Source organism: Pleuronectes platessa, chromosome 21, assembly GCF_947347685.1.
Source record: "Pleuronectes platessa chromosome 21, fPlePla1.1, whole genome shotgun sequence".
NCBI classification, from domain to species: domain Eukaryota; kingdom Metazoa; phylum Chordata; class Actinopteri; order Pleuronectiformes; family Pleuronectidae; genus Pleuronectes; species Pleuronectes platessa.
This window is the reverse complement of record NC_070646.1, coordinates 10,718,912-11,007,269: the sequence shown is the minus strand read 5'-3', so window position 1 is coordinate 11,007,269 and position 288,358 is coordinate 10,718,912. Positions and strand designations below refer to the sequence as shown.

The 288,358-nt window shown below is 43.3% G+C and overlaps 8 protein-coding genes and 1 long non-coding RNA gene across 21 annotated transcripts in view; 3 read left to right on the top strand and 6 right to left on the bottom strand.

Moving 5' to 3' along the window:
• itga3b (integrin, alpha 3b) overlaps nucleotides 1-26,264 on the top strand; it is a 27,663-nt gene extending 1,399 nt beyond the window's left edge. Inside the window, exons 2-26 of one of the 2 annotated variants that reach the window (XM_053413834.1) lie at nucleotides 11,867-11,994; nucleotides 13,269-13,351; nucleotides 14,303-14,552; nucleotides 14,759-14,857; nucleotides 15,075-15,279; nucleotides 16,404-16,597; nucleotides 16,979-17,067; nucleotides 17,163-17,299; nucleotides 17,557-17,643; nucleotides 17,726-17,793; nucleotides 17,954-18,099; nucleotides 18,197-18,343; nucleotides 18,448-18,545; nucleotides 19,021-19,189; nucleotides 19,370-19,444; nucleotides 19,542-19,621; nucleotides 20,310-20,387; nucleotides 20,531-20,633; nucleotides 20,946-21,122; nucleotides 22,094-22,228; nucleotides 22,668-22,781; nucleotides 23,040-23,138; nucleotides 23,231-23,356; nucleotides 23,588-23,743; nucleotides 24,696-26,264. In XM_053413834.1, the coding sequence (XP_053269809.1) occupies nucleotides 11,867-11,994; nucleotides 13,269-13,351; nucleotides 14,303-14,552; nucleotides 14,759-14,857; nucleotides 15,075-15,279; nucleotides 16,404-16,597; nucleotides 16,979-17,067; nucleotides 17,163-17,299; nucleotides 17,557-17,643; nucleotides 17,726-17,793; nucleotides 17,954-18,099; nucleotides 18,197-18,343; nucleotides 18,448-18,545; nucleotides 19,021-19,189; nucleotides 19,370-19,444; nucleotides 19,542-19,621; nucleotides 20,310-20,387; nucleotides 20,531-20,633; nucleotides 20,946-21,122; nucleotides 22,094-22,228; nucleotides 22,668-22,781; nucleotides 23,040-23,138; nucleotides 23,231-23,356; nucleotides 23,588-23,698 (2,998 nt within the window). In that variant the 3' untranslated portion in view covers nucleotides 23,699-23,743; nucleotides 24,696-26,264. The remainder of the gene's footprint in view (nucleotides 1-11,866; nucleotides 11,995-13,268; nucleotides 13,352-14,302; nucleotides 14,553-14,758; nucleotides 14,858-15,074; nucleotides 15,280-16,403; nucleotides 16,598-16,978; nucleotides 17,068-17,162; nucleotides 17,300-17,556; nucleotides 17,644-17,725; nucleotides 17,794-17,953; nucleotides 18,100-18,196; nucleotides 18,344-18,447; nucleotides 18,546-19,020; nucleotides 19,190-19,369; nucleotides 19,445-19,541; nucleotides 19,622-20,309; nucleotides 20,388-20,530; nucleotides 20,634-20,945; nucleotides 21,123-22,093; nucleotides 22,229-22,667; nucleotides 22,782-23,039; nucleotides 23,139-23,230; nucleotides 23,357-23,587; nucleotides 23,744-24,695) is intronic. The other variant, XM_053413835.1, reaches the window with a different exon arrangement.
• Nucleotides 26,265-26,324: 60 nt separating this feature from the next.
• ace (angiotensin I converting enzyme (peptidyl-dipeptidase A) 1) lies at nucleotides 26,325-42,557 on the bottom strand. Its single transcript, XM_053414204.1, has 25 exons — nucleotides 41,883-42,557; nucleotides 38,611-38,778; nucleotides 38,433-38,520; nucleotides 37,441-37,584; nucleotides 37,165-37,356; nucleotides 36,626-36,723; nucleotides 36,267-36,436; nucleotides 35,874-36,097; nucleotides 35,627-35,771; nucleotides 34,913-35,011; nucleotides 34,071-34,193; nucleotides 33,779-33,984; nucleotides 33,291-33,427; nucleotides 32,849-33,007; nucleotides 31,866-31,953; nucleotides 31,445-31,588; nucleotides 30,626-30,817; nucleotides 30,101-30,198; nucleotides 29,679-29,851; nucleotides 29,125-29,348; nucleotides 28,884-29,028; nucleotides 28,627-28,725; nucleotides 28,249-28,371; nucleotides 27,714-27,898; nucleotides 26,325-26,847 (listed from the first exon to the last, which is right to left on the bottom strand). The coding sequence occupies exons 1-25, from the start codon at nucleotides 42,114-42,116 to the stop codon at nucleotides 26,648-26,650; spliced, it is 3,858 nt and encodes a 1,285-aa protein (XP_053270179.1). The 5' UTR covers nucleotides 42,117-42,557; the 3' UTR covers nucleotides 26,325-26,647.
• A 6,012-nt stretch (nucleotides 42,558-48,569) lies between these two features.
• On the top strand, nucleotides 48,570-51,948 carry abi3b (ABI family, member 3b). Its single transcript, XM_053414172.1, has 5 exons — nucleotides 48,570-48,903; nucleotides 49,021-49,188; nucleotides 50,178-50,357; nucleotides 50,449-50,510; nucleotides 50,993-51,948. Exons 1-5 carry the CDS (start codon nucleotides 48,733-48,735, stop codon nucleotides 51,384-51,386), a joined length of 975 nt encoding a protein of 324 aa, XP_053270147.1. The 5' UTR covers nucleotides 48,570-48,732; the 3' UTR covers nucleotides 51,387-51,948.
• A 9-nt stretch (nucleotides 51,949-51,957) lies between these two features.
• LOC128427079 (uncharacterized) lies at nucleotides 51,958-56,539 on the top strand. 2 transcript variants are annotated; one of them, XR_008333314.1, is made up of 5 exons: nucleotides 51,958-53,170; nucleotides 53,266-54,342; nucleotides 54,920-54,958; nucleotides 55,054-55,273; nucleotides 56,045-56,539. It is a non-coding gene; the product is annotated as an uncharacterized LOC128427079 (long non-coding RNA). The 2 variants fall into 2 exon arrangements; XR_008333315.1 differs by having other exon boundaries at nucleotides 54,920-54,981.
• Nucleotides 56,540-57,616: 1,077 nt separating this feature from the next.
• Nucleotides 57,617-93,451, bottom strand: mpp2b (MAGUK p55 scaffold protein 2b). 3 transcript variants are annotated; one of them, XM_053414170.1, is made up of 13 exons: nucleotides 93,197-93,451; nucleotides 85,104-85,183; nucleotides 74,717-74,817; nucleotides 67,189-67,341; nucleotides 66,773-66,928; nucleotides 65,290-65,517; nucleotides 61,006-61,137; nucleotides 60,387-60,489; nucleotides 59,326-59,394; nucleotides 59,065-59,226; nucleotides 58,609-58,811; nucleotides 58,108-58,236; nucleotides 57,617-57,872 (listed from the first exon to the last, which is right to left on the bottom strand). In XM_053414170.1, the coding sequence occupies exons 2-13, from the start codon at nucleotides 85,132-85,134 to the stop codon at nucleotides 57,696-57,698; spliced, it is 1,644 nt and encodes a 547-aa protein (XP_053270145.1). In that variant the 5' UTR covers nucleotides 85,135-85,183; nucleotides 93,197-93,451; the 3' UTR covers nucleotides 57,617-57,695. The 3 variants fall into 3 exon arrangements, with proteins under 3 accessions (XP_053270145.1, XP_053270144.1, XP_053270146.1); XM_053414169.1 differs by lacking the exons at nucleotides 85,104-85,183; nucleotides 93,197-93,451 and adding an exon at nucleotides 81,878-82,242; XM_053414171.1 differs by lacking the exons at nucleotides 85,104-85,183; nucleotides 93,197-93,451 and adding an exon at nucleotides 74,921-75,011.
• Nucleotides 93,452-93,835: 384 nt separating this feature from the next.
• pyyb (peptide YYb) lies at nucleotides 93,836-96,571 on the bottom strand. Its single transcript, XM_053413911.1, has 4 exons — nucleotides 96,551-96,571; nucleotides 96,120-96,307; nucleotides 94,506-94,586; nucleotides 93,836-93,860 (listed from the first exon to the last, which is right to left on the bottom strand). Exons 2-4 carry the CDS (start codon nucleotides 96,305-96,307, stop codon nucleotides 93,836-93,838), a joined length of 294 nt encoding a protein of 97 aa, XP_053269886.1. The 5' UTR covers nucleotides 96,551-96,571.
• Nucleotides 96,572-104,201: 7,630 nt separating this feature from the next.
• tut1 (terminal uridylyl transferase 1, U6 snRNA-specific) lies at nucleotides 104,202-110,300 on the bottom strand. The gene is made up of 10 exons (XM_053413852.1): nucleotides 110,101-110,300; nucleotides 109,309-109,499; nucleotides 108,714-108,920; nucleotides 108,054-108,168; nucleotides 107,810-107,937; nucleotides 107,495-107,721; nucleotides 107,280-107,389; nucleotides 106,227-106,349; nucleotides 105,807-105,899; nucleotides 104,202-105,669 (listed from the first exon to the last, which is right to left on the bottom strand). The coding sequence occupies exons 1-10, from the start codon at nucleotides 110,174-110,176 to the stop codon at nucleotides 104,567-104,569; spliced, it is 2,373 nt and encodes a 790-aa protein (XP_053269827.1). The 5' UTR covers nucleotides 110,177-110,300; the 3' UTR covers nucleotides 104,202-104,566.
• Nucleotides 110,301-110,723: 423 nt separating this feature from the next.
• mki67 (marker of proliferation Ki-67) lies at nucleotides 110,724-120,558 on the bottom strand. 2 transcript variants are annotated; one of them, XM_053413929.1, is made up of 15 exons: nucleotides 120,372-120,558; nucleotides 119,849-119,953; nucleotides 119,188-119,269; nucleotides 118,837-118,952; nucleotides 118,326-118,395; nucleotides 118,133-118,208; nucleotides 117,207-117,857; nucleotides 116,849-117,081; nucleotides 116,415-116,754; nucleotides 116,095-116,210; nucleotides 115,357-115,534; nucleotides 115,130-115,270; nucleotides 114,392-114,781; nucleotides 114,218-114,301; nucleotides 110,724-113,531 (listed from the first exon to the last, which is right to left on the bottom strand). In XM_053413929.1, exons 2-15 carry the CDS (start codon nucleotides 119,935-119,937, stop codon nucleotides 111,094-111,096), a joined length of 5,004 nt encoding a protein of 1,667 aa, XP_053269904.1. In that variant the 5' UTR covers nucleotides 119,938-119,953; nucleotides 120,372-120,558; the 3' UTR covers nucleotides 110,724-111,093. The 2 variants fall into 2 exon arrangements, with proteins under 2 accessions (XP_053269904.1, XP_053269905.1); XM_053413930.1 differs by having other exon boundaries at nucleotides 110,724-113,528.
• Nucleotides 120,559-124,551: 3,993 nt separating this feature from the next.
• Nucleotides 124,552-268,547, bottom strand: raraa (retinoic acid receptor, alpha a). Of its 8 annotated transcripts, XM_053413619.1 has the most exons (11): nucleotides 268,129-268,547; nucleotides 250,775-250,844; nucleotides 230,136-230,256; nucleotides 203,907-204,722; nucleotides 140,502-140,650; nucleotides 133,711-133,858; nucleotides 128,401-128,561; nucleotides 128,136-128,312; nucleotides 127,786-127,990; nucleotides 127,412-127,570; nucleotides 124,552-127,159 (listed from the first exon to the last, which is right to left on the bottom strand). In XM_053413619.1, exons 4-11 carry the CDS (start codon nucleotides 204,058-204,060, stop codon nucleotides 126,963-126,965), a joined length of 1,350 nt encoding a protein of 449 aa, XP_053269594.1. In that variant the 5' UTR covers nucleotides 204,061-204,722; nucleotides 230,136-230,256; nucleotides 250,775-250,844; nucleotides 268,129-268,547; the 3' UTR covers nucleotides 124,552-126,962. The 8 variants fall into 8 exon arrangements, with proteins under 8 accessions (XP_053269594.1, XP_053269595.1, XP_053269597.1 ...); XM_053413620.1 differs by lacking the exon at nucleotides 230,136-230,256 and having other exon boundaries at nucleotides 250,741-250,844; XM_053413622.1 differs by lacking the exon at nucleotides 250,775-250,844.
• Nucleotides 268,548-288,358: the final 19,811 nt, after the last annotated feature.

The following is a 288,358-nucleotide window of genomic DNA, read 5'->3' as shown; positions in this document are numbered from 1 at the left end:
TGAAGGAATAGCTCATGTTCCCGAGGAGACATCTTTCCCCTCTCCCTATGCGGCGTCTTTAATGAAAGCTCCTCAAACTGTATCATTGTTTAGTGTAGGATTTCCCCACGGCCAATTACAGCGGCCCCCCCTCATCCTTCCGCATCCGTGATCACACGCCGTGTTCACTGCTGTTATCTCTGTCCCTGTTCTGCTTTGAAGAAAATCACAAGTCAGGCCCCACTTCCTCTGTGTTGTCACCAGTGGAGTGAGTCTGGGTGCGGGGTTTATTAGCCTGCTCTCTGTCAACTGGTGCACTGGTGTGCATTACAGAGATTTCCCCCAGTTAATAGAACGGATGGCAGTGTCCATCTGACACAAGATCAATGTGCCATCTCGTCCTCGTCCCGTGAGGGACGGAGTCACTGTCCGCAGACTGAAACCCAAGAAGGGGGGGCACATGGCGATGGTAATGAGCCTGGAAGCCTGCAGGGACAAAGAGGTTGTAAAAAGTCTCATTCGTCCTCTGCAAGGTAAAGGGGCTGTAGCAAATATGTGCTCAGATCTGTTTCATTAAAAGTGTATTTTACACTAATATGAATGTAACCTGCTGCTGGCTGTAGGTTCATATTTACCTTTCAGAAAAGAGAGTACCGTCAATATTTTCATCGCACTCTTGGCAAGAAAAACACAGCGTATTTAATGTAGTACTGCAGTGACATGTTAAACACGCCTGTTTGGAGTGGGCTGTTTGCTCGGCCTGTGGGGATGATGAAACTGTAAAAGGGACCCACATGAGCCGCAGCGAGTAAAGACCTGCTGCAGGAGCCAGTCCACAGAACCATGAAGCTGCACCACAGCTGCTGCACACAGAGCTGTTCACCTCAAAACTTGCTGGAAGCTAGACGCAGCGCCTCAAACTGGAGAATCCCTTTTCGTCAATGTCCCAATCGCTGAAGAGTCAAAGCCACCGCTGCTACAGATCACCTGTATCGCAAGTTCTAAATGCACCGAATTCGACCGTGCACTTCCTTGGGCCCTTAAGAACACGCATGCCCAGTGTGAAACTGATTAGATGAATGGTTCTCGAGATATGCATTTCACAAGAGGACAGACAGAGACAGAGATTATCAGATAGATATTACACATTACTTCTCCAAATTGCTCTTGTTTTCGCGTCTAATGTCGGAGAGGCCTGTTTCTGCATTTAGAGAAGTACAATTGCAAAAAATATGAGACTCTAGACAACTGAGAGACTTTCAGCCTCAATGTGGTTGTGACCGTTGCCTCACACCCACATGTCTGCTACCAGGAACTCTACTTCTTTACACCAGAAGTATTTATGCAGATTCTACTATTTGTATTTCCTTCAATAGCACCTCCTGTTCCATGAGTGTTCTCGCTATCAGCCTTTCTTGTAAATCTGTGGAGCCACCTGGGATCACATCGTTCAGTACTCAGACCCCTCCCCACATGTACTTTCTGACTCCCGAACATACAGTAAAAAACGTCTCGATGTTTGTTGTTGTGCTTTTACAGCCCTGTCTGTTTCCTCTGCGTTGTCTGGCTTCTTTTGTGGCACCGTATCTGTCTCACGGCACCACAGGGCTGTTTGCGCTCGTTTACTGGAGCGAGGCAAGACAGTGAATATTTGAAAAATGCAACAACTATCCATGTAAACCAGTCGTGACATGTACACGTACGCTTTTCAGAAAGTGGCCCCTCTTTCTTGGTGCATTTGTCAGACAGAGTCCAGGAAGAAAAGAGAAAAAATCTAAAGCAAAGACAGAGGGTTTCCTCTCCCAGTTCTACAATTAAGTGAACGTAATAAAGTTTTTCTTAAGAAGTGGGCTATTATCCCATTAGGCTGAATCTACCAGTGTATCTTGGCGTATTATGGATCCTGGTGAACAATTAGTGGACTAACTTTGTTGGGGAAGGGCTGCACCTGAATAATCTATGGGGGCTACCTGAGGCCAATTTGTTCAGGGCATTCACTCCCCTTCTTCTCTTTGAATTCCCCCATTTAAAGAGAGATTTATTTTCCTGTGAGGGCTTTTTTTGTTCTCTGTTGTAGCAGGGAGGAGGGACTGGGCAGTCAGCTGGCCACCTATTGGCTCTTCCAGTCCCCTGACCCCACGGTATGCCCGGAATGTATTACCCTTCTCTGCACAGTCACAACCTGCCAGGTTTCAGGTTGAGACAAGACAGGAGTGAGAATGATGACTCTGGGGACTGCTGGGAAACACACCCACCCACAGCCAAACTAAAAAAAAAACTCAAAGAAAATCCCCTCATTTTACAGATGGGAACCTCTGTGAGCTGGGACAAAGAATTTAATTCCTCTGACTCTGACTGATGAATATTTAATCAGTGCTGAAGTGCCTTCGCCTTTTCCAGTTCATCTCTGTCTGACTGCTGTGGCCTGAGGCCATGAAAGTCAGCCATTTAATTTGACAGGGGCCTTCCCGTTTTCTGCTGTGAGGTGCATATTAGATTGGTCGACTTGCTGTAAGGTTTATAGTCACTAACAATCTGATTCTGGGTTTGAACAAGCATAGGAACACGTTCTGCTTTCCCTCAAGTCTCTTACAGACTGATGGAATTAAATGTCTCCTGTTGCCTCGAAATGCGGCTGCAGGAGGTTTGCTCACTGTGGCAGAAAACGGCCTGAATTCACGACAGTCACAATGGGATACAATGTATTCCAATGGCAGCGAGTTCTCACAGCAGGAAGGAGTATGAATGTGTGCTCGGCCTGGTAGTATGGTATTGTGTTGGGCCTGTGAGCTCTGAAAAGCTGCTCAACAGTACTGTGACGGCTCTCATTGCACAGCTGATGCTCAAAAGTAGATTTCTGTAGTATAACTTCAACTGAATGACCCGCTGTGATATATTATATGTATTGCACTACGTTATGCTGCTAATGTACATGATGCAGGTGGGTATGTCCTATTTGGCCATGATCCAACATTCCTCGTCAGTGCCAGTGGTCTTTGTCTGTGAAGTGGGTCTGTCAGAGCACAAGTGTCATGCCACACTGAAACATTTTCAGATAAGAACCCTGCTTTGTGATTTACACCCTCATACATGTTCTTCATGAGAACCCCGCCGCGGACGTTGTTACTTCTCTTTGAGAATGGAGGCATCAAACATCCCTTTTGTTCTGCATGTATTCAGGAATTGTTCCAAACTGAATTTTGCTTTATTTTATTAAAACACATTATTGTTGTTACTGTATTCATGCATTGGAAGCTACATAAAACACTGGTTATTTAACGCCTAATCCTAAACCCATGTACACCTACAACATTTTGTCTATCACCCATCATTCAAACACTGTCACCATCAGGGGAGCTTTGGGATTTAGTGCCTTCTTATCTTATCTTGCCCAAAGACACTTTCGAACACAAGCTGGAGGAGCCAGGTCTATTTCCTGAGCCTCAGCGGCTACTGCATTTTATTAGTTAGACATAATAATAAAATGAAAGAACAAATATTGAAGTAGTGAAATAAAACTGATACCTGGTATCTGGTTTGTCAGTTTGTCCTTAATGTCATGGTTTATATTGTTGGGTCCTGTTTCCATTGAGAAGCCCTTCATAGAGAGTTTATACTATAAGTTAGATTTAATAATCATTTATATATGCTTTACTGATCAGTTATAAGTTGATCCTAAACAATATGTATTTTTTTTTTGGGGGGGGGGGGGCAATGCAAATACCCATATTAGGAAGTAAAAATAAATAAATAAATATATAAAAAATTGGCAATAATTCCTAATTTCTTATGACAACGAACGAAATGTAGGTATTCATTGTAACCATAAACTGTTTCGTGCATTGTATAAAAATAAATAAACATAGATACCAATATATCTGTTAAAAGAGATATTGCTCAATGTTATCAACCAAGCAATATTATTCGCAAACAATTTTAATTAGTCGGCTCTAATTATAAGTCATTGAAAAGTTTTGCGTTGCAAATTGATAAATCTCATTTGACCATTTGTAACACTAAAAACGTCTTAACATTTTCAGCTACAGAAATTATTAATTATATCAAAAAAGAAAGTCAGCATGCACACCTGCCTGTGGAGTGAGTTACAGCTCTGCTACCAAACAATAAAACCATGTAATCAAAAACAAAGTGAAGTGACAAACAACAAAAGGTTTGTACAGTAGCGAGAAATCTTTATCTGGGTTGTTTAAGGGTTTTGGCACAGATACTTTAACAGCACCAGACTTTGAAATGATTCCAAGTTTGTCCTGGTGACTGAGCCTAATCTTTGTGCTACTTATTGCCTGTATCCAATCCGTTGGTGATGGCATGGGCTGCATTTTGTGTAGTGGCCGAGTGAATGACAGTGTCTAATAACACGTTGAAATGGATCCCAGCGGGACCCTGGGCCTCCTGCTAATCTCCACAGAGGAGATTCTGTATGGAGGGGCTTTCATCGGGAGTACCCGCAGTGAGGACTGTTTCTGTCCTAACAAAAATGTAAGAGATCCCCTCAGCTCCCCCTGATTGTACAAATGCCCTGAAACAGCAAGGAAAAGCTGGTGGGGTTGGCCTCTGGGCTAATGATGGCTACCTGTGGCTAGAAAAACTATACGCTTCCAAACCTTTGTCTCTTCGTGCCATTTATCATCTTTGAAAGGGAAGTGATCCTGAAGTATTGGTTTACACTTGGTGTGTGTGTATGCAAAGGACAGTGTGTGTGTGGTGTCTTGTGGTTCATAACAATACAACATGTTTTAAAAGCCATTTGAGTATTTTCTATGCATGTCATTTATTGGAGGTTTTCCAAGTTTTAGAAGACATAAACAGATGTTTCCTGCTCGAACCTGCACTGCTTTTAGATAAGTTGAGTAATATGTGAGTGAAACCTTGGCACTTGACTCCATTAGAGCTGTGAGGTACACGGCCCACCTGTAAACCCCCAAGGTGTCTCTCTCTCCTCTCTCTCTCTCTCTCTCTCTAGGGGTCAAAATGTTAATGGAGACACTGTTACTGATACTGTGTCTCTCGTGGATTCGGCTATGGCTGCGTGATGTAAGTTTGCAGGATGAATGTGTGCCGGTGTGATGTTGGGTCACTGACAAACGGGCATCCAGACTCAGTCCAGCTGTGCCTGCGTGTGCCTACGTGTGTATGCGAAGCCAGTATGACATCATTCAACCTGCAACATAGAATGCTGGGTGGCCACAGTGAGCAGACCAACCATCACATGCAAGCCAAATGAACGTTGTCCCTGTCAGACACGGTGTTACTGGTTGCTAATGAAAAGTGAGTTAGTGTATTATCAGGGGACGACCTGCCATGTTTGGTTTGTCACACCGGGATGAAATGAGTTTGCTCTCGTGTTACTGTTTCACCCACGGCAGATGGTGGTCTTCAAACAGGATGTTTGCCCAGCTGAGACGCCCGGGTGGACTGTAACGTTTGTGTGTGTCTGTGTAGAGCGCAGGTGCACAGTGATATTTAGTCTTATCGTAACACAACCTCTTGCTCTTTGGCATTTCCTCTCTTAATCAGCACTAATGCCTTGCATTCAAATTCCGTCAAAGGTTATCCCGTTGTGACTAAATTACTATTTATCCAACCTACCTTTGTTTTCCTACTTGTAATGCACAGTCTGCTTCTCTGTTTAAAACCTCTGACATGAGCATGAACACTTCCAGTGTAGATAGATAGATAGATAGATAAATAGATAGATAGATAGATAGTTGCGATGTATATAGAAAATTAAAATGTCTTTAGAAATTAAAACAGCACCAAGTGAGAGTCCTGACAAGCAGGTGGTGCCATAAGGTCTGTACAGTAAACGATGACCAACTCCAGGCAGCGGGTCGATACCGACAGGTCACTGTTTGTCCAGAGACGACTCATCTGTCAGCAATCTCCCTACGCGCAGGCTCACAGTGAGTGTGTTAACAACAAGGCGTGCGCACTGTGAATGGTCTGATAGCAATGTTCATTCACCGCCCCACCTACTGCTTTGTAAGTGTTTCCTGAAATGACAAAGACATGGGTTTATCAGAGTGCAGCTGAAAAATAATCACATCGGGAGCTGACACACACTCCACACACACACACACACACACACACACACACACACACACACACACACACACCTTCATCGTGTGACTCTTCTGTGCCCTGACCGTCAGCACGGCAAGTGCGGACCACGCTGTAACACGCTTTTATGAACTCTCCTCTCATTTTTCAGTCAAGTCATTACTCCATTAAAAGAGCATAACAGGATCAGTCTCAGCCCGACTCCTCTTGTCCTCCTGCTTAATTCTATCTTCAAATTGAGTCCCTCCATTCTAATTGTCTCCATGTAATCGCTTTGTGACTCTAAGTGGCTGTGTTTCTCCTGGATTCAGTCTACTGCTATAGCTTTATACCATTGTGACAAAAAACAATGATGCAGTATAGGTGAGTGTTTGTGTATCTGTGTGTAGTTCATGGATTTGGGATTTAGAGTATCCGTTCCTTGCCTGCACTTGTTTGCAATGTTTGGTAATTTTGTGTGTTGCAATGAGAGAGTAATACCTTAGTAGGTTCACTTATATTCTTCAAAATGTCGATGTATCCAGTGACACAGACATAACTCCAACTTGCCTTCCTGCTATGACTGTGATGCCAGTAGATAAAGAAAATGGCTCATGTCTGTCTCTCACTATTGTCATTCAGAGCAGCCAGACGGCCTTCCCCTTTCTTCAGCTGATCCCTCTGTGCAGATATAGGCAAATGTGTGCAGCTCAAACTGTGAACACACACTCATGTTCCTGAATTAAATCAAACGAAATGCAGCAACGCCAATTTGCTCCAGTATCTATCATCATACAGAGTTCAGTTAAAACAGACACAGTTTAAAAACCTATATAGTTCAAACTTCTGTCTCCGAGTTATATCACTGAAGCACTGAACTTCCCGTCCCCTCTAATCCTCGCTCTGGATCTTTGTACAACCTTGTTACCTGGAACAGTTACGTGTGTCTACCCGTTTCCATTAGAGGTTTTTAATTGCAGTAGAGGACGACCTGTGGCTTCTCTCTGTGATGCAGTAGAACAGAGGATTTTCATCTTTAGAATCCTCATTGTGTATATGCCTTGATTCACAGAAAAAAAACAATGTTGCTTTCAGTATTGTAAAGAGAGTGACTTCTATAGAAAGAAATAGATTTTTCCTAATTACTGTAAAACCCAGTAATCTGACAAATCTGGACTTCTTGTGACCTCACGTGTTGTGTATTTTCTATATCTTTCCAGAGTTAAAAGAGTTCACTGACAGTGAAACACAGGCCCTGAGGTTCTCTTTCATGTCACTGCAGATTTGGTCTTTTTCTTTGCCCTGAGGGCCACAGCCGCACCCTGTGACAAACAGGTTGTCCTAAGCCTTATCCGGACAGATCATCCATCACTTGTGTAGGTTCAAATACTGGCAGTGTGTCCATAGTCTCATTTCCCTCAGTCTCAGCCTCTTTGTCTCTCACTTTCTCTTTCTTTCCCACTTTCAAATATTTACACGTTCTCATTTGGTAGAAAGTGACTCACAACACGGGGACAACCCTGAAGCTTTACACTCAACATCTACTGCACGTCTCTCCGTTCAGGGCGACAGATCCCGCACATCCAGCTCTCTTTGAGGTTTCTACCGTTTAAAGTTGTTTTTTGTTGTAGTTTTTCCTCACTCTTGTTGAGGGTTAAGGACAGAGGATGTCGCACATTGTTAAGCTCTGCATGACGCAAATTTTGATTTGTGAATATGGGCTATACAAATAAAATTTGATTGATTTATTTAGTAAGTGACTAGTTCATTAGAAACAATTATTCTACTGACAGGACAGGGGCTCTTTAGGGGGCCTATTGGATTTCACGTGTGGCCAGTGGCCCCCTGACACTGCTCCTGGATCCGCCCCTGATTCCCCTTGACAGTCAAAGTAAGGACCAGCAGGGTGTGTTGGTTATACACCTCTATCCCGTGTCTCATCACAGTCCTGTTCAGACTGGACCCATTCAGATGAAGATAAATGAGAGTGCGGTATGCTCCTCTGTACACATGACTAACTGGTGCGGCACATTGTCTCTTCTTGTTCCTCATCCAAATCTGGGATCGAGGAAAATGTATTTCACAAGGTTTTAGTCATCTGTAATTAAGTTGGTTTCCGGCTTTCGCTGCCAGTGTTGCCTGGATTAGTCAGGTACGAGGTGAGTGCATGAGAGGATTGGGCCTTATTGATAGTTAACTTTAAATAACTCATTGTTAATCGAACTGACAAAAACTTTCGCTCTTTGTCTTTCTATTTGACAAGAAGCGAGCTTCCTTTTGCTCTCTTTATCGCTACTGAGCTTTTTCAACACCTCCCCCTGCTCCTGTGCTCTTGGTTCAGGACTGGATACCTTTATTTAAGTAAACACCAGTGATATGAACATGCCACAGTTCATCTAACTCCCTTCTGCTGGAGTGTTTCTTACTCCTGAAGAATGCAGCCACTCTCACCTTGGCTGCATGGGCGTGTTTGCCACGGTAAATGTTTGGTTTAGACAGCCGTTCGCATCACCTCACTGGGAGAGGGGGGCAAATTTCAACATGTCCGCGGGAGTAGGAATTCAGCTGCTGGGTGCCCCTCTTCCCTTCCCCTCCCTGGGCCCTTGACAGCCTGTTTATGAGGAGGCGATGAGCAGGGAGGTAGATAGGAGGAGGGCACACATTGTTGCAGTTGCGACAGGATATGAGATGTGCTGTCATGGCTGAGTCAACTGTTTGTATCTCAGGTCTGTGGTCAATTTTAAGAGCAGGTTATGAAGAGTGAAATCCTTTCACATCCCTTCTCGGTGTAGCCCTTCGAATTACATTTCAGAATTATTGAGCTGGTATGTGCTGTCATGACTGCTCAGTGCTGCTGGTACCTCCCAGGTCCCAGTTTGTCACACAGGGAGATCAGGCTTTTTGCTTTCAGAGCCCCCACACTGTGGACCTCTCTCTGCCTGCTGAACTCCCACACGCCACCTCGCTTCTTTCACATCTCGTCTTAAAACCTTTCTCTCTCTGAAAGCTTTTGGGAATGTTTGCTTTGCATTCATTTATACTGTTTTTATTTGTTTTATTAATGTCTAAAAAAGAAATGAGTCTGTGCTTTAGGGGCACAAACACAAAGTTTATTTCAACTTGAATTTGAAATAAACCTAATTTGTGTGTCATCAGTTGGAGTATTTATTTTAAAGTTGGTTCCAACAATTCTCCTTTTTTCAGTGTAGCTTCATATTCACTGTACAGAAATGACAATTGTAATCACCTTATCTAATTGGTTGCAAGAAAACAAAAAAGCTAATTTCCCCAAACAACGCCCTGTGTCTTTGATTAGTTTCCTGTGTAAATGATCCGTCTCCAGCTGCACTCAGGCTGAAAACACCACAGGTCAGTAGTAAAGCGGTGGATGTGAAACCTGGTGGCATCAATCTGCTGTGCTGACTTCTCACAACAAACACGGGTGACCCTCTGCTGAGACAGTAAGACGACAGCGAGCGTGTTATGAGTTCACGTGAACCTCTCCCTCCCTTCGCCAAAAGAAAGCACTCTCTGCCCTCTAAGATTCCCCAAGCCTCCCTGAAGCATGGTGCGTGATTAGCGCTGGACTTTGGGCCCCAGCTCTCCTTATTTTTCATTCAGTGTGAGCAAAGTTCAGTGACTGGCCTCTATAAGTGTTATATAGGAGTTGTGCCGCAGCTTGGCCCCGGTTCTCTCTTGTTATTTCTTGCTCTGCGTAACGTGCCCTGGTTTTCCCACAACAAGGGCTAACCTTGTACCTCTGTGTTTTGAGACACGCGGGGCTGTACAGCTGAAAAACACATTGGGTGGCCGTGACTTCTGATTTACTGGCCATAGAAGAAAGGCAAGTCATGTAAGCACCCACTCGCTCATGTGCTTACACATGCTGTATGGGTTCACACGCACATGCACACACGTGCACACTCGTACTTCCTCACAGTGGGACTCCGTGGCCCTGGTCCTCCACACATGTGTCAGAGCCACTACTACAAACCTCTGTGGAATCTGGGAGGCTGTCTACAGCACTGAATGATTACCTGAGTCACAGCCACTTCCTCCCAGTCCCCTGGAAACTGCTGGCCCTCAGAGGCCATCTTGGCTCTTTCTGGTCGTTTCCACTCTGGCAAGATAATTGATTAATGGCTGATAATAACCATCTGGTTAGGAGGCAGAAAGAAGAGACAATTGTACCTTTTTGAAATGATGCGTGCATGGTGATGTCTGTTTTTTATGAATTAGAGGAAACAATTCCTCTTTGCCTTTTAGGGATGTGAGTTTGTACACATAAAAAAGCAGAAGACACAATGTTGGCACACTCATATAGTTCTGTTCCCGTTTACCTTTCTTCCTGGATGTAATGACACTTAAAAATGTAGTGCTCCTGCCTCTACTCCTGCACTTTGGCCCTGTCCACAATTATATGGATATTTTGCAAAACATACCTTTTCCTCTGCGGTATTTCAAATTATTTAAATGTTAACAAATGGAGATTTTCAAAAAACTCCAGTCTCTCTGTTGCCTTGCGTGCATGTAAAACAGATCATTTTAGGCCCACGGTTGCTTTAAGCTTCTTATTGTGTTCATGCTCAGGTTAGACCCATTCAAATGATTATATTTGTGTCTGGGCTCTTGAGATGTTTTCATTATTAGATTGTAGGTATTTACAGAGGCTTTTGTCTCTGTCAGGGTGATGCAGTGGTTAAGACTGGTGGACCACCTCACACACAAGTCTCTCAAAACAACCTGGGAATAGAATCATGACTAACAAATTTAGCTAAATCTTAGAAGTATTTGTAATTTTCCTCTTAAGACAGGAAAAAATCTGCCTATGATGATTCAACTCAAAACAAATATTCTATCTTCAAGTTGTAACAATGCAGAGTTGAGTCATGATTTTTGCAAAGTGTCTGTCTTCAGTCTACACCCATTATCTGAATTTGCTCTTGCTTATCAGTAAGGAAGGTAGCTACCCCACAGTTGCTGTTAATATACCGCCAAGCTTGACTTATAGCTTGACTCACCACTTTTCACCATTAACTGTTGCCCGTAACGTGCCAGCATTCAAGCAGGATGACATGAGGGTTTTCAGACAGTTTGAATGAAAAGAGGAACGGGCTCCACGTCCAAAAACCCAGAACCATTCTGTCTCCCACAGCCGAGTCAAACACGCTGGGAACAGGACTGTCTGCACCTTCCGCCTACAGAGTGGAGCTAATAAATCTTGTGCTGACAGTAAATAGTGTGTCCCGGCACGGAGCCGTGCAGTGGGGGTAATCCCTCTACTTCAAAGTTGTGTAGTGCGTTAAAAGGTGCTGATGTAGGGAGTGTCTGGGTGAGTGGACAGAAAGAGCAGGTCCATCACAGAGAGGCTAGTTTGTGTGTCTTTGTTGGGAGGGGGGGCGGGGGGGGGGGGGGGGGTGCCCAGACTTGTTACGGGTCATGCTCGAACTGCTCCTCCGGTCCCACTCGCGATTCAAACTCGTCACGTGTCTTGGTTCACTTTGTGGAACTGAACAACTTTTCAAAATCGTAGGTGTCCTCTTTTTAAAAATCCTGTACCTAATCATGGCAAAGTATCCGGTTTGAAAAAAAAAAGGAACCTGCATGACTCTGTTCCTGTGTTTAGACCAGCAGGATTATCTGTGACATCGTCGAGCTTCTTGTGTTGCTGCCTGTGTCTCTGCTTTGTGTTGTCTAACACCATGACACGACTCTGATAATATCTGACGATAATCATCTTTATCTGTCTTTGTGTGTGTGTGTGTGTTGGTGTGTGTGTGTGTGTGTGTGTGTTTGTGTGTGTGATTGTGTGCGTGTGTGTGTTCAGGCTTCTTGCAGGTGCACCCAAAGAGAAGGCCAACTCTCTACAAAATGTCAATGAAACAGGTGCCGTCTACTCTTGTCCCATCAGCCTGGACCCCAAGGACTGCTCCAGGATGGACCTGGTCAGCACAAGTAAGTATGATGGTCTGAAGCCAATCTCTCAGAGGTGATCAGCTGTTTTGGTATCAAACAGAAGAATGCAGACTTGCAGGATTACAGCTGAGTTGGTCCGCGCAGGTCCTGTTAGTGATTCCAAAGTCTGAGGGCACTTTTCCCCCAAGCTTGTTTGGTCTGGATCTTCTGACCTTTCAGTTTAGTCCAAACAAAAATAACATGTGTGTCCGAACCAAGTACTATTATGCTTTAAGAAAGTTGTAATATCACGAGTAAAAAGTTATAATACATGTCATAGGTCATACTACGTGTCATTAATCTTCTGACCTTTCAGTTTAGTCCGAACAAAAATACCATGTGTGTCCGAAAAAAGGGATGAAAAATACTTATCATTTGACTTATTATACTTTAATAAAGTTGTAATATCACGAGTAAACATTTATAATATAACACATGTCATACGTGTCATTTATAAGGAATGTGTACCATCTGGGTTAGTTTTACTTTAGTATAGGTTATAAAAGGACGAAATGTATCCTAATCTATTCTATAACTTTATACTCGTGAGGTTATAATTTATTTTATGTAATTATCGGACAGACAAATAAACTGAATTAGAACTTTCTTGGTGAAATAGGTGGAATTTCCCCTTTGACACATACAGGTGATGTCGAGAAGAAATGTAAATAATACTCAGCGAATAATAATCTGATAATCAGCCTACTTCTTCTTTCTTCGCCGAGGACTGAGCTAGTGTGTCAGACGGTCTCAGGGCCTGATCTCCGGCGTGTCCCGCACCACTCGGGATCATTCACTGAACCTTCACAAGCTGAGCGCCAGCGTGCAAAGCTCCGAAATGTGCATCTTTTCTAAATTGAAGGTTATTAACTGATAGGCTTACTGCTCTTCTACCATGAGGTGAATAAGGCCCCCCCGCAGGCTAAAAGTAAGAACCGTAATAAAAGGACTCAGCATCTCTTTGAATGTTGAGCTTGAAGTGGCTGTTGCTGCAGTCACAGCACATTTTTTGAGGTTGATATGTGTCAGGACATGACTCAGGCTGACTGATGCTTCACTGTTTGGGTTGTTTCTTCTGTGACTGTGATCACCATTATCACGATGAATGATTTTTATTTCTTTATTATAATGTTTGATCACACATGGTCGACTATAGACTGCATGCTGGTTTGATTGTTTAAAATACAGTATACATCATTTGTTCTCTGTATTTCCATGTTGATTCTAACATTTTGTACCCCCTGATGTAAATGATAAATATTTCCCATCCATAGCGAACCCTAATGAGATGGTGGAGGGCATGTGGCTGGGTGTGACAGTGGCCAGTCAGAGGGACAGTCTGTCCAGACGTGTGATGGTGAGAAGACGCCATGTTTTACTGTGTTAGTCAGTGTCACAGGTGACATATTATGAACAGCATCCGGTGACTTTTCCTGCAGCATTGAGGGGCTGCAGCGGGAGATAAAACCCTTTGTATCACATTATGTGGTGTCACGGGGGACACAGTGTGCTTATTGCGATATTTACTGCAGCACACACACAAACACACACACACACACACACACACACACACACACCAACACTTGTACTTCTTTTCTTAGTGAGAACACTCATTGACAAATTACACTCCCCTGCCCCTTACCTTTACCTTTACCTTAACATAAAACTTACTCCAAAGAGAAAACGTGTGGACCGGCCGTATTGTCCTAACTTTCGCAAACTGTCCACACTCGGTAAGGTCTATGCACAAAATAGTCCTCACAAAGGTATAAGTGCAGGAACACAGACACACAAACGCACACACACATGCAGATGGAAAATGTCATAGAGAGTCATATTCATCCTAGGTTTTCCGGAGGGATTGTTTTTCCTTACTCTTTTGGGGTCATTCCTTCTTTAATTGAGGAAATAGGCTTTAACCATTAATGGCCAATACACACACATATATTGATAAATTAACAATTCAAATATGACGCTTTAATATACAGTACTTCTACAATAAATAAAGAACATTTATTTATCTGAGCATTTATTGTTCAATTTTCTTCAAATATAAGTTTTTTTTTGTTTTTTTTTGTTAATATAGTCCAGAGATCTAGAGGCTGAATTAATGTATATTCTGTTGTGTTATTATTAAGTCTGTAATGCAAACTACATTAGAATAACACCTACACAGTACATACCTCTGCCAAGGCCCAATAATCACCTCATCATCACCACATGAGCCTGGCAGAAGTAATAATAGTATTTAATCTGAATGTGAGTACTTCAGAAGGAGTTACTCCATCACATCTTCTCTGTCTTGCAGGCGTGTGGCCATCGGTACGTGAAGATCATCAAAGGTGGCGCTGGGGAGCAGCGTCAGATGATAGGGAAGTGCTACGTGAGGAGCAATGACCTGACCTTTGACCAAGACGATGACTGGCAGACGTACAGTTACGAGGTCTGCAACCCCAACTTAGACATGAATTTCGAGGCCATGTGCAACATGGGCATCTCCGGTGGCATGACAGACAACGAAATCTACTTTGGCTCCCCTGGCAGCTTCTTGTGGCAAGGTGGGCACTGAAGAGTTAACGCCGAGAGGAGCACGTTTTGCTGCTTAACATTGAAATAATGGGCAGGTTTCACAGACGGGTATTAAACACATCCAAGAATGCCCGGTGTTCGTCTAACACTGGGATTATTCTCTGTCTGGGAAACCTGTAGATGGTGCAGTAAGCAGATTTTAACCTTGTTTTCTGATTCTGCTTTTATTCTAAAGGAAATGTTCATGCGATATGGAGAGATCAGGATCCAGCAAATGCTTGGGACTCCAGAAATACAGAGTTTGGCCAGCTGAATAAACGAAACCATTACATGGGTAAGTAGAGTGAGTTTTTACATCATGTAAATTACAAATGGATTGATAAATACCTGAGTGTCAATATGAATAACGAGAGAACGCAATAAAAGGTAAAAGGTGTTTTTTTTTATCGCAAACCATCCAGTTTCATCTGTGATATTAAAAAAGGTCTGTGTGAACTTTGCAAAGGTCAGATAACAGTTTAAAAGTAAATCTCTTAATCGCTCCACCAAAGGTTATTCCGTTGTCGAAGAGAAGAAGCTGCTCAGCCATGACAGCTACACTGTAGTGACAGGGTCTCCCAGGGATGAGCACAAGGGCTCCGTGGTGCTGGGGAGAAAGATGGACAAACTGTTCGACACGGTGCTTGTCATCCCCGGGGTACAAGTGGGCTCTTACTTTGGAAGCAGCCTGGCTGTCACCGACCTTAACAATGATGAGTGAGTTTGCCTTTCATATTGTTTTATACTATATTTAGAATGTAAGGACCCATAGACTGTATTTAAAAGTGGATACCACTGTCCAGAAATGAAGCCAAAATATTCTAGATACAAACGCTTCCATCTTGTGTATCTAGAGCCTCTGCAGGGGCTGCAGACTAATGATGGGGGGAGGGAGGCACGGTAGTAAGGTCCAATCCATAAACATGCTCAACCAATCGTGAACGTCTCACCCCATTATTATATCACCAAATGACTAAACAAAACTAAATTTACCAGAAAAATTATCACCTGAACAAACACCAGTTCATAAACTTATTTGACATGTACTTTGAGTTGTCCATGCCCCATCCACTAACCTGGAGGAGGCAGGATTTATGACCCGTACTGCAGCCGGCCACCAGGTGGTGATTGAAATGCTTTAGCTTCACTTTTGGGGAGCATTCATATTGTCCATCTTTAGCTAGTCTGTGTTCGGACCTCATACAACACATGATTGGAATCAAAGTGACAGTAATTCCTCTCTATCTTTAGTTTGACAGCAATCTTAAATTGGGATTAAAATCCGAACGATATCCTCAACAAATAAACAAAAATCCAGAGTCTGTCCAGTGGTAGAAACAGATTGGAGACAGCCGCCCAGCTCTCCACTTTAAGTTGCATTTCAGCCACATGCTGCTTAAAACCCTACATACACACGGGTAACAGACGGAAAGCAGAAGTGGTATGTTTGCTCTGGTAGTTTGCTCTGTTAGTATGCTCTAGCAGACCGCCTGTAACCGCCTCTTGTTCTTTTGAGCTGCTTCATGGTCCAGTGCTCTGTAGCTATGATATGGCAGATTATGCAGAGAATGCAGGTCGATGATGCATGTTTGATCTGAGATCAGAGAAAGTCTGCCCCTGCAGTAGCTCTGATAAGACCTTCATCATGACATCATGGGGAAATCATGCTGCAATTTAATTCACGAGTCAAACCTTGTTAGATACGTGGTGCATTTAGGAATATGTAAGTACTGTTTGCTACAATTACAAGACATGTCGGTGAATTGTAATTTATTTTTAGTTATAATATGGATGTAGGTGTTGGAATATGAATGTAGTTTTTTTTTCTTTGCCTATGACAGCTGGAATGATCTGATCGTGGGGGCCCCATTTTACTTTGACCGTAAGAATGATCATGGTGGAGCGGTGTATATCTTCATGAACGAGAACGGGTCGTTCCAAAAGGAGGCCAGCGTCGTGCTGACGGGTCCGTCGGGGTCCGGGTTCGGCTTTGCGGTTGCTGCCATCGGCGATGTCAACCAAGATGGATTCCAAGGTAGGACTGTGAACACAACTCAAGTTGAAAACAGCTTCAACTACAAAATGATCAACATGAGGACATTTTAGTTAAAGTCAATTCTATGATGTGTTTCCATCACATCTACGCTCCAAACTAAAAGGACTGCTCTGCTGGTGTAGAGGGGAATTATTGTATTAAGACTTTGTGTGATTGTTTTAATGCACTGCTGCTACGCAATTATCTCAGCAGGGAAAGATTATGATGGAACGGGTTTCATTTCAGACTTTGCCAAAGCCTCGGCTGGCAGTTTACTAATCGTTAGGTGGTGCACTGCTGCCACCTAGAGGGCAAATACATCCCTTCTTTCACTTGTTTTCATCTGTTTCCTTGACATGTTTCCATTCTTCCTGTCTGCAGACTTTGCAGTTGGGGCTCCATTCCACGACACAGGGAAGGTCTACATATGGATGGGAAGTAAAAAGGGGATCTCGAAGGAGCCCAGTCAGGTAACATGTGACTTAATACATCGGATGCATTTCACATATAATCTTATCCAGGCATCCAGATTTATTGTTATATATGCAACTGTTGCCCTCTACAGGTGATTGTAGGTAAGACATTAGGTAATGCTGGATTCCAGACCTTCGGCTACTCCATCAACGGAGGGATGGACATGGACGACAACAGTTACCCTGACATCTTAGTTGGCTCTCTGGACGACCGCATTGCCCTGCTCAGGTAAACGAAAAAAAGTGTGAAAAATAAGGAATTTTTCACCAGATTTCATTCAGTTAAAACATTGGGGATTGTTTATTGTATTAGCAGGGTAATACAATCCTTTTAATAAGCCAATGTTCAAACAGAAAATAAAAGTTAAACTAATACCGGAGTATGTCTCAGCTATAAATAGTACAAACATTTACTTTTTTCATATGAGAATATAACTTATGTAAGGTTTGATTCTATGTTTTAAATTGTTTTATTATTTTGCTCAGAGCTCGACCAGTCATCCACTTAACTAACAACTTCACTGTTGAGCCGAGGATTGTGGACCCTAATATGTGTCCTGGAGATACAGCATGGTGAGAAGACATGTCAGAATACCTCATTCAGATGAGTAACTTTTTGGTCTAATACGTGTTTGTGTCTCTTTGTGCTTTACAGCATTAAAGTGACGCTGTGCATGGCTTTCACGCCGAGCAATGGAAACAAAGACTTCAGGAAAAATATAAGTAAGCAGTACTTTCTTTTTCAACTGACTTATTATTTAAAATTTGAATGGATAAAGGCCACAATTTTGAATCGATAGCCATACTTAGAATATATAGAATTACTGGCTGTTCAGAGACCTTGCGTTCTGTAATGTCAAGTACCTGTTTCTACCTTGCAAAGCGGTGAACTACACAGTGGAGGCGGACATGGAGAGGAGAAGAAGCCCCCGAGTTCGTTTCGAGAACAATAAAGACGACACATTCACCGGCTTACTGAGCCTGCCCTCCTCCAAGGCCACGTGTCAAACTCTCAACCTGGTCGTAGTGGTAAGATTTCAACAAATATGTGTTGTGCAAGTGCGTCGACTTGAAAGCTGCGGTGGCCGAAATCATGTGCTTATTTTGACTGGTATTGACTTTACAGCAACCTGTGAGTGACAAACTGGAGGCAGTGGTCTTCTCCCTCAACATGGCTTTACATGAGCCGAAACCTAAAGCCAAACGCAGCCTGCAGAACCTGGACTTCTACCCAGTCGTGAGCCAGGAGCAGAAACTCACACAGAGAACTGAGGTACAGTGTGAGGCATACACCACATTCATCAAACACATTTCATATAACTTCAACAGTGAAGCACATGTTACAGTATATACTTTGATTTGTTACATTTCCTGCAGATTGACTTTCAGAAGGAGTGTGGCTCAGACAACAGATGCAGCAGTAACCTTCAGCTCACGGCTGAGTTTGTAGACAACAAAGATGATCCTTACCCCCGGTGAGATGAAATTCTGAAAACCAAGCCTTCTTTTTAAAGTGATAAAGAGATAGAGAAGAAGATTGATACCACCCTAATTCATGTACAATACATATGAAGCCATACAGGCCAGCAGCCATTTAGCATAAACTTAACATAAAGACTGGAAAGAGGGATGGGATATTTTATATTTAAATTGGTTTAATCAGTTAAACTGTTGTTTCTCCCTGTTTCACAGCCAGGCGCTGAGCTGGATTCATGTAGAAAACAACCCCCCCCAAAATTAAAACTGTTTAGTTACACTAGTAAAGTAAAAAAGAGCTCTACATGCTGTATCTGCAACAATGGCAGCTGGCTAGGCTTTGGCAATTGCGCCTGTGTCATCCTGTCACGCAATATGAGACTGTTATTTTGGTTTCGGGTTTAGAATCATTACACTCCTAAAAACGTTAGCACAAATAATAAAGTAATAAAAATACATGTTGTCCGTGCTTAGGAAGGGCAAATTCCAGGTATTGCAGTTCCGCAGCACTATGAAGATAATACGTCTGAAGGTGGAAGTGACTAACTTCCCTTCCGGGGGGAAGCTGGGTGAGGACGCCCATCAGGCCATGCTCAACATCACCCTCCCAGAGGCACTGAGATACTCTGGCGTCAGGTCAAAGGTACGTCCATCAGAGGGCAGCACACGACTGAAAGATATCAATTTAAGAGTTACTCCCTCTGTTCAGGTCTTAAATCCTTTTACCAGTATCACAAAAATACACTGTTGGATCGTTAATTTAGCTCATTATCAATGCGTGAAAATAGAACACACAGTTTTAATATTCTGCCTGTGCATGTAGGACAGTGACGTGGTATGCAGATTGGAAGACACAGTGATTTGTGAACTAGGGAATCCACTCCGAGGCAACGAGAAGGTGAGTGAGCCTTTGTTCCTCAAACGGTCTGACTCCTTTCTTTCTGCTAAGTTACATTTGTGATTATTCTCATCCCACCGCTGACTCTCATTATCAGGTGACACTCGTCCTCAAGCTTGAAACATCAGGGATTAATCTGAGCACACAAGAGATCCTGTCTCATCTGCTTCTGTCCACGTAAGTGCTGAAGATTGTTAGATGCATGCTTTATAGCAAAGAGTTGTTGACTTTAGAGGCAAGTTTTAATTCAGATTTTATGCCCACATTTACTCATATTGGTCCCCGGTTCGATTTTACAGTAAAGCATGACGTGGCTGCTACCTATTAGTAAAACATGAAGTCACTTGTTAAAGGAGACATATTAAGCTCATACACAATCAATTTGGGATATTACTTGAAAATGCATCACTTTCCTTAAACCGTTTATTGCTGCATGTCCTCTTTTTATGAGACGCTTGGTTTTGTTTCTTCTGATGAGGCCCAGTCTACTCTGATTGGCCAGCCGGCCCGCCCTGTCGGGGTTGGTCAGTCAGTTCCAGCGCATGTAGGAAATATCGGCCTCTGCTCTCCATTAACCTGGCTCTGCTAGAGGAGAGTGCATAGTGTGCATCCTGACAATGTAGGTTATTGAAACACCCAAATGGTGCAGAGGTTTCAGCCGAGGGGTTTCAGGAGCCTCTGAAGCAGTGTGTTCTGTGGGCTTGTTCTTTGGGCTTTTTAACATTGCAGAACTTTTACATACACACACACAAAAAAAGGCGAAAAACTGAAGAAAAAAAAAAAGCATATGCCTCCTTTAATTAGTGCTGATGTTATTGTGGACACCATCTGGCAGGCAGTGTTGTAGTAAGGTGTGTTTCTTCAGTCTCAGTGAACAGAGCGACCTGATGCCTGTGCCTGTGGCCCTGCTGATTGAAAACACCATCCGACCAACTTTATCCATGTGAGTACCGTTACGCAACAACTCCTGACGTACTGTACATACACCAAAGAGCGGAAACATTGAGTGTCACAGCAAATTATCCTCCACATCATGTCAGTGTTCGCACTCGTTCACAATCATTTTCCAAATCTCTTCCTGTCTAGAGTGAACCCCTTCGTGCAAACAAAATTCGGTGGGACAGTGATGGGCATGATGGCCATGGTCAACACCAGTGACGTGGGCAGTCTGGTGGAGTTCACCTTCGATGTGAGTCACCTCCACCGCTCTTGGTCACGTTAGACCTCCGAGGCTGTACGTTTGCATCTACAACACGTGTGCTGCTCGCCCACATTTCCCTGATCCCCACCCAGTCTTTGAAGCCAACACTTTCATCCTCCAGAAGTGTAATATTGCGGAGGGGGGGGAAGGGCTGTTGTGTGAGACATGGTTTGTGGTGTGAGCATGACCAGGGGTGGAGGCTATTTAGGAGAAAACTACAGTCTAGCTCTGACTGTTATTGTTCTTTCACACAATAGGTCTGATTTCGTCCTTTGTGCTGCGGACTATTTTCTCCTTTAGGTGGACATGAGGGGCCAGCCTCTGGGAGACCTGGGGACCCTGGCTGTTGAGTTTGATTGGCCCTTTGAGGCGGCCAACGGCAAGTGGCTGCTGTACCTGACGAAGATTGTCGTCATGGGGGAATCGGAGACGGAATGTAACCCTGCTGAATCTGCTGTCAACGTGCTGAACCTCACTGTAAGGCTCTGTTCATCCTGTCAAAAGGAAATGGTAGCTGTGTCGATTTCCAGCCTTGGACCCTTTATCCGTGTCATGTTTTTCTCTTATAATCTTTAAATCTTTAAAGCGTACTACTGCCCACACCCATGATATATATACCAAAATGTCCCCTTTCTGAAAAGCTACAATCATGGTTACAAATAAACAGAGGTAGAGGCTTTAATGAAAGGCCTCGGACCAACAGTAAGAGTGTACAGCGTGTGAGGCTGACGTCAGCATGCTAACGTGCTCACAATGATGTGTTTAGCGTCTCTGTTTAGCACATAGTCCATAAAGATGGACGACTTGACAGCTCTCTTAAAGTGAATGAAAAGGCTCTTGATCGCCACATGGTGGCTAGGTGCAATATAGTTCATAAACCCTGCCGCCTCCATGTTAGCATTTGGAACATGGGCTAAGCTAAAAGGCAAAAACACAAGTTATATACATTTTCTCAAAGATGGTTTCTGTCATTGTAGGAAGTTCTTCTCACACTGATGTTATACAAGCGGAATGAAATGTCATAATTGGAAAAGGAGACTTGTTATTGGTTCGAGCGCATTCATGTGTGCGACCTTTCCACTGCCGGTCCATCTCGAAACTGGTCTTGACGTCAGTGTGAATTGAAGCAGTCTGAGCAGAATGAGTAAACACCAGTGGCAGAAAAGTGGTGTGAAAATGGGTTTAAAGCCAAACCACAGCTGTTCAGAAATACATTTTGGAAAAGACATGTGTCGCCTCATGCAAACCTCACAGAGCCCCGAAATAGAAAATCATTTTGCGTGTGGCCTGCATATAGACAGTGGAAATGAATATGCTATTCTGAGAAGAATTTGGTAATGTCTTTATCAAAACCAGTAATTACCACGTAACCCTCTGATGTAATGTCTCTGTCTCCTCCGTCTCCTCTGCCTCCCTCTTTCATTTTCCCTCTCTCCTTCGTCCCCCAGTTGTCAGGGAGTGGACCAAAGCGCACCAGGCGGCAGATCGAGGTGGGCGACGCTCGTGACGCGACCCAGCCACAGATCATCGAGCCACAAGCTGCAATCTCGGTGGGCACTCATCGAAAAGAGTCCCACCTATTGGTAAGAAAGGGAACCGCCTGAGCGTGAACTGCTTTGACGCGTCACACGACGTGTTCGATTTAATCGCCAGACTGACTTTTTCACATTTCAACTGTTCAGCAGATAGATGCAGACAATTATGCAAAGACAGAAATCACAATAATGCTGCAATGTCACATAGAGACACTATCTTATGAATGTTTCCAGTAGATCATGAACGGATATGTTACATTATTGAATACAAAGCAAGCACAAGCATAATCAAGATTCATAAAATAAAAAACGGAAGGATGGATGGATAATGTTGTATCATGTTATCAATGTTGTCTCACCTGAGCTCTTTTAGGCTGTAGAATTATTTACGTTTTTTTCCAACAATGCCCCCATACTCAGTTTGCGTACATGTTTGTGTCCCTGTGTGCTCTCTTGTTTAATCGTTCTCTCTCATGGTGCGTTGAAGGAATGCTCCAAGGGGACGGCAAGATGCGTGAAGTTTACCTGCCCACTGCATAACATGACAGACTCAGCCAAGATTCATGTGCGGTCACGTTTGTGGAACAGCACAATGCTAGAGGTGAGCCCGGCCCAGCTACAGCCACCCACACACACACTCACACACAAACACACACACACGATAAACACCTTGTGATTCAATGTAGACCGATGCAGAACACTGTTTTTTATGAAACCCATCCTCTGGTGGGAAAGAGTGTATCTGGAATTATGGATATTTACAACGTTAAACTTCATTGTGAAAAGGTTTTGATGGCGTGTGTGTGTGTGTTTGTGTGCGTGTGTGTGTGTGTGCGTGTGTGTGTGTGTGTTCCTGCAGGACTTTTCCAACGCTCTGAGAGTGACAGTCAAAGGGGAAGCCAAACTGAAGCTCATTACCGATAAACCAACCATCAAGCTTGACAGTGATCCCATCATGGTGCGTAACTGGTGATGATGATGATGATAAGAAGTTTGATGATGATGATGATTTCCGATGCTTTTAACCTGACCGCCACAACTTACCTTTAGTTCACAGTGGAAATAGAGCCAGAGGAGGGAGTGGAAGCACCCTACGAGCTCCCGCTGTGGATCATCATCTTGGCAGCAGTCGCAGGAGTTCTACTGTTGGGAATCATAATTATTATACTGTGGAAGGTGAGTGATGCTTCATTGATCATATCCTCGAACACACACACGCTGTGTATCCGCTGACAAATCTACTGGAGTGTTCGTTCACTCCCAGCAGAGCTCTTCTCTGGGTCATACAACAGCCGCTGACCCCCCCACTCATCTGACACATACAAACTCCATATCAAAGCGTTGGTCTAACCTTTGACTTACCCCCCCTCTCCCCCACGCACTCTCCTCCTCCTCCTCCACCCTCAGTGTGGCTTCTTCCAGAGGGCCAGCACGAGGGAGATGTATGAGGCCAAGTCCCAGACGGCTGAGATGAAGATCCAGCCATCTGAGACAGAGAAGTTGACTGAGGACTACTGAGGCCCCTGGGGGTCCCCAAACAGCACACACCAGTGGGGCTTCTGGGTAAAAATGGATTTTCAATGGATGCCAGGCACTGAGCTTGGGGGTGTGATTCAACTCACTGTGTCGCTTTCTGAGTCTTTACACCAACCTCTTCTAGTTACTGTCACTAACATTTCCTAAGTTTCCCTCCCCCAGGCTTGTTCTGTGCATTACACTGCTGTTCACTCTGCTTTCACTACTTCATCTGACTCATTTTGGGTCTTTCTGTTACCTAACCTGAATTTCTTCTTCTCAATCCGTCATTAATCTGATTTGTTTGGTTTATTAATCTTTATTGTTCTTTTAGTTGGAGAGCAGGACAAGAACACGAGTGAATTCACGTTCAGATTTTCTGACTCTTTCACTCAAAACCCTGATTGTGCTTAGATTTCCTGCGCTCAGCTTTGTGCTCTTCTCCTCCCCCTCTTGTGCCTCTGTGTGATTGTGAAACATATGCTGTCAGATTTTTTTCTTCTGCTCTCTGAATTCATTGTGCAAAAAGTGGCTGACAAGTGAAAATGGCCCCACCCTGACTGTGGGTGTGTTGGCTTTAAGTCTTTAAGAGTCACATATGGGCGGTTACTTTAACCATACACTCCTGCCCTACTTGGCTTTAAACCCTTTTCCTGTCTTAATGCCTGAAGGAAAAATTATGACACCTTCATGGAGTCCAGCAGATCGCTGGTAAATTTATTGTAAGGATCTCAACTTCTTTATGAGATGGGAACACTGTTGCTTGTGACTATAAAAGCAAAATAGATGCAACCTTTTGTATTTTATGGGAACACAGCAAAAGTAACCAAAACAAGGGTGGGGAAATTTCCTTTGTCAGCTTATTGTGCGTCTTTCTCTTACCTAATCTGATTTTCCTCAGCCTTCGAATCCTAAATCTTCTTCATTGATCCCTGCTCTCCTAACGTTTGAGTGCCTCCTTGATCACTGTCACTTCCTTCTCTCCCTCTTTTCTCTCCAGCTTGGATTCTTTAAGCGGGAGCTCTACTACCGGATGATGCCAAAGCACCAGGGGGTGAAAATTCGCAAGGCTGAGCGCTATCAGTTCAATCTGGGATTTCAGCCCGAGGAGCCACAGAAAAAGTATTGGATCACCAACTGGACAGAGATGCAGCGTTACTACTACTGAGGCCTTAACTCTGAACCCTGAACCACTCCTTGTCACACGGGCTCGGGGCCAAACAAAGCGCACTGGGTTCCGTTGAGCAACATGGACTTTGCAGTGCATGGACCATGGACAAAGCCCTGAAACTGTTTTTAGTTTTTTATTTCCATTAGATTTCATTGACTCTATCAGTGCAATATACTGAACATTTTTGTTTCAGAGATTGTAATTTCTTAAGTATTTTGAATATTCGAAGAATGCTGTGTTGTACGTTGGAATTGGGGTTGCATTCAGGAGTAATATGTAAACTGTTTTGGTTCACGTTGCAGGATTTTATGTACCGAACTCTGTGTTTGCATTGAATACTTTACTTTATTTTCATTTTTTTAGCAAACTTACTGGACATTCCTCATGTTTATTTTGCACCATATCGGTTTTTTCTTTATTTGCTGTGATTGCTCATGCGCTTCTCAGCTGCCAGGCATAGCGGGTTTATAACCTAAATCAGTCCTTTTTTTTCAACTGCACTTAAAATATATTGACAAATATCTTTTTTTTCCATGTCTTTGTTTGGATGGCATCACATAGACCAGCGTCTGAACTGTAGCTGTGGTTGAACTCTCATTTGCAGAATGGGACTTTGTAGTATTCAAACAGACGTAGAAATATTGCTTACCTAAATTCAGAGAGGTACAGAGAAAAAGTGGTACACAGCCGCGAGCTATAAAGTTTTATAGCCCAGCTGGACATGTTTTAATTGCCCCTTTGAAAATTCCATTCCTTTAAAAACTTCCAAGCACCTCAGCAACACATTGAAAAAATGATTTTTGTTTGTCTAGAATTATCCAACATTTGACATTGAGATCATTGGATCACTTGATTTTTATTTATTACACTCTTTTGTGTTATTACCGTAAAGAACCTACCTGGATATCTTTAAATATATCCCACACAGGGAGTCGCAACACTGGATTAAAGAACACACGGTATTATGTCTGTGTGGAGATATGATATTTTAAGCTTCAGCATTAATAGCTGCATCATAAATTGTACATAGTGACAAGTTACGCTCAGTTAACTCTTTGAATGAATGCATATATGATTGGCCTTTGTTGTGTTACTGTGCCCAAGCTTTTTGTACAAGACAGTAAGAGGACACTCTGGCCGACCCGCAGCACTGAGGATGTCCTGGATCAGGAGAAGACGAGTCACTGAATCGTCTCTGAAAGGACCGAGCATTACATTGCTGCTCTGGTCCGTGCTACCTAAGAGCCCACAGCTCCCCTGTGGTGACAGTGGCCATTACAGAGGCTCCACTGACTCTGAGTGAAGAGGGAACGGCTGACTGCACAAACTCTGTCCTCTGTGGTGGTGTTGTTGTTTTCTATCTGTACAGTTTCAGTGGAATTAAATTGTTTTTCACGATCTGTGACGACCGGGAAACTTTCTTTGCTCTCTAAGGTGAATTTGAACACACAGGCAGAGTAAATATTTCCTCTCTTTATTTGTAGAAATGCTGAAAATTTTACAAAAAACGAAATCAAATGTTCAATAAGGCTAATACATATAGCAACTTTACATTCATTTTTTAAACATCTTCTCCCTAAACATTCAAATATAACAAATAAATTACAAAATAGTGGTGTGCTTTTGCATAGGCAAAGAAAATATACAAGACTAGGGAGGCAGACCATAAACCAAAGCAGATTTGATCAAACGCATTGTACAGTACACAAAACACATTCACGTTGAGGTTGGCACTGTCCCACCTACAGTAAGTCCAGTCTTACTTCAGCCGTCATTGACGACTAGTCCTTTTGCTTGAGCTCCATCATGGATAAGGACTTTCCCTGCTTCCTTGACACCCTGTATTTGTTGGCCAATATGATGGTGGCCACCAGGAGGACCAGGCCAATGGCCAACAGGACCCACTGTCCAGCTGCAGCAGCTGGGCCTTTCACGCTCATGCCCAGGAAGTCCACTGTAGCTGCTTTAGTTTCAGCTGGACCTGGACACACAGACGAGACACAGTGTAAGTCACGTTTAGGATTGATCATCACAAACTTGCACTAAATATGTGGAAAGCAGCCGATTCTACACAAGGGGGAGTTCAGTGATATTCAGAGCTAGTCCACAAATGCCTACTTAAAGCGGGATAGCCTGACGCAGCGATTTAAACATTGCAAAAGTACGATAGACATAATATAAAGATGGACGACACAACAGCTCCCGAAGAGTGAAGCCAAAGCTTCTCGATTGCCCTCTGGTGACTGTTGAAGTTTTAAACCTGTTTGCTAAATAATTCACAAGATGCAACTTTTCTTAGTTTTCATTCAACAGGTCTTAATCTTGAAACAGCTGCCTCTAGGGGGCTCATCGCCACAGTTGCTTACACTCAATAATCCTGACAAAACATATTTCTCAAATGTTTGAGTATCGTGTAAATGCCACCTAATACAAATTGAAGTCAGCAAAAGTCATCTGAAGGAAAGAAAAAACTCCTATTTAGATAAAGGAGATATTTTCAAATTTAATGGTCTACTTTCTCGATCTCTCCTGCAACAGCTGTGGTCTCCTTTGTGCATCTATTTCTTCCCAGCGCCCGTTCCTTAGAATCTCATTAATCTAATCTGTTAAACATCCTTTCAGCAGGATCTCATCAGTAAAACAAGAGGAGCCGCAGATTGATTTCACTGTATGATGCAGCAGAGGAGAAACACAAAATGAAGTCCTCTGTGAGCCTTTTCCTGGGAAGGAGTTCAAGAATCATTTGGCTAGCAGAATAGAGAACTTGCTTCACACAAACAACAAGTAGATAGACTTATGCATATGAGGTATTAAAGTGTGTGGAGGCCTTGAATGTGCTGGACATACTTGAAGGATTCCAGGCGTACTCGGGCCACCCGCGAATTTCGTTGTTCTTGTTGTTCTCTACCTCAAGCCAGTCAATAAGAGGTTTGAAATACTGCATGAGTGGCTGGGCACTCATTTTGGGCTGGCCGGTGATCATGGTCATTGCCTCGGGCCAGGGCTTACTGAAGCCCAGCTTCATCACGTCACTGCAAACAACAACAACACAAGTCAGGGAGCAGGTGGGGACGACAGGGATCAGTAGCAAGAGTGTGTTCTAGACATAATTACACACATGGTATGAAGAGCGTTTTCACTGCCTGCACAATTACAATCTTTCAGCTGTTTAACGTCAGTGTCACAATTATGTAATTTCTTTATAAAATAAGAAATAAAACATGCTTTACATTCTTCTCTTGGTCAGTTCTGGTATCAATGTATATTTCTTTAATGGTGATGAGTTTAGATTTGACTGTTCTGATGTCTTCCATGTTTCACTGTTTCCTTTATGGAAAAATGTCCAGTGGTTTCACTGCAGGGTGTTTGTGTGTGTACTAACCCGAGCAGCTTCCCAGCTTCTTGAGATTTATAGATATCGCAGTTATGGAGAAGCCCAGTTTGGTTGGCAGCGTTACACAGAGCCTGGTGGAACTGGAACTGGACGATGAAGCTCACAAAGTACCTGGTGGAAGTTCAGCAAAGTACTGTCACGACCGCGCGTCAATGCCGGCAGAACAAAGGAAAAACAAGCTAGAGCTGTGTCATCAATTGCTCGTAATGGCGATCGATTTTTTTTTGCGAGCCATGTGAGTAAGTGCACATTATGTTTTACGACATTTATATCTTATCACCGGCTGATTAGATTGAGTTGAAGCAGTTATCAGTCTATATGGACTCAATCTTCAGCCAGCGGGTTTGTTCTGTGAGGAGGATTTACCTGACGTAGGGCACATTGGCAGGGATGTGGAACTTTGCACCGGGGTCGAAGTCGTCCTCAGTGCGAGTTACAGGCGGACACAGCCCCTGGTATTTCATTCTGCAGCGCAAAGAAAAGGAAGAGTACAATATGGATTTTATTACCGTAAATTATTTAGGGTTGAATAACTCATTTAACGATAAACCACTCACTCGTTCATTTCCCTTCATCTAACAAACAATGAATATGGCAGTTGTTAAAGTGCTGGTGGACTTTACCTGAGGTTCCACCACTCCTTATTGTAGTCAGTGGATGGGATGCGTCCATCGAATACTTTCCATCTCCACTGGTCCATCAGGTAGCCAAAAGGCAGGAAAGCGATCTTGTCAAGTGCCATGCTCATCAGGAAGTTGATTTCACTCTCTGGGAGAAAGGAGAGAAACAGCTTAACCATGAGCTGAACACTGTGTTATAACGACACATTATTCTGCAGAACACCTAGTGGTCAGGGTCCCCCACCGTGGTTGCTCTCAACTTTGTCCAAGAGGCCGATGCTCTGCAGGTGTTTGGGCGTGGACACAGAGAGGGCCAGCACGTCGCCGATGGCCTCGTGGAATCCAGGGTTGGCCCCGTCGCGGAAGGACACGGGCCGGTCCTTGTACTGCAGGAAGTACTGGATGTGGCCCATCTCGTGGTGCACCGTGATCAGGTCATCCATGGTCACAACAGTGCACTGTTTGATCCTGGAGACACAGACAAGGCAATAATTACAGCAAAGAACCCAGAACTCCTACAATTTATGTACTGAAAATGATGTAACTCAATCTTGTAAATAACTTTGGGCTGCTTTACTTCACAGGATTTGGAAGTTTCCGTTCCGCCGGATGAATTTTGACTTTGAATTCTGCATCACTTTTAGAGATGTCTGTGATTTTCTCGCTCTCTGTCTCATCACTATAATTAGTTCTGCTGTACTCAGGTGTTACTTGTAAAAGAGATCTTAATCTAATTACTAGAAGTATTGTACATATATTTGATTTACAATGAATTAAAACCAATAAAAAAGGATTAACCTGAAGTCTTTTCGGTTGTAGAAGTCCCATGCCGACGCATGGCACACTACCTTACGTCCGTCAGACGGCTTCTCCAGCATGGACTTGTTCCAGAACTCTTGTGGCATTGGTATCAAACCAAGAGAGGTGAAAAAATTGTCTGATTCCTTAAACATTCTCTCGGCATCCCAGCCCTGAACAAGGAAAAGAAAGAACATCAACAATTAGAAAAAGAAACAGCGACACTGCATTTATTTAATGCAGTTCAAATCCTGTGTATATATCTACATTCTACATGAGCCTCCACTTTGAGTCTCATTTCTACTGAAACAAACTAATCCTACAGCTGCGATGTGAGTGGTGGGAGAAAGTGATTGAGTCCTTGGGTATTCATGTGTGCAGATGTGATCATTATGCAACAGCTGCTTCATGAGTCCATTCACCTGTGCCACCATGGCTGGTGTGGCGTCAACCTGCGTGGCATCTGGATAGGGGATAACCAAATCCATGATGCCAGACCACGTCTGTGCCCACATGTTACCTGAAAGGACAGAAAACAGAATTCATATTTCACATTTTTAAGTCTAAGAAGTTATGGGGCAAGTCATCTTCTGCTCTGACAGTGTTTACACAAGTGGGATTTGTGACTGTGAGTCATTCCAATCCCTAACTGTGAGGAACTGTCAAACACTATCTCATGCTTGATGCCTCTGAAAGCAAATTAAATCCCATCTAAACCCAAATACATCTACAGCCAATGACAGAATATCTATGGGAGTATGCTCCCACACGAATGGAGAGTTTTTGGCTGTAGTGTTAAAATCCTTTGGATTCCATAATGAAATACTGGCTTAAGTGACCTCAGCCTCAAATACTGACAGCCTGGTATAATCAAAACAAATTTTATTGGAATACATTCCAAAAAGCTGCTACTGCTCATTCAAAGAAATTTCAATTTTGTTACCTACCGAGCAAATGAGCAGGGATGGGTCCCTTCAGGTTGATGTGCTCTGCGCCGTACTTTTTGTACAAAGCCCTGCGGACATAGGCATGTACATTCAGATAGAGAGGCTCCAGCTCCTTCCACAGACTCTCCAGGTCCTCCTCAAAAGTCGGGGTTTCATACAGGGAGCGCCAGGAGGCCCCATTGTCAGCATGACCTGTGGAGAGCACCACGGATAGACACAAGGTTGGTCATGCAGGTGGTGCTGAGTTTTTAACATGTCTTCTGAGCAATACCGCTAATGAAGCAAAAATGGTGAGTCCTTCTTCTCGTTTATGTTCTCCTATTGGATTGATGCAGACCTTTGTAAGTCCAAAACTGGCCTTGCTAAGTCCATATTATGCCTTGCTAAGTCAGAAGATAGCCTTGCCTGAGTCCAAAACTAGCTTTGCCAATTCCAAGTTGCTGGTAGGCCGATTTTGTTATCACTGGATTTTGTTATCACTGGATTTTGTTAGCTGTTTCTCTAATTTTCCACTCTTTGTGCTAAGCTAAGCTATGCTAACCATCCGCTTGTAGTAGTTTCATATTGAGTATATGGACATGAAACCTGTTTCAATATTCTTACTTAAATCTCTATAAGAAGCCCACTGATGGAAGTGGTCAACAATGGCCCTTTAATTGCACCACTTTAAACTGACCACATTATCTTTGACTTCAGAGCAGATCCGCTTCTCCCTTCTCTCTGCTGATCTGATCTAAAGATGGCTTGGATATATTTTATATCAGGCTAAATAGATGAGGGAGAAGATGGATTTAAAAGGATCCACTTGAGGTCATGTACCATTGAGTGTGGCAGCTTCGTTGGCCAGTTCAACATATCTCTTGTAATCCTGACGAAGCACTTTTCCTGCAGAGTCTCTCCATCCCTTCCAGGCAAACAACAGTTCGTCATAATCCCTGGACTCTGCCATGATCTTCTGGAGATCTGAAACACAGCACATTCCTTTATTACAGCAACGGTACTGTACCGTGTGGCAGAGGATAATGTCTTTAACATTGTGTTTTGAGGTTTTCTTTTTAAATACTTTGCATATCCCTGCAAAGTGATAATTACGGCACCTTCTATCGGTATTATATTATTTTAAGGTAGCTAAATGTAATAATGTACAATTATCAAACAATACTTTACAATAAAGTACTGCTAGGCTCTGCTTCCTTATTAACTTAATGTATTTCACTTAAAAATATAGGCATAGTCTTACCTGGATCCAATGGGTGGCAAGTCCCATCATCCCTGCAGACCTTAGCCAAACTGTACTTGGTCTCCATGTTGGATAGGAGAGTGTTGTACTGTCAAAATAAAAGTGTCCGGCCAAAATTAGATCACACAAAAATCATCAGCAATCACATTTCTGCAGGTGCTCTCTATAGTGGCTCAAATATAAGGCCGAGGATATGAGTGTGCAAGAGAAAGCGTGAAAATGTGAAAAACAGCTACGCACGCACACACACGCACGCACGCGCGCGCGCACACACACACACACACACACACACACACACACACACACACACACACACACACACACACACACACACACACACACACACAGTAGAAAAACAGGTCTCAACTGTGTCCACAGTATAATTAAATTGTTCACATTGACTCATTTGTGTTTAGTTTATTTAACGGAGTAACTTCACATGAACATTTTACTAATCTCCCCAGCTCAAGTTAGGCAAGCATTAGCCACTTGATAACCTTGGAGCTTTCATCAAAATGTAATTCTGAAAAATGTACGTAATAGCCTTAATGACGCTGCACAGCCCACTGGCTAATGTTAGACTAATTTAACTGGCGTAAAAAGGCGTAAAAAGGCTTTTCTTTTTTAAACTTTGTGATTTCATTAGAGGCATTATTTAGGCAGCATCAGTATAAGTACTTCAGTTGGCAGCAGATGAGGGACATTAGATATAAAAAGCTAATTTGTGTATTCTGTGCTACAATAGCTGCAATTTTTCTTGTTTGCTGGCTAACAAATGATGTCTACCACCGAAAATATCTGAATAAGATAACATATAAAAGTTATCACTTTTATATGTTGTCTGCGTTCCTGTTGCATCCACCTGGTTGATTATTTGTTGTGGGAAGCAATTGCAAAAAAAAATTGCCCTCTGTGATGCGCAACTACTCGCGTCCCCAAGTTTTTGATAAAAATATGTTAAATGAAAACCATTTCCTCCACACCTCTTCCAGCTTTGCCGGGGAAAGTGCGGCACGTTCGATGTCGCTGAGTTTTTTGATGATGCGTTTGACCGAGCCGTCCTGGAAGTCCGTGGTGTCGTACTGACGGGCCCTCTCTCCATACTTCAGGGTGTGGGCTGCCATCTCCAGGCTTTTTTCAAGCTAGAGAGGAATAATGAAAACTCTTTAATCTTCCTGTTCAAACATTATGTGCCAAATGGAAGCAGTGTGATTAAATGGAAGGATGCACTGGTTCAAAGATGAACAAAGAGGTGCATAGGTTAAAGGTCAAAAGTGAAATAGAGTTATGCATACATGCATTGATTAGTGACTCACTGACTCAATCAATGATTGATTCATTGACACATTGTTTTGATTAAGCAATCATTTTATTGATTGATTCAATGTTCAGGTAATCATAGTGGCGTCGGTCAGAGGGTCTCACCATCGTTTCCTTATTGGCTTCATTGATGTCGGTGTTGTACTTCCAGGAGGCCTCGGTGTAGGCGTTCCACACTCCCTCGGCTGTGCTGTTGTACTCGTCCAGAAGCGTTGTTGCGTCGAGCTCGTCTGTATTCTTGCCTGGGTAAACAAAGAGAGGGAAAGATCAGCTCAAATGCAGGAGGCGCGCTGTAAATCAAGATATTTGTAATTAAAGGCCGGAAAACGCCGTCACATTTTAACGAAATTATGATGTTTGGATTATAGTTATAATGTGGGGTTTTCATATTTTTATGAGTTTGCGTCAAATGTAGTAGACAACTGTTGTGTGTGTGAAATAATCTTTGATTCAGACTGAGAAATCTGACTCAGGAAGAAGAAACAGATGCATCGAATTTCCTTGTTATTTGTTACTTTCTTCTACTTATCAGCCTGTTAGTTTACCAGTAATTTTGATTGTTACTATTGGATGTGCTGACAGTCCGGTCTTACCGATATCCTCAGGGTAGCCCTCAGGGACGGGTGGAACCCAGTCGAAGTCAGACCATCCCAATTCCTCTTTTACATTTTGCTTTTCGAGCCACTTAACAATGGGGTCAAAGTATTCCATCAGTGAGCTAGCATCCATCATGTTGGTGCCTATTGCCTCCTGGAGCACATCAGGCCAAGGCTTGGAAGAGCCAGATTGGAGAACTTTCCTGGTGGAGGTAAACAGAAATTATTCATCTTTACTGATCCCATTTAGCATTATGGTTGTTTGTGAACAAGTGAATAAATCACGCACTTCAAGATGGCGCCTGCTTCTTTGGACTGGTAGATGTCACATGTGTGCAGGGGACCAGTGTGATTGGCTGCATCGCATAGTTTTTGATGAAACTGGAACTGCAGGATGAAGCTGACAAAATACCTACAGGGGGAAAAGATTGTCATCTCTTCAGTGCACCACATTCACTATATTCCTCCTCTTTAAACATTTCAGACTATTCTCTTAAAAGTACACAAGGAAAAATATTACTAAATACTTAATAATACTACACCAAAATAACGATAATAAATAATATGATCTGTTTTTTACCTTTCTTACTGACTTTTGGCATAGCCTTATAAATAATATTTATTTCCTTTTATAATATAATATAATATTAAAATATGTCTGCTAGCTGTAGCCTGAAGTATCTGTCTTATTATGTACAGTAAAGTTGCTAAGCCAAGTATAAGGCTAAGAAGGAATTCAAATGAGTCATCTACTTATAAAAATAGACAGATATTTTTTCATATTTTCATTATATTTCTAGAAATACTAAAATCTTTCAAAAGGCCGGATACTTTAACACCATAAGAGTGTCTTTCTGTGTTTAACTAAATGTGCGTTTGACTAACTGTCTTTTGACACTGTTTAAGAAAAAGGGCTCAGATACTTTTCTAACAAGGCCCCCCTGCCTCTGCAATAAGCTTCCTGCTATTGTGGGGTTGTTGAGTTGTTTCAAACCACAACCAAATGACAGGATTTCACACACAGGTCATTAATCCTCGGCTCGCCAGCCATTCTTTTCTGCCAATTTTTTGTTCACACAATTATCTTTATCCCTGCTGTTACACTGCGGTGTGGGTAAACAATGATGCTACCTGATGTACGGTGTGTTCCCAGGGATGTGGAATTTTGCCCCAGGATCAAAGTGTTCCGCGTTACGTCTGATGGGTGGACAGATGCCTTGATATTTGGTCCTTTCAAGAAAATAAGAAATAGGAAACAGATGAGACGAGACAGAGCACTCTGGCATGCGGTTACATAAGTCCTGGGAAATTACTCAACCTTTAATTATTGTTGTTAAGTATCAGCTGGGTATGTGTGCTCTCTTTCCTGCAACCCATCACTTCACAGACACACGAATACACCACAGTTTGCATGCTGGTAGTGAATTTGCTGCTCCTACTGAGCAGCAAATTCACTCGAAAAGCTGTAAAGCGTTCTGTTTGTTATCTTTCAAAATTGCAGCCAGCCCTGATTCACTCTCTCTGCTTTCATAGCTGGTTGGTTTTGGTCACAGCAGTCTGTTTTCACCAATAAAATGCACTGCAAACTACCTGCTCAGCACCAAAAAGCAGTTTACCAAGCAAACAAAGATTTGCATTTATAAGATAGAGCTCCATTCCCTCAGGAGAGGGTGGAGACCAAAAACAGAGCAAACAGAGAGGGAAAATCAGACTTAAATTCATCCGGTGGACATAAGCATAACCCCAAATGAAGCATGTATTGATCCTCTCATCTAAAATGTTGCAAGAAAGCATATCAGTTTCCCCTAAAATTGGTGAAATATTTTGTCAGTATATTCCTCCTACCTGAGGTACCACCAATCAGAGTTGTACCCATCCGGGGGAGTGCTTCCACTGAACACGCCCCACCTCCACTGGTCGATGAGGTAGCCAAAGGGAAGGAAGGCAATCTTCTCCAGAGCCATCTTCAACAGGTAGTTGATATCACTTTCTGCCGAGAAACAAAACAATGCAGCATGAAAAAGAGACAGTGTTTGAGCGGCTTTGGCTTTATATAATTTCATATTTTTTTTTTCTGTTTAAGTCTCTTTACCAGGGTCGGAGGCATCAGTTTTCAGCAGGCCAATGGTTTTAAGATGTTTGGGTGTGGACACTGACAAAGACAGTACGTCCCCAATAGCCTCGTGGAAACCAGGATTGGCTCCGCGACGGTAGCCCACAGGCAGGTCCTTGTACTGCAGGTAATACTGGACGTGCCCCATCTCATGGTGAACAGTGAAGAGCTGCTCCATCGTCACTGTGGTGCACTGCTTGATCCTATGTCGAATGAAGAATCAAAATAAGAGACTAAAAGGGGCAACGGGTCTGAGCGCTATACACTGTGGAGGTGAGGATCTTTGTGTTGAGTAATAAAAGTAAATCTTTAAGCTGTACACTGCATGAAGTGTATGACACAGTAAATAATTAACTTGATGCTAAATTGTACCTGAAGTCTTTGCGGTTGTAAAAGTCCCAAGCAGATGCATGGCACACTACCTCTCGACCCTCAGGCTTCTCCAGCATGGATTCATCCCAGAATTCCTGAGGCATCGGCTCCAAACCCAGAGAAGTGAAGAACTCCTCGGCCACACGAAACATGTGCGTGGCGTTGTAGCCCTGTGAAGAGGAAACAGTTACACACTCTACCTCAGAGCAATGTGACAAAACTACAATTGCCTACAAAGAGAAACCAGTGGGATTCCAGATATCCCTGATTTGTGGTATACCATTTTTGAGGTCAAGAACAAATAAATGAATTTTCCTATATTCCGTCACAGTGGGAGAAAGTCTTTCCAACACACTTACTTGTCTGACCATCTCATCAGTCACATCAATATTGGGTTTGTCAGGAAACGGGATCATCATACCATAGATATTGTTCCAGGTCTGGGCCCACATATTTCCTGAGGGTGAGGAAGAAAAAACACTCTGTGAAAACATACTGTGACAGGATTCAGAGTCGATAAGCAGATATAGAATCGGAATCATATATGATATAATTTTATCAAACCCCATTCCTAATTACTTCATAGGCTAATTTATTATTTATCCTGTTGCAGCTAAGAATGGAGAATAAGGAAATGGACAGAAATAATGTTCAGATTAAGGAAAACATTTTAACTATCTTGCATGTGACAATTTTATTAATAAAACACATTTATCGTATTTTTATGGCATTTACGCTTTATTAAGAAAATTTAAACTAAACTCTAAATTCAAATGAATACTGTTAAACGCTATAGAATAACCTTTTTAACAACCAATCTGATACAGAGAAGGTGATCTATATCTAAATCTACCCCCAATCCCACCTATCAGAGTTAGCAACATAGGATGTGCTGTACCTAGCAGGTGGGCAGGGATGGGTCCTTTAAGGTTGATGTACTTGGGTCCGTACTGGTTGTAGAGCTGGCGACGCACAAAGGCGTGCAGGTTCTGGTAGAGGGGCTCAATGGTCCTGTAGAGTTTCTCTAAATCCTGTTCAAAGTTTTCAGTCTCGTACCATGAACGCCAGTCCGCTCCAGTGTCGGCAAACCCTAAACAGGACAAAATGTTTGTGTTCTTTTAGTTTTTTTTTTTTTTATACTTTCAACAAGCAAAGATGAAGGGGGAGTGCCTACCATCAGCTTGAGCGGCTTTGTTGCTGAGCCCTACAAACGTGGGGTAGAGCTTCTTGAGAGGTACGCCTGATGCGTTGTGCCAGCCCTCCCACGCGTACAGCAGTTTCTTGTAGCTTCTGGAGTTGGCCATGATATCCGTGAGATCTGCAAATGGATTTAAAAAAATGTGACACACCCTCAGTCATTGGGAGAATGGCCATTTTCCAGATTTTCCCTAAAACAATTAAGATGCATCCGTGTTTAGATGACTTCGTGCTCCACGCTCTATCAGCAGGAAAAGGCCAGAATGGACACACGTCTATCCAAGAGATTAGCTCTGACTTATGACAACTCCATGATACTCCGAGTGTAAAACAACATTTGACTTTAAAGTGCCAGGAATAGGAACAAGGTGAAGCTGAGGAGCACTTGAGATAGTTGGAATGGTGGAAACGGCGATAGCTGACAGTCTGTTTGTTATTTCAGTGAGAGGGTGCGCCTGACACTTTGAGTAACCCTGCTCCAGTGTGTTTCTAGGATTAAACCAACCATTATCATGGGCACTGCACCTTGATGAGGTTATTTGTGTTTCCAACCTTTTCTTTTACCACTTTTTGCTCCACTCGTCGTGTTGTGTGTGTGTGTTGGCGAGTTTTTCTCACAATTATTTCTGGGAGCTGTTCCCGACAAAGCAGATGGCCATTGTTCACGATGCATGTCTGAAAGTCTTAAAAGCCGCTGATGTTGTTTCTGCCGCGTCTTACTCATGGGCACATCCATACCACTTCCTCTGGAGACCTCTCTGAAGTGATTTTGCCCATCCTGTTACTTTTCCAAGAGCCGATTAACATCTCAACCACTTACATCTGTTTTTATTCCTATAGACTTCCCCCTCTACGCTACTTGAAAACATATTCCTCTAACGCTGCTGTGTTCACATATTGACGTCTGTATTGTAAGATGTGTGCATGTTCAGCCTCAGGCCCGGTAATTATTGTTCTGCGCCTACTCACGAGGTTCCAGGCTCCAGCTTATGTTTGGGTCCACATGCACCTTGGCTGTTGAGTAAATATTGTCCATGTTACTGAGAATGGTGTTGTACTGCGGACAAGAAAAAGAGACGTGAGGAGATTCTTTCATTTTCAAAATATCTCAAAGCAAATTTTCCTGCCAGATGATATAAAAACAAACCTCCTTTCGTTGTTCCACTGGCAGATTGGCAACGCCCAGTAGCATGATATTTGCCATCAGTTTCCTGTCTGTTGGAAGGAGCGAGCTGAGGACCTCGGCAGTGAAGACCACCTTGGCCTTCTTGCCCCAGGCTTCGGCGAACGCCTGCTCATCAAGTGATGCATTTACCTAATGGGGAGAGGAGAAGGAAGTGAATGACAGTGATGCGTTGGATCTCTCCAATTCTGCCAAGAAGTGTCAGCAAATATATATTTAATATTTAACATAAGTCTTCAAGTCTGTTTGTACAAGCAAATGTGGGCCACAGTGACAAGACTGTGTGGTTTTCCTGTATCATCAACGCCATTTTTGCAACGTTTGACGTGAGTATGCCCATATCAGACATGTTGACAAGCATTGGATGGATGACCATGAAACTTTGTACAGATTTTCACGCTCCTCAGAGTATGACCTCTGATTATGGTGGTGACCCCCAGATGTTTTGTCCAGTTCTATTATTCAGGTTTTTACTGAATTTTCCCGACAACCATTCAATTAAGTGCTATTCAATTTGGGAGGGTGATTCATGGTGCTCAGAGGATGAATCCGAATGACTTTAGTTATCCTCTGACTTTCCCTCCAGTGCTCGGGGTTTCACCTACTCAAATTGACTATTTAAACTGACTGGCACAAATTTCATGGATCGCTTTTGGTTATTCCCGGACTTAACGATGCCACCGGCAGCTTGACACTTGACATGTCTCAACAAATGCAGGATGGATGACAATGCAAAAAGATACAGACGTGCAGACTCTTGTTGAACTTTGGTGAAGCTTAGACTCTTTCTCATAACATCATTTGTCGTTTTTCTAGTTTGCTGTTCTTAGCAGTGAACTACGTTGCCTCATAGAGCCTCACAGTCTCAGTCTTGGTATTCAACTCTGTCAACATGTCTTCATTTGTGTTCCTAAATAGCTGTTCCAACACATCGTTCCTCTGGGATCTATAAGGAACAAGGACATTGCAGCAAAACAAGCCTGTGTAAAGGAAATTATTTGGACAAAAAGCCTTTGTCGCTCAAGTGGGAGTTTTTCTTTATGGCAATCTGGAAGGTCACAAATGACATATGAACGTTTTCAGTGTATAATGTCAGTGCTGGATGGAGTCAAGGCTGCTATGGGATGCTGCATAGATGGTATGTTCTGAACATTGCAATGATGAACTGCTGCTTCATTGTCACAGCACAACATGACGCACATGCTGTTTTATTTCCCAGAAGGAGAACAAATATTGCAATTCTGTACGATGAGTCTTATCAAGCCGACACTGAAATAACAGGCTTTAGGAGGGGAAACTGCTGACAGTGAGTTGAGGTATTAACTCTGACCTTTGTGCGCTTCCTCTCAATCTCTGTCTTTTTCATAATCGTTTTTTCCAGCCTTCCGACAACTGCCTGTCCACTCAGATAATCCTGTTCTCTGCAAATAATAAAGATAAGGCCGAAACGCCTTTTTCCTCAGCTTTTCACTCAAGGTCTTTCTGTTACACAAGCAGCAAGTTGTGTTGTATAAATGTTACACTGTCTTGCCAATTAACAATTCTTCTTTCTCGTTCACTCTTTTAAAACATAGCCTGTGTGTGCAGCTGGTCTTTCCAGTTAAATACACTAAAGTTAGTATTTAATAGTTTGGGTGAAATGTATAGAGTTTTTGAATTTTAAACCTTTCTCCCGAACTCACCTCAGAATAAAAGCTCTGAAACTTCATATTCCAGTCACATAAAGAAACTGGCGATACGCAGTGAAGTTAATGACTGAGCCTCAGGTCTGATTGTGACACTAGGAGGCGGCTGGTATTTTATTCTGGGGTTCAAAGGATGTCAGTCGCTGATTTCTAGTTTCATATTCAGCATGATCAGAAGCCTGTGAACTGATCCGTATTCAGTTTGATCCTCTACCTTTTTCAGCATAAGCACCAACCTTGTAAGGACCAGTTAACCTCATGGGGATCCAAGCCGGTCCTAATGAAGCAAAACTTTTTTTCTGAGCTCCTGGTTCAGGTGAGGATGTGAAATGTGGTTAGGTTAAGGTCAGAGGTTAGAGGTTAGACATTGTTAGGGATAAGGTTTTGGTGAAGCTGTCCAAAATGAACCGAACTCAATGCAAACCTGTGTGTTGTTTCATGTTTACTTTGTGCGTGTGGGCGGAGTATAATATTAAAATAATTGCTATGCTACTCCGGTTTATTTGAATCATTTCTATGTGATGGATTTTAAGTGAAACGTCAATGTTTGAAATTGTGTCTCTGGAGCTGAATGGCCACGCCCTCCCTAACACCACCAACACCGCCAACCCTCCTCCCCGGCTACTGGTTCAGTTGGGCTCACTGCTCTTAACTCAATTTGACCCCATCTTTGAAAAGACAAGGAAAAGAGAAACAACTCGCTCATGCATGGCGACTACGAGCCTCCTCATCTTTCTCTCCTCGTCCCGGATGCACGCTGGAGAGCAGAACACATTCTGCAGCCTGACCCTGTCGACACTGGTGTGGTTACATCTGTTCAGTCCATTAGCTGACCAGATCCCAGCGTAGTGATGTCCTGCTGTGACAGCTGTCCAAGCACATAAGAGGGAGGAATGTGTGTGGACTGAGTGCACTTGTTCTGTCCACACATATCCCTGTGTGGACCGCGGTTTTATTGATTGCTGCTTGGAACTACTTTTATCCTGCTTCATGCCGGTATCTGCTCTCCCTATCCCTTTTTTTTACTGCTCAGCCACATGGTGAGTTGAGGCCGAAATTTGCATTTAATCTAAGTTGCACTTTGAAATTCCTGCAACACAGAGGTGTTTTATCAATTGCAGTTTGTGTCACATTGGACCACAGAGACTCTTACTGCAGGAGAAGCTGTATTACGTAGAAAATATCAACAGACCTTTAAACTACTAAATAAACATAATAGCACACAAGCCCCCCAGGGAAATGTATTCAAAGCTTGAAGACGATCGCGCAACAGGTGTTCAAATCAGTTTTCTATTTTCTCTGACACACAAGCTGAGTTGGCCGCATTGGGAGGAAGCTGAGCATGTAAATCTGGAGAGACATGAATAGGAGTGATCTCCAAATCAGGCAGGGCTAAGCTCCACAGAGACCCTCGACCACGCATGCATTTGTGGTGACGAGGTACCAGCGCGGCCAAGAACTGATCTAAATGGGCCCAATTATTGTCAGCATGAGAGGAAGGTTCAGCTGAGGCGTCACCCTCTAACTTCAATACTCTAGGAGAGGTCCTACCTGAAGCATGGAGTTGAGGTCTGTAATGTCGGTGTTGTAGTTCCAGCTGGCGGAGACGCTGAGGAATAACACCTCCTCGGAAGTGGCGTTGTAGTTATCGAGGAACCTCAAAGCATCCTCCTTGGTGTTTGCATATCCCCCTGGCAGCCAGTGCTCTGGCAGAGCCACACAGAGTCCAATGGCTGGCAGCAGCAGCAGCACAGACCATAGAAACCTGTCCATACCAGTGCCCATGGCTGGCAGCCACCAAAGAAAGAAAACTTAATGTGGAGGACTTAGGGCTAAAATACACTTGCTTTAATGAAGTGAGAGCACGCAGCCTTTGCCCTGGAGCGGTTATATCATCTACTATTTTCACTGCTCCCTGATCTGCCTCCCAGCCTGGGTGCTGGTGAAATGCACAGAAGCCAAAGCAAGCTTCTTTTTAAGTGCCAGTTTAACCCAGCCCACACTTTACTGCAGCCGTCCCTCTCACCACTATACAGCACTGGACATATTCATCCCCTCCTCCTCCCGTCCACCAGCCTGCCAGGATTGAGATTGCGCCATTATCCTTGATCAGATCTAGGTTGCTGTTGAAGATGAGAGATAAGATATGACACTGCAGCTCAGTCCGCCTGTCTGCCTGCCTGTAGAGTGGAGGCTCCACTGTAACCAGTTCTGTGGGTGAGTGTCTGGGGAGGGACTCCACGTACTTTGCTCTCAGTTCCCTCCTTCAGCTTGGAGACAACAGAGGGAGGGGGGAGTTATAAAGAGAGGGGGGAATTAAAGAGAGAAGGGACATGGGGAATCAAATGGGAAGGGTTGACAGGACTGAAGACTGGGGGCTGAAAAGGCTGCAAGAGATTAGCAGGAAAAGTGAGATGGAAGCACAAAACGGTGAAAGGGTGTTCGATGGCTTTTTATGCAGAATCCCGGTTTTATGCAGCACAGCCACGTCGCCCTAATCAGAGGAAAGAAAATGATTCCAACGCAGCAAACAATGGCAAAATCAAACTGTGCATTTTCTTGGGCACTTTTCTAACTCTTGCAAGAATCCTGTGAGTCTAACCTCTGTGGGGAAAAAAACGAGAGAGATGACGAATGAGGAGATATAGCGCTGTTAAACAGTGGAAGCTGTCTCGACTCGTCTGTGTTGTTCCTACTTGTTGCTGTTTGACTTTGAGGAGTATTAATTAAAGTAAAGGGATGGGGGGGGGTGAATTGCAGATTTAATAGGAAAAGCTATATCCTGTACTATACATGGTATATATACAAAGCAATTGGCCACATGGAGAGTTTACACTTAGTGCGTTCAGGGGAAATTCAGGGGCCACAGAAAGAATCTGATCCATCGGTGTGGCAAATCACCCATCACCTTAGTTGTTTAATTAATTTGTTTAATAAGATTACACAACAAATGACGGAAAAAAGTTCTACAAAACTTTGTCAAGGATGCAATATGCGTCAGGGAAGAACGCATTCAATTTTGGTGCCATTCAAAACCAGGGGGGCGGATTTGGGATTGTTTATTTTTTATTTCTTTAACATTGTGAGAAAGGGTTGATAAACAGGAATGTTTATTGGACTGGGCCTTGGTGGGTCTATTCTGACTCCCTACAAACATCTGAAGGAAATCAGAGATAAGGAATGAAAGGAAATGAAAATTCTCACTGGGATCATCATCACAAGCAGCAACTATCACATAACACAGTCATTTGAGCCCATGTTGACATAAAATACTGATTACAGCAGCTTTAGTTTTTTTTTTTTTTTTTACATCAGACCAGGAATATGAAGAACTTGTCACACACTCCATTTTCTTGTGGCAGATACCTTCACCTCCTCTTTGCATTTGTCCTCCAAAACACTGCACAGCTGCATGCCAATATTTTCTACAGGTGCACTCATACAAATGCTACATTCATTCAGGGTCTATCCGATGTCACTGGTTCTGCGTCCTGTCACATTTACCTTGTGATCCCTTTTTATGTTTTACAACCATGTAGACACACACACACTCACACACACACACACTGTTAAAATCCCTCAGCTGCTTGTGTTTTGCTACCATCCAGCTGATCATTCACCTGATCCTCGACCCTGACTTAGTTACACTTTGAACAATAATTATAAAACAAGGCACAAAGCAGTCCACAGATTTTTGCTGCCTGCTGTCTTTCCTTTTGCTATTTTCAAATACCTAATTTGTGTCTCTGTAATATTACGCTATGTAGAAAATAAAATTGTTACATATGTATTATATATATATATATATATAGATTTAGCCATTGTTACAAAGTCTATTTGAGTTTTGTGGTGGAAGATACAAATATATATACACTCAAAAAACTAAAACGGCAAAGTGCATACCTCCAACAGTGCCCCAGATATAAATCCACTAGTCTGTATTTTTATCTAGATCTGCACCAAATTGCACACACTCATAAATATCGGCCCCACTAAACATAATTTTTTTCTTCAATTTCCATGATTTATTCTCTGACAATTCAACAAAAAAAGTTAAAAAACTGCTTATCTCACAATGTTAAAGACAGTGAAGAAAGAATTCCTGGATCTGACCCCTGATACGGATCCACTCCCACAAACCAACGGACAGGGGTGAAAATATATAACCTGACAACTTGATTAAAAGTCAAAGTCAAGTGCATCCAAATTCAAAATTCTTTCTTTACCCGGGAACACTTACATTATCTGGGGGGATATTTATGAGGATCTTGATTCAATCTGTCAGACTGAGTGGTCTTTGTCAGGTCAAGGCAGGAGGAGTCATTATTACCTCACAGGAAGGGTCACGGCTCGTTCATCTTTGGATTACAGGATATAATCGCACCACCCTGTCCGGAAGACTGTGCTGAGATCTTCCACAATCACGCCGCCCTGAGGTCACTATCGATCACACTGTACGCCATGTTTTCCTGTACACACACATGTTGATGTCTCCGGTAAACGTGAGGCACATGACAAACATGTGAGCGAGCTGGAGTCGACTGGCTGCTTATTGACAGAGTATACAGTACACCCGCTCTGGTCTGATAGGAACGGGTGATGCTCTGCTATGAAGCTCGGTCACGACGAGGTCACGTCAGAACTGTCTGTCTAAAGGGTGAGGCAAGATATGTTGAAGGACAAAAATAATTTCATATCAGGGATGAGCAAAAACAATAAGCCAGTGACTCAGGAACTGATAAAAGTTGGAGAAAAGGGCAGCAGGTGCCTGGAGACTAATTGGAATCGAAGTTCACAGTTGTGTGTACCCAGAGACAATAAAAGTGTCCGCACAGAGTGTTAACTGCTACCTTTGTGTGTTTGTGTGTGTGTGTGTGTGCACAATGTAGTCTATTCTACAGACTCCGGCACAATAATTGAATTTGGCTTTTCCTTTAATGGAAGTCTGTGGAGTGTGGAAAGGCTGTGGTAGCCCAGAACATCCAATCTTCACAAACAGGTATATGTTGCACACCATTGGATATGGATACTGCGGGGCGATATGAGCATATGTGTGTGTGTGTGTGTGTGTGTGTGTGTGTGTGTGTGTGTGTGTGTGTGTGTGTGTGTGTGTGTGTGTGTGTGTGAGAGAGTGGGGTAAAAGATGACTCGCTAAAATGCACAACTGAATTACTTAAATTCCATGCACACAACTACTATTATTGCGATTAAATGTATACTGCATATATGAAGTGATAAGACTGAAAGGGTCTGCAGATATGCTTCTGTATAGAGATTGTAAAAATAGTTAATATTTTGAGGAAGAACAATGGAATTAGATTAGAAGAACATTGCTCTTGTGCCAATATGCAACGTGTTGATCGACTCATTAAGCCATACATTTATATTTCACTTTTTGTTGATGTCATTAGGAAGAGAATAAAAAGACTATTGCTGTGTCATTTTCAAACCTAATGAATCGGTCATAATAATAATAATAATAATAATAATAATAATAATAGTGTCCTTGGGGGTTTATAAATATAATATGAAAAATACTGTCAAGCTTGTTTGCCAAACACAGGGTGCATTTACACTGGAGAAAATAAATACTGTAACACAATTCTGTCTTGGTTTGTCCTTAATACTGGTCCAACAGCGCTTCCTGTTTGATATTTAACATGATTGAAAGAGAAGAATTTCCCCCTCATCTTCCACTAAATATAATGGAAGAGGAAGTCACGTTTCCCTACAAGCAGATCCCAGCTGGGTTCACACATACTGTACGTGGATGGGTCGGCTGCGTAAACAACACCATAAAACAGCCAAATGCTAATCGTTCCGTCCTTGACTGATGTGCATCTAGCGGGAGGGGGGGGGGGGGGGTATCCGGTTCAGGATAAACATAATGAATTTGTTTATTACTGGAGACGAATTTACAAATGTGACCCCTCCAGTGCTGAGATTCCAGACGAAAAACAGTACGAGTTGCAGGATAAAGACTGAGGTGTGTTACAAAATCACATTTGAGGCCAATGAAGAAAATTACATAATGGCAGGAAGTATAGAGTGTTCTTCCTCTGCTCAGCCACAGCAGGTGTCTCAACTCTATTTCATATCATCGGGCCATGTGTGGAGAGTGTGTTCAATCCTCCTAGTCTCTGTGTGAGTATACATTGTGCATTAAATCATGCAAAACAAGGAGCTACTAGTCTAACGCTGCATAACATACTATATGAATATTAAATAAAACACCAAATATAGAATATATTTATATTTATGTAATAAAAAACATACAAACTAATCTGAATCTATTATCTATTAATCCATTTCTACATACCAGAAAATATACTGTTTGTTAAACTGAAGCAAAAAGCCATAGCCAAATAAAAATATATTATAGAAGCAATCAGAGTTATCATGTAAATGAACAATCTCAATTTGCACCTACCTGGGAATTTGCGTATAGATATAAAAACAAGATAACGCTGACGCTGAGCACAGAGGAAAGAAATGTTCTATAAAAAAAATGAATCATTTATCCCTTATCAGTAAACAAGGATCCTGCTGATTGTGTAAAACGAGCTGCGACAGACTGGACTTTATGTGCTGAGCAGAGTCAGTCATATCCAGGCTGTAAGAAAGCTCGGATCCCTCTCAAAGTCTAAATGAACTGTTATCAGAGTTCTTTAATGGAACATCAGCTAAACATTTTCTAAGTGTTCATTAAAAAAAGGGTATAAAATCAGCGGGACTTTGTTTACCAAATATTTGGATACTACAACAACAACGCTGACATTTAATGGAAGAAGAAACAGACAATTTTCACCTAAAAAAAGCACAACATGACAACATTTTCAAACTTTTCCAAAAGGGTCATCACAAAGTGGCTACAGTGAGGTCACCTGATCATGATAACTTATTACTGAGAACAAAGTGCAGCAAGGGCTGATGGGAATGTCTTTTTCAAGTTTTCGGTCACAATTGCATATAAAGGTGGATGACAAGATAACTACCCCAAAGTTAAGCCACAAAATCTCGATCGCCACCTGGTGGCTGGCTGAAGTATGGTACATACATCCCGCCTCATCCATGTTAGTGGATGTGATATGATCCAAACTAAAAGGTCAAAGTACTTGACGTACTAATGTATGTTTAAGTAGTATGTTTTTCCAGTAAGTTATTTGATGCTATAAAAATGTGGTGAGACTGACTCACGACTGGTGACGTATCGGTGGGACCTCGTAACTGCGGCTCCATCTCCCGATCCTTACTGCTCGGACTCTGGTTCCACATGCACAAGATGGCGGCACTGGTATCTTGGATATTTTCACTTCATATCTGGATAGTGAGAGGAAGTGGAGATGCATCGTACATCTTCATATACAGTCTGTGTTCGTAACAATTGGACAATTAGAAAATTGGAATCAAGCCCATGTAAATATTGTGGACTGCTTTCACGCACACACAGTTGAGGATGCAAATAATTGTTTTTACATAATATCCTGGACAACACAATGCATTTTGTAATCACAAGTAAAACATCTATCTAACAACTATGATCCGCTGCCGCTGAGTTTAACTGATGCTGGACTTTAGCAGTCAGTATTCACTGATCATCACTGCCATCAGTCTCCGTTTCAATCCATAACCCCCCTGGCTGGAAGAGCGCAGAGGCCAGGTAAACAGCCCCATCTTCAGTCGGGGGGGAAGAACAGCAACAACAAAAGACATACAAATAGATTTCAAATTGTGACTCTGGGTTATAACAATCATCATCATCATCATCATTATCTCATAACATAATTAGCAGCAGCAGCAACCTCAGAGAGCATTGAGAGACGAGCTCTTCTCTACACCATACTGCCCTCTAGTGGATTTTATAAATAGTACATGCGGCTGCAATACACTTTCCTGGTATACCATTTTAGAATATATCATTCATAATATTTATATAATCACTATCTGTGTCAAACAATAGCCTGTAATATTATTAAAGAAATCACCATCATCATCAACAACAACAAACACAAACACAGTGCAGAGAGCAGTGGACCGAGCGTTTCCCTGCACAGCACTGCCCTCTAGTGGATTTCACAAATTGTGCCTGTCACACACTCCCGTAGTATCATACATTATATTGTTTAATTCATATTATTGTCTGTGTAGCAGAATAGCCTATAACACTATGTTAGACACATCATCAACATGACTATAGCATGCTCTTCCTCATCAGACAGATGTTGCTGCATTCTCAGTGCACGTTCACCTGGTGCAGCCCTGCCCTCCTCCCTCCAGCTGCTGAGAAATCTTTACCCTGCGGAAATACCGCGTTCACCACCTCCCACCTCATCCAGCGACTCCCCGCTACACCCTCAGCTCAGGTAAACGGGGAAGTCGACCTGCGAGAGCGGCTCTGAAAATGCTTGACACACCCGCAGCGGACATGACGGGAGAAATGACCGAGCAGAAGAACTTTTCTGAACTCATTGGTCAGATATTGCAAAGTGCGCCAGATGCGAGGAAACACCTTGTTGACAACCACAGCAACCTCCTGCAAGTGGCGGATTACTGCGAGAACAGTTACCTCCAGGTGAGTGGAGATCATTAGAACATCTCATCACAACTTTAGTTTTAGTTTTTAGTTTAAAAAATAAAAAAGCTTATGAAGGAGTTTTCAACCTGTCCTGTGTGCTTGTGTATTCTGCAGGCAGAGGATCAGACCAAGGCTTTGGATGAGGCCAAGGCTTTGACCGCCCAGTCTCTGGCCAGTGTCTCCTACCAGATCAACAGTCTGGCCACCACCATGCTGAAGCTGCTGGACTCGCAGGCCATGCAGATCAGAGCTATGGAGAACTCAGTCAACCTGCTGTCACTGGTGAGCAACTCCTTTCACCTACTGACACCAGGGCCGTTCACAGGCATTCCGAGGGGCCAGGTGCGCCAGTGGTTAAAGACCAGGGAGATTATGCTTTCTTTTTCAGTTTGTTAGCAGGATTATGCAAAAACTACTGGAAGGGTTAAGGTTCAGGGAAGAACTCATTCTGGATCTGGGGAAGGATCCAGGAAATGTTCACGTTCTTGCCAGATAGAACATTTTTGTAAATCTTTCTGTGAATAATTCAGTGATCTTGATTGAATGTTTGTTGAACTGATATCTGTGATTGTATGAAATTGGGTGCAGCTCGATTGATTGTACAGTGGACTGTTAAGCCTTTAGTCATTCTGTTTGTCTGTTTGTGAGCAAGAATCAAACCCAAGGATTTGTTTTTCACTTCCTGTAAGGCTTTTTTAAACAACATTTATAAGCCTGTGTGAATGGTGAAGATCTAAATACAAATGCGGATCAAGAGAATTCACATGTGGTTTGAATAGAGGAACTGTTTGACCTTGCCGGATGTACGCACTTAACTGATTATCACTCTAGTTTGTAAAAATGAAAACTACATACAGTAGCAAATCTGTTAACTACACATGTATTTATTTGAGTAGCCATGCAAACGTGATTTTAAATACTCAAACTACGGGATTATGAATTCACACAGAGAAGATGGTATTGCTGTCACTATTTCTACATAATTATAATTATTCAAACCTTTACACACAAGAAAGAGTTTCAAAGTAATTTCAAGGCATTGACATTTTTTCATTTAAGGTCTGATTGCTTCTGTATAAATTGAGAAAAATGGGTTTTACTGTATATTTGTTAAGCATCCCTTTTTTAATATGTGCTCAGTTCTGTTGCTTTGCGTCACGTCAGCAACTTTTTGTACTTCTGTCCATGCTGTAACTTTATATGCTTTCTGAAAGAGAATGAGTTTGCCCGTGTAGTAGTCTGAGGCTGGTTCTCCCCGTGCTCCGCTCCAGGCTGCTGCTATCCACTTTGAGAAGGTGGCGAGGAGAGAGATTGGTTCTTATACTACGGCCAAAGACAGGACTCGCTCCAGGCTGATGGCTCTGCCGCCTTTAGGCAAGGAGCCAGAGAGGGGCCACTTAAGGGTGCCGATATCATACTCTGCCTTGGACACTATTGGACACTGTTTTCAGGTAAATTGGAGATGACATTGAGAGAGAGAGAGAGAATTGAACGCTGTGTTTACAACCTCCTTTTTTCACCTTCATCATCTTCTCCTCCCAGATCATTGAGGAGCAGCCCAGAAAGAGGGCAGACAGCATACTGAGCACTGCAGACATCTCTGTGTACGTAGACACTGTTCACGGTTTAATAGTAACACCAATATTATGATTACTCATTACAGACACTAAGAGAAAGTGATGTTAGATTTTAGCCCCATATTATAACAGAATGGTTCGGCAGAGATAGTTCGACAATTCATTTTATTCTTAAGCTGTTTTGAGATTTGGCTACCAGAAAATTGGGTTTGTACATTTTGGGGCTTTCACATATGCAGAAGGCAAAGAGATTGTCTGACTCAGAGTCGCTCACAGCAACAAGTAAAGAACAGATACCTGAAAAGCATTTTTACTTTTTTGCTTCCTAACTGTGGCTACTTGTAGATTTTAGAAGGCCCCTACTAGTCCACATGGACCAGATGTGTGTTCATTCACTGGCCTGTAAACAGTCAAATCAGGTGAAATGTCGAACTATTCCTTTAAGAATCTACAGGATGTTGGTATCGCTCACAGTAACTGAGGGTCTATTTTTTTTGTCTTGTTTACAGAACCAGTCTCGGCATCGCTGTGCCTCCTCCGTCAGTCCCCACCTTGCAAACTGTCGCCAACCCGTCCAACGACAGTCTGCCCCCACCTCCTCCCCCGGCCGGTGGCCTGGACCCCGGGCTGCCTGCCCCTCCGCCCTTCTCTTCCTCCATGGACTACGGCCTCCCCCCTCCTCCCCCCATGACCTCGCCGACATGTCAGCCCCCGCCGCCCCCTCCGCCGACTATCGGCCTGTCGAACGCAGCCTACCCACCGCCTCCGCCGCCGCCGCCATCATCGGGAGCTGGACCTCTTCTCCCTCCGCCTCCGCCTCCTCCTCCTCCAGTGTCAGGAGCGTCATCTCCCCCACCTCCTCCTCCTCCTCCTCCTCCACCACCTCCCCCTCTCCTACATTAACAAACAATATGGGTCATGTCGGATGGTTACAGTTTTGCGAAAACAGGTAACAAGTCTGAGCAGACATGCTGGGTCTTTGCCATGAGATGAAAGTGTAAAAGATATTTCCAGGTCTGTTTTGTCATCGACATCATGTGCAAATAAAAGCTGGAAACAGTCAAATTGACCTTGAGCTGTTTCATCTGTGTTGAACAGCACAAAATGAGCCTCAGATTATACATTTTTTCTGGGACAGGAAATCCTCCTTCGCAGTGACACAGTGTGCTGCGTTGAACGCTGCTCTGCGGAGCGTGTTTCAACAGCCCCTGCACTGCATTCCTGTGAAACAAGCTCAAACAAGGATTTCCACATTTTCGTGTTATCTTTAGTTTTTTGTGTCCTGTAATGTGATTTCCCCTCCTTATTACGTCTTTGTGTTATAACAATATTTCTTAATCCGTTCGAGTGACTTCAAAAGCTGGTGGCCTTTTACACTGTCAATCTACTGTGTGGGGAGCGCACTATCAGTGACAATAAGTTGTTTACGTCACATGCTACTTTAAACAGGTCAATGAGGCTGTAAATCGTCAACACTCTGCTTAAGCTGCACTACATGGCTGCCACTAGAAGGTAAGCTTCATTTTCATCATGGAAAATATCACATAAGTCAGGGAGAACTTATTAAATGATTTGCTGTACTGTATTTTATTGTGTCCAGTTTCAACAAGCCTGATCACACAAGGCCTGTTATTATATATTCTTAGACAATGGAGAGGAAACATCGAACTACGGTCTTCTTTTACTGTCGTCTTTACCTTTAAATAGCTTAAGTCTATAATCGTATATGTTAACAACAGCTAATAAAAGCTACAAATGCCCGCACACCTTTATCCTAGATCTGTTGTGTTATGCGGACAAAGTGGTCATCGTGAGAATAAAATCTGCTGCTTGTCACATGAAAATTATAGTTTTGTGCAGCTTTCACACAAACAGTAATTATGTCATTCTGGTAATGTCGTGTGACGTGAGGATCCAAAGAGCAACACTGACAAACAGAATCAAAAAGAAATGTAATCTTCAGGTTTAAAATCAGTTCTGTTCTTTTATTCTAAGAACCACATTCATAAAAATAAAACTTCCACAGTCCTGTTGTGTCTTGCAAAGAAACGCATAGAAAATGAGTGGCTGGTCCCCCGAGGCCCGAGGCCTCCGTCTGTGTACATCATCCCTATAGATGAGGAGGAGTAAGATAAAGAACTAATGGACATGCACCATCATTTCAACCTCCCCATAGAGACCTTCCCATGTACAGCTGAATAAATGTCAGTCTACATCCAAACAGGGTGCAGCACTGTTTGGGTCCTGTTCTCATCATTCCTTTAAAGTTTAAAGGTTCAGTGTGTAGGATTTAGTGACATCTAGTTGTGGAGTTATACTTTGCAGCTGAATACCCTTTACCTTACCCTCCTCCTCCAAGCATTATAAAGTGTGTAAATATAAACGGAGCACTCTACAATTTAGGTGATTATGCACCAGTGTTTATATTCAATATCTGCCAATAGATCCCTTTAACAATATTTTAAGCAGTGGACCTTTAAGAACACAGAAGGTAGGGGATGCTGAGGGGGCTGCAGTAGCCCCACTTGCAATAACTATAACCGCAAGGCCAAATCTTTTTGCAAAATAAATAAATAATAAACAACTCTCAAAATGTAAAATTTGGAAAGTAGGATCGCAGGAGGTCTAACCTCATTATTTTTGTAATTTATTTTCAGTGTAGCAGATCGGATGCACTAATGCAAAACGTGAGTATGAGCTGTCCCTAGCTGAATATGGTACAATACTGTTTTGACACTCAGAAAGTTAGTTTTCAAGTTCTCTAATCAAATGTCTTTTTCAGCTCGACCCCCTGTCTGACTCAGACCCATCTCGCCACACACAGACCCTCCAGCGTCCTCTGAGCGGCCCAGCTCCTCCTCCACCATCTTCACTTCAAACCCCCTCTAGAGCTTGAACACGACTTGCTTTTTTTTGTTACTTTATGGAATTCAATAAGGATCAATAGAAGTCTGAGCGTGTGAAAATGAAGCTCATGAATAACTTAAAAAGGTGAATGTGAGCATTTGTAAACGTGCATCAGGACTGAACGTGTGCAGAAAACCAAAAGTTCCTGAGACTCAAAGCAGAAACTGAAAGTTAAAGGGAACAAGGTACAATTTCATTTCATTGCTTTGCTATTAAAAACAAAAGGGGGGGAGTGGGATTACAGCTTTTTGATTTCGAGCTTAGATTCACAACTATTTTCTACATCTGTAAATCTCTTCCACACATTATCTGGTGGTGATATGCTACCACAGATTTTGAAAGCCTTTCTGGACATTTCTGAAATATAAATATTTTTCAACCTTATTTGAGCCCATACAGGTTACAGTGACCTTCAGCGCGTATATGTGGTTATATCTTGAGACATATGTTTATATTTAGAATAATTCTGACGTCTACAATGTTTTTAATAAATTCATATTTGTACAGTATATACATGCATGTATACACGTGAGGTGGGAGGAAATAATGACTTTTTAATTGCAATAATCAACGTGTTTTAATGATACTGAGGTTACAAAAGTGTGTGTAATGTACAAAATTAAGTCATTTATATTTGAATGAATAAAGTTAAAAACAGGATGGGAAGAATTTAGTCATAACTACTAAGGTGGAATATATCATTTGTTTGCTATCTAACATCTTTCTAGTTGTCCAACAGCTGAACTCTGACCTCAGTAAATCATTCATTACTGTCATTCAATGTAAGAAATGTGAAATGCAGAGTGCCCCAGTGAGTCCTGTGTCTTTAAACAATAAAATAATGCTGTAAAACTTCCTCATGCGGTTCACTTCCCCATAAATGACACATTATCCTGTGCTAGCAACCCACAGGTGGGAACAGTTTTTCTATGTTTTTGCTTCTTTGAACAAGGTAAGGATCCAGTTCCCATTTAACTCGCGTCATCAGTTAGATTTGTGTGTAAATTATGTTGTTTCGCCGATTTTCTATTAAAAGTTATACTGAGCAGCAGATTTATAGGATGAAGGTCCACTGTCCCTCGTTAAACAGTATAAAGTCAAACCTTGTGTTACTTTACCTGCTGCTAACAAACTGTTCTAATCTGTCCTGTTGAACAGTACTGAGCCGTTTTCAGTGGTTTTTAAATAATTGTTCCTGAAACTCAATGGGGTCACAACAGGTCACAACCCTGTCACTGCGTTAGCTTCATGAAAATGCTGATGTATTTTATTAAGTGACTGATCCACTTGTTTAAAAAAGTGGTAAGTAATTATAATGGCTTGTTTATAACAGCAAACTGATTTAATATTATCGTTTAAAAGTCCATTTTCCACATAATTGCAGTGTCGGACAAATGTAAATTTTTGGAACAGATACCGACAAATTTTGTTGTTATATATATATATATAAAATTGTTATTTTTAATAGCATAAATAAAAAGAAAAAATATTAATTAAGCCAACTAATCCGATCCTTTTTTGGTCCACAGTAGTGTCAGCATCTTGACATAATCCCAGACATGACTGAGGTACTGAATATCTTTCAATATATGTAAGTAATGAAAGAAAATGAGGGGATTTACTGACATGAAGAGTCTTGAAAATGATTGAAACGTGTCTCTAGATTCCCAGTCTTGGTGGTGTCCATAGCTGTGGTACTCCTCTGCTTCTATGTTCACGCAAAAAATAAAAGGGCTGTGTATGATGTCACCACACCGACGACGCAGGACAACAACCCTGCTGCTGTCAACAATATCGTTTCTTCAGAAGATGAAGAGGACAGACATTACGACAGACTTCCTCCTCCCTACAGCAGCTTGGATCACCCACCTCCGTACTCACTGGTGCGTGAGTCACTGTCGTCGGCTCCCAGCACAAAGATTTAACTGACCTGTTATTCCAAAGTATTGTTGACACGTGGGAGAATCTTTTATCTTTGTCATTCTTTATATTGTGTCACACAAAAATCAACATTTGAATTAAGGCTCTGAGTCACAAATTCATTTCAAAGGACAATATGATTTTGGAAATGGGCAACAATTCTACAATCAGATCTACTGCAAACCAACTAGAATGACGGCACTTTGGTTGTAAGTGCAGTTTAAGTCAAATATATCTGTTTTTCCAGGCTCTCATGAGGTCACTGTGAGGTTTGACCACTGAAACCTGATCGATTGATCCGTCTAAATGAGCATTTGTGACAAATCTGAAAGGATTCTCTGGAGGTGCTCATAAGCAGACATGTTAACAAGGCAATAAAGGATTTGTGAGGTCACAGTGACCTTGACCTCTGAATTATAATCAGGTCATCCTTGAGTCCAAGTAAATGTTTGTTCCAGACGGACATTTCTTATGTATCATATTCACAAGGACATGAAGTCACCTTGACCTTTAACTACTAAAATCTAATCAGTTCATCATTGAGTCCAAGTGAAGAAATTCCTTCATGCTCGTCTTGAGATATAATGTTCAAAACGAAGTCATGAAGAGTCTTTTTCCCAAAACTTAAACCAGAGGATTGATACCAATCTTAAGTATAAAAGACTGGGTTTTAAAATGCATTGTGTGATATATGGCTAAAACACTTACCTACTTTGGATTTTACTTTCATGCAGTTTGACCCCGTGTTGGCAAGCCTTTGGCCGGCGGACTCGCTGCCTGCCTTAGGGATGTATCCCATAATGCTGCCTCTGGCGTCTCATCACTGAATGACACCCACAGGACCTCTTCCTCCAACACCATCACCTTCACCCACCGCAGACGACAACAGCCTCAGAGGTTCCTGCAGACACTGAACTCCATTTTATAAACGCTGAGGACGCACCTCCTCCTGTTTCTGTGCATTTTGTCTTTTTATTTAACATAACGTGGTTTTAATAAAAAAAAAAAAAAGGAATTAATATGAACTGTAGACCACAGAGCAACTTTCTGAACATTTTTAATTTTTATACGAACATCAAAACTACATTGTGTGTACATAGTCATCCAACTGCATCTACTCGCCAGCAGAATCATCAAAGCACCAAGTGTTTCTCTATGTCATACTATATACTCTTTATTACAATACAGTACTTACAAGTTTTAGGGAAAATAAAATAAATATTAAATAAGTTGCCAGTATGATCTTTTTTTTCTCCTATTTTCTAAAAAGGAACTTGTACAGTGACAGAAGTGAAATATTCCTTGATGAAAAAATAGTGTTTCCTTGGCTTTCGAACCATGTTAAGGCAAAAGTAAGATGACGAAGCCACCAATAAATATTTGAACTAGTTGAAAAATAACAAAGAAAGTGTAGTGTTGAGTAACATGTTTACCTTCATCATACAATCAGTATATACTGTAGGCTACTTCTTAGTTTGTTTTTTTCAAATAAATACGGTTTAAGTGTTGTCAGTGCTACAAATGCGACTCTGACAGAATCAAGCAGGCAGTGGTTGGACGCCTCTCACTGCCAAACAAACCAAAGGCGTTCCCAGTATCGGACAGGAAGTATACAATGTAACCCACATTAAAGAGGAAACTGAGACTTCAATATTAGATTTTAAATCCCCCACTGCTCTCGCTGTGTTTTATGCGTATATATTTATGTATGACATGTGAGTAGATGTATTGCACATATATGTTTTTTGTATATAACTATCTATTGCTGTTCATTTTCAAATGAGTGGAGATACAGGATAAAGCACATTTCTGAAGACGTACAATCATACTTAATGATCAAATGGTAAAATATAGAGAATTTAATACAAACATAACATTTGGTATCTTTCCGCAATTTGTCCTAGTACCGATCCGATGTAAACATTACACTACATGAAGTCATTAAGATTTGAAAAGGCTAAAAAGTTGAATATCCTTCAATGCAAAACCTCAGACTGAGCACTTTTATCTGCAAAACACACTCTAAGCCTAGTTCCACGTTTATGATGACCCACGCCCACTCACACTATTGCACTAAACCTCATCGCCAGCTCTAAAATCCTTCTCAACAGATATCAATGATGATTCCACTTCTGGCAAATAAAATACAATTGGACGTGAGGCTCGACAGAGGAACACTTAGTTTTTACAAAAGAAACGCTCTACATGAGGCTGCTCGTTTGCACGGAAACGCGACGCTCGGCCCTTCGCGACAGGCCTCCACCACCGACAGCTGCACGGACACCGCCCCCCCCCCCCCCGGAGCTGTGAATTTTAAAAACCGTCCTCCGACCTTTGACCTTGCGGGTTCTGACACCTGAGCCGCTGAGCTCCTGCCGACGTTTTTCAGAAGACCCAGCTGACGGGCACCCACTGCTGCTCCGATGCCAGTTTGTCCAGCGCCAGCCGTAGACTTCGGAAAGCCGCCTCCAGGCCGTCGTTTATGATGCAGATGTCAAAGTAATGTTCGTAGGCTCTTTTGATGCGCTCGCTCTCGTCCACCGTCCTCTTTAGTTCAGAGTCCTGCAGGGACAAAGTCAGAGGGACGGACGGGACAGTGAGACAAGTGAAAAAAAATGCGAGGAGCTGGTGATTCCTTTGCGAGTAAACAGTGAAACTAGTGAGCAACTGTAGTACTGTCGTGAGTTTGCATTAAAACTAACTTTCTTTTTGGCATTCAACTTAATTTCTTGTGAAGAATTCAGACAAGAATGTAATCAGTGTCTAAAACAAAAAGATAGTAAATAGTTAATCTCACCGTTAACTGTTTTGTGATGACTCCTGACTCTTTTGCTGACCGATTCATGGCTTTAAGAACCTCATAGTCTGGGGCTTCAATGAAAACAACATAAGGCAGGAACTCTGACGTCCGCAGGACTTTGATGGCCTTTGTTTAAAATAATAAAAAAGGACAACAGATGAATCAGAGCGGTATAGCAACGATGGGAACAGTAGAAACTGAGACACATTTATAAAGAAAGTGATTGGAAATTCAGCTGCTGTTCTTCATCTAACAAATTCATCAAGGTAATGTGTGTAAATAAGATTAGTGGAGTGTTTCAAGCGAGTAACGCTGATCGTTAAGAGATTCCTTTTTGATAAATACTGATGATGTGCTTAGACTAAAAACTCCTCAGAGTCAATGAGCTGTACATAATTGGTTTGAATATAGAATTTCACATGCAAGTCAGTAACAGTGGAAAACAAGTTTAGAGTAAAGCGTGAAGGAAGTGAAACAGTGCATGGGAGCTTCCTCTACCTGCGGGTTGACGTCCAGGATGCAGATCTTTCCTGTTTCTATCACCTCGTGGATGGAGTTGATCTTCGTCCCATACAGGTTCCCGTCGTACTCACCGTGCTCCAAGAAACGGCCGTTTTTAATGTCACACTCCATTTCACTGCGGATCATGAAGGAGTACATCTGGCCGTCCCTCTCGTCCACCTTTGGTTTTCTGGAGGTGACTGAGGGAAAAGATAAATCCAAACACAGAGACGGGTCAGTATTTGATTTAAACTAATCATACAACAAAGCACTAAAAGATGCAATCCTCAGGGGGAAGCTAAACAACCATTATTATTTGAATACTGTCATTTTTGCTTGGATTGTTTGAACAGAGCAAACACAGAAAGCTTAAAATGCAAGGGTGTCAAAAATGGGAGGAGGATTGATGGATGTTGTGTGTGGTTGAGCGTCATGATGAATGGCTGCACTCACAGGGTATGGTGGTGCCGTACCGCTGGGGATCCGACACCAGCAGCTTGTTCTTCAGACTGCGACGGCCGACCCCCTGGGCACCAATCAGAACAAGCGTCTTCCTCCTGAAAGGCGGGACCTTGGCGACCTCTTCGTAGATCCGCAACTCATGCCGATCAAATTCTGGTGAGAAACCAGTAATCAGGTAGATCAGTAAACTGCAATCCATCAGTCCAGTGGAGTTAAAGCTCAAATAATCTGGGATGTTATAGGTTTTAATACCTGCATTCTTGGTGGTCAAATACATCATCTTTTTTTTCTTCTTGCCGCCCATCCCAGCACACAGAGGACCTGAGACATGCAGCAACACACACAACACAATGAAACCTTCAACCTTGGTAATGTCTCTGCAAACCACTTCAACAAAGTCCCTGATAAAATGATTTCATCATCAGCAAGGTGTTATAGGGAGAAAACACCACTAGGTGGCAGTGTGCACTAATGTAGATGTAGAACACCTGCGACTAAGATCTGCTGTCCCTCTGTTTGGCTGATTATTTGGCTGCTTTATGTAAAAAGATTGGCATATAAAGAGCTATGGGCTCAGTTGTTCATTTTCATGATGAAATTCAACTCATCCAACTGTGGCAGCCAAATATTGTGACTGATTTCCGAGATGATTTCCTCAATTTATGAATAAGATCGGCAATTTTTTTCGACCTCCCCGTCCACAAGTATTCAAATGTTTTAAGTAATACGTTTCGGCAGTCGGTATAATATGTGGAACACGCGCCAGCAGACAGATGTGCCCTTCGCGGCTCCAAGGACAGGACAGACGGGCTGTCATTTCCCTCAAGTTAAGGGCACGCGGCTGGCTCTGACTCACCACCTGTTTTGTTTCTGCTGAGGACACTGGACCGAGCAGATAAATCTGAAGGAACAGAGCCTCTTTTTCACCCCACGTCTCATAAGAGATGTTTATCGATCTGGCTTGTATTTACAGAGGTCTTATCACCTCTCCTCAATCAGGGCTCCTTCTCAGGGAGGGCTGTTTGTGAATGTCAGGCCCCACAGCTTAATAAGCAGCAGATTGGATCAGGCTGCCTGAGTCACGTTGATGCTCATTACCAGTTCTCCACTGCTCGCTGGTGGAGCAGCAGACTGGTGGAGAGAGAGAGAGAGGTGAGAGGAGGATGAGCGGCCAGCGCCAGATGAAACGCTTGTATGATATGGAGAGGAACAGCTGTTGCCTTTGTTGCCGGTGTGTTTGTGCAGCGAGGATTCTGTGTCGAATCTGCATAATGAGGAGTGCTTCTCCGCTCGGCTGCCGCTGAGAGGTGTACCTGTGGTAGTGAGCTCCAGATCTCTCTTCACAAAAGCTTTCCTCTTCTCCTCGAGGAGCTGACTGGGAATGAGGCCCGCGCTGCCTCCCTCTATGTGACAGGCCTGTAATGGAAACACACATGTTCACACAAACACAGAAGAATAGTGATCAAGTTAAAAAAACTGAGAAAGCTAGAGCAACCTTTCTATACCTCGAGAAAACGGTCGAAGGATCCTTGTTAGAGAGTGGACATCTGTTGATTTACCTCTGACACATGTATGTTTCTCTCAGCTTGGAGTTGAAGCTGTCAGTAATCCATAACCAGGTGGATGGATACAGTGTGAAATGGGACACCTACCCAAGTCACATAAAAGCCCTTGAATCCTCTTAAAATCAGGTAACAGCCCTTTCACATGCAATTTACCTGTAATACATAAAATATCCTCCAACCTGCTATGGCCCTGATTCCCTTCACTGACATTGCACTTTTTTTTTTCTTTAATTCTCTATACATTCATTCGATTTTTTTGTTTTTATTTTGTTTGCATACATGTGTTATTTCAACATTTGCCCATTGTGGTTGTTATTGTTTACAAACCCAAATGGTCTGTAGTTGTGTGGAGAGGTTGGATACTGACCTGCCACCAGTTGAGGTCCTCCTGGTTAAAGATCTGCAGAATGTCCCCGCTGTTGAAGCTGAGCCCCGCCTCCTTACAGGGAATCAGGTTATCGTGAGAGGGGTCGTAGTCAAAGTGACACTTGACGAAGGCCTGAAAGGATCAGGACATTGAAAAGAGGAAACATGTCAGTAAAAACGTCCATGTCACGGAGACACTGTGTATGTGTGTATGTGTTGTGCACTTCTGCTGCCCCTGCTCTGCTGTATCTGACCTGTGGTGGATGGATTGGGCGAGTAAGTGCCCATCAATATGAAAGAGCCTTGCCCACTTTAAGCCCACTCCATCTGTCGCCTCACTTTCCCGACACCTCAAGGCAACGGGATTCAGCTCGTAAACCAAACTGACTCCGAACCCACACTGACAGGAAGAGAAGTCCGAGGGATAGACGGAGAGAGAGAAGGACAGAGAGAAGGACAGAGAGAGAGAGAGAGAGAGAGAGAGAGAGAGAGAGAGAGAGAGAGAGAGAGAGAGAGAAAACATGTAGCCATGGAAACCATCCCCTCCCCCTTGCACTTGATGCTTTCTCTTGAACTGAACTGAGGGTAGCACACAAAAAAGCCCTTACTGTACTGTGTGTGTATGTGTGTGTGTGTGTGTGTGTGGTCCATGTGGAGATCTAAATCTATTTACAGATTATGGAGACTAGACGTTAAGGTTAAGTTCTGGTTAGGTTTAAGTTCAGGATAGATTAGGTTAGGGTTAATGTTAAATTTAGTTTAAGTCTAGGTAAAGATTAGGTTAAGGACAGTTTATGGTTAAGGTTAGAATATGTCTCCAGGAAATCAATGCAAGTCAATGTAATGTCCTCTGAAGTCATGGAGACACAACTGTGTGTGTACATGTCTCATTCCCTGAAAGGCACTGGGTGGACAGACACGCTCACACACACACACACACACACACACGCACACGCACACGCACACACGCACACGCACACACGCACACGCACACAATCACAGTCTCCATCGGCCAAAGGGAGCTGTCGGCTCAGTTTAGTCACCAAGCCGTGGCCGAGCTCCAGCCGTGAAACGCAGACCGCTGGATACTGGATTCAGAGAGAACTTTTAGGAACAACTTTAATCAACACACAGCACCACGCCCACGTCCACTTACACAACTCTTAACTATCTGAGCGATGACAAATTACTCCTTCATATCTCTGACAGACAGCTTCTATTAAGTGTCCGAGGAGACACTTTGATGAATGGGGCAGACACGACAGGAAGAAGGAAAACTAAATACTTTTACACCCTGGTTTGAAAAAGCTAAGGTCTATAGACTATATTGTGTGAGGACATCTTCATATAAAAAGCATTTTTACGTTTTTGGGGATATTAAGTTTTGTCTTTCTGCAAGATTGGAAAGGAAGAAGGAAACACACCTGGAAACAGGAGTTTTACAACAGACTACATTACTGTTCTCACACATTATCCCAGCTCCAGTTTGGGTAGATTACATGCTTTCATTTCATTTTCATGCATTACACTGTTTGTCTAGAGGCTGAAGCAATTTCTCATCGCCCGAACTAAAGCCCAAACAATAACATAAACACAGCGGTGGCTTGTGGCGCTGTGAGGCTGTACTCAAACACAGCAGTGTGTCGAGCTACACTGAATGCTAATGCTAGAATCATCTTTCTTATGGAAATATATCCGGTAATCGTTGAGACATTTCACTCAGAGGCACTGGAGGAAAAGTCAGGGGATCATCCGAGTCAGTAGGACAAGTCCTCTGGGCATCACGGATATCTGCACCACAATTCGTGGGAATCCATCTGACAGTGGCTCAGATATTTCACTATGGACAAAGTTCTGGATGTTTATTGCTACCGAGGCTGCAAAGGAATTTTTATGTAGTGAAAAACTAAAATGTTCAAAGCCTGGAAGTTTGAAGGTAATATGTTTTTCAGTGCCAGTCACTGTGACCTTTGACCATGGAAATCTAATGAATTCATCTTGGAGTCCAAGTGACAATTGGTCAAAATGTGAAGAAGTTGCCTTTGGGCTGTCTTGAGATATCACATACAAGACGCCAGAAACATGTTTTGTGAGGCCACTGTGCCCATTACCTTAGACCAGCGAATTCCAATCAGAACATCTGACATTCCAAGTGAACATTTGCACAAAATTTGAAGAAAAAATCCCTGGACAACTGGACATGTCATGTTTACAATGCAAAAATGTGTTTGTTAGGTCACAGTAACTTAGACCTTTTACCACAATTCAGTTTATACTACTGAACATTTTTCACAAATTCTATAGAAGTTTAATCAAGCCATCCTTGAGATATCATGTTCACAAAACTGGGACGGTCAGACCGACAACCCTAAAACAAAATGCCTACAGACACTGGACATCATCGATGCAGAGACGTAATTACGCTAATAATTGTAGCACACAAACCATTTCTACATTATTTCTAGTAGATTCTTCAATGGCATATATTGGTCTGGCGTTATAAATTATTTTATCAGAGCTTTTTTAATTTCCACTGTTCCTCTTCTCTTTTAGGCCGATCAGTCATGGAGCCTTGAGCCCGACACTTCTGCAGATTGGGTCACATTCTCAATGAGACGAGCCTCCTCTGGCTGAAGCTAGTGTTCATCAGGTATGATACACCTACAGCCAGAACTGCAAACACACGCTCAGCTGTTGAAAACCCTGCACTGAGTCATTACCTACAAATATTTGATAATGTAACGTATTATGAACTTAGTACGATCGTGTGAGAATTAATCAATCACGGATCACACTTTTTCTCTCGTTGATGTAGGGTTTAAAGTTCTGAGCCATTACGCACAAGCAGAAAATTCTCGCTGTTGCCAAACACTCAATGTCATCTCCAAAATCCTGCTGTAGAATTAGATGTATGGGTGTTGGCACGGTGTACAAGGTTACAGGCTGCAAGAAGAATGCCAGCAAGGACAGAGAGCGGTGCTTATTGACTGAGGAAAGTGACACTAACCTTTCAAGCTCACAATGTTTACTTCAACATTGGTGTTTAAAAATGTGATTCTGATTTGAAAAAGCGGAAGATTCAGAACGTGGTACACACGCAGCATATGAGCCAGACATGTAAATACAAAATACAAAACCATGTAAGTATACAAAATTAAAAAAGTTTGGATAACAGGTTTCATTCTTCTTAATTAAGTATTTGATAAATATGTACCATACAAATGTGTGATGCACAGAATAGATAGCATCTGTATGCATGTGTTTTGTGTGCGTGTGTGTGTGTGTGTGTGTGTGTGTGTGTGTGTGTGTGTGTGTGTGTGTGTGTGTGTGTGTGTGTGTGTGTGTGTGTGTGTGTGTGAGTGAACAATGGAAAACAGGAATTAAAAATATTAAAAACAAGCAGATTGTGTGGACTGTAATTTACAGTGAAACAAGTATTAAAGGAAAACACTAGGACAAAAATAAAAGAGTGGCCAGCTACACAGATGGATCTATTTTTAGATGCACCACAGAGCTAACAAACACAGGTGACGTCTTCAGCGCAAACCCAAGCTTAAATACAAACTAAATCTCCCCCCTCCTCTCTTTCTTCCCCTTCCATCCTCCCTCCTTCTTTTACCTTCTCTCTCACAGTCCATCATTCACACGGTTGTGATGTGCAAGTCATGCATCCTATATCAGATAGACAAATCTGAGCTCAGGACATTTTCCGGAACATTTCTACTGTAACTAAACATTTTATTTTCTGGATGTGCTGTGTGTTAGAATGCAAATGTTTAATTTAATTGCTCCTGGCATTTTCCAAAACCCTCCCTGCCAGAAAAATGTCCATGTGAGAATACAGCAGGAAAATATCTACAACTTGGAAGTCTACAAGATTCAAGAGATATTTGGTGATAAGGTGTGACGCCGATGTCGATGTCATAACATCAGCAGAGTTTATACGTCATGTTCTGCCTCCTGCATGTTTAACACAGTTGCCTCCCCCTCGTATGAATCTTCCAAAAATATGTATCTGTCGTTTTGAATGTGTCTGACCTGGTCTATATCCTGCTGTGCTCTTCATATGTGAAAATCAAACTCCAGAAAATGTCCAGACACACAACTTTTTGGATATTTTCTATTGATAGGTTGTTGGCACACAGCACATCATAAGCTATGTGACAATGACAGGAGATTGGTGCTATAGTGGTTGGTACAAGTTGTAACAGTGTGTGAAACCTGTGTGACTGCACAGATGAGAAGCACCATGTGTTGCCTTGATTCATGTATGCTAATGGCCCACCTGTCTCGGTGTGTGTGGCTCCTGGTAGCTGGGCAGGATCTTCAGCACCACGCTGCCGCTGGCCTCCTTCAGCATCTCCTGGAGCGCTTTGTGGTCGTTGCCCACCTCTTTGCCGTTCACCTCCTTGATGATGTCGCCCACGTGCAGCAGACCTTGCTGGTCGATCATGCCCCCGTGGAGGATCCTGGCAATCACCAGCTCGCCACTCTCTACCCGAAATGTCACTCCCTATGCAAACGGACACAGTTCAAATATCCAAAATTTTGCAATATCTTCAGTCTTCGGCACAGAATGACATGAGTGATCAAGGCAGCGCTTTTCTCCTCTGTTAGCACTATTAGCCAACACATTTTGACTTCTTCTTGTTCGACACTGGACCAGAGAGGCTGACAGCAATGTAGAGTGTAAGCAGCCAGTTTGTGTCTGATGAGCTGACTGTAGAGTGTGAACACATAAATCGTGAGATTTGGCTTCACCTATCAGACAATTTCCTCATATAGTGTGAGGTGGTTGCACAGTGTATGCCAAGAACCTGTAATGGCTGAAGAATGAAGCTGATCCCAACATGTCGTCAACTAATTAGTGTAATGGCCACTAGATGCTGGCTGCAAACATTCCCTACTGTTCCTTTAAGTAGGTATTTAGGATTAAATACAGATACACTTAAAGGTGAGTTTGCTTTGTTGACCAAGGCTAGTCCACTTATGCTGCCTCACCTGAGATAAACAACAATTGTTGAGAGGAGTTATGTGTCTGATAACCCTCCAGAAATATAAGAATGATTTTACAAAGCGGCGTCAGGGAGTCTGAATTTAGAAAAGAATAGAGCACCTGGTCTATGGTGTAAATTAACAACATGTCAACCTAATGCAATAAATCACTTCCGGTTTGAGCTACAAAACAGGATCAATCTGACGTATTCCTCCTTTAAACAAGCAATGAAATAATCCAATCGCACTGAGTGCATGTGCTTCTTCCGATCCATAAATTACATTTTTTACGGAGGAGGAGTTTACAATTAACAGGAGGAACTCTATAGTACTTAAATAATTGAAATGTGCAGCTATACAGAAATACAATATACAACAATTGCTGACTTGTCTCAAACCCAGAGAAATCCTCAATTCTATACAAGGTTACTGGACATATCACTGTTTTTATGTCCACTTTACACAATGCTTTGCCCATCTCTGCTTTAACTTCTGGGACAAATGAAAAAGGAAAGACACACTGCTAGCCAGTTAGCCAGTCGGAAGTTTTTTCCTTCCACTATTTGTGTTGGTCAATAGTAATGGATCATGCTGATTCAAGAGCGTTTGCTGCAAAACGTCACTAAATCTTTAATACCTAACCTCCACCGTAAACAGGATTTGCATCTAATTGGTTTCAGGTCGATTTTTATCTCCCACGCTGCTTCACAATGTCATCAAACGAGGCATTTTGTAATTGTTTTGATATATAGCATTAAACTGAGCAGACTTACCAGGTGCTCACCGGACACCTTTCGGATCCCCACCATCCTTACTGCGTCTGGAGGCACCGGCTGGTTGTTGAGGGCTGAGTCCATGAAGGAGCAGGGGCTGGGAGGAGGGGTCTCATAGTTCTTAGAGGCCACAGAATCGTGGGTCTCCAGCAGCGACTGTGAGCGGGACGAAAGGCCACACAAACATCACCGGTGATGATGAAAGAGCTGGCAACATGCTGCCGTTCACAAATTACATGGTCTCAATCACCATAATACAGACACTACTGTAGCTCTGAATCAATTAAACCCATATGGGCACAGCACCCATCATTAAGCGTGAACCTCACTTTGAAAAGTAATCCAAGATTTGTTTTCCTGGCTCCTGTTTATTAAAGCTACCGTTTGCTCTGAGATGTAAGTTCTGTCATCCCTACCCGGAAGTGGGGTTCCTTCAGGATGTCGGCCAGCTCGTCGGCTGCCTGGCTCCTCTCTGCGAGCGGCCCGAGATCCTTGAGGATGTCCTGAACCAGCTCCATGTTGTTGTCCCTCACAGCCTCCAGCTTGGGCTCCTCGAATCGCTCATGGGCCTGTTATTCAAAGAATGGAAAACAGATATTACTTAGCGCTCCCATCATAGAAGCCAGGGATGATTGATTGTCTCTGCTTCAAAAAGTAAGATATTCTATCGGCTTTAGAAAGGAATTTATAACTTTTGGTTCCATTTGCACGTCTTCTCGGTGAACAGCACCTGGCTAAGTTACAATGCAATGTTTTCTGACCTCTGCAGGTTTGTTTGATATAAAAAGGTCACAGGAGCAAACAACAAAAGCAGCCAGATGTGCACAGTGTGCACTCATAAATCCTGACTGAAAACCAAGAAAATAAAGCACAAACTTGAGTCAAGTCTTTGGCCCTGTAGTTTTTTTTCTCTGAGTGTGCTGTGCGAGATAAATATTTCAGGGAACATTCATTTTTCACTTTCCCTTCCTCTGCTGCCGAGGACTGAGGCGCCTCTGCTTATTGGACACCGCTGGTCCAAGGTCACAGATACAAACGAATAACTTCAAACTTTCCTGTCTGGTTTTGAGGCATTTCCAATCACAGACCTGGATTTCAGTTTGTGACATTTCTGCTCAAACTATTTTGACAAACTATTAAGTGTAAAAAGTTTGATTCTAGGTAAAAATATCCATCCATTCATTATCTATACATTGAGAAAGAGGCGGGGGGTGCAACCTGGACAAGTCAACAGCCTATCACAGGGCCAACATATGAACAACCATTCACACTCACGGACGATGTAGAGTCGCCAATAACCTGTGGACTGTGGGACAAAGCCAGAGTAACTGGAGCAATGCCATGGAAACACAGGGAGAACACGCAATCTCCACAAAGAAAGACCGGGATTTGAACCCTCTTGCTGTGAGGCAACAGTGCTGACCACCACACCACCGTTCCTCCCCTGGAGAATTTACAGTTTCCACTTAATCTGACCAATCTTCACATGATTTGACTGTGGGAGGAAGCCAAACTCCACAAAGAAAGCCCCCGGCCATACCGTGAATCTAACCACCTTGCTCACCTCTATGCCACCTTATATGAAAGCTAGAATTTCTGACACTAGCATGTTTTCTTATCTATTTACCAGATGATTTTATCAGGACGTAAAAAAAATTTCAAAATTTGTTTCAGAAACAACTTACCAACCCTACCTTTAAGCCAAGCCTGCCAAAGCCCACAGAATTTAATTACATATCAACCATGTTCCGAACAACAAGCAGATTAACTGATGTACAGAGTTTACAGTGGCACCAGTTGCAACGTCACACCAAGTGATGTTGAATTTGAAGGCTGACATTATCAGGCGATCCCACAGAGGATCCGTCTGGTGGGACTACAAACTAATCTGGCAGCCATGATGTTTGTTTGTTCAGGAGGAGAGGAAGAATCCCTGCTGAGAGTCAGGATATTGTACACACACGCACACACACACGCAACTTCCTGCATGTACACACTTCCTCACTTAAATTACACACACATGGACACATGAACACATGCATAGCACAGATACCAGCACAGACAAAGCTTTTTGCAAATGGATTAAAAAAACACACACACACACACACACACTTACACACAAACAAATACACACAGTTCATGGTACTGCAGCAGCAGTTTGCTCATTTGGTGGTTCTGGCAGAATTCTTTGTAACCCGGGGGAGCGATCTGTCAGCCACAGGTACTTTGGACAACCTGCCAGCACAGACCCTTCGCTATATGATTAAACTGCTTAGAAAAACAAGGACACGACCTACAACATTTCTAAGGAATGTGTCCGTTTTAAATGTGTTGGTTACATAAAATGGAAATGTAAAATGACTGAGATAAACATGCTGTGCTGAGTCCTATTATGCATTAAATAGTGTAGCTGAAAGGAGATTGAGGCTGTTGATATGCAGCCTATCATTGACAGCAATTATTCAACAATTATTCAGCCAATTGCAAGACAATCTTTCTAAAATTCTATCTATTGTAATTACAAGACACTTCCGCTAATTTCCGCAATAAAGGCTAATGAGCACTGCTGTTCTTAAGGCAAAAGCGAAAGCTGTGTTGTAATTGTGTTTGATTTCTCTATGAGATATTGCTGCAGGAGTTTTCCGTTTTAGTCTTCTAGACCTTCAAAATCTTCACAATGTGTAAATAAAATACAATATAATCTCACTCATGTATTTTTGATAAATAAAGAACAATTAAGCTTATTGTGGCTTCCTCACATTTTTTGGGTCAGATGTTTGACCATAGCCTCTCTGCTCCTTTCATTTTCTTGTAGCGAGGCCAAATCATCTTGATTCCCACCTAGTGGCTGGCTGAAGTGTAGATTATGAATCCTGGCACGTCAAATACATTTTTCTCAAATATAGTTTCTGTTGTGGCACAGATGCATGTTCAGGTGCTCTCTTTTCTGGTAAGGTGGTTTTTCTTATTTGATGCAATAGAAATGGGGTGAAACATCATGATTGACAGCGGATTGGTCAAGTATTTGTGTCAGTGGGATCTCCACGTCTACATCTCACAATCGATAAACTAGACAGAGTCTCTCTCGAAATGCGCAAGGTGGCAGCATTCGTATGCGGAATATACCATTTTTGGTGTATGCGATTTCATTTACAGTGTTCTCTGCTGTTTCTTTTTCGCTTTTTTTTTGGCCTCCGATTGTGTGTGTCACATTTTGACTTCACTCGTCAGCAAGCTCGCAGCACATTTTGTGTTTTTAACATCTGACTGGCCAAGAGTCACTTGATTCATGCCTCTTAACTTCCAGTCATCCTTGGTAACCCCTGGGTAGCTAAACACAATCCCCAAATGGGCTACTGGACTGATTTTAGGCTGGAGTGAGCACTGTCATGCTGTCTGCCTGAGAAACACTCTGTCCTCATTCCCTAGTTCCTCCTCTATTGAGTCCAGAGCCTGTAAGGTGTTGCTTAAATACCAGGATTTTCTGCTCGAATAGTGACCTCCTCTCTGGCACCTTGCCCCCCAAGTGTCAGTTCCTGAGATGCAGGATATGGAAAAAGACATCAGCAGGTCTTGCATCATTCGTGCACCATTCGTCCTTCTTCACCCACAAGCAGGAACAGGCTTTTTAATTGACAATAAGGATAAGACCCTTTGTCTCTCTCTAGTTTCCAATAAACTGGACCTCATCATGCTAATCAATTGGTCTGTATTTAGGGAGGCCTCCACTTCCATGATATTCTGGTCTTTTCTAGTTTCTTGTTTTTACTTTTTAAATAAATTTTATTAAAAAAGTCTCCACTTTGTCTTTGTGAGGTGTTAAGCCTAGAAAGCCACCACATTTAACACTGTTGTTTTAATGTTGTTGCTGTTTGGATGTGCTGGGTTGTGCACTTGGACCCTTTTTCTGAGAACCACGTCCACAATGAATGATATGAACTACAGAATATAAACACAAGCTATTTAAGCATTATGATTTCTGTGTCAAAGCATTCAGCTAAATGTCAATAACTGGCAGGAAACTGGATAATAATTGTTTCTTGCTTGGCAGATACGTATTTGCAAAAATGTTTTTCACAAGCTGTTTTGTATAAAACCCGAATTGATGGTTTTGGACAAAATTATTTTACTTTACAAAAGACATTTTCTCATTTATAGTGTGAATATGTAAAATGTGATGATTGGAAGCTGGACTCAAAAGCACAGGGAACACAACTAAAAGCAGTGTCAGGTCATTTAACTTTCCTAAAAGCCTCAATAGCCCTCTCTACTCAATGAGACACAGAGCCAATCACTGAGCCTCTGCCACAGTCATATCAGACATTAATGGAGCACTTTTTTGCATGAGAACGCCTGTTCTTAATATCTGCACATTGTGAGACTAATCATCATTCAGAGTCATTACAGAAATGTGGGTTTGTAGGAGTGAGTGTGGTGCAATTAGCACAACTCACTGAAGTCACCATATCCACAATTGCATGCGTGTCCCTTTACTCCGCCCCTGTGTTAGCCTGTCTTTTTCTCACTCAGCTCATCCAGTGTCTAAAGATCCACGAGAAGCCATCGTCTTGCAAACCCTTTTTCACACCCTTCAGCGGAGCATCTTTACTCACAGCTTGCATCAGCACATTCAATATTCATGAGAATGCTCATCAATACACCGGTAGCTTCTGCCTCAGACATTCAGAATAAAAACAAACACCAGCAACATGCTCTGGCACGCATGTACACTCACATACTGTATTTTTCAGAATTAAAAGAAAGGATGGCAGTCAGTTAAAGGCCAGGTCTGCAATAATTGCAGGGACGTGGTTGACATAAACAAATAAAGGACAGCTCTCCAAACACAGGCCGGGCAAAACAATGGGGGCGATTAAATTAATTGATGTGCCAACAGCATAATGTACATTTTATATTCTATTAATTTAATAAATCCAACAATATAGTCATGCTATTTTCACACTTTCTTGTTGTGGATTAGTCATCTAAGTATTATTATAATGTTTCAGTCGCTATGTGTGTAGCTTTGTCGTACTTTATTCTCCACTGACTGTTGTTCTCCATGCCTGAAAATGTTTCACCTTTAAAATGTTGGTTTTAATATGAAATACAGGAACTTTAACAATTGAAGACAAAACAAGCTTGCTACTACACTATGACCAATTGTGCTTATTAAACAGAGGAAATAAATAAAGACCCAAGTAAAAGCCTTCTGCAGTTGAGGAAAAAAAAAAGCCCACAGCCACTATTAAAGGAAAATACAATATGCAGTTTTCTGCAGAGGAAAGATCCATCAGTACTGTGTGGAACACAAACTATAAAACAAAGAAAGCAATAGAAGGCGAGAGAGCGAGAAAATGCGAATTGAAAGGAGCTCCAGAGCTTGTGTTTTCAGCAATATGGGAGTTTTTTGTTTTAGCACTCCCTTACTGTTCCCTGTGGATAGTTCATCTCCAAAATTTCCTGAACACAACAGCCTTTGAATTACTGAACGACCCTGCACAGCTCTTCACCTCCGGCCCTGTCTGAGTGTGAGAAGAGGCTCGCAGACCGATGAATCTTCCTGGACACGAGGAGCCTCGTGGCCACAAGCAGCTTCCAACTCAGTGAAACTCAACTAACAGCAAGTGTGCAATCTTGAAAAGATGAATGTGGTTATCCATACTAATGACTGTTGTCAGCATAAATTAAAAGAAGAATGACTTTGAGGGTATAAACTGCATCTTTTGTTTGTCCTTGCCGTCTTCTGCGATGCACTGCAGTGTATTTTTCTTTCTCTTTCGTGTTTTGAAAATCATTTTTTAAAAAGGCTTTAGAAACTATTCTTGGCCAGAAGTGAAGGGAAGAAGACTTTGACAGGAGAGAAGTAGGATGAAACTCTGACAAGACTCTTCCACTGCAAAGCTCTTTCACTCGTCACAGCAGAAAGCAGCACTCTGCAAACAATGACATCGCTCTCCTCCGTGTAAATATGAAGCACTAGCTTGGATCAGTTTCATAAAAGGGAGTTTACACTAGGAGAAGTTTTAAATTAGATTCAAACATCTGCTTCCACGCAGATAATGTACTTCCGAAGTGGTTCTGGGAATCTGTAGGAGTCTAATAAAGTCTTCAGTGTAACTAAGAGAGATGCACCGTCAGAGTGCGGAGGATTGGGTTTAAGGTTATTCAGCAATAACACAAGTAATTTGATAAACAGATTACAATTGTCTACATTAATTTGAATACTTAAAACTTTTAAATAGTTTCAGGCCAAAGTCCAGACACAAGCTTAACGTAGACGTTCTGTTGAGAGAAGAAACTAACAGAGTGTAATTGACTTAAATCAGCTCTACGAAAAATATTTCCTGATTTAAAGCTGCTGGTTTCACATATTTCTGTTTAAAAGATGCCAGAGTTTTCTTGGATAAAGTTATAATGTCCTTGGAATTACTTCACTCATTAGCTTTCACACAGAAATAGCTTTGATCCAAAGTCTGGCCGACTTTCCAAGAGAATTCTGTAAAACTGCAACATGGATTTATAAATTTACCATGTTCATTCTTACACATATACAACGAAAGGACAATACACATATATATAAAATCCACGTTGGTATCTACACTGGAAATCCTCCTTCAGTCTAATGGAAGTGGTTTAGGTGGCACAGAGAGTGAATGACAAATTCCTGCATCAGAAGGGTATGTGACTACTATGGGTGTCTGAGTGGGGGGTCACACCTTTATGAGCGATAGAGCGCGCTGCAAATGGTGCCGCAGATAGTGCTTCACACAGCTATAACATGCAGCCACGGAGCGGAACATCAAGCTCGAGATCTCTTCTGTTAATATGAGAAGTGTAAACATTGGTTTTTATTCAGCGTGAAACTGTGGCAGAATAAATTGGAATATGGCGGGCTGCCAATCGAGATAATTAATGGGGAAAACTGTCAGTGGTCTCTCTCCTAATAATAGGCATGAGTACATATTAGTATAAAGTACTTGTCAGCTTGACAACCTCATGGAGGAAAACTGTGAAGCTAACTGACTGCTGCTTCAACCTTTTGCTCATTGCCCTGTTAAAATGACTGACGGGTGGGAATGTTCAGAGTCCAATAAAAACAAAGATGCTTTTTGCTGTATTGTCTCACTCAATATTGTTATATGCCAAGCAAATGCTGAAAAGACATTTCTCAGAATGTTTGTATCAGGATGACAACCACATTCAACAGACTATTCAATAAACCAATCTGTGCCCTCATAGAAACACTCAGATTCAGTTACAAGAGCCAGGTGCCATGTCTATTATCTGGCTTTAAGTTTGTACAGCATTGTCAATAACATTAGCGCCTCTGAAGATTCGCCTCTATACATTTGTGTTGTCGTTTTTTGTATGTCTCTACAGCATGATACAGAGAGATAATAAGAAACCAGATGGCTCTTTGATTTTCATATCCAATTTATGAAAAAACAATGAAGTACGGCATTAAGATGCTAATGTAATTGCACTTGATGAATTTAATCAGTTTTTTGGGGGGGTATAATTCTTGCAAGCAGAAAATGTCATTTTAAATGCAACAGTGGTGGTGGATTTTAAGTTTCTATTTTTGGAGCAATTGTTTTAATAAAGCTTCTCATCATGCAGGAAAATATTATGATTTGTTCTGCATCACGAATCCCTGTTGAACAAATGCTAATGTTGAGGCATGAATGCAAAATGCAAGACTGCATTGCCTATTTACAAATTCAAAAGTGTATCATGCATGCAACACATAAACATAGCTTTGGAGTGGTTATATCAACTGGCATCCAAACTAATATAACTAGCCCGTGTGGTTGCAATCTAATTGTAATTTATATAAAAATAGATATTTGTCCTTAGCTGGTCCATTACAAACTTATTTTTGCACAGCACACACACACACACCCCTTCATTTTACAGTGCACTAGATGAAGTTGTTCTTACCACAGGGCTCTCCATGATGCCTTTCAGGAAGATGAGGTCCAGGTCGTTGGCGGTTGTAGAGCTTGTGCTGTCACTCAGTGTGTCCAGGGCCTGATGCATGGCTACACACACAGAGAGAGAAAGAACAGTTTATTTCACTTCACTCCCTGTTCGACAGAGACCCATGGGAAACTAAATAGATCACCTCGCAGAAGGCGCACTTACTATAGTTCACACTACATGGCTGAAAGAAAGGAGGGAGAGGGAATGGGAGCTGCCTTCCACTTTTTCCCAGGCAATCAACCTCTGTCACTCGCCCTCCTCTCAAGTCTGACAGAAGCGACAGAATCTTTCTCCCACAACTTCCTCTCTCTCCCCCCCTTCTACACACAGGTTCATAAACAAACACATTCCATCTGAAACCACGATTAAGTCTCTGAAGTTGCAGAGAAAATAAACATTTTCCCCATTTTTCAGATTGGATGCCGGCACTAAAGTGCACTTGGCAGACTGGCTAGGAATAAATGTGAATATGGCAAAGGCAATGATGCAGTTTATTTTTCCCTGTTTTGCTGATTCATGGAGCGGAATCGGTGATAAGCCCATAAAATAAATTCATGCACGCACACACACACACACACCCGTATCTCAAAAGATGTCAAATCAAACTGCTACACCACATGAAATGACCAATCAATCAGCGGAAGCAAGGTGATGTCAACAACTCAATGGAGGTCGAGAAATGTTGAGTCTAGCTTTAAAGCGGACTTTATTATATGATAAATTAAGATGCAGAACACACCGATATCTCCTGCCAGCAGCATTAATTACAGCAGATGGGACCGTCACAGGAGTGAGCATTTCTATTCACAGGACACAACACCAACGCTTTTATTTCCAAAGCTAATAACCCAATTTCTTTATCCTGACAGACCATCCACCACATTCCTATGAGACACAAGACACTGAATAATGATGACTTTCAATAATAGAGCAATGGCACAAAAGCCCCAAATGACCACGACCGTGCTAGTAGTTCTGTGAGGCCATTAGTGACAGTGGTGTGTTGAAGTAAATGTAATCACTACCATGACAATATGCTCACGCTAATGATAACATGCTGATGTTTACATGTTTACCATGTTCCTCATCTAAGCGATGGGAAACTTTTAGTTTTTCCAGCTACACTACTGGTATAGCCTCATTATAAAATTGATGTGATGATGGTGCTAATATATTTCGAGAAGTGCAGAACTATATTTGGTATCGAATGTTTCTACATCTATAATTACTGCACAACCATGAAAACAAGACACATGTCTTCCACTCCGGAAAAAGATCAAAAGACAGAGAGATATGAAGGCAAGAAGGCCAGAGGAAGACGACCTCAGTGATTACACAGTCCATCTGCCCCCTCTCTGAATAATTTGATAAGTAAATTCAATTAATAATTACACAATTCCGCTGTGAAGTCTTGTTTTCCCTCTAACACCAGCTCTGCTCTGTCAGAAGAGTTACCAGATGTGTACCTGGCAGATGACAGAGGACCGGCCGGCTCGGTTTACAGGTCCTGCATAATTCTGTGTAATCACCACAGCTCCACGTTAGTGTTGCTGCCACGTTGAGCCTTAAGCTGATGTCAGCTCATCTCTACTTTTCAGGATACTTGAACTCTTTCCCTGAATGTCCACACTCTATCAATATATTTACATTTCACTGATCACTTTCTCTTTACAAAGGGATAAAGAGACGGTGAAAAAGAACTGCAGAATAATACCCATTTTTCCAGTGCAAAGTATGCCAAGGGTCCTTCTATTATTCATAGAGATTATAAAAAATCCAACTTGTCCTCTTTCTTTCTTGGGTCTTACTGCCTTTCTTCTCTCTACATCTATAGATAAATAGGGTTCCTCCCCTCGTTTTCCCTGGCGTGTGTCAAAGCAAAGGCAACAGGGCTGTGCAGGTCAAAAGTTCACACAGGAAGAGGTCCGGATGTCAGGCTAAGATACCATCTTTATTCCTTCCTCGTCAAACTGCGACTATATCTTGAAAATAACGTCCTCTTTAGAATTCAGGTGCAGTATCTCATCTTGTACACTGCCACTGTCAAAGACAGCTTCCCCTGCATAAGCCTGAATAAACTTCCAATAAAACTGCACAGCCAGAACCCAACAGCTTCTTTTATTACCAACCGTATTTATCTTCCTGCTGCTCGTGTCTCATTTCGGCGAGAAAGTCACATGTATATATTTGGGGAGCGGTGTGAGAACTCAGGTGGAAGTCATTTTTCGCTTCAGTGAACGTAAACTGCCCACATTATACCCTGTAATTTGATACCATGAGAGAACTCCATTAAGCAGGTGATGGCTTAAGAGCACAAAAGGGACTCAGGTGTGTAGACAGAGGCGCAGCTACAGTACATGTCCGTCGTGTACGCCTCAGAGCCCACTCTTCTGGGGAAAGGCTGCGAAACTTAAAGCCCTTCCCCTACTTGAACGAGTCTTGTTTTTACAGCATTTTTCTCCGTCTGTGGGTCAGCTGGATTTACAGAGACAGGGGAGTCCCACTGGAGCAGAGAGATAATCATGACAAAAATCTTAAGTTCCCAAGAGGGTGGGAGATCTACTTTGCCAGTACTGTGTCATTCCGCTGAAATCTGCAGTAATATCACAAACAGTGGTGGCCCTCTGTATAAACTCCCAACAAACAATCCCAGAAAAACAGCGTATTTTACCACGGTGCAAACACCGACATGTAATCACAAGGAAACCAAATTAAAAGGTGCTTTTGTCGGTTAGTCAAAAGCAGTAAGTCTCATCTGAGTGGCAATTCACCTCCAAGGAGAGTTACAATTAAACTCAATGCCGTGGGCAGTTATTGTTTGTGCTTACAGCACAGCGGGGGGGAACAACAACCTCTTAGCCGGTGCTTATTGAAGGTTGTCTGTTGCTATGGAGCGGCAGTTGGGGAGAGGGGGGAGCAGGGGGAGCGGGGGGGGGGGGGGGGGGAGCTGAGGGAGGGTTGAAAATGGAGGGAGAGATATGAGAGATACTCTCTCCACGCTGAAGCCCCATGGGGTCTTTCGCACAGAGGAGTGCAGTGTGCAGCTGACAACACTTCCAGTCTCTGGCTATCAAAACAGTCTGACCTGCAGATATTTACTGACATAAACTTCACGTCTTAAAATAAAGATGCAAGCAAAGAGGCACCTTGAAAGGCACTCAGTAGATTAAATATCTCTGCCAAGGCCCAACAGTCTCTTCATGAAACCACATTTAAAAACACCAGATCCAGACTTTTGTTGGGATCTGCACCAAATTGTACAAACTCATTAAGATCAGTCACCTAAATACGCCAATTTGTTTTATTTCAATAAGATTTGTGAATTATTCCCTGAGAAATCAAAGCCCTACATCACAACAAACAATTAGATCTAAACTTTGGTATCTGATCTACTTTATTACCTCCACCAAAAAGGTTATGCTGCATTGCTGTCTGTGTTTTAGCAAAGACCATGCAAAAACGATTGAACAGATTTTATTGGAACTTGGTGGAAGGGTGGGGTATGGTACGAGGAAGAATTTAAATAAAAAAACAATTCTTTAACATTGCAAGATAGATGCATCTATCAGCATGGTCAGTTTTCCTGGGGAATAATGCAGTAATTTTTAAGAATAATCAGGAATATTTAACTGATATCTATGAATATGTTTAATTTGGTGCAGCTTGAATGTGCCATGGCAGAGGTATGAGATCATCCGGGTACCATTTGTTTGTCTGTTTATACAGGATTATGCAAGAACTACTCAACCCATATTTCCATGAAAGGAAGAACCCATTACATGTTGGCACCGATCAAGATAAACAGGCGGATACAGGATTTTTCTTTAACTTCCTTTAACTTTGGGAGAAAGAGCATCAGCCTTGGCGGAGGTATGCACTTTCCTAACGCCCTTCCTGTGTTGTCCTGGTTCTACTACAAAATAGTTTAATGTGAAAAATGGACTTCAAATTCACTGTATAGCCGAAACTAAAATTTGAAAGAACACGCTCAGCCAAGTCCTGGTTCTTTTACTGGATAAGGTCAATGCAATGCTATGCTATGCTATGCTTTTCAGTGTGCAGAGTGATTCTGCATTCATAGCAGCAGCTTTGTTCTGTGAAAACACAAATGGATATCTGAGCAGCCCTGTTCTCAATTATATTTTCATTCTGTCCTGGGAGTTACTGCAACTTTATTCCCCATCGTTCAGTTAAAATGACAGAAAAGCAACATGTTGACGAGGAGAGTGAGACGCTTCCAAATTACCAACGTCACCTCTGTATAATAAAACGTTCATGGGCCTCCACAGACATTATTAAATGCTTAAAGGTTTCTCTAAGATTTGATTCTGCTCCCCAGCAGATATAATTACTATCAATCCCTCAGGTAGAGAAAGATGAATGTCTAAGATAGTGAGGGTGAAGTATATTGGATTGGAGTATATCAGATAGAACTGTGCACCAGACCTGATTAATCATTTACGACTGTAGTACTTAATAACTTTGGTTTTATACTATTGGATTCTTGACTCTTTCCATGTCAATGTCGGTCCAGAGTATTTTCTTCTCCTATATTCGGACGACAACTGTCACAGCTAAAAATGTGAATTCTTCTCAGGATACTGAAGTCAACGTCCCCCTGGTGGAGCTTCGCTGAAAAGACAAACAGGCTTATGACAAGATAGGGGAATGTTGTGTGAAGTCGGTGTGGGCATATCTATTGTGTCATGTAGTTTGGTGGTAAATCTGCCGGTGTGTGTGTTTGTGCATGTCTAACTTATACATGCTTGTCTTCCAAACAACAGCTCTTCTCATCTGGTTAGCATACACTGAATAACTGCATTTTATCTTGTCTGTGGAGTGGTGCGATCGGTGGGTGGAGCTGTGGTCGTGAGGTTGTGATGTCTAGCTGATACTCACACTTGACCAATCATGAGTCAGTCTTAACTGTCAATCATGATGTTTCACCCGATTTTTACAATCAAACTAGTTAAGAGCAAACTTACCAGAAACATGAGAACTTGAACAAACATCAGTGTGATAAGAACCACCAAAAATTACCAAAACCATCCTTGAACTTTTTTTTATATGACCTGTACTTTTTAGTTATGTCCAAATAGCTCCATTAAAAATCCATATCATTGAGATATAGCGGAGCAATCACTTTCCTGGATATTATTTTATAATGTAAATAAGGATGATACATTATCCTTTTTTATTTCTAACAGAACAAATTCGATTCTGTTCTGCTGTGATCTACTACAGCAGCGTGCTTGACTGTCCCACGAAAGGCCTCATTTCTGGGGGGACTTGTTACGCTCGTCCAATCAGCAAGATGAGCCCTCATCTAGAAGCCCTCTTTTAAGACACCCCATCGCCATGGTGATACTCGATGGTATGGGTACGAGCTGAATCGCCTCATTAGCTGGCTGAAGGTCACTGCTGGAGACAACACTTGTGATATTCGTGACATTCTGCAAATGGACAGCTGCTCCCATTACACCTCACACCAACGGCCGCAGAGCGCCACGGGCGAGATAATCCTTTTCAAGCGATCAAGTCTAAATCAGAGAAATTAAAACCGAATGAGTTACATCAACTGAACTTGCTGTGAGGAGGCAAACATTTTGACTTTGAGTGTGTATTTGTTTTCCACACACCAGTTAATGAAAGAGCAAACAGAGATCGCCAGGGTGCGATACGGATGAAATAATCGCCAGTGTGAGAGTATTACGGAATACCCTCAGCCAGAACAGAATTAAATTGTCCCATTCTGCTGAAACCCAGCGATTATCTTTGACAGCCTAATCCTACCCATACACTGTTCTCAATGATCCATCATCTGTGTTTGAACACCACTACATTAGTACGGTCGACACACACAATAACTCTCTGATCGCATGGGACTTCAGTGTGTGTACGTGTTTGTGCGTATATAAAGAGATGATGGGGGGGGGCAGCCTGACCATTATTTGAAGGTTGCGAGTCTAACACTTCCAAGCTTGCGATCTCTGATCAGAACACTGTTGCATATGAATCACCCCCCTACTTACTCACCATGAATGTACAATGCACTGGAGGTCTTGCTTTATCCTTCCTTCTCTCTCTCTTACACATACACACGCACAAGCACACGCGCACACGCACACATGCTCTGAGCTGATAGACGGGATGCAAATGCTTTGACAGAAAATGTGATTCATTATGGCTTGTCACTGCTGTGTTGTCTGGCTACATTACAGAGCAGAGGATCTCTTGCGAGGCAGCAGCACACTGTCTGACATGCACTAGACTCGGAAATTATGTAACGACTCCGTGAAACTTGACGAATTAAACATGACACAGTAAAATAGTTGCTTTAGTTCCTTTATCAAGAATCCAAAAGTAATATTACGTGAGTGTGTGTGTTTTTTTTACTTACACATGCAACGCATGGGTCAAAGCACTCATGTAAAATGATGCAAGTGAATAAAAGTACATAAATAGATATAGACACACACTCAGAACATAATACTGGGGGGTATGCAACTCTATGCAATATTAATGAACTCCCATCAATTATGAACTGAATGTATGGTGCTTCCCGCTCCATTCTCTGTGCATTGTCATTCAATTAAAAGTACTACTTCCTCTTACAGAGGCTCTTGCTCTTATAATAACTTCTTATGTTTGCTTTCTTTGCTCAGCTCAAGGTTCAATTCCTCTTTCTATCACTCTATACTTCTCATTGTGAATTAAATAAAAAGAAAATGTGGCATGTTTTCATCCTTTAGTGAATATTTAAAAAACACCCTGCTGTCTCCCTTCCGTCTTTGTATTCTGCTGTCTCAGATTCCTGTGCATCACATGCTGCCCTGGGTCCTAATCTGTCTCTGCCCATCTTCATCACACTCTGGAGGTTTCAACCAGCACTTCAGGAGCAGGTGCAATGCGAATATAAAACAACAGCTCAGTGGCCAACATATGCACAAGCATAGTTGCCTGCTTAGTTGTATTTTAACTGATTCAACGTCTAATTTCAGCTTCTGCCCGGTGCATCCTCCCTAGCCTGTAAGAAAACACATAACCAGATAACTTGTTTGTTTGTTTATCCATCCTGCATCCCTCTCACGCCCAGCAGGCAGGGACCTGTGCTCTTACCTTCTCCATCCAGCTTGATTCCCAGGCCCTCCAGGGAGTTGGCCGAGTCCCCTTCCTCCAGGGAGAGCCTTCCAAACAGGCTGCCAGCCATGGTGAACAACACCTCACTACAGCGCTCACAGCAACACACCCAGTACAGTATCTGAGGCAGACTGAGAGATCTCCCTCTCTCTCTCCCTCCTTCTCTTTCTCGCTCTCTCTATCCCTGATTCTCTCCACTTTCTGCCAAAAACAGCTCCTCACTATTTCACCCCCCACCCCCCTCTCCACCTGCTCTTGACGTGAATGTGTATAAGCTATGCCTGGCTGAGTGTCTTCTCCTCCGCATGAATGAATGCAGATGAGAGAGGGTTGAGTGCATGAGCAAAGGAAGGTGTGTGTGTGTGTGTAGAGAGAGAGAGAGAGAGAGAGAGAGAGAGAGAGAGAGAGAGAGAGAGAGAGAGAGAGAGAGAGAGAGAGGGGAGGTGTATTGTGCTTTTCTCCAAGAGGAGGGGGAAGTAAAGGAGGAAGGAAGATTTTCCCTCCAGGTTTCCCTGCGGGGGTTACTGGAGGAAAAAGCAGCAGAAGGCTGGCGTGTAGGAATCGGTCAGACACATACAGTATGAGTGATGAGTCTCTATCCTCTATAACACACAGGAAGAAACAGAGGCAGCCTCACAGATTATATTTGTCCTTTTCTGCTCATAACTCGAAGAAACGCATGTGAGCTTTTTCTCTGACAGGAGTTGAAAGATATCTTACTGCTTTGAATCTAAACTGACCCCTCTCTCTAACCTTTCTTTCATCCAGCCTACGCAAAAAAGTAGCAGAGCTGAAAAGGCTGATTTTTCAAAATCAGGACATGAATTGGTTCCAGGAAACTATTTACTGTGCTTTACTTAAAAATCACCAGTCATCCAGACTCAGCCCAAGGCTAGGGTACAAATCAAGACTGACCGACAAAAAAAAGAAACTCTCAGTGGAGCTGATTTTCTCCCTCAATCCAGCAGCCAGATGAGAATTCAATGCAGGCACCTTTTTTGGCACTCATACGAGAAAATATAATTCTACTGATGTAAAAATATCACAGTTTTAACTTTGATGTCACTGCCAAGGCCTACATATTCAAATTCCCTTTGATGTGACGCCAACAAGAGACAGAGAGATTATATCACACATAATGACGATGAGATGCCAGATTTAACCTGGATTCCAGAAGATCCATGGAAACTTCTGCACATGTGTGATACTCGTTTTTGGTGTCAGCAAAATAGTTATACATTATATTCTGGAATCAGTTGCATCAAGGAGTTTGGAATAGACAGCCTTGGATTTTATTGCAAGACACAGTGCAGTTTTTGAAGTTGTTGCCATGTTTAATAGTTAGAGATCATGCTGTGAAGTCCACACTGAATGACTTTAGCTTAATCTTGACTTAAAATGTCTTTATTTTAAGTATTGTAGTGAAGCACTGAAGCAATCCCACACTTTCTCTCTTAAAGATATAACATGATATAATTATATTTTGTTCGCCTTTTGATTGTGTCGTTACAGGATTTGCAGTTATTGGGGTAACTTCAGGTTTACTTCAGGGTTTTCAGTCGCACGGTTCATGGTAACTGAATGGCTAACCTGAAGGTTAAATTGGAGATGAGAGTTAAATTGGAGATGAGAGATAAAATCTCCGCTCACTGATTAATCAATTTCTTTGAAACATGACTTCAGCGATCAAAAAGGATCCGGTGGAGCTCGGTGTGGATTGTTGTGGGTCTCTGAGGAGGACGAGGGTCTTCAGAGACCGACAACATCCTCTTGCCTACTCTGATGAGTGTCTTAATGAAAGATATAGATTCTCATCAAAGGGAATGATAAACCTTTGTCAACCGCTGGAGCCGAACATAACCAACCTGACACTTGGGAGCAACATGCTCACAGAACCACAGACTGTCTGCATTGATCTACCTTGCTTTAGTTACTGATATTTATATACTGGGTGTGTTAGCGGTGGGATAACCGGACATAGTTTATACTTTTTTCCTCCTCTTTAACTAGGTTTATCCTATCAAATTAAATATTTATTCAGAATGTGGGATATATAGTTTACAGATTTACCTTGTGGCCACCCCAATCCCGCCCTCCCCCCTCTCTCTCACCAAAATGACACTACACTGTTGCACGGTGCACACTGTCCTTAAAGGGAAGTTTAAACAACATCTGGTTGGTTAAGTCAATCCCTACCCACAACACACCCAGTACAACTCAATGCCGCCGTTTCCAGATGCTTCAGGTTCATCCTGTCATCAAAATACAAAATGTGCACAGTCATGGTCCGTGGGTCATAGGGGTCCATATGTTTTTATAGACTAGTAATTCCAAACGTTTCCACCAAAGTGAGCTCAGAGTCAATGCAAACAGTGAGTGTCAAAGTAAAGCCCATTATAGAGGCTACATCATGTGATTAAGTGAAACGTTTAATCTCTTATCCAAGAGGCTTCTTTAGTTCAGCATCACAGGTAAAGGACAGATTCATATCTCATGGAGTTATTTTTCTCGCTCCAAAGCAAAATTATGTTATAATATATTTTCCCCCCCAAATGTCACCAGGGGACTCCGTAACTCAAACATTCACACAATCAGATTTTTTACCAGTTTTCCTTCCTGCATTTAGCAGCTGTTTGTTCTCCTGGTATTTTTCTAATATATCTATAATTGACAAACTACCCATGCAAGACACTCAAATCCTGGTTGCCAATCAATTAACTGTGATGAGTCATTATCAATTGTAAACGACTCGCTGAATGCTTCCAAAGAAAAATTTGAAATTATATATGTGTGTGCATTTTTTTTTTATCACTGGCTATGGCTGCAGATCTTAAGGGCCTGTGTGCCCGACATGAGGACAGGGAAGAATACAACAGCAAATCCTTTGAGGCATGACTGATCCAAGACTGAGGTTTTAGCACTCTATTAGCCAGCTCATTAGGTCACATTAGAACTTGAGAGATGAGATACATGTCCTGGGTGCTGGAACAACCAAACCATTCGGTGTCTCTCCACACACACACACACACACACACACACACACACACACACACACACACACACACACACACACACACACACACACACACACACACACACACACACACACACACACACACACACACACACACACACACACACACACACACACACACACACACACACACACACACACACACACACACAGCGAGACCAAGCCACTTACCCGAGTCGGAGCTGGATGTTGCCACAGGCATTTTGAATATTGGTTCTTCCCTGTATCCTCCACAAAAAGCGTTAGATCAACTGAAAAAGAGGAGAAAAAGAGTGAGGGGAGCTGAACAGAAAACATTAAAGACATTTTTTGAATAGGAATGGGTAACCCCATACAGAGGCAGAATTAAGGCTGAAACAAGAGAGGGTGGAAGGTAGAGTTGTGCTGTCAGGGATCAGTGGACGTCTTAATGCAGCGATGGAAAAGAAAACAAATCCTTCTGTGTAAAGTACTTGTGCACACAGCTCATTCCTAATTCGTCTAATCAAGCTCCCACACACGACAACTGGTATCTAACTTTATTAATACCCCAAAATAGAATTACCAGTTGCTCTGGAAACACACAAACAGTTTTAGCCATCGCTTCCGTCAAGAATATTTTTAGCAACAGTTGGAAAAGAAGGCGGGCGAGTGAGTGGGCAGGCCAGCTAACATTAGCTCACAGAGGATCTCTGTTGATTCTAATTGATCCGTTTAACATGAGGCCGCGAGAGAAAGCAACAAACATCACAGGCGAAACAGAGGAGGACTAAGCATCTTTTGTCCTGCAGATCAAAAACTTGCTTATCAGGTGAAGTGGAGTTGTGCAACACACACACAGCGAATGGCAATTATGAGCTAAAGGAGAGTGTGTTGGTGACAGACAGAACCGGCAATCAATGGGGAAGAGAAAGAGACAGACATAAGAAAATACAAGATGGATGAGGAGAAAACTGTCAGGCAGGAAGCTCTTAGCTGTGAGGAAACATAGGGCGTGTGTGTGTGTGTGAGTGTCAGTGTGTTTGTGTGTATGGAGGAGGGGGGGGGGGGGGGTTACGTCGACAAGAACAATGGCGAGGAAGAAAAGAGTGCAGCTGACGAGGGAGACGGTTGTATCCAAGGATGCTAATTCCTGGTTGCCATGACAATAGCGATCAACGGTGGAGCCGGTGCCGTGGTGACCAAACCCTGCAATGTCACCACAGGGTCAGTGTGTGTGGATGTGTGCGTATGACAGCCTCATCATCACTGATTGGGTTTGTAGGGATGAAGGAGCACTTAATGGCCAAATGGGGGCGCTAATGCTCAAAATGACTGTTTTCTGAATGCCACGCCTGCCCTCTGATGTCACTTATTGAATAAACTGGATTAATTAATTTTCTTCCTTCAGGTGGCGTCACTTTTCTCTTACTACAGAGCAGCTCATATTCCTTAGCTAGTGTCCTGGGTGACATTTTTCATGGAGACAGATTATTTTTAATCACTCTCATATTTCTCATATTTAATAACTTGTTCTCTGCACTGATTTAGAAATTCTCTAGCATCCTATTTGTTCAGATACTTGAAAGGTTGTGATTTTGTGTCCAAGCATTTCATCAACACCTCCTGGGGCACCAGTCAAGTATTCATTTTGTTCACAGACATATTTCAGTCATGATCCAAAGATACTGATTCACCGCAGTCAGGGATGCCTGGAGATGCATTGGAGCTTGAGTTCTGGAACTACTACTTCAAACCTTCATTGCAATACAGGTTGGAATAGTTCATTTCAATATAATTCATAAACTTTATTACTCTCATGACAGCTTAGCTTTAGATTTATTCCACTGCAAAACTACTTGCAATAACCTGGTTCATTCTGCTTTATGTTTTGATCATGGCCATATTTTTTAGTAATCTATGTTTAACTATCTTTATCTAATGTAGTTCATCTATTTCTCCTAACACACAGACATGTCATGTTTTCAAACATTACGACATAAACTCAGGGTAACTGATTTTGTACGAGTAGATGATTTCATTATGTTTTTGAGGATATGAAAGTTCTTATTTTTCATCTATCTTTAAGCTGCATGGTTTTGTATTCACTAAAGAGAGATAGACGATAACTTGTTTAACAGCTGTGAAACTGTTGCCGCCGCTGTGACACTGAAGCAAATTCTCTCCGAGGCTGAAGGACCCAGCGCTTTCTACAAAACTGAGCTATGCGGATCAGGACCTTAATACCGCATACCAGTCCCCCGGGCTTATCCGTGGCATCCCGTGTTTGCACTGTGAAATGAGCTTGTTAAAAGTATGCAGAGACCACACGGCAGCTAAGAGGTCAAAGCCGATTGCAGCGGGACTTGGTTGTGCCAGAGCTGTACTGACTCACTTGGAGGAGGGGCAGGATCCTCTCTGCCCTCTGCCACTCACACATGACTCCTATATTATTGACAGGGTAGAATAAGGAAACATCTAATAATGGGGCAGTTCACGCTGTTGGTGGCATTTACTTAGTGATTGGTGACAATTTCTGGCAGAAAAGTGTGGACTGCAATGTGTTATCAAGCTCTATGATCAGGGATTTAACAAGCATTCTCAAAAGCGTGATTGAGACTGTCGTTGAGAGATCCTTCATTTTGGTATTTTCACAAAACTTGTTCTTCTGCTGCAGATGGAAAAAGACCCTGCAGTTGGTGGTCAGTCTGTCTCTACTGTGATATCTTGTATATGTAAACACTGACTTTCACTCGGTGTCTATTAGTTAAACCCCACACACATGCAATTACACAAACAGACGAGATGTTCCGATACTGAAACCAGCATCAGTCCTGCCAATAATGCTGGGTCGGGAATCTGCATGGATGGAAATCTGTGTACCAATCCGATATCATGTCTTAAAGTGTATTAGCTTCACCCAGATGTTATTCTCTTTTCCCGGAAATAACTTCTTCTTCAACACTGCAGTTGCGCTGTAATGCCACCGGCAAGTACTGTTTTATTAGAGCAACAAAGAAGTAAGGTAATGTAGCGTTAGTCAGAGCAAGCTAAATTGTGAGCAATTTGGAAAGATCATCATCACTTTCATGCAGCGTTAGCAGCATAAAGCTGTTCAAATATGTACACTTTTTCTAAAGGCACTGGTATTGGTACTCTGTATCGGCTGATATGCAAAGTCCAGGCATAAGAATCAATATCAAGAAGGGAAAGATGGTATCACATTTTCAGAGGTGCGATCATCTCTACAGTCAATCTGTTAAAACAAGAATCCAGCTGGGTGTGCATGTGTTTGGTGTGTGTGCACAAACACGGATCTATAATTATATTTGTACACAATCACAACTATCCCATACCACTGAAACAATACACCTAGTTTAAATTCCTGCAAGGGCCAAGTATTACATAACCGGTAACAAGGGCAAAGGTCGAGGTTCTGTTACCTTAAAATATCCCTGAAATTCTACAGAATAAATGCTACAATCTGTATTTTTTCACTTTGAGCTTGCATGGTCTCTTTCTACTATTCATTGAAGTTTGTGACTTATTTGATTAAAATTACTTTGGCTGAGTAGGAATTTTGCCTGCAAGGACTACAAGCCCACACTGAAAGAAACCCATGTACTGTGGCCAATCATTTCATCACACACACTGTATTTCTCTATCAGCGAGGATCCCCACCAGTTGTATCTATTGCTGGAAGGTTGGACTGGCAGACGTGGCAAAGAGCTGCAAAAATAAAACCTGCAGCCAAAGACTGGAGAAAAGCATCTTCCAGCACATTTTGCCCTGAAGCAACGACATAAGTGGCAGCCCAGGTGTTTGTATGGCAAGTGTAGAACGCCTCGAGCTGTTCCCACAGTGAGGCTGCATTAAGGCCTGTAAACATGCTTACACACACGCAGTCACAGTCACACACACACACACTAACACACACCAGTGACCAAACAGGTCTTAATCCACACATGCAGCCTGGCGTCAGGCCTATAAATAACCCTGTGCTCCCACAGGTTCAGCTCCTCTCATTACTTTACAAGGGAAAACTGTTGTATCCAAGACAACCATGAGCAGCTCCTCGCTTTTTTTCCCCCCGGTGCTTTGCCATGGCAACAAGGGAAAATGCGTAAAATAATAATAAGTTGGAGCTAAAATTGGATCTTCAACACAGACTCGCTCTTTATCTGAGGAAATGGTTTCCTGTCCACGCAATAGTTAAAAGAATTTCACACAGCACGTCAGGGAATACGATTTAACAGCTGACAAACCAAAAGTAGCCTACTGCTGTTACAGCATGTCCACAAATGACGTCTGCAATGAAATCAGAGAATGTTTTCAACTGTGATTTCAAACCTGTTGTGTTTATACAAGAAATGTACAATTCTAGAGCTGAAGAAAATGTGCCAATTCACGATGGCGTATTTAAAACAATGAATAGCTTCCTTAGAAAGGGAGTTAATCCTGTCAGAGTTTACAATGTTCTAACCAAAAAAACATTGAAATGTCACTTAAGAGGCTGTGTGGAAACATTAGAGCTGTTTTAGTACCTTCTCTTGATGAAAGAACCACAATGTTTATGCTTCCTTGTTGTCAGACTAAACTCTAAAAGAAAGCGTAAATCAGTTCCCTCTGTCTCGCCTGCTGATGCTTACATCAACACACAGGTCGCTGCAAATGCCTCTACAACTCCAAACTGGACACTGCTGTGTATTGAACGATAGCATACATTCAAAAGAAAGTTTAAGGCAGTCGGTGCGCCATGGTCGAAAGGTTTAAAAAAAATCAAGGTCTACATGCACACTCACCCACAACATGGAGGAAACCTTTATTTTAACAAGCATTGAAAATCGAACTACCATTCAATAACAGCGTCAATACTCATGAGCCACATGAGCAACCCAGAGATCCACAAACAGTAAGAAATCAAGAGTCAGGTTTGTTATCTCCTGTGTTATTAGTAGTGCTTTTTATTAATGTATCTTTTCTCTATTAAACTTGAATCGAGAATTGGCTATTTTATTAGAAGCACGATGATACAAGTATGACCACCTTCGCCAGATGAGAACAAGACATCTAATGAAATTTGATCGTCTCAGTGATGTGAGTCGTCCCCCTCCCTCGGCTCCACACAGATTGTGTAATTTGTGTAATTGGAATTAAATGTCATGTACATACCAGTGAGAGGCTAAGTACTCAGGCAAAGTGCAGAGGGCCACTCTGGGGAAGCATCTACAATCACAGCCCTGCCTGGATTTCATGACACGTCCTCTCCCCTATTTCTTTTAGAGGAAGTTTCCACAATGGACTAAACGAAATGAATATCACAGTTTTTCAATGTCACTAAATCTCCCTGGAAAGTGAGTTCCAAAGAAAATACCCACTTTTAAATTACGCCACGGCAATATCATTATGGTATTACAACCAGTCAAATGAACGTCCTTGGAGCCTAAGATGAAAAGCATTCCTGCGAGCCGCTTCGACTGCTTTAAATTCTTCTATCGTTTAACGCTGTCTCAACTTCTTGCATTTGGCCTGAAAGTCCAAAATATCCCCAAAAAAAATTCACATTGCAAACAAACTGAACCATTGATCAGTTTGATCTGGACCGAGACCACTTCTTTAGTTTTTTTGTCCATGAATCTGCACCGATTGAGACACCCTTCACTGCTGTTATTTTGGTTTGGGCTGAACTGCAAAGTCTGAAGGTCCGGAACAAATATGATATGTTAGGTGTGAAAACCTGTTGGTCACACAAACCTTCCATTCCAGTTCACTTCCAATCTGTGCAGACGAGGAGGCAAATAAAACATTCGCAGCATTGCTTTGCGTAGATTTTGGTTAACTTTGACGGGCGAAATTCACCTACATTCGCGCATGTGTTACAATACACATCTTACAATGCATTGTGGGATACAACGAGCAGGACAGCGCAACAAAATGTAAAAGTCAGTAGTGGGTGGTGAATGATTTCCGACACAGCAAGATTTTACAGCCATGCTAGCAGTACTGTTGAGTAGTAGAGTGGTAAAGTAGCAAAGTGGTGCTTGAGCTAAATGCTTATGTTGGCATAGTAACACGCTCAAAACGTTTAATGCTGATGCCTAGAGCCACGTTGCTGTGTAGTCAGAAAATATCTGGGTTCCCTATGTGAACAGAGGAATGAAAATGACATTATGCGTTGACACCTGAACGGCTCAGCCTCTGCGTGTGGAGGTCTGTTCCCATGAGGGTGTGGTGGCAGGTGAGAGAGTAAATGAGCAGGTCATTTTTATGAATGACACCACAGAGATTGGTGGAGAATAGATGCTGAGGCTACATGAGCCGCTGCCGATTTATCTCCCGGTGGAATCGAGCGTGGACGGGCTCGACTTCTGCAGCCTTCCTCTCTGCCAGCTCCAGTTGATTACAACTCCTGCTTGATGCAGTAATGAATCACTCAAGTCCGTCAAAGCAGTAAAACCAGGGCAGCGTCATGGTCAAGCACCACTGGAGGCGTTCTTATGAAGGATGACACCGGGATGTGCTGACCAGGATCGGGGGTCACACGGGGACAGCTCTCTGCATTTATCTTGATGAGTGACCAGCGTAAAGGAGTCTTCCTCATTTCATCTTTCATACAACATGTAGTCAAATCTTCCTGTGGGAATCTGGAGTGAAGAGCACATAGTGGAAGGAGCCTGACTTCCAGCAGAGTTCTGAAACCGTCGCCGATATGCGTTGACAATGTTTCTGTTGAGGTATAACCGGACCTTCTGATCTCGCAGCCAATCCCCAAAACTCTGTGAAGCAGGGAAATTTATGGTAAACCAGCCACTGCCCAAACTGAAACTGATACAAAGGTTTAGTTTCTTTAATCCCAATGAAAAAGCCTTTGGAAATGAGACCTATCGGAGTGGGGTTTAAATCCAGCCGAGGGATTTTCATTTTGTTCCAACTATACATTCTACATCTTGAGGGGAAATAGTAAGAAATGAAGTAAGAAGAGGTTTAATTTCATATGATGGCTTCAAAATAACAATATCATTAAGTTCCTTAGTATAACAGATGCTCTGCAGACCTCAACACACACAGTCCGTGACAAAGTTCAGGAAACATTATTATTATTTGCAGCTGCACTTTTGTCAAGGGCACAAGCCTAGAAAAAAGTTTTTATTTCACTGACATAAATCGCCGACCCAGTACATATTAAATCTTTAATCTCTAAGGTCTAATGTTGAAAGTTATAAATATAATTTATGTGTAGAGCCTCCCTCCATAAACACAGTGAATGTCTACCATCACTGAAAATACAGTAGCTTCTCTCTCCCTGGCAGAGGTCGTTTAAATCCTTTCTCCACTCTGGAAAAACGGCCTCACAGAGTGACAGTTAAACAGAAGACAGAGAATCACCACAGACATCTGAGCAACACTGGTAAACGGACCGTTTTTATTTATTTAGAGCTGTTCCAGTCTAATCGGCCACTCAAAGCACTTTACAGTCACATTCACACAGTGCTTGTATACGCAGCACCTTTTCCATCACACTCATTCATCGGCCGTCAGCTCAGCTCTTTCCCAAAGACACAGAATGCAGCGGAACAGGAAGAGCTGGGCATCGAGCCACTATCCCTCTGGTTAGTGGCCGACCAGTTCAGCATTGTTTCAGTGAGTGAGTGCAACTTCAACTATTTCAACAACTTCTATATAAAAAGATCAGATGGGAACAAGTGTGGTTTAGAGCTTTCTGTAAACATACAAAGATAGATATACAAGCTAGCACACATATGTACAAATAGATACATGTACACACATATAAACATATATACTCACACACGAATACATGTACAAATGAATACGTATACCCACACACACACACTATTTGTATTATTAGTTTGACACCTGTACACATCCACTATCTTATTCATTTCCATCCTCCCTGCATCTGACTCTGTCCTGGTGTCGGTCCACATGTGCGTGTTCTCAGACAGAGTGCGCATGCGCAGTGAACAGACGTCCATCCTTCACTAACACTATATTCTCTGATGACATGTTTATTCTCCACACGCACAGGCGCGCGCACAGAGAGTGGGAACGCTACACACATGTTGGCTGTGTCTCACCTGAGGCCTCAGTACAGGTGGAAAAAGCCTGAGGTCATTTCATTACACACACACACACACACACACACACACACACAGAACCGTCGTGTGTGAGTCTCCCTCGGGGGACACGGAAAACCTGAGTGTGGCCACCTGACGAGTGCGGACCTCAGAGAAGACAGCTCGGGAACATGAACGCGTGAGAAATAAGATGAAGGTGGAGGCGCTCACCTGTTCTGCTGTGTCCGAGTGACGAGGCTCCTCCAGCGGTGGTGTTCGATGCTCGGCGGGTCGGCGTGCGAGTGCGTGTCACTCCCACACACACACTGCTATCTTTAACCTACAGGGGCTCGCGCGCGCTCACAAACGGCCCCATTGGTTCTCAGTTCGTTGTGTGATCCGCTGCTGCCTCTAGACGACGGCCGGTGACGGGAGGAACACGTCCGCCGCTGTGAGAAGTTCGAGTCCGTCTCCTGTAGTCGGCGTGTGGAGCCCACACACAGCAGCAGTGGTCACATCCAACCAACGTGCAGGTGCACACGGACACTTCCTGGGGCTGTAGCGACACCCAGCGGCAGCAAGAGAAAGCGCAAGCTCGTGAAGGCAAAATAAAGGACAAGAAAGCACGTGTGTGTGTGTTTAATACTTTTATTCCATTCAGGCTTCATTGTAAAGTTATGATTTTAATACAAATTATTTACATTTTTGGCCAGCAGACAAATAGACGTATATGAAGGGAGAGAGGGACTGGCATGCACGGTATGGTAATTTTGAAAATGCAGAGTCGCAGAGTCCAGTGCACGTTTGTCTCTTGTGTCCCTGTGTTGGTGTTTTTGTCTGGTCGTTGAGGAATCGAACCTTTGGTGTCTTTCACCACTGATCGCCGTAGTCCGAGCTGCAAGAGAGGAGACGTTGTCACGCTGCGTGGTTACATGATCTACTGTACAGCCCCAGTGAGAGGAGACGCCAACCAACACTCACTTAGAGAACAGAAACAAGAAGCCACACAGCGGAGGACTTCCTCATATTCATACTTCCTCTTGCACTTACACCTTCAGACCAATATACACATACAGCCCTATATGCACAAGTGTTTTTATGGTACATTTATAATCCTAAATTCCACCACGTTTGCTAATGATAGATAAATATTGATGGATTTAATGTAGGTCTCAACACATTAAATTGCATCTTCCGCTTTAATCAATAATTTGATGACTGTGACATTTCAAATCATGATGTAGAACACGGCGTGGCTGATTAGATTCTTACCCTGATGTTATTTTTCCTGAATACTGGATATTTGCAATTGATTCTGATGGAAATATGATGTATACGTATTTATTTTCTTAATTTCTTTACATATACATATTCAAATATATCATTACCCACATTAAATCTCTCTATGAATTGTTATGTTTCATCCTGTGAATTTTTTATTTCACTGGCGTTTCCAGATTTAACAGATGTTCTTTAATTTCAGCATGAAGTATGATCCAGGGTGATTAACCAGAGATTTACTCTGATCGGCTTCTCTCACCGAGGATCTGTGTCTTGGCTTGAATCGCCTCCGAACAGCATCCACGCCACCGCCTGCTCGGGGGTTGACCTCTTCCCATACCTGCAGATAAAAACAAAAAAACACTTGCATGTAATGACCACAGTGCAACACCAATTGGAGACTCTCTCACGTGAAACCCCCCCCCGGGCCCTCAGCAGTCACTAAGTCAGCATTTCACTGGCTGCTCTGGCGTAACCCCAGCTGCCTATGTTATGAATTTCAGCCACTGGACTATTTTATCTTTATTCTTTTTTGAGACTCATCCAGCTGTGAAGAAGGCAACTTGGCTGCATGCACCCTGTCGCGTTTTCTCTCTTTATCAGCACTGCCTCTCTGCAGCACAATCCAAAAAGTCAACCGTGCAATTATCTGACAGAGAAGGAGACTTTTCGAGTTCACTGCCCAGTGTCCAGCGAGGCAAACAACAAAACAAGCTCCTGCTACTCCAATGCAAAATCAATGCCTGGTCCCTGAGTTAACCTTCCTGTGTGTGAGCGGCGGGGGGGCTGCAGCGTGTGGCACACAGTCTAATGGCAACTCAAGCCTCTTTAATTACAGAGCACGAGGGTTAATGGTGAGACGGTGCTCAGCTTCCATCACTGCAGGAAAACGGTAGTTTCTCCAACTGAAGTCAACAGACCCCAGGGGCCACACAGAGGGATCATGATATAGAGCGAGATAAAACTTAAATATCAGTCAATATTGATTATTATCACAATAACTATCATATTATTAACTCGTCATTATCAGAGAAAGCATCAAAACATCGACAAATATCTGAGGTAAATCAATTATGTGTTGTAACTCCTCACAGTGCAGCGCAATAAGCAAAATATCAATATATTGGACTTTTAGTGTATTGCTATCGATGACAATTATTATTTATTGCTCTGTCCTTATTGGATTCTGACTTTTTCATACACCTTGTTAAAACTGTAAAACTGACGCTGTATTTTAGGCACGACAGACAAGAAAGCAACCTTTGAGATCGAATTACAAGTTTACAATATTGCATAAAAAAATCCTTGCTACGTGTCAAAGGTCACGGGATTCTGAAAACCTAAGGAAATGATTTCCTTCATTACAGGATCTTACTTCTCTGCCGTCTGAACTTTATTTACACATCAGAGGAAAACCAACCTCCTGTCCTCTGCCTCATCAACAGCAATGGGTTATAACTTCAGTGCAATGACCCTACAGTGCTGATTATTGGCTCGGTGAAAGACAAACTCTTTACGAGCAAAGGTGAAGTCTTAGGGTGAAAAACAGGACCTTTAAGAATGAATTCACATCATCATTGCCAACTTCATTGTCACACGAAGGGATGCGGACACTCTCTGACCCAATATGATGAAAAGTCACCAATTCAAAAAGCACGATACCTTCTCCCATCACTTATTAGTCTCTCAGTTAGTTTGTTGTTGTTGTTGTTTTTTTCCAGGTGACTTTAGAGTTAATAATGCTCAGAAAGCTGCTGTGGCTCTAACATCAAATCAACTCTGAACCCAGACACTGTAACCTCTACCTCACATGGAGACGTGGAGAAATCGGAGTGCAACAGACGTGAGCCGCAGTTTGTTGAATCTGACTCACCTCTGCCTGGTGATGAGGTTAACGTAATGCCTGACAGCCGCGTGGTACTTGGCCCACTCCGCCGGTGAGGCGTTGCCCCCCGGATTCTCCGGTTTGGGAGGGTAGGCGTCCGCCAAGCTGCTCCAACACACCAGCAGGCACAGGACGAGCGCTGCGGGCATCATCCACGATCTCAACATGTTGGCCATCTGAGGAGAGAGAGAAGCACCGGGACACGATTTCACTTGAACTTAAACTTTGTATAAACTTTAGCTAAAGAAAAATTCATGTGAGGATTCTGTTCCATTTTACGCAAATACCTTCGTGCGTAAAAGTGTTCCAAAGATTATAAAAACACATTAGCCGACATGAATTTCATCAAATCAAATCTACAGATGATCCGGTTAAAAAGTCAACATGCATCAAAGTATTATTAAAGTGCGCAGACTCACTTTTTGACAGTTGTCTCTCGGTGCGGTTCACTTCGCTGGTGCCCCTGTGGTGTCGCTCTCCTCTCGGCTCTCGCGGTTATATATGGTGTGGGATGGATACCTGATGCGCACTGAGCCACACGTGACCGCACCCCTTGTTGTTTCCTCCAGCACCATCGATCAATGGGTCACTTATATGTGAGAGAAGCTGGACGACGAGCTGACAGCTGAACATCACTCTCTGGCTTAGTGAAGCTTCATTTTTCACAATAAAATAAGGTAAAAGGGCTCTTTTCTCCAAGTACTTCAATATCAGGTTTAAAATGTGTACTTACTGGCTTTTATTGTAGACTGCTGTTGATTTTAAGATGACATTGAATGAGTTGTAAATGTGTAATTTGCTCCACATGATGTTACCAGGAACACACAGATGAGAAAGGGTTTCCTCCCCTTTCAGCACCACCGACAGCTCTAGGGCGCAGCCACAGTCCCAGTGTTATAGTCTCAGACCAGTAAGCTTCATGTCTACACTTGGAAATCCAACCTGCACTTATCCACATTAAAGTTTTGTCTTCCAGTAAACAGGCTTATTGAGCTGCACCGTGGCTCAGACTAGAGCTCGGAAAGCACAACACACACACACACACACACACACACACACACTGACCCTTCACACTTGAAATAATAAGCCAGCACAGAAACCATCATGCATCAGCAATTGGAGAGAGATGGGCTGAGTGAACTGAAAACACATTACAGCAGGTATCACAGTCCGGAGCTGGTGTCGCTCTCCACTTCTTCATTCCTCATGATTTCTTTTTTTTTTTTTGTTACAAGCGATCCACTGAGTCAAACGTGGGTTTCTGCACGAAATGCTTATCGTGAGTTTTCTTCTGCAGTTTTACAAGATGTCAAAGTCTGGCCTGTGCTTGAGATGCAGCTGCTGTTTGATTTTTATTTATTAGCCTTAATTAAACAGGGTTTGAACCCGGTCAAGAAGCAGCAGCACAGTTTCTACAGTGACAGATTAATAACTTGCACACAAACAACCTGAGTTTAAGAGATTCTACCAGAGCTTTAAATGAAAATCAGCCTGTGAATTATTCCATGCATCAGGTGCCTTTGCTTTCTGCTGGAACTTTGGAAACAACAAATCGCAAAGTGTCTATAAAAATAATATTATGACTTCCATACTACACTAAAGTGTCCAACAGTATGTGAGGACAATGAGTTCAGGGATTCACAGACAAAAGATCGTTAGTTTAATGTATTCACATAACATGAAAAACAATTAAAAACATAAATTGAATGTTAAAAATAGTTTTAGAAACCAGTGATGCCTTTGATGGAAACCACAAATATAACAAAAGAACAAAATTCAATTCAAGTTATGTATGAGTATAACAGAGAAAGAGACACAGAGGGAAGAATATGTGGAACGAATACAGAATGAATAAGAAGATAACTCGTTTGTATTTAATAGAAAAACTGACCACGAGGCGTTTTATACAAAGGAGGATGAACACTGGCCAAGATTTTCTTTACTTTTCCTTAATGAATTAGTTTTCAATTTCTCCAGGATGTAATCAGACTCCTCCAGTAGTTTTATTGACTCAGGTGTAAATTGCACATGGGTGGGTAATGAACAAACACATTAACCCCTGGTAGATACACAGGAGGCACAATGGGAAATACTTGTTCAGACAAGATCATTATCAAGGACACCTTTAGCCTCCTTTGTATGCTCATCGCTCCTGCATGCATTATTCAGATGATGATGATGATGACGATGAAGATGAAGGCGGCCATATGGCCTGGAGGTAGAGGTCCCAGATCACACTCACTCATGTGGGATCTGAAATAGCAGCAGCAGCAGCAGCAGCAGCAGCAGCAGCATCAGGGAAAGTCATTTCAGTAATTCTCTTATGATTGAATCGAGTGATTCACTGCGGTGGATCAAATATCACTTTTATTAACCCCTCACATGATGCCTCTTCAACTTCCATGTCACCGCCGGGGCTCTGAGGAAGGGCCCGGGCACGATGACGCTCGCACGACACAGACACTGTGTCCACAAATACCTTTCAGGTCTCAAGTGCTGGGGCGCATGTGATCGCCCACGTTTATGACTGGTGCCGCGGCTCCTGATTATCTTGGATCTTCACGGTGTGTCGTTCAGTTCATGGCACATGAAGTCATTCCTTATCCCACAGTGCAGGTGCAGTGGTCTCTGTGGGATTGTGTGTGCACGTCCAGGGGTCTGATGTCTGTCTGCACACAGGACGGAGACGTGCAGATGTCATTGTGCTGTCTGCAAAACTGTAAAGAGTCTAGTCTTTGATATTACATTTTCTAAATAGGATCAAGTACAATTAGTTTCTTCCACATCATCCTGAGGAGTTCTAGGCTAGTTTGGTTGTTTTTGAATCGATCAAATGAAAAATGTTCATCCTGCAGATGTTTGGATTCTTATTTTTCAGCAAAGCATTGTGTGATCTGGCGTTACGGTCAATATTAGAGAGTTACAGACCAAATCTATCCCAGTTCCTCCAGTTCCTTTAGCCACTATAGTGGATAACCCTGCCATTAGCAACAGTTTGTCTTAGTTTGGAAATTGAGTCGTCTCCAAGTAATAATTTATTTCCTGTTCTGATTTGAACAAATCTGGGTGGAAAATGTGCTTATTTAAGGAAGCCAGACATGGTTGAATAACTTCTCATGTGAAATGGAAGCATGTTCTCATAGTAACCACCGTGTGTGTGTGTGTGGGGGGGGGGGATGTAGTCCCAATAAAAAGGCATTTTTAATTGGGTACGTAGGGAAATCATTGACTGTTTGCCTATTAATCTACCAGCAGATTTATTTTGCAGCTAATTAAACTGCAGCAAAGTCATATAATGTGCATGTCCATCCCCTGTCCATGCAGTATTTATTATTTATTTCATTGCACCACTTGTGGCGTTGGTCATTAGTCTATCCAAAATATTGTATTTTCTCTTAACTTCGTTGAACATGCGATTGTACAGTACAGTCCAGAACATCCACCTCAATAGTTTAAATATTTTTGTACCATTCCTTGACTTTGTTGTTGTTGTTGTCCTCGTCCCAACAGCTGTAAGTCAATGTTTGTGTAGTTGCACTGAGAGCAATGTAACACCAGAGTCTAGTTCCTTGTCTGTTTAAGCTTATTTAAAGCTGAGGGGACTGACAGCAGAAACATCAGGAAAGTCAAAGTAACCCGGGTGCGTATATTTATTCATTTAAATGTTTCATTTCATTATTGGGCATTTTAGCTTTTAGTGACATGAGAGGAAGACACATGACACAGGCGTGTAACATAGAGAATCAGAGGATGTAGTAGTTCCAGCAGTCTGTGTGGTGAATGCATCTCGAGCCACTGGCCTGCAGGGACACATCAATGGCTTATACTCCAGAGAATTGATTATTATCTGGAAGGCAGAGGAAACTTGTACGACAAGAGAAAACCCAATAGGAAGACGTAATAATGATATTTAAGGGGCTCATTTATGAATCAAAGGAACCATCATGTTGCCATGTACAACATAACATGTGCATGACGTCCTACTGGGCTCCCTGAGGATGCCACGACCCCCCCCCCCTCTCATGTGCTGTTTATAGAGTGATAAAAACAGTGGGGCTTTCTTTTGTCTGTCCCTAAACCCTTGTCATAAACTTGATTTGGACATAAATCCCAGCTGACGGCCGCAGAAGAGCTGACAATAAACACGCAGTTAAAGTGGATATGACCTCGCCATAAAGGCTGCGAGTGGATTGTGGTATAACACCTAGATTGCACTTTCCATTTCTCAGCAATCGTTGAACCATAATTTAAAGCGGTATTGAGAGACAATTAGTGCGCAGCGGTTTTTACACCGTGCCGAACGACGGTTAAAAACAAAATAACAAACCGACGAGTTTAAAGCGACTTCTGGTCTATGCTGTAATCATCCGTTTTCTCCCAGAGCCGTCCTGAACGTTCAGTTTATTCTACCCCAGTATTCAAACCTGTGTGCCTTCACTCGTCTGACCATAAAAGTCAATGGCAAGAAAACAACAACATGCACAACACAAGACAAACTCATTAACGTGCTCCAGTGTTTGCAGGTAAACACTGAGAAAGTAACAGCCCCTCAGATAAGGGGATGAGCAGACAGTTCACGGCCCAATAAACCCCGGCTAATGCTCTCCACAAGAGGCGAACGGGCTCCTGCAGAGCGGGAAAGTGTTTGAGTTGTCATCAAGGCAAACGTAACACAAGCTGCAGGAGGCCAAAGCTTCTTTTTTTCTAGCATTATTCGGTTTAAACAACTTTTCCATCTCATGCTGGCGCTAGCGATGTCTGTGACTTCGTTAGGAAAGACACGTACAGTTTGCACTATTTTATCTGAGAGCGATAAGTTGTACAAATCACGAGGGCGGAGGTTTACTTACAGGACGCATCTACCTGGGGCCCTAAAAGCATTTCTACTGAACCTCTGCCTCCACCTGTGATAGTAAAACCACCTCCGTTTTCCATTTGCATCACACACGCTGCCGAGTCCAAATACGAAAAAGAAGATTACACCCGGACACACGTTTGCACAGAAGTCCATTCTGGTGTAAGAGCAATCTCCCAGGAGAGGGTCGGACTCCTTCCTGTCATCCCAGACAGAACAGGGGAAATGAGTACGAGTTTTTATTAAGCCTTATCTCCAGAGTGGGGGAGCCACTAATATGAACAGAGTGCTTTTCAGTGCAGCCGGGTCTGTTTGCACAGCTCAGGGGACACAATGAGGGGTTGATGGCTGCCCACAACCACAGGCCAATGACTCACAGGCATAATTGGTTCTAAAAGGGTCCACGAAGTGTCAGAATACCGACACATAATTAGTGAGTAAAATAATTACATATTTCTTTTTGATTTTAATGTTAAGACTTTTTAATGTGGACTTTTTACAGCAAAAAACGAATCCTCGGGTCAATCTTTACATACTGTATGTGGAGCCCCTCTCCCATTGTAACAACAGAAAGGTGGATGAACCAGGGAGACCTTATGAGGAGGGGTCCTCCTAGAAATGGACGTGGGGGTACAGGACCCGACTAAATGTTCCACATTGACAATGCAGCCGGGTAATATCTACTGTAAAATCGACTGTACAAAGATTTTGCATAATTACAACAAATACTGCAGAGCTCGTTTAAAAACTGCCTATTTGGACTGGGCTGTTTTTATGTTCATCCTTGCTGGTTTATCTGCACTGAAGATTTTTTTCATGAAGTGAGACAGAAATCACTTTATTATCTGCTTACGTGTGATTCATATAAAGGGTTTCGAATGATTTACTGAGATGGTGTTTCACATTTCACACAGTTCCCATTTTTCTAAATAATAGCTCAACATTTAAGCTCGATATAAAGCATTTAAGCCACAATGTGGTTTTACTTTGTAGACATATTGCTGAAGAGGACCTGATTTGGTGAATGTTGTTGCATGAGCGCCTGTGAATGTCTGGGTCAGTCCGATGTGGTGAAATTAAAAAAGACAAAATGATCCGGTAGCCATATTGACCCGATGTTTGACCCAGTTACCGACCACTGCTTTTGTTCACCCAATGACATAGAAGAAGACGTGTTCAACTCAGTCCACAGACTGAAGACATCTGTCCCCACTGACTGCTACAAAGCACCTGTTTGTACGTTTTTTATTCATATTGAATGCAGCAACAATCCCACCAAATTGGACACTGCTCTTCCTCTGGGGCTATTAAGAATAAACATACCAAATGTGAAGCTGATAAGATGAACGGTTCTCGAGATACGTGTTCCCCAGACAGACAGACAGACATTTGTGGAGTTAGTAGGTAGATAAAATAAATAAATACAATAATTGTCATGGCTACACTTGCACAAACAAAACAGCAGTAGTGTCAGTTCTAAACATCACTCAACTCATGGCCTCTCCTTTCCTCATTTGCTCTCCATCCATCGACGCCTCCTGAGAGTCTCTGGCCCCGAGCGGACTGAAGCTCCTCTGCCCGGAGCAGCAGCATCTCTCGAGCCATCCGTCTTTTTGGGAAAAAGCAGAGCCGACCAATTACAGCAATATCCCAGCGACTGATGTGTTTATGAGCGAGCCGGCCGCGGCAGCTTCAGGTAACTCGGATGGATGACGAGGCGTGTGAGAGGAAAGGTTGATGACTCTCCATGCACAGCATGTTCTCAGAGTCACAACAGGGCTGGGAAGTCACTGTGCTTCTTATGCATTAAAATCACCCACCGCCCTCTGTAATGCTAAGATGGAGTCAGTTTCTTACTCACCTCTCCTCCATATTCTTGGAACCAGACGGAAACCTTCAGCATGACACAACGATACAAGATGATTCATCCCGAGATGTGAATCAATGCATGCATACGTCATGGTGAACTGGACAAGCCTGCAAGCTGTGGAGATTTCATGTCTCTGGGGGCGTGACGCAGGATCTCATCCCAATGGACCAAATTACAAAAATCATGGAACTGTCTTTATTACTTTCTCTGCCTCTTGTTTCTGGGGATCTCTAGATGAAGAATCGGCTCCACGCTCAAAGACACGCCTCGCATCAATGCCCAACAGAATCAATTCTTAATCTCATTTACAACAAATGAGCTACATGTTTTTTAACTGGTTGGTCGTCAATACCTAATGAAAGGATCTCCCATGTGTTGCTGTGCATCTTTACAGGGATCTGACCCCAGATCGTGTTTCCTGATGAAGGGAACTTGAGGAAAATCTGAAAGCGGTTTATTTTCTTGTTTTTCGGCCGATGGCAAAACGACAAAAACCAATCACACACACACACTTTTGTTATCAATCACTTTGACTGTGTGGCTTAAAGGTGTGTTTGAGAGGCCATATATCAGCAGCACCTTTGAAATAACAAGGGCTGGTGTGAGAAAACGGCTAAAGCTCAAGTGATGTGGCATCGAATCCACAGAAAATTAGACACAACATGACAACAGTTTCAACACGGAAATGTTTAGACCTTTTAAGGCTATAATGAATGAAATTTAAGACCTGAGTCCAGTGCAACAGATATGAAGGACTATCACAGTCCGAGAATTATATTATAGATCTGATCTTTTTCATCATGATCCATTAACTTTTCCTTGAAATAAAGGAAAATGTTGAAAAAGTCGCTATTACGCAATGTTCAAGTGAAAGAAAAAAATGTAATGGGTTCTTTCCTGGTCCATCCTGCTTCCTTCCACCAGGTTTTATAGTAGTTACTTACATTTAGCCTTTTTCTGATCCCAAATGTATTAGATACTTTTGGTTCCATAAGTCTTAAATTTTATTTTTGCAGCCACAGCAAACATTCAGAGATGTGAAGCAGCACCAGATCATCTCCAACGTCTTCATCATCACACTCCTCTCCATCCTCCCTGCCCCCACCTAACCTGCTGGCCATTTAAAAATGGAGATGAATGTTGATCTCAGGGGCCTTGTGCATCCCTCAGCTCCTGCTCCTCATGCCGTATTAAAACAGTCTACCTGAGTAATTACTCTCATCTGTCTCAGTCCTATGAGCAAAGACCTAAGAGGACGACACAAGCATCGATGTGCACGGAGAATGTCTTCAGATAAAATTAATGTGTTTACATTCCTGACCAATCACAGCTACTGTAGCCAGAATGAGTTTTACGAAGCTTTTTATTATTTATTTGTAGATGACATCAGGCGTTTTGTACAACAAATATCTGCCACCGGAATTTCCTTTCAGAGCTTCATCTTTTAAATAAACAGAGGTTCACTAAAAACAAGCCACGTTTCAAACATAAAAGAAGAAATCTTATTTAGAAACAAACTCATAGTATAATAGTTTCATACAACGTACAAAAACGTTCTGACAAAGCCTTTACACACAGTGTTACAGTATAACAGGTGGCTGGTAACGGCAAATAAATGTCTTTTCATGTCCCGCTCTCAAAAGGCAGTGGCAATGATGTCATCTTTGAAAACAAGAAAACCAAAAGATCGTATCTGAATTAGGCTCCATTTTAAACTCCTCCCATTTCCTTCTCCAGCAATGTCTCCACCATCTTGGGTAAAAACACTTCCAGGAAATGAAAGAAGTCGTTAAAAACTCCCGTCATGTCACTGGTCGGCTCCAGCTTGAGCACCGCTTTCGTGCTCTCCGTCCCGCCCACCATCTGCGGCTGGACCTTGAACTCCAGGGGCTCCTTGAGCCCCGGCTCTTTGTCAATGATGTGAGCTGTGACCTGGGACTCCATCTCCATGCAGCTGCCCTCTGGCCTCGTGTCTGTATCTTTGATCAGTTCCCTTCTCACCTTCCTCCTGCCAGCCCACACCATGTGCTTCTGCATGCAGATCCATGGAGGGATATCCGGCTTGCCTCTTTTAGCCAGCCTTGGCTTTTTGCCATGAGGTGACACCGAGGTGTCGCTGCCTGATGACAGCAGCCTCTTGGCACCGACCTTCACTGTGCCCGTAGGGCTGGTGTCGCTTTGGGATTCGACGCTGCCGAAGCTGCTGTTCATCGAGACGTTGAGGGACGCTGAGGAAGCATCCATTTCCTCGCCACCTGTGGAGGGAGCAACGTGACACCTGAGAACACTCGTGAGAACTCCCTCCACAGCAGCGCACACCTTCTGAAACCACAGCGGCCGGAAGTCATCTCCCGCCATGTGCAGCTGACTACGCAGCCCTTCAGGGAGCCTAGCTGATTTGAAGGGAATGCTGATGGTCAAGGAGTCCGCTTTGTTATGTGGGACTTGGCCGTGGGGGGTGAATAAACGCACCAGCCCCCACATCTTCCCCTTGGCGGATTTGCGCTTGTACTGCAGGCTGCGGCAGTACTTCTCAGCCTCCTGGCACTCACTCTGGAAGCAGCGCTGCGAGCGCTCATTCAGGTTTCCAGCTACATTGTGGGAAAGCTCAAAGGGGTCCAGGAGATTTAGGGGTGCCAGCTTGGGACTGTGGTGAGGGGTCCTGGTGGGTTGTTCCTCTTGCATGGCCTCCTTTTCTTTTTTCTGGCCGAGGAAATCAGTGATTGGGAGTGCACGGCCCTCCCTGACAGATATGACACTACTGGCAAAATCAAACTTGGCATAGAAGGAGAAGAAGCCGGAGAGCAGGGTGCCTTGAACGAGAAAACACACACAAGTTAGAGGAAGCTGTGTTTTAAATTCATGAAGATACTTGGTTTAATGTGTCACCGGAAATCACTGAATAACAAATCACATATGTTTCTTTGCTTTTTGAATTTCTATCACTTACAGAGGTCCTGTGTATTCTTGCTGGGCGGCACGGAAATGGGCTGACTGGGGAAAGTGCAGTTCCAGCCCTCGATCACACATTCCTCCTCTTCACCTGCGAGGATGTGAACAAATCATGGTTAAAGAGCAGAAATAAATGAATATCATCTCATGTGCATGCAGAAAAACGGACATATTAACTCGATAAAACTGTTTTGTTGTGCAGGACCAAAGATTTGACTATGAAAACAATATGAAACCTAAAAAGTAGTTAACAGTGATAACCGTTGCATTGAAAAGCTGCAGAAAGTCTTTAAACCCTCTGCAGAGTAAACTGCATTTTTTCTGTCATCTATTTCTCACAGTAAATTAAAGCACCAGCCAAGTTCAGACTGATGAACAGTAAACCTTTCTCGTCAGGGTACAGTGATGCAGTACTCACAGGCCATGTCTTTAAGTTGCTCCACTGTGGGGAGGACGGGAGGCTCAGAGTTTTGCAGGAAGAAGATGATCAACAGGGTCAGAGCGTAGTTGTTGAGAAGGGGTCCAGCACCACTGGGGTTACCTGCGCACAATGTGTGTGTGTGTGGATGAGACCAGAGTTACGAGGACATGAGAAGTGTATATAGAGGATGAAGAGGTTAACATCTGTTGGGGGCTTTATAGCATGAGTTTGGATTTATTGATACCAAAGAGATCATGTTAGTGCTTAAACAAACTGGTTGTTACACTGTTGTATAAGGAAATCTAAAGGATACCAGTGTAGCCAGCTCTCAGATACTTACTGCATTTGTACTGTATTCAAGTTCTTTCTACCATTGAAAATCATAAATATATAAAATATTTTCAACATCGGTGCTATTTTGAACCAGCTTAGTTATTCATTGTGTGTGTAAAATATCTGTAATGTTGCAAACTAATCATAGATCTGCCACAATTCTGTTGAGATCTCAAAAGTCAATGTCACCAACAGACACTACTGTCTGTTTCCTCCTTTGGATATTAATCTTGGGTTTATTATTGTTTGTTTCACAGAGTTATTGGTACAACAATAACATCTTAGCTAACGGTTTTCTTACATATTTAATGTGTGCATCTGTGTAGTTCAAGGCTATTTACTTTTATTTCATTGTATTTCTATGAATATTTGATTATTGCAGATGACTCTGCACAGGAGGCTTGATGAGAGTTGAACGGGCTGCTGCTCCTCACAGGAACAGAGGAAATGTTCCCCAGGAGTAAAAGGTAGTTTAGCTCTACGGTGAAGAACACTAATTTAAACACTAGGCACTAAAAGTTACTGCAAATCAGTGTCCAAGCTGTTACCCTGATCACAGAGTGATAAGTGATACGTTCTAGTGACATCTGCTGGCCAAAATGTGAAATAACTACCCGAGTAAACTCTTTTATTGGAAAGAAAGTGCATCTGTTTTTTGACACTAAAAACAGACTTGTCCTATAGTGATATAATATGTGCAGAGTTATTTCTCTTTACCAGCCAGCTGTCTCTGCTGGGCCCAGTAGCGGATGGTGTAGACCAGAGGTCTCAGCCTGTCGTCCATCCCTGAACACAGCTGCAGGAATCGAGTGTTCCTTACAGCCAGTCTAGTGAAAGACAGAGTAATTCTGCTCAGTGTTCAAGATAAAACATTTTCTTGCCACTTTTAAAGACTGTTACAGCTCCACAGTGGAGAGAACCCGCCGACCGACCTGTTGTTGATGGTGATGTCCCCCTGCAGGTTGAGCTCGCGGTGGTGGAACTTGGCCACAGGGAGACGGGCGCTGCTGACCACATTGACTTTGTGCACGCTGGGGACGCAGCGCTTCAGGATCGCCGCCACGAGGTCCAGGACCTCTGCCGGCGCCGCTGTGGTCAAGTCAATATCGGACAGGATGGAGTCCTCAGAGCGGCCGTCATCGGACGTGCCCTCCCCTGCCTGAAGAAAGAGGGGAGATAAAAGAAGGATGATCAAGTTCAATTATCCAATAAACGCTTCAATCTGTTGTACATAAAAAGCGTCGGACCTGTTCTGTGGTGGATTTGGTGCGAGCCTGGAACACTTTAGTGTTTTCCAGGTCCAGGAAGAGGTCCAAATCACAGGAGTGGATTCCAAAAGTGTTGACGGATGAACCAAACGGAAGAATCTGGCTGTCTGCAAAGCAACAAAAAATGTATTAAGAGGGAGAACTAAAATATAACATTCAGTTGCACAATAATCATTGTGAAAAACAGAAACAGACTCATTGTTTGTATGTTTGCAAACATCACCTGGAAAAAACTCTACGAAAACCTCTTGCAGGAGTTCAACCAGTAAACTTCTAGTCTTTCTTTCATTCTCTCCCAGTTGAAACCGCTCGACGAGGCACTGCATCTGTGCATCCACCTGGAGGGGAAAAAACCAAACCATCAAAACCTAACAAACCACTGGGATAACATACAACATGCTACAATAAGTCCAGATATAGAGCAAACTATCAGGGCATGATTTATATTAGTCTCTTTAGTATGCAATAGATAAATATTGTATATTAGAGCAAAAACTATTTTCGCTATTCTTTATTGCATTATTACTTAAAAGTGCTTAAATAATAGAAATATTGAATTCATTTATAATTGTATCTATAATTGCAATATCTCTTTTGAATATAAAGATAGTGACATATAATCTAATAAAAATAATAATTTTTTTAATTTGATGTTATTCTCATTCAATGTGATTCACATCATTTAGTCATCGTCTACATTTTATATATTCGTCACAATCTATGGTTAATATCATATATCCTGAATGTAGTAAGTATGTAGTGTGGAACTGAGAAGAATCTAAAAGGCTCCACTTCGTACAGCGATGTGTAAAATCAACAATTCCTCAAACCCACACATTCATCGCCCGGAGCCACACTTCACAATTGACAACAGGATGCTTACAGACAGCAGCTGACACAGCTGAGGTTTGAGACGGTCCAGAACTTCTTGCATTCTCTCGGCGTCGCTCCTCTTCTTGGGAACAAACTTGAACTCCTTCTTCTCGCGGGGCTTGACGCGCAGCTTCATGCCCTTCATCTGATGCTCGAGGCAGGAGAGGGTCGCCTGCAGGCTCTCCGTCTCACTGAACTGCACGATGGCGAACACACCCTGTGAGCGCAGAGCGACACGTCACCGTCAAACACTGTCACTTTCCACATGCTGCCAACAGGCAGAGTGTCGCTGCTGTTGGTGCGGACACAGAGATTACGGACATCGTTAACTCCGTCAATGAAGTTGTGTTTTCTTCTACGTGAAAGATGGAGGGAAGAATTCTATTTAGGTGTAGCTGTTGATCAGGATTGTTATTTTTTTTTCACTTTCTTTAACAGTGTGATCCATTTATGTTGAATATCAGACATGTTTAGGGGACTGCTATTTGGAGTGTGTGCAGTTTAAATGAGGTTTCAAAAGGGGACTGCTGTGCCTTTGTGGAGGTCAGCGCTCTGTTGAGTGTCTCAATGAGCTCACAGTTCCTCATTGTGCACAGCGGCCTGACCTTGTCTTTATCCATGATGACGTCCGCCACCGGTCCGAACTGCTGGAAGTGCTCGGTGATGTCGGTCTGGGAGATGTGAGGTTTGATGCCGCTGACGAACACGCTGTGCTCCTCCTGGCTCTTCCTGGTGTCCCGCACCGTGCGCAGCGTCAGGTGCTTCCTCCCTTTCACGTGCTGGTCCAGGCTGGACGCTGCAGGACATGACACGAGCAGAAATCAATCTCCACATATGAGGTGGCAGAGGTTGGAACATGAAGCACAGCAAGTAAACTAGTAAGTGTCTGCATAGATTATATAGTTAAATATATAAACACCTATTTATCTGTTTACCAACCTATTTATCTTTTCCTTATAATGCTGTATAAATCCCTTCCTGCGTATGTGTACTTGGGGGGTTTATACAAAACACTTTGTGTTACATTTTATTTGTGAAAAGTGCTGTATAAGTATTAAGTAAAACCAATTCGGATTGATTGATATTATGAAACAATATCAGTGTAAAGGCTTTTACAGCGCAGGACATTGACAAAATGGGGAAATGTCATCGACCTATTATGTTTGAAATTGAGGTTTTATTTAGGAAGTAGCCATCAGTAAGTAATAAGTAACATACAATACTTAAGTGTAAGGGAATATAATAAAAACTAATATAAACAGGGTAAAAACAAGTTAGCTATGTGCAGTGAATGAATTGCGCAGTTTCTCTGTAGCTTGAAGCTAATTCACCACCTGCCCGGACAACGTTACGTCTGAAGTGTCCTCAGTTGTTTGTGTGTTAGCTTCGTGACTTACAGTTTGGTAAGTTGACGTTGCACAGGAGGCAGTGGAAGCCTTTCGGCGTCGCTTTAATGTCAACGTTCGATTCCATGATGACGAGAATCACTAGAAAACGAGGTAAGAAAAAAGAGACACTCCTGTTCTCAGTGAAGTTTGAAACCGAGCGTCCTGCACGCGCGTCTTAAATCTCCCTCCTGCGACCGCTTTGCGTCTGTTCCCGGTCCGTCCGCTAAATGGGTCCGAGTTGTTCTCCTGTTCTACCGCACAAGTTCCAGTTTGTTTTTAATGGCTGAAATGCCTCATTGTACGTTAACAAATTGAGTTAAATAATTACCTATAAAATAAGAATATTGGTATAATATCAATTATGTTTATTCCACATTATAATAGGCAGCAGCAAACCGTTCCTTCCTTATGGCTCAACTGTCATTAAAATCAGTTTTGTTTAATCCATTAACAAGTCTTGCATCTGATCCCACAAAGAAACTAGACAAGTAGCTGTAATAAAATGTTTTCTACTTTTTGAATCTGCATATGTAAAAATATAGAGACCTGCATCACTACTCTTGTCGTTTTAACCTCCGGTAACTGACAACACATGGAAATTAATGCAAACAGAAAATCACACAAATCTTCAATAGGCTTAAGGATTTATTTTTAAAACATGAATCTTTTTAAACATTAAGTAACAGATAACATATTCAGATAAAAGAATATTCCAAAATTTGAGAAATCCACACCAGCTTTTGAATTGTACAAAAAATTTAATGATCATATTTTCCCCACTGTTAAAATTGTTTCAAGATTGATAATGAATAACGTACAACTTATAAAAATGGTTAAGACAAGATTCCCTGCAGATTTCAATAATAAAAAAAACAAAAAATCTAGTGCTCAATTTCCTAATAAAACTACTCTCTAAAAATACTAAAAACAATCTAAAACATCACAAATACAAAACGTATAAAGAGAAAAATGTAATTTGACTAAATATAAACACAAATGCCTTTATTTGTTTGTTCTTGCTCTGCGGGTTTTGGGTTGTGTCTCAGCTTCAGCATCTTTCTTGGGATCCGCTGTTTCTTCAGTGACCTTCACTCGTCTGGCTCTCTTGACGGGCTGAGCTTCAACAACTTCCTCTGAGAGATCCTTCTCTTCAGTTTTGTCGGCATCGTTAGACGTGCTTTTGCTCTCAGCGTCAACAAGTTTGGACTTCTTTCCACGCACAGCTTTGACGGGTGTTGCTTTTGGAATCTGGAGGACCTCACGATCTGCTTTCAACTTCACGGATCTTTTGGACCCTTTGACATCTTCTGTAACCGCGCTGGTTAATTCTTCTGATGTATTCACCTGATCGCTGCTCACCGTCAATTCATCTGATGTGGGCTTAGCTGCAGCACGTTTTCCCCTCTTAGCCGGCTCTGCAGCTGGAACAGACAAATCCAGGGCTGTGGATTCTGTGTCCTCGGGGAGAGTTGCAGCAACCCGACGTGCTCTTTTGGCTGGAATGACTTCTGAGACTTGATTTTTCACAGTTTTCACACCTCTTGCCCTTGTGGGTTTAACGACTGGAGCGTCTGGCTCAGCAGTTTTCTCCTCAGCCTCTGGTACTTCAGCAACAACTTCAGTAGCTTCTTTTACTCTCTTGCCTCGTTTGGGTTTGACAGCAGGCACTTCTTCAACCTCAGTGGACTCCACAGGGGTTTCACTTTCAGCGGCTTGTTTGGCTTTTTTCCCTCCTCTCCTGTTTTTTTTTTCAGTGACAGGAACCTGCTCATTCATCTCCAGTGGTTCTGCAACAAGCAAAGATCCAGCCTCCTCGGGGACGACAGTTTCATCAGTTTTGATTTCTTCTTCCACTGGTTTTACACGTTCTTCTTTAGTTTTCCTGGTTCTTGTTGTTTTTTTAACTGGCTCTTGGACATCAGAGGTCTCTTGCTTTTCCTCCTCCTGTTTGGCGTTTCTTCCCCTCTTTACCCTGACTGGGGGCTGAGACTCCTGCTTGGTCTCCACAGTAACCAATGTGTCTTCTGCAGCCCCAGTTTGTTCAGTGGTGTCAGATTTGATCTTTCTGCCTCTTCTGGTTATTGCAACAGTGGGAATATGCTGTTGAGGCTCATCACTCACTTGAGCGTTCTCCGGCTCTGGTTGAGGAGGCGCAACAGGTGTTGGTTTTGTTTTTCTCCCTCGAACCGGCTTTACTACAGCTTCCTCTGCAGGGGGAGCAGTCTGCTCACTCTCAGCTTCAGAGGGGATCTCAGGTTGCATTTCCGCTGATGGCTCTGGGGCAGCTTCAGGTTTATCATCAGAGGCGTTTCCTTGAGACCTGAAATTTCTGGTTCTTGTCGTTTGTCGCACAGCAGGTGCTGCAGTGGCTTCGGTTTTCTTCCCTCTTCTTCCTTTGACTGGAGCAGGGACCACAGGATCCTCTGAATGCTCCTTTGCTACACCCTGCTGCTCTGGCTGAGAGGGTTCAGTTTCTTGTTTTGGTTTTCTCGCTCGCTTCAGCTTCGGAGCAGTTTTCTCTTGAGGGGCTGCACTCTCATCGTCGACTTCAACTGCAGGGATCTGTTCGCATTCAGCCTCTGGTGCATTTTCGGTTTCAGTAGCAACCATTTCAGCTTGATCATCGGAAGCCTTTTTAGCGTTTCTTCCTCTTTTAGGCTTTGCTTCAATTTTTGGAGGCTGAGAGGTGCTTTCTTCCACTTTGAGATCAGCATCATTGCTTTCAGTGGTTTTTGCATTTCGGCTTCTTGTCTTCTTTTGAACAGTAGATGGAGCTGGGGTTTCAGTCTTCTTCCCCCTTCTCCCTCTGACTGGAGCGGGGGTGACAGGCTCCTCAGAATGTTGTGCTGCATCTTGTTTATCCTCAACTGCCTCAGGCTCCACAGTTTTTGCTCTTCGCCCTCGAACAGGTTTCTTCTCTTGAACAGGAGCCACAGCAGCATCCACTTCGGGCTGTTCCTCGACAACTGCCTCCACTTCGGGCTGTTCCTCGACAACTGCCTCCACTTCGGGCTGTTCCTCGACAACTGCCTCCACTTCGGGCTGTTCCTCGACAACTGCCTCCACTTCGGGCTGTTCCTCGACAACTGCCTCCACTTCGGGCTGTTCCTCGACAACTGCCTCCACTTCGGGCTGTTCCTCGACAACTGCCTCCACTTTGGGCTGTTCCTCGACAACTGCCTCCACTTCGGGCTGTTCCTCGACAACTGCCTCCACTTCGGGCTGTTCCTCGACAACTGCCTCCACTTCGGGCTGTTCCTCGACAACTGCCTCCACTTCGGGCTGTTCCTCGGACAGATTCTTAACTGTGTTCACTTCGGGTTGTTCCTCAGGTAAACTCTCATCTTCAGCTGCCTGAGAGACGGTTTCCATGACATCTGATGACTCCTTGTCACTTGGCTCCTCTTTCTTGTCGTTGACAACCTCATCTGAGACAGCTTCTAGAATGAGACAAACACAAAGTCAAGTTGAGGTTCTTGGGGAGATTGATGCATCAGGTTTCAGACATGTTTAGTTAACACATTAACACTGCAGGGATCATATTCGAAGATCAACAACTTTTTACAGTTCTGGATATTTAGGGTTTCACATGCAACATTCTGTGTGAATAACCTCAATCTTCCACATTTCTTTTGTGCGTTCAAAGTGTAAAAATGTAAATGAGGAAACTCAGTTAACACTTTTCTGTAAAGAAAAGACATAATTTCTTAAGATCAACAATGCAGATGCTCCATAACTCTCCGCTTCAGGATACACATCTGGCTAAATCAATATTGTTAGTATGGAAAAAAAAATCATAAAGATAAAAAATGTGACTAGTTGACTTTGATAATTTTCTTAATAAATGCCACATTATCTTTTAAGTCTAAAGACTAATTTAAGCTCCTGAGTGAAAGTTGTAGATTTCAAATCTTTACACAAAGTGACAAACACTGCAAATAATTTTTCATTTTAATCAGTTGTGTTATACCTCCTCAATGTGTTATTGTCAATGCATATGCATTAAATTGATATATTGAAACTGTACCTTACGATACACAATTTCAAGATTTTTGACATAAGACATCAAATAAGGGGGACAAATTAACTTATTCTTATTTAAAAAGGAACATTTAATTAAATATACCTTTTACTGCGTCAACCTGGGGAACCACATCGATCACATCTAATGGTTTGTCTTCTTGTAGATCCTCATTGGCAAAGTCTAGTTCTATGAGAAACAGAGAATAAAGCCAGACAAAGTTTAAATAATGATCTCATCAGTGTATCTCAAACATTATTCTTATTAAACTTAACTAACCTTTTTCTAGACACAGCACTGGAGAGCTCTTTGCATTCAGAGTTTTCACGTCAGCCATTTCAGACAGGTCCTCGGATTCTTGCACATGTGCTGGTGTCTCCTGAGGTTCCTCAACACCACAGAGACTCACATCATCAGCCTCGAGAGCGTCAAGCTTTCCAGACAGACACTCGGGTTGTTCTGGTTTCCGTTTGGGAGTTTTTACAGGGCTCGTCTCCACCTTGGTGCTCTGCTGCTCACTAGATTCATCAGAGGGAATCTCTAATGCAGGGATCACACTGACAAAGCTGGAGTCTTTATCTTCATTCAGGAGGCGTTGAACTGCGTCACTGTTGTAACTTCTGTCCTTCACTGTAGATGCCAGATTCAGTGGAGAAACCACCATTTCCCCTGTAAAAAAACAACTCATTTCATTAGTTTATAAATACATTTTGAGACCCTGTTAGTGTTTGTAATTATAAAGAAATGTCATGCACTGCTTAACCCATGTGAACTTGTAAGAAACAAAAACAAATGCAGCAGTCCAACATAAAAATGAACATAATAATAATAATAATACAGGCAAAAACGATGTCTTCTTATCCCACACTTAACACAAGTCAGCTCTACGCTGTAGTCGTTTTCCATCAGAAAATTAATTCATCGTTCATTTATTTGTATAGAAAAATTCCTCTTTGTGAAAAAGAAAGATTATGTTTTCAATCCCCGCTCAAAAAAAAGTATTATCAAACACTTTACCTGGCCCCTCTGGTGTGTTCAGAATTGATGGTTCGACCACAGATGTTCCCAGAACTCCCACTGGTGTCTCGTCGACACTTTTATTAATGCCAGATCTCTTCTTCTTTTCATTTACCGGGGTTTTATACATCTGAGAAATTCCTGAAACCACAATGCACAACATAAGCCAATCCAGTAAAGAACAAAATCTCTACATCAAATTCGTTAGACCAGAAAAGGATTAATACCAGTCAAGTCCTCGTCCATTTTCATGTTCTTTTTTAAGAGTGCAATATTGGTGACCACTCTTGGAGCAGCCCCAGATGGTTGTAAGGCGCTCTGTGTGTGCGCTCTGCCCACAATGATGGTAGCAGGTGAATCTGCGTGTCCGGTGCTGACGTGGCCTTTGATGTTTCTTGCAGGTGTCTAAGAAATTGAGAAAGAACACTATTAAATCATGCAAACACATAAAAAAAAAAATACAATTACAAATTATACTCAAGTTAAAAATTTGTTTTTTTTTAACTAAAAGCAACAATTTTGCATTAGAATAACGTTAAGAATGAGAGGGCATTAAAAACAGGGTTTATCACCAATATTCAGCATGAAAACTTACAAGAGTTTGGGGTTTGTTACTAGGGTTGCAACAGTATGAGATTCTTATGTTACTATAACCACCCACAAAATGTGTCATGGTATACTGAAGTTCAAATATGATCAGCTAAAATCAGCCAGTATTTTGTGGCTGTGACGACCCGCCATAATGTCCTTTGTCCTGCTAAAGTTTCAAAACAAGCGAACACTTTGATCATTAGATCAACTTTTGTTGTGTTACCGTCTTGTGGCTGTAGAGTTCGCTGTTGCTTTGACAGATTACGATTATGAAAAATTAATCTTTTGTTTATAATAACTAACAAGTTAGATGTTGCAAGACTTGCAACGAAGCAATGATGTAAATTAGTCATGTTGTTACAGTATCTGTTTACCTGTGGTTTGGACACAATCTTCTTTGTGGTCTTTTTGGTGACCATCTTTATAACTGGAGCAATCACTTGAGCCTTAGGTTGACCAAATTTCACAATGTCCACCCAGGAATTTTTCACTGAAAGGAGAAAAAAAATTAAGTGTATTTTTTTCTCGATCATTTCAATGGTTATAAACAGCACTGATGAAAAACTATAACTCATGTTATAATACGTGAATGATAAATGCAGTTTGATGGCTTTATAACTACTTGACACTGTTATTAACACAAAGAAAATACTTCTAATATAAAAGATCTTACAGATTTCAGGGTATAATGTACCTTTCATAGAGGCCCGTGAGATGCCACTCCTGCGGATCCCTTTTACAGTGCTCTTGCCGATAATTGGGGTCTTTCTTGAGGTGCTCTTCATGCTCTTCCTATTCAGAGGTATTTTGGGGGTACATGTGACAAAGTCTTCAGTCACTGGAGATGGCGTGCTGATGCGGGACACAGAGAAGCGCCCTTGCACTGTGGGAGAACTTCCTCTTACAGGAGATGGGGTTTTGGGGGATTTCTTTGCAGGAGTTGCTGACTTTGGAGATTTCTTTCCAGGAGATGCTGCCTTGGGAGAAGAGGACCTTGAGTTTGGTGACTTCTTTCCAGGTGAAGAGGCCTTCGGCTAGAAAAGATACATTTTAAACAAGATAATGTGAGTCATAACTGTGTTTATGGTCACATTTTGATACAAGAGTCACGACCTGTTAAAATCTTACCTTCAAGAGTCCTATGACTGATGCTCGTCTCAGGAGTGACTCGTTGGGCTTATTCAGACACAAGCTTCTCCGTGGAAAGGCTCCCTTGCATAATGGCGAGTTGGGAGGAAGTCGCTTATCAAACAACTCTGGGCTCAGGGCACCTCCAAAGGAAACACGCTTCCTCTTCATCTGTGATGTGGGCAAGTCAGCCGCAAGTTTTCCACCTTTGCGCTTTTTGGTCGTCTCATTTACTAAAAATTGATAAATGGTTACTGATCATGTTGTCATCCACCAAACATCTTAACATGCATGAATGAATAATTATTGGAAATAAGTCAAAACACTTCAAATGAATTTCGACAAGAGCGTTCAATACCTTGTTCAGCTTTCCCCGAGTTCCTTGGTGATTTCCTCTGAACGGGCTCTGGTTCGACAGCAGTCACTGCTGATTTAACTGGAGTGGTCTCCCTGCTGCTTCTTCTCACAGGTGACTTTGGAGTTTCAACACAAACCTGCTTCATAACCTCAGCTGCAGATAACTTCTGGGGGGTTACACGGGTTCTCCTCTGAGGTGAAGTCTTTTCAGACTTGATCACATCATCAGTTTCTTCAGCTGCAGGTCCGGGATTCTCAGAAGATGTTGGGGATGACTTCCTCTGCTTCTTCACAGACTTTGGAGTCTCAGGATTACAACTCTCATCTTTCCCCTGGATTTTGTCAGCTTCAGGAGTTACTTTAGCCTCATTCTTCATCTTAGGAGTGCCTTGGTCTTGTTTGAAAATGACAGGTGTCACCTCACTTTTCCTGACAGATGCAGGTTTTGGGGTGCAAAACTTCGAGGCAGGAGTTTGAAGCAAACTGGCAGAAGACTTGCGAGGGGTCTTGACATCCAGAGACTTTTTGATCATTTGATACAGATCATTGAATGGGGAGTTGGTCTTGTTTTGCAGCTGGGTGGCATCCTCCTTGGACTCCACCTCCACTGTGTTGTCCAGGGTTCGTCGGATGTTGTCATGATTAGTTCCATCTTGCGAACAAACAAAAAACGTTGCATCAATGGCCAGTACACCAAACAGTCCAAATATAATTGGAACTCAAATCTGATGCCCTTGGCTAAAGTAAAACTGGCATCAAATCCCTGTCCTCGGGACACACTGTACATAAAATAACAAAAAAAAATGCTATTCACCTGTAAATGCACTAATCATGCAACATTTTCTGTTTTACTAATCAGTATATTCGATGTTCAAATGTAGCACTCTTATTGTGCTAATTTATAATAACCACCTTCAGACAACTCACCTGTGAACACTTCAGAGAGCTTCTTATCTCCTGTTTCAACAGTGAGAGTGTCCACCACTTGCTGATCCTGAAGAACCTAGGCAAAATACATTTTCCTTAACACATTTATAAAACTATACAGAGTGAAGATACAATTTGAGGAGTTAGGATGGCTGAAAGTTGAAGTGATAACCAGTTGGTTAAAGTAAATTACTTTGAGGGTTTCACTTTTGCCTCCTGCGGAAGCTCTCTTCTTTGGTGTTGGTGCTGGAGGATACTCAAACCTGAAACAACACAGTGCAATAAAATTTACCTATGATCTTTCCGCCATTGGTCATGAAAATGGTTAGAGCCTAAGTTAGAGAGTCTGTATTTTACACTTTTATCCTGTCCAGGAAATGTTCTTTAAGATAATAAAAAAAAATTGTATTCTTAGATTAAACACCCATGACCACAAAGGTAAGTGGAGAAAAGGAACATCAACAACAACATACAGGTTTGTAAGACCTTCAGACATAACTGTAAAACTGGTACTTGTTGCCTGACTACTTCAGAGACAACGGAAACAGTATTTTGGGCTGTTTAACACAAGTCCAACAATGCATGTCTGGGTCATATTATTACTTAATAGCTAATGCTATAATACACAATTCAGTATAAACAATGGGAAAATGTTTCTTCCTACAAACAGGACAGAAAACCCTTAAACGTTTTGCAAGACTCACCTGAAAGAACGGTCAATAACTGTTATCACATCTCCATGCTTCAAACGCTCAGACTGCTGCAGAGCCTCCCCGTTGATTCGGGTCGGATTCACTGAGCTCAAATTTGTCAAAACAACCTGGAAGACAGAAAAATAAAAGTCATTTTAAAACACTGTTTGTAAAGTAGCTTAAGGCAAAAATACTACTACTACTTGTCAGACTTAATTTCAGTTGTCAATTCAAATTATTTAAGTATTCAGATAATCTTTAATATCTACAAATTTAACAATAAAATGACCTGCAACTATTCAATCGCACTTTAGGATAAAACACATATGTTCATATTGTCATGTTAGCTACAAGCAATGTTACCTCTTTATTTTCATTCAGGTCAATTCTGCAGTGCTCCTTGGAGACTTGAGGAAGCTGAATACGAATGTCACAGTCAGGTTTCCTGTAAGATCACAACGAAGTGTGTCAACAAGAGACACATTCAGCAACATGTAATCCAAACGTAACCATGCTACGTGTCACTGAACCACTATCAGTTAGATGGAGAAAAGAAACTGGGTGTGTAGGCCCTGAACTGTAAGACTGGTGCTTGCTGTATAGTTACAACAGTGGCCCCTATACAAAAAGCCTTTGCAGCTGTTGAACATGTGCGGCCCAACAATATGTGTATATGTCGGCCATGATTTAGATGGCAAGTGAATGACTTGTTGCAACATGTGTGCAAGTGAACTGGAAGTTTGAATTTGCAAAATGGAGTCTGCAGATCTTCCTGTAAGAGCAGGAGAGAACACGCATGTAGGATTGTGACGTGAAAGGCTGATGGCCCGCCTCATGACACAGAGGACTTTTACAACACTTTGTCCCCTCATCACACTACACGCAGTTAATTGTCGACTCTTACATTATGTGATTGTAATATCTGTCACACTGAACAGGGATATCTGATGGTTAAACACACACTAGTGACAGAAAGGCTGAAAACACACGTTGATCTCGAGCAAACACATTAAATTGATCTCACCTTCCGAACATGCATGTGGCAGTGAGAGGAAACTCGGTGCCATCGCCTCCACTCCTCTTGATCACGACTATCTTCCCGTGTAAAGGCATTTTCGTTTTACTTTACCTAAAAGCACACAGCACACACACGTGTCAAAACAGCTAGCCAAAGAGCAGCGGCACAGCGGTGGGGTTATTTAACACAAGACATTTCACCATCAACGTTTAACCTTCATGAAACAAGCAGCTAACCGGGGGAAACGTGTGCGACGGTATTTAACAGATCGCTTAATGACTAGCTAGTTGCATCTTTAATGTGCCTGTGATTCGAAATTATTTCGCGTGAGTTTAAACACACGTGTCTCCCCCGTGGTCCACGTTTAAAGCATTAGCTCATCACACAAAGATGACAAATGTGTCGAATGTCATTAAGTAGCATTAGCAACAGCAGTGGGAAATAAAAACAAGTGAGACATAAAGTGCTGAATCCGGTATCGACTATAATTTGACGACTTCACTGAATAAACCCGCATAGCGGACCTTACCTGTAGTTCCGTTCAAAGACACGTTAACTTCGGACCGTCCATAAACTTCGAGCGGGATGCGTCGAAGAGGAATTTCACTATAATATCATGTCAGACTAAAAGTACCGCGGATATTCTACCGTACGCTAAAATGCAACATGGACGAGCGGCTAACTTGAGCTACCTTAACCGGCCGAGCCTCGGTGCCTCTTCCTCAGATGCGCTGTAGTATCACTCCGCCGACCTACACACACGCAGTAAGAACTCACAAAATACTCGGATTACAAAAAAGTTTGGCATTCAATACTCGTGTTTATGTGTTATACTGTGTTTTAAAATATTTATTTATGTGTCTGAATAAAACATTACCCGTATTTGTATAGAAGGGACTATTTTGTTTTTGAATGCGGCGGACCGATTTCGCTTCGGCGGAGGGACAGCCATTTGAATTTGTTTGAAATTCCGCGCGAAGGGCTGTGATTGGTCGAAACGTCATCATCTCTGAAGAAGGCGGATCATAGGGCTGACCAATCACCGGACCTCTTCATGAAAACGGGTCCAATGATTTGAACCACAGATGTACATTGATAATAATGTCATAATAATGATAGTGATACTACTACTACTACTACTACTACCAATAATAATAATAATAATAATAATAATAATAAGCAGAGAAACTCGCATTAAATGAACCAGACTAAAAAAGACATTGGTTTATGTTGCCTGATAAATACGAACAAATGTTTTATATTTTCTTCTCTGCAAATGGATACCTTGAATGCTTGGACAAATGCTTATGAGCATAGCGAGATAGATAGATAGATAGATAGATAGATAGATAGATAGAGAGATAGATAGATAGATAGATAGATAGATAGATAGATAGATAGATAGATAGATAGATAGATAAGTGGAAGTCAACCTGAGAAGCTAAACTTGAACGAGGACATTCAGAGGGGGACAGAGAGACAGCTCACCTTCAAAGTAAAAGTTCAGGAGGCCGGAGGTTTGATTTGATTAAAGAGTAATGAGGGACCCTTACTCCTGGTGCTAGTTAATGGGAGCAATATATCCTTTATTTGATCACTGAATGTAAACTAGAAGGTTTTGCATGAATTTTCAGAATTTTGTTCAATTAAATGTTCCACACTGTGATTCTTGTAAGGCGTCAGAAGCCAAGGCTGGAAACTACCGGGTTATTCTCTAACAATAGGTTTTTAAAGCATGTTAAATCATCCAGTATCTAAAATCCACCAATATAAAAGTAACTTTTAAGTAAGGGTGTCAAATATATGTTGTAAGGTAGAAAATACAATGGTTTTCTCTGAAATTTGTATCAAAAGCAGCATTGAATGACACAGACACACACACAATAATTTGTCCATCTACTTCCTTTGCTTAGTTTCTCATGAGAATGAACAGGTAATCCAACCTTTAATGTTAATATAGGATTGGCCTAGGTGGTAGAGTGGTCACACTCCAACAAAAAGGTTGCCGGTTCGGTAAATTAAATTAGATGAATCCTGCGCAGTTCGCTTCTGCGCAGAAGGTAAATTAAAAATAAATTAAAAATTAAAAATAGAATAACAGAAAATAAACGAAAAGTAAATTTTCACCACTTTCAAATTTTCTGCAAATTTTGGTAGTAATTTGAGCATGTTGCCCCCAAAAAGCCAATTCATTTGCCTGAAAAATAATAATAATAATCCTTACAATTTCAATAGTAATACTGTCTGTCAGTGCCTGCCGGTGCTCAGGCCCTAATAATAATTACAATTTCAATAGGACCTCTTACCATTCGGTGCTTGGGCGCTAACAACAATAATATTACAATAATAACACTCGTAATAATACTCATGATAATAATAACATTTGGTTTGTTTGTAGGATTTATTAAAGATAGTTTTTAAAAACCTTCGAAAGTGGTACATCATCATAACAGACCCCTTCCACTTAAATAGATAAGATTAGATAAGATGTGCCTTTATTGATTCTCTGTAGAGGAAATGTACATTTCACACACCAGCACAAGGGAAAGTAACAGCCAGCGTAGAAATACTATCTGCAAGAAATAGAAGTATTGGATAGAAGCCTGTTTTTCTAATGTGCAATATAAAGATGAGTATACAGGTTGTGTATTTGTGCAATTTGTCCAAATTCATTGTAATTTAATATATGAGCAGCAGTCATTCTTGCACTATGGATTAAAGTGTTTGACTGTGTGGGCTGTGGTTGTGCTGTGTAATGGCTGATGGCTCAAAGGAGCCCCTGAATATATGCTATTTTCAGTTTAAAGCCTTGAGTCTTACGACTTGAGACTAATGCACAACTTCAAGTTACAATCAGTCTTTGATAGATAGATAGATAGATAGATTACTTTATTCATCCCCGAGGGGAAATTAAGTCGTCATAGCAGCCGGTACATTTGAATACAATAAAATACAATACAATAGAATAAAATATAAAATATAAAATATTGCGGTAGAAAGAATAAAAACAGAAACACAAGATAAAATAGGTAGATAAGGTGCAGTGGCAGATGATGGTAATAGTACTGATGATATGATGGTAATGTTATTGTTAGACAGTATATAAAAAATAGTACAGTATATATAGTATATAATATATATTTATATATGATAGTAATTATACCAATATAATAGCAGTATATAGTAATAATAGCAGCAACAGTATATATAATAATAATAATAGTAAAATATAATAATAATAACGTGTACACATGTATAAATAAAATATGTGTATATAAACTTATATACACAAAGAATATACAAAGAGTATGATATATAGTACGGGTATAAATATTTTTTGGCGATACAATAGATAATATAATATACTGTGAGTGTAAGAATATGTAGACAGAGTGTGCAAAAGACAATATTATTGTATAAAATGATGAATTGAGACAGGTATGTTTAGTGCAGTTCTGTAATGGTGGCTCTGACAGAGGTAGATGCGTTGTACAGTCTTATTGCGGTTGGGAGGAACGACTTAGAGCAGCGGGGTTGAATGAGTCTGTGGCTGAAGCTGCTCCTTAGCTTGTCCAGTGTTTTGTGGAGGGGGTGAGAGGGATTGTCCATGATTGCCAGCAGTTTTGCCAGCATCCTGTCCTCCACCACCTCCTCCAGGGTGACAAGCTTAGAGCCAACCACAGACACTAATCAGTTTTTTTCAGTTTGTTGGCGTCCTTAGCCTTGATGCCCGCACCCCAGGACACCACAGCAAAGAAGATGGTGCTCGCCACAACAGACTTATAGAACATCTGCAGCATCTTGTTGCAGACATTGAAGGACCTGAGCCTCCTCAGGTCCTGATGAAGTTGTTTTCCCAAGACACGAACATGAGCATTACCTAACTAGAAAATGATCATTGTAATGTGCACTGTAGTGGAGTCGGGTCAATCTTTACATTTATCCTCAGCCTGGTTCAGTCGCTAGAGAGACAGAGCTACAGAGCTTCTGTTTATGTCATTTCCTCCAATACATTCTCTTCCTTATATCACCTCCACCATGGAGGCTCTGTTTTCACCCCTAACTGTTTGTTTGTTTGCAGTATCACCCCAAAACTACAAAAAGTCAACCAAACCTTATGGGGGACGAGACCTGGGAAGAAGAAAATCATTCAATTTAGCTATGGATAGGAAGTAGGTTGTGGCTCCAGGATCACTTTCTTCAGGATAATGGCAATTTCTAAAACATAAAACATATTGAATACTCATACTCTGAGGTCTATGATGCAGCTAAATTATCCACTTTGCTTTGATTAGCTGGTCATAAACTTGGTCAAACCAAACCAGTTATGTCGTAGCTGCGAAACATCTGAGACTATTTAATTGTGCAAGGTTGTTTTACAGTGTAGGAGTTCAACATTTAGGAGAAAGAATGTTGATTTCTTATTTAAAATTCACAACATTGAACTGTGATTCATCTTTATTTCTGATTCATCCATCCCCTGTGGAGCTTCCAGTGTTTGTCATCAGTCTATTCAATCTTATAGGTAAGCATGATAAAAGTGGTTGCAAGGCTTCCAGGAAGTGTCAGGAAAATTAGCAGGAAACGTATATGATCTGAATATCCCCAAACATCTCCAGAATATATGAATAGGATGTAGCAAGCGCCCCCTAGAGGACAACCCTGGTGCAGCGAATGACAAGTAAGGACACATGGACAACACAGACACATTTCATAATTATTAAATGTTCATTTTATTTATTTTTTTTATCTTTTTTTTGTTGGTTTTTTTTTTCCAAAGTCGCTTGATAATCTTGACAAAATTGCAACATATTCCATACTTCTCAAACTGACGGTGTGTCTGTTGCTATTCCAGATTAGCTGTGGAGGGAAAACGTTGTGCGCCGTTCTGGACATGTTAAGTCCTAAATGATGAAAGCAGCTTTGACCGTACAAATTAAAGTAACACATGAGGAGAGACTCCACACTGGCATCCTATGTCGTAACATTGCATGGTCAGAGTCTCTCTGCGCAAGTCCTGCTCTGCCAGGCCTAACGAAAGTGAGTGATTGAAGTAAAATCCAGGGGCTCAGTAGCAGAAGTGTGTGTGTGTGTGTGTGTGTGTGTGTGTGTGTGTGTGTGTGTGTGTGCGTCTGTGATTGAAGGGTTACGGGGTGCAGCACAGAACATATACAAAGAACAGGCCAAGCACAAAAAATGATTCCTTCCTGAGACATTGGCGTGTGTACAGTAATGATGGTCTCGATGACGTGTGTTAACGGTGAAGGCGTTTTGGCGTAAAAAGTGAGTCACAGGGTGCGAGGTTGCTCTGGATCCGGCAAAAAAGTCACATATTGGTTTCTACCACAGGGAGATTTGTGAGGACTTGGTTGACAAACATCACATTTGGGACCTTCACTTGCCTGACCACTGACAGTGTAGAGGGACCACTACTATCTAGTCTTTTCCCAACCACTACAGAATATCGATCCAATCAGAGACTAACGGAGAATCACTTGTGTTTAATACAGTGTGTATGTACACCATTCTTCACATTTAACTCTCGTTTGAAGCTGGGCTGCTGTAGCTCACGTGAATCTGGCTGGCTGCATGTGGCCACCATTTTCATGAAACACCATCTCTTTCTGCTACATGGCCGGAAAAACAACAAAAAAAAGCTTTGCCCCGAGTGGAGTGCTACTCTGTTATCTACTGTACGTAAAAACATGATTTAAAAGTGAGGGGGAAGGGGGCAAAGGTTGAAATTGTTTGTGAAAGCCACATTCTGAACAGCCAGTGATTGGTTAAGGGTCTGTCCAGTATTTAGTAGGACACGAAACACGAAAGAACTTCCTTCAGTAAAATGTGCTCAAAATGTCTTTTCTTGAATCACAAACCTATAAACAAAAAAAACACAAAGGTTTTCTTAAAAAAAAAAAAAAAAAAATCAGGTGAAGCCTAAAACTCTTCATAGTTTTAAAGAAATGAATACAGCTTATATACACAAACTCAAAGGCTACTTAAAATACACCTTAATAATGAATCTTCATTAATTTGATTTCTTGAAAGGACCTGTGACCATATCATACAACCGAGTTCATACAATCATTTTTATCCATTCTCTTGGAAGCAAAAAAAAAAGAAAAACAAAAAAGGAAAACAAATCCAACCTGGAATAGTAGGTGATATTCATTGAGACTTGTTTTCTGTGCACGTTTGTGTATGTTTGTGTGTGTGTGTGTGTGTGTTTGTACTGTATGTGTAGACTGGAGACACATTTTATCATCTTTTTGCCTTTTGTTAATTAGAATTGTTTTACAAATGTGATAAAACGGAAACATCTCTCTCAATACTCATGAAGCGTATGAAAAGATTCAAACAGTGAAGCAGTACAACAGTTTCTAATCTCAAGAGACATGTCCTCATTTCAATCTGCCATTCATTCTCTTCTGGACATGTCAAACACAATAGTTCCTTATCTTTTCTATATATATTTATATATATTTTGTATGAAATCTGTTTTTTTTTTTTAAGTTGGAAAAAGAGAAAAAAAGAAGACCCAAAGTCTTTGAGGAGGAGGAGGAGGGGGGTTGGGGGAGGTCTTTTGACAAGTCCCGAGCTTGCAGTCTGCCTCAGAATACAACAACAACAAAAAGTGTCTGGTGTTCATCAAATCAGTCTGTATGCATTGTCCTTGTCCATGTATTTGTCCCATGATGTCCCACCCAGTCTCAGTTCCATTCAACACTGGTCTCCACTGCATCCAGATTCCATTTCATCAGTCTTTTGGAGAGAGGTGGAGAGGGGAGGAGCAGCGATGGAGAGGAGAGTGGAGGGAGATGGAGGAGTCATCAGCAGTGTTGACGGTGTGGTCTCTCAGGAGGCATCCTGACGCCCCGGCCTGCCCTGGCCCGGCCTTACCTCCTCTCGAGTCAAGACGGTGCTCCAGAGTGAGGGAAAGCAGGTCAGGAGGTGAAGGGGGTTTGTGTCCTAGGAGAGGAGGAGGATGGCTCTGCCAGTCTCCTGTGCTCAGCAGTCAGAGTCCAGGCCCCCCTCCCTCGCTCCTCCTCCTCCTCAGAACACCGAGGGAGGAGACAGAGCATTGTGAGGACATGTTTGTTTTTTTAAAGGTGGGCCGTTACTATGGCGATTGTGTGGCTGGACTGCTTTGGGCAGAGCTAGGGGACAGACTGGGGCTGCAGCTTCCCGGGGGGGCACCGCTTGGCCGGCTGCTCGCGGCAACACTTTCCAGACCTTCTGAGTTCTCCAGCATCTCCTGGATGAGAGGGGGCATGTGGCCGGGGATCTCCATCTTCAATGTGATGACACGCTCAGCGCCTGTAGAAGGGACAAGAAAATATAAGCTTTCAAAGTTCTGACACGTTTAAAAAAATTAAAAAAAATTCATTCTTTCTATCGTACTCGTTTAGACATGATAGGAAATGGAAAAAAAGCAAAACACATTTTTAAAATGTCCAGATGTTCAGAATTATCAGTGATGTTTTAGCCAAAATAAATCTGAGGTTGATGAAAGTATCTGTCTAACAGAATTCACAGATAAACCAAGAATAACAAGAGTGGACCACAGACCTTTAGCACTGATGCTTCTCAGATCAGTGATCTTCATCAGCATCTTGGGGAACATGTGCGGTTTGTGGGGCCTCCTCTTCCTTACATAAATTTTGAGCATCTCCAGCAGGGGCTCCTGCAGGACGTCCACCTTCTCTGGCTCTTCCAAGTCCTGACGATCTGTAGACGAACACACAAAGTACAGACAATGTTTGTCCCACGTACTGTCATGATCAACAAGAACCACTAGGTGGTGCTCAATGAAAGGGTACAACACAGCATGGCAACTTCAGTTCATTTATAGATAGAGGGGACATCCTGTTCTTCAACTAGGTGTTAAAGAGTATTCACGTGCACCAGTTTTGGTGTAGGTTTTAAAGAATTTTTTGTTGTACCTCCACACAGCAAACAGATGGCGCTGAGCAGCCCCGTCTCCGCATCGTCCATCTCCAGAGGAAGGAGCTGGTTGGCGAAGGCGAAAACCAGGTCGGTGAGGGGACCAAAACCGGCGTTGTGCATCTGGGTTCGGTTGAGCGTGAGTCCATCTGAGAAAGTCATGGTGTCTTGCTCTGGTGTGTAGCGTGTACAGATCCGCAGTATCTGTGGGCAGCCGAGACAGACAGGATTGTTCAGACACTTGGCGAGACATTTTTAACAAATCTTTTCTTTAAACCGTTTCCTTTTACAAATCTAGGTAGTGTTTGGCGGCATTTTGTGTGTGGGGGGGAATCTGGGCTGTTCTTACCAGGATGTCCAGACAGGCGGCTTTGAGCAGAGTGATCTGGTCAGCGATGGTAAGCGTTGTGAAGCCGGGCAGCTGCTTAGCAAACTCCACTGTCTTTATGATGCACTTGGTGGAGAGTTCGCTGAACTTGTCCCACAGGTTAACGTCCAAGGACACGCGTCGTTCTGAGCTGTTACTCTGCAAGAAGGGCATATATATTCGATATATTAACAGGCGACCGCAAATCTATAGGTAACTGTAACTGTGTGCCTGTCCCACCACTAACCGTAGTGTATTTGCCCAGCTGGCAGAGAGAGGGGAACGTTTCCTTGTGTGCCTTGCGAACTCTGTCGATCATCTGCTCCGTGTCGGGACTCAGCACGTAGCTCTCCGTGCACTCCTGCTTCTTCTCGTCCTTTTTCTTTTTGTTCCGATCGTTCCTCACAGCTAAAGGGAGAGAAGGAGGGGGACAAAAGGATTGGTATGGTCGCATAAAACATCAAAGCTTTATTCATCTACATTTAAATAGAGTGATTATTACAGTATCTCTCCTAAAAGCAAGCAATGAAACAGCAATGCTAATGAGATTGCTTGAAAGGGTGTAGCAACCACAACCTGGTTGCTATGTGTCAGACATTAGCACGACCTGACACCACCTCAAGGAAAACTGAGATCATGATCAAAGTCAGCAGCGGGGAAGGATGTTCCCTCTCTGTCAAAGAGCAGCAGCAACCGCAGCTCTGTCTCTTATCTACGGCCATAAGATAAATGTTGTCAGACAGCTATGGTAATGGGAGTGAGGAAAAAAAAAAACTTGGAATAATCCAGTGTTGTTTCCCTCTGGGCATCTGGCTGAGAATAGTCTGCTCAGCCCAAATGAGAAAAAACACTAGGCAGGATGTTTAGCATTGGAATCCCATTACAGGCTCCATCCATTTCTCCCGGCCTATCCAAGCTGGGGTGCAGTTTAGCTATGACTTGGTTGTGTATGTGTGTGTTGAGGGTGGGGGGTGGGGGTCTGGTGCGATGGGGTGCTACTTGATAAATAGTGGTGGGTGATGGAGCTATCCATAAGGCTGACAAATTGCCACAGCTTTCATTAGGGGTTCCCGGCTAATCTAATAACATAATATGACAAATATCCTGCCTCTAATGGTTTTAAAGGGCTCGGCTGCTCAGCTAAAAAAAACAACCTTCCAGCTTGTTTTCTCTCTTTCTCTCTCTGTCACAAATTTCTCCCCCTCTCTTGGTTATACAACACGCTCTCGTTGTACTCTCATTTTGTTCAGTTCTTGCTGGCGCACGCTATGTCTCCATTTTAAAATTGTATTGCCTTAGCTTAAAATCCTCAGCCCATCCCTCCCTAAAATCCTCTATCATTTCTCTCATCTCTACCTCCCCTCAGGGTACCTGAATTTCCCCCTGCTGCTGACCTGAGATCAGATTTTCCTCCTCTTAATCCTAACCTTTACCATTAAGGCCCAGAGAGCTCAGGCTGATGGGAGATCAGTGTCTGTGACAGGGGGGCCTGGCCCGGGGCCAGGCAGGGATGCACTAGTTGGAGCTGCTGCGCATTCATCAGCCCATAGACAGGCCTCCCTGCCTGGGAGAACATGAGGAGAAGGAGGAAGGCGGGGGCTGGAAGTCTGATGCTGCACTATGTTACTGCTAAGCACTGTTCGCCAAAACAAGACAAGAAGAAGACCCAGCTGTGCAGATATAGCAAAGTAATGCTTTATTTTTCGGCATTTTATTGCTAGTCATGTGGTAGGCTAACGTAACCATAGTCACTCATACACATGCAGTCCTGCAGTGGAAAACAAAGCAATAATGTGTGACAACTGATATTTTACACTACTTAAGGATGTAAATCATTTTAGTGAAAACAAGTAGATCAGTACAAAGTCGTAATGCGCTAATTATGACTTAGTTAGCGAAGGAACACCCTCGCAAACAACCGTTAGCTTTTGAGGCCAGTTACATAAAATGGTAGTAGAGCTGCTGAACATATCTGGGCCGGCTCTGCTTGTGGCACTGATTGGGAATCTGCGTCCTGTCTGCCGCGAGGGGAGGGGCGGGTGGGCCGCAAAACAATCGATGTCCAATTAATTCACAAATAAAAGTGGGGCATCCCTAGTGCCCAGACATTACCCGCACTGACAAATTGGCAGCACAATCATAAGCCGCACAACACAATTTAATGAAGTCATTAAAGAACTATTAGGCACGACTGGCGATCTGTCATGGCGAATTGCCACATGCAATAACTTGGAGGAGGGGGGGGGGACTGTGGCAGGGGAGCTCAAATGAAAGAAATACTGCCTTGCTTTTTTATTATGCGAGTGTGTGTGTGTGTATGTGTGCATTTTTATGTTGGTGTGGGTGTTACTTCAAGCAATGCATCTTTCAAAATGCATTATGAGAATATGAATGCTAATGGGGGGACTTGCATCCTGAATTGTTTGTGGTTACATGTTCATTGGATAAAAATGATTTACAAGAGCCAGTGTGCAACGTGTACAGAATACTGTAACAGTGTAGATGTGTACACACACACACACACACACATGTACACGCACACATGTACACGCACACACACAACTCAATCATTTGGTCTCATTCTGGATTTTAGCTGCAACGTGAAGTTAATAGACAATTTCTGTTAGTGCCTCAGTGTGTATGTATTTCTGTGGGTGCGTGTGTGTGTGTGTGTGTGTCTGTTTGTGTCTGTGTACAAGACAGAGAGGTGGGCAGAAAGGGATAATTCGTGTGAGGAAAATTAAAGCACTGGCAGCTCGTCCATCACACAGATTAAATTCAATGGAAAGATAAAAATGTCAATGTTCCCCCCGCTCCTGCTGCTCGCAGCGCAGAGCCATCTTCGACAGTGATGAAACTTTCTCCCTCCCTCCCTCTGTCCTCCAGCCTCTCTCATCCCTCCCTCCCTCTGCTCTCTCTCTCTCAATTCCTGAGTTTCATTCTCAGTACTCTTCCCTCTGCCTTCATCTCACTCCACTATCCTGCCTTCCTGGCTGATGTTATCCTCCCCCTTCCTCACTTCTACATCATTCTTTGCTTCATCTTATTTTACTTGTATTACTTTTTACTATCACTGGAGGATTGTGCAACTGAACCATGTGATCACCTCTCAGGAACAAAAAACCTTGAAAAAGGGAAATGTTAGGAGTGGGAATTAACTGACTATAGTATGAATATGCTTTAAATTAAATTAGATGTTGTATATACAGATGCTACTAAAGTTGTGTTAGTGATCCTTTAAAACATAGCAAAGGTTAGGTTAGGATGTGCATGGCTTGCAACCACTTACATATCTGTGAGTACTTAGCATACTTTTTTTTCCCTTCTACGTATTTAAATACATTACAGACTATCCGATGAGGAAAATGCAAATCAAAAGACTGTTTGACTGTTACCAACCTGTTACTCATCTCATGACCACATCCATTTTGCAAAGTACGTCACTGGCCAGAGGGCAAAGTGAGCAGGAATGTTACTTTGTATATTATTGTAATTTTTGATATCTAGATAAGAAATGTAAGTTTGTATTTTTTGTCTCTGCTGCATCTAAGCAAGATTGTTCTTGTTCGAATCCTGTTTCTTTATGTTTGGAGTTTTCTACAATACGCTGGCGACCTGTCCAGGGTGTACACCGCCTCTTGCCAAATGTCTGCTGGGATTGGCTCCAGCTCCCCTGCTACTTATACATAATGGATGGTCAGATTTAAAAAAACTTATATGATTACTTTATGGAAAGATAATTGATCTAACCCCACATTGTCAGGTTAATAACAATGTGCCACCAGCCTACACTACAGCCGTTTCCTTGTAACCCTCCACTTACTCCAAACACCCCCTTTCCCTTTCTCCTATGCGCCATCTTGCTTGGCATTGCCACCTGGCAGCAGGCCTGGCACTGTTGTCGGGAGCTGTCTGCCGACAGACGCAAGGTCACCCAGACGTCCCCCAAGAGCTGGCAGGGGGGTCCACCTTCTGTGTGTGTGTGTGTGTTTGTGTGTGTCTGACAGAGACTGTATGCTGTTTCAGTGGAGCTGTCTCAATGTATTTAGGCTAAAGCAGTTTTTTCTAAATACCGGTTTGTGTCAGTCACCTTGTATGCACATAATTTGTGTGTGTGCACGAAATAATGCATGCGCATGTATTTGGATGTGTGTGTATTGTCTGTGTGTGTGTAAGGGGGACAGAGAGACTCCCTGCTGGCCCCAGATGGTCAGTCTCTCCTTCCTTACCAGCTAAGACCAGTTTCACTTGTCAAAGTCACTGCTGCCGACAAAATATGAAAAATCTGTGCACAATATGTGACCAAAATTGGAGAAGGAAATAGCTATTTAATAAAAAGCAGCTGAGTAAAGGGTCAATATCCATCCCATAACTAAATTTCGAGCCTCGAATCCTGTCAGAAAACCAAACTGTTCTCTTATGCTTTACTGTATCTTCACCACTAGATGGCTCCCCAACTCTAGTCTACCCCTATAATGTGTGCACTCGTGTGTGTGTGTGTGTGTGTGTGTGTGTGTGTGTGTGTGTGTGTGTGTCTGTTTAAAAGAGCCGGCTGCTGTGATCCTTCTAACCATGATTAATGGCCCCATTCAAAGGTAAGGAGCTTGGAGGATAACTTCTTTTACTGTAAACCACAGTGCTGTGGCATGGGGAGCGCTCCCTGCACTCTCCGTACCAGAAAGATGAGGTAAATAGCGCTGGGAAGACGGGAGGCAGTGACACATGGAGCCAGGGAGGATGTATGCATGTTTGTTTTAACAGGTGTGAGCCAGTGAGAGGAGGAGAGACTACACTTTTTAGTAGTGTATCTATTTTTAAAATACTGCCTGTCCTATTAATGAGTGTTTCTACTGTATGTGTAGGTACAGCTGTATCCAATACACATTTTGTGAGAGTCTGTGTCATGTGACTATGCTGACTTAAAAAAATAAACCCTGCTGGCCTCTGAGTTCTCTGCGGTCACACCTCTATCAATTACTTTATCAAGTCTGACTGCTTGTGCGTATGTGTCTGTGTGTGTGCGAGTGTGTATGTTCACACAGCCCCCGGGGTGCAATGATGGAAGCAGACGCCTGCTCTTTCACTCTCGGCAGGTGAGAACATATTCATCAAGGAGGCCTGCCAAGCCTGGCGACACCCTGACTGTTACTGACAGTCTGCACCACGGCTGCCCTTTGTCTCGCTTTTACCGCAGATATTCTCTTCAAACTAAACTAAGACCTCACAACCTAAACAGCCACCTAAAAGGCTGACAGGGGATAGTTAATAGTAACGGCTTTGATGTTACTGTTACCAGTTCTGATAGCCACCAAGAACAAGGAATTTTAATAATTTATAATTAATGAAATGACAAGATGGGATTTTCAACCAACAGCGTGTAATAAGCAGTATGGAATCTGATTGGAATACTAAAGCAGTAGTGAATAAAAGAGAAAGGAATTGCACCCCGCTCTGTTGTGCATCACTAATAAACACTTATGCAAATACATCATGCAAAAACAATCATGCTCAAGAGCGCCCTGGGAGCAGGGCAATATAGGTAACTTGGGGTATTTACACTCACACTCCTTGGACATCCCGACTTCCAGGCACTTCTGCAGCCGGCAGTACTGGCAGCGGTTGCGAGTGACTTTGTTGATGATGCAGTTCTTCTCCCGGTGACAAGTGTACACCATGTTCTTCTGGATGCTTCTCCGAAAGAAGCCCTGCGTGAGAAAGGGATAGAGAGATGAGGCAACGAGAAGAAACAGAGAGAGAGACGACAGGTTTGGGAGGAGGGACTGGCAGCAAATTGGCGGTCTCTGCAAACAGAGCAGCCAATTGCTAAATTGCTGTGCAAATATAATTGTGCTGTTTGCCCTCGTGAATCCGCCTGTCATATGGTTATCTACCAACATCACTGCTTTCATTACTGTATGTATTTTGGTATTGCAAATATCTAGTCCCTGTTTACAGTCTCCCTTTTCATCCATCCTCCATGACTCACGAGGTTGAACTGTATTAAATGATAACAGGCCATATGATGTGGAAGGAGAACCAAAACCCCCTCATTTCCCTTTTCAATATAACTGGATCAAAACAAATAAGACAATACATTTAAAAGTTTAGTCATATGAAGCAAAGGATAAATTATAATGAGCTTATGTTTGGTCACTTGGCTGAAATGAAAGATTCTTTCGCAAAACAAAATATGTTTTGCACAAAAGTGAGAAAGGAACCGAGCAAAAATATGCCTCCCACACGAAACCCACATCCCTTAGTAATAATTTAAAAACTCTCTTTTAAGAGCAGCTACACCTGCCAAAAATAAGCTCGGAAGATTGGGACATAAACTCACTGAGGAGGCAAATTTGAAGCGGGAAAAAAAAATGGGTTTTTGACAGGAAGGAAATAAAATCACAATATCGCTGTCAAAAAGCATTAATCACGTAACCTGTATTTTGTGATTTTATGACATCGAGAAACCGAGAAGGGTGTTATATATAAACAACAGTGACAAACCAGCTGGAACGCCAATCATGACGGCATTCTATTCAATTCCATTCAACCCCAATAAAATCAATGTTGACCTCTGTGTCCTTATTGCTTAACATTCCTTGTGTGTCAGAAAGATAAAAAGAGGTTAATGCAAATCAACCACAACCGAGTGAGCTCTCAGCAAGCACAGGCCGGGGACAAATGTTATACAGGTCAATGTCAGGGTTGATGTGACGCACAGGGACACGGGTTATGTTTTGCTGGGTAGGAGGGTGGGTGGGGTTGACTGGGGGTGGGAGGGAGGTGGGTGTGGTGCAGCGTGGTAGCTGCTACGAAGCCCCATCCTATGCTGGAGGATTAGCTCTTCTAGCCCGACAGATGGCCGGTGGACCTAAGCCCGCAATTTGTCCTTCCCGGATCACCGGCCTCTTCTCTGGCCTCCCTCCCGCCATCATGCAGCGGAGATGATTCAGGCGGCCTCTGCTGAACTCCGCCGAGGAAGTGCCTACACTTTGTCATGCATCTGTTTGAGCTGGTGCTGCCAGTGTGTGTGATGGCGCTGATTACACATGGCAGACTTTGCTTCCAGCTGGTGGAGGAGGTGTTTCGGCCCTCAGACGGTCACCTCATCTAACCCTCTCCTGCTGACTTCACTGAAATCCTACATTTGCCCTAAAACCTGCCGTCACATTACATACATTATTAATGATGGAAAACAGCAGATACCTGCAAAATATTTCCAGAAAACCTCCCGGAGAATAAAGAGGAAAGAACAAGACCAGCTGCTGATGCTTAGGGGGCAAGTCTGCAGCCTTTGTCTGCCTGTGTGTAACTGTATGTATTTGTGTGTGTGTGCGTGTGTGTGTGTATCATGTCCTCTTTGATCCAACAGTGCCCCGACCCTGACCCCAATGTCACCAGGGGATTAACCCACTCCCTCCTGACACCGTAAGGCTCAGGTGCCCTCTCAAAGCACCTCCTGATTGGCTGTTGCCGCTGGCTCGTTGGCCAGTTGATTGTTCCTGACCACCCCCCTCACAACCCATCCACCTCCTTCTTTTAAGAGTCATTGCTTCCTGCGGCCCTTAAGCCTCTTTTTGTATCACCGCTTAATCCAGCCGGCGACAAGAGCCCTCAGTGGGGCTGTCAGCCGCCCTGCAGGGTTCAGAGATGAGAGCGGTAACACAAGGGAGGGAGTGATAGAAAAGAGCACTAACAGTAACAGTGAATGCAAGTGCTGCTTGCTCTTCGATTCTTAGCCCACTACCTGGAGAACGTAATGAGCCTCTTGCAATTGCTAGCAAGCGAGTGCGTTCCCGATCGCTTGTGTGCAAGGAAATGGTTCATTAAAGGGGAAGCGTGGGTGGGGTGAGGGGGGGTTTGGGGTTGGAGAGTTCACAGGGAAGCACAGGAATCCCCTCTTAACATGACTTTCACACTACACCCAGATTAAGACAGCATTCCCAGCCTCCTACTGAGTCTGTGCGTGTGTGTGTGTGTGTGTGTCTGTGCCCCTTCCACTATTAGTAGCAACAATGCAGCAATGGCTCCAGCCAACACATTCATAAGATGGATGGTTGGTACGAGGGCCATCAGAAAAACACAGCAAACAGGCGACATTCGTGCAAGACGGTATTAGTTAGGAGTTTTGGAAATATGGTTGCCCGCCTCCCATTGGAGCTGATAAGCAGGAGGTTTGTCTGCTTCGTGCTCCTGTGCCTCCAAGACAAAAACATAAACATGACAGGGTGGCCATGCAAATTTAATGTTTAAGTGCTAATATCTGCAGGGGCAAAAGAAATGCAACGCCGGTGAGTATGTGCGGGCGGCAGAACTTAAACAACAAACGAGCAAGCTGTCTCCAAGTAGCAGAGCTCAACATCCCCCTCCTGTTTCCTCTGTTCGCTGCAGCCCCCAGGAAACGTCTTTGTAGTTTGGCATGCTGCAGCAAAAGCAGACGCTGCTAACCCTCGACTTACCCTTAGTCTCAGATGAGGCAAACATATACGTTCACATGCCTGTAGTGTTGAATTATTGAGCACGCTATGCCCAGTCATCTCCTCTGAAGTCAGAGATACGGCAAAGGCATCCTGAATTTTTCAAATTAGCACTGCGGCTGTCGAGTGGGCAGGCAGACGGCTCGTGGACCGAGCACTAGCAGCTAGATGTCTGACTGGGGATGTTTTCGTAGTTGGAGCCAATATTTTCTAACGATTACACCTAATGAGCTATTTACTAACCAAGAGAACACAGTCCAGTGGCAAGACGTATGCAGACAGACAGATTTAAAACAACTCTAAGTTTAAAAAACGTATCTAAACCATTTATTCAGCAATGAAAGCAACGGTCAACATTATCTTTGACCTGAAACACTTTATCACAGACAAACATGCTGAAATTACAATGGACAGTTTTGCATTAATCACCTTTGATTTCACATTCATACTTGTCCCTCTGTAGTTAATCAGTGTAATCTTAGGTATTCAGTGTATCATTAAAGTAAATGTGTTTCACTTTGTAGCCGTTTGTTCTCTGAGGTTAAAGAGAATCAACCTGAGCCATAGTATATCTTGGAAACTAATAATATTCAGCTGGGGAGACATGCAGAGCTCGCTGGTGGTTTGAGGAGAAAAATCTCAATAAAATCAAGGCCAAAATCCGATGTAGCTGGAATTGTTAATTCTACCTGAGATGCAGCATGTCCTTGTTTCAAGGCAGAGAGCAAACGAGCGAGAGAGAGAGAGAGAGAGAGAGAGAGAAAGAGAAAGAGAGAGAGAGAGAGAGAGAGAGAGAGAGCATCAAAAACTGCTGATAAAACCTATGTATCAAATTATTGTTTGTCATTGTTCTTAAATAATCGGCGCAACACGTTGTCGGCTGGCTGACAGATAGAAACATCAGCGACGTCCCTGATGAACAATAGCCTCAAAAAGCTAATTACACTTTCAAGTCTGGCACGATTTCTGTGCTGTCGGAGGGAACAAGGCTGTGATCGCAAAGGAGAAACAACTAATTACTCAAGTTTACGGCTCATCTATTGTCTGCTTTTCCTTCTGTGTTTATCACAGTGTTGCAGAGACTTTGCCCTCCACTCCCAAGTGTGATGCCTCATGCATCAAATTTTTAAGCTATAAATCAATAAAAGATGAATATTAACTTGAGTATATAGCATTTACTTTTGCTTAGATTGTCATCTAAACAACATCAACAATTATATCTTAATCCAACATCCCCCAGTTCAGTGCCACTTTGTGTGTGCTTAAAAGCACATTTACACTCAACGTGAGAAGCGTATATAAACGGACAGTGATTTCTGTAAGTGCTCTGCATTGGTTTGTGTACGTCTTCTAAAAGCTAACGGATAAGAACGAAAGAAGCATTAACATTGCATTTATGTTTCGTGCATAAATAATCCTTAATACTGCTCATCAACTGCATTTGCACACACACACACACGTACGCGCACACGCACACACTGTACTTTTATAAAAGTCAAACACAATCCCAGACACGCTCTAATCAGGAGTTGAGATTTAAACATATTATTTCAGCAGTTAAAGCAGATTAGAGCTTGAAACGGCTGCACACTTTTAAAGTCAATGCTTTTGAATGCACAATACATAACAGATAGTTAGGTAACTGTTCACTGTGCAAAAGCTTGAACCTACTTGTTTTAATGGTTTCAGGTTGAGACTATGCATTTTACAGGCAAACCAATACAGGCTCTGATATGAAGTGTTGACGAATTGAATAAAAACTGCAATTTGTACCAATAACTGGAGCCTGAGTGTTGAGCAAAAAGTGGGAAACATCCTGTCACACATGCAGACAAACATGTTCAAAGGTCCAAGATTTCTCATGACCAACTCTCCTACCTGTGAGAAACTGTTTGGAAATACTAAATTGTCAAGTTACAGTTAAACAGCTAAACTCAGACAGTTATAAAACTGGTTTTATTTTTTAGGAAAAATGTGGTCCATCACACACTGCAGAGGGGAAACTAAGCAGCGCAGCCAGGAGCAGTTTGGTTTGCCCCAATAAAACAGCACAGGGGTCAGCTTTTATTTACTTTGTTAAATTATTTAAAGTCACAACTGGGGAGCAGGTTAAGTTTCAGAGCGCTCAGAGGGCTCGTGTTGAAGGCTAATATTAATGTATGTGCGTGTGTGCCAGATTCAGAGCTTTGCCTTGCTCTCCTCCCTTTGTGCATTCTTTAACCCCCCCCTGTGTTCTGGTGCACTGACCGTCTTTCTTTTGGTGTCAATGGGTTCAGCTGTAACCCCGTCTGCCTAATCTGCTACTCACTTCTTTCTCTCTCTGGCTGTTCATGCCTCCCGGAGCACAGTCTGCCCTCTCACTCGTTCCTCTCCCCCTCTCCCTGCAGCCTCTCTCATCTCTGTATCATTTTGTCTGCATTTCTACACCCCCCCTGGGGTCCGTGCCCTTTATTATTCTTTCATATTGTTTGTTACTGCTACTGCCCCCTGCCTTCGTCTCTGTGGCTTTTTCTCTCTCTGCTCTACTGCCCCTTTCCTTCTCACCGCTCCTGGTCCTGCACATGGAAACACAGACCACAGTATTGGCTCTGAAGTCAATAAGTCAGATGGTCTAGCAGGCACCTGTCACCATCAGCAACACCTGTGCATATGTTCATCTAACCACAAACTGCCTCCTTTAACCTGGTATACACTGAACAGTAGGATATACATTTTGCGTTTTTGGATAAGGCTACTTTCATACTACTACGATTTAGTTCGAAAACACGCATCTGTCCACACAAGCGTTTCGGCTCAGGATCAGTTTTAATTTCTGTCCATACTAACGGACCTGAAAACGCATATCACTTGACTGTTCACGTACATTGCACAGGTAAGCATGTGTGTGCCGGTGTAAACAGGAATTGCTCTAATAAAAGATTGTCACCTATGCATGGAAGCAGTTCTATCTTCGTAAAATGCAGAATTAACTGCGCAACAATTATTAGCAAAGACAGCAGCATTTCCAAACGTCTGCCTACAAATCCAGTGTAGTGTGAATGCCAGGCGTATCTGTAGCCGGCTTCATTCGTTTTTCAAACGATACACAGAAGAGTGGATGTGGCCTGAGAATCTTTGACTGAGGAAACCTCTTTGGCTGATTCAGGAATGCAGGATTGCCAAGAAGAAAAAAAAAGGAAAAAAAAGGTGATTTCTGAAATGTTGACCTTGCAGGGATATGAGATTTGCACCTGGCAGTAACATTACATTAGATTCCACAGATCTCATTCCTATCCTCCTCTGAACTTACACAACTCTGGCTCAGAGCGTCGGGAGCAGTGAGATAAAGAGGTCTGTGTGCTCACATGAACAGCAGAGCATGTATGCGTGCACAAAAGAACTATCGACTGATAACAGAGCAGATGGGGGTTATGAGGCCTCCTCAGCACCTGTGTAACATGTAACCTGTATTGATAACAGACAACCATTGTGGACACGTCAGCAAAGATATGTGTAGCAACAACGCTGGAAAAAGACAAAAAAATACCTGCACTGACGACTAAGTTTCTCAAACTGTACATGATACGGGGAAGGTCCATCATATACGTTATCTTGTTTTACAATGTATATTGTAAAACATACATGCCGTTCCAACTCGTTCAGGCCAGACAGCTGATTAGGCAGCTCAATAAAGCAACAAATAATGATAGTAAATCATTCTCCACGAAGAAAAGTACAGTTTTGACTTTATACATTAAACTGCCAAATGACTCATTATTTTCATCACCTATGCCCAGGTTGTGAATTTCCCCCCCAGTGCAAATCACATTAGTGTTACAAGATTGACGAACATCTTGCTTTATTGGCAGATTGAGAGGAAAGCCGGGAGTCTCACCTTGCAGCCCTCGCAGGCGCTGACACCATAGTGGTACCCTGAGGACTTGTCCTGGCACACGAAGCAGGGTTTGTAGACGCGGGGCGGCGGGGGAGGCGAGGGCGGGCTTGGCACTATCTCTTCTGAGCTGGTACTCTGGGTCTCTATCGCTGTGGAGAAAGGGGGGCAAAACAGAGAGGGGGGTTAGCGAAGAAAAATCAGATTGAGCATTGACAGATGTGGAGCATTAATCAACATCCAAGTCCAGAGAGATGCACTGCTGGCGACATCTTATACAAATTAAAACGAGAGAGGAAGTAACTCACTTTCCAACAATGTGTTTGGGGGAAAAAAAGCTTTAAGAACAAGGACAACTTCTTCATTAGGCGTTTTCAGATCCGCTACAGGAACACACATACATCCAGGGATGATCAAAGCAGCAGTGAAAGCTGCATCTACCTTTTTTTTTTCCTGCTGAAAGTGGATGTTGTGTGTCTGTGAAATACAGATATGAGCTATTTTGCTGGCAAGGTTCAAAGACAGGTTTTCTCATCTGATCCAACCTGAATTTTTGTTTTTATTTTTTAATCGTGCAGGATGAGAGCTTGAAATTATTAAAAGGACAAATTATCATATCATCATCACAAATCGTAAGCAGCAGATACGCCAGAGAAGGCAAAGCTTCCGTCTGCTTCTGACCACAAACTGGCTGAATATATTCTTGTCTTCCTCCAACAACAGATGACATTACCAGACAAACACGAAAGCACTTTGTAGGTGTCCACATTTTGTGCGCTTAAACATGGTAAACAAAGTGGGCTAGGACTGCGGGGTAGTAAACTGCTGCTGTTGGCTTCATGTAATATGTATTGGACTTTGACCTCAATATCCTCTCTGTTACAAAACAAGGCTCTTAAATCATACACACACACACACACACACACACACACACACACACACACACACACACACACACACACACACACACACACACACACACACACACACACACACACACACACACACACACACACACACACACACACACACACACACACACACACACACACACACAGAGAGAGAGAGAGACACACACACACACACACAGAGAGAGAGACACACACACACACAGACAGAGAGAGGCAGAGAGCAGACCAGCACCCTGTGGTCTGTAGGGAAACCAATAAGTGTATTATGCCTGTTTGCAACTCTATGAACTTGAGTCGTCTACCTTTCTGATAAGGTTATTTATTATTCAGGAGGAGAAATTAAAGACTATAAAAACATAAAACATCTGTAAACCTGAAGTATGAGTGTGGCTAAAATAACTTATTAATATAAATATATCTATTCTTAAATTACAAAAAAAATTATACCACCATCTGCCTTCTCAACTATACTATGTGCAATAACCCAAGAGCAAAAATGTTGCTTTTATTGTATTCTCTATCCATCCATCGAATCGTATATTGTTGGGTCAATTGTATCGTATATATATATATAGTATATATATCCTACAGTATTTCATAATTTCTATCTGTGGTATGCTTCTTATCTATATATCGAATCTAACAAATCAAACTTAAAAGGGATGCATGTGTGTATTTCAGACCATGTCCATACAGGTACATTATATGCATGTGTGCATCTTTGCAGCCACATTGCCCAACGCAGCATCATCAGCCCACAGCGGATGTGTAACAATGTCATCTACATTTAAGCAGAGTGGGCTGGTGCAGCACGACCGTACTACAGACGAGAACATTCTCCACATGTGCTTGCACTGGATCTCGACACAACACCCACAAGTGTAATTGCACTCCAACTTAGGCAACATCAAGCAAAGATGAAGTCTCTCTCTCTCACACACTAACACACACACACACACACACACACTACGCTCCAGTTACAGTGTTGGTGTGCAGGTCTCAGCTTGACAATCTCCATGCACATGCAGCAGATGCTGTTGGGGAAGATTACATTCAGAACAACTAAAATAAACCAACCTGATGCCCAGATAGGCTTCATGGAAAAAATAAACGACAAGCAACGAACAGCAACAAAACAAAAATCTAGCCTCTCTGAACAAGCCTGCTATCGCAGCCGTCAGGAAAACATGCCGCATATCCAAGTGGGTTTCAGGTGACGGGGACAGTTAAGCTGAACAGCAATAAAGCTCACATTGCAACACCTTAAAGTGACACCCAATCAGGCCTGGGATATTAAGACATTTCATTTATGAGGCCCAGATGTCAGATGTCACTTTCACACCAGCTACAACCTTTTAAGTTCTTGGTGTAAATGGGCTGATATGGGTCAAGAGTTGAACGGAGGGATTACGGGTTGCGACAGAACTGATTTTTAATATATAAAATGTTAAAGAGAAAAGGCATGCCAGGCAAATTGAAACAATAAGGACCAGAGCTAGGAGAGGTCCCCACTTACTATTTATTTCCAAAAGCTTATTTTTCCATTCAACAGACGTGTTTTGTGAAAATAACTTTTTTGTACAGTAATAGCCAGGGGTAAAGCATTTTTAGACGATGGAGGGAAGAGATGAAGGGAGGAAATAAGGGATGCAAAAACAGAGAGGACTATTATGCTTGAGCAATACACAAAAACACAAAACAGATGAAACTTGAACACACAGGGAGTAAAAGCAAGGCTGCACTACTTTTTCATGTTCCTCTCCCGGGTTTTAATATTCATTTATTTCACACGCACGCACACACATACATACACACAGTCGTGTCTCCATGACTTCAGAGGATATTATACACGACTTGCCAAAACTCTAGTCACTACTCTAGTCACTACTCTAGTCACTACTCTAGTCACTACTCTAGTCACTACTCTAGCCTCAACCTAAACCTGCCTTTACCCTAAAGGGCTTTGCACATCAAGTCTGTAGGAAATTTGTTGGACGGTTTCCAATAAATACAACCTCACATCAACTCCGACACTTTCGTCCATTGTTTGTTTTCAGAGAGGTTCAATACTGCCAAATGCATTCCAGAGAGTTGTTTGAGCCATTTGGGATAATCTAGATCACATAAATTAGTGTTCCTCTATGTAACATGCAGCCTCATTGTTACATGAGAAAAAATACTGACTTGATGTGCAAAGACCACAACGTAAGTAGTGCTTAGTTAACGCAACTGTCCAGATTCAATTTGAAGCCTATGTTTAACTGAAATTACTTTTTCAAAATGGAGGGTCAAATTGTTCGAGGAAAAATTGCAGTGATTTTGTGATTTTGTCTCAACTTCACAAGAGGTTGCGTTTGAGGACACACTGTGGGCAGTTTGCTTCTCATCACCTCTTGCCTCATGCGTTGGCGATGCCATCGTCACACTCATGTCAAACAAATTAAACGTAAATAGAGCAGGCCTTACGTAACATGGCATTTTTTCTCATTAGCAAAAAAATTGCGCGACCACAGAGTTATTCATCCACATTAAAGCTGCCTTCATTACAAACACATAGACAAACAGATGTGACACACACACACACATATACACTCAAAAATGGCATCCATACTGACATTTACGCAGGCTGAGGGCTTTCCTAGAACCATTAGAGGAGCCTCGTTGGACACACAGACACCAACACACACACACACACAGACACACACTCTCTTAATGAGAGCACCCATGGAAATCTGGGACACAAGGACAAGAGTCTGTGAGGGGGCTGGCGACTGTAATTAAATACAATGGCTGGCTTCTGGAGCCCCGTCAAGCTGAGGCATGGAGCAAAACAATGGCAGGCCTGTGGATAGAGAGGCAGCGCGGCTCAGCAGAGAGGACGGAGCTACTTAGCCCTTCAGCAGCCCTCACCGAGGCATTATTCAACACCAACCTGCATCCAAACTCTGATCAACACCAACCATCACTGTCTATTGTGTGCTCCACAAAATCATAAACGCACAAACACTGGAGGAACAGACTCATTCTTGCCTGGAGAGCTTCCCTCGGTATCCTTGCAACATGTTAACACTAGAAAGGAGTGAGTCGGGAGGTTTCCTTGCCAGAGCCCATCCAGTGCTGGCAAAAATCCCTACAGTAACTAATACATGAGCTACAGCTAGAATATCATTCTTTGAGCCAAGAGAGAGAAAACATGAATACACATTAATGCCCTGCTTTGCTCTGGGATACAGGTGCAGGAACCTGCAACCATGAAAATAACGCTGAACGGAAAACAATGAGGATTAACTGATAAGGAATCTACCATAATTACGCGATGAGGTGAAACCCAAACTGTTCAAACCATACTCCCACCACAAGGGTTGTTGTGGTGAACAAGTCAACCAAGTATGTTGTCAGACCAGTCCAGTCCAAAGGCCGTCAGGTGTAACCAGCAAAAACAAACCTGACACTAGAAGTCCATTTTACGGGCAGCTCTGCCTGACTACTTCTGTGGCGGAAAAGGCTTTTTCACATAGTGAAGTATTAAAATGATTATGCTTCTTGTGTTGAATATTCGTATTATTAATTGGTCTAAACAATGCATGCGTTGGCAATAAATTAACAACACATTTATCTGATAATAAATTTACTTAGATTTCTCCTGTGATAGTCACATTTGCACACAAGTATTCTAAACAGGTCTCTGTGTGTGTGTGTGTGTGTGTGTGTCAGGCCCAAGACATCTTAATATCTTAATGTACCATGGTGTGGTGTTCTCAAACTCAGAGCCAAAGCACCGGTGATTTAATTAAGCTCAAGTGTGAGTGGTCTGTAATGCCGCTTTTCAGATTCACTTTACATACATCATGAGCCACAAGTGCACTTAAGGCAGAGCTGCGCTATTGCAGCCACATCCTCCATAAGCAATTACCGCATGGCTAGACTTAAATGGACAAATATGCACAAGACTGAAATGAAATCTATTCTGATGATAAAGTAGCCCGCACTGCACAACTGACATAATATAGCCTGGCAAACATCAGCACCTCAAAGCCATCAAAACCAAAAGTCCACAGACCAAGACACACACGTGCATGCACACACATATACACACATAAGCCCACCGGCTCTTATCAAGCCTCCAGACACTGGGCTGCCGTGGCACAGAGCTGCCGAGTAGTTCTTGAGGTTCAGCTCTAGGTTAGTCCGCTGAGATTTGATTACCTTCATCCCCACTGGTTACTGGGCCCAGCTGTGAAGCATATTAATGAGATTTCACCATCATTAGAGGAAGGCTAACTACATTAGCAGGCTGGCTGGTTTGTGGTAAAGGGAGCTGGAGAAAATGAAGGCAGAGAGGATGAAGGAGGAGAGGGATGGCTTTGACAGTGTCTTTCACTTTGTTGAATCCTACTCAATCACGGGCCATTGTGTTCCTCTGGCTTCTATTAGGTTATTTGGATGAACTCACATACACAAGCGCGCGCACAGACACGCACACGCTTGCCATGATGATGATACATAGAAGAACATATAAAAGTCCATTTTTCTTTCCATGCGGTGAGTGTGCAGGAGAAGAGACACCAGGCAGACCACCATGCCACAGACTGCTGCATTAAGGCTCGCTTTGAAGTCGGCCTAAAATAATGAAGTGGGACGGCCAGTGGAACAGATCCAGGGACAGAGACCGCTTTGCAAGCCCTGGGAGTTGTAGGGCAATGCATCATGCATGTCCATAAAAACGACTGGCAGCGACTTGAGTGCTTTCAGGCTTTATTTCTGTTTTCCCTGTCATGAATGGTAAGCAACAGGGAAACTGATGCAGACGCGCGCACACACACAGACACACAATTACACACACAATTATGCCTTGTCAGCACTCTTAAATTACTGAAGGAGGAAATGGGACTATTTCCTTACTTACAGGAAAATCCTGCTATTCTCTAACAAAGTGTCATAACAGCTCTCTGCTGAAAAGGGATGTGACTCCATTCGCTGCCATTACACAGATTTCTGACAGCGACGCCACGCACGCCATCTGAATGTGAGCCGGGGTGACGGAAGGCATGCGCAATCACACACAAGGCCGGCGTGCACAGACTGACAGCTGTAAGGAGAGCAACAGTGGGGTGTGTTTGTGTTCAAACACAGAGTGTGAACAGTTATTGGATGAGAGAGGGGGAGGAATCTGGTGGCAGGGTAGACAGGCATAAGTGAAAACACACACACTCATAGGGGAAGGAGAGCCCGTGGAGGTTAACATGAGGCAAGAGAGCAGACAGCGAGCCTCACGCCTCCTGTATTCACTGTAACTGAATCCAGGCTTTCCAACCCCGATCTCCCGCCACTTTCAGCCTTCATCTCCCCCTTATTCCTGCCTGGCCCTGTTACTGAGCCTGACAGTTTTCGATTCCTAGTGCTTTCTACAATCCTATGCAAGGCAGAAAGTCTCTTGAATCCTTCCCTCTATCCTCTACTTCCTTTGAGGGACAGTGAGTCTCAGATTGGACAGTAGTTGCCAAATCAGATTTCTTCATACATATCATACACTGAGCTGAAATTACAGGTCCAGCCTCGACGGTGCAGTCTACCTTCTTTGTGAAGGCTGCATACTTACAGGGTTTCACAGTAACAACGATAATAAGAGGAAAAGTAACAGCAGTGGGAGAACAAAATAAATTTGCAGCAAGTAAGACAACTTCTAAGAGAGTCACAACACATTTTTTAATTTACACATCTGACACTATGACTTTCCTGGTGTAAACACGAGATGGGCATAAACGAACTGAGCTTTAATCTGATTCTAATATAATTTTCCATCGCAAATTACACTTCACTTCCACTTAAGGGAGCATGCTTTGGTCTACATTTCACAGAAATGACAGCCGAGGGTTTCGCAACCATTGCAGATATTAAAATTTTGCACAGGGAGCAGAAATGAATGTGACAGCCTGAGTTCTTTAAGGGCTCTGCAGTCTATGTTTGAAGGCTAAACTGAGTCTGAAACAAAATTTTGATGGATAGCGCTCCAAATTGGGGCCAAATAACTCCCCTGTGTAGAGGGTTGCGGCAAGAAAAACACATACGCAAGTGATAGATGAGGGTCCGAGCAGAGGCCGAAGGGCAAAGTGCTGCAGTGTAAGGAGTCTTTCTTGCCTGTTACGACGATCCCCCCCCTCAGCACCAGGAAACGGTGGTGTTTGTATTTGGCCAGGGGTGGAGAAAACACCAGGCTGTGTTTAGATTTAGTAATTTATGTCATCTTTACATCTGGGTAAAATATGGCGAAACATGCATTTTCCCCCTTGAGCACTTTAAACAACCAACAAAAATGAATATGTTTGAGCAAAAGTGTACATTTGCCTGTTCATATAATTGAGGCGCATGTCGGGGGATATCTGCTCTGTGTATGTGCAGGATTCTCGTTTGTGTTCTTGTCTCAGTGAGGCCTGGTTTTTAATCAGCCCAACGGCCCCCACCATGTTCCCAAGCCCTTCTCCAGGGGCTCAAGATAACTTCCCTCTCTACGCTGCCTGGCCTATGAAATAACAACACACCAGGTTTTCCTATCACCGCAACTCCGGCATATGGAGACTGGAACTGAGAACATGTGTGGACAAACTAGAGAATGGGGGTGGGGCGGCAAATAATCAAGCAGATGGCAAAGGTGAGATCTACGGGGTGCTCAAGACTTTGAGCGGCAACTCCAAGTTAACCAGTGTGTCTGTTCTGTACTGCCACATGCTAGCCCTTAGCTATGAGTTTCCTGACAAATACAGTGTGCAGAGGTTGTCTAAACCACAAATAAATGTCATAAATCTGAAGAGGAATCCAATGTTTATGGATCTAATTGGGGGGGGGGGGAACATAGAAAATCGAGTGAAGACAGCTTCATTGCAGAAAAAAAAAATCACAAGTTCCCGTGGCAACAACACTCCCCTGCAACACAGAGTAACACGGTGCAACTTTAGCCAGCAGCTGTCTGTGTCTGCTGACTGACAGTGGGACTATGCGAGCTGGCACTTGCTCCGGGCGACTGCAGATATTTGGCATGAGCTGATGGTGTGGGACATGGTGGTGGGCACAAGGGGGCAAGAGGCGACCCGTGTTGACCAGAGGATGCCAGGATGTGGACAGTCGCAGCTGTGTGTAACATACATGTTATCCTAGAAGGTGGGCACTGAAAGAGCATGTGTGAGTGTGTGTGTGTGTGAGAGAGAGAGAGAGAGAGAGAGAGAGAGAGAGAGAGAGAGAGAGAGAGAGAGAGAGATAATGTGACAGCTCGTGGAGTTTGTGTTTTTCTTGAGCAGGGATAAATGTCCTCATTATGGCCATTGAGGCCAGACAGAATGATTCGTCACAACAAAATATCTAAAGACAGGAGTGTAAACTCAATTGGAGATGCAAGCCAATGATTAGCGAGCGTTTTCCGTGGCTAATCCAAACAATGAATATAGGCAGTGTTTGCCCACCGTGGACCTGCCATTATGAATTTTGGTTAGGAAGCAGATCACACGCGGCTGTGTACAATCAATTAAGTGACATGAATGACCTACTTTAAGGCTGTGGCCACATTAATACCTTTTAGTTTTAAAATGCATCACTCTTTCCCTATTTAAGAGCTGGAAGGAGGGTAATGTGAGATGCAGGAGGAGACAAGTCGCAAGAGGAACAGGGGATTATAAAGGGGGGCATCTAAGGAGAAAGAGGAGCTGAGTGACACACTTACTGGAGGACGATGACAGGCAAGACAAACAACTTGCAAGAAGGCTGCAAATAAAAGCTGTGCATGCAGGCATGTTAGCTCGTAGACAGTGTTCAGAGTGAGAAAAGGAGAAAGTGTAAACACAGCATAAACTCCCTCGGTCAACTCTCTCAGGGTGAATTACTACACCCTTCCCGGAGTGACTTACAGCTGCGATACCTCATGACACATAATTCAAGATCAAGGTTGGTGGATCAAGTCATTGGATCATCGCGCGCATGTGCACACACACACGCGCACACACACGCACGCACACGCACACACAAAACTGTTAACTGCTCTGACCGAAAATGGCCTCATAAAACATTAAGCCTCTCTTGGTTAATTATAGAGTTGTGCGTGAATGAATTACTGTGTGCATGCTTTTTCCCTCCTGCGATAACAGACTACACTCAAGCATATTAGGAGCAGGAATATGTCTAAGAAATACTCAACCTGGGCAGAAACTCACCATGTGGGCTAACAAAATCCTTGAAGGTATAGTTGTCTAACTGATGTTCTTCCATTTCAGAGAGTGCAACAGGCAAATAAGCTTCAATTCCCATTATTCCCGTAAAGTCCAAGGTCAACTTCATAACAAGCAACCAGTTATAAGGAGTCAAAGGATTAAAGGTCTACAAATAATCTGGTGCTGGACAAGATATATAAATGTTCAGAGAACAGGGTTTGTGAGGTTTGTCTATAAAGAACACTGCAGTTAAATGATTTGGGACAGATGATCTGCATTAGTAGAGAAATCATAAACACTTTTCTGCCCTCAGCATTTACAAAAAATCACAGGTGAAGAAATACTGGAAACTGCATTAAATACACCATGATTTATTCCGCTGGCACTGAATTTACATCCATACCCATTAACCGGACGTATTCATCTTTAATGGGCTGAGTGCCACACACAGGGCCTCAGTAGCCCCTTTCATCCTCAGATCCCGCGGCCATTAAGACGACCCAAGCTTCATGCTCCCTTTGCTTGTTTACAAAAACAAGCTGGCATATTGCCAACCTGGTGTATGATTACAGATAGTATGCTGGAATTTGTGACATGACGGATGGTGTGTTCTTACCTTTTGTACACAGCGGCAAGGAAGAATAAAGGCGCGACCTTCCCGCCTTGAACAGGCTATGTAAAGGGGGCTAATGTTTGAAAAGCCAAAGGCCCCTCACAAATGCTTATGCTCGAGTGTTTGCTCTTAACTCACTCTAACAGAGAGGTTATCTGCCCATTGATACCCACTAATCCAATGTGACTGCCAGCATTCATGGCCCTCCGTTCTTAAGCGCATATTCAACAGAGTAGGAAGAGGGTCATAAATATGGAGGGGAGCAGAGAGCTATTTGCATCATAGCACTGAAATGGACTTGAAGAAGCCAGGAGGTGGTGGAAAGAAAAAAATGGGAAACAAGGGATCAAGAGAAAAGTGTAGAAAGAGAAGAGGCTCATGAGGATCTGGGGTAGAGAAGAGAGGGATCACCAGGGACAGGCTTTGTCATGTTAAACTGCCCCTCTCGACCCATGTTCTTTCCCCTCCTCTCTGCCTCTCTGTGGATAACACAATAGTCAATCACAGGGGAATAGATTACAAGGGTTTGATCTCCTCAACTTCAGAGAAGGAGAATGGCACTGGAAGTGGGGGAGAGGTCGCAAGTGCAGCGTGTGTGCGTGACTCGCGTGTGTGTTCAACAATGCTAAAATAAAGTGGCTCCTCGTCAGGGCTGTTTCTCTTAAATCCAGAGCCTCATTTGGGTTTGTCACTTCATGTACTTGTCAAAATGAGTTAGAGCTAATAGTAAAACACACTTGTAATTTACCTCTCCCTTCAAGCCTCGACAGGGTTGACGTGCATTCCTTTACTGTACACGAAACCCATAATGCCACTGGTTCCCCTTCATAAATTAGCTCTGAGTACCAATGCCAGGAGCTCAAAACATATTATTGTGGAGGTAAGTGGAGGTATTTGCAAGGTGCGGACAAGTAGACGTAAGCAAGTGAGGTGATTATCCCGTCGCTACTCTGTTTCAGAGTTCAGAAATGCTGGGACACGGGGGGGTTGCTAGGTCAGCGAAGGGGTTAAAATGGCCTAAAGACCCCTAGGAGACAGCTGACATATTTAGAATAGCGAGATGCAGAGGAAAATAAGCTAGCTGCACATCGATGAGACAGTCACTGACAAAACAACCCCTTTAACTGTCCGTCATTCAAACATATATGGACGTTACTCTTTAGATTCCAAGGCTGAAATTGCCGTCTCTAACTTGGCTGCACACCTGAACAGAGTCCTCGCTGTATTGCAAGATGGCTGAATCCACCAAAGACGACAGTGGTAGCTTTAAACAACTTCGCCTCAACACTGCGGCGCCGCCACTGCTCCTCTACTCATGCCCCCTAATGATGACTGATGACACACATTTGATTCCGCTGTCTGATGTGTAATGTCAGGGGGCTCCTTAGTAGAAGATTTGGGCAGGGCAGGGGGAGACCGGGTGGGCGGGGGAGAGGCAGACTCGTTTGTCTTCAGTGTCAGCGCAAATGCAAAAAAAAAAAGGGAGAAAAGAATAGGAGTGAGGTGCTTGTCGATAGCACCAGGAGGTTAAGTTTGCTCCATGCTTAGGAAAAATGGCTGATGAAAGCAGGCAGAGTCATCAAGGGGACGCAGTGGGATGTTACTAGAATTTAATGAAGGATATGTTTAGCTTCCTCGACTGTAATTTGTGCTTCTAACTTCTCTCTGTGTCTCTATGTGTGTATGTGTGTATGTGTGTATGTGTGTATGTGTGTGTGTGTGTTGTCTATGCCGCCACAGACACTAATTTCCTGCATGGATCCCTGACCTTTCAGTGTGGCCTGGGGGGAGCCATTTGATCACAACGCACACGTACACACACACACACACACAAAACACACCACTTCCTGTGATGCGGCAGCCCACCAGTCAGTGGACTGACTTTTCGTGCGACTATGTTGATCTTCCATAACGGTGTCTAAACAGATGGTCTCTCACATAGAATAAAATGTCTTGTATAATTGGGATACAAACATTTATGTTGACTATTTTATTGGTCAGATTTTTCGCAGAAGCATTGGCCTGTTCAGATATATTGACAAAGCTAAGAATAAAAACACTGGTTTATTGATTTTGTTATGGGTGCCATTCATCACTACAATTCTGGTTGCAAGTTATGATTAATTGACGTCAAGACGTTTATTACTAGTTTTTTTTTTATTTGCTGAATATGACACCTTCAAAAATGACCTCAATATATGTAAGTCAGTGTGGATTCACGCTTAAATAACTCAGCAACTTTGATTTTCAAGGAGTGAACTAACAGAGCAGCCTATTATTTATAAGGAACATGAAAGAAACACTCCATGTGTGTCCATGTGGAAGAGTTAAGCATGCCTCCACTGTCTGTAAGTGCAAACGTGTGTGTGACACATACTAGTGTAAAAAGACAACATGTATGTTTGCATGCATACAGGACTAAGCATGCTTGCTTATGAACACACTAGTAAGCACGCCTGCCAAAAACAATGAGTGGACGTAACCTGAGCTGAGCCCCCAGGTAAGCCTGGTGTTAACACTCCCACTTCTCCCTCCACTCCTCTTTCCCTCTGGGGTCCATTTAACCCTGGCTGGCCTCTGCCGACTGCTCTGCCGTCTCTTGGCCTCGTGACCGGGGCCTCATTATGACCCTAGGGTCGACTGGGTGCCGTATATTGCGACCCAGTTCCACTGTGAGCAGGAATGCACGCCTCTCCCAGTTAACTCTGTCCATTACGCTAAGTGGGGCTCATCAATTATTCAGCAGTTTCCAATGTATAATTCAGGGGATTAGGGGGACTGTCATGAATGGTGACACACACAGGTAAGGAAAGAGTACGGTACTTTCATTTCAAGTTCATTGTAATATTGCCGTCTGCTAGGCAACATGACACATCATAGTGTGTTGAGAGGGGAGCTGGGATGGAGCAACAATACTAATGTCAATCTGTAATGAATAAATAAACAGATCGGAGAAAGAGAGGATGAACAATTAGTGTAAAGACAATTAAGTGATTGGGGGTCACAGGGAGGTATAAAATGACAAACTGATAAAAAGAGAGTCTGCAATGCAGGAGAAGCGAAGAATGGTTGTAAAAAAATTTTTAGAAAACCAAATGTGATGCAGACATGAAGATTAAGATATTGCGTGTTTTTTTTTTTACTACTCTAACACATTTTGATTTAAAAATCACACTGATTTCAAGAGAGCAGCAGAGAAGAGAAAATTAGGGCAGAGAATTAAAAGTGAAAGAAGGCAGCTTCCCAGTGCTATACCCCCTCCTCCCTTTGCTGTGTAGGCGTAGGTCCTAGGGGAGCCACCGACGTTAATACAGTTATTAAGCCTCTCCACTGAAGCCTACTCCACCTCCTCAACCCTCAGCATCAAGGAGCTCTCTCTGCCTGCCAGGCAGCGGGGCTAGCTTGCTTGCTTCCACAATGAGATCAAACAGTCCCAAGTAGGCCAGCTCAGGAGAAGCCGGTGATGAAGCTTCCCGCTGAGCAGTGAGGGCAGGTGGGGTTGGGTATGTCAAGCCCAAGGAGCATCCCAGCAGGCTTTAGAGAATTTGGAAGGGAGGGGAGGGGACCTTCAACCTTGCTGCTATTCTTCCTTCCCTCCTTCCTTCGCTTCCTTTCCTGCCTCTTTAAAGTCAGCTGACCAAGATTCCCATGCATCTCCTCCTGGCGTTGGGGATTACAACCATGAAAGGCTTTAGCAAGCATATGTGCAGGAGCGGATTTCTTCTCTTCATAGCTTCAGGATGTATGTAGCTATGGAGTTTGATTAGAGGTGAGCAGGGAAGCCCGAGCTGGGTAACAGCATGGGCTACATTTTTTTGTGAAGCCACGATAACCCTCTCTCGGTGCAAGAGGGGACCTAATTTATCACCACTCCGGCAGAGGGACGTGTATATGTGCATGTGTATAATGGCTGGAGTACATCCATTCCATAATTCACACTGGGGATATAAGACTAGGGTTGCTACACTTGCCTGTATCTGGAAAGAGAAAAATTGGGCAGCGATGCAGATTGCATGCAAGGTATGTAAAAAGCACTTGGTGTCTTTGCATTAGTGTCACGTCCATCCTGCATTGTTTAACCTCTGGAGCGCTAAAATGTCTCTGTTTTGAGTCAGATAAAAACTGATGAGCCTGGTCCTTGATGGCATGGCAACTGGACAACACACATTAGGGTCATTGTAAAAACTGTGGGAAACCTGAGATTATACAAAGCTTTGTCTCATCATGACACTTGATACAAAATAAAGAGATGAAAGAAGTAAAAAAAATGGGTAAAGAGAAGGGAAAAGATGCTATAACATGCTAAATAGGACGGGGGATATAGGTCATCCTGTAACAGACTCAATTTGCCAACACTGGCCTGTTGGCAGCCTCTGGATGCAGGCCAAGTCTCCATCAGTCATACTAGAACACTAATAATATCAGTCACCCAGCCAAGCAAGCCCCCCCCCCCGTCACCTCGTCTGTCTTGTGTCTCCCTTTACACATTTCCTTGTTCTCTATCCTCCCCAGTCGCTTTCCGTTGCTTTTTGTTCAAAAGGAGAAAAGGGCAAAAATCCAGAGGCCAAAAATGACATTAAATCCACTAAAAGGCTCCACAGAGATTATTGTTTGAAAATGCCAGCTCTCCTGGAGCCCCCCCCCCCCTCTCTCTCTCTACTCTCCTGGTGCCTGAGACAAACCACATCCCTCCCCTCTCTCCCTCTCTCTGTCGTTTTCTTTCTGCTGAGAGGTGCTGACAGCCTAGACACAATAATCCAGCTCCATTGTGAAACCGCCACAGTGGCAGCGGCACTGTGCAAAGGTTTCCCACATATGGCGCGAGGGCAGAGCAGGGTGTCACGTCGAGGCGGTGGCACAGAACAGCACTGTGACAAGCGAAGGGGCTGGTCACTGTTACTACGCGGTGCCATGCTGTGTAACTTGACAACTGCGGTTCAAATTGTTGGCACCTTTTCGATTAGTCAGCTCTCTGACTGGAGCAGAGGCAGAGAGGAGGATAAATCCTTGCTGTGAATGTAGCCCCTGTACTTATCATTTGTATCTTTACAAAACAGAGCAGAGTCTTCTTCCTTGGTCACATTGTTGTCATCAGAGCACAAAATCAATCAAAAGGGTAAAGCACTAAGGCTGTATTGTGAAATAGTCACGTAAGAATAATTTAGTCATCTCTTTCCCACCATCCCTTCATCTTTTTCGCCAACTATAAAAAGCATTCCTCAGGCTACAGTAAAAAATTCTGTGGATTATCAGAATATTCTCGCTCCACTCTAAGTCCAGCATGGCTGCATATTTCCTTATCGGCCTGCCGCCCTTATCCAATCTGAGGGAACATCCAGGCCAGTAGGGCTTTTAAAAAAGATTACTAGGAATGAGGCATCAACTAAGACATTTTTGTGTCTGGTTTCATACAGAGAAGAGGGCCCATGCCATCCTGATGGCTTTATCTCCGTATCTCTCCAAGAGCATTATCTCCGTATTTGAAAAATTCATAAAACACTAGTAGGTCACCAACTTAACCCTACCAGGTCTCTTACCCTAGCCAAGATGGTAGCCTATTTATTTGTCGGAGAACAATGAGTGCTCCACTGAATCTGACACGACCACTTCATTATTGTGATATCTACCTAGCAACTATCTCTCTCTCAGCCGAGGTACTTCACCAACAATGGCCCAGATAACACACTACAGGTCGCAGCAGAGGTTAGACAATGCACCACTCTGTAAAGAAAGGGGCTTCCTGATATCAGGATTCCTCCCTTTCAACACACAGAGGCTCCATTCATAACAAACAGGATCCAGTTGTTTCAGTCTCCTCTCAATCACCTCTCTTAACCTACACGTGTTCGGAGCTGCTCAGCTACAGGGCATCTCTTGGATCACAGAATACTAATATCACAAACAGGGTTACAGGGAACAAGTGGCCTGTAACCTGAGCCTGTCTGCCTACTTCAGTCTAGCATGTTGTCCTATCCATCACTATCCAGCAGGACACTCTTCCCACCTCCGCCGTACTGTTGGGAGTCTATTCCATCCCTGGTCCCAGGTGGGCCTTTAAGAGTCAAATGTCATAGGCCAGGCTCCAGCCAGACACTCAATGAGTATGAAATGATTCAGAGGAGCTGTGGGAAAGAGACGATAGAGGCGTCCAGACAGACTGAGCTCCAAGTCATCAAATGGGACCTGACTGAACCAGGTCTGATCGGGCCTGGGCAGGGATCAAAGAGGGGAGGATACACAATATGGATATCTAATGTTACTTTAGAAGGAAGCTTCCATAAATCAAGAATAAAACAGAGAGGGTTTGTCTACCTCCAAAAACTTGCCTTGTTTGCACCCTGGAGGCCTGTTAAAGACACCAACACCAGGTATTACGAGAGCCAGGCAAATAAGGACTCTGTCTATTAACTGTAGTTAGATCATCTGAGAAACTGAAACAAGTCTCCTATCTTAGGAGTTGGGCCTGCTACCTCTTTAAAAGCACAGTTGTAGCCGAGGGGACTTTGTTTTGGTGTGCACAAATAAATAAGGTAGGTTTGTGTGATTCAGAGCCCCCTCTCTTTTATTCTGGCAGGAAACACAAACATGAGCAAAGGCAGAGTGTGCTCTCTTGCTCCTTAGTTAACAAAGCTGACTGAGACGGCAGCAACACGGTGCTATTTTTTGCCCAGACGGCAGTAGAACTGCCAGCCTCTTGTATTTTTAGCATACTAACCTCTACCCTATTTTCACGGTTATCCCACTCTCTAAATAGGAGGGCATTCCATTGTAGTGTGTGTGTGTGTTTGTGTGTGTGTGTGTGTGTGTGTGTGTGTGTGTGTGGCTACTTGAGGTGTACACAGTTGCCTTCCATGAGATGTTAACACAGTTCCCCAGGGGCAGACTGGGGATGAGTGTGTTGGTGGAAGCAGAGGTTCTGTGCTTTGGCCTAGAGCTAGTGGCCTGAGAGCGAGTGTGGCTGACTGCACAGGAGAAACAGAGGCAGCCAGTGGTCCTCTGCAACTGATGAAACAAGGCAACTTTCCATGTAATCACTCTATATATAGCGAATGCCGGCAAAAGGGGGGTTGGAGGGCAGGAAATCTTGTAAAATATGAGGAAAAATTAGGGCAGGCGAGCATTAAAGATTAATCGTGACACTGACTGCCCTGCTCGGGGTTGCCATGTGGAGAATGCCACCATGGAGATGGGAAACCGAGAGGGAGATAGAGATAAAGTGGGGGAGAGAAAGGAGACACTTTGGGAATGAAAATGGCTCGCAGATGAATTCTAGGGTGATGAATGTCGCTGGTTCAATACCCAGATGAATTTATGTGTGCTCTATTATGAGAGAGTGGGGATGAAACATGGGAGATAGGGCTGCGAGATGGGAAGGGGGGAGAGACAGAGAGAGCCCCCTCTCAGTGTGCTGCTGAGCTAGCCATGCAGAGCCCATAGCGAACAAGCCATCTGTAGAGATAAGTAAAGAAGTGATTACAACAGGCCCAGCTCAATTTCTGACAGTTGATGCTTGACTGCCCCCGTAGAGCTGAATTGATTTAAATGAAGAAGCTATGAATATTTTAGAGGGGAGAACCTCCCTTTAACCTGAAGTGTTTCGACCCCCCCCCACAGACACACACACACACAAACACTATTGTGTGTATATACTGAACACAAACACACACAAACCTATGTAACAATACTAACTCAGGTGAGAATGTAATTATTGATAGGGAGATTACAGCTCCATGTGACAATGTGGCAATCAGCTGCCTTCTTTAAGCCTGATGAATCAATGACACTGCCTGGATCTTTTCTGCCTGCCCTGCTTTGTTCATCAAATTGAGCTTTGCAGTGTACACCGACCCTTGTTTGGGGATCTAGCGTCAAACCAACCTGGTGTACATTGCTCTCTGACTGATGCCTCCGGCTAATTCTCTCTACAAACAAGCTGGGGCCCATCGGTGGGTTTGAGCGTGTTCATGTGTACACATAAAAAAATGCCCCAACAAAAGTATGCTGAATTGCATTGACATTGCAATATGTCATCACTAGGAGAAAATAACACTTGCTAGTCAGCTATAGCATTGTTTGTGTGTGTCCAAGAGGCAGTTGTTCTTCCAGTGTTTGATGCGATGGACCACACCCACTTATTATGCTTTGAAAAAAAATTACAACGATCACTATCACACAAAAGCAGGTCTGTCTGTTGGTCCTGTTAACCTTGTCCCGTGGTGAGCATCCATGTCCGAAGGCATCTCTATTTAGTAAACGATGAATTGCATTAAAAACGGCACCAACTGCTCTGGTGGGTGGTGGCTCGCTGCCATTTTGGGAGCGAGTGATGGCAGGTTGTGAAATGCTGCCCTGCGGCCTTTCCCAGGAGAGTGGCGGCAGCGGCACTGAACTCCCTTCACCTTTTGACATTACAAACATACCTTGATGACAAAATGTGTTATTGATGTTCACCTGAAGGTGAAAGCAGAAGGGTTTCTGTGGACACACGGCTCTCTCCCTCAACCACACACACTTTGCTGTGGCGTTCCAGGTGTTCATGCTACTAAATCCCTGTCGCCAATGGCTGAAAGGGGTGAGGCCGATGTGGTGCAATACAAAGCCGGCTTGACACTTCCCTTGAACAGGGGACCTTGCCTAAATGCTGTCCATCCATCCTGCCAGTTCCATCAAGTTGGGATCAACAAAATCCCAGGAGGAACGATCCGCTCTCTCATCCGTCTGTCCATAAACCACTGATGTATATGGATGTTTAAGAGTATGCAGAAAATGTTATAACGCTCAGGGACATGGAATTGACATTAAGTACAAACACTGCAGTGTATTAAGAACTGGGATTTGAATTACTGCTTCGGGTCAACCAAGTCACAAGCTGTAATTTTACTGAAGTTGTAAGCAGCTTTGCCAAGAAATCCTGAGTGGATTGATCAAGAAAATACATTTGGTACTCTATGTTCTGCCATCATAGGTGACCCTTTACTCTTGCTGTTTACAACAGCAACCCCCCTTCACTGTCAGAAACTGACAGTACTCAAGCCAAGTCTGTTCCGGGACAGGACCCTCTCTGTTTATTCTACGTTGTTCGTGTTTCTCCCAATTCTCAGCACACGCTTGCCAAATAAGATCTGCATATATAAATAAATAGGGGGAGGAAGTGATATTCTCAGTTCTTTCGCAAGGCCAACACCAATCTGCTGGCCTGCACAAAGTCCAAACGCATCACCCAGTTTTCCGTGTTGCTGCCTAGCAACATAAACATGCTCTTGTTGTGCTGTCAGATGCTGCAGCCTCTCAAAGGCCAAAAGAGAAACCACATGGGTTTACGCTTCACCGGCAAAGCTCAAACTTTCTTGTTTTTTTTCTTTGCACAAAAATCCACTCATTGCCCAAAATTGCTTCTGCTTTTACAGCCCTTTTCACTGAAAAACAATAAAATACCATCTGGTTTTTCTTGGGCCTCATCTCCTGCTAGGCAAAAGGAATTATGCACTTAAATACCATGAGTCAGATTAAGCTACCAGTTGCCGGACCCACAGACACACTCAATGTCCAATAGCCCACTTGGCATGCCCTGTCCTTTGTAGACAAACTAGCTAAAGCTGGCTCTTCTCTTCTCTCTTATGGGACCCCCAAAAGATTGCTTTTTTTCATACTGTAGAGAGCCTGGGGAAAGGAAAAAAAAGAGCAAGAAGCCTGTACACTAGTGAGGGTTTGAGCCCACCATGCAATCCCTCTTTCCTTCATACCCCCATTTTTTAGTGTGTGACAGTCATGTGAACAAGGCCATGCACATTCTTTCATGCATGAGCCCATAATTGCTGTAAAGATTCTGAAAGGCGCTCAGTGAAAAATCAAGTGTGTTTAATCTGCAGGGTCAGGGCCTTTTCACCATAAAGATTTAGCATTGTTTCTCTGAAGATAACCGGATTACAGGTGTCTGGCTGTCTCTGCCTGTGTATAAGCAAACCTGTGCAGACAACAGCAGCATGAAAACAGCCAAAAAACTAAAGTTGCAGCATCTTTAAGGAGCTACTAAAGTCAGGGATAAGGCCGCCATATGACGTGTGCCCGGCCATTTAATGGGTTCGGGAGGCTGTTTTAGGCCAGATCGACTGAGGCGAAGATGTCACTGAGTGCACTCTAAGAGCCAGAGAGCTCGTCTGCAAAGCCTATAATGAAAAGTTAGATCCAACGTGGAGAGGTTAAAAAAAAAAAACAGAGGACCAAACAGGGAAAGCGATGAGGAGGTTAAAAAAAATTTTAAACTCCACCAGCAATCTGTTTTCTAAACCCACGTGCAGAGGATGAGAGCACTGTCTGTGAAGTTAGTATTATAAGGGGAAAAAAAGACCAGGAAAAGATAAAGCCAGCAGATGTTTTTGGGATTGCCTCGTGCTTTTGAGCCTGGCTGGTTTGGAATCCTGCTTAAGAAAATGAAAATCTTGCTCCGTTTTGCCTGTTGTGTTGCTTTCTGTCCCAATGATCCAATAAGCCTCCGAGCCACGTGATGACACTAACGGATGTTGTGCCTCTCTCTACTCTACAACCCCCTACTGCCACTGCTCCCTGGTTGTGCACTAAATTTTTCATTACATTCAAGCAGTAAGGCAAAGAGCAGATATGCCACCACCATGCACCCAGCCAGCCTCCCAACCTACAACCCTGACGCTCAGCCAAACAATGTGGAGTCGAGTGAGGGATCAGAGGTCTTTTCCTGGGCCTACAACCACCCGCCACACACAAACACACACACACAAAGTCTCTCTCGGACAAGCTCACATGGTTTGAATCAATGCTGCCACTAGAGCTCTTTAGTGAGCCAGTTTGATAAATATTATCATGCCCGCTAGATATCTGCATGGAACAAAAATGTATGCGAATTGTCCCATTAGTCGAGAGGAATTTCTAATCTCATCTGACTTTGAAAAACAAGCGGAGAAATAAAGAGAAAGGGAGGGAGAGAGATAGAAAGACTGCAGCGCAAACATAACCATTTTTTATACGCTTTTGTTGTTACTGCCAAACATCAGAAATTCCTGTTTAAAATTCCCCTTTGTCATGTGTTTCTATAGTCTGGAGACGAGGAGGAAATTGGCCCTTAAGAGCCTGTGGAGATTCCTGCCTTTTTACGCTCCTTCAGCTGTGAAAGACAACAGAGCTATCTCTTCTTTAAAGGCCCGCTCCGAGATTTTTGCAGTGCAGCTCCTTTGAGGTAAAGAATGAGGATGGCCTCTGTGATACTTTGTTGTTACAATAAAAGTCTCTTTTTTGCAGCAGCTACAGTATCAGTGGGTCTGAGATATCCCCTGGCCGGGCAGAGGTGGAAAACTACACACCAAAGAAGGACATGTGCACACCAAATCACTTATCCAATCTAAGTCTTACTGAGATTTATAAACCACCATGCTATTTTTAGACTTGATGGGCAGCCTGTCATCCTCACTGCTGGGCACATCAGCCAAACAAAAATATTTTCTGGAAGATTATGGGTTTAAATATTTATTCCAATATTATAATGTGTGACACAACAAAATATTTGTTCAAAATGTGATTTACAAACAACAATTTTAAAATAATTCTCACAGCACACTGTTAGAATTGTTTCTCCAGCTTGATTTAACATTAATCGCTCGTTAAAAATACATTTAATTCGGGCAAAGGTCCTGTTAGGAGCATCCAATGGACGAGACAGTCCAGTTTAAAAGGCCGCGGCTGCCCAGGAAACTGTGGGTGCCGCTATCCAGATTAACCAGGGGAGCCGAGGGATAAAACTGGCAGGAAAGTTTGATCTGATTACCGCTGGCATGGCTTGCAAAAGCTTGTTTGTATTTAGTGCATATTTTAGGAACACAACAAGCTTTGGATAACGTGGCCTGGATCAGAGCGCCGCAGTCACACAGAGGTTTTCCTCCGAACAAGAAAAAAAAAAAAAACCTGGGCGCAGAGAAGAGAGGGAACTGAAAGTGGGTCAAGTATATATTATGCAGATATGAAGCTCAATGATGGTGGGAACATGTAACGCTGTTTGGGGCATGTTATGGGCTTTCAATTATTTAAATAATACGGAAATAAAGGCCTTATATTAAGGACTGTGTAGCCTGGTTGAAATAGCAACACAAAAATGGAATATAGCTGAAAAATATGCATCTATAAGCGAGGACAGTGAGGGTTTTAACTCGAGCACCAATTAGTGAAATGAAGTTGAGGAGACACCTACAGTGATTGGAGCCGTTCCAGTGCTGGTTCCTGATGGACGTGCTGTAAGGATGGGGCGCACCGGGCACCAGTCCTTTCTCCGGGATCAAGCATCCTCTGCTCTGGTTGTAGTAATCCATCATTAAAAACGGGTTCGGGCTGGGATTCAGTCCCACAACGTCCACACTTTCATACATCATGCGACGCAGGACGACAGCAGGGGATTATAATGCAAAAAAAAAATAAATAACACAACCAACTACAACAGTGTCGTGTGGACGGCAACACACGAGCCGGGTTGGTTCTCAGCTGTCCGCCAGCAGAGGTAGAAAGTGACGGGGGCCAAAAGGAGGGGGACACTGCATTAAAATCGAAGGAAAAGTGGTAAATCCAAACACAGCGGGGACATCTGAACATTTGGCATCTTCCTGCCGAGCTGTATTGATCAAACGAGCGCACCGAGGAGGAGGAGGATCAGTGTCTGGAAAAAGCCCTAATCTGCTGCGCTCAATTTGAAAACATGATTCAAGGGGACAGTCTGCAGCATGGTGTCCAACGCGGGGACACGACTGCACAGGGAAATTGAACAATTTCAAAATACTAATTCAATCGAAAAAACGACCCCGGATAAGTTCAGCAGAATGTCTCGCTCCTGTCGGCCTTGCTCAGGACGCGCACACACGGCAACATTTGGGGCTGGTTCCACTACAAGCCGAATTAAATCCAAGGGAAAACAATATAGAAAGAGAAAAATCTCCAAAGTCGAAAAGAAAAATGAACAATCGCTGGATGAGAAGCCGCAGATATCAGAGGGAATTCCACCCTTGTGGCAGTGTGTCCTGATGGGCTGCGCTCGGTTGTCCCGTCTGCGCCCGCCTGGGTGGACTCCCGTCAGCGCCGCGGATGAAGCGGTCTGCCTGTCTCCGTGCGCCCGGCTACAACGATTGGCGGCTGCCCTCGGTCACAGCCCCGCTCCCTGACATCCAGCTCCGCACTAAACGCGCAGCACCGCCGCCGATGTTTGTGTTTGGGAAGAGCGAGAGGAGGCTAAATCATTCCCGCACCGAACCGAGCGGCTATCATGTTCTGCAGAAATGTGACAAGGCTCAGCAGCTGAGGGCTTTAGCTCCACCTCCACCAGGCTCTTTTTTTCCTCCGCTCCTGCCTTCCCTCGATCTCCTTTCATGCGTGGCCCCTCCTCCGCTTAACCCCTTCAGGGACGTCACCACGGATCTCCCTCTCTCCGCATACAGGCCGTGCATGGGACCGCCCTCTCTCAGATTTAGGTGCTGGGACTTTAAATGGGAATGTATTTGAGGACACGATTAAGTTATATAAGCTCAGTAATGAGTCTTTCATATCTCTACACGGAGTTCATGGGCATAATGAATGCTGCACCAGAGTGTATCTCTCTCACAGTTTTTTTCATGGAAGTTTCCCTCTATGTTCACACTCTTGATTTGGGCTCCTCCTTCCAACTAATTCGACCCTCTCCCCCATGCTCTCATCAGTCCCTACCCCTCGATTCCTTTTCTCCCCCAGCCGCCGTCTCCCTAATTTGCCTAATGCTATGCGGCTGAACTTTTCCTGAACCCAGGGAAGTAGGCAGCCTCACCTCCTGGTGACCCACTGGCTGATTCGGATTCGCCTCCTTGGCTCGCTCTCATCCCACATTATTCAAGATTTCCCACCTTGCACACTCAGTGTAACGCCATTTCACTTCCCCGAGAGCGGCCCAGAGAGGCGCCTCAGTTCACCCGGCACACACAAAGCCACAAAAGCAAAGTCACCCAGTCATGGTAAGTGACACTTAACTTTTCCCACAGTGTAAGAAGGTCTAGGAAGTTGTTCTGCCTCGGAGCTGCATCGCCTCCTTTCAAAAGGTTACTCCACCTTTACTCTGCAGCATTCCATGCAACATTGCTGCAGCTTGTTATGGCAACATGCAGCTGTGTCATCCGTGAGGCCGTGCCAGAGCTATCACAGCGCAACTGTATGGTAAGTGAGATTCACTGATGCAAATATCAACGCAGAATATGGTGGCAAATAAGGGCACACATTCAACACTTTCAAACATCATACAACCAGTCTCGTGTTGTGGTAGTGACAGGGAGCTTTTGATAAACATTGACCTCAAGTTGCCTGCAGTGATAGAGATTAAGGACAAACCACTAGATGTAATTTTGTGAGGATTTATCACACATTATATGAAAAATACTAGATAATGCCCACATCTGAACATATCCAGTATATTTAATCATGACTGCATGGGAAGCCTGAGACAAGGTCAAGAGGAGGAGAGGGCTGTGTCTATGATGGTTCAGCTGTCTATAGTGGATGTGGAATTTAAAGAATTTTTCTACTGGTGTGGTATCTCATTGTTCCTTTTCAAACACATCTACATGAATGTAGACGTGACCAAAAACCAGTGCGACTCGTGTTGTAATGTGCCCCTCTCCGTGAACAATGCCTTTCCTCCCCCACGTTGCCTGTACCTGATCCACAGGCCACAGCTGGGTCTGACCAACACAGTTTTTGAGAGGGATTATCTGTATGGAGCCGAGGGGGGTTGGCCTGCTCCGCTCCCACTGACTGTGACACTTATTTAATGCAGACCCCTGTGTGTTTACCCTGCCTGATAAGAGCCCAGTGTGCAGGCCTGGGCCGTGGCGACCCCTTGCCTGTGCTGATAGCACAGCCACACATTCCTTGACAGGATTAGCACTATGAGTAATGGCTGTCAGAAAATGCTAATTTTCCTGGCTCTGTTTTCTTCTCCAAGGGGGGAGCATTCATCCTCGGGTAATACCCTGTGATTGCATAAAACAAGCTAAGAGATAACGGATTGCTGATCATTGCTTATTAAGAAGGGGAGGGAAGAATACAAGATTAGACCTGAAAAGTGTCCCTTTCCCACATCAGCTTTCTCACATTTACTTTTTCACTTCGTCTCGCTTAATAAAACCTAATATATCAAGGCGCCAAAGATTAAACAAATGTGTTTGTTTTTTATTTCACAGGAGGAGAGAAAGGGGAACAGAGGGCTCTTCAGGCCAGACAGTTTGGGAATTAGGTGTACGCCATTACATCAGTGGAAAAATGAGCACTGGTTTAGTGCCAGATGGTGTCCAGTCTGTACATGAGAGTGACTCGTCACTGTGCACACATAACAAGACAGACACAGTGCACATGACAATTGGTGCTGTAAATATAGGAGGAGTGAGTGTGATCTGAGGTCTCGTGTGCATTTTCACGACTTTGTAAGGAGAGTCACGGGAGGTTTAGCCCACGTTACTACACCAGTCCAGGTGGCTGCTCCTGCTCCAGCATCAATAAGCGCAACACTCCTGAGAACATGGAAAAGTACTCTGGCACGATGCAAAGCCACAGAGAACGACATTGTTTCTCACTCCCGTAATTTGTCACCATGAGGAGGACTTATTTTCGAGGCTGGAGACTTTAAATTAAGTGTTGTTGCATAAAGTTGATGTAAACCAGCCAGGGGGCCCGATTTAAGCACCATTCAGATGTGGAGGCCTCTCAGGAGGAGTCTGCCATATCTCAAATATACTCAATTTATAACAGCATGAGCTATGTTGGATGTTGCAAATGACTACATTGCACACATTGAGTACCAATTGTCACATAAGGGCCATCGACTCTGATATTTTGCCTGTTTAGCTCTCTATTACAGCTCTTTCCCTCTCAGACATGAACTCAAAATGATGACACATTTACCTAACACACACTCACCCACCCACTTAGATCCCCCACCTGGGGGACTGTGTGTGACGGATAAACTGCTCTCAGAAATGCACTGAGTTTTCCTGAGGGGCTGTATGCGAGAACACGAAGGTTCAAGTCAGTTGCTCCGGACATTTTTCACAACTTTTCCTGCCAGCCCCCTGGTAAAACGTCCACAAAATGTCAGAGTGAGTCCATGTGAGAATACAACAGGAAAGCAAGTAGGTGTGTTGCTGACGTGACAGACGCAAATCTGAATTAAAATATCTCATGATGAAAAAGAGGGGCCATACACGTAGATGACGCAAATGAAAATGTAAACTGGAGATTGGAGAGCTGGTAATCAACGCTAATGCTGGTATCGATGTACTTCTGCAAAATAATTTCCTGCATGCTCTACCCAGGCACCATCCCTCCCCAGAATGTTTCGGACATTTTTCTGCTGTTGTGAACGTGTCTAACCATTACAAATTCCAACTTCGTTTTTCATACTTGAAAGGCAAACTCCAGAAAAATATCCAGACCCAATTGTCCGGACATTGTGAGTTCCTGTCGGAAAAAGTTTTGTTTTGTTCTGTGTTCAGAAACAGGACACAAAGCACTTTAACCATACTCTGCCATTGGTTTGTGTGACATCAGCAAGAACAACAGTTGCCTGCAAAATATCAAGAATATAAATCACTAATGAATAGAAATAAGACTGTTTTAATGCAGACATTATAACACTTGCTCTTAAAATGAGCATTTAAGAGCAGGTTTAAAAATATCAATAAATACATATCTATATATCTATATATAGATATATAGATATATAATATATTGCAACATAGTCTACAAAATAATTCAATTTTATTTGTAGGCCATATTATAGATGGTTATGAAAGTACAAATGCAATAGAGGGATACAGTGAGCAGTAAACGAGTCCTTGATTTGGAGCAAAGTTGCACCTTAAGAGACTCGCAGAGAGATGGGGGAGGGAGAGAGGGTAAGAGAGAGGGAAGAAGGATTTTAGGAGGGAATTCAAAGAGTTTTATGGGCAAGGGCGGAGAGGAGATTGCTGGCTGGACCTTGAGGGTGTCAAACTATTTTTACTGCTCCACTCTCCTTCTTTCTGAGCCCAATCAGGGGTGTTAGGAAGTAGTAAACGCTGCTCTCCCTGCCACTCCTCCCCCGAGGAGATGAGCCGACAGGTTAGAACAAACAATAGGTCATTATGTCATTTGGATTATTGTGCGTGATAAAAGAGAGGAGGAAGAGTGCCTTCTCTGTAAACACACAAACAGTCAGAGCAGATCCTGGTCAACTAATGAGGGAGAACTTTCTGGACACTATCCACCAACATCTGCGATCAGCTGTCCCTGGCCTCTTGTGTTCCTGCAACCGGGAGATCATCATCCTCCATGGTTATGAGTATATTCTGTACAGTGTGTTCTTTATCGGAGTGGACGGTCCAATCAAAACAAAAAGAAAATCAAATTGTCTCAAAGTCATTGAAAAGTCGACTGAGTGCTGGTTGGCCTGGACACACTAAACACACTAAAAAGGCAAAGGAAAAAACTGATCAGACTTGCCGTACCGCTCGGACAACACTTGGCTCACCTAATAGCTATCTCCTGACAAGATAAGTGCAGACATGTTCGAGTTAAAATGGCCCGGGCCTAATTTTAGAGTTCCTGTCTGCCTTAGCGACTACAACACAAACACAGGCACACAAAGCTGCTCCCCCCCCTTCCCGAGCTCTCCTGCACATGAGCCAGCAGATGGCTAATGCCCAGACGATAAAGAATTTGGAAACCTCGGCAAAGCTTTCTATCTTTCTTAAATCTTCCCAGCGACCTTACGCAGCACAGCGGGGACGGACGCAGAAGAGGAATTCAGAGAGGAAGTGCTTTAAGGAGTTAGAAATGTGTTCTATTTTAAGCTGCAGCAGGGGACGATAAGATAGTGATTGCATCTGTCCAGGTCTCTGTCATGCTGTGGGACAAAACATACTGTCTGCATGTTAGCAGCCTTATCCCATGACTGTGATGATGAGTACCCTAATCCCCCCCATCCCCACATCTACCACTAACATGGTCCCAGCAGCCACCCTTCTCTTACCACTCCCTGCTCACGTCTGTGTCTACGTGCATGTTTGCTACCTGAAATGCCTACCAACCTGTCCGCTGCCACTCTGCTCCCCTCACTGCCATTACGGTTTCTGTGTGTGTGTGTGTATGAGTGTGTTTGTTTGCGCAGCTGGTTTTGTGCAGACCGTACAGGCAGCACCAGCCAAACCCAACAGCTGTGCTTCCCGACAATGTGCCAACGTGTAATGAGGGCCCGACCCTTCGATGTGAGAACAAGCTGCAGTTATCGATGAATGCAGCACTACTTCCATCTCCTTTCTGTCAATCTACTGGATCTACATACATACACACAGACACATACACACACGCACACAAACAAGCGCACACACAGCTTGACCTAAAGTTAAACTGTTCTATAGATCTCAGTGCTTTGCTATCTGTATTTGTGCGTGTGTCTTTTTTTTTTCTTTCTTAAAGGCTCTCTTAGAGCCTGCAGGCATCTATGTGAAAGCTACCCCCCCTGTCATTATCCCTTTAATGTCCCTCCGACAGCAGATTCCAGCATTTATGGTATAGGCCTATATCTGCCCATAAAGCCTTTTATTGTTTAGCCCAGTTCTATGGTGGCCGTAACCTGGTTTTCCCATTTTTTATGGGGACCTTCACTATATCACAGGGGGGAGGACAAAGCTGCCCACCATCGGTGTTTACCAAAGTATGGCCTACTCATAAATCCATCATGGCCGGCGGCATTCTAGAAATACCTCAGCAGAGGGAGAGAAAGGGGAGAGAGGAGGAGGGAGGAGACATAGCTTATTGTATAGCTGGTAATCATCCACACTCTACGGCCTTGAGTTAGAAAGAACGATCTCAGCAATGATCATTAGGTCCATGTTCCTTTGCACTGAGTCCATCACTCAGCAAATCAAGGGAAAATTGCTATGGATGTTACCCTGGAGGAAGGATATACCTACATAAGTCATCCCGCACCAGGAATGGCCCCCATCAGCTGTCGGGGACAGGGAGATGTTTAGTTCATACGGATGGACACTCCACTAATTCTATTAGGAAATACAAGAGGGAACATCGAGTAAAGTATGATAGGGGCTAATATAACCTCATGCAGGAAACGGAGGGGGAGAGGGACAGTCCAGAACAGGATATGAAGAGGAGACCAGGAAGAGGATGGTGGAGACTGTTAGAGCTCTAAACTTGGTCCACATCTCTGCACTGCCAAAACTCACAGAGAAATTGGCATCACTGACCCCGTTCAGGCCTGGTATTAACATCTTTACTGCTTGATCTGATCACAAGTGATCGGCACTAAGTTAAGGTCTGAATGCACCCCAATGTGTCCTCAATGCATCCTGAGAGCCGTGCCCAAAACCACATTCGGAGGCGGTCTGGGCCGCATGTGGCCTAATTTTTTTCACTGTAAATGCATCCCGGCCCACATACAAAGGAGCGCCGACTCAGCTGACCTCCTCTGACCTCCTCAGACCTCCTCAGACCCTCTACAGTTTCATAATGATTCAAACGTTTTTGTTTTATCATGATATCAACGCTGACTACCACATAAACATTTGTTTTCTCTTTCAAATGGGTAAAATCTTTCTTCATAGTAGATCTACGTGCAGCTAATTGATTATCTCAGCCCCTCGTGACTCCACTCGCTCGCTCTTGTTTACACATAGACCAACACACACAAAATCATTGCCATCAGACACATCCGTAAACTCAGATTGAGTAGAAATGAGATAATTAATAAATAAAACTGAAATGACGTACATGATTACTTGCATGTTGAGCGGGAAAGTTTCAGAATTTTCCCACAGAGACAAATTCGAGACGCATGTTAACGTCAGGTGTGAACAGATGAACTTAGAGCTGACCACCTGTGATCACATGTCTCAGAGCAGATGTTAATACCAGGTCTGAACAGGGCCACTGATGCTGTTGCTAAACGCTGATCATCCATGTATTATGTAATTCATTTCTCCATTTCCCATATAGACTTTCTTGACCACAGCCTTGCCCTCAAGGCTTTAGGTTTGAGTTAAAAGAAATAGGACGAGACCATCTTTTATCATCATCTTTCACGCTGTGATTCTTGCTTATGTAGCCTGGTTCAAACTGTTTCTCCCTCTAACAGAGATCTTGGGCACTGCTGTCTGGGTGGCGAGTTTACATGTTTGAAAAGCAGCTCTGTATCACTCACTTGACCCCCTCCCCCCAAATCGCCCCCTCCGAGCACTGTATTTTCCTCTCTCCCGCCCTCCTTCTCACTGCTTTCTCTGTCCAGATTTTGAAGTGCTGCAGAGGGCCTATTTCCCATTTTCCATTCAGAAGTGTGATGCTTGGGGTGGCCTGGGGGGGATACGAGAGGAGGAGGTGGTGGTGGTGGTGGGGGGATTGGTGGTTCGCTTTAAGTGGATTGCCCTCAGTGTTGTTGTGCCCGGCCCAAGCATTATAACGCCTCGGTAAGTGACCTCCACTTGAGTGGTGCCCCCAACACCAGCGCCAGGCCGGGCACGCTGATTGTTGTTCTTACTACAAAGAGCGAATGTGTGCCACGGACCGCGCAGTGGTTGAATAACTGCAGGCGGAATGTGTATGTCAACAGCTGCCTACGCGTGTGCTCGTGTGACACACTTCTAGTCTTGCCCTCGATCTTTCATTAGAGCGATCGCTCTCTCATGGCCTAAAACCATGTGCTTGTGGCATCCTGCTTTATATGTTTCAAGTGCGTACACGGCTGTGGTCGTGCACGGTCCTTCCAAGTGATGTGAGATGTTCAAAAGTGCAGAGCTGGTTCAGATGTTAATGAAACATGTGAAATCCCCTGCTTAGCAAGTTGGGAGCTGGGGACAACAAAGGCTCCCGGGATATAGCAACAGACTGAGGGCTCAGAGCATGACAAATGCCCCCGCTGCCATCGTCACTACTGTGGCCCCTGCTGGCCTGCCTTTTATACAGAGCTGGGGGGAAGGCCGGGGGTGGAGGATCTGCCTCATTCTAACCTGCAGAGAGGAGCAGGAGGAGGGTTAATGGAATGGATGACTCATGCCACATTAAAAGAGAGAAGGGAGCAGAGCGAGGAGGGTGACGGAGGAGGAGTCATCGACATTTCAAAAGAGTGGGGCGCAGGGAATGTAGATGGAGAAGCTGCTGCTCTTTCTCTGAAAGCTCTCACCCTCTCGGTTACTGTCCACCACACACACCCCAGCTCCAGTGTGTATGTGTGTGCGTGTGCATTTATGTGTATGAAAGAGAGGAGTTAATTGGATGAGAGGCAGCCCTTTTTACCCGCAAGTCCCAGAGGTCCTTATAGGTCAGCTTCATCTGAAAGCTGAGGACAACCCTGACAGTAAGAAGTGCCCTATCGGAGCACAGACCCTCCCTGCGCTGTGGCTGTTTCTGTATTCATTCAGCTTAGCCACAAGCAGCAGGGAAGAGGCTTGTCCTTTTGTCAGGCTCAGACAACAAACCCTGAGGAGTGCTCGAAAAAATGAACTTTATGCCCTCTGGCCATGGCTTGTCCTGCCCTTGATATTTAGGAAGTAATGAAAAAATTAACACAGTGGGTAATAGGGAAGTACTGAAACATGACCAGCATCACTTATTTGCCAAAATATTTATCTGCAGCTCTGTTGCCTAACAGTGTTACACATTTCCTTGCAATCTCGGCAACATGACTGACACTGACCACATCGTTTCACAAACAGGTCTGAAGGTTCAAAGGTGAGAACATTAGGCTTCATCGACCCTGTTTTGCTTTGGTTATAAACGTATCAGTTTTAAGGGCCTAAAACAGAGAAGGTTGGTCGCAGTCAATGTCGCAGTCACCCACATCCACTTCCTGATTGGTTCTTATGAGCCACCACTCGAAAACTAGTGGTGAATACAAGGCTTTGCTAACACTTACTGGCAGTAAAAAATTCCACCTCATAATATAAATCCCTTTTCTTACATCATACCATTGTTGTTTGTCGTTTGTAGTGTGCTCTGTAACCAAGAAACCGTCATGCAAATGCACAGTGTATGAGAATGGTATGATGATATGAGATTTTATGTTTGTTGCTTTGGACGGGGATAATTACTACTGCAGATCTAAAGTCCCTTGTGTGGACAGAGACTGTTTAAGATTTCAAACGCCATTTAAAAACATATCGGTATGGATGTTGGCTTGACTCTTTTCATCATTTTACTTCCTTAGAGAAAAGTTAAGGAAAAGACGTTATGTCAACGATCGGGAAGCTAAAAGGAAAAACACTTGATCCGAATTTGCATTCGTACTAATCATCCGAGCACTCCACCTGAGGAGAAAACTTTCTAAAGTAAAAGTAAAAGCACATCAGGGCTTTGGGCTGATAAAAACAAAGCTCGGCAGTCACTATGGCGACGCAAACCATCTGTGTTGTGGGCCTGTAGAGCCGAGACCATCTCAATAGTAAGTAAATAGGATAATACAAAAAGTGAATGGCCCCGGAGGGCAGATCATTAGCTCTCCACATCTTACCATTCTCTGTGTGATACCAGGGGGTGGGGGAGCAGAGGGGGTCGGTTGATACATGGAAAAAGAAGCCTGATAATATTTAACTAGTGGAGATCTATCATCAATCTGGATTCGCCACACCTCCTACCTTCATCAGTCCTCACCCCCAGCTATGGCCTATTGTCATTCAAACCCAGGCTCCCTTTCACTCCTTATTCAATATTTTTGAGCTATTGTTCCACCTAACATGCTCCCCCTGAACTACATTAGTTTTCCCACTCAGCGGTGAAAGGAGATGGGCAACAGCCAGAGGGGGAAAAAACCCATAATATGTTATAGTGTCAGGAGTAACAAAAACGTCAGTGAGCTGTGGCAAAAGTCAGGGTTTGGCATGCATTCTCAAGCTCAATCTCTGACACAGTTTCTCACCCTGCACACAAACTCTTAGGCTACATCCACACTGATGCATTTTAGTTTTATAACGCATAATTATTGCTATGTTTACACTTGGCAACCACACTACACCGGAATTCTAGATCCCCTAAAAGTGAGACTTTTGGAAAGGCTGTGGATAATTTTCCACAGTTCCACCTAGATGTTGGTCCAAGAACAGAAATCCTCGGTCTTATTTTTCACTATTGCTGTTCAAGGTTCCAAGTGTTATCCGCAACAAAGCAACCAACTAGATTAGAGTGAGATTCAGATGATTGTTAACACTAAAACATTCAAGTCCAATGTATGTGAAAGGACATGTGGTACATGTTTTCAATTGTGTTAGTGCGGACAGTTTATTTCTGATATGGAGCTGAAATGTTTGTACGGACACATTGATCATGTTTAAAAAAATAAATAATTGATGTATATTTCTCTTCTTCAGAGAAAGAAAGGCAACACACACACACACACACACACACACACACACACACACACACACACACACACACACACACACACACACACACACACACACACACACACACACACACACACACACACACACACACACACACACGTTTTATCCGACTTGTTTTTGCTGTGCCTCCACCTTTTAAAAAACACTCTTTACTCCCTGCTAATGCAAAAGCTGCAGATGAACTGGCAGCATGATGGAGAGATCTGTTCTGCCTCCCTTTCTTATTTTCTCTCCCCGCTGTCTCTGGAGCTCTTCATGTCTTTCCCTCCTTGTTGCCAACAATCTTTGCAGAAAAGTGAAGGCTTGGCTTTAGAGACAATGTAAGTGTGTGTGTGTGTGTCTGTGTGTGTGTATGTGTGTGTGTGTGTGTGTGTGTGTGTGTGTGTGTGTATGGGTGTATGTCTGGGTCCTTGGCATGGATCCGTGTGTATCAGCGTTTGCATGTTTAATCAGGAAAAAAGAAGTGCCATAGTGAAATGTGTAAAAAAGGTGCAGGAGGAGTTGACAGATGAGCTTGCTCATGTGTAGAGGTGAGAACAGAAGTGCCAGGGGCTGCTGGGAAGCCTGGCATGTCAAAGCTTATCAGTAAAACCTGTCATTATACCGTTTTCTATCCTCTCCCGTCTTTCACCATTTCCACTTGTCGTCCTTTCTGTTCTGTAGCCCTGATAACAATAACATTTAGTGCACATTTGCTCAACCTGCAGAGATGCTTTCATGCTGTACTATCAATGCCCTGCACATATCATATACTGTTTACAGACATGAACTCCCGACTCCTGCAGGAAATCTCATATTTTTTTGTTTACAGCACAACGACACAAGTTTTGCATTTGTGGTGCGTTAGATGCATTGTCAACACGCCGACTCGCTTGCTTTGAATTTGTGGACATATTCCTGATGTAATCTCACATGCAAACAGACATTTTCTGGAGTGGCAGGAAAGGTTTCAGAAAATGTCTGGAGCAACTGATTATGACATTTGTGTTCTAATTTACTGCACCTCGGGAACAATTCAGGAAAATGTCCAGAGTTCATTGCATGTCTGAAAGCAGCTGAATAATCAGATCTAATGTAGACATTTAGATTTTAAAATATAATGAATCAAAGCTTCCTCACGTCTCACTGAGGTTATACATTTTTACCATGTGGTGAAGTCCACATTAGGCTTTTTGCATTGAAACTCTCACTCTACGGTGTTTTTCCTACATGACTTCAGTCATTGATGTGTTTGTAGCGAATAAACAAGGGATGATGCATATTTCAATTCACACACAGACTGAGCGTCAGACTGTCTAGACTCTGTTTGACCAGGTAAGGTGTGCATGCTCTCAGGTTTGTGTGTATATGTGAGGCAGTCACTATGCAACCAAGCAGACATCAACAGCAAAACCTCATTGGACAAAAGCCCGTCTCTCTTCTCTTCATCTCTTTCACTCTCTGGATGGATCATGCATCACACACTCCCTCGCTCTTCCAGCATCATTAGCCCCACAAATACAGCTGTTATTAAAGATAACGCTCATGACGAGATTTATTCAAACTCATCTTATATAGAGTGAGGAAAATGAGTATTAGCCTACATAAAGAAGATGAGATGACTTAAACAGCAGAAAAAATAAAAGAGAAAGAGTGATGGTTTGCAGTTTCAAGGTCATAAAAAAGACAATAGTTATTAATCAGTTTAATGCTGGTATCTTATCGACAACAGAGAATAGACTTTTCTGTGTTGGAGAGCATCTACATGTAACAGATGAATGGTCCCAAAATTGACCACAGATTCATAAGCCATCTGGCAATCAGGAGGGACGATCTGATACGAGGGAAACAGAAGGTTTCTCTTACAAAATCACAACCATTAGACGTAGCTTAACAGTCAGTTTAGTCGAAAAGGTTTAAGAGTTCAGAGATAAAAGAATCTACTGCTGCAGGTCTGTGCCGGGGGTCCAATTCAACCAAACATCTGTGATGGGAGGTGCTGCCCCCTCCCCCTTTCCCCTCCCCCGCCCCAGCACCATCACCCCTCGGCCTCTAAACTGGATTCCTGCATCACAGCTCGACTCATCAGTAAAAAGGGAGTGGACTTGTCCAATCTGTACTGATAAAAGCATTTTGAAATTGATTTTGCAACCCGGTAACTGCAGCTTTGACACAACAGCAGTGATTGCCCAGAGGCATTATAAAGTAAGTGATGGGGGAAAAACATATGAACAATAACAGTGATGACTAAAGGTTTCTAAACTTCCCTCATTCTACTGTAACTTCTCTATGTTGCAAAATGGTTGACATTGATATGTCGAATATTTGCACGCAACTCCTCTGTTTGTGTGCTTACACATGTGTGGTAAGAGTTGACAAATGGTTAATGTCAGCAGGTCAGTCACAGTGTCCTCTGTGTCTCCTTTGTTTGAATTTCCACCCAGTGTACTTCCACTGTTTTGTTGCTGTGAGAGGCCGGGAACTGTCTGATCGCTCACATTACAAAGCAACAATCCCTCTGCACATCCACTCCAGTCTACAGCCTCAAATGGACTTGCTGCACAAGTCTATCTGATCACTCCGGGAAGCTTGTCTGTATGTGGCTCGCATTAAGCATTGGTATCGTTCAGGGCCCAAAGAACAGTGTCGAATTTGGTGTAATTTCGGACACGTGGTTCGTTCAATATTATTAAACATTGAATAAACGGGTGACCAGAGCTCTGTAATAGCAGCGGCTTCGTGGTGGTGCTGCTTTAGCCATCATGGCTTCAGCCATTTTCTTGCTGCGGCTCATTTACTGCAGATCATTTTTACAGTTTCATAAAGAAAACAAGCAGCACAGCCCATTCCTAACAATAGGTTTGGATGCAGTATACACACAAATAACTGAGACCTGCCATGGTTATTGGCAATCAAATCCTTTATGGATCTAATACAGCGTGTTTTCTACTGTTATTTTTCACTGTATGAACACCAGGGAAATGTAGTGCATGGTATTATTATGATATGTGGACCACGAAAATAATAGTAATACAATAAAGGTAGTTCAGCAATATGCTACATGCTAAGAGATCATCATCATCTATAATACATCACGATATAAATAATAGTTACTGTCCTACCTTTAGTATATAAAAAAGAAGTGTATATATATAAGTGTAGTGTTTCTGTAATAGAGTATTTTTCTAATGGAGGGGAAACGCAACTATGACACAAGTGAATAGACTGTGGGTGAATAATTCATGAATTACAGAGAGCAACACAAGAGTGTGCGAACACTGACATTAATTCTCTCTCTCTCTCTCTCTCTCTCTCTCTCTCTCTCGGAGTTCTGATAATGGATCATACAGGTCCCCCCAAAAAAATCTGATTAAGTCAAATCAAGTGTTGATTTAAGTGAAAAATCAACACTAAGTATGGAGAAGATCAGATACATACAAATGGAGGCTTTATAAAAACAACATATACACTATGTAGTCGATTTACATGTATTTGCAGGTTTGAACACTTTATTGTACTTTCCTATGATCAGGCGAAGACGCAGCCAGCTTGTACACAAAACACTCTCTCTACCTCTGTTTGTCTCTCATGCACCACCCACACACACCCACACTTACACACGTTCAATGCCCTTCAGGCCTGGAGCTGCTGAGGGAGTTGCTAGACTACACCGGAGGGCTCAATGGTCAAACCCAGGCAGTTAGCCAGAGTGCTGTGGACTGAACTAAGAGTTATAATCATAATCTGTGTCAGACTGAACAACAAAGACCAATAATGCAATGACACCAATGATGTCCATGTGCATGTTACACCCACAGTTTGGACCATGCAAATGCTACCTAATGAGCGTCATACACACAACCACACACACACAATCTGAGTCAGACCTAGGCACACACAGGTTGTAAACAGACAGTCAGCTCCACGTGTGTCTAGAGAGACTCAGGCTAATTAAGGAGGTTGAGTCAATAGATGTGTGCAAACAATTGATGTGAATTAGAAGCTAACTACTCCGACCCATTACAAGAAGATCAACATGTATATTTACAACATACTTTTCTCAAGCAGAAGAATTTGAAAGAATATTTCACTTGTTTGGTATTTTAATTCAAAACTAATAACAGATTTACAGTTCTTAGAAATGAGCTGGCAACTCAATGAGAATAATGGCAGCCATCAAGCCACACAAGGCTCTTTGTTACAGTCCACCACTGTCATACAGATACGTGCAGCAAACCCCACCATCAGCAACATGCAGGTGCAAGATTATTCCAGCAAAGTAATAACAATGGAAACCACCCTTTTTCTCTCTCTCGCTTTCCCTGTGTGTGTGTGTGTGTGTGTGTGTGTGTGTGTGTGTGTGTGTGTGTGTGTGTGTGTGTGTGTGTGTGTGTGTGTGTGTGTGTGTGTGTGTGTGTGTGTGTGTGTGTGTGTGTGTGTGTGTGTGTGTGTGTGTGTGTGTGTGTGTGTGTGTGTGTGTGTGTGTGTTCCAACAACCCAGTCGTCTGGCAAAACAGCTGAGTGGGACACATCATCCAGGGCACGTCTGTTGTCCCAAAGCAGAGCCACACAATATGGCTGACACACACACATGCAGCAACAATGGCACAGCCGCCTGTTTCACCCAGTGTAAAAATGTGGCTCTTCATAAATCGACAGTTTTACTGTTAAAGTTTAAAATTACTGCTATTATTCACTTTATTATTCACATAAAAAGTTATTTTAAGTTTGGGAGCCCTAATACAATTGTCCCTTATGCACCCTAACAATAATTTAACATTCATAAAGTACACTTTTTTATGAAGGATAAATTGGGCCAAGGTGAAAATCCTGTGTGGTATCTGAATGTAATATCCCATCCTTCCTGTCCTGGAAATCCTTTTGTAGTGTTTGTGTAATCCGGCTGACAAACAAACAAACAAACCAATGGACATTGTTCGAAAACTAAAAATGGCATGAACAAAAATCTGTGCACTTTTGAAATCAAATGTTTTTATTTTACTCTGATTGGTTGTCATAGCAGATGTTGTGCATAGAGAGTTTTTTGTTTTCCTTTTTAGAACTGAGTCATTCCACAGATGCGTCACTAGAAGCTACAGCCGTCCCCGAAGCTTAGGTCGACACCAGCATGTCCTTCAATGTCTGAATATCAGTAAGATAAGAATTTCCATCAATGGTTTTAGATGAAGAAAATCAAAAAGACGGGAAAAAAAAAACCAAATCATTTCCTGTAAAAGACCATTGTTGGCATGGTAACAAAAGCTATTAGAGTGAATTGAAAAAGAAAACAACTTGGCATCAGCATTCGTTTTCAAGGAAGTAAGCATGTAATTCCAAAAACAGAACAGAGCAGAGATTTGAGGTATAATGGGGCCTAACAAGAGACCATTTTCCTGAACATCAAAGTGAAGCTCTTGATGATCAAGAAGTCAAAAGTATTGTGAATTAAGACTGTTGTGTCAATTTGTCATCCAGACAATGCAGCATGTATATATCAGAGAAAACAGCTCGTCAAAATATTTGTTACTTATTAAAGCTTTTACTAAAGCTACGTGCTCAGACATGGGCCCTTCAGATCAGGTATTGTTGCCCGGTGTAAAGACAGGCTGGTTTCTGTTGGCTAATTCATACTGGCTCATATCTGCACTGCTGTAAATGCTTTTTCTACTTCTCTCTACCGGACTGTCCTCCCTCTATATATTTGTTGTAAACTCTTCTGACTGTCGCTACACATAATTTCCCGCTCCTTCTCTCATGCCCGTCTGTGCATATCTTATATCTTATATTGATTCCCCATCCCCCCTCCAATTGATCTCTTCCTCCCTTAGTTCCCTGAGGAAATGTACAACTCTATATAATCAACTTAACCGCTTTGCCGTCTGCCACTATGCTGAGCTGCCATGAGGTTTGGTCACACGGCTGTAGTCCTGCAGCTTATCGTGCATGGTGCAGCAGCCAGGGGCCTGGGCAGACAGAGTGAGAGGAGCCAGCTGCCGCTCATTTCTCCTCTTTTTGCTGATTACACTGACTGAGTGGCGAACAAAAGAAGATTTCTTCTGCATGTATCTTAGCTTAACAGACACTATATTCTACATTGTACGTCCACATTTTTTGGCTTAGGCAAAATTAATATTCATTGACGAGGTAATGTATTAAAGTTCTGTTCACGCAGCAGAGATGACGAAGGAAAAGACGCAACTAAGAGGTGACCACTGTCATATTTAACACCAATAAAAAAGTTATGTTTTAAAAATATATATTTTTACATTACAATGATCAACTAAATGGGCAGTTGGTAGCTATAGCGTTCCCACTAGCAATAGCGTTCCCACGTGACAATCAATCAGTGTGTGTGTGTGTGTATGTGTGTATGTTGTGGTGGGGGGGGGGGGGGACAATGCATGCCCTGTGGTTTCCTACTCCACCTCTCATGTCACATCCTCACTGTGGTGACAGCTGCTGTTGCGATGTAGAAACATGTTGTGTGTAAAAAACAGTAGATCTACAATGCAGGCGACAACGCCCTCCTTGCATAAAAGGTGCACCAACAAGGAGATGAGTCAAACCCCTTAAGACGGAAGGGAGGGAAGCTGAGGGAAGGATGGGAGGAGGTGATAGAGAGCGGGAAAGGAAGACAGGTGCCATTGTTACGGGCGATTGTGCAAGTAAGGCACATGCACAGGGCTCTGACAGTAATGTTTAATTGCTGAATCATGTTTTTTTCCATCTCTTTTCCTTTCTTCGCACAGATCGAATCTTTCTGTGGTACCATTTCTTCCTCCTTGATACTCTTAACTCATACCACCTCTTCTGTGCATACTCACTCATTCTATTTTCTTCCTCCCCTCCTTCTGTCTGACCCCCCCGCCCTTTCCTCCCTGAAGTTATAGTAAATATCTCTTGTTTCCTCATCCCCCCTTCCCTCTCTCTGTCTGTCTCTCCTGGGGGAAGCTCAGTGCCAGTGTGGAGTTTTATTTGTGTAATTTACATCCTCTCTGACAGCCTTCTGTGCCCCCCTACAACCCTTGGCTTTTACTGCAGCCAGACCCTCGTAAAGCAGCCGCTCTTTGTGATAAGAGAGAGAGGGAGCCAGGGAGAAGGAGAGAGATGAAAAGAGAGAGAGAGAAGGATGGGGAGGAGGGCTGTCTGAGCTGCAAGCCAGAGAAAGCTGACAGTAAAAACAACGCACAGTCACTTGGTGTCAGTTTGCTTCCTGGCTGGCTATTTGTGTGTCTGTGGGTGTGGGTGTGTGTGTGTGAGTGAGAGAGAGAGAGAGAAAAAGAGAGAAAGAGAGTGAGAGCGAGGAGGAAGAGGAGGGGGTGCATGTTTGTGTGTGCCTGCCTTTGCACGCTATATGACCAATGCCTTTGCAGGGTTAGTTTCTTGACCAAACAAGCTTTAGTACATCCAGTGATCAAGAATTAATCCGCTAGCCATCATGTGCTTGGGCTCTACTTAGCTAGCTAGCTGTTAGGGGTCAAAGGTCAAATGGTAATACCATTAACAGGTGGTACGGACGTCCAACTCACAGGTAACTCTTAGTAGCAGTGGAGCAGCATTATATAAACCAGGAACTGCCACTTACACAGAGCTTACTTAGCCCAAGGAAAGACAATAAGATACAATATAAAATTATTGGGAGGTCTCACAAGCTTAAATCATATAACTTGTTTCTATAGAAGAAAGTTTAAAGGCAGTCAACGCCAGTAGAATTCTCATTCTGAAAAGGAGGGCTAACGAGACAAAAGTAGAGGAACAAAAGAGAGAAACATGAAAGAGTGAGGAAAAGGTAACGAACGAAAGAGATCAGAGCAGACGCTGCATCTCAATGAGAGAAAACACACAGATGAAGGAGAATGATCTGGAAAAAAAGGATTGAAGTGCAGCACCGCTGTGAATAAAAACAGTAGAGATGCCCAGAATCAGAATGTGCTTTTCGGAAAAACAAGGTAAAAAATGAATAAATCATAAAAAAAAAAAAGTGACCTCATGTCGCTCTTTTATTCAGACCTTTCACAGCCTCGTGGGTTGTTTTGTATTAATAATAGGTGCTAATCTGTTTGAGTGAACAGTGTGAGACTGGTGGGCACTGATGCTGGTGTGGACCACACACACGGGCACACGGGCACACACACAGGCACACATGGGCACACATACACACACTGTAGAACAACCAGAGAGATGAGTCTGAGCAGGAGCTATGGGAAACAATGACCCCCAGTGGATGTAGTGATGTGTCAGTGCATCCAAGAGTGTGCATGTGTGCATGCGTGCGTGCGTATATGTGTGTGTGTGTGTGTGTGTGCGTCTAATTAGGAGTGTTTGGTCAGTCAGTCAGCCTCTCACAGTTCACAGCACCGAAGAATTGTAAACAAGTTCACTTGAGCATCCACTCAACAATATAACAGACACACACACACACACACACACACACACACACACACACACACACACACACACACACACACACACACACACACACACACACACACACACACACACACACACACACACACACACACACACACACACACACACACAGCCTCTGCCTCTTCCAAAAAAGGAATGTGCCTTATTAAAGCTGTACACACACACACACTCACATATGCGCAATTGCCCTTCTTCCATATTTCATATTGGTTGTAAATCAGCTCTAACAGACACTGGTGAGCGAACATCTGTACAGCTGTAAGAGAGAGAGGAATCAAAGCAAGCAGGCCAATGGCACAGCAAAGACATAATTAGCCAACATGAACTTGCATCATGTGTCACCCATGAATGCCATCTGCTTCGATTTAGAACATTACGAAGAGAGGAATAACACAGGCGGAGACAGTGAGGGAGGAGGAGGAAGAGAAGGGAGATATACGACTCTGTAAATCATTTAGGTTATCAGACCACTTTCTTTTGAATTTCACATTTCTAATATAGGATCTAGGCCGTTTCTGTGTAGGATTGTTCAGCCTTGTAGCAGAGGTATGTGCTTGAAGTGCCTCTAATTTGAACAGTTTTCAACTTTAAAATGTTTCTCTCAGCACATTTCTGAGCTCATAACTTTTAATAAACATATTAAAAGGATAAAAAAATGAAGGAAATGCTTAAGATTGAAAAAGAACATTAGTCAAAAAATGTGCATGTTTTTTTTTTTTTTTTACTCTTTATTAAGATGCCCAAACCACCATATGAAAATCACAAGGGCACACATATGGTCTTAACCCCATAAAATCTTAATCAAAGTTAATATGAGGAATAACTCTCCGCTCTGCTGTGGTTTTGCCCAAACCAGTGGCAGCATCACAGTGGAGCCATGCCTCTTCTGAATGAAGGAGACCTGATGTGTTATTTTAATCAACTTGCCCTGCCGGCATTAATTATTCACCAGGTTTGTGAATAGGGACGCCCTGCGGGTGGAACACGGGAGGGATGGGGGTCCCTCTGATTAAGGGCTTTGGGGAGAAAAAAAAAAAAGACTAAGCAAAGAGGGAGAAAGAGGAGATGTAGTGGGAGATTAGCACTACACCTCCTGCCCTAGTTCTTGTCTTTTTGCATGTGAGCAAGTGGTGGTGGGGCAGCAGTATGTGTTGGGTTGGGAACTCATGGAGAAACAGGGAAGTAGTCATGGCAGCACGTGGATATGCATGGCAAAGACTTGTACTTCTTTTCCCCCAAAATTAGCAAGTATACGCAAGGTTTTTAAACGTGGATAAACCTGATAAAAACAGAGGATTGAATCCTTTCTCATTGCCCGTAGAGGATTTTGCCTTTCTGTTATTCCCTCTCATGTTCGATGTCACCTAGTTGGTGTTAGTGGGTTTTTTGACCAGTGGAAAGGGGGCTTTCGAGTTCTTGCTAAGGCAGCAGGAGTGTCAAGCGTGTGTGTGTTTGTGGGTGTATGTGTATGTGTATGTGTATGTATCAAAGCTCAAATCCAATCATGAGACTGCATGATCTAATTCCTGATCGTCAGGCAGGGAGTCCCACCGCCCATGGAGAGGGGAACAATGGGGTAGTTGATTGGTCACACACACACACACACACACACACACACACACACACACACAGACAGACACACAGACATACACACTGGAATGGAGGCCTGGTCAGACGCTTCATGACAACTTCCTCAGACGCAGTATGCGGAAAAACACCCCTCTGAAGTCAGCGGGGTTGAATGCATGTATGACTGAGAGTGCATATGTTCATGCCAACAACACAAGTGCCCTGTGAGTGAGTTTGTGTCCCTAAGCAGCTTTCAGAGTGATTCTCACAGCAGAGACAGAAGGGGGAACAGAGCGCCCCTGCTGACACTCTCAGTGGGACGACACAGAAAGCTTGTTTGGCTGCATTAAATCTTAATACACAGGAACACAGGGGAGGAGACAGAGAAAATGAGAGTCTGAGTAAAAGGTGTGTGGTGGGTGCATGATGAAAAGGAGGAGTTGTGTGAGATGAAGAAGATGCTAAAAAAGAAGAGGAGCACAAGAGAAGTTGAACGAGTAGAAGCTGCATAAGTGCACACAGGGGAACTCGTCAGGGGCACGAAGGAAGGATGTTGTGAGGGAAAAGAAAATTCTTTCCTCTCCAATCCACGTGAGGATGGTGTAAGATGCCAGAAAAGCAGAACGCAGCACTAAATCAAACCAGTTAAATCATCATGTGTTAATGACTCCGTTAACCCACTTCTCCCCCTCCCTCCCTCATCCTTTCCCCTTAACTAAAAGCCTGTGCAGAGGCTCCATCATACCTAATTCATCCTCTCGGTAGACAGAGAAAGAGGATGGTGAGAGACGGTGGAGAGAGGTGGAAGATGAAGGACTGTGAACTCCTCTCCAGAGACTCTTTTAGAAATAGTTTCTGCCAATAAGATCTCGGCTTCTCTACAATGTCAGAGCGAGTCATTCTGGTTGATCGCTGTGTTGCCGCCATGGACTCTTATCTGTCATTTCTGCTTTCTCTCATTTGCTAGTTGTAGTTGTAGCACAGACTGGAAGGGTGACAGGTTCATTGATGCTTATGTGCCATTAGGTGTTGTTACTTGGCATATTTCAAGGTGCATAGATAGTTAAAACATGATGTGCCTTCTGCGCTGGGCAGAAATGCTAAAGGTGTTGTTATGCTAAGCAGGATGGATATTGGTACTGATATGTGACAGAATCTGAAACCGAGTATTTTATTGATCCCTGGGGGGAATTAGGATTTGTTACAGTGGCTTCAAAAAAGAATAGAGAAAATATACAGACAGAACTAAGAATAATAATGAATTGAAAAATAAAACATAAATAAGAAGCATATAAATCGGAAAATTGGGAAATTTTACTACAATATATTAGAATATAAAAATGCTACAGCAGTACCCCTACACTCTGAAACCCATTCTTTACATGTGCCACACAATAATTATTGCCGGCCCTTTGTCATGTCTTTCTCGCTCGCTCTCCGTATTTCACTCTTACTATCCAATCAATAAAGGCGGAATGCCTAAAATATATGTATAAAAAATAGAGCTGTGAAAAATAACGCGTTAACGCGTTATGATTAAATTACAGGATTAATTCGTGTTTTTTTTTTAACGCATTTAACGCATGCGCAGAAGGACCTTCCAATTCCGCCGCCTCTGCACTAGTCGCCGCTCTAATGCAGTCAGACGGCAGCTGCCATTCAAACAAACAAACAACATGGATAATTCTGATGAACCTGAGGACCTTCTGGACGGGAAGATCGTGTTCCAAAAAAACAAAGATCGAACATTCAGTAAAACCAAGGTGATATGCACACTCTGCGAGAAGACGTTATCGTTTCACCGTAGCAATACCCGCCTAACCACCGCAACGCGAAGCATGTGTTGGTCGGCGAGGGGCGTTCAAGTGGAATGCGCCAAACCAGACTCACTCGCCGGACACATTGTGCAAAAGAAGCGGTCAGCTTTACTGTCAGAGAATTTGAACAAGTTAGTTTGCCTCACCAACTGGCTAAAGAACGAGTAGCTAAGAGGGCCTTTAGAGGCATTAGATTGTATCATGGTGTGGTTAATGGTTGTGTGACAAAAAATATAAAAAATGTCAACCATCCTATGGCTAAGAAGCTCAAATAATTTCTGTTTGATTTAAAAAAAAAAAAAAGTTTTATTCAACCACACAATGGCTAAGGAGCCCGAATATTGTTTAGGATGAAGATTATATTAATGTTCCATATGGAAAAGCAATGATAACTGCTGAAGAACTGCTGAGTTGCAGCACAAAAGAAAAGTTAAATGTCATAAATCTTGTTTTCACAAAAATATTCCGAGAAAATCGGTAATGTGATTAATCATGATTAATCCATAGAAACCTGTGATTAATTTGATTAAAAATTGTAATCATTTCACAGCCCTAATAAAAAAGAAACACAGCATGGGGACAGTCCCTAGATAACAACAGATTGGGTGAACACAGGTGCCACAAGATAGATTACAGAGACAATCATCTAAATCTGCAATCGATGATTAAGAGTCAGCAGCAGCTTGCTAAGCAGTTAGCACATATTTCAAATGAATACCAGCTACTACTGGATCATGAGCAACATCCTCAATATAAGAACATAATAAAAAAAATTGAAAATAAAGACACTAAACTGCAGGTTTTGTTGGTATAATGGCTCATGAAAGACAAAGATCCGGTAGCACTTCTTCTGAGCACCTAATGTATCCCAGAGTTCTGAGTACATGATCATTTCTGTCTGGTTTGGAGAATTTGTTTCAGTAAAATGTATATACACAATGTCGCAGCACATCTCAAAGTTATTTACAGAGGTGATTTACTGCGGTTGAAACTCAGTTACGTCCCAAGCCGTTTGCTAGGACATCCAGGAACAGAGTGGAGATGTAAACACAAAGTGAAGTGGACAAAAGTCTTGCAGATACAATCATAATTCCCAACAGATGCTAATTAAAAACGTCATGAATCCCATCTCTGTTAGCACTTTCAGTTATTGATAAATCAAAGCAACAGAGATCATGTTTATTCCCCTGGCTTTGTCTTTTGCAAACAAGCAAAAATGTGCAATTACTCTTCAACAATGGTGAACAGTTGACATAATAGATTCAACAAACATCTCCAGTGGCATTGGTTTGTCCTGCGAATGTGTTCAAGATGTGTAACAGCAACAGTGTAATGTTTTAATGATCCATTCCCAGAGCTGGTTCCACTCAGTTTGAGCAGGACTCTATGCAAATGGCTGATATGAGTACTCTGCGGCTTTAACCAGTTTTTTCTTATCCCGCTCACGCCCCTTTTTACTCCGCCTCTCTCCACTGAGTGATAAACGCTGTCTGTTGGCCATAAATCCAGGGGGAGCCCTGACAGGCGCACCAATAAAGCGCTCTATTTTCTCCCTGTTTGGTGGGTTTGTCGGGGGGCCCAGAGGAAGTGAGATAACATTAGGAGGAGGAGAAGTGGGAGGAGGGGGACGCAATTTCATCAGTGGGGCGCACAGGCAAAACAGTGGGAACATCCACATGGAAGAATGAAATAGACTCAGCAGCACACTGGAAATAAGTGATTCATGTGATGAGTGGCCAGTGCGCTCAGACCGCAAGAAATCTGGTAAAATATCAGCCTTTAAGATGTGAGAGAGATTTTTTTCCACCTTTTCAAACACGCAGATAAATTAACCCAAGGCTACATTCACAGAAAGACAAACCACAACTAACACATAAAGGAATCACTAACCTATTGTTCTGCACAAGAGCATATGCTTCTTTTTTCAAAAATGCATGTTGTATATCCAAGTGTGCATACCATATATTTACTGTACTTTAGATATATATATCACAAGACTGCACAACCTAGTGCAGTGTCTTGCCAGATCACACACCTACAAATTCATCTCGCTGGTTCAATGTCTTCTTGTGCCTTGTAACATCAGACACAGAATTATGCTCATTTAATACAGGCCATACCACAAACACCTCCACCTTCATTTGTCGTTGGCAGAAACTCTCGCCTCTACACTGCCAAACTTAAAAGGACACATGGACGTATGTGGGCTTACATGTCACTTTTAGTACAGCATAAATTAGCCTTTAGCAGGCGTACAGAACGTTCGCAGAACATGAAGCAAATGTTAGAAACACAGTTGCCTACAAAGTCAATTTCAAGTCTCGCTCCAAAGCCATACTTTCCAGCTTTTATTAGCACAAGTGACTATTAACATTCAGTTAGAAAGGATTCTATTTGACATTCTGAGCCTATTATCATCTACCTTTTTCCTTTCACTCTGCATCCCTGTCTCCATCAATCTCTAATCTCTTTCAAGTGCTCTTCCCTTCAAACTCTTTTCTTCTCCTTGAGAGGAAACTCCATAGCCACCCACTCTCTTAATTCAGTCCCTCAAACTTTTCACCTGTCTCACAACACACACTCCATCAAGTCCACTGCTCTCTCACTCGAATTTCACCGCCGCCCCATTTCTCTCAAACACACTCAGCACACTCCTGCTCCACCTCTTTTATCTTTCCTCTATTGACTGATGGTCGCGGGGGGCTGTTTGCAAGCACTGCAGGCCAAGACTTCACTCACACGACACCATACAAAAGAGCTTAAAACGAACAAGTTCCTCTGTGTTTGTAAATTCAGTTTGAATCAGCTGTATTCAGTTATGAGGGAATGACATCCTAATGAAAAATGGGGAGGCAAAGAGACTAAATAAAGGGATAAAGGGGTTTAGATTCAAGGAGAGGCTGGAAGACAAGAGCACGCAAAAAAGTTCCGGCTCCTCAAACAGAGCCTCTCTGCTCTTAAGAGGATTCCCACCTGGTAGCAATTTAGTTTGTGCCTGGTAAAGCAGGCTCTGGGAAGGAAAAATAATATCTGTTGGGTTAGTGGTTTCATTTTTCAATCAAATAAATCACGATCTTACAGAAAATAATTTTTGTCTTTTAATGGCCTCCCCAGCGTTTGAAGTTTCTCAAGGGACAGCTAGCTTTGAAGTCTGCGAGGGGAGGAGCGAACTTCCCTCACTGTGTGTGTGTGTGTGTCTGCGTGTGTCTGTGTGTAAGCATTCATTCCATTGCCTTCTCAAAGTCCTGAAACTCAACACCTGAGGTGCTCCTGACCAAAGTCAAAGCCCTGTGAAGCCCTTTGCATGTGGTCGCTCCGGCAAATAAAATAGCTACGGCTGGAGGCAGACAAACGATACAAACAAACTCACAATCAAATTCTTGTCAACAAGTTGTCTCATGGCAACAGGACCAACTCATAACTTAACTGAAAAGAGAAAAGAGGAACATGACTCATTCCTACGTTCGATTAAAGGAATAATTTTACATTTTGGAAAGTATGCTTATTTGTTGTCTGATGTCTGTTTGGTAAATATGAAGGTACTGTCAGCAGATGGTTAGATATATGAGATGCTTAGTGCTAAGAGTATAACACATTAATTAGTGAACTTCTGGCTCTAATAAGTGGACTTTGTTAACTTTGTACAGAGGCTGAAGCCGTCGATATGCTTGATATATTGGTCATTGCACGCGCCAACTGTGAGGACGACCTAATGCCTCTCCTTTTCATACTCGTGCAGTCTTTTTTAAATGATAGGTGTCGCCGCTGAGAAAAATAAACCACACCAACGGCAATAGGCAAAGAAGAGGAAACACAAACAGAAAAGTCCTGGCACCGGCTTGTTGCCTTGACAAACCAGTTGAAGTGTTTTTTTCAAATTTCCCTTGTCTTTATCGACAGTCTCTGCAATCTTCCTCCAGGAGACATTGCTGAATCTCTGAGCTCCAAAGACCTGTTTGCAGGGTTAGGGTTCCAGGGTTAGGGTTCCAGCTCCATCCATGTTGCGCTAGTGGAGCCGCATACGCCCAAGGTTAAAAAAAGTTGCAAAGTACATAACAATCCAAAACGACACTGCGCACTATGGGAAATTATGTAAATTGTGCGGGCTGCTGTGCACAAGTAGGAACTGCGAGCATAAACTAAGCTCAGGCGATTACCCCTGTTTCCAGTCACTATAGTTGTGCATTACAAAATTGCTTTTGCTATTTAAAGACTACTTATTAGTGCCAGTATTACATTTTGACCATACAATGAATTCCCCATCTCCAAAGGCCGACCATTAACATGAGAGAAAATAAAGGAAGCGGGGGATAAGAGCAGTAAGAGCTCTTGACCTCAGAGGGGACAACAACAGCACTGTTAATGGAGAGAAAAAGGGAAGAGGTCTCTAAATGAATGTCCAAGGACGTTCCTCCTTGTTCGAGGCCTATTCGAGGAGTCTATTCAGCTACAGTAACATGGCTCAACTTTGGGCGGGATGGTTTTTTTAGTCCACAGCCAAACACACAAAGTAACAAATGGACAGATGTGCATGCCCGTGCACAGTCACGCGCACATGAAGCACCAAAAGGGAAAACTACGTCAGCTTCTGGGCATACAGTACGAGCAGCCAGAGCAAACGTGTCGACAGACAGACGACTACCTTCATGATAAAGACTTAAAATATTCCCCTCAAAACGTTTTCCCCTGGAGCTCTTCCACTACTTTCCATGTGCACCTTCTGTCCAAGTGATCTGGTTTTGACATAAAGGCTATTTTTCAAAGGTCTGAGAGGCGCTGGCTTTGACAACACATCTGCCAGGACTGAGTGCTTTCTTTTTTCAGCATTGGGCGGGGGAGGAGCCGAGAGGCCATATACTTGTCTTCCCAGCAAAAAACATCTAATGCAGTCCAGAAACATGCACTCACTGCCATTACTCTGTTCACAACTGTCGCACATGCACACAGAAATACAGGATATACCACTTTTGTTAAACAACCAAACTTCAAAGATTAAAAAAACACAAACAAACTTCAAAAGGTGTGGACTTTTCCGGGACAAATGCTAAAACACACTTGTCCTGCACACACCCATGAAAAACTCAGTTAGAAAAATACTTTAGGCAAACCAAGTCAAACCAACTCCCTCACACACTGTGTACATAGCTCAACTATCACATCTCACAACCTCTAGGAATGCCTGGCCGGATAGGTGGGCGGGTGGGCGGAAAGATGGATGCTGCTCTTTTGGATGGTGGGGACAGAGATGGAAAGACGGAAAGAATGAAAAATATAAAGGAAGAGAAAGATGAAGAGCTTACAGTGGGGGGAGATAGGGAGGAGAAAGAAAATACGTAGGCTGGGGAAAGGGAAAACAAGTACTTTGAAAGTCTAAGACCGGCCGGAAAGACGACCTGAGTGGGATAAAACCAAAGGTAGATTGAGATCTGAGGTGCTGAGAGCAAGAGTTTGGCCAAGTGCTTACAGGAAATAGTCCTGTTTGATGAGTAAATATTGAATCAGCGAGATCCCATCTCCGCCATAGCCTGACCTCTGCCTCCCTCTGTTCCTCCTCTTCTCTGTGTTAACTGTAAACACAGACATTTAACGTACAGTCTGGGGCATAAACAAGTCAGCTGACACCATTTAGAACGGCATTTGCACAATTGCATGCAGACACACATCAAAGAAACAGAAGCATTGAGGATTGTGTGGATTTTTCGAATAAAGAAAGATAAAGTTAAAAGCATCTTGCTGGAGGTATTTGAGTAAAGTCCGTGGTCATTTGTGTAACATGTGAATCTGCTACTGATTCTTTGGTGAAGGCTGTGTCTGGGCCTGCTGTGATTTAGGATGCCTGCAGGGGCCATTTACTTCCCTCATCCGCGCTTGATCTTTCTCTCCCTCCTTTTAACCGCATCTTCAGTCCTGTCTTTCTTTCAAAGAATGAAGGATTAGAGGGGGCTCAGGGTCAGAGAGGCAGGTCTTGAGTTTGACCTTAGGTATGCGGTGTCGATCTGTGACTTTCTCTGTGATCAGTCACCTTTCAAACACTGTGTCACACCACAGACTCATAGACATGAGTATGTGTGAGTCAGAGCCTGAGAGCAAGTGCTCACTTAATACAACTTTGCACTGTTTAGAGCAGTGAAGAATAAATTATTTATTTTAGTGTAGCATTAGCCAGAGCCAAAGTTGTGCTGGAAAGCATGAATGTTTATGAGAGAGCTTGGATCAAAACTTTAAAGATAATCCGTTCTCTCCCAAATAAGGTTGGTAAACGATAATGTGTTCATGGATTTTTCAAACAGTGACATTTGAAAGTGGCTTGAAGCAATAATCATTTAAAATTGGCGACTTGAGCACACATTGAGAAACTGTTTCGTCCCCTTTCAAGGGGAAGAGGTTGCTCGAACCCTCATTTGAAGCATGATGACCCCTGACAGATGACCTAGTGCGGCTGGTTTGGCCTCTCCTCACCCTCAGAAGAACGTTTCCAATGACAAACCGCAGCTTTCCTTGAATACCTTGTTGTGGGAGATTTTGCCTGTTTATGGTTTTTCTTCAGTGCACAGTGTACACAAAACAAACGGCTGATCAAAAGGCTGTTGCTGTTGTTGCGTAACTATGCAGTGCTGGTGCTTCGTCAATGGGTATTGTGTAAGCCTCGACAGCCAGGAGGAAGACGAGATAAAAACTAAAAACCACGGGCTGGTTGTCTGCAGCAATTCTAATTTGGATAATCTGTTATTGAGTATTCCCGCATGTTTGTCTGTGTTAGTGGACAAAGAAAATGTTTGGTTGTCAGCGATCAACCTCTGTGAATGTCTGAGGAATTCCGAGGCAGCTCCACCGGATCGGATCAGTTTCACAACCATCAACAGTTTGTGTACGAGAGCTACACTGAAAATCCCTCACAGTCTAATACATCTAATATAATACTGGGTTAAAAACAGAAGATAATCTAGACATAATGCATGGCAGGGAGGCTACCACTGAAGAGGAATATCATGGTCACTTCACTTTTTGTTATATAGCTCAGAATAATTAGGTTATGACAGTGACAGTAATAAAAACAGCCAAGAACTGTGTGAACATCTGTTTGTTGCATGGGACAGGTCAAATTAGGGCACTAGTCAAGGCATAATGCACACCAGTTGATTCAAAAGCAATTTCAAAAGGAGAGTAAAGATGTGTCACTAATCACACTCATACTCCCTGAATGTGTATGTTGCTACCGATTTCCTCTGCCTGGCCCCCTGGTATAACGTCCATAGAAAGTCAGGAGAATTTGATGTGTGAACACATCGAGCGAGTGGGGGGGTTGATTACGCTCCTAACACGAGACAGATGCAAAAATGAAGAAAACATATATCTCCCTGTGAAAAAGCGGCCTCTTACAAGTAGGAGAGACTGACGAAGATGTCAAGAGTTTGTGATGATAAGAGCTGACGACGGTGTCGGGGTGCTGTAAACCTGATCACGTGATCTCTGCAGCGGAATTAATACGTCACTTTCTGCCACTGCCCGCTGCAACCGGCTGCTCCACCTCTCGTCTGAATAATGTAGAGGATTTTTTGTTTTTTCGAACGCGTCTGTGCAGAGAACCTCCTGCTGGGTTGTGATTGTGTGAATGCAAAGTCATGTATGAAAATGAGATGTCGAGAGCGTCAGTCCAGGCTTTAGGTGCCTCTTCACACTGATCACAGGTTAACACAAAAGGAGAGAAGGCCACCGAGTGAAAAGACAGCATGCAAAGTCAAGACCAACGAGAGAAAAATGAGGCTGCAGTTAATGTTTTGAAGCCCAGAAATGTTATTCTAGGAATGTCAGGCTGTCGACACATACACTTGATAACTCAAAAGGAAAAGAGTGGAAAAGTGAAGTCATATTTTTCTCAGTATAATGAAACCAGAATCATCTGTGGACCTCATTTAATATAAGAAATTAGACCCCACATTTGTGTTTAATGCAGCACATTCGCACAGGAAACACTATTCACATGGAATTTATTAATGCAGGGGAAAGCTCGTTGATTTTAATATTGCAAGTTTTGATTGGTGATTTTAATCCCATCTGGAGCACATGTTTATTTTTCCATTGATCAAAGTAAAAACAACAGAACCAAATATCTATTCATTTCTGGCACATCCATTAGATTTTCTATATTTAAGTATTATATACTGAATTCACCAAATGTATTCACACAGCACATTAAATTAGACTTTCTTTCAGTTTATCTTTCCTTTTGTGTTTTATAGGTTTTTGTTCATGTTAAACTGTAAAGCAATACACAGAATACACTGATCCTGAAGCTCCTCAGACCCCTCGTCCAAAGTCTGACCGAAACGTCTGCACTAGCGTGATGTCACATGACATCATAATGCCCAACATTTCCATAATGTATGCCTGAGAGCTAGTCTGGCTCTCCGCCCAACATTTCCTACACGCACTGGAAGCTGTTGACCAATCCATCCAGAGTGGGCCAGCTGGCCAATAGGAACAGAGGTTGGGGGCGCCTTACAGAGACAGGAGCTAGAATAGAGTGTTTCAGACTGAAAAGACGAGGCGCAGGAATATACAGTATGAGGAAAGTGATGTCTTTTCTTAACAATGAATGAGAAATGTTTCTAGAGATGACATTTCATTTGCCTTGAGGGTTTCCTTTATTTGAAGCACTCTGTTTCATAGTGTTCACTTCTCAACTTGATATGATACTTCACATTCAGACGGGAAAAGGCAGTAGGAGCACGAGGCTGAGTAAAAAGGTGCCAAAACGAAGCTGTACCAAAACTGAAAAGAGTAATGAGCACACCAGACTGATTCAGAAGGTTCCACAGCTTTACATGCGTGTGTGGTCTCCAGTCTCTGGAATACTAAGGAGGATCTAAACACAGCACAATTCATTTTGTATAAGTGGTACGCTTCGCCCTCCATTGTGCTTATGCGGCCTCAAGTGCATTATCTTTGCACTCAAAGGTGGCTATGTGCTAATGCTAGCTAACAAGCCTGAGGTTAAGTGTAACCAGGGGCCCCTTAGAGAGTTGCCAAAAGAGAGCTGGTGGCCCCATAAGCCTTGGCTGAACAGAGCTCTCTTAGCCCCTTTGCGCAACACAGCTAGCCATTGTGCTAGGCTGAAAAAGCACATTAGCCGCAGAGAAAAGGGCTTTTCCTCTGAAACCCCCTCGGACAACAAGCAAAGCTCTGCTTGATAATTCAATCACTCTCTTGAGCAGTGCAGGGCAAAACTGCATAACCTCTGAGAAACTTTCCTCAGCTACCTCCTTTCCTTCCCCTTCTATCTCCTTCCATTAGGTAACTGCCCTATATTTTACAGATGCTGTCATTCCTGCTGCTTATCAAAGGACAATAGAGGAATGATGCCTGTGAGAGAGCCATTGACATTTAAATGTATGCAGCAGTGTGAATTATGGCTCTGTGCAATGGGTGCTGCAAAAAGGGCATAAGAAGATAGATATATTTGTGTGTATGCATGTGTGCGTGTACGCCTGTGTGAGTGTGTGTGTGTTTTGGGGCGGGAATAAAAGAGATAAAAGGGAGGAGAAGAGGGTCAGGGCGAGAGTGGGTTGAAGCAAAGGATAGGAAAGCCATAGAGAAAGAGAGAGGGAAAAAAGGGGGGGGGTGGGCGTTCTTATCGTTTTACCCTTGTCTTGACTTCCTTGCGGGGCCTTTGAAGAGAGCCGAAATAGAGATACGCTGGCACATCAGAGAGAGATTTAGATTATGCCAGTGTTTACCCAACTGAGTGCTGCATGGCTGCTGGCGAAAGTCTGCTAGTTTTGAAGCTGTTATGGCCCAACTACAGCTTAAAGTGCTCGCCGCTCAAAACATAACACCAATGCTGCAGAGGAGGGTTTTCTCTCTGTGCTCGCGTGTCAGCGTTTGTGTGTGTAACTGTACGCATGTGTGCATGTATGTGCGCATGTATGTGCCAGTTGGTGTGAATGTTCATGAGAGATAGCGTGTGTCCTTGTATTCCTAATAGAGCGAGTGGTGCAATCTGCCTTTCTTTGAGTGTGTGTACGTGTGTGTATGTGTATCACTCTGAAAATGGAGCCATCCATCGGATTATGAGTAGACAGCTCTTTAAAAAGGAAGGACAGTATTTGCATAAGCAGCCATGGAAGGGAAAAAACCTATAGAAAGAAAGACAGGGAGTGAGAGTGAGAGAGAGAGAGAGAGAGAGGGGGGATGAGAAAAAAGGGGGTCGGGGGTTGTAGGGATAGTGGACCACACTTGCCAAGCCACTCTGGGATAAATCCTGTGGCAAGGATCTAGTATTCTGGGCAGCGATTTGGCCCTGGGTCTCCTCAAAGCAAATGGAAAATAACAGGCTGCGAGTAAATAGGTGGCAGGGTAATGATAGCTCTGTCAAGTCCTAAGGTGGAAAAAGGGAGGGTGGGAAGAAAGAGGGATCATAGTAATTGAGAGAGAGAGGTGGGGAGCCCTGGGTTATACTTCATTGCAGACATGTAAACGAACAGCTGCTGACATCATAGACACATAGTGGTTTGTGTTAGACTCCACTTGAGTCCACGTTCCACATGTGGGGTAGTTCAGAGTCTATTGTACAGTATATATTCTAAGCATACGCACTATGAATCAAGTCAAATGGCAATCAATGCGAAGCCCAAAACCAATCCATAAGCCAAGACTTTGATGTCTTTATATTATATTAAAGATGAATTGTTGAGCGTAGTACAAGATGTCCTCACAAGGATTCACTTGAGTTCCAGCATCCATTTTTGTTTTTCAACTCATGTGCAGCTAGAACCCTTGTCGTGGAACCGGTGTCTGCATCGAGAACTAAATGGACGGGAGAGTGACAGCTAGAGCCCTTGCACCGATCCATTACATCCTGGATATGTTGACCGTGTAACGCAGGGCTGACATACAGAAACAAACAATCATTCACTCTCACATTCCTACCGATGGTCTCCATTTAACCAAAAACACAAATCTGTAAGTCTTACGAGAAAGCCAGACTACCTGGAAAAAACTCAGATGCTGAACATACTCTGATGACAACTTTTACATCACACAGAACCCTTGGGTGCTTACATTTCATTTCATTTCATTTCTTTTATTCATTTAAACACTTTCAGGTGCTGAAAGTATAAGACTTGCCTCTGTTATCTGGGCTTACGAGATGAAAGAAAGCTAAGTGTGGATGAATGAGGGAAGAAAAGAGGAAAAAAAAACGAAAGACTAGTGATGGAGGGAGGGAAGAAGACTGGAGCTGAAGAAATGAGGGGGAGAGAACACGAGAAAAACAGAGGCCAAAAGAGAAGGGGGTGAGGAGGGATAGATACGGGGGAACACCAGAGGGCCGGTGGAGAAGGTGATGTGTTTTCTTGAGGGAGCCCCTCTTGGCAAAGCTTGCTGGCACATGAAGCTGGCACAGGACACGGGTCTTGCCAAAGCCTTTGTGTGTTTGTGTGTGTGTGTGTGTGTGTGTGTGTGTGTGTGTGTGTGTATGTGTGTGTGTGCGTGTGTGTGCCCAGGGCTCTCACTTCTGTCACATCTGCACAGAGAGGCTTGCATCTTCATCTCCCTGCTTCTCTGTCGGACTCTCCGATATTTCTATTAACCCCTTTGCTTTCACCCTATTTCTTCTCTCTGCCAGGCTTGTTCCTACATATACATACTTTGGTCAACAACAGAATCCCCATCTTGGCCCCTCACAATCAGATACATAAACCGGCTCCACCTAATGTATAGTGACACTCAGTGTTGTGCAAGTTCACACCTCTCATGAACTAGTTCAAAATTCAGTTCATACAAGTAAACATGAATAGTTCACGTTCATAGTTCACCATTTAAATTCTGAACGAGTTCATAGTTCAGTTCATTTCATAGTTTTAAAGTGGAAAGTTAGAATGAAAGACTTAACTTAACTGTCGGAATCTTTATCAGACAATGTGTAAAATTCCCCCCATGCTTTTTCTTGCCATCTGTATATGAGACCAAGAGCTGTTGTGTTGCAGGTATGGCCTGGCCCTTTAAGGAAAGTTTGTATTGTGTGACGTAGTGCACCTGGGTATTGTGGGAAAAGACGCTAAAAGTGTGTGAATAACAAGAAGTGACGGACCACCTAGAGGTGATTCGAGTGTTGCTCCTGCTGTAAATACGAGAAATAAAGTGGCCGCATTCCAAGTAAAGAAACATCTCCTCCTCCTTCTTCACGGAGCGGTCCGGACAGCGAGCCAAGATAACCTGTGAGCCGAGCTCCAGACTACAGCTCGGAGCCGAGACACTGGCCAGAGAAGAAAACACTTGGAATACGTTGCTTGTTTGGTGTGCATGTGTGTGTGCGATGAATCATGGGTAACGTAGTGCGAAGTCAAGTTACTTGGTTCAGGTTAGGCTACATCGCGGACATTTCAAGGGCACTGAGCAACGACATGGTGCAAGCATTCGATTTAGACAGCGTCTCTCCTCAGGAGAAGGAAAACATTCCGTAACGTTTTAGCTAGACCTCAGATAATATTGTAACGGACTGGTAGTTAGGTTTATGTTCTGTTTGACTGCTATGTGTTTGTTATGACTTATGTTCAGCTAACTACACCATGTCAATATGTATTGGGATTTCCAGAGGGTCAGTGAACCAGTCGGGTTGGGGCAAGTGACAGTTCTAGACCAATGGCTGGAGAGTTACCTGGCATGACAGGCTCTCATTGGCTGATGAGTTGGCATGTCAAGGGTGAATTAGGAAGGGGAGTGAAGAACACAGTAGTGGATGACAGGAGTGTCGGAGTTACGAACAAGAAGTGTGTCGTGTTTGCTGGACTTTAATAAAGTTACACATAAAGAGAGAAGTTTCCTGTCGTCTATAAGCGAGGACGCTGAAATATGAACGTGTTCACCGTTCAAATTAATTATTTGTCATTGAGGTGCGTTCAGTTCATCGTTCTCACAAAAGTGAACGTGTTCAATGAATGCGTTCTTTTGCGTTCGTTCATGCACAACACTGGTGACACTGGTGTATCCTTGTGGACTGTTGCTGCCAGTAAGATGTGAGGCCAGGAGCATAACATAGTTTGTAATTACTTGAGCATCAGTATTGATTAGAGCAGCACTGAGTTATTGTCTAATTCAGTTTGGTATAGCATTCATAGCATCTACATTTTTTTTCAATAAAGATTGAGTGTGTTTTCCTGCCTCAGTTTTGTGTCCTCTATAATTACATTCGTTTTGAGCAATGTGCCCTTTATGCACCAAGTTATGAAGTAGGAGCACAGAGTTCGAGCAGGTGGATGGACGGATATTAAGTCTGCTTCTAAAATATTGTGTCACGTCAGCTGTGCTTTAAAATCCAAACTTTGTCTTGACATTGTTGTTAAATAATAATAATTTGTTAAGAATTCACTTAGTGCCTTAGTGCTGTAATTTCCTGTTGGTTGAGGCTGCAGTTACATGTCCAGTGCATACATGTACACACATTTATCTAACATATCTACAATAATTCAGTAATAATGAAAATATGTTCATAATAATCATGTTATGCTGGATTGATTTATTTTAAAAAATCACCAAAAGACTATTCATGTTTAAAAAAAAATTGTTGTATGTGCTTTCAGATAAACAGGCGCAGAATTATCTAAATAGTCCGTGTGGAAAGCTGTAGCCTTTATGTTTTGATTCGTTAGAATTAAGACATGCAATAAACCTTTTGAAACTAACTTATTTCTTATCTGGTTCAGCACAAAGGATACAACTACTTCAGCTACTTGTGATGTGGCAATTATCTCAAAGTAGCATCAGAGACAATTACTTCTTTGAAAATTTAAGAATAGGACAGTCCTTGTGCTCATTTCTCAGCCTCCCAGTGCTCTGCAGTTAATTAACAAGGTCATTAAGCTCGGGTGAATGAGTGCTACGCTGCCATGCTAAATGTGTTTTACACACCATGTTTAATAAGCCTGCGTCCTCACCATCAAGAGTATCGGCACCCCTCAAATGACTTTCCAATAATGACAAGCTGCTCCCCAGAGGTGCTTTTTCTGTGTGAGTGTGTGTGCGTCCTTCTGAAGTGGCTAAACGGCTGGTACCTGGTAGCCTGATTGAAAGAAATTGCCTCAGTCAATAGAGTGCATGCTTGCGTGGTATTCACATACACTTTGGATTGCTGCCAAAGGGGAGCACATCGCAAGAGTTCCTCAACTCATTATCCTTATCCACGAGCCTTGTGTGTGTATGTTAAAGTAAGTGCGTGTGTGTGTGTGTGTGTGTGTGTGTGTGTGTGTGTGTGTGTGTGTGTGTGTGTGTGTGTGTGTGTGTGTGTGTGTGTGTGAGAGTGTGTTTTTGCCACCCATGGAGTGGACTGACATGCTCCCTTGATTCCTGCAGACCACCGGGGCAGAGAGGAACCACCTGTCTGTCCAGAAACCAGCGTACACACGCTGACAAACACAGACTTTGGCCAACATTACCATATCCATATTTACCTGTGGTCAATGCATTCCACCACCGGCTGCTTAATGGGATATGGGATAGGTGACACGCACACACACAAGCTTCCTTGAGGTCTGAAAATATCCTTTCATATCTCTCCTACTGGTCCAAAAGTACATTCATAAATGCCATTTTGTGCCCCCTAATAAGTCAAAGGCGATGGTGCTTATGTGTGTTAGCCACAGTAGGAAACGCTCCTGTACCAAGCAATTACTGTGGCTGCGGAAACAAGAGCGCTCTGTGGGGAAAAGCCAATTAGTCCGCTGTGGCAGCAGGTAGCAAGCCTGCTCCATTCATTATGATCCCTCATAACACCGTGCTAATGTAATAGCACCATGTTCGTGCTGGTGACATACAGCAGAGGGCTTTAGTGATAATAACAGGATCAATAGTTAGGCTGCTATGGGAAGACAGTTTTGTATTCATCCAGGCGTGTGGCGTCAAGGATTTAATCAAAAACGCTAATGAAATGTGTGCATATCTGTGTGGGCGTAATGAGCTCATGTTGTTGGATGTGGATATTTGTTCAATGCAGCAGCCTGCGCGTTTGTATGTGTGTGCGTGTGATCAATTCATAGTGATAATATTCAGTTAACTAATAAAGCTTAAGGCAATAAATTTAATATCAATATCGGAAACCGATCTGCTCTGGTGCATAACCTAACCTGATGATTTTCAGATAATGTGATGTGAAGACATAACCCAGGAGTCTCTAGCTGGAGACACACACAGACAGACAGACAGACAGACAGACAGACAGACAGACAGACAGACAGACAGACAGACAGACAGACAGACAGACAGACAGACAGACAGAGAGAGAAGAAGCAGGGGGAATGTCTCTTTTGCACAAGCAGTATTTCTGCAGAAAGAGTGTGTGAGGGCTGACATTACCCTTCTGCTCTCTGCATGGTCCAAATAATTGGTCTATTGTGATTTGCTAAAAGAAGCTAATGAAGAAGAGGTGGACAACTTTGAGAACACATTGGAGGAAGATGAGTATGAACAAAAGACAGAGATCAGATGGAAAAGAAGACAGAAAAAAGTTCAGCATCTTAACTCTATGACTGTTTATATTACCCATTATACTTCTAGCTCACTTAGAGGAAAAAAAATGAAGCGAAGCGAAAGTTCATTCAGGAAGATTCTCTTTTTGTACATGCCTCCTACCGTTGGACTAATAAGTGTGCATGGCAAGCATCAACAGAAACGCTGCTCATTCACATTAATTGTCATTTAGACTCATTACATCAATCACCAGGTGACCCACCTCCAACCCTGAACCACCTCAACTCTAGACAACCGGTCATCTCCTTTCAACCATCAAATCAGAAGCCTTCATGAGTCTTCCCAGCTACGTGCTCCATTCCTCCCCATCACCACCCAGTGTCTGTAGTCTCCTTCAGATCCTAAGCTCGTAACTTTAATTTCATTTTAATCATTCTCATTTGTTTCTCTCCCCTGATTCAAATAAATAAATGATAAATGTTGGTTTTCACAAACCAGACAAGGATTGGATCAACTGGTTGGGGTGGTAGTGCATGGTAACTTGTAACATCGTAACTGCACTGCACAGCATCTATAACATGACCAGTGAAAAGTCATAATAGCGAGGAGAAAACTATTATTCTGGACAATAGCAGGAAAAATCAACAACCGCAAGTTCAAGCTACATCAACTATCTGCACAAACACAAATTCCACACAAACACACATACAGGTAGTCATGTGGATATGGCCTGAGCTGAAAACTGAAATTCATCCATGTAAACACTTGGCTTTCTTGCTTCCAATCTGACATTCTGCAAGCTCCACACAAACAGATTCTCTCTCTCTCTCTCTCTCTCTCTCTCTCTCTCTCTCAGCACTCACGCTGTCTTTCTCTCTTTCGTCACTGCTCGGCATTGAACGGAGTCGGTAATGGCTTGGCTTCAAGTGTGAGTGTGTGAAAATGTGAGCGAAAGAGAAAAAAAGAAAAGAAAAAACGAGGTGTTTGAGCAAGAGGGAGGGTGAGAGAAATGATCTGCCAGAGAAGTGGATAGGTAGAGGAGGAAGAGAAAGTGGGGAAGGTAGTGTGTCTGTGTCACAGGGAGTATAAGTGAGGGAAGGAAGACACATGTGGTTCTGTTGCTATGTGTGTGTGTGTGTGTGTGTCTGTGTGAGAGAGAGAGAGAGACCATGTGTGAGTTATGTTTGCAGTTATCTGCATGCGAGGATGAGCAGGAGTAAGATAAAATGAGCCAGCATGAGTTTGTGTATGTGTGTGTGTGTGTGTGTGTGTGTGTGTGTGTGTGTGTTTGTTGTCGTGCTCATCAAGAAGCTGTGGTGTCCATGGCTCTCCAATGTTTACAGACAGGAAATGTTTGTCCAGGCAAGAGGGAAGGAACCTTGCCGCCCTGCATGGCAAACACTGGGAGAGTGAACACTCACACACACACACACGTGCACGCACGCCATATGCACACAAGCGCACACAGACACACACGCAACCACACGCAGAGACATAAACAGAAGCACACACGCTTGCAGCAGTGTAAAAAGAGGAACCTGATGGGAATTCCAGTCTTTGTGAGTGAGGCGGGGTATATGCTATTGGGGAAGTGGGAGTGACTGGGCTGGGCCCTAACTGTTCTTCACTTCCCTCCATGTTGGCTGCCAACACAAACTCCAGCAGATAGAAAGTCAATACACTGACCCCCTCTGAACCTGTGAGAGTGCAGCAGCGGCCTGCCAGGCCTGTCCACGCCAATACAAACCACCTGATTGTACATCTGCACCACTAACTGCATTCCCTTAGTTCATATTTCTGCTGCTGCCAGTGCCGTTTAATTGATTATCTGCCTGTTTGTCGGTGTTACTCAGTGTGCTGTGAGAGGCTGGGATTGTACCAGCAGAAGAGTTTCAAAGCTCTTTTCGGATTCTGATCTGCAGTCAGTGGCGCGATTCATATTAAACTGGATTAATTCATACTTCCACTCCACTAGAGTTTAAATTGCATGATTTAATTATTAAACCACTACACGTGTCATCTATAATTAAGAGTTGCTTTGCAGAGTTTCAACTTTAAAGTTTGTAGACAGCACAAAAATAATTTCTATACATTAAGATACATTAAGCTTCGATCATTTCTGTTTCAAATTTAAATTCAGTGTGTTGCTCAATGATCTGCTCTGTTGAAAGAAGTATCAGGTAATCTCTTAGTCTGTCTTTCATGGGATGAAAATTATAATTCATCAAGACAGTAAGGTTGATACAATTGCTCATTACAAAGATCAACCTACCATAATATAAAGATAATGCTCATAAATCATTACATCAATAATGTAAATAATGTGTGCTTTTCTTTTCCATATATAACACTGAAAAGGGCCATTCTGCTTAATAAATACTACTGGTTCGGCTGTGTTTACCTGAGCAAATGACCTGAATTCCTCTTCCAGCACCGTTCATGGTTAAACGAATGTTCTCGAGTATAAATAATAAATTACAGAGCAGCTTCTTTTCCCTAATAAAAAAAGCACTTTTCTCCTTGTACAAAATAAGAAACTTTGCAAGTTAGCTTTTGATTGATTGTGTAAAGGAGTTGCACCATGAAGGTTGGCTGCAGAGATAGCATTTGTGAGATTTATTTTAGCAACTCTTGCCAAATTTGTGTTACCCAGATAAACAATGCTCCTTTCTGGCTGTCCTGCCTCATTTGCTTGTGTGTTGATGTGTGTGGGCGTATAAATTAAGGCTAGCGCTGGAGGCGATGTGCGTGTGCTTGTCCCACTCTCTGTTACCACAGACACATTTTTACTTAGGAATGATCCAAACAGGATGAGATGAAAGTGTCTTTTTACAAGCAGACTCTCACGCATATATACAGGCACATTCATTGTTAGGGAGTTATGCAGGAAACAGTGAGCCTCAGCTTCACGAGCAAACGAGGATACACACAAGGGAAAGTAAGCCAACCTGCACAATAACGACAGCATGAACATGAACATGAACCAGAAATGAAAGGGAAAAGGCATAGTTTACTTACTGGCTGGCGAAGGGGTGCTGTACCCACTGAGGGACAGTCCTGGCAGGGCTGGAGGCGATAGGCTCCCCAACATATGGGGGAAGAAGTAGGAGTAGGTGGGCATAGGGAAGCCGTTGAGGTGGGGGCCCGGCAGCGGGTTGCCCTTCCCAGCCATGATGGCTCAGTCCACCCCCAGTCACAAACAGACTTCACTGAAAAACCACCTTAACAAGAGCTAATAGCACCAAAGAGGAGTCAGTGTGGATTCCTGGACAGATTTAATCCCCCATAGGGAGGCGGCATGAGTAGATATTCCAAAAGACTTGTCAGATGAAGTTTGTAAAAATCCCCTTATGGTTTGGAAAGTGGTCCTTAAAATGGCTGTTGAAGTTGTCAAAAATCCTGCCGGTTTAGTGACTGTGTGTGTTCAGGCTTGAGTTACTCAGGACACAAAGATAAAAAGAGACCCGGGGTAGAGGTATAAAAGGGGACTGTAGAGAGTTGTATCCTTCCTTTCTCTGGTATTGTGAAACAAACTGAAAGGCCTTATTTGCGAGAGGCGTTGGGGCGGCTGGAAAGTAACACGGCCATTCCTTATCTTCAAGATGAAGGAGCAGAAAGAGACAGGAGGCAAGTTCAGTCAAGAACAGGTGACTTTGACTGCAGTGAGGTGGGGTGATAGTGGTGATAAGGGCGCTAGTGGTTGGGATGCTTCCACGGGATTGTAGGTTTACTCTTCCACTGCAGAGTGCTCGGGAATGCGCAGATCACATGATGCCAAAACAAAGCTCTCTTCTCTTTGGACGGGCTTCCTCTTAGCAGTTGCACAGCCTCTTCCTATGGAAAAACACAGAGGGAGAGAGAAAGAAAGAGATCAATTGGTGCTGCAGTGACAAGGTAAAGAGATCATTTGCCTTTGTACTTAAGCACTTGAGCAAAACAGCGCTTGTCTTTTGATGCTAATTAATGGTAATGTCTCATCAGAAATGTTACAAAAACACCCCATCCGCCTTAATTATCTAATGGAGTGTTAAAACTGGGAGGAGAGCAGCGGGCGTGTGATGTCTCAGCGCCGCTTTGTGTGCCCATACGTGCGCTCATTAACGGTAATAGAGTACAAATACCGTGTGAGACGAGCCAAAACATAAACGAAGGGAGCAACACAAAAGAAAACTTTGCTGATTATACCAGTTGCAGGAGCCAGAGGTGAGACCCAAAGCGCCGCTCTGGGACCACTAGAGATTTCTGCTACGTAGTTTACTTCCAAATTAGGAGCAAGACATGTACAAACAGACCTGTAATCATCGGAGAAAGCAAGAGCTCACACAAGGGCACTGACAAACACCCTGAGAGCACAATTATCATAAAGCCCATCACAAGCACCGCAACATAAGCAGTAGTAAGAGAAGATCTATGTCTCCGAACAGCTTGTCATAACATGAGCATAACTTATATTTCACTGTAATGACCCTTTTATGAGTCAGTGGATGCAATGCACGGCAGTAAAACTAAGAAGCATTTCATCACACACACACACACACACACACACACACACACACACACACACACACACACACACACACACACACACACACACACACACACACACACACACACACACACACACACACACACAGAGAGAGAAGAAGCAGGGGGAATGTCTCTTTTGCACAAGCAGTATTTCTGCTCAGGAATGTGCTTCTCTAACATGAATCACACCAGGACATCATGGATGAACTCCTGCAAAGAGTGAGGGGTCAAGTCAGATACGTTTGTGTGCCTGTTCCCACTTGCATGATGTGCATAAAGCATCAGGGTATGACAGGGGAGCACTGGTGACAGCATTGTGCAGATGGGGGACAAATGAAAGGAAAAAAAGCATAATTTATCTCTGCCTCTGAAACTCGACTGGAGAGGTGAACACCATTCTTACACAATATATTGCATCATCTGGTGCTTTAATAATGTGGTGTAGTCCAGAAAGTCCAAAAAACAGTAAAAGTCATGAAATAAATGTCGAGAAACAACTCAATAGTTACAGAGAGGAATACATTTCTCAAGGAATCATTGTTTGTAGTAACTTCGAAAACTTAACTCTTCGATTGTGTCAATAAATCTTCTTTTTCATAAATATAAAGTCTAAAAAAAAAGGAACCCTCTATCGCAGTGATATAAATATGGTATTTCGATATTGCAAAAACACAAAAGAATTTCAAATTTTGAGATGATTCTAACAGGGCGGCATGGTGGTGCAGTGGTTGGCTCTATCATCTCATAGAAAGGAAGTTCTTGGTTAAAATCCTTTAGAATCTTGGGAGTGGGGCTCCGAGTATCAAGACCGGTTGCTTGGTTGGTTGCCATGTGAGACCAACACGACAGGAAGAGCTGTATATAAAATGAATGGATGGCTGATAAAATCTATTTCCGTGTGTTATTTCAAAATGAGCATTTTCAGGCACACCCAATCATTATAAATGACATTACAGCACTATTAACAAAAACTGTACATTTTACCAAACATAGCATCCCCAAAAAATTATTTAATACAAGTTGATCATCATTCTAACACTTATTTGTCCGTGAACACCATCTTCACTTGAGCATTTGATGTGTTATAAAACATTTAGAAACTATAAATGAAACCGTGTTATCTTTAGACAAACAATGTTGGTGCATGGTGTGAGTCTTTGTCTAGGCAGCGGCCCAGGCACATCATAACCATCTTTGATTACAGGGACATTCTTTAGTTGTAACTGTCTGAAAGCTGATTCCATATGGGCTCAGTGCAGGACCTGAGCATGTGTGTGCATGTGTGTAACTATACACCTGCACATAAGAGAAATGAGTAATTACTTATGGGAACGAGGCACCAAACTGCAGTAGATATGTGAGTTTGTATACTGCAGATAGTGGATGTGGAGTCCCGATATGTCCCTTAATCAGATGGAGAGCGGATTTTATTGGCTTGGCTTTCTATTACACGCCTTGTTTTTATTGATTGTTGCTCTGTCCTCACCCTCTCACGGTGAGCTGGTGTGTGTGTGGTGATCAGGACTGAGAGCTGCATGAGTTTGTATTAGTGCAAAAGCTTTACTAGCATTTTTAAAGCCCACAGGAGTTCGGTATAGTTTTATTTGTTTTTAAAGCCCCTCCCTTCTCTCTCTCAGTCTCTCTCTCTCCTGAACAGCCCCCCATTAAACCCGGAGAGAGTTAAGAGATGAAGAGAATACATAAGAATAATATTTCTGGTTCTATAATACAGAGTAATACACAACCATTAGCATTATGAATTTAAGCCTGGATACACTCCACATTGTACACTTTCACAACCATGTAAAATGCATTAGCATTGTCAAAAATATAAAGTGAAGTGATGTAAAACCATATAAAATGTATTTTAATGCACCAGCCAGAGGCTACAGATGGTGAACTGGGTCTTTAATGAGGAACTATACCACTCACTGGGACACCAAGAGGACTGACTGGCTGGAAATGGGCCACTTCCTTCATCGTTATCATTACAGCATCTAGTGCGGGCACCATGAGAGGCTACTCTGAATGATAAGCAGCTTCACACATTACCATGCACTTACACCAGCAGTAACTTTGTTGTGGTACCTTCATAACTGATATTTTTACTGGTGTCAGAGTGCAGAGATAGAGAAGGATATTGTTGCAACTTCTCATATATTTTCTGAGGGATAGGTGCAGACACTTAAAGGTAGTGCGAAAAGTTCCAACTCACACTTTTATATAAATTTAGGGTGTTTTCAAACCTGAAAGTAGGGACCAAGGTCAGAACCAAGGTTGACATCATTTCTACATTGTTTACAATTGACCATGTTAGTCTTGATTCACACTGAATTTTTACTTTGTTTAATTAATTATATATTGGCAATTACATTGCATCTGTGGAACCATGTTATTATTTTATTACCTTTAAACCTTTGTATATGATGATATATTCCACAAAAAATCCCAATAGAAGTATATATATGAGTTAAAGTTGAATCTGTGGCATCAGAGATTTCCATGAAAGAGGCCCAGTGTCCACAGCTGGGAAAAGACAAACATTTTCTGATGCATGATGTAAACAATGTCTGAGTGGTAGAGCTGAAGCATTTCAGACACGCCAAACAAACAGAAGTACTTTTTGCACATGCACAGAGGAACACACACACACAACCACAAACGACAGAGGCTGGACAGCAGCGGAACATAACTGAGCACCTGTATAATCCCTTTACCAGAAGTAACGGACAAACCCCACATGCACTCACATCGGAGGCACAAAGATCAGACACACGCCACTTTATGAGGAATCAAGGCACAACTGTGGGGGTCAGTATAATCTGCTGAGAAAATCGCACACGCAACACCAAAGCTGGGTAAAGCTGCTGACATGCACTTCACATCCTCCTTCCTCTCAACGCACACAAACCAATCACAATTCTCACAAACAGCTGGATGTTCTGATCCTGCATTGGACAGTGTCCGCTGAAATCCTGGCACACGACCGTTAACATGCAACATGTCATATCACACGTACACACACACACTTTAAGTTTGTACATACACGTGTTTATATGTGCATAAATATAAAGCATATGCACACAGACATATACACACACACACACAAGAACAGACATCTAATAATTTCTATCTTTCATCGTGCACACATCTCTTTTCTCCTGTTGTCCTTCACCCACACTAACACATGCAGAAGCACACACCAACACATACAACTGCATTCACGCAAACACACTAATCTCTCATCACTTCCTCTGACAGGGCGCACTCGAATCTCAGCAGCAGGTGCCTCCCACTGTATGATGTATGTGTTCTATATGGTGCGGCTGACACACAAGGTCGTTGATATGGAGAAGAAGAAACGGGAGCAGTTGTGTGTATAATGACGTGCAGCTGCTGGTCTCTCTTGTAGTATAGATGTTCCTGAGTGCTGTCGAGGCCGACATGATACATCTCATATGCGCATGCATGAGTACAAACACTGAAGATGGTAAGGCATGCATGAATGTTCACTTTCTGAACGCCTGTGATACATGTACGTCTAAAAAATTAACTTGTGCACTTGCTTGATGCACAGACTGCAGTCTAAAAACAGACATGATGGAGTACGGGAGTCTGAGATGACGAGGTAATGCAATAGCGGAGCCTATAGAAGTGCACTGCAGGGACCCTGGGGCCTGGAATGGATCCATTAATGTACATCTTTTCAAAGAGTTCCTAACAATTCCTCTACAGCCTTCACTTATATAGCTTTATTTGTCCCCTTTACCATATACAGCTAGCCTATATCTACCAAATTCATTTCAACATACTCAAGAGCAGACAGGCAAGGTGCTGTACAGAGGGCACCTCCTGAGGGAATGTATGTGATCACTTACAGCAGGAGGAAAAAATAAACAAACAATCTGGGTCACTTGGTCTTAACTCTGTGTTTGGCATGTAACGGGCCGAGAGAAGGGAGAGTCAGAGGTCGCTGGGCACGAGAGACTGTAATTGATTTTGACAGCCAACGCTGAATTAATAATCGGGAAAAGCAGCAAATGGCAGCATGAGGTCGCGGTGGATGGGCAGATAACGCGGCAAACACAGCCACAGGGGACGGGAGATACAACGCGTGGCATACACAAGACGCTCCAGCGTGCACGTAAATGGACAAGGCGTGCATGTTTGGATGTGCACACAGTTCAAAAAGCACAAACGCACACATGTCCACTGATACACGCAGTTCAACTCACACACATATGCACACATGTTCACAGGTGCGTGCACATACTGACCAAGTTTCAGAGAGGTCAGTGGCAGAAAGTTGAACACACACCACTTGTTCTCAATAGCTTGAAAAAAGCACAGCACAATATATGACATAAAACAACACACACAAACACACACACACACACATACATACACACACACTATGAAAACATACTCTGTATTCTGTATTTCTCATATGTTATCAATTATTTCTGACATGGATGCTGTCAGTGCTACATATCACCGATGTGTGTAGCTAATGGTCCACAGCAGCAGCACTTCACCTCAGTACTAATGAGTTAAAACTAGTCACATGGTGATGTCAATGCTACACAAAGCATGACTGGAGAGTCCTTTAGCAGCTGATAAGAAATGCTTAGCTGCTTAAACAATACAGTCAGTGTTTGTATTTTAAGGATATGTTAATGCTCTGGAACAGCATTATTCAATGTTTTGTGTAAACCAAGGCGGTACAGTAAAATGATTCTCACTCCTTTATTGTCTAGTCACTAACAACTATAAAAGAACTATAAACAAAACATCAAATCAAGTGCTACTATGTTGTATATGATATTACATGAAACTTTGTGAATAACATTGCTTTCCTGAACCTGTCATTTGATTACAGTCAATGTGATTTTGACAGTATTTCATAATTTAACATGATGACTTAAGACTTTCACTGTAATGTCCTGAGCAGAAAACCCACATGCATTTGTACAAAAGCTCTCTCCACAGGTAAAACCACAGGTTGCTGGCCCGCAGTGGTTTGTCAGTCTTTAACAGCACAGAGTGAGCTCTGGCTCTGGCTCGGTCTGGATTTGCAGTGTTACACATAACGGAAGTCGCTGAAGCACGATGCACTTAACTTTTTATGAGCAAAGCAGCGTGGGTGGACATATACTGTACCACCGAATTGAGACGGGACATGGCAAGAGTGAATGAGCATGTGTGCACGCTTCAGTGTGTGCATTCTGCACATTTGAGAGCATTTTGTAGTTTGTATACTGTGTATCAACAAGTGTCTAAGCTAAAGGGTGCTGTGTGGAGCCTCGCACATAGCCTTTGTGTGTTCATGTGTGTGTCCAAGTCATATCCTGGACCACAAGTGCATATCATCTATGTGCCCTGGGGGAGAGACTTACACAACACTGCATTTACTGTAAGTTACTAGTTCAGATTGGGTGAGTTTCACAAAAGAACAAATCACATGTGCAGCACAGTGTGCATGTGTGTGGCAGGTAGAGACACTGCGAAAAGTTACTTACACCGGACTTCAATTAATACATGGTAATTATTTAAGGGACAAAGAATAACGCAAGGCCAGTGAGAAGATTGCGAGTCAGAGGTCACTAATAGTTTGCACTACCTTACCTTAAGTTACCGTTTTACTAAATGATGGTACTAGTTAGCTGAGGCGAGTAGCCCATTAATAATATACCTTAAATCATTTAGAGGAGTTTCCCCAGATTAAATTGTATGTAGGTGTCCTGGCGTATCAGCAAACTCATGTGTCAAACATGTATCGACAATGTCTTGGGTTCGGCCAAACAATCAGACACTCTGTCAACAGTTCTAGTGATTGGTCTGACAGAAACGATGCTCACATGATCTTGCCGATGTCGGACAGTCCAGCTGCCTCGCAAGGTAACCTTGCAACTACGTGAGCCAACAATATTTCCACTTCAATGCTCCTTCCACATGCGTTGCTTCGAGATGGTCAGAATCCTCATGAGTTGAGGCATTGCGGGTGAGAGCGCCGGAGGTGGGAGCTACTTCTCGATGACAGCCAGACAGTGTGGTGCTAGTGGGCTAAAGGGTGCTAAGTGCACATCCAGGGAGGTGAGAAGCCTCAGCCGTTTTGCCAGGGCCCCCTATGGGGTGAGTCCACTTGTCAGCAAAGGCTAGGTGACATTTCTGCCTCACCTCAGAAAGGTCAGCCTTTAATGATCTCAAATGCACTGCAAAAAAAAGCACTGCACCTGCAAAAAATAAACCCAGGAATGAGTGGTGTATGTGTGTCGGGGTAAGATGGTAGCCTTCTTCCTTCACACAAAATGAGCGCTGCTGTGGCTGTCGGTGCAGAACTGGACCATCTGCCCACCTGCATGCATGCGTGTAGTCCCATAAACACACACACGCACACACAGCAAACCCCTGACAGATGCACACCCACACTTTAGCTAACCATGTCCACCAAAGTAAGTCTGCCAACCCACCAATTAAATAAAGAGTATCAGATGAAGAGTGTTAAATCACAGGAACACCAGCAGCTTCTAGGAACATCCACGTACAAATAGGCTGCCTACAGCATAGGTTGACAGTTTATAGACCTATACATAGACAAGGAGCATGAGCCAGTGCTGCTAAATATGGGTCAGCTGCAGAATGTGAAGCAGAGCTGAGATTGCTTTATTTATCAGTAATGGGGGTATAGGGGTGTTCTTGCTAAATTCTCCATGAAGCAAGCCAGTTTATTTCCGGTGAGAATGCCGCTGCTGAAAAAAACTGCAGGCGTATCTGGCAGAGCAGGACAAGCTGCATTTGCTTTCGAGCTACTCACTGTAGCTATTCAGTTTGGTCAATATTTGCAGGGGCTATGGTAACAGATAAGCTCCCACACCCGCATAAACACACTGCGCTGTATGCTTAACGCTCAGCCCCACACACACACAAAAATCAACACACTGCCCAGAAAGTCCCACTCGTGCTCAAAGGAGGTCGTGGAGACAAAGGGCCATAGATCATCGGTGTGGACGGCGTGTGGCGAGCTCCTTGCATCCAGGTTTTCCGGCATTTTCCCCTCGTTCTGAGAAAGCATGGAGGGCCGGTCCCTATTGTTTACACAGCTTGCTCCATGGAAAGGATTGCTTAATATGAAATATGAAGAGAGTGGAGAGGTGAGAGCAAGAGAGCTGGAAAGAAAAAAAGGAAGGGAGCCAAGAGAGAGGGGTAGGGTGGGAGGAGATAAAAGGGCCAACGCAGAGAGGGAGTTAAAGGCTGAACATGCTCTGGATTGGGCGACATTGGAAGTAAGCAATAAAGATATATACAGTAACTCTTTTACAACAAAATTAGCAGGTATAAGCATGTTTTCTAAACATGGGTAAACCCACTAAATGAAAGTGGTTGACTCAATTCCCGTTGTCAGTAAAGTTCTGTTTGTTTTTCCCTTGGTGAGTCATGTTTGATGTCATTAACTTGCCAGAAACTGAGAAGCTCTCTCACCTCGCCGTCTTGCCAGTGTTGCATCTTGCACAATACGAAGAAAAAAGGTGTGATAAACAATAACTAAACAAATTTTCATGGCTATTTATGCTATTTACGTCATAACGCACCTTGAACTTCAAGGTTTGTATCCATTCCCATTCCGGAGAAAAGCCAGATGTTCATGGGTGTTAGTGGGTTTTTTGACCAGTGGAAAGGGGGCTATAGAGGTTATAGAACCATGCTGGGAGAGAAGATGGTCACAACTCTAAAGGAAACAACGCAGTGAGCAAGAAGGAAATAACATGGTAACACTAAATCTCGGAAGAAGAGAAGAGGCAAACTAAATGAGAAGTAAAGTGACAGCAAACCGAACACAGAGCAGAAAGCCCTGAGGTTTCCTGGTGGTAAAGGAGTCATGCCTCCTGCGGTCTGGGGTCTGTAGTGCATGTTATTCATTCCCTAACAGACACACTACGCTTCTGCTCCTTCCACCAGCCCTCTGGTGCTGTCCTGACGATCCCTCGCTTCCTTAGGTCTTTCAATTGCCCACTTTAATAATTTATCCGATAAAACCTCAGGCTATAAAGTTTCTTTGATGTGTTACTTGGACTTGTTTTAAAAACCAGTCATGGTGGGTTCATGTGTTTTTTCACAAAGGCAGCAAGAGAGCCCAGGGATGACAATTTACAGTATCACAAGGACAAGACTTGTGTTCTCTTTAAAAGGGAAGTGGCCTGACAATCATCAGACGAGCACCACACAAGCATAACTCTATATTTCATTAGTTTTCCCAATATTACGACCTGTGTATGCTATTATAATTATCCTTGCTATGAAAATGAACACAATTAAAAACTAAGAATCATTTCACTTATGATTAATTTGCAGATGACTTTCTTGATAATAATTGTCTGTAAATAGTAAAAATGTCCTGAAGGCCAATTTTGCCCAAATTCCGTCTAAACTGGTGCAGGATCAATCAAAATAAGACAATAAGAAAGTGCACACTAGGATGCCAGTGTGTGTTTAAAATAAGTACAATATAAAGGTTTAACATCCTTTAACATCATATTTTCAAGAACTAACACAGTTAAGATTTAGGAGTGCAGCCATCATAATAACTATTGCTCCTGGAGGTTACCTAATAATAAAACGTAACTATGGATACTCTACACAGAACAGTCTCCTCTCAATAGGTGATGCCTTATCCTCAACTACTGCTTCAGGAAGTAGCACATCTCTGAGAGCGAAGGACAGTCTCCATTGTCAATAATGTTTATGTATATACAATTAATTAGATCCCATTCAGAGAAAGAGAAAATGGAGGGCATCTGAAAATGGAAAATGGAGTTATTAATTGCTGCACTCCACTCAATACCAGCTGGTCAAAATAATACAGTGCTTTGTATGACGATAATGAGCTGAGTGAGCCTAAACTCATGTGTCATGAGTGCGTCAGTGTGTGTGTGTTAGTGTGTGTGTGTCTGCCTCTGTCCACCCCTAACTCTGTTCCCGTTACTGGGAGAGGCCTGGCCCAAATGAAGTCCATACTTCTGATCAGAGAGCCTCCAAAAAACTCATCAACCCCCACCAGCTAACACATACACAAAGAACACATATTCTATGGGTGCATGAGAAACTTTACCAGGTTACGTGCGTCACTCTCTATCCTCAAATGGGAACAGGACACAACTGGCTTTTTTCTGCAGCCAACACAATAACTAACTGTGTCATCTTTGTGTACCTACTCAGGATATCGGGCGAACAATGTTATGCAAAACACTTTGGCACATTTCAACACAGAAGATCCAATGACACGAGAGCAAATGACGTACTGAAGTGCAGGGCCCCTTCCTGTTTATGCCGCCACTTGCCCGCCAGAGGATCAGACAAGATCAGCTCCTTTGAGCGGGTGTGCCGTCTTAACAAGGACAGTGTGTGGTTCCTCCAGGCAGCCCCTGCTGATAATACAAGTTTTTCTAAGAATACAGTCACACATAGTAATACTTCAAAACTAAGAAAAACTAAATGTTGAGTGTTTGCCTCTGTATGTATGGGTGGATATTTTTGTCTGGTTAAATGTGTGTATCGGTATGTGTATGACAACTATTCTGTGCAGCATTGTGTACCCATATCAGCCTCTTTAGATATTAATTGATGTTTGCTGCAGCCATGATTGTGGAAGTGTGGATGTATTTGTATTAACCATTGTGTGTATACATGTAAGTTTGTGCATGTAGCAAAAAGCTAGTTTTAATCACCAGCCTAAATGTAACTTTATTTCCGGGGGGTCATCAGCTTCTTATTTTAATCTAAATCAAATCAGTTGAATGATCCAACGTTGGGTGTTTAAAACTGTGTACATCTGCATATTCACAGAGCTTTATCTCTGTTTCTCATTGACAGAGGCAATTGGATAAAAAGGTTCCATTGCACAAAGTGCAATGGAACATAACGCACCTCACACCACGTTACCAAACCAGGGGCTCATTTGTTCAAACATGACCTTTGCAAACATACTGTTATAGGCCTAGAGCTACAATAGGCACGATGTGAAAAATAAATACAGTTATGAGCAGCACAGTGACGCAGTGGACTCACAATTGGTACATCTTTTGGCGCTGTTGTCCCTCGTTCAAACCAATAAAAGACCAGAATGACTACACATGGGCGACACAAGTGGTGAATGTTAAAAGATCAAATTCAGTTAAGGAAATCCATGGTTTGATAAGCTTTTCAAATAACAACTCATGGACAAATAACATGTTTTCTCTTTCATCATGAAATGAACCAGGTAAACAGAAGAAATATGAGAGGATGAGGGTGTACAGGATCAATTTGGTAAAAAAAAGCTGAGATGCAAGATAATGTTCTCGATTTATCGGTCGAACGACGAACCAACCATCACCAATGATCATGAGCTCTGGGTAGTGAGCGAAAGAAAATTGCGAATACAATTGGCCGAAACGAGTTCGCTCTGTGGTTGATGAGTTCAGACATTCGGAGGGAACTTGGAGCAGAACTGCTGCTCCCACACGCTGAATGGGGACAGTTGAGGTGGTGCAAGTATCTAGTCAGGATGCCTCCTAGGCGCCTGTCGTTGCAGGTTTAGTGGGCACACCAAACCAGGAGGAGACCCCAGGTTATACCCAGAGCTCACAGAAGAGACTACATATCCTATCTGGCCATGGATTCCCCAGGAAGAGCTGGTGAGCGTGGCTGCGGAAAGGGCCGTCTGGAATACCCTACTTGACCAGCATCATCCTCCACCCTAGCCCTGATGAGCGGGATACAGTGGATGAATGTACCTGACTGGCTGCCACAGCAATTTGCAGGTGATTTTAAGTTGTGTTGTAGTTTTACCTGGGAACATGAGCCACTCAGCCATTTCCAACAGAAAATGTATTTTGTAGTTATATTGTAAGTAAATGCAATAACTTGGAGATTGGATTGCTTTGGCGCCAACTGAATGAATACCAGCAAAATGGAACCAGTCATGTGTAGATATAGCCAGGTTTTTAAATCATAGTAATTAAAAATAAGAACAATAAATTAAAAATCCTAAATCCTAAATTTAATGATTTGCTATCACTTATAAAGGGACTTACTGTAAACAATGTGGGGATTTGTATTGAATAAAAAAGAAAGTTGCACCATCGCCCTTGGAAAAGAAAGATATTTATGCTACACTGTTTAAAAATTGATACTGCAGTCCATACTACATTGCAGGTAGTATATGCAGGCACAGTTAACCTTATATCACCTGTTAGGCCTCACAGTACATTTCATGTTTATAACCTATATCAGACTTACAATGAATAATACAACAGAATGAAGCTGAAGTCCCTTCTTCACAGGCATTGCTAACTCTGAGGTTCACAGCTTTAGCACCATTTGCAGCAGTGTGGCAATGTGAACGAGAACATGTCAGCGATCAAACACACCCATCTCAGTACAGTGCAGTAATTCAACCGTCAGTAATGATTGTACCTAGCCTGGATGCCAGACGAATTTAGCCCCGCCCACAACATTTTGGTCGGGCAGTTCGGTCTGGAGTCGCTCCATTGGGAAAAAATTATGGCCCGACCGGGCCAATCAGATTGTCAGGGCGGGCTTTATACGATGATTGACAGATGATCAACGGTAACGTAATCAACCACGTCATCACAGTGCCCTCGGGTTGAATTCGTTTTCAACAAACATGCCTGCCGCTGGCGAGCTGAGATGTGTAGATGCTGCCATTGAGTCTGTTTTAGAAGACATCGACAGCGCATTCATTTTGAAAGAGGAACACAGAACGTGGAGGCGACGCCACAGCACCGCGCTAATCCCTATCGCCCCGGCGCTTGGCTGTTCACACCGGACACTGAAGCGACGCTGAACCGCCGGGCAGCGCTAATAATATCACCCGTTGATCCAGTAGATCGCCGCACGGCTTTGTGCCAGTCACACCGGAGGCTGAAGCACCGCGCTGCGCCAAGGCTGCCTCGCGGTGCTTCAGCCTCCGGTGTGACCGGCACAAAGTTTTAACATGGGAGTGGATGGGAGCCAGCTGTTATTTAAGGCTTGGCGCTGCGCTGAAGCGTCCGGTGTGAACCCGGGTCTCACAATGCGTTGCTTAGCATACGTCACATACTACGTTGCTCTGATTGGTTGTAGGTCTATCCAATTGAGCGAAGAGGAATTTTACTTCCTGGTCAGTTGAAACACGCCCCATAATTTTTTCCCAATGGAGCGACTCCAGACCGAACTGCCCGACCAAAAATGTTGTGGGCTAAGTTTGTCTGGCATCCAGGCTAGATTGTACCCGCATGTCAATATGGAATGGAATTGCCATCACCTATAGTGCTGCTGCCTATTGCGGTGTACTGGTCTGTGGTTAACACCCCTGAGCAAACTGCGCCACACTCTGCATGCCATTCCCGCATATCTTTATAGCTCACCACTTGTGCCATGAGCAAGACAAGCGCCAACAGAGGCAGAATGTGGGGCACAGTGAGATCACTCAGAGCCTGATGCTGTGTGTGTGTGTCTGTGTGTGTGCTGAAGTGTGTAGTCATGTGTGTTTGTGCTTATGTGCAACACCAGAGTGAAGGCAGGGGTTTGTGGGTCAGGCCAGACATAGATGAACTCTACAGACTGTTGGTCAACATGCTATGACCTCTCTAGGACACACACGCATATGTAAACATACAACGTGTTTGTGTGTGTGTGTGTGTGTGTGTGTGTGTGTGTGTGTGTGTGTGTGTGTGTGTGTGTGTGTGTGTGTGTGTGTGTGTGTGTGTGTGTGTGTGTGTGTGTATGAGATTGAGCTGCCTGGAGATTCCCAAAGGTCACTGTACTAATCTAGAGCTGCAAGATTAGAAAACTCACATTAGCCTAATGCATACGCTACATACATGCAGTATATGTTTGAAAATAAATCCCTTTTGACATCTGGAGGCATGCGGGACAATATAAAATATGAAAACAGCAGTTGGATGGATTTAGCTATATAGCTTAATAACAGGGTTCATGACCGCAATGACCTTATAGATAGGCCTGTATGTGTGAGTGTGTGTGTGTGTGTGTGCGTACTGCACCTAAGTAAAGGGAGAGATAGAGGTAAAAATAAAACCGTCTAAAGAAAAGATAAAAAAGCTCCCCTCCCTTCCTTCAGAGACAAAAAGAGACTTCTCCACTGCTCTTGTCCTCCATATTCCCTTTCTCTTTCCAGGCACACTTTCTTATATTGACGCTCAAGGAACGAATATCAAGCACATTCCTCCCTCTCTTCCTCTCCAGTATTCTTAAAACTTACATTTAAAAATGCATGGGCTCCATAAGCTGCCAGGCCTATCTATTAACTGTGTTATAGTGTAGCTGGATATAGCTGCTGACGGCAGCCGGGGTATGCTTTCCATTATGAGGAGAGAGACAGAGAAGTAGAGAGGGGGCAGACAAAAAGGGATGAGGCATTAGGAACGAGGGGAAAGACAGAATTTCCTCATTTTTCTTTTTTCCCCAAGGCACTGCAATCTGATGCCTTGGCATTTGGGCATGTGAGAGAAAAGACGGGAGGCAGTGGCCTTAACATGTAAACCAGGTATGTGTAGAAATGTGTATATGTGCGTATGGGTCCGTGCACCTGTGTGTGAGCCTGTGGCTGCAGCGGAAAGTAATTGATTTGAGTGTTTCTGGGAGATTTTCCCCAGAGTCCTCAGGCGCTCACCAGATGACTATTGATTGGTTAATTGATTGATTGGCATCCGGCCGACAGTACGTCAACAAAATCATCACTCTTCATATGGGCCCAGGCATCCCCCCAGCCACCTCATCTCCACTCTCTGCCAGTCCTGCTTATCAGGATGCTTTAATATTTCCAAACTTTCCAAATTTGAATGATCGCTGTCCTTACTAGCGTTTTGGCTCTGTATCAGTTTTAATCCCCGCACATACTTACATGCTAAAAAAATATAGATCATGGGACCACTGACGCACACTGAGCATGCATGTTTCAATGTACACAGATTGCTTGAACATTAGTTCATCTCCTAAGCATATAAGCGGTTGTTTCATTGTAAAATGCAAAATGTAACTGTACAGCAACTGTTGATAAAGAAAACAAGTTCAGCAACGCTTGTAATTGATTATACGTGTAATGTTCTACACTGTTAGCTGAGACTGAAAGTTGTTTTCAATAATCCATCTAATTAATGTTTATAAATTAATTTAATGGTTAGGTCTGTATGCTGTCGATTGTTATTTTCTAAATGCAATACAATTATTATCTCTGTCTTTTCCACCAAGGCTGAAGCCTAATTCGTTCTAAAGCTTACACTTTTGTCATTAGATAAAATGGAATAACAAAAATTGGGAACTATAATAGAAACTACAAATAAAATGGGACTATTAAGCATAAAAAAAGACAACATCTCTATTTGATGGCTTTCATTTAACTGGCTCAACCCTCCTCACCTAAGCGTCCTTGAGCAAGACACTAAACATCAACCTGCAATTGATAAGAGCATCTGCTTAATGTCTTTGAATTAAAATGTAAATGAGGTTTAGATGGTTTGGGTGCAGACGTCAACATGCCAGAGTGCAATACTTCTTGATGGTATTTTTTCCCCCCGTCTCCACAGCCACACTTTATACGAGTAGAAGTGAAACCCTGAATATATAAATGAATGAGGAAAGCACTGGAGACACGTAAGAACAAGGCTCCTGTCCCTTTAATGGACCATATAGACAATGTCTGAGATATTTCAATTAACACACAATGGGGCGACATGAAATAATGACATTAAGAAAGTGTTGAGTGACACGTGAGCGTAAGGCGCTAACGGTAGCACCTATCCTTTTAGTGCACAGCGGTAGACAATAGGAGTTAATAGGAAATGTAAAATTATGATGAAGGGCACAGTCTAAAGGGGTGAGTGACACCTGAGAGTGGAGGTGTTACATCTTAATGCACCGCTGCCACCAGGATGAATCAGCTCCGCAGATGGGGGTGGAAGCCATCTGAAGGCCGCTAATAGCAGCCGCTGTCAGTCTCACATTAACCTTGAGAACAGCCAGGGGACTGTGTTAGCCCTGCTGACCTCCCTTTTCTCTCTCTCACACACACACACACACACACACACACACACACACACACACACACACACACACACACACACACACACACACACACACACACACACACACACACACACACACACACACACACACACACAACCCCTGTTATGTCCACATGTATGACTGAAGGGTGACTTGTGTGTGTGTGTGTGTGTGTGTGTGTGTGTGTGTGTGTGTGTGTGTGTGTGTGTGTGTGTGTGTGTGTGTGTGTGTGCATGTCTATCCCTCTTCCTGTGTCTTATGAGCACCATCAGTGGGATTAAATCAGTCCATCACAGGCTGCTATAACACCATATAGGCTGTCTGGGCTGAAGTGAAATCACCTAAACCTCTCCAGGTGCCCCCGGGGTTAGGGTCCACGTAGACCAGTAATAGCACTCTCTAAGCTAATTTTGTGTACACAGATGTGGATACGCGTGGACATATGTGCTCTTAGGCTCGGGATGGAACAAAAGCCACGCACAACACAGCCACGTTTGTGTGTGCTCACGCTAGTTAGAGAAAATAGACAGCTAAATAGAGAAATCTACAACAACACAAGTTAAAAATCCCAGGGTTTTTCATCAGATCATAAGCCAAATATAATTGAATAACATTTATACAGCATACTTATTAAATCACTTCAGAAAATTGTATATTACAAAATCTCCAACTAAATTATGGCTCTCATATTCATGGTAGCTATCTGAAGCTAATTCATTCCCTGTAGCTAGAGATGTTCCGATACCATTTCCCTTCCTGATATTGATTCCTCTACCTGGTTTTTACGAATAGGACAATACAGAGTGCCGATCAGATACCAGTGCATTAAAAAAAATAACTTGTATAAGTATTTTTACAGCTGTAACCCTGTATGGAAATGATGATGCTATCATTGTTGTATGGCCTGGCTCAGGTTAAACCTTGCTGTTTTGGAGCGGAGAAGAATAAGCGATTTCCGTAAAAAGAAAATTGCACTTTTATCCGGGAGAAACTTTAATGACGTGCCATCGGATCAGTAGCCTGCGTAGATTCACCAATGCCCAACCCAACATTTTTGGCACAATCAGAGGCATTTCTGTAACTGGTATCGGTCTCAGAACCCCTCACTGTAGCACAGACTACAAAAACCTCTGCATTTGAGAAAAACTGAGCAAAAAGCATGACTTTAGTTGGTCTGTATTCATGTTTAGCGTGACTGAAGGCTTGTGTGTTGAGGCATGGCGAGGCGGACCCATGCCCATGTGTTTTCAGTAAACTTTCCTTGGCAGAAGCAGAGACAGAACATGGAAAGTAAACTGAAACAAAGCTTAGGGAAAAAGACAGAAAATGAGCAAGAAAACAAAGAGGCAGTTTTAAAATAAGATCGCTGGGTAGGGGATGCGGGGAAGGCTCCGAGGGAATGAGCGAAAGCGTGATCAAACACAGCATTGACCTAATTTTCTGCCGTCGCTGAGAAGCAGGAAAAAGAGAGAGGGATCCAAGAAGCTCAACACTGGAGAGTAGGAGCTGAAATTGGAGGAGGCCAACATTTCACAGTTTCACACAGGAGGGTGGACATCAGCAGACGTTTCCAACAGAGGTGGTGGAGGTTAACTGGTGGAGAGAAAACCCAGCCCTACACATGGATTTTTAGAACCCCAGTGAAATTTGAATTACTTTCTTATTGGGCTGTTACCAAACTGGGCCAGTTTCTAACATCCTCTGTACATTTACATTATGGAGCAAATATAAAAAGCAATAAAAATAGCGTATAGCCCAATATGGAAACAAAACTAATAATCTGTTCTGCACCACAAGACAGGCAGTTCAGACTGGTGCTGGAATGCATGTGTTAAGGGGGCATAACTTTGACGAGAGGGATGTTAGGTAAGGGTGGGATGTATCTGCACCATTTTTTTAACAACCTGGACTTTTCCAGGATTAGCATCCCTAGCTCTAATACAAATTAGGAGATCCTGATTAAAATAGTATCCACTCGGTTAGATAAGGGAGCAAACATGGTTATGGTTTAAAATAAAACATGCAATATAATGGGAAACAGGAAATGTCTATCCTTCCCAGACTGACTGTTAACTGATGTTTTTCTTCTCCTGAGACTCAGAATTACCACAGATGCTAGAGGGCTTTATCACTTGAACTTAGAAAATACAGTTTTGTCGCTTTGAGTGTTAAAAGAAATAACTGACGCTTTTGTTTATCTTGGAGGAGAAAGAGTGAAGCCTGCCTGTTCACTCGCCACTTTGGATCTAATTGCTAACTCCTGTCTTCTACTTTCCCATATGGCTGTCCTCACACATACACACACACACACACACAAGCACAACCACACACACCTACACACTGGACCTCTGACGTTGCAAAAAGCTTTTAAAAGGGCTAACATTTGTGCTTGACTGGCCAGAACATTGTGTGCAGCGCTGCCTCTGCCCGTCGCTGCCTCCAGTCCACTCACAGTGCTGCTGTGCCTCTGCAACTGGACTGGAGGGATATTTATAGAAAGCCGTTGACAATATCACGTCCCCAAACGGGTGTAATCGTATTATGCTGGAGGTGCTAAAAGCCTTGAGTTGGGAAAGCACGTCACTGGAGGAAACAGACTGAGACACACAAGTACTGTTCCCACTGATTCATGAGAGCAAGAAGCTTAGAAGCAGAGTGCGAGGAAACGATGCAAAACTCATACATATATAGAAACTCAGCATGTGAGGCAGGAGAGAAAAAAAATTGAGATGAGATGACAAAGAAGGATGAGATGCAAATGAAGGGTGTTGGTTGAGAGCATGAGCTTTACTGTTGGGAGGCTGTTGTGGTGGTGGCTCAGGTTTTGACGGTGTTTGGTATCGGCAGCTCTGAAGGTTCAAGCCAGCCATGGCGATGATAGATGAAAGACCGAACTTTAATCAGAATGGCGCCTGGAGCATTTTCAGGGAGGTAAACAGGTTAATCAGTCAAGCCCTCCTTCCATCCTCCCTCTCATTCTCCCCTACTCTTTCCTCGGCACATGACCACTTCTGACACTGGCACGCCATTTGTCTCTTTCCCATCAGCACCTCGCCCTGCTCCTTCCCTCCTCCACCATACAGCCCTCATTTTTCCCCTTCCCATGCTTCACATCTCCGCAACCAGCGAGGAGAGCAGACAACCCCCCCTTCCCTGCACCTCATACCATCAGACATATCCCACTATCATATGAAGGGGAACTTGAACATCAGGGCACTCTGTCAGCCCATTTAATATCTCACAGCATCACCCACCATATAACTATGAAGTGGGAGGAGAGCATTCAACAGAGGCAATTCATGCGCTCTCGGTTTCTTGCATTATTGCCCCTCCACTAGCCTGTATCATGGGAGGTAGATTATCTATTGTCGCTCCATATCTTTAAAAACCTTCAAGCACACCATGCAGAAATCAAAATCCAGTGAGGCAAAGGCAGGAGAAAATAGTAGAGGGAGCAGCCAAGCATTATCCATTGTTTCTGCCGCCCCTCGGGTATATTTATTAAAATGGCCCCGTCTTGCTGCCTCTCCCAGAAACAACTCGGCACACTGGCCTGCAGAGACACTTGTGCAACATGCTGAACGGAGCCAAATTACTGCATGCCTGACCACCGCACATTTTGAGCAAACAAGAACTGTAAAAAGGGGAAACCAGGAAATAAAAATTCCCACGAGTTTACGGTCCAAACCACACTCGATGTTTCCGTCAACCATCTATTACGTACAAACCTCCCTCTCTCTCTCTCTCTCTCTCTCACTTTTTCCCCCCAAAAAAATAAACAATCAACTCTGACAAACCACTTTGGCCAGTCAAGTGTGAACCATACAAAGCCTTAACAGCTCCTGAGGAAAGAGGCCACATCCAATCTAAAATTAACAACACCAGCTATCCGACCAAACTGCATTTCGACAGTTGTTGAGACTCCGGAGGCAAGACTGTATTGTGTTGTCTGGGATTTCAACCACACACTTTGGTGAGCAATCAACAAGGGCCGCCCCTCGCCAAGATAAACTTCACAGGCGGTTGCCATTCATTTGCAGGCTCGGCTGTTCAACTCTGCTGCATTGTTGCTGTTGAGCATCATACCAGTTTTCTGTACTTGGTTTTCTCTTTAGCCTCGGTTAGAGTGAGGACTGGGTTTGAAATAATCGCTCCTCTTGCTCACATTTTGTCCAAAATATCGCAAAATGACACAGGTTGTGCAATATGAGTTAGGAAACACACTTTACAGGAGGCCTTGAGGAGGAACAGCAGAGGGAATGCTTATTTGTGGACAGTGAACGCACAGAATTCTGTAAAATGTCCAAGTGTTTTGGTGTTATCATCCACCTCCGCTTTAGTTATAGAAATAATTCAGCTCGTTTAATGATGTGAACATCCGTGCAGCAGTTTGAACTATATACACCAGCACCTTAGAGGGATAGAAATGTTAATGAAGCTATTAATGATAGATCAGTGCATAACTCAAGGTGGCAGCAAGGGAGGAGGAGGACGAGTCGGCAGCATCGTCTTTTTAAAAAAAGGGAAGAAAAAAATGTTGAGTGTTGTGTGGGAGTTAAGAGAAAAGGGGACTGAAAAGTGCTGGAGGACATTTGCTCTGTTGTTGGGGAATCAGAGCTGGATAGCTGGCTAACACACTTACGCACCCACACAGGGAAATGTGAGACACAAATGAGCCAAAATGCAAGTGCACACATCACACACAAACTTATTCAGTACATGCATAAGCGGAACTCCTAGAGGGCCAGAAATCTCTTGAGTTTACACCTTCAAATCCATTCTCAGGGGATTTTATAATAGTTGGAATATCAAACGCTACATGCAGTGCTGTAGTCTTCTATTACCACTGGCGTAGTATTGCCCAATCCTATGGCTGAGTTACAAACATTTTTATGGCACCAACCAAACAGCTTAGACACTATTGAGTGTCCGAAAAAAAATGTCTCATCATTCGCTACAAAATTTCAAAAGCTAACAGCAACATGTAAATCTCATCAGAGTCGGGAGGCCAGTAAGAATGCAGCATCCTTGTATTACGATCTAGCACTGCTGGCTGTTTAATGTAACATTATCCAAACAGGTCCGAGGTATGCAAGTAGCAGTATCTTGTGATACAATGTCTTCTCCCTTCTATATTTGTGTTTTTACATGAACTCTTTTTCTGATGCCATGTAATCCTCTCATTCAAAGTAGGCCGTTTTAACAGGAACAGAGAGCAGCAGATGCACGGAATAATACAAAGTGTAGTAGTGGGACAGGCTGTTGAACATCAACATGCAATGGCTTTATCCTGAGCTGTCCTGAAAATCTCCACAGCCTAATAACACATGGCAGGCGGAGCTTGTCAGAGTGGCAGCCTTGCTGAAAACGATTTGGTGAGATGAAGAGAAAAGGCAGAGAGAGAGAGAGAGAAAGTGAGAGTGAATCAGAGGAATACAAGCAAAAAGAGGTGGAGGTAAAGGGAGACAAGTCATCAGCCCCGTCGACCCATCTCTCTGTAGATCGAGATTAATTTGTCCTGACAACACAGAAGTGACTCAGACAACACCTCCTGCACCGTTTGTACACACACGTAGACACACACAGACACACAGCCTGAACACACCTCCTGTGTGTTCAGGCTGGACCAAGAAAGGGGTGGTGGGGTGAAGGTAAATAACCTACTCCATTAACTTCAACAGGGGCTGAGAGACTCTCAGTGCCTGAGAAAAACTAGAAGGAACGAAAGAAAGAAGGAAATACAAATGGGAGATGTAGAAAATAAAGAACTATATAAAAGAGAGGACGCGAAATGGATGAAGAACAGAAGGAGTGGGGAGGGAGGAAAGAAAGAGGACGTGATGGAGGGAGAAAGAGAGAAAGACACACCTTGTCAGAGAGATTGAGAGAGAGGAGGAGAAAATGAGCAGGGAGACGGAAAGCAGGGAGAGCAATGCAGAGAATGAATGAAGATAGAGGGTGTGAGGGAAGATGAGAGGAAGCCTTATTTTCCTCCATCTCAATTTGCACAAAACTTTCATTACCACCAATTTGGGCCAGAAGCCGTAGGCTGGACCATTAGGCAAGCCCGGCATCAATCAGCCTAATCTCCCTCCCAGGCTGCTAAATTACAGCGCCCAGTTGCTTATTAAAATTTGTCGCCCGTCTCCCAACACCCGGCACTGCTGGAGATTAGACAGGGGCCCCCAGACAAATCTGTTCCAGAGGAGGAGGAGGAGAAGGAGAGGAGGAGGGGGGAGAGGGAGAGGGAAGGAAGGAAGTACAGGGACAGTAGGAGGGGGAGGGGAGGGGGGGCTCTTGCTGAGACGGAGCAGATCAGAGTCGGGGACGATCATCTGGTTTGATTTATACACTCCTGTAGATGTGGCCTGCACACACACACATGTGCATACACACACATGTACGTGCACACACATGTACTTACACACACATACACACACCCTTTCTGTATTTCAACCTCTCTTCACACACCCATACATCCCGATACATACACTCACTGCCACATGCCCAATACCTCCCCCCACCCTCCCTCAATGCAGTTTTCCCATTCCTGTAAGCGCTCCCAACACACACACACGTTTGTGTAGAGAATGTGGGGATTGCGACGCCTCCCAATGCATACTCAATCAAAGCAGCGGCCAGATAAGACGCATGATGAATGGCGTAATTGAAGGCGGCGGCAGGGTAATGCTGCATTGCTCTGGGTTTGGGGGGTGCGAAGAGAAGAAGAGTGGTGAGTGGGTGATTAGCCTGTAGGATTTATTGTTATTGCCTGTCTTATTAAAAAATACTAAGACTGCCTGCCTCGCCTACTGTAGCACACCAGTGCAGAAGTGACCGCCCACTTTTCTGGTATCGAAAGTAAATTTCCCATTAATTTTCTCCATTGACATCTCTGAAGAATCCTTATAAAAAGAGTTCTGAGCACGGAACCAGGACGACCAGCTCCAAGATGAATCATGACCATTAAACATTTGATTCAGATCAAAAAATATTGGAAAATTAAGACTGTGCACATAAGTCTTTCAAGAGTGAATGATCCCTTTCCAACGACTTCCAGAGTTTCTTCTTACATTTTATACAGTGCTGCAATATATTGTAGTTGGTATCTTTTGGGTGTGTATATAGTTTAAATAAAGTGTATAGTATAGTAACCTAATGCAGTAATGATGAACCATCATATAGAAGTCATGATTTCCGCGGTTGTAGAAAACCTTTCCATAGTAACAGCAAGTTCAACCAATCAGAGATGTCGCTACTACACCTGAGGATTGTGGGTAATGCAGTCCTTCTTTGTTTTTCTTGAAACACAGTTGATAACATAGAGACTTGTGGGTTCAACAACAGCACCAAACATCGTTCCACAGTCTCGTAGCTTGTAGTAGTATCTCTATTCAGAAAATCTATAGGATTTCTATTTCCAGAAGCACACTGTTAAGCTCTATAGGGCACTTCTGGGTGGATTAGGACTCAGCAGGATGCCACCACATGAAGGTTGCAAGGAGAAAACTTGGATGGAACATTTATAACATAAGAAAACATATACGATTTCACAACAGGGAAATATCTCGTCTCCCCCCTTCTCCAGAAAGGACAGAGGGTGCCATTTCTATTTTCTCACTTCAACCATTAGGAGCAGTTCAGGGAAAGGAATAGAGCACATGGAGTGACGGGGGTGAGCGTCTGCCGGTAGGTCAGTGGGTAAGGAGGGAAAGGAGGCAATTCTACTCCAGGCTGCTGTGCACTCAAACACTCTCCTTTCACATATCAAACGTTATGGCTCTTGACAGGAGTGAACTCGACAGTGTACTTAACAGCTGCACTGGTGCCACTCGCTCCCTGACAACACATCTCTGCTGTCCTTCTGCTGGAGAGAGCACGTGCACAGGGACTTTTCCTCTCAGACTGGCCACGCCATATGATGACCCTAATTTGCCTCAGTTTACCGTCCGCTGCGGCATAATCGGTCTTAATGGATCCTGACTTGTGGCACATGAGGAGATGATTTAAATTGGTGAGACTTAGGACGTTGTTGTTTTTCTAAATGGATACTCCCGCACGTTATAGAACACTCAGGTCTTGGAGAACCAATTGTTATTAGATTATGGTCGAAGATCAGTTTTGATTTGGTTTAAGATGCTCTTCTGACAAAAGTTTAATGTTGAAAAACAGCATATACGAACCCGCAGGGTGATACACCACACCGGAATAACAAGCTTACAGCAGCTGTAAACAGCGTAGTACAATTGTAATGGAAGATTTAGTTAAAGCCACTTTCAGAGTTTGTGGTGGGGGATGTACCTGAGAACGTAATTTTCTGGAACTTTTCCTGTCAGACCCCAGTAAAATGTCTGAGTGACACCACAATACAGCAGGAAAGTGTCCGAAAATCTCACAGCGAGCGATTTGGCGTGTTGATTACAAGTCTCAGGGTGAAAAAGAAGAGAAATACAGGGCTATCAGGACTAAAACCTTGCGTCACCTGAACAGTTTTTTCCCCATGGCAGTGGGGCTCACAAACAAGCCCCCTGCATCACACTGACTCTGTATCACACAGACTCTGCTGACCCCCCCCCCCCCTCGCACATAATTTATAACTCTATATTATTGGCATTATCACCAATCTATGCACCTTAGAACCGCACGAAACTCTTATTGTATATATTGTTGTTGTTTCTAGATTGTTGTTTGTATATTGTTGTTTGTACAGTGCACCAACCACACCAAGGCAATTTCCTGTATGTGCAAATATACATGGCAATAAAAATTATTCTGATTTTGATTCTGATTCTGATATATAAGACAAAGATGTCAATTTAGAGAGATAACAAGATTTGAGAGCCTGTGGCGATTAGAGTCAAAGCTGGCTTCGATGTGCTGAAAACAAAAAAAAGGGATCTCCCCAGTGGAAATTATACAGACTGTCCTGACTGCTGCATGCTGTAGCCAGGTGTGACCCCTCGTCTGAATGTTCTGGCTATTTTTCCCGTTGTTGTGAACGCATCTGACTCTGATAATCTCCTACTGTGTTCTTAATTGAATGACAAACTCCAGAAAAGGTATAGACCCATTTTTTTTCAGGAGTTAATGTCTGAAAACTGCTTTGTGGTTTATGGGTGTAACTGGTGTACATAGGCATTACATGTATTAAGACAAAAGCAAAAACACACAAGGCAACGAAACCAAGAAGGCACACATACTGCATCTGCTGCAAACACAATTCAACCAAACCAGGGAAATTAGAAGCAGTGTGGTTGTAGGGAGTGTGACCACTGTCGACACGTACCAAGACTGTAACCAGTGCAGGGAAAACCACTTGTGTACTCACTGTGGTTTCAGACAAAGACCACTCAGCTGCTATAAACAGAGGAGAAACATGGCGGTTGCTTTGTCTGGAAGTTTAATTAGCACAGCACCTACAGTATGCAAAGATAGAAGTGTTGGCAGTGGCAAGGAGACGTGAGCCTAAATGTTCCCGCCTGTCAGCGCTGTTTTACAGATGGGTTTGAATCTTTAATGTGCTGCTGTTGACTAAGTCGATTTTGTTTTGATTTATAAAAACAGTGCATCACTTTTACTGCCGCTGCAAGGTGTGCTCATCGTTTATAAAAGGAGTTCAGCTCAGGATCTACTGCTGTGAGCACAGAGTGCATCTACCTCGTTGGTCACCAGCAGCCCTGTGTGTTGCTGTTCAGACTGATTGAGTGGTGTGCTGTTTGGCCAACTGGGCTTTCAGCTGGTGGACCGCCCGCATCGATTGCTCGGTCGAGCCCCTCTTCTGGTGCACATACAGAAATAGAGAGAGAGATTGAGGGGAAGGAGAGTGTGAATTAGAGGTGTAAAAATAGAGCAGAGACAGAAAAGGAAGGAAGGAAGGAGAGAGAAAAAGGGAAGGATGGAGGGGAGAGAAAACAGAAAAACATTAGCTTAAATGAAAGTTTATTAGCTGTATCAGTCAGTCAGTCAGTCAGGTGGGGCGGGGGGTTATGCCTCAGGCCCTACATCCTTCCGCTCTATCCATTTCTTCCCGCTACACCCCCTCCTTCTGTTTGTGTGTGTGTGTTTAGGGGAGGGGAGGCAGGCATGACGGGAAAACATTAGACTGTTGGCGAGTCGCCTGTACACCAGTCAGTAATTGGCTTGGGTAATGGTCATGTCCAGACAAATGGTGTAGGCCCTAACCGTGTTACGAGCAACCAACTGCTCCGCCTGTGCTCCCAGTATAAGAGCCAGCGCTGCTCGGATACCAAACGGCTGCGGCGCGCATGTGTGTTTGTGCACAACACTTACAACACACGTGATTTACTGGGGCAACACTTTGCTTTTTTACCCCGGACGCACAACTGATGTGTTCTGTATGAGTGATTCATGACTCGCTGGTGTCCTGTGTGGGAGACTGCGCCGCGATAAGGAGGAAAAGATGGCAGCACACAAACCCTGCTCACCTCGAGGGACAAACCAACATCTGCCGCTGTCCTCCGAACGAGTGACAAAGAGGAGATGGGGAGGAAGGAGCGAAGCAAGAAAGTAAGCAAGAAGGAAAGCAAAAAAAGAAATAAAGGGGGGTGACAAGAGCGAGGGAGTAAGACGATAAGTTTAATTTTTCATCCGTCACACCCTCTGCTCTGCATCACTTCGCCTTCTGTCTGACGGCAAGCTGAGCCACTAATGTCCATTGTGTCTGGATGGGCTGAGAGTGTTGCGCATGCATGTGAATGTGCACGTCTGTGTAGTGGTTGTATGGCCTGCTGATGTGATATGAGTGAGAATGAGCTGTGTATACACCTACAGCAATACAAGCTAAATAACATACACGCTGAGTGTGTGAATGCATGTGTGTATTTGTGTGTGTGCTTGCGTGTGTGTGTGGTGGCAGCCCTTCAGCGATCCAGCTATCATCTCCCGCCAGACAGGCCCCACCAAGCGACCCAGCTGGATAATGAGATCCATTATGATTTACGTGCCAAGAGGACAGCCAGACAGAACAAAGACATGTACTCACACACACAGACACAAACTGCTGGGTGAACGTGCATGTACATGCACGTTTGCTCTCTATCTCTTACTGTATGTGCTGACGTGTGCTGTCACTGTTTCATATTTCTGTTTTTTTTTTCACCAGGTTTTTCAATATGTGTGTGTGTGTTGGCTACATTAATTGCCTGTAGGGCTTCCTGCAGTGGCTCCTTTTTCTGTTTGCAACTTGAGAACTCTCTCATTTCTTTCTCTCCATCTTTCTCTCTCAGTCACACACTTCTTTTTTTTTCCTCCTCTACCTCTCCAAACACATTGAACGATTGAGAGCCCCAAGTACAGCAACCACACACACACAACACACACACACACACACACACACACACACACACACACACACACACACACACACACACACACACACACACACACACACACACACACACACACACACACACACACACACACACACACACACACACACACACACACACACACACACACACACACACACACACACACACACAAACAAACAAACAAACAAACAAACAAACAAACAAACAAACCTGAGGCGTTGCAGGCAGAGAGTGAATAGTGAAGATTTGGCTACAATATGTGCTGCATCAAAAAAAAAGGGTTAACACACCCTGATTGATCAGTGACTCGGCAGCACACTGGAGCGATTGTGTGTGTGTGTGTGCGTACGTGCATGTGTGTGTGTGTGTGTGTGTGTGCTGGGATTTGTTAGTGTAGAGAGGTAGCTGTCAAACACATTTTGGAAAAGAAGCAGACTATTGCTTCATTCCACTTTTTGGAAACAGGGTTGGGGATGATTTGTCAGCTGAGAGGAGAAACAAATAGTGATTTAACAGTGGAGGTTGGTACTTTAGGGTTTTGTGCTTGGATCTACTTTCTCACAAACGATTTTACGCAGACATTTGAATTATTACCTGAAAGAGGAGAATGTGAGTTGTGAGGAATGATTTTGATTCATTTTGATTTATTTTTTTAATTCCTGATCTTCATCTCTATTCAGACATCGCTGAGTGTAGTGCAGCTCCATATTGCGTTGGATGCAGTTTTATTACAGTGTGATAATATTTGTACGAGTGGTGAGGACTATTAAGCGTGACACAGGAAGCTCTAAAATGTTTTGGTAGGTCTTGATAACGTTATTTATATTAATATATTTAACACTTTTTAAGGCAGCTTATTAAATTGTCTGTCGATCAAATTAATCTGGTGATTGTTTTAACCCAACAGCAACGTATTTGAAAATGTTCCAAACCTACTTTAAAATCTATTATGGTGATAATCTGTTTATAAAGGTTATAGTGGGTTGTATTGTTCCTGCAGAAGTGCATTCAGTTCACAGAGTAGCTCCGTGAAATGTAGAGTAAAGAAAATGAAAGCTATAAAACTGCCATTTTTGAATGAATATGCACGTGCAAAACACACATAAAACTGCAGTCTTAAATTAAATTAATCTTCTATATTCTCTATTTCCCTCTCAGTAGAAATTCTCTCTCTCACACAAACACACACAGGGAGAGAGGGAGCAGCCCTGCCCTCTCTCTGAGTGCAGGACACAGAAAACAATGATGCGATTCTCTGCCGTTCCTGCCTTACCAAGTATTCAAGTGACGCCAGCTCAATTAGAGGCCCTAAATGCCAAGATACAGAGATGAACAGCGATTAAAAGAGAAACAGACAGAGAGGGGGAACAAAGAGGACACACAACAGAGGCTGATAGGAGGACAGCAGAAGACAAGTAGGCCAAAATTGAAATAGGGTTAGGGTAACGTTATAGACAATACATAGATATCCTAATGGAAATGGGAAAGAAAGAAAGATGGAACCGCTGAATATGGGAGATGGACGATGATATGCAATAAGAAAGATAAAGGATATGAAGGTGATGTTACAAGAATTGTAGATCAAGCAGATACAAATAGATGAATGCCAGCCAGACACACTACCAGGGATACCATCACCTCCTTGACCTCCTTCACCTGGCTGCCATCGCTCTGCATTTGTATACACCCATTCAAAAAACGCATAAACACATACAAAATCCCCTGTGGTATGCATTTCCATCATCAAATGTGATCAGCGCTACGATCCACGAGCCAAGATTCACTCAACTGTGATAACGCTCCCACGGCACACACACGCATGCACGCACTCACACACAGGGGGTGAGCACTGTGTCGGCAGCATAGGTAGCAGGGAAGGATCTGACATGCTTGGTTAAATTAAAAGGTCAAATAAATTAAATAAACATCAAAGTGAGCAGTGCAGCGCCTCAGAGGCTGAGCTCCAGGGGGTTGTCTCTAAGAAAATGAGCAGCACTAGAATATAATTTATTGTATAATTTAAAGGATAATTCCACTTTATTACAACTTGGGTCTCGTTTTTATAGTTTTGGCTGCTGTTTCTATGGGTAATAACAAAACTGTGCTCACCGAGTTAATTGTTGAGATCTGGGAACGCGGCCACATCGCTAAAAGAGAAATCAGACCGAGCAGGAAACACAAGCAGTCAGATGATTATCTGACTTTAAAACAAATCCCTATGGTGATCAAATTTATTCAGATGATGAATCGAAGGGAAGCAGTCAAATTATAACCAAAACTGTCTTTTTGGTTTCTTTGCAACCATCATCTGACTTTGTTGTAGCACTGTTGCCATGTTCTTGCTACTTTGGTGAGTACAGTAATTATGTAACAGACAAAAACTATGAACAAAACTATATAAAAAGGAAAAAATTTACCTTAAAAAAATATCTGCAGTAGTGTAGACAGCGACATAATTTTGTGGTGACATAGTGTAATAAAACACAGTTAATTCCATTTAGGGGTGATCAGTCTGTTTGTAGTTTGCTTGGGGCCTTCTGCAACTGAACATCTTACCATGTATCATCACTAATCTCTGTACATTTGCTGACACATTTTTTTATAAACTTGCCATCACAGTAGACTGGTGTGTTAGATGTTCATCCTCTCCATGGTTATAGCCACTCACTGAACTGTTTTGACTTCTTGCTTGGTATGTGTGTAGTCTGTGTGGGGGGTAAATTCACAACCACTGTTGTGGCATGTCCAATGCACTCCAACCAACTAGGCAATCAGCACAAATGTCAGAACCCAAAACACACGTTGTAACCAAAATAATTCCCCCTAATTGAGCACCAACAAAACAACACTGTGTCTCAGATCTCAATCTGACTTGCGTCAATATTTCTCCAACAGACCAAACGCGGGTGAGCGCCCCCTCTCATTCCTCCTTAACAAAACAGCTCTTTGCTCACTGTGGTGCCAACCCTAATCACTTCCCTCAGCACCAGGTGGTTCTCATTGACTGGGGCCCAGCTCCTCCACTCAGCAGGATGCTTTGCCAGAGGAAATTGGCTCCTCCACACGCATTTATTGCAAGTGAGCTCTATCGAATAGAGTCGTGTGGGCCCTCCAATGCCGGCGTTGGCCTTTGTTCAGGCCCTTTGAGCGACTTGGTCCGCTGCACGGAAACAGCTGCTGCAGCGCGCACGGCACCGTCCAAAGAAACAATTAGAAACACCCTTTTCCTATTACTCCCCACCATTAACCACCATTGTATGGAATAAGTGGATTCTAATTCATGCCCCGTTTTCATGGGCAGCGGCTGCTGCAGTGGCTTCTCCTCTGCTAATGAAGAGGATGAAAGAGAAGTGTTAATCAAACTGAACATCTCATCTGTGGTAATAAGGAGCACACAAGAGGCCTTGGAGTGGCTCCCTAGTGATATGAGAGTGTCTGTGTGTATCTGTTGTGCTCCTCTGCTGCTCAATTTAAGACTCCACGAACTGATTGTCAGTAAATAAATAATAAATAAAATAGAAACGCAGGAAGGTGTGTGTGTGTCTGTGTGTCTGTGTGTGTGTGTGTGTGTGTGTGTGTGTGTATGTGTGTGCACTCGTGTGCACGCGTGTGGGACTTGTTTTCCCTTTTGCTCTTCTATGGGCCAATCCCTCTCGCCGCTAGCAGCTTTCCATCCGTCCCTGACTCCCTCGTCTTGGACCACAGTGCTAACCAGCAGGGTCTGATTAGATTTAAATGTCAAGAGAGATAGTACAATACAGTTATCTTCCAAATTATGGCCCATTAAAGGGCCTAAGCAGTGTGCTTCTCTCCTCAACTAACTAATCACCAACCAGATTCATCATCTCAGGCATAATTTGGGGGGCTGTGGTTTCCCTCCGCTTCTGCTCCTCCCTTGTGTTTGTGTGTGTGTGTGTGTGTGTGTGTGTGTGTGTGTGTGTGTGTGTTCGTATGCACATCACACCATGTGCAAGGGCATCCAGTAGTGTCTGTAATGTATGATCAGTGTGTGTGCATGCTGTGTGTGTGTCACTCCGGAGGGAGCTGTTTCAGCGCCTCAGGCCAGTGCCCCATTAAACAGAAGAGAGAGAGAGAGAGAGAGAGAGAGAGAGAGAGAGAGAGAGAGAGAGAGAGAGAGAGAGAGAGAGAGAGAGAGAGGAGTGTGAGAAGGAGAGATGGAAGCGTGGCTCCTCATTTAGACAGCAGGAGTGGCAGGCTGTGTTCCACCTGCCACCAGCAGACAGACAGACAGTGGGACGGAGACTCGTGAGGCCCCCTCCTCGTCTGCCTCCTCCCAATTCACCTGCTGTCCTCAGGGCGTCATCGGGAGCCACACGCCAAAACAATGGAGTCTCCCTCCTCTGTCATTCTACATCATTTTTTATTCCTCTACTCCTGCTTCTGTCCCATATTTCATCATTTTTCTTTACACTCCTATCCTCAAATCAGCCTTTCTTCCTTGCTTCTCCACCGTTCCTCTATAAGCAGTCTTACCCAGCATGCATTACAGTAGTCATCCCATCCCCGAAGAGATGGTGATGGTGGGAGGGGTGGAGGTGTCTTATGGAGGAAAAGGGAAATATAGGACTCGTATTTCAAGGACGTTTCCTTTTTTCACACTTCCATTTCCTGCCCTGCCCACCTTTCAGTATTCATTTTTTCTTCTTCTCCATGTTGGATCTTCTGCCCTTTTTCATCCATTTTCCTTTAATTTCTTCTACTACATCTCTCCTTTCTCTTGTCTCATCTGTCTATTCAACCCCCACTCCTCCATCATGGAGCCACTTATATTGGGCTCTGAAGTCAAACCTCCACTGGAAATTTATGTACAGGAGCTCGGGCGAAGAGCATTAGGGCCCCCGCCGTACGGTAACGCTTTATGGATCGCACTATATATAGCTGCTGTGTGTCCTGTAAAAGCTTTTCATTACATAGAGACATCGTTCAATCAATATAAGCCCCAAACTAAATCTAATTACCAAAACGACCAGAGCTAAAAAATATATATATGTATTTGGATGGTTAGGGAAGCACAGGCAGCCACTGTTTTGACCAAAGAGGTTTCAATAGGATGCTTACAAAAATAAATGGCCCATTTAAAGTACAAGGCACACAAGCTAATTGGAATGTGGGGAGCATAAAGATACGAAAATGGAGGGCTGAATGAGGAGGAGGAGTGGTTCATGGATAATGGAGGAAGGAATATACGCAAGGTTTAAACACTGTGGATAATGTGCATACACAGAGGCACTCCGTCCTGCTCTGAGCAACTTTATACACACACACAAATGTACAGCAGATGCACAACCACACATTATGTTGCCACTTGGCCCCAGCTGAAGCTCCACGGGGGCCACTGGTCTGAGGCAGACCTCGATATAAGCTGCTGGTGAAGGAAGACCGGAGGGAAAAGCTGGAAAGAAAGGGGGGAGTGAAAAGGACAGAGGGAGAGAGAAGGAGAGAGAAAGAGGGAGAACAGGAGGAGCCCAGGGTGCCATTTCTCTCTCTGTCAGCTCCCTGCCTCCCCGTCTTCCCTCCCTCCCCCATCACCCCCTGAGATGTGGATGCTTCGTGGGGACAATTACCAACTGACACTTCATCATGGGCTGCCCGACAGGCGCTGACGGCCCTCGTCCAAACAAATGATGCTGGGGTCGAGGTTGCGGGCCTGCCTTCGAGTCAGCCTGCCTGTAGTCGCGCCACGTCGGCCCTGCACTGCATTAGCAAGCCACACACACACACACACACACACACACACACACGCACACACACACACACACACACACATATTGAAAGAGACTCCTCTCAACCAACCACCTCCTTCCTTTAAGAAAAACACATTTATCAGCAGTGGAGTGGTGGTGGGTGAGGAGGGGAGGTGGGGTCTTTGTTAGAAGGATGGAGGTTGGCTAGGGGCGCTACAGTACTGTCAAACCCCATCCCCCTTAGGGAAAGAGAGAGCTCTTCATTTTTGTGAGACATCCACACACGTATACTCAAAAATACTCCTTGGCCCTCCACACATACAGCCAATCAGATATTAAGGTAGCTGGGGAAAAAAGCCAAAGAGGCAAAAAAGTGAGCAATCAGCACAGTGACACCAGCGTGCATCAATTAACCCCGTGTCTTAGTGGAGTACAGAAAACACTCTGACCCCCCCACACACACTTTCCTTTTCACAAGCAAAACTCCATGGCCCTGTGTTGAGTGAAGCTAAGTTTAGATTAAAAAAGTTGGTCAATTGCCAACAGACAAAAAGTGGGGGTAGCATACAGTTTTTAAGTAAAAAAAAAAAGAAAAGAAGCAGGCATGTGGAGGACCTGCTGCTAGCGTCTGAACCTGCAGATTAATAAATGTGCCTTGTGATCTCAGCTCAGGGAGGCCGATGAACAATAATTGAGACAGACATCAAACGGCTGACTAACACTGAAACAACACTTGGCAAAAAGCTTGTCTGCAGTCTCTCGAACTGACTCGCCGGTGTGCATGTATAGGATGGAGAGGAGGAGAGAGAAAGACAGACGAGAGAAGAAAGGAGAGACGGAGACAGAGACGGAGACAGCACAAACAATGAAACATTTATCAAAGCCAGGAGCGCTGCATCTTCCTTGTTGCACGGGCAGACTGCTAATGCAGGTGGCATTGTTGTTGTGGTATCCTGAGCTGCCACTGCTCAAAGACAATGAGCTACGGTGCTTCGGGTTTGCGCGAAACTTGCAAACAACCTGTTCCCTATCGGCACTGTACTATGTGGATGCCCTGTGCTATCCCCGAGGAGCTCATTGTCATGCAATTTTCTCTGTTATGCATTATGCATTTATTATCACGTTCTTTTCATTCACAAACCTGATGTTTCCCCTATTGGCAGTCTCCCTTGATAAATGTGTTTATAGCATCCCTCATGTCAACAAACGCCTGTGCAAGTCGCCGTCTTAAGATAAACAAAAGAAGAGCTGAACGTGGTGGTGGGGTGGTGGTGGGGGTGTAAAAATGAAGGGCAGTGCAGAAAAAATACAGAGCAGGAGCCATACGTCATGTTGGAAAGGCCCTTGAGAACGCTTTCAATCTTTTCGTCAATATTCGGCGAGCAGGCCTGTATGCCATCATTATAAAGGGGACACGTCCCTGTTTATTTATCATAAGGACACATGGCTGACAGCTTCCTGTAAACAAGTCGTGTGTTTATGTATGTGCGTGTGTGTGTATGTACACTCACTGTAGCATTTACAAAAGCTCTCATAAAACAAACACACAAACACACACACACACACACAAGTGCTTGGTCTCTCAGTCCTTTATCTTTTAAAATAGATGGCTGCGGCTCAGTAATGTGGGGACCAAGTGATGGAGCTGGCCAGTGTTCTTTCTGATAACAGCGGTTGGGACTCTTCACTGTATACAGAGATTGAGGTTGTTTAACACAGGAGGAAAAATGCTTTTCTTTCCCCTGGTGAGGAGGACTTAATGCAAGAAGTGACTGGGAACAAATGAGGTTTAACGTTCAGTTATTCAAGATGTTTTCCGTGCTTAATCACCTCCAAGATAACACATCCTTGAATAATGAATGTATCGCTCTCATGATGTGACCTTGCAACAAAAAGTTCAATAGACAAAGTCCATGAAGGGCTAGTAAGATATGAAACCTACATTTTTCCCTTTTTATGGTTTTAGGCAGTTTAACATAATCATAAGACAGCAGATAAAATAAACCTAAAGACGTTTCCAGCTGCATCTAAGCCCTATGTTGATGGTTTACTGCTCTCTGTGTCCATTGTGGCCAGATCAGCACCAAAGGTTATTCTGCCTGCTCACAGATAAGGTAAAACTAAACAACTGCTAGCCAACAGCTGGGCCCAGTCAACCTCTGTCAGCCAATAGCAAGAAAAAAAATATCCCCTGTTACTACTCATTATATTTATGTATCGGGGCACTCATGACAAAGGGATATTTCCATGCTGTGAAGGAGAAATGTAGTCAAGGGAGAGCAGGTGAGTGTATTTGCATGCGTGTGTGTGTGTATCCAGGCCGGCTGACCCACAGAGAAAGACAAATGGCTGTAGCAGGGGGCCCTGCTTGACATTTAGGTTTCATGTGGTAATGGACGATGACCTGTCGGGGTCAGGCCTGCCAGCGAGGCAGCGCGGGGGCTCATTCCTGCGTATGGCCCCATACCTGTAACTAGACACTAGCAAAACAGTTGTGCGTACACACACACACACACACACACACACACACACACACACACACACACACACACACACACACACACACACACACACACACACACACACACACACACACACACACACACACACACACATAATCACTCACTGACTCAGTACAGAGGGAGACAGAGGGCCATCAGACATCCCACAGGTTGGACCACATAGGTGGGGTGTCATTACATAGAAGAGACAGATGTGTCTGGTATGTGATTTTCAGTGTCAGGATCCGTATGTGCTGGAAAAACTATTGCCGGTCACGGTTATGCATATATTTCTGACAGTTCTGTGTACATTCTTCACATGCACATTCTGCAGCTATAGGACGGGTGGGGCAGTACAGTGGTTGCTATACTGTTGTTAAGAGAGTGCCCTGTGTTCACCCACAACTCAGCAACAGGAGGCTACTTTATATACTGTTTGTGACAGCTTTGTGGTAATAATGGAGCCTTGGCCTCTGCTAGTGCAAGTGGCATGCTCAGTCAAGTGAGACTTTGCCTAAGAGAACACACATTCACACACATGCACACAAACACCAGGCAACCTCCTTCACGCCTAATGAGACCACTGGGAGAGTGGAGAGCAAGAGGAGGCAGGGAGAGGGAGATGGGTACAGAGAGGAGAGAGGATGGGAAGGAAGGAATAGCAAGGGAAAATGAGAGGAACAGCAATAGCAAGAAAAAGACGAAGGCACGGAGAGAGCAAGAGAGCAAACTTTCAAAGTTCTGGGATTGGAAGAAGGGGAGGAAGCCTGAAGGGGAGAGGGATGGATGGATGACCTGGATTGCTGCCAAAAAGGCAAAAGGTAGATGAAGAGGGGGTGTCAAGAAAAGAGGAATGAGAGTGTGAGAGAGCGAGAGAGCGAGAGAGCGAGTAGAGGTACACATCTAGGTTTAGCAGCAGGGGGTTATGCAATGTACACAACACAGTGTGCGGGGGGGGGATCAAAGACATGGGGTGCATACATAACTGAATCTGACACCGCCGTGCAACACGAGACGATGAGCAAGGAGGGAGTAGGGGGGGACAAAAAACATTGAAATATAAAGGGAACAGACACTCCCTCGGGATGGAGGGAGAGAGGAAGACAGTACATCGAGTACTGGGTACACATCTTCTTCGAGAAACAATACTGGAGGAGAGAGGTAATGACAGAAACAATAAACAAGCCCCCAAAAAGTAAAGATACAAATATACAGTATATATATATATATACACACACACATCAAAACTGCTCTACCTGCACGCCTGGCATTATAGCATCATCAGCTCAGCCAGGCTTGTGCATATTGCAGGTTAGGGGTGGGGGGTGGGGGTGAATAGCAAATGGCTCCAAGTCCAAAACAGGGTAAAAGGCTTAAATGTCTGGTGACAAGGAACGCGGACAGACAGGCACAGCTGACCCTATGGTTTGGTTTCCAGGTAAAGTGGGGGCATAAATTATTAACAGGTGCTCAGTCTCATAAAGTGGAGATGAGCTTGGCTCCACGATGATAAGAGCAGACAATCACGCTCGTGCTCAGGCCCCAAAGCAGGAGACTGTGTCAACAAGTGACATGTCGCCTACGCCGAGCTGCTCTGAATACGAGCTGCTCTGAATACCTTAATAATATTTTAGATTTCATGCACAACACATTCTCTCTCTCAGTGCACACATGACAATGTCAACCATGAGTTTAATGGATATTAGTGGCATCCTGGTCAAATAAAGAAGGGCAATGAAAAAGAGTAAAAACACACAATTTCATTAGCTTTTTTCTACCCATCAGCAGAGGCTCAGCTGACCTACTGACCACGATTTATTGCCTTGATCTAGAGCATAGGGCCCTTTTTTTGTCTGAAGTGATTATGGGACCCAACTCAGCCCCATTTCACAGTGAGTCCCACTAACCCTGTGAACATTCCCCAGTGCATTTTTCTCATTGTAAAATCATGCCAATCTGTGTCAATCTGGGGACTTGAAATGCGGAAGACATCTTTTTTTGTATTCAGGTTTCCAGTCATATACAAGAATAACTCACAAGTAGCATGTGAATATTGCATACGCCCTGCTCTAACATGCAAAATGCCTTCATTGTTGTCCGAAGTTGGGCCTTGAGTCACAGAGCCTGATGTGCAGCCTCCTTACCTTGATCTTAAGCTAAGCATAACAAAGTGGTAAACAAACCTTCCTCCATCTTAACATACAGCAGCATTGGTGGAAGTGTTGTTTAACCAGCCCTTCTCTCCTATGATTCTATTTAGTAAAAATCCAGACCAAGGGATTGGACAAGATGATGGAGATGGAGATTAAGTTTTCTGCCACAATGTCGCTCCAGGGCCATGGTCACTGCTCGGCAGCTCTCAGCCTAGCTCCTCTTCTAGTTGTCCACATGCCACTGCTAATCCCTCATAGTCCCACAGGAAGGCTTCGGGATCATCCTATGTGTGAGCTGGAAAAGACAGGAAGCTGGTAGGCATATAACGTCTGGGTGAGAGGCAGTGGATGACTGCGGCCGACTTGTCAGGAGAACTCCATCCATCCCCTGGGTGTGCACAGCTACGTAAAGTGCTGGTGATGTTGCTGTTGGTCTTGGATGGTGACCTTGCTGACCAGCTAGACTCCTCCTGGATCTCTCTGCCTCAAAACCAACATTCAAGACCCGCTTACTTTGGCCCACACACAACGTCTGGGTGGTGGCAGAGCATGGTCATATCTATTCCAGTAAAAAATCTGAGGATAATGATGTTTAAATTAGTTACTGGGCAAAGGGTAAAAAACCTCTTCCTTCTCATTAGCACCTGACTTAATTTCCAAGTCTGAGGTATCAGAAACTTCTGACAGAGATACATCTTGCTCTGTAGACATGCCATCTAACTGTTGGCTGCTACTGTCACTACTTCCTACATCAAAATAAAGTTTATATATTTAATAACACTATTATACTACACTTCAATTAACCCAGCTTATGTTATAGGAGCTACATAGTGTTTGTTTAAAATCTGGTTTCACCTTACAGCTAGAATGTCACTCAGTAGAGTACATACCTTCGCCAAGAAACAACAGTTCCCTTAAATTCAAACAATCTGCGCCAAATTACACACGCACTCATAGGTGTCAGTTCCCTAAATAAGCCAAACTTTTTTTCATTAAGATTCATTAATAAATGGTATAAATTGATCTCACAATGTTTATGAAAGCTCTGCCCACTTATCTGCATCTGCACCAAAAATGTAATGTGATCTTCCCAGATCCACACTGCATCATTCAACCAAGTCAGGGGTGAAAACATAACCTCCATTGGCTGCTACAAATACAGTGTATAACACAACAAAAGCAGCTAAAGGGTTAGCACTGAGATAAACTGAGATTTGCTTACACTGCATATATGTAACATGAGACCCAAGCAACAGCGTAAACATTTTTTGTAATTGCATGTCTGCGATATAACACTACTATCAATTGGTAGCCTAATCAAATCGAATATGAACATTTATACAATCAAGTCTACTAATTTAAGCTTTATACCGTTTGTATTTGGTAACAAAATACTCAGAATATGGATTAAAGACATTGTTCAAATGCAACAGCACTTCACAAACTGCTCAGGTTAAGAGTTAAGAGACGCCCTGAGGCACATCGCCCTCACACAATACAATCAACATGCTATGGGCTTATGGTTACATGAAGAGGTCTGAACTGAAGGAGAGGTTAATACCGTATAGTAAAAGTTAACACATAATTGTCATTAGCCTGTAGTCCTTCTGGGTAATAATTCCTCAGATGACATGTTAACTGTAGGCGGCAAGCACAGCCAATTAAAGCATGTCAGCACTGCATTCAAACATAAATGCAACCACATACACAAACATAGGGCTGTATGTAGCGATAGAGTGTGACATGAATGTCAAGCCCCCGCCATTATGAAGACAACTGACAATAAAGCTCTCAATTCAGTCACGGGAATAATATGCTCCCTTATAACTCAATAAGGCACTTCTCCTCTACAAGACTCTCAGGAGCCTGCGGGCAGGCAACACTACTAAGGTACTTAAACGTCTCTTTGCTACATTAAAATCAGTAAATATGTGCAATTTCAAACCACGAGAGGTGATACTGAGCCTGAGCCAAAGGATAACTTTACACTTTAATGAACACGTATGGTCTGGAATGGTGAAACTAAATCTTAGTTAACCACAAACGCTGTAAAAAGGCCACACCCTGAGCATATTACACACTGCTCCATCATCCTTCCTCTCTTTCCTCTTGGTGCACATTTTCCAGTGCAGGGAGAAGCCTACAGTATATCCCTGTATATAATACATCAGTGACTACTGTCGTTAATTTCTCATCTCTTTCCCATTCTCCCGCTCGCTCCTCAGGGGTTCGCAGTGGCTGTCCGGAGCACATGTGTTTTGGTTTACCTAGAGTGGAGCTCTATCTGAGCCCGGGCTGAGAGCAGACTGTGGGCTTTGTCTGTGGCATCATTAATCAACTGTCCTTTAACAAAAACAGAAAACCAGATGAGAGACAAAGGGAAGAGACGTGGGGGGTGGGCCCTTGTTTAGGTACAAAAAAAAAGGCAAAGAGGGTAAGACAGAGAGGAGAGGGAGATAGGGAGAGAGAGAGAGAGAAGGGGGATGCTTGACCCAGTTCCAGGCCTTTAATAAATCAAGCAGCAACAATAACAAGCAAAGTTTTCATGTGGCTTGACTGATTAATCAGGCTTTTTTTTGACATGGGAAGCGAGGAAGTCTTTTCTTCCTACTCTTGTCTTGTCTCTCTGGTGTGAGACTACAGAGAGTGGCAGAGCAAGTCGGGAGTTTATGTCTTTATGCTGCAAGGTTTTTAGACATGGAGGCCTGCATCGTTCATAGTTTAATGTGGTCACTGGAGGTCTCCGGCTACATTAATGGGGTACAGGAAAATTGTTGGAGAGGCATGCAGACGCACATTCCCGCTCTCACAAAAAGAAGTACACCGATGAATGAAGGCACGGGCACGCAGACATCAGTCTCTCCTTTCTAAAAATACTAACAGGTACTGTTTTACACACAAGCACACCAACATCTACTATCCATCTACCCGCAAGCCACAGAATATGAAGCAGCCCTGTGGGACTCTTTGTGATGTGCCGATCGATGGGCATTGAGTGTGGACAAGGAGGCCTCAGGATCGATAAGGAGCCATTACAGAGATGTGCCTAGTGGGACCTTGGAGAGGAGGTGTAGGTGGGGTGAAGATACATCTGGGCCCTTGATGCCTTCTTCTTTCTCTCATCGGTGGGAGGGTAAGTGATAGGACAGATACAAGCAGTAGAACATACAGTAGATGTACGTGCATTAGGAAGACTTACATTATGAGTCTAATAGAGAACGTTACGCACTGTGCATGCATTTGATCGCTCTCTCTCACACACACAGCAACTAATGGCATCCCAGGAGACCTGCTGCCACACAAGGAGTGCTCAACTTCACCTTCGTCTCTAAATCGCCTGTTGTCATTGTCCTCGTCTGCAGTTTTCTTCACCCTATCTCTCTAACTCACTTTTGGTGCCATCTTCTCCTCTATTTCTTCCTCAGCTCCCCTACTTCCTATGCACTGCAGTGTCACCAGAGCTGCCTGTGCTGTGCTCTGTCAGTGGAACAGCTTGATCCTAAGACTTTCTGTCACCCCCTTCTCCTCCTCCACCTCTCTGCTGCTCAGAGAGAGAGCACTGGCTGTTCTATTCTATCTCTTACACACACATACACACAGTGCTGAGGAAACGATAGTTACTTCCACAAAAGTGTGGCAGTGACATAATCCCCCGCCGCTTCCTGTTTTACATGTTCTTAAGAAGTCTGCAATGATTTTTGCATAAAGGTTTACTCATGGTCCAATGCAATTACATGCCTGAAATGACATGTGTGAGGGGGCTCATTTAATGTAGGTGTATTTAGATAAGCTGGGTCACACAAATTTGTTAAGTTAATGTTGAAAATAAAATTATAATTGAGGCTCTATTTACACCAAAAATACAAAATCTATGGTATCAATCGACAAATTCCCCTTCTCCATTACCTAAACAGAGAAGATCACACAGATGAGCCAGTCAAGCCGACGACTGAAGCAAATGAGGCAGACTGTGAGCTGGCTCTAGCTTCCATCACTACCCTAGAGGGAAAAGTGAAAAAAGAGATTCACTGTTGACATTGAATCCATCTTGTAAGAATTGCAGAATCCACGGCCCATCTCCACCAGCAGCATGGTTAAACGACGGATGAAAATAGTGCATTTGGATGATGTTGTGGAGACTTAGGACTATTAAAAGTCAGGCAAATGCCTTTACCAGTGCTCATGAAATTGCACTGAGGTGCCATGTCGTCTCCTGCAAGCGGTGTATAAAAAAAAACTTCAGTTGCTGATCAAAAACAAAGTCTATGTTTGTGTGCACATAAAAACACACGTATGCACACAGTTTCTGGGCCGCAGTTAGCGGTCCCCATTGGTTTGGAAAGCTATAGCAGGCTGTAACAACTACAGCCTGGCCGGCATGTTAGCAGTAGGCTCTGTTTCAGCAATCTGGGTTCTCTTTGCCTTTGGACAGGGACCAGGTCAGGCTGCACAATACACCACTGTGTTTGGAGAGCAAGAGAGAGAGAGAGAGGGAACGAGAAAACTATAATCACATGAGTCCATGCACACACGGGTATGAATAAGTATATGTGCAAGCATGTGTATTATGACTATTGGGGCCCCCCACACCCCTCTACTATGGTGGCTTGAGAGGCCTCCCTCTAATCTCCCCAACTTCCATCGTTACATCATTGTGACTGTTTTCTGCTACCTCAGCACAAACAGCCATTTTGGGACCCCTGGCGGCAGTTTCCCTCCTCCAGGCAGCATTTGAATGGTGTTGTAGGAAACCTCTGAGAAGATATTGCACCAGGAGTAACACACATCACTGTCAGTCTGAACCAATACAGTGGAAAGCAAACATGTCGGCCTATGCAACCATGACAACTACAGGGAAAACAGACTGCAGATGCAGAGTGGGCCTGTGCCCCCTGAAAAAGCGCAGGCGGCAACTGTCCCTTTAAGATGTATTTCGCACAGCTGAGCTGAGCGGGCTAGTCCGAGCCGGGCCGTGCTGCGCTGTGCATGTATGGTAGCGGGGGAACCGCGCCGCCCAGTTTGCCAGCCCACAACAGGGAATTTGTTTATGTTTCCTTGCTGCCAAGTTCCTGTCAGGAGGCGCCCCAAAGAGGAACTGCAGACTGCTCAGTACTGTTAGCTACGCCCTCTCGCCTAGAGTGGCTGGGGTTTTCTACAGGCAGTATCGGGTGGTGCTTTATAGCAACACTCAAATCCAGGGAGGTCTCTTCATCAATTTCAGCACACACACACACACACATAAACACGCACACATAAACATATACACGACACACACAGTCCATACTTCAAGCACCTACTATTTTGCTCAAATCTGCTCCGGGAACACTAAATTTCATAAAACAAGTTCTAACATAAAGCTTAATTTATAACCCCAAACAGATTAACACCAATTTACTCAGAACACAGTACATAAAAAAGCACAAAGGCTTAGTTTCATAAAAGCAATGCTTTACGAGTGGCACTTTGTTGCTTTGGATTATAGGTATTGTAAAAACTGAGCACCACCACATAAAAACACACTAAACAGGATTGGTAAACTCGTGGGCATCAAATCAACCACTTGTGGGGAAAAAAGAGCTACAATCAAAATCACTCTCTCACTAATGCAAGAGAGCAAAGCATTCCCCACTTCCAACAACACACACAAACATGTCTTTGAATCGTGACAAAATATGATCTGTTGTAGCCTGAGAAACAATGACTGCATCACATTTGCACAAAAACACAATGCCTCAGCCCGGCATTTACAGAACAAGCCGTTATCTGAGTCATCTCACTGCACATGAGCAGCTCCTCTGTCAAGCAAGGTCAGCAAGTGCGGTAGTATAGTTTTTGTACTGGTGCTGTCGCCACCCGAAAGTTTCGCTCTGCACAAAAAGGAAAGAATTCCATATGCAGTTAAGTCAAGGACATGAGATTGTCCACAATCATACCATGCATGTGTGATGTGGAGTGTGTGTAGGAAATTGAAAGATGTACATATGTGTGAGCGGAGGAAGGAGAGGGTCAGACAAGGCCTAACAAAGGGGCGTGGGATAGAGGATGGCGAGACAGAGGAAGAGTTGCAGAGAAGAAGGGAGAAGAACAAAAGATGGAAGCGTGGATGGAAAAATGTTGGCTGGGGTTTCGGGGGGGGACTGCGTAAAGGCAAAAACAGGAACTTGGATGGACAGTGCCCTCTCCCCCTCACATGCTGGCAGATTTCACTGCTCCTAAACCATGCAGACAGAAATTCCCTATCTAAGCACGAAATGTGAGTGGCACCGATGGCTGAGAATGCACAGCGGAAACGCATTGGATGCATATGTTTGAATATGATTCATGTTGTTGTCGTAAACTTCGCAATTTTTTCCCTGTGGGTGGAGAACACAACTGAAAACTTAAAATCAATTGAGCATCAGAACTTGCAGCACACTTCTGCTATTCCGCTGAGGCAGAGGAAGTAAGATGCCACACAATATCTTGCTATTCAAACGCCTCACAATAAAATGGGCTCAGCAGCAGATATATAAGCTGACACCAACAGCTTATTCAACTGTTAACTCTCCAGATTTGGAGGTTTGTGTAAATCAAACAAATCAGATTGGATATTCAGGATGTGAGTGTTGGAAAGCCCCCATGTGGAAAACAATCACACCAAACACCACAGTAAAATTTGTCACAATGAAATAACAGAAATGCCTAAGGAGCCACTGGAGTTTCACAGAAATTGGCACGGCCACACAAGGAAGGCAGTTTTAATCTAACATGGGGAACTCTGTCCAGCTTCTACAGGGAGTAAGAAGCCCCATTACACAGGAACAACTGTGCATAAACAACACATATAAACTTCCCTGAAGTTTCCATGTGTGGAGTAGAGAAAAACACAACACTTAAAAAAAAAAAAGGAAACACAGGAGTTCCATTCTAGACTGAGGGAGAGGCTGCGGGCTCGGCAGCCACCACCAACCTACCGCACGCAGAGTGTGAATCATTAAAGGCATGTGTTCCACATCAACTGCTGGGGTCGCTTCCCAACCCACTTATGAGACTGGATCTAAATTTAATGGGGAGGGGGGGTCAAATAGTGCTTAACTTGGAGATAAAAACCTAAACCTGCAAACTCAGAGACAGAGAGTGAGAGGAATTGGAAAATCACTTCCTAGAAGCATTGCACGTACCCCCCCCCCCCCCCACACACACACACACACACACACTAAATAAATCAGCAATAAACAAATAAAGAAGCAAATTCAATAATTGCTTGATTCCAGAAGAAAAAAAAACGTGATGTTTTATCACGAGCATAGGAAGTTAAAAAAGAAAGCTGCCCTACTTTTATTCTTCCATGTCTTTCCGGCTGCCTTTGCCAACTTCTAACCTCACAAGAGCTAAGTCAACACAGTAGTATTACTTTTTCCAAGAGCACAAATCAAAGGGTGTAGAAAGACAAAAGAAGAGACAGGAAATCAGAGTTGTACGCATATATGACCAAAGTGTCAGCCTCAGTCCATCAGGACAGCTGTATGCCAGACCGGTTGCTACCAGCGGTGTATCTGCCAGACCACTTGTCATTCCCAGTTACGACACATGGATGTCTTGTAGGAGTGTGACTAGACGCTAGACGCACAAGAAAACACAAAACCTCACTGGCATGGCCATCCACTGATAGCAGTGTCGGCTGGGGTCTTGTTGCACATACCATCCAATTTGCTTTAGCTTTAAGGCTGGTATGGGGGTGGATGTTGTTCCTCTGTGATAAGAGATCAAGAAGGAAAGGACTGGACAGGATTGGACAGGTCAAACTGTGACATGACAGAGCAGGACAGGAAAGGATAAATGCAAGTGTGTAGAGGCAGGAGAAGACCAAACAGGACAGGATAGGAGAAATTCTGTCTCAGTCCTGGGGATATGGTGCTATGATCGGCCAAGAAGAACTGACCAACCTTTTCTGCTCCTTTCTGTCAGTTATTATTTTGTCAACATCCTGGCAAATCAGCATGAAATGCAATAAAGGGAAATGACAGAATAAAATCAATAGTGTTATTATTTCAGCTGCCATAATGTTTTGCAGCTGATACAAGTAAGAAGATCAGATACAATAAATAAGTCTATATACACACTGAGTGATGGTCCTAGTTCTTCAAGCCAGTTCTTAATAATAAACGGCTGTTTTTGTTTCGTCTTTGTCACTTTAACATGACGGAGCAAATCTCCTAGCTGCCAGCTCCAACTCTGATGCAACAGATCAGGGATTAGACTTGATCCCACCACTGGCAGCATGCAGGCCATAGGATTCAGTAAGTCCTCTAAACAGTACACAGAGTTTAAGTTTGTACACGTGATTGAAAATGATTCCACAGGTTTGCAAAGACATTCAGCTGAGCACAAACTGTAAGTTTTACCGAGGGAGTAAAAGGCAGAAGATGTGTCACAACAGACAAAACGCTCAGTCATCAGCCACATATCGTGTGAACCCGATCACAAACCTAACATGGCAGTCACATGATGAGGAACAACGCTACTATATAGAGAGCAAGATGGTGTTTGGAACCCTACACACACATGTGTGGAGTGTGAAGAGGTCCAATTACCCAGAGATGAGAGGAGTGACAAATTCGGGCTTACCCCAAAAACGTCAATCTCCCTGTCCTTGTCCAAGGAAATCTCCCCTTGAATCGATTGCAGCTCCTAAGCTCTGAGGAGAGAGAAAAAAAGAGAGAGAGACATTTGAAACCAAGAGCTTTGTGGTCCTTATCCACGTGCTGCAGACTCAGTGACTCCCTAGCCTCTCTGGCTCAGAACTCTTTCACTACACAAACCTCTTACACTCTTTTTCCTTCCCTCGCTCTCATGCTGCCTGTAATCTCCCCGCCCTTTTCCAATAGATTGGACTTTCTCACTCACTATGTTTGTGCCTCAGACATCATGTGAAAACTGGAGTAAAACAGTGCTTTTGTGGTGTGAGAATTACCTAGGGCCCAGGCAGGCACAGTAGTGCTTATGGCCACAACTCAATTACAGCAATGCGAATCAGGTGGCTGCCTAGAAATCCCCTCAGCCTGATGCACAAATAGGGACACAGAGGCGCCTTCATTGCCAAGATGGAGACAAACTAAAGTGGCGTGTCATCTTTTCATAGAAGGAGAGCTTGGCTGATATTGAAAAGATGAATGGCCGCTGCACACAAGGATCTAGCGTCACTGGTTTATGTGAACAATGCCATTTTGTTTATGCATGTTGTAGAAATATCAGAAGTATTTACCAACATGTCCGCTTGGAGTTCTAAATTGAAGGAGTCACATGGCACTTAGAATCTCTGATAAACGGCACCTTTGTGCTGCAGAAAGCATGGAAAATGCTTTGTGGAATTGTTTTTAACCAAAAACAACTGGATGGCAATTACAGGGTGGTGGTTTGCACATGTAAAAAGGCACTTTGTTGGTTTATGCGTTCAACATAAATGCCAAGCTGGACAATCATGGTCAATAATATTGGAATAGAAAATTGGTTTGTGTCAAAAGCATTCAAAAGCAGTGAGTACTCACTGTCTTTCTGTTTGAGGCAAACAGAGAAAGCAGACCATCTTTTTTTTTAGCAGTTCCTGGCTACAGGATCCATCCAGCTCCCATTAACTGCAGACCTTTGGAGTAGGCCAAGTTTTTCCAAAGGCATGTTCAAGAGAAACCAATGACATTTAAAATGATGGTCTATTTGAGATTATTTTACTTCACCAGGCACTTGTCACAATAAAAAGAACATTTCTGTAACAGCTAGTTAAAAAAAGAATGCGGTAAGTTATATCAGGACAGAGATTTTCTGACAGCCATGGTAATGGTTGCTTTTAAGATGTGTCATGATACCACCACAAAAAAAAAGTCCCCTCCCTCCAGGTCAGAGTGGCCTCTGTGCCATTTTACAAGGAGCAAATGAATTTCACACTGATTTGTTATCACAAGCTCCCGAGGACAGTCAAACTGCAGAGATGTAAATATAGCATTTTTTCCCCAAAAAACTAAAAATATTAATCTCCTTGGGACACACTTCCAAGCTGGTGGACAAGCCTCAATTCAATATTAAGACATTCAATTTCCACATTCCAAATTCACAAAGTTTTTGCCAGTTGAATGTTTCGTTCATGGCTTTGTTTGTAAAGTTTGTTTAACCACTGGGTATGAACAAATACACCATGAATAGTTGCACCTCAGTCCAATCAAATGAAAATATCCTGTACCAAACACAACCTAATATTTAATATGTGTCCTTGCCCAGTTTATGATAATAATATAAACCACATCCTTCAATTTCATACAAAGATCTGAGTCAACACCACAAACTGAACATTATAAGTTTTACTAGTGTGTTGTCTGCATTGTCTTGCATGGCTTTTTTATATTGTATGTGTGGGTTTATCCCAACAAAATTTCTCAACATGTCTTTAAATCACCTGACAAGCCTGGTCCATTGTGTTTCATTTCATTTATCAGTGACAGAGGTCGACAAAGTCCAAGTGATTAATTCAGTGATTTATTTGCCTTGTACAGTAATTCTACACTCATTTCATTGCATCAGACCATACCTCCATTCATTGAAGGTGTGACTCTGGTGCATTGCTTTGTATGACGACAATTCCTAGACAAACTAGTTGACAGTGACCCAGTCTACCATATGATATAATGAGATGGTGTTAGTTATTACAGCCGAGGTTTTGTCAGTCCGGTATACCGGGAACAGCTTAATTTAAAGACAGCAGGTAGGATGAAATGAGGACAACGTTTATGCTTGTGTGTGTGTGTATCTGTGTGTGAGAGCCCAGAGCCCATACACTGATGAGAGTGGACAGGAGTAGCCTGCGGTAATCGTGTCTTTATCTTTGCTGATGGGCAAAAGCATCTCAATGCAGACACTCACCTTTAACACACATACACACATGCACACACACGCACACACATTGTGAAGAGGGGGCCCTCGCTGCTGGAGCCTGGCCAGACAAGTCCATCTGCTTTTCAAATTGAACCCAATTTACTGCACCTAAAAGACCTCAATTGCTCGTGGACACACAGACTCACCGAGCAAAGAGCCTGAAAGGATAATACAGTGGGGTCACCTGATCTTACGTGTACAGCCTAGCATCGGCACCTGGGACTGGGATTTGGGTTGCTGTAGTGCTGCTGATGGTTAAAAAGGTTTGATCGGCTCTGGGACATTCACTTACTCTTTCTGACAACAGTGCCCCCCCACTGCCGCTCACTACAAATGTGTAAAAAACTGATTGAGGGTACGACCAGCAGCCTCCAAGTGTGTGGTTACTTGGGAATGGCAGCCCTGTGGCGAGAGTCATGAGCTCACAGTAAAACAGACACAACGTGTTGTTTTAACTCACTTTGTTGTATAAAATTCCACAGGCCGTATGCACGCACATACACACACGCTGACACAATATAAATCCCTCTCTTTGAGGCTCTGACTCTCGGCGGTGGAAACCCCCTTCAGTCGCACATAGATCACATAACCTTTCTTGACATCGGAGGACAGCACTCCCAATGGAAAGACGCAGATTCACACACGCTGAGTGCCGGCCAAGGCTCCAGACTGCCATTGTCCTTCAGAGTCATCCAAACAAAACAATGAAGAGGGTCACGAAAGGCGCCCCGTGGAATGGTAAATAGCCAGAGTGAGTGAGAGGAAGAGACGGAGGGAGATTCAGAGAGACAGAAGCAGAGAAGAAGTGAGACAGAGAAACTAATTCACCTCGACAGTGTGACATGGAACACCAAGTGCAAAATATGACCAACTGGGAGCAGGTGAATTCCACTAATGTTCAATCATTCAGCAAGAGTCTGACACCACTTGAATTGAAAATATGTCAGCTGTGTGATGTACAGAGCAAGAACAGCAATGTAAAAGGAGCTCACCTCTAGGTATGAGGAATTATAGTTGTTATAAGAAATATTTTATGCTCTGTAGTAAACAGCAGGTTGCATCTCCTACAGTTTAGGAGACAAGAGTTCCTCTTACGATATACAGTCATCTGGGCAAATGTGTTGCTCTTCTCAAAGAGCTGCAGAGGCAGAAAAAGGGCTAAAACCCAACAATATCAAAGGCATAGATTGTGGAGATGTTAATGATTCATTAGTGCTGAGTGACCCTTATTATAAAACCATCTTTGTTGTCATTATTCATCTGGCATAAAATGCTCGCCTGTTAATTCAGACTCAGGATGTTGACAATAGGCGGTCCACAAAGGGGCTTGGAAGGCACAGTCCAGCTTCTGATTGGTCTTTCATATGCTAATGAGGGAACTGTTTTGGGTTTACTGGCCTGGTTGGAAATGATTTAGAGCGACACCGGTGCTCTGAGCTTTTATGTTTAGGCTGGCCGCAGGGGCTCATATATCACTCTGATCATTAATCAATTAGCGTCTCCTAGCCACCTGTCGGACACATCGGCGCACAAAACATTCCTGCCCTTGGGCAGTTGCTAGACGATGATCATCAGTAGCACCGCTATTACCTTCCAACCCCTCGACACCCCCCTCCCCTTTATGGTAATACCCTGATAGATTACATAATCAAACACTGCCCGCAATGACAAAGGCTCCTCTCCCAGCGAGGAGAATATGAGTGGAAATTGCCATGGTAGTTTTTTTTTAATGGGTCGTCCCCTCCCGAGTCAATTGAGTATTATAATTTTTTTTTTTTTGTACATGTGTTTACCCTCCGCTGTCGCAAACAGAAAAAACAGGGCACAGAGGAATTGATGCCGACCTTGAAGGAGAATCAATAAGTTGACGGCTATTCAAATGTGCTGAATGCACACCAACACTGTGTCCTCCATTGTTTTAAATGCAATTGCCTCCAGAGAGGTATTGATGGTTGTTTAGTATTGATGATGTGTCCCAGTAGCCAAATACAGGTGATATGGAAAGTTCTAAACCATCAAGGCCTTAGTGCCTTATGACAAGGGATTTTGACTGAGATGAACTTTGTGTGTTTGTTTCAGTAGTCTACTTACTACTCACACATTCAAAAACAAACACCCGGGATGTGACTTTCTGTTATTGAGAACTGAACATGAGAAAGAGGGGAGGAAAAGAGAGAAAGAGAGGAACATTTCTCAAGAAGCCACTCAAGACACTGCATGGTGGGACTGATGACGACTGAAAAATCCTTCAAACATTTCTGTTCAAACAGCTGCCTGCTGCCTAACCACCACAAAAAAAAATCCTGGAGATTTGTATGTAAATTTGAACTCTTACGCAAAAGGCCCTCACAACCACTAGACAATCTCTTTTTCACAGCCTCGTTTCCCTGACAATACCCAACTCCAACCACCCTCCAATCCAACTCCCCCAAAAACCTTCACATTTTCACACTTTTGTTATTTGGAACTAATTCTCAAAAGCAGCTGAAGAAATAAATGGCACTAAAATTAGAGCCTAATCCGCCCAACTCTCCATGTGGAGACATGGAGAAAGTAGATTTGTCAAGCCTTGATTTTGCATTATTCTTTCATTATAAAAGTAGCACTCTTCACGCAGCTTAGCAATATACGAAATGGCTCAATCAGTCTAATGTGGAACATTAAAGTCAGAACGTGGAAGGGGGAGGATGGAGTAAGGGCCTAGCTGTGAACCCAGAAAATGTAGCATTGTGTTGATGCCATTATTGTGTTGCCATCATTATTATTCCTACCTGTGCTGCACTCTTCAACTCAGAGGGTTCTCTCTTGAAAATGAAATGTGCCAAAAACAGAAGAGCTGCTCCGCCAGGGGATTGTAGGAAATCTGGGCCACTGTGTTGGGTGTAAAGTGTGTAACACTGGGCTTGGAGCGGAGTTGTTTTCTATTTCGTCTTTTAAATCCAACCAGCTCAGGCAAAGAGCCAGCTACCAACATTATCAGGTGGATTTTCAAAAGAACAAAAGCTCCTCTTCGATTACTACACTCTGCCAGTGGAAAAAAGCGGAACAGAAACCCCATCAAGCACACGCACACTCAGTCTGTGTGTGCTCATACACATTTATAGCTCCTTGTCCTTGGTATTTTGTCCAAATTCATTTCCTTCAGAAGATTATTTCTCTGATAATCTCATACTTTCCTCTTTTTACTTATCTCTTCAGTAAGGTCCTAAAAACTGGCTGTGATATTAGAAGTGCAAAGGTCCAAACTAAAGCTGAGAGACATAGAGGAAAGAATATCTCTTAGCTAGCTGTATCTAATCACATTCACAACATAAGTGTTTTTCATATTTTTGGAGAGATAAATGTAGAAGGCGAAGTAAATTATCATATTTGACTGAAAACGGGGAAAGCTAAAACTTATGTTGCTTCGTAGCTGCCAGTGGACAAGCAGTGTTAGGAAAGGGAAAACTATGGCCTGAGCAAGATAAAGGATATCCACAGTGTACAGGGGCAGGAATAAGACAGCAAGGAGGAGGAGGGTGATGGGCAAGAGGGCAAAGGCTTGACCCTTGTGGGTCAATAGGTGATTAGTAACATTTATCGTACCTTCGCAAGCTGCTAAATGCGAAGCCAGGCAGCTTCTCTATACAGAATCTAGCCACATTTCAATGTCAAAGTCCAAATGAAGGCTGGGCCCACTGCAGTCAAACAGATGCCATGTGTTTATGACAGAGACAAATACTGGAATCCCTAAGTGGAACAACATGCCATGCTGGCACACAGAAGCGGCAGCGAAACGTTACATCATTTTGACGATTTAATGAGCACAGCCTGGATTAGATCAGAAGTTTAAATACCTGCCAGTGCCAATATAAAAGCTTGTATTTCATGCTTCATGAGAGAGGCTAAAAAGTAAGTTTCACTCGATAGGAAAACAATGGTTGCAGGATGAAGGGCCTGCGGTTGTGGTTAAGGGGGAGGCAAGCCGCGCTGTTTAAGTCCTGATCAGAGTCATGCAAGGTATCTGAAAGCAGGGAATCCATGGAGCCACCGCTCAGCCACACTGACATGCACATGGTGGAAATGACAAAGAAGTAATTGAATGCCGCGACTGAATTTGGCCCAGACTTATCAAAATACACCCCACCCCCCCAGGGGACTGTCCACCAGGACAGTGGCTCTCTGAAGAAGCATGGCAGGTCAGTATTGTTTCGCTGGTCTGGACAAGTGGACTTGAGTTCGAGTGGGTATCCTGGGCCAGAGCCAACTGTAAATGAAAACACGCTGTTGTGGGTGAGGACAATTAGGACACACACTCACACAACAGACATCCATCAAAGTGAAGATGACAGTTAATTTCATAAACAAAACAAACATAGCCTTCTTGTTAGCCACTTATTAACTTGTGTATGGGCAGAAAATCTACAATGATGCTACTAGACGTGAAATGTACAAACAAAACACAAATTAGAGATGGCAATCAATTTTAATATCCCACATGCACTGAGAAGATTAGCAGTTTTCAGTTGCAAACACAAGCTTCCAAGTCCCTCAGGCAAATCACTCAAGGCACTCAAGTATGATCCAAAAGCAGAGAAGTTATTCTCAGGCATTCACACAGGAGGTGTAGTGCTGAACTGAAATTGTTGAAGTTGATGATCCTTCTAACATGCGACAGACTCAAAAAATGAAAAAACTAAAAGAAAACAAATATTTCCTGGTGAAAAAGTAGTTGCAAACATTTAGAAGACACTGGCGAGGTATCTAGTGTTATGGTGATAAGAACAGACGACGGTGTCAGGGTGCTGTAATCAAAATAAAACATGTGATCTCCACAGCAGAGTAAATACGTCACTTCCTGTCTCTTTCTGCCGCACCCGGCTGCTGCCACTCTCGCCTGAATAATGCGGCTGTAAATGCATCTGTGCAGAAAATCTTCAGCTGTGTTATGCACGTGTGTAAGGCACCAAGACTCTGGGTAAAGTCTGTAGCCAATTCTCTGGATTTTACCCGGAGGTCTTGTCTAAAAATATCTTAAGTAAAACACAGAAGCATACAAAGGATCCTTGTTATTGTTGTTAGAAATTTTATTTCAGGTATGAGCACAATTTTATCCTTACAACACTACAAGCTAAAAGATTTAAATCGAAAATGTCAACATTATATGATCACCACTGAAACCTTAAAATGTAACTGATAAATATAAATACCGCAACACTGAGACAAACACGATGATTAAGACACTTCAGGCATCCTAGTACTGTTAGTAAGTCAAGTTAGCAGTATGTTCACTCATTGGTGAGACAATGAGAAGAACTCCAAATGCTCTGCATACCGTTTTCTCATCAACTGTCATAGTCCTGCTTCCATTGTCTGAGCTCACTGCTGAACTACACCAGTCAACTCTGCGTTGGAGTAGTGATGGAGGAACAGTGTGGCTCAAGAGAGGAAACTGAAGGGGAGCAAGTGAAAGCAGCATCAGGAAACACTCACTACATCTCTACTCCACACTTACACAACTCAAACACTTGGGGCAATATCTATCATCTATAGCCTTTTTATGGATCTAACACTAATGATCACTGACGCTTTATATTTTGCTACTGGGGTGTGACGGAAGTGTTGATGTACATACAACATGCTTGTTAAGGCCATATAGGAGGATATTTGTATTTGCCTTCCTCATCTCTCTTGAAATTTTGACAGTGAAATCTGTGAGTCACTCACAGTCCTTGAATGTGGCAAAGATCACTCTCTCGACAAAGACAGCCACTGTCTGCTGCAGGAACTTGACTTGTAGGGGCTACAGCCCAAACCACTCAAAAGGAGTTTTCAAGCCTTAATCCTGTACGTGTGGATCTTTTTTGTATTATGAACTGCATCCTGTAATGCTTAGCAAGCTCAAACTAGGTGTGTCCCAGAGTGATCCAGCAGGGATTGAGGCCATCAAGGCATTTTTAATGGACTAAAACTCAATCCCCTCCCAATCCTTCTTTTTTGTCATAATCTGAACACTGAAATCTGTTTTTTTATGCAAAGGGTTGCATTGCAAATGATACAACTGCAAAGCAGCATGAACAAATAAACAGGAATTTCCATTAAATATTTTTCCAAACAGACAAACAGCAATAGCATGCATTTGAAGGTGGAAACACTTGTGTTCACAAGTGCTGAATTTGACCTGAAATATCCATTATTCTCATCTAGCTGAGAAGAAAATATCTAGATATAGAATATCTAGAACAGACTGTGATTTCGCATATCCATCTTATATTCCAGAAATCTCTGTCCGTCTGTCTGTGTGTCTGTGAAACACATACATCGCGAACCATTTAACTTATCAGCTCACACATTATGTTCAGTATTAGGAACATTTTAATAAACACCTGACCAACGCTCTGTAGCAGTGACGAAGTGACTCTTCAATGTAAGTGACACTGTCGATAACATCAACAGCGCATTCACGACAATCTGAAACTTCACATTGGGGTTCTGTGCACTGAGTCAAGCTTCACCAGACTTTGAATAAAAGGTGAACAGCTCTCTGTGCAGCTGAAGTTGAAAGCTGAAACCATCGCTTTAGTCCAAACAAACCAGGCACGGAATGTAGGAAAATACAAATATATATTAAATGAAATCTGGGATCAAACAAATATCCATAAGTCCAACTGTGAACAAAAAACAGCCAATTTGTGAGTTGGCAATGGGCAGTGGGCAGCTGAGTAGGCAGTGACTAAGAGAACTAGTGATGGAACAAATGGGAGGTTCTGCAGAAATCACCCTGGAACACAGAGCAGAGCTGTGCACAGAAGCCTTGTGCAACACAGACGACACATTTTACTCTCACAGAGCCTGGAAACAATACGCTTGGGGCTTCCACCTTCATTTAGATGAAAATGGACCTCCTCAAGAAGAAATAGAGTCATTTTTAACTCCCCCTCTCGCTGCGAGTCGGCCTCCTGTAATGTGCCCAGTCAATGGACTGTGGGTCTATTCAACTGCAGGCAGCCCACAGCACAGCCATAAATAATGTAGGGCAGCTCACATGAAACCCTAATCACCATTGTGCTGTCACCCAACATTGGAGATTGCTTGTTTAATTTACTGCACTGCATCTGTCTCAGTTCTGGCCAATTTAGTTTCATGATTTCAATAGGCGTTCCAGGTATTTATCAATGTGCTTTTCACCCGACGCCATGAATCAATTAGAACGCAATGTTCATGTGTACAAGTCTGTGTTTGTATGTGTTTGTGTCCATGCGTGTTTTGGGTGATGGGGTTTACGTGTGCCATGAAGAAAAAATAAGAAAGCTGCAGCTTGTGAAACAACAAAGGCTGAGAAGAAACCACCAACCCTCAATAACCAGAGCTCATTATTGGCCATATACGGCGTGCTTCATTACATTACTATTCCATTAGCATGCAGGCATTTGCATATTCCAGTCACCTCTTTACTGAGGCTGTTGATCATAAATGGCAGCCATATGCTGCCTGGTGCGCCATATTACAGAATTATTACTGCGACACATAAAGCCAAGAGAATGAAAATTATGTTGACACAAAATTAAAAACAAAACAAATCAAAGGATCCGCCATTATTGATAGTGTCTAACAGTCTTACTGACTGAAAGAGTATAATTTATACCCATTGGTTATGCTTTCTTGCTGGCAAACAGCTGCAGGCTGAGTTTGCTGGGTGCATATCTGAGACTTCCTTACAATTATGTACAGTTTACTTTTTATACGAGTCAACTACAAAAATTACAAACGCAACAAATATTTCTGCAGCTTTTATAGAAAGAAGACAGGGGAGGTTAATCAGCGCTTTAAAAACAAGCCAACGGTAAATGTGATGGACCTGTAATGGACTTTTGCTTCTCGGGTTTTGGTGGTAATTTTAGCTTCACGTCAACTCCTCTTGCAAACACACTCATCTAACAGGCTCTGTACTTCAACAGTGCAGCATGACAGTGATCTGGTGCGATGGCTCTTCACTATGTCTGGCTGCACTATGATGACAGCCAGTGGAGACAGAATAAGTAGCAGCGGCTCACTAGCTACATAGACTTTGCTTGCCCAAGCCAAGGTAGCAGAGCAGCACAATAACGATGCTATGAGCTGAGCCACTTAGGCCCAGCTAGCCGTTCAAGCTAGAAGCAGCAACAGCTGAATCATCCTTGTTCAGGACCATTGTGTCTTCACCACGGCGTTTACTTCACACTGATAAATGTGGCCTATGGCAACTCAAGCTAATGTGCAGGCAGCTGCAACCCCAGTAGATGCAGAATACACTGTCAACTGCCACATACGCCCACACAGGAGGCACAATGGAGAGGATTTGTCTCACTCAAATCAGTGTTAAGGTGCTTTGGCTTGTGCAGTGCTTTGAAAGTGGACATGACCATTGCAGAGGAGACTCACATGTTATGTTGCCTATAAGAATGAAACAGAACCTGTCAAGAGTCTTAATTAGGAAGCCTGGATCTGGCACGCTGAAGAGAACCCCAAGCGTTAAGTAACTAAGAGCAGGGGTCGGAAACCTCCCGCCCAGGAGACTGTTTGATCTAGCCTGTGATTTCATTTATAAAAGTACAAGAAACTAAATATATTTTTTTTTTCAGCAAAAAAAAGAGAGCATTTTGTCAAAAACCAGCTGTGACTGACATCACCATCAGACGCCTCGCCAACGAGAAGCAGTTCCAGGCATCACATTAGAGGGGTTAGTGAGATATGTGTTCAATAAGTCTGTATGGCCCTCGAAGGATATTATAAAAACTAAAATGGCCCTTGATAGGAAAAAGGTTACCCACCCCTGCACTGGTGGATTTGTTTGATAATCATTTATTCATTCAAGTCATTTGCTTTTTACAAGCAAAACCACAAAAAACATTTCCAGGTTTTTCCATTGTGAGCCTTTTTTGCTTTTCTTTGCTTTTTTATCACTTTAAACTGAACATTTTCATCTGTGAGCGGGAAACACCAACGCATTTGATGACATAACTTGGACTCGCTGCAGGAAAAATAATCAGCGGATGAATCGATAAAGAAAATAACCATTAGTTGCAGACATAATCTGGAGCCATTCAGAGTGACAAGTCTAATCTTTTTGCCTTCTTAGATATGTATCTATCTGGCACCTGAGCGGTATTCTTTTGAATATATATTCTATTGTCAAAGATTCAAGTTACTAAAAAAAGAGAAATTGAATTTAAACCAATGTCAACAGAGCAGATGGAGGGTTTTGAACAAAAATCACGACGATGTAATAACTGACTGCAGACACACACTTGGCTCGAAGTAGTACTGGTGTTTTAAAGAGCGCTTAAGGACAGATTGGCTAGTCAGACATCTGTGTAAGTGACACCGACTATCTGGCTCGCTGTCTGACTCATGGCAGCAGAGGGTTAACTTGGCAGCTCAGCAGTTCGACGCTGCTCTAAAAGGAATATTAGCAGCATGTCCTCCAGTTCTGACAGAGAGAGACCAACAGGAAAAAAAAAGGAGGACAGAGAGAAAAAGAGAGATGGAGAAAAGGCATCAAGCAAAGGGGTGGGTGTGCGAATCCAATTTCCAGTGACAGTGTGCTCAGGATCACTGTTTCGGGCAGAGAACATATCATCTGTCAAAAGTTAATGGCAGTGTCCTGGGGAAAATGAAGGAAAATAGAATGGAGACCATTCATTAAGATGATGGGGGATGGGGGAGTGTGTCGAAGCCACAGGTCTGCTCAACTGTCTCCCTGGGAAAATAAATATATACACAAGCCATTATTTGTGACTTTACGAGGTAGCAGGGCAGTCACAATCAAGGGCTAGTTGTCATGCTACAGAGATAATATTAGCGCACATGCCTGAAGAGGAATCCGTGGGCCCAAGCACAGAGCTATCACTGGAAATTAAGAGGTCGGTCTGGCTGCCTGGTAGGATGGCTGGCAGGCCCGCCAAGAGCCGGGCCAGCCTGTCTCTCACTCAGAGCTGTGGATGTACTCAGTGGAAGCAATTGATACCATTGTTTTATGGAGAGGAGGGTGGAGGGGGATTAAGATCCAACAATAGGCCTCTTTCACTGGAAATGTCAGCCGTCACGCCAGGGGACAGTCCGACCGGGCAGAGACACTTTCATAAAAAGCCAAGGTACAAAATGAGCGTGGAAAATAATATGAAACTCTGTGAAGAGGGCAATGAAATGCTGTAACATGGGCCAGAACGCTCACATGCCAAATGGTAGAAATGCATCTTGACATGTGACAACATCCTATGGGAAACTTTACGGCACAGATCATGCGAAACAGAAAACGTTCAGTATGATCTTCATCTTGATCTTTTTCTGAAAATAAATAAAATAAAGAGAAATCAGTCCAACAGCTGCAGTTACAGATGTCGATAATTTCAAGGTCTGCCAAAACAATCCGAAGCTTAAAACACACCCAGAATCAATAACCAGGATAAGAGGTTATATTGGGCTTCAGCGCACCCTAATTAGAGAAAAGGAGACAAATTTGGCCTGATTCTTCAGGCAAATTAACGTAGTGAGAAACCTAAAATATCACAAGCGATAATCCATTCTGGGACATTTTATTATGAGGCTATAAACGGGAAGATATACAGTTCTCTCTCTGAGTGCTTTGATAACCCCACTGGCCTTGGACCTCTTTGAAAGTCTTACTCCAAAGGTTTGAGGTGAATATAAAAGCACAAGTTGAAGTGAGGTACCCTGCCACTTTAAGACTGGAATGAAACAAAGTTATTCTACCACTCTGACCTAATTGCTCTCTCGCTCTCCCGACATGAACACTGGGAGCTGTGCACTCTGACATGTAAAGATTATTTAATACCATCAAAGCCATAAAAATAGGAATAAAAGGAAGTGGTGTGAAAACAAGAGGGGGGTTAACTCTCATGTGGCTGACAGGGCCGTGCAGGCCAGTTTGCCATGTGGAGAGCGGCAGTACAAGAGAATCAGTATGCAAAAGCCGACCTAATAATGTGCCGCTGGCCTATGTGAGTGGAGCTCCCACATCCCAACATCACAGCGGCCCCATTCCCCCTCCAAAAAAATCCACTCAGACTCCGCTACACTCTCCTGGTATCGGCTCCCACCCTTCTTCTCTCCTCCTTTTCCCACACTCGCCCGAGTCCCTGAGGCAATGACTACGTCATCAGGCACAACTGCCAAACCACTGTAATATCCCAATTTATTTCTACTTATTCTGACAGAGTTTGGGCCTGTTTCATTTAGGTCAAGGCTGTTTTTTTTTGTGCAAAGCTACACTGCTTGGTTTCACCGGACTCCGTTTGTGGGACTGTTTCTCGATTAGCCAAAAACACTATTTGCTGAAACCAAATGGATTTTATTTGCTACATCAATAAATTGGCGAACCGAAACATGAACACATCGACGCTGGCTCTCAACAACAAAGCACGTTGTGATTTTTCCTATTTACAGCAGAGTGAAACTCTTAATTCTGCAGGGTTGTTTTCACTGAAACAAAGCTACTACAGACTGAATGTGTGGGACTGGTTAGAGGTGTTTACATCTCTGACATCTCTGGTGTGACCTGCCATCGTGGGGACCGTGTCTCATCTGTCACTGCCTGATCAGTTTGTGCCGTGAGTCAGACTGGCTCGTCAGCAACGGGGAGCAGGCCACTGTGGTGAGGCTGCCTCTATCACGACAGACTGCACGACCTGACACACCAGGCTTTCTCAGAGGAAGCTGGGTCGAAAAAGCAAAATGAATATGACTCAATATGGTGACCTGCACGGATGACAGCCTCTATTTGCAACTGATAATAATAGAAGGAAGGAAAAGCTGTACTCACTCTCCTTTTTACACAAATGATTATAAGTGACCCAAAATTCCACACAAAAGGTTGACTTTGTATAATTTCATTATACAGAAGAAAAGAACAACATAATTTGTGTCAATTGAATGCAATTAGATTGAACCCTGCACAACTTTGACCCAAAATATGTCAGATCTCGCCTTTCATCACTCATTGTCCTTCATTAGATAAAGTAATTCGTTCCACACGAGATGAGCAAACAAAAAGGAACTGTCATAAAATGTGACAAATAAACCTGACAAAGCCGGAGCTACTGACTCACTACCACAGTGTTTAACTGAGAAGAAGAAAAAAAAAGATATTTCCTTTCCAGTGTCATTCGCACTTGACTTTTTACAATCTGCAGAGGAAGGAGAGGGGCCGTGGTGAGGGGAGGGGGGGATGTAAGTGTGCCACTGCCTCCCCGACGATGACACATTTAGTACCATGTGAAACTTGTGAGGCTTTTAACTGGCACTGTTCACACGAAGAGCGAGAGACGACTTCCCGTTGACGCTCGACAGAGAGGGTTTGACGGTATCACGTTAAATCTCTCGCCTTGTGCTACAGAACAGAACGGCAATGAATTTTGATTACACTGAGCGGTGGATTGCCTTGAATAAACACATATATTATTCCATTAGTTATTTGTTTTTAAATACATCGTTATAAAAACTCTTCTCAATGTTCCTCCATACTGTAGGAGGAGCAGCATGGAGGAACATGTGACTAGAGCTGCTGTCAATGATGATTTGGGGATATAATTTCTCTCATTACGTCAGACCAAAAATTAATAGATCAGATTTACTCATTGATAGATCACCACATCCCTACCAGTGAGGAAGAAACCACATATTTTAAATTCAGTACGGCCATGACATGGGATCAGGCATTACATTAAAACACTTATGAAGTGCATCTAAAGGTTAGTATTCAAATTAGTATCTAATGTGACAGTTTACCAGGCAGGTAAACAAATCTGACAATTAACCAAAGCAATTATAGTGATGGCACAACCGTTAATCATTGACTAGAATTAGATGGACAGCCATACTCCAACCAATGACATTATTCAGAACACCACATCATTTTGATCATGATGCTTAAATTAGTTGCTCATTAAATATTCCATTGATATCCTCTTTTACATGTTATACAGCATAGTGTGTTTATTACTCATGTCAAAAGTATGTCCTACTACTTGTGTACACTCGAACCCAGGACATGTGCCGTTAAGCAGTGTCAAGTTTGTTGATGTCACAAAATGCTGCTAAAACTGCTGTGGTAATGTGATTAAAGTTGTAATTCTCAAGAAGTCTTTGATGATTGTGTATTCTGGGTATGACCTTATTTGGATTAAGGTCATCAGACAATGCTGTCTCAGCAAATGTGTCTAACGTGAATCATTATAAAGATGACGGGACAGAGAGGGAAAACCCTGAGAAACACCTCCCACTGGGTGACTTGGCCTCTAATGTATCTTGTTCTAAATGTCACAGGTTTTCACAGGAAAGAGCATCTTCCTCCTCCATCCCCACACACACAGACACTTCCATGTCTGCAGCCTGAATCAGAGAAGTGGAGAGAGGAATCTGTGGTATCTTTAAGTTTCAATCAGCATATTTGTGCAGGGCATCGACTTAACGGACTCAAACAGAGGCAAACTCTTGCAAAGTGCTTGTTACAGACGTAAATGAAGGGTAATGAGCACTGTAATCTGTGGTTTTTACAAGACAACATTTTACAAGATAACACTTCAGGTCTGTGGCGCTGCAGGGTACATGTAAAATAAATGTTATAACACAGTGCTGACATTTTATTTGCTGGGATCCAGACACCTCCAGTTGGCACATTATCTTGACAGGGGTTAATCACAGGTGTTAACAAATTGGTTGAGATGTCTGTCAGTTTGCTGAGGTACTTTTTGTGTGCGAGAGCGTGTGTGTTGTTGATGCAACAGAGGAATGCTAGCGTGTCTCGGGTCACCAAGTTTGCAGCTCTTTATTAGAGCACATGAGAAGAATGCAGGCTGTGGTTGCCCCCTCTGTGAAGTGAGCTCCTGCCTGCTCATCCACTAGAACCAAACTCTACCGGGGTTGATTTATACTGCATGGAAAATCATTGGCGTTAAAGAGCACATATCCCTGCAGACTATTTATGAACAGGCTACTCTAAGACAAGCCAATGAGATCGTCAATGACACATCTCATATTCTGCAGTATGAGTCGCTGCCCTCTGTTCGGAGAAAGATTTTAAATAGTGGCTGATAAAGCCAGAAATGGAACTGGAGGATGATGATATCTAAGCGCGCTTGGTGTTGCTTATCTATTTATACTTTAACTTTTTTATTTTGATGGTGTGTATTTATTTTGTACAGATTTTTGCTGACTGCATTCATTAGGATCTTTGTACATGTATAAGTGCATGTATTTGCAGTATGGTCAGGCACGCACTCTTTAGCAGAATGTGATGGATTGCCATGTTTGTTTTATGATGGGGATTCGTGCATGTGTACATATATGTGTGTATTTCTATAATTGCAAGGGTGGGTAGAGCTTTGTGGGAGAATAAAGTGAATCTTGAATTTTACACTAACTGAGATGAATGCTGATATCGTTTCCACAGTCACTTAAATCGTGCAATAGAGCAAAGTTCACCAAGTTATCTGCGAGGAAGCAACGCAGACCCAAATCTGCAAAAGGCACAATGTAGACATACAAATCCTGCACATTCCCTAGACCTGACGCTGCAAAAACAGAAACACGCTCAGACACATTGTCACACGCCTTTAACTGCACATATTCCCACTCAAGTGAAGCAGCCCTCCCTGCGGTTAGCAGCTTGTTCTTTTGCTAATTGACTCCAAGTGACAGCGTGGACGTGTGTTTACAAGCGTTAGCTTCGCGTGGAGACGCGTTAGCTTCGCGTGCTAACCAGCGTCCACTGAATACAACAGCTTCGCTCGCATCGAACATTAGCCGGTTAGCTTGTTATCAGCTACTTTCCTATTTGTTAACAATGCCAGAAGTGGTCGTGAACTTCAAGGGGGTTCCCCTCCAGCTGGTCACTCGCTTTCTGTCAGCGGTAAAAAAAATAAAAAATAAACGGTAACATAACCCAACCAGGCGTGACGCATTTAAAAATCCTCCAAGTGAACAGAGGGGTTCACACGGTGAACCCCCGCCAAAGGCTAACACCTGGAGAGAGGCTGTCAAATGTTGACAAGCTGTCACTGACAAGTGGATGTGGATAATACCTGGGACCTGTTGACTCCTCCTCCCCGGTCCCCTGCTCGGACTGTTCCTGCTCCTGCTCCTGCTGCTGGAAACTTCTTCTCCTTCTTCTCCTCCTCCTCCTCCTCCTCCTGCTCCTGCTGCGTCTTCTTCTCCTTCTTCTTCTTCGTTGCTGCTGCTGGAAGTTGCAGCTGTATTTCTCTGTTATTTCTCCTCAAAGTTTCCCGTCGTCTCTTCAAAACCTCTCCTCTCGCGAGCTGCCGAGTGAAATTAGCCTGCTCTCTTCCTCCTCCCCCTCCTCCTCCTCCTCTTGGTCTAACGCGGAGGTGAAGAGCCGCGTCTCAGGGCGCAGGGACAAGTTTGGCACAGCTTTGCTCAGAGGCAGCGGAGGAAACCATTGCAGTTGCGTCCTCTGGCTGTGAAATCCAACACCAGCCCCGACCCCGCCCCTCTCCTTTTATGGGGGGGCCAGTCCCTCACATAAAAACACAGACAGGAAAAAGTGGAGGATGTCCCCGCTCTCCTCCAGATGTGCTCCCTGCTCTGCTGGAAGTGATGTGAGGCGACAGGAGGACAGAACAACGCTCGTTTCACTGCACTTTAACTGTGCCTCTCATCCTCTCAGCTCCTCTGAGCTTCACTGAAAAGATGCACAAAAGCTCCATCGGGCAGCGTCTGGTGTTGGGGAGGAACGAGCCCGATGCTTAACCCTTCAAGTGAGCTTAAACTCAGCGGGGTCTTTAGGGAGTGTGTCATTATTTAACAGATAAAGGTGTAATGCAACCAAACAGGTTCGCAGAGGAGAGTGCAAAGAAAGAGATATGGGGCTGGTATTGTAGCAATACAATTTGTGAATGTATGTGGAGACTTCCTCAATCATCTCATGAGTTTAACATTTTGTAAATGGGTTCTGATATTGGCTGATGTGCACTGAAATCTGCAAATATGTGTTAAGAGTCTGTGCGTTTGTTTAAATTTGAAAATGTCTAAAAAATTCACTAAATGTGTATTTAGAATCTGTGTGTGCGTCTATAATCTGATTTGTAAATATGAAACAGAATCTGCAAATGTGTGATTAAAATCTGTGTGTAAACCTATTTGTGAACATGTCAAATAAAGAAGAAGTGTATTTGAGATTAGTGTATACACAATTGCAGAATCTTGTGCACATTTGGCTATTTGCATTACATACCCATGAATTACACAACTCTCCATGCACACAAATAACCCTGCTGTAATATTGTCCCCAAAATACAGGGAATTTTATAGAAAATGTTCACAACCCTCAAAATTTGTGGACTCTAATATTTGCAAAGATTTGTTTCAAATGTGTAATATCATGAACAATCAGGCGTCCCTTACACAGTTAATCCTTCACTGCAAAATCCCACCTCAACATCCTCTGTCTCACAGGCCGTTTCTGTAGATCTTTTTCAGATATTCAACTATGTATCTTTTGTATGAAAATTTAAACAATCTGGCCCCTCCTCATTGCGTGACTGTGCCTCCGTGTCCTGCTGAGAGCACCATTAAAGCCTCTAAAATATCTTCCATCACAGACTGAACTGTTCCCTTTTGTCACTCTGCATTTAGGAAGTCAGCCTCTCTTGTCAAAGCAGCCGCCGAGAGCTGCAGCTCCATCAGCAGCCCCACCACCAAATTATACATAAGAGCAACCCCACTGTGTGTTGATGCTGGTTTTTGAAATAAAATAATTTTTTTAGGTCACATTTTCTATTATCTACATCTTAATAGAGCTGAAATATATTATATGTGATCTTCTGCTGTGTATGACTCAAAAGCCATTTTCATACATGAACACTGGAAAATGTATTATTATATTTTACACTATCAACACCTCCGTCAGCCCATTTCGCCAAAAGCGCTCAAATCTCATTGTCTTTCCAAGTTGGTACTTTCGTCGCCTTCTTCTTTATTTATGGCAGCTCTTTTACATCCTTAGATATTTGTATTCTTTTTGGGGGTTTTCAGACAGTATTCTGCTCACTTGGACTCCAGACATTTTAAGGGGTTGGCCGGAAAAACTCCAGAAATTTTCCAAAAGCAACTGACATTTGCGTTCTTACATCCTCATTTCAGTGCATGTCTGAAAGCAGCTCTACTCTTTTTCTCTGATGGATGTCATAACATGTTTTTAATTGGGCCCCACAAAGAGACGGCGTGTGAAAATTTGCTCTGGGCTAATTGTTGGGTCAGTGTTTTAACAGCAGATGCTTTGCAATGATATTGGAAAAAAAAAAGTATAATACAGGAAAATAAAGAAATAAAGTCAAATTGTTTCTGTAAGATGTAATTATTAGTTTAAGACCGAACTCATAATGTCTGTAGAAATTCTTCAAATCCCTTGTGAAAATATACCTTTACTCGTGTGGATAAATAGTTTTGAGGCTTAAATTAGGTAGTGGAATATATGTACAAAATAGTATAAATATTTGTATAAACTATATGTATTCAATAGATAAATAGGTGGTTTTAGGTGCATCTATGCATATGGTGTCAATGAACTGTAAAACAATTGGTTGCACATTTAGCATTAAATAATTTACAGTTTCAAAAATATAATTTATTTATATTTGAGAAACCCCTCGGAATTTTTCACTACAGACCAATGAGGGTTTATTTTGAGACACTTAAACCTCCTGTTAATTTGTGATTTTACATATTTTCAAAAGTTTATTGACTTTGCAAATAAATAGTGCATCAAAGTTTAAATGGATCAATAACTCAAACAACTGTTATTTGCAGCCCTAATGCTCCCTTGTATACTCAAGAGTGTGTATGTGTCCTTTTGTGTCTGTGTGTGTGTGTGTGTATGTGTGTGCATACAGAAGTCGGTGCAAAGGAGTGCATGCACCTGTGAGTGGGGTTTGCGTGCGAGGGATTTGTGAGCCAGGGGAGCGCTCAGGTTCTCTCCAGTCTCTCAGAGATAGCGGCTACACTCAATAGCTTCCCGACCCAGAAAGCAAAGTTTTGTGACAGGTGCAAGATGTGAAACCCGGAGTCCCACATGATTGGACAAAAGCCAACAAGATACCAAGTGACATACTTTACCTCCGTGTCACCTTCTCAGCCGCTTTTTCAACTTTCCCTGGGAGCGTTGACACTGCGACAGACAGTGCGAATGACAGTATCCTCCTTGTTTCCTCCCGCTGCCTTTGAGGCGTTCTTATACAAAAGCTCTGACTGGCACTAAGCTGTGTCAGTTGTCACACATACTACACAAGTGAGGAATGCAGCTCTGGGGGCGGGGGGGGGGGGGGGCCGTCTGGGGCTGGAGGGGTGCATGAGAAACACAGGCATGTTAGTTACCATGGACTGAGGGAGTCGTCAAACTCTAAAAGCATGTACTGGTGGATATAGTTGCTGTCATAACAGACTGGTTGAAGACGTGAGGCTGTCTTATTTCACTGACTCGTGACAGGTGGAAGCGGGGCGCGGCATGCGGGTGTGTGCATAGCATGTGTTCATGTAGCCTGGGTCGGCTCGCCTCGGTTTACTCTCCTTCAGTGCGGGGATTTGTATTGTGTAGCGTTGGGTTTCCTCTACATATCTCAAGGTTGGATAGTAAAGGCCTCTGGGGTCTCCCTGGCCCAGCTGCATCCTCCGCTTGTAGCCTGGTTTGCACTGGAAGTTACTGGAGTTGAATCTTAATGGCTCTCCAGTCTGGTGTAGCTCCCCTGCACTCCTGGATACAGATATAGACGTGTGTTTCAGCGTGTACTGTACAGCCACGAGGACATGCCAAGCATAGTGAAAGGTCTTGTGATGCGTTTTCTGTTTAATGCTTTACATAGTCTCCATGTACGCAGGCAAACGTTCTGGTTGTCGGACACAGTGTTGGCTTGTAAGGCACATGCACGAGGTATGTGTGTGTGTGTGTGTGCGTGTGTGTGTGTGTGTGTGTGTGTGTGTGTGTGTTAGTGTGTGTTTGTGTGTGTGTGTCTACTGTACAGAGAGAACATCACATTGGAAAAGCTTTGAAGATCCAACATGTCTAATGCCAGTGTCGAGATGTGGCCAAGTACATTTACTATGCTACTGTACTTCGGGACATTTTTCACGCATCTTTACTTTAGTTTTTCTCCACTACATATATCAGCAAATATCTGTACTTTCTACTTTACATTTTTGAAGTGATCATTGATGTATATTTGCCGGCTTGTGGTTAGTAAAGTAAATGCCAGACTCCTGTGATTCCCTGTCTCAGGATCGCTTAAGAGGTCAGCAAATCAATATTAGTGTTCCTGTGATGATTCACAGGATATTCGAAGACGAGTGCATATATTGCTATGTAAAATTGAAAGTGTTTCCAGAATGAGAGCTTTGTTCTTTTGAATATATTATTTATAGATTGCTGACCCTTGACAGTTTAAAGTTAATACTAACTTTAATACTTATCTTAAATAAACATTCATAAATAAGTGCAAAACTCATAACAAATTTACATAACAGATCACGACCCAACAACAATAATTGAACACTAAATAACAGTTTCACAGCCTGTAAATTTAAACAACCCTGGGATGTTGTTGGAAAGTTTGGGGGAATGTACTTTCTTTCAGAGTTTGTTGAAAAAGTTGCTACTAACCCCCTGTCTGTGTACAACCACAAGCAGCTGGTTAACCCGGCTTAGCAGTAAGATTGGAAACAGGTGAAAACAGCTGCCCTGGCTCTATCCCGCGGTTTCCAAAAATTGGCTACCAGTGCTGCGAAAGCTCACTAATTGATAAACTAATTGTGCTGGACTATTTCTTGGCTGAGAGCAGACACTTCGTGGAGTTTCAGCCTGGCGATGCTGGCAGATTTAGTTACGGTTTGGACGGAGCCAGGGCAGCGGTTTTCCCTCTGTTCCCAGTAAACGAACGGGCTGCAGGCTGTGGCTCAGTAATGTACAGATATCGTACTCAGCCCATTTTCCATAATGTTCCTACTTCTTTCAGACGTCACAAGCCCAGAGGGTTGAGAGCATTACTTAATACAGACTCACACTGAGCGGCTGAACATTAAGCGTTCTCAGTTGCCTTGCAGAGCTTAATCATGTGATTCCCTCCTTTGAAAACACATAGCACACTGTTAAATAGTCCCACTTGATGGTTATTGTTACAGCACCGCAGTGGAGTGTCTCTCTCGTGTTTCGTTTCTTACAAAGCCCACACTGAGCCCCCCAAACAGGTGCTCGGTTTCCGCCTCCAAACATCGGGTGCCTATTTACTGTCCAGTGTGGAAATACAGCGCTATTTCTAAAGTGCGGTAACATTAGCCGGCAGGATGAATGCTTTCACCCCCAGCGTGGGGCCACATACCACATGTCACGGCCTGGTTCGCAGAGAGAAGAAAAAAAAAGAGGGTGGCAGAAACAAGCGGGTAAGGGAGAGTGTGGGGGGGGGCTCCTCTGCACCCAAGAGAAACATTTCAAGTTGCCCAAATGTCAGCGGACCTTTACAGCGGGGTGTCTAATGCAACCCGTGTAACATGAGAGCCACGGGGCCTGAAGTCAGACAGGCCAGCGGTCCAGCAGAGAGAGAACTGGGAAGGTACCAAGCACCGGGGGTCAGTCACCAATCTGCAGAGACTCTCATCCATTCTGCTGCTGCGCCTTGTGTTTATTTGGGACTCCCAGTTACCAACTATTCATCATGCACTTTGCAACTCCCCTTTGATAATATGTCATTCATGGTCCAGAGCATAATTGTGAAATCATCAAGCTGCCACCATTGAAGGCCAATGAGACTTTCTATCTTGCTATGTAGCAATAAAGTCCTATGACAACATTTTTGTGCTCAAAAGGAGCAACCCTTGGGGTACATGAATGTCCTAAGTGTGTCGGGACAAGCGTGGTGAAAGGCAACACGGCTCTCACGTTGGTTCACTTTATGGTGCTAGGTTGTGAAGAATAAAGCCGAAATGAGTGAGGGGGAGGAAAGAGAAAGCCGACGAGATTGTATCAGCCGCATGGAAACATTTAGCCGGGCCCCGCAGCCTCCTTTGAACTGCGATTGGCTGTTAAGGAACAGCTTTCACTCGGAACACATTCGAATAACATGCCACCAACACGCGGGGACAACACAGGTTTCCAGACACAACGTGGCCCCACCGGCAGCGCAGCCGAAACCCACACAGGGACAGCCCTGGCAACGCACCCATATCCCTGCCTAATCTCACCTGCGAGAGAGAAAACCCATTATACAGTTTAATTTTCTTTCCCATTTTTTCCCCTCCTGGCGAAAAAAAAAAAGATGATTTTTCAAACCTCTGACAGCCGAGCCTTTCGCAGGACTAAGTCCATCTGAAAACATGTGGTAAGCCTTCTGGAATGTTTCAAATGATTCCCAGATGTGGGCTGCAGACAGGTTTAACCCATTCTTTTCCTGCTCAGCGGCAGGGAGGAGGTATAAATGAGGCCTCGCCGGGAGAATGTCTGAGCAGTATCAAAAAACTTTCATCCCTCTCCGTCGATTTTTGTTACTTTCAAAGCATTAGGGCTCACTGAACTGTGGCTTAATGTAATTTGCCTTAAGGCTAAAAATGGAAGTCCTCTTATGCTGCATTACCCAAGAATAAAGAATGTGAGAGCGCTGCTTTTTCCAGATGACTCAGCAATCGCAGGGAACTGACAAAGTTAAGGAAAACACCTTTGTGAGGGACAGTTCATACTCGCGACACGGCTAACTTCTCTCTGCGTTGCTCAACAGACGGTTTTGTTGGTGGTTTTCATCCCCTGCAAAGCAACCTGTAACAAAGCAGAACATTTCTTGTTTATCAGCCGCGTCTCTCGGGGCATTTAATATCGTCTGCTGAGCTCTGCCAGTGCCATATAAAAGAAATACAAGCCTTAAGCTTACTTAATGCCTCGCTTGAACTTCATCATCATTGTTTACATGGCACGATTAAGCCGGGATTCTGAAGCGGGGCTGCTGGATCGTTTTATGAAGGACAGTGTTGTTGTAGTAAAACTCCCAAAGATGGCGGTTTTGATGAGATAGGGAGGGAGGCAACAACGCAGCCAAGCTACCAAATGGGGTGGAGGGAGTGAGCTGCTTGATATCCTATGAGCAACAAACTCAAGTGACCCCATTCCCTGTTCTCCCTCTCTATCTCCAGCTCTGTCGTTCCCTCCCTCTGCCTTTTAGTCGCCCTCTCTCTCCCTCTCTCTCTCTCTCTCTCTCCTTCCCTCTATACTTCCCCCTCTCTCACCAGCCTGGCCAACTGTGAAGCAGTTGTCTGACACACCCGTCAGCCTGCCAGCCAGCATTTTGGCCCGGGTCTCATTATACACAATCATAGCAGACAGAGAGGGTACATGCTGATAGAAGTGCACTAAAAATCGAGGGCAGAGGAGAGTGGCAGGCGGCGTGTTCGTGAGCAGAGACACAGAGAGAGGGGAGCAGCCAGAGAAATAGACAGAGACAAGGAATAGTCCTGTGCTGTGGTGCTCTGAGCAGGATACCATAGGCCATATGAGGCCAGAGCAGGCTGGGAAAGATTGTTACCGCTTTGAGCTTCCACATGTGAACGCACCGCAAAACCCCCTCTCCCTTTTTTCTCCCCCCTCCCTCCCACAAGCCTCCCTGAGGATAGACCAGTGTTTTAAAAGAAGCACAAACAATCGGGCAACTCCAAATACTGCTTTTTATTTCTGCAAAGGGGAATCGAGCGTGCGTTCCCCTCCTTAGCAAGTGGTCTGACGCTCAGCTGCTCGGGTCGCCCATTGAGACAGAGTTTTTTAAGGCCTGGGAACGCATCCAGAGGGAAATATAGATGACTGTGCGACAGGGTCATATTTGTGTGTCTTTCATTTCCACCTCTTCCCATCAAATTTCCGCTGAATGTGAAAAAGTATGATCATTATTGTTGTGACTTCAAGGTCAGGAGTTATCTTCATTCTGAGAATGTCATCAATCTCCTCTCTGGTTGAGAGCCTGAAAGATTCAAAACCTCCTGTCCTGTACAGTCCTGTAGGGAGCAAAAGAGTTGGACCACATCGACCGAAATGCATCGGCTTTCTGCATTTTAATTAAAGCTGCATTCATATGCAGATAGCGTTGATAAAGATTAGTTAAAATGTGGTCTGGACCTAAATTACCTACAAAAAGTATGTCCGTTTGTGTTTTGTGTGGAGAATTTCTTGTTTCATTGTGTGAAACAAGAAATAAAACATCAAACCTCTTCCGCACACATTTCTCTAGATTGATTAATTCTTCATATTTCATAATGACCATAGATGATTGTGGTATTGGTTCTCCCGTTTCTCTGCAACCTATTTTTCAAAACTATTCCTTTACAGCTGGTGGTGCTGTTAACTAAATAAAATATCATACACGCATCTCCATCTCCTCATCATCTAATCCAAACAAACACGTCATATGATGACATGTCATGCACCATGAATTAGATTTCCATCCCGAACTAACCGCCTGGCAGCCTTCATCCACACAGCGCCTTCATACCCACACATATGGTTATGTTACACCCTCTGCCTCCCACCGTGTCTTCCATTTTGGAATCATCGGGGTGCCAGTCGCCATCATGTTTCCCATCCCAGCGTCTCATCAGAGGAAGCCCAGAGAGTATGTCCCTTTAATTAGACCGCCCGTGAAAATAATGGTGCATTAATGACATTTCTATGGGGGCCAATGAGCTGGAACAACAGAGGAAAGTCTAAATCACAAATCAATTCCAACAAATGTAATTAAGGCTTAATTAGCCTCCAGGGTGTCACTGGAATGCCAGGGAGGGGACGATGCGGAGGAGAGAGAGAGAGAGAGAGTGGGGAAGTGAAAGAGAAATTCGGCGAGAGCGAGATTGTCACGGGTCATCACGATGGCGGCTCTTTCCATCAGGATCACCAGCGCTGTAACCTATGGCATGCGTAACGATCATAAACGACATGCTACATTTATTGTGTATCATGTTTTGCCACCACAACATTACTTAGCGGTGTCAGTGCTTTGATGAAGCGAGAAACGCTGCGCATGGTAAATGTGCGTCTCTTGGCACGTGCCAGTGCGGTTTTAAAGGGGATGGGCTGATTTAAAGGCAACACTTCCAGTGTGGAGCCGCACAGCCAGCGCTGGGTAGAGAAGTGCTAATTCTCTATAAAAACAGCAGCGTGTACGGTTAAGCCCAACAACATGCTGGTGTTAAAAAGAAAAGAAGGAGGGGGAGAAAAAAAACAACAGAGGGGGGAAGAAATGCAAAACCGCAGGGAGGCTTGGAGAGGACTAGGCCTGCCTCGCTAGATGCCAGATCACACAAACATGGACTCTTGTGCCAATAAATGAGCTTCATAAACTGCAATTAAAACCCTGGGCACTAATTTAGTGGAAATGGCAGCCTGTAAAATGTGAATAGTGTCAGAGAAAGGAGGAGAAAAGGGAGAGAGGCAGAGAGGGGAGAAGTGGAAGTTTCTGGACTTCGCCAGAAGTGATTTTTTTCTTTTTCTTTCTTTCTTTTTTTTTGTCATCCCTCGCATTAATGCAAACCATACCACACTCATACTTTTTCCTGGGCTTGTACCACACACATGCAAAAACAGAGACACCCAGAAACTCGCTTTATTGCAGGGGAGTGTAGAATTTTACACTCACACTTACCAGGGATTTTAACAGCATAAAATATCATCAGCCATTATGAGGACGCACACAATGTCACATGGAGATCTTTTTCTTTCTAAACTTGAACCTCTTTTACACCAAAATGAGCGGGTTATCACACAGGTTTTATAAATGTGGGTAAAGCTGCTAAAGAAGGTGATTGACTCCTTTGCATCGTAACCTGGCTAAGAAGAGGTGCAGCGTCAGAGTCTAGACTGGCAAAATAAAGAAGAGGACGAAATTAGCTCTTTCACCCAGGTGTCATGTTTGCGTCACTGGAGCTGGAGACGATAAAAAACCTGCGTCTACTGCAGAGTCATGTGATCCAAGGGTACATGCCGATGGTAAACATTTCCATCGCGAACAAAAGCCAGATTAAATGGGTATTAGCGGAAAAGTGTCTTTATACAAACAATCACCTCATACACACCTCCGTCCTCTGAAGCTTCTCCCAGAAGACATCCAAGATGGCAGGTTTGTCACATCAGAGGTTCCTGGTTTGGACTAGATCCGACTGATGGAGGTCATCGATCCTCTGGTTGGCTATCTACCAGGGTCAAAGGTCTATCTGATGAAGTGTCAGCATTGCGATAAAACAGTCCACACACACACAAACACACGCATGGTGCAGGGAGGGGGAGAACCCACTGCATAAACACAACTCAATCCCAGCAAACAGACAACACAGTTTAAACCGTCAGGTGACACATGCTTGATCTGCTCCTCAGGTACGTGAGAGCGGCTGTAATGGTGGGCGAGGGCTCATGTCATGCAACGTGCTGCAACACTGTTAATGTTGTGAAGGCTGTGTGTGTGTGTGTGTGTGTGTGTGTGTGTGTGTGTGTGTATGAGAGTGTGTGTGTGTGAATTCCTTGCCAACCAGCAGCAGCTATTCCCTCACACACAGGATGGGTGGTTTCAACACCTCTTCCTGGTTAAGATTACCGCTGAGTGTCATCTGACCTTGAGCTGGCTCGTCTTCCTCCTCCTTTAAGAGTGATCGTGAGCCGCAGCTTTAAACGCTACTCAAACAAGTTGTCAACTTCTTCCAATGTCAGGATAGGGCGAATAATGTGACAACGTCTAAAAAAAACATTCCTTTATCATACCTGCGATGACAGAAACTAATGCTTAAAACAGTGTGGTATGCTTTCATATATAATCTTTGAGCTATATTTGTGTTTTTTTGTGGAATAATGGGAATATAAGGACTCAAACACACAGTGCAACACATCCCTGAGAAGGCTAAACCTTCACTGGAACTAAGGAGGCTAAAACGTGTAATCCCTCTGCCATGTTGCCTTTTTTTAATTGCCTATTGATTACTGTGTCAAGCTGAGACAAAAACAGGGGAAACAACAGGAACAAACAGGAAAACCTGCGAGTGATGAGAATTGAAGGGTGCGACGCATGGCTGAGCAGGGGAGCGTCTCAGAGGGCGGTGAATGTAAAGTAAACTCTGCTGGAGAGTAAATAAAAAAGGTATTTTAAAAAACCTGCCTCTCACAGAAGGGTTCTGGCCTTAGAGCGAGACTTTCTTTATGTAATATAGGCTTCTAAAAATGTTGATAAACACAAGATGGAGGAGGGCAACTGAGAAAACGTCTAGCTGCCAAGCTGGGCATCAAGTGTGTCTTTCCTTTGTGAGAGAGCGAGAAACAATTTGAACTCGGGGGAGGAAGTTTGAGGTTTTGGTCGTTTATCACCACCCAAATTTCTTGCTCTCTCTTTCTCTCTCCTCTCTCTCTCTCTCTCTCTCTCTCTCTCTCTCTCTCTCTCTCTCTCTCTCTTTAGGTTTCCTGTGTAGAAGTCACCTTAATGTGCCCCTCATGACTCGTAGCTTAATCAGTCACACTGTAGTAAAGAGAAAAGTAAAGCAGATATATTCAATAACTTGTTTTCTGTTGTGAGAACGCTGCAAGTTCGTGTTCCATGATCTATTATCCACCCATTATCAATACCACTTAATCCTTAATCCATCCCAGCTGGAATTGGGAGAGAGGTGGCGTGCCTCCTGGACCGGTCTCCAGCCTATCACAGGGCTGACATGGAGAGAGAAACTGCCAATCGTATCCAGATCCACATCTACGGTCAATTTGGAGCCTCCATGTTAACTTAACCCCAATCTACATGTTGTTGGGAGGAAGCTGATTTCGCTGCAAGAAGAAACAAATAAATCACAACACAAGGGCAGCAAGAGAGCGGCTGCAGCATGCTTGCATATTATTGCCTAACCTTATCTCTTGTCACCAAGGACAACACAGTAAAGTTTATTGAGTGTGTAGATACAGTATCAAGTAATACCAGGAATTTTGGCACGAGTCGAGATACTGAAACCTTTTGATTTATTTTGTTCCTGTGTACATAAAAGATTGTTTTTCTTCAGTACAAGAACATAAATAAACACATTTGATAATGGACTTTTTGGGAAATAGCCATTGAGACTTGTTGTCTATATTGGCCACTGGCCATGTGGTTTGTCGGAGACAGAAGGAAGCTTATTATCTATATTTTCTGACTTTCTCAGTATCATATACTGTTTGCAGACAATTTCAATACATAATTATGATGCCTCTTAAAATGAATTAATACATAAAGTAATATCATGTTTCTCTTTGCAGAACCAATTCTTTATCAGCTGTGTCAATATAAAGCATCCGAAGCTGGCAGGATACCACCGGGGGCTGTGGCCGTGCAATTATCCCAATTAGACTCTAAACGAAAATGTCCCCTGTGGGCAGACAGTTCATTTTCTAAAACTGGGCAGACCCTCTGAGATTTTTATTGATTGTGTAATCTCACGCATCACATTTCAATCTGCTCGCCTCCAGGAATAAACTTCTCAGCTCACGCACACGGCTCAAGCAATCGAGAGCTCACACCGAACACAAGCTCAAAGCTCGAAGTCTGTTTTGTCAAGTTCCAAAGAAATCTGCATCCTCAGTGTTGACAGGAAAAGAGAAGGGCAGCATTACTTTGTGGGATCTTTCGATGAAAATAGAGCAAGAATTATAAAGTACGGGGACCCAAATGACAGGAAGATACATGGAAATATTGTCTGCTCTGACGTGAAGGTCAATTTTATAACTGATACTCAACACTACAGTTTAAGTCAGAGCACATTTGGGGAACCTGACCATGGAAATGCTCACACGAGAGAGTTGACAAAAGTTCTGACATGAAAGAAATCCAAATCGTCCGGCGAACACTCTTTGCCCTTTTTCAAATAAGCCCAGCGCAACAGGTTTGGGACTAAAATGGGACCAAATCCTCGCAGCGTCTGTCTGGCATTACAGTTTGATAGCCAAGGTGACAGTCCTTGTAAGTGGATTACTCACTGAGCTTATTGACATTGTACTTAAGCCAATGAACGTTAGCAGGAAAACAAAACAGAAATTCTGTTAACAAGGTCCCCAGCACGAGTTACCCTTTTCAAAGATGTGACCAGTCTGAGTTTTTTATAAGCATCTCTCGAAAGAGTGGCAAGATCCTGTTTATTGCAAAAAGGGTGAATAGATTTATAAGAGTATCGTCAGGTTGGAACAGCCGTGTGTCCATGTTAATCCACAACAAGTCTGAGCAGCTCATTATGTCAGAGCTGATTAGGAAGTGCAGTTTAATGAGGGCTAACCTATAGAGATGTTGTGAGGAGGCTGTAAAAACAGTCAGGGATTATGACGCCGCCCACAGGGCACACAGGAGCAACCGGCCTGACTCTTGTATCTAGAGATAGCCAGATGTGTTAGGGGCTCAGTGACAGAGATTAAGGTCGCACTGTCCTGGCCTGGATTAGTGCCAGGCGCAACATGATGCTAATGGGCTGGCAGTGCCAGGCGGGGCGGAGGCGTAGGTAGGCCGACAGATGTCAACACAAGACTTTTATGTCGGTGCCCGGGCCCTCCATCACACGGGGCCCCCCCCCCCTCCTCCCATCCGCAAGCCGACTTCACCCTGCCCAAGCAGATGAGCAATGATATAAGAGGTTCGGTAGCAGCAGCCGGGGTTCAGGAAATGAGGCCGCAACACCTGAAGGTCCCACCCCCTTTGCTCTAAATGTGGATTGAGAGATGGCCTTCTCTCATTGGGCGCCCTACATCTCTGTCACTTTGTGCGTCTCCTCCGCTCACTTCAGAAATAAGAAGGAAACTGCAAGAACACTGAGGTAACGTTACCTGCTGGGTGCTATAAAAAGATACACACACGGGAGGAACGAACACCTGCTAAAGCTACTGCGATAAACACCGTCTTTGCGAAGATTGTTATGCTGCGTTATTGTTAAAACTGCAACAGATAAGCACCGATTCAGCCTGCAAGCCCATGATTTTCCCTATGGTGTTGTATTGGGTTACTTTTTATTATACTGCGCAGGTGGTACATGTTATTGTGTTCGTGCCCTCAAGAAGCAGGCGGATAAAGGCACTGAAGCTAGGAGTTGAGCACAGAGAGATAACTGCATGTGCTGTGTGTGTGCGTGTGTCGAAGATTATCTTAGGACAAAAGGACAAAGATCAACATGTACCAAAACATGTGACGTGCATGTAACACGGCCCAGTGTGCAGAGCGACTCCGGCAATGCAATGTAGTTCTCGTTTTTGTTTATCAGCGGAGCACCCGAGGTAAGCTTTTGCCTCAGTGTGTCATGTATGAAGTTGTCAAATGGGATTAAAAAAAAAAATGAGGATAATTTCCAGTATTAAGATCTGCCAGTAATCATCCTAATTAATCTAATCTCAAATGACATGGAATCATTACTCAACGGCCCCCTTCAATTCATTCAAGCTGCACCAAATTTCACACAATCTGATATATCAGTTTGCTTAATGTGCCAATTTTTTTTATTTCATCAAGAGCAGTTAATTATTCCCTGAGACAACAGTGAAGATGTCAAAAACAAATCCCTTATTTCGCAATATGAAAGAAAGAAATTCCTGGATCTGCCCCCTGATACGAATCCGCACGGAAATTTAATGAGATTATTCGCTGACCCATACTACATCCCTACACCAAGTTTCATGAGAATCCGCCCAGTTGTTTGTGTAATCTCGCTCACAAACAAACAAACAAACAAACAAACATACGAACCAACAAACAAAAAAACATACAAACAAACAACAAAACATACAAACAAACAAACCAACAAACAAATGTACAAGGGTGAAACCTAACCTCTTTGGCAGAGGTAAATATGAGTCCAAAAGATATTCAGTTTACAATTATATTAAAAAAAATGGGTCATTTGTTTCAGGAAATATTTGGCATTCTTGTTTGACCAGTAGTTTTTCTATCTCTCTAAAACAACAACAGAAGTGAGTGACATCAAATGTTGACCATGAAACGAGCAGACTTACTTGCTATGGTCAAGAAGGCATGGCGTGTGTGCGAACCTGGATAAATCAGTCGCTGCCTATAATGAGATGCTTGTCTCTTTGAGCTTATACGGCACAGGTGCATTCTTCCTATTTGTTTGCGCCAAGCACCTGTACCGTAATACCTCATAGAGACAAGCATCTAATTTTATGCAATGACTGACTTGACCCACACATCTATGGCCGGACCGCAGTAAGTAACTCTGCTCGTTTCATTGTCAACATCAATTGTCGCTCACTTCCGTTATAGTTGTGTTTCCGTTGTGTGATTTTTCTATTCCTGTTTACAGTGAATGTTCTTGTGCGAGGCGTCTCGGCCGCCGTACATCTAAAACATCACAAGCCTTGCCCTTCAAGAGATGCAAACCCAATTCTTATTTGTTGATTCATATAATCTATTAACTTATCATCCTGCAGAGCATCATACAACAGAGAACAACAGACGAGGACAGCGAAGGCAGCACGGAAGACAGAGAACTGGCCGAGCGAGCAGACGACAGGCAGGCTAGCTCCTCCGGGAAATGGTTGGAAACGGGAACATGAGTCCAAATTTCTAGACAGTGACTGGCCTAGTTTCAGGAATACAGTCCATGCTCTCTCTCTCACACTCTCTCTCTCTCTCTCTTTTTTTCTTTCTCTACCTCTCTTTCTTTCTTTCCCTCTCTCTCTCTCCCTCTCTCTTTCTCTCTCCCCCTCTCTCTCTCTCTCTTTCTCTCACCACATTGGAGCAGCCAAACGCATCATGCAAAGTTAACATCAAAGTTTGCTCTGAAAGGTCACAGGATCTCTCATAGAAGACTCGACCTCTGTGCTGCTCAGGGGGGAGGAAGTGAGCCGAATGTATATTTTATCCTCTCCTCCCTCATCCCCCTGACCCAACCCCCCCTCCCTCAAACATCTCATTATTTTTTGATATCCCCCTCTTTTCCCATCCCTCCCTCTCACTGTCATCCACCCGCTTCCTCGTTTGTCCCCTGTTCTAAGGACACGGGCTTATCGGAGTGGAAACCCGGCCTGTCGCTTGATATTATGACCATTATAGCACCAGTGGAACAGCACAAGGTGTACAGAGCCAAGAGAGAGAGAAAAAAAATATTCAAACTGAGGCCGACTAAATGGCTGCATTAGCTCTCTTTCTCTGTCTTCCTCCCTTCTCTGTCCATCCCTGCACCTCCTCCCTCAGGACAAGAACAAATACAGACTCGCTTAGAACAAGAGCGAGGGAGAGAGAGTGGTTTAAAGGAGAGCAGGAATGAGTAGCAAGACCGGTAATAGACAGAGAGGGAGTACAGAACATGAGAGCAGGAGAGCAGGAGAAGAGAGTCTTTGGAGCGAACTGTAATCCAATAACAGGTCTTGTGAAAAGACACGCTGACCATAAAAACTCCAGAGAGGTTATGTGGGGACCCAGCCGGATATATAGAGCATGTCCTGTTGGCAGGAGAGGAGGATGATGGGACGGAGAGGGGAAAAGAGGGAGGGTGGAGGACAGGACAACAAGTTTGTTCATTTGTTAATCCCCTGTAGCCCCCCCTACTTTGGATCTGTTCATCCCAATCTTTCGCTCCAATAGGAAGTTCACCTCCCCCCGAATACGCCATGATAAGATTTCCCCAGAGAGAGTCAGATGGTACCACTCAACCCCCCTGCCCACCGCCTCCCTTCACCTCGTTTCCTCTCCTTTATCTGTTTTAACCCTCCTCTCTGTCACTGGCTGAGTCCCTCCGCTCCTCTCTTCCTCCGCCGCCATCATATCACTCATCCCACCCGGCACTGGTGTGTGAAGAGCACTGGGGGAGAAACCTGCACCGAGGGGCCTCTTAAGTATTCAAGGTCACTGCTTGACAAAGCGTGTACGCTGCAGCGCATGAAGTGTTTCACAAGGCATGTGATGTTTTGTAATATTTGATGTGCTACACTGCAAATCTGATAGTTTGCTCGCGGTCTGCGGGTGTGTGTGTGTGTGTGTGTGTGTGAGCTAAGTTTGCAAAACAGGATGATCCGTGGACAGGGTGTGTCTCAGCAAAGAAAGTGTGTATACGCTTTGAGATTTTCATCACTTTTGCTGAGGAAGTTGACTCACGTGGGTTATGTTCTTTTTGAGAAGTTTTATAGTGATTCTTTAGCTGGACGTGAAATGTCCTGACAGCGTGTCACATGCTGTACCTACATCATTCCGGGTTGCCCTCTGGCTTCGGGACCTCCTTTGCCACTCATACTCTTCAAGTTACATCCTTACTACTACATTGTTGTTTTAAAATGCATCAACTCTGCTACAGACACGCCTGGGGTCCAGGGTTGATGGGCTGAAACTGAGATGTTTGATAACGATGACTTAATCACTCAAGGCCGCGTCTTTTGGTCTCAACATAGCCTTCGCTGATTCATAGTGGTCCTATCAAATGACGCCTTCCAGAAGAGAACAACCAACAATAGGCTTAGCTGCAAGTGTAAAAAGCAACATCCATACTGAAGCTTACAAACTTAACAACTGTTGTGCAGTTAAAGTTTGACAATGATCTAACTGCTTATTATGCGATTAACTATTATTCGAGCAATCTGCGACTATTCCTATTCACATGATATGTGTTTTCAGGCGTGTTAGTATGGGCAAGGATTAAAACTGATACAGAGCCAAAAGACTTGTGTGGACAGAGATCGTTTTGGTTAAAAAAAGCTTTTCAACTTTTCAAACAAAAACATACTTGCAGTCGTATGGATGTGACCTCAGTCTCTCTCCTTGTTTCCTGTCTCCCTTTTTATTGCCTGCTATTAAATGAAGGCAAAAACGCCCAAAACAACAGTCTTAAAGAAAAACGCGGGAACCCCTCCAATCACTTTTCATCCGTCTGCAACACTATGACCAAAGCCAAATACGTTCAATATGATATTATAAAAAACAGCAAATATCTATCTATCAGTGATGGGAGTAACCGAAGACTCACTCACCCTTACTCCGACACACATTGTGAGCGACAGTGACGTACGGTCTGCGGCCGTCAGCCAAGCTAACATTGATCAGGACCGGCTGCCAGTGCACCACCAAATCAATCATGTCCATTGATCCGACGCCACGGGAAGAATGTGTGTGCATATCGGGGAATGTTTGTTGTTGCAGGCAATAAAGAATATGATATTACTGTAAGGTTAAAATTAGAGGAAAGTCGATAGTGATTTACAAGGTTGCGAGGCTCAAGGAGCTCAAGAAAAGGGGAAAAAAGGGAGCCTGTTCTCCACTTACTCAATAAAACAGCATGGGCTACACAAGGCCTTCACTGAGAAAGATACTTTTTCAGCCCACTTGAGCAGACCAAGGCTGAGCCAAGGTCTCAATACACTATATATGCAGCATTACATTTTGTTACACTTTATAATAACGAAAATGTCTGTGATTAAATCAAAAATATAAACAACCAAGGTCCTTTTCTCTCTTTAGTTTGTTCATGGTGTATGATCAAAGGACAGGAAAAATATCCGACTTATTTTCCATGAGCATCTTCTCGAAAAGAAAAATGACAAACGCTTAGTAACGTTGGGATGGATCAGAGACCAGAGTAGATGCGGAGGAAGCAAAGAGTGGGAGAGAGAAAGAGTGGGAGAGACATGGCCCCAAGATCTGTGTGGGTTTATATATTTTTTGGCTGTGTCCCTCAATACTTGTCTTCGTTTCTGTGGAGCTGAAGACGTTTACGCTGATAAAAGGAAGTTGAATGAATAGAAATTGATGTTACAGTGGGTGGGATGAGGGAGAGAGAGAGAGAGAGAGAGGGGGGATGTGGGGTGGATATACTGAGTGTGTATGTGTGAGAGAGAGAGAGAGAGAGAGTGAGAGAGAGGGATGGATATAGTGAGCGTGTGTGTGTGAGAGAGAAAGAGAGAGAGAGAGAGAGAGAGAGAGAGAGAGAGAGAGAGAGAGAGAGAGAGAGAGAGAGAGAGAGAGTAAGAGGGAGAGGGGCTAGCAAATACAAATTATGGCGTGATGGCTCAATGGCACACACTCCTGCTCTTCATATCTATCGAGGGGAGGAGGAGGAGAGGAGACAAAAAGACTCAGCATCACACTGGGACCAAAACATTAAAAATGTAATGGGGGGAAAAGACGAAGAAGGGAAAAAAATTGGAACCTGCCTCTATGGTCTCAGAACAATGTCCTCTATTTCTTTCTGTTGACCGCAAAACTGCAAGGCACTTATCCTCCAGTGCACGCACATCCACACACACACACAGGCTCACACACACACACAAACACACTAAAAATGGTCAACACAAAGATATCTGTACAAGAGCACACACGCACACATGCACAAAGGCATCTTCACACACCTCTTCCAGAACATATAAACGTAGGCGTCCTCACACATGTTGATGCACATAGACACAGAACTTTGGCACTTGACACATGAAAGGATGTGGGGTAGGGGTGTGTGTGTGTGTATGTGTGTAGTGTGTGGGCAGCAAACGGCGGCTGTTCAGAGTGTGTGTCTTTTTATCATCAGGTGAAGGAGGAAGGGGAGGGGGCCGTGTAAGATTTATCTGCTGCCGTCGGAAAACTTTGACCCCGGAGTTGTAAATCTGTCAAAGGAGTCTAGCCAGCTCAACAGGAAACACGAAGAGGAAAAGGGGGGGGGGGGGGGGGGGGCTTGTGCTGGGTGGGATGGGTTTTCTTTTGGGGGGGGGGGGGGTTGGGGGGCACACCCAAAGGCTCAAGCATTTCAAAAGAGGCACTTTTCAGGGTTGGGAAAGAGTTGGGGAGGAGGGGGGGGGGCACCCGGCCATGTTTACAATCCTGAAACTGATCCCGCACAGCCGGCAAAGCTCCCTCCAGCTTTACCCCCCACCCCGTCACTCCCCAGGAACACCGAAAAAAGAAAGTTAAACTCCTGCATACGCTGAAACCATGCAGGAAATTACTGTTTTGATATATGAATGCTGCAAATGTCTATTTGTACTTGCACCATATGTCATTCGAGATGCGGCTCCCAGCGATCATGTCGAGCTGGTTCCACTTCTTTGTGAAACGATGCTGGAATTTCAGTGGAAAGCCCTGACGTTATTAAGACGGAAATTTGCACAAGTATCTGTTCGTTTCTCCACTGCCACAGAAAGCGCGTTTGAGGGAAGAGGCCGAACAACTGGAAAATAAAGCTGTGAAAGTGCAAAACAAGCTGTTGTTCATTGATGTAGGAGGATCTCTCGAAGGTTTCCTAGAAGGTCGACTGCTTCTAGGAAAGAGCAAGTGAGAATCAGTTTTCTGCTGCATCTCTTTGATCACC

Excerpts from the sequence above, each read along its gene's own strand:
- ace (XM_053414204.1), bottom strand. The coding sequence starts at position 42,116 with ATGGGCACTGGTATGGACAGGTTTCTATGGTCTGTGCTGCTGCTGCTG. Across the intron at positions 34,194-34,912 it reads GGGAACACACCGTACATCAG|GTATTTTGTCAGCTTCATCC; the intron begins GTAGCATCATTG and ends TTCCCCCTGTAG. Across the intron at positions 33,985-34,070 it reads GAAGCAGGCGCCATCTTGAA|GAAAGTTCTCCAATCTGGCT; the intron begins GTGCGTGATTTA and ends TACCTCCACCAG.
- abi3b (XM_053414172.1), top strand. The coding sequence starts at position 48,733 with ATGCTTGACACACCCGCAGCGGACATGACGGGAGAAATGACCGAGCAG. Across the intron at positions 48,904-49,020 it reads GCGAGAACAGTTACCTCCAG|GCAGAGGATCAGACCAAGGC; the intron begins GTGAGTGGAGAT and ends TGTATTCTGCAG. Across the intron at positions 50,511-50,992 it reads AGCACTGCAGACATCTCTGT|AACCAGTCTCGGCATCGCTG; the intron begins GTACGTAGACAC and ends TCTTGTTTACAG.
- mpp2b (XM_053414169.1), bottom strand. The coding sequence starts at position 81,968 with ATGGCTGGCAGCCTGTTTGGAAGGCTCTCCCTGGAGGAAGGGGACTCG. Across the intron at positions 61,138-65,289 it reads AGCCACACACACCGAGACAG|GCCTTCGTCAAGTGTCACTT; the intron begins GTGGGCCATTAG and ends TGATCCTTTCAG. Across the intron at positions 59,227-59,325 it reads TTTGACCACCAAGAATGCAG|AATTTGATCGGCATGAGTTG; the intron begins GTATTAAAACCT and ends GTTTCTCACCAG.
- pyyb (XM_053413911.1), bottom strand. The coding sequence starts at position 96,307 with ATGGCCAACATGTTGAGATCGTGGATGATGCCCGCAGCGCTCGTCCTG. Across the intron at positions 94,587-96,119 it reads AACCTCATCACCAGGCAGAG|GTATGGGAAGAGGTCAACCC; the intron begins GTGAGTCAGATT and ends TTTTATCTGCAG. Across the intron at positions 93,861-94,505 it reads AGCCAAGACACAGATCCTCG|CTCGGACTACGGCGATCAGT; the intron begins GTGAGAGAAGCC and ends CCTCTCTTGCAG.
- tut1 (XM_053413852.1), bottom strand. The coding sequence starts at position 110,176 with ATGGAATCGAACGTTGACATTAAAGCGACGCCGAAAGGCTTCCACTGC. Across the intron at positions 108,921-109,308 it reads TCATCATGGATAAAGACAAG|GGTGTGTTCGCCATCGTGCA; the intron begins GTCAGGCCGCTG and ends CTGCGCTCACAG. Across the intron at positions 107,938-108,053 it reads TTTCGTAGAGTTTTTTCCAG|ACAGCCAGATTCTTCCGTTT; the intron begins GTGATGTTTGCA and ends GTTGCTTTGCAG.
- mki67 (XM_053413929.1), bottom strand. The coding sequence starts at position 119,937 with ATGCCTTTACACGGGAAGATAGTCGTGATCAAGAGGAGTGGAGGCGAT. Across the intron at positions 118,209-118,325 it reads GCAAAAGTGAAACCCTCAAA|GTTCTTCAGGATCAGCAAGT; the intron begins GTAATTTACTTT and ends TATTTTGCCTAG. Across the intron at positions 115,271-115,356 it reads AATGGACGAGGACTTGACTG|GAATTTCTCAGATGTATAAA; the intron begins GTATTAATCCTT and ends TTGTGGTTTCAG.
- raraa (XM_053413616.1), bottom strand. The coding sequence starts at position 162,609 with ATGATGTATGAAAGTGTGGACGTTGTGGGACTGAATCCCAGCCCGAAC. Across the intron at positions 128,313-128,400 it reads AGCTGGGCAAATACACTACG|AGTAACAGCTCAGAACGACG; the intron begins GTTAGTGGTGGG and ends CCCTTCTTGCAG. Across the intron at positions 127,991-128,135 it reads CCGCCTGTCTGGACATCCTG|ATACTGCGGATCTGTACACG; the intron begins GTAAGAACAGCC and ends GGCTGCCCACAG.